The sequence below is a fragment of the Ammospiza nelsoni genome, chromosome Z, assembly GCF_027579445.1.
Source record: "Ammospiza nelsoni isolate bAmmNel1 chromosome Z, bAmmNel1.pri, whole genome shotgun sequence".
Classification (NCBI taxonomy): domain Eukaryota; kingdom Metazoa; phylum Chordata; class Aves; order Passeriformes; family Passerellidae; genus Ammospiza; species Ammospiza nelsoni.
In genome coordinates this window covers 21,727,317-22,014,110 of record NC_080669.1, presented here as the reverse complement: position 1 = coordinate 22,014,110, position 286,794 = coordinate 21,727,317, and the positions used below count along the sequence as shown (strand labels likewise).

The window sequence follows — 286,794 nt, the reverse complement described above, 5'->3', positions numbered from 1 at the left end:
GGCTGGTAAAGGATCCCATGACTCTTGCTGTAAGACCATATTTGCTCACAGAGCTTTCTCCAGAGCTTGCTTTCTGCTTTAGCAGAGCTTTCTCCACCTCATGCTCCACCTGCCTGCCAAGAGCCAGGATGAGGGATCAAAGGTTTCTTACATTTATCCCACATGTTGCCGTGCTACACTTTACTGTTCTCCAGCCCACAGGGGGAAAAAAGAGCCAAAAACCCACGACAAAAAAGAAGCTGTTGTTAAAAGGAAGGAAAGTTCTAAGCTGGAGTTTGCTAAACCTTTTCACCCTCTTGGAAGGAGTCTGAAGTAGGCGTGTTTGTCCTTTGTTCTTGCTTTGTCTTAGCACAGCCCTGCTGATTGCTGGATCTGTTCTTATTTGACTACAGCCAATGTGCAGTATGTCTACATACTCAGGGACAATGCACTCATATGACACTTATATTTTCTGCCAACCCAAGGCAGCAACCCCACTCCTGGAGCCTGTTTGCCTTATCCATCCACTGCTCTAAATATAACTACCAGCAAGGAAGATGACTGCACAAAAATCTCTGTAGAGATCAGTGGAGACTTGACTTCCCAAGTCTGCACTAGACCTTGCAATGATGAGCTGAGTAGGGAAAATAAGGGGTTTGAGTTAAATCCAAAGGTTGGACCAGTAGACTTTTTCCTGATTACTTTCTTGCCTCTCACATGCATGAAAATTATTTTGAGGAATTCTTGTTCCATGATTTTTCCAAGGATGGAAATATATATTGCTCATAATAATTTTGTAATTACATTTTGTAATTACTACACAAGAATGAAGGTTCTACTGCTGTTTCACGTATCTTTCTCCTTGCCCTCCCTAAAGGTGGGCATCATATTAGGTTTTTCATTCAGCCTTTTCCCACTTGCCATGATATTCCACCATGGCTGACAGCAGTTTTATTGACATGAAATGATAACTCATGTGGGTTAGTGTCATCTATTCTATTCTTTAAGCAGTCCTTAAGCCTCACATTTGGTCTTCCCACCTACTTCCAAACCCAAGCTGGTGAATGCAGAGATCTGGGACCTGGCTTTGCCTCTGAAGATTGTACAAAAGTTCATTGATCATTGTGGTTTTTTCCATATTGCCCAGTACCACAGTGTTTCCTCCATCTGCCAGTGGCTGTGCATTTCCCCCAGTTTCTAGAACACCTGCAGGATCCTGTTGTACTACCTTTAATGATCCTTTCTAGTCTGAGTTGTGGGTGGAACTTGGTCATGCTCAATACCACTTCTAAGTACACAAGCAAGCAATGTTTACTACATTCTTTTGCTATCATATTTCCCATTCTCACATGCTCCTTTGTTGTTGTTTTTGTTGGTGTTTGTTGTTTGTTTGTTTGTTTTCATTATTTTGCTAAAATAAATGCTCTTTTTAGTCAAGCAGGACTTCCAGTGAAATTCCCAATCTTCCTGCAGAAGGGAAGGCTTGGGCTATTAAGGATGAGCACTCTGAAAAAACCCTTCCCAAGGAGGTTGGTGCAGTCCTGGGACAGCATACCGAGGGGACACCTTGGGAGGTTTCAAGGGTTGATCAGTGGTCCCTGGGCTGTAATAAACCAGCAGCTGCAATAAACCAAACTGCAGTAAACCAGCTCTCAGGAGCTCCAAGCCAGAGCCAGCAGAGCAGCAGGAGTGCCGTCCCTGTGTGAAGGGACACTGCACTAAGGTCATGGACAACGCCAACAAGCCTGGAGAAGCCTGCAGAGCACTTCCAAGGAAAGAGCAGGGAGTTGCATGGCTGCCTGTGCTTTCCAAACCAACTTTACACCATATTTTACTAATCAGAACTTGGCAAGGTGTTTACTCTGTGACTATCTGCCGTGCTGCAGGAGAGAAAGGGAGGAGCTGTGAAACTTTCTAAGGTTGTGTCCAACTCATCCAGAGCTGGCAAACCTGTTAAGCCCATGTCTGGGAGCATGTGGAGGTGCTGCAGAGTGTTGGCACGCAAAAAGTCACATTAAGAGCTCACTGACCACGGGGTTTTTTTACATCCTCCAACTTTCCCTCAAGAGGGAGAGAAACAACTTAGTCAAAAAATGCAAAACACTGGTAGATTCTTGTGTGAAAAAGAGTTTGAAGAGCCATCCCTCCAGCAACACCCCACCTAGCAAATGCCTCAGTTTTCTTTCCGAAATACAACTGGAACAGAAACAATTCTTTTCTTTAATGGGAAAAAAAATCATAGCCACTTATCTCTCTCCCATGGGATTTAGTGACCCCTCTAAGGGAAATGTGTTGACAAGTCTTCACAGAGAAGATCTCCACTGATGAAGGGGTCTGGGGCCTGAGGTCATAGCACTCCAGAGCAGAATGTGTTCCAGCAATGTGGGAGAAGATGTCTCTGCAGCATAACTGTCCTCCCCATTTCCAGAAATACTCTCAGATACATTCACCCAAGGAAGAGTGAGATGTGCCAGAGAAGAGACCAGGACTGGAAAAAATCTGTATTGAAGGGAAAAGAGATCATTCTTCTGTTTGTGATCCAAATTTATTTGTCTTTCTGACAAAGCTGATGTGTTCTTACAGAGGAGGCAGTGGTATGGTCAGCCCTGGCACCAGAGTTTTCGTGAATTTAATGCATCCACTCATCAGTCATCAGTGCCTGGGGATGTGCTTGACACAAGGAAGTGCAAAGGCTGTGTAGGACATCAGTGGCACAGGTGATGTGGGGCGTGTTGGTGAAACAAGTCCACAGGGGCAGCCTCAGAATGTCACAGAAGCACAGAATGGCTGGGGTTGAAAGAGACCTTTAAAGACCATCTAGTTCTAACTTCCCTGGCATGGGCAGGCACACCTTCCCCTAGAGCAGATTGCTCAAAGCCCCATCCAGCCTGACTCTGAGCACTTCCAGGACTGGGGCATCCATGTCTCTCCAGTTTTGAGAGATGTCATGTGAGACCGTGTCAAACTCTTTGCACAAGTTCAGGTAGATAACATCTGATGTTTTGCAGAATGGCCAAGTCTTGCTCATCTCAGGTGGAAAATACTGACTTTCTGCCTGTGTCTCTAAAACTTACTTTCTCACCCAACTGCTAGAAATTTGCCTCACATTTGCCTGGGTGGTTTTCCAAACACAGGTTTAAGCAGGAGTCTTACAAAGAAGCACAAAGCTAAGGGGACAAGTTGGATGTCTCTGAAGCAATAGAAGGACAAAGACTACATCTTTCACTTTGACTGGACAAATCCCTGAGTGATGACAAAATATGAATTTAGATTTACACCAGCTTTGAGTGGAGGAATTGAGCAAGAGCCCTCAAGAGATCTTTCCCTGCTGTAATCATTCTAAACCACCATCATACCCTTAGAAAACACAATTACAGAGTCAGCAATTGACTGTGTTTTCATTACTTCTAACTTACACGAACATTGTGGTACTTCTCAGCAAGAATCCTGGAGAAACATGGTCTCAGCACACCTTGTTGACATTGATTTCCCAGACAATATAGAAACAGGAATGGAAACTGGGATTTCTCAGATCTACTCAGCAGCCCTCCAAGTTGTGATCCCACTGCAATGAGAATTTCTGGTGGACAAGATGACATCTGATTGCAGTGGTGGTGAGGGCCTTTGACACGTAAAGGGCTGCTGAATATCAGAGTCAGTGTTGGCTACTGCAAGCAGCGAGGCTGTGATTGGCTGATGTGGCTCTCTGCCTGAGAGTCTGCTCTCTGCAAAATAAGCTGCTTTGAAAATCAGCATGCCTTAACCACTGCCACTGGCCCACTTGTGAAGCATTTTGCTAGGGAGTGCTCTGTTCCACAGGTGCTAATTATAATACTGCCCAAAATAATGAGACACATTGACACATATGTATTAAACCCATTGAGAACTGTAGCATTAGATGGGCACAAAAAGCTAGGCTCAGACGCACTCATGACACCATGCACCCACTATTGCCAGCTGAAAAGGCTTCTGCAGCCAGGCAGACGATGAGACTATCCATCCTTGGAGATGTTCAAATGCCATCTGAACATGTCCTGGGTTATTGGCTCTGTGTGGCCTTACTTCAGCTCAGGGCTTGGACCAGATGATTTCCAAAGCTCCTTTCCAACCTCAGCTGCACATGGTCCCCAGGAGAGCAGGGATTTATGGAGCAAGGCTGTCCGCAGCCCCGCAGCTGTGGCACAGAAGCCCCCAGAATCACACCACATTCAGCATCCTGGCACTTCCTCAAGTGTCTGAGTAGTTCTAGGCAGTGTCCAGCTCTTGTCCTCCACCCCCTTTCCTGTGCTCACTGGCAGGTGTTGCTTTCCCAGACCGCAGCAGGTGCCTGACCCTGTTGCTCAGATGTGTTTCTCATTGCTCAGCTGCTGCTGCTGCTTTTCTTTGGAACACTTAACACAGGCTTTGCCCAGCTTTTGAGGCTGCACACCTAACACAGTGCCAGTGAGTTATTTATAGTCCTGCAGCCTCTGCTTCTGGCCTGTTCCAAAACTCTCAAGGCCCCTGCTGCTATCGTGCTTACTTCACACATTAATAACAAGAGACACCTGGCACCTCAGGCCAGTTGACACACCAGGCACTCATGAGGAGCTGGCAACATGTATAACAGCCCACAACAGGGTCTTGGTATGCTGAGCATCCACTGTTTTAGTGTAAAGGCTGGGACTGTTAGCAGCAGCAGCAATGTCCTTCTTGTGGAGACCCAGGTGACAGCAGCAGATGGCAAAAAACCAAATCAGAAATCTCAGACCAAAAGCTCATCTTGCAGCAACACAGCAAAGCTCACTGTTGGACCCTATGGGAAGGGGGAATACTTATTTTGAAACTAAGCCAGTTGCCTCTTATTCACAAGGATTTTCAAGCTGAGAGCATCTGTGTGGTCTGTCCAGGATGAAAGCCCCAAAGTGCAAGCAGTTTGTCCAAGGACACTGAATGCTGATGCAGAGTTAAAGGGACACTCGCTACTGAGGTCTTATGATGGTTCCTGTGTTGTTACCTCAGGAAATGTGTGCTGCTTTTGAGTCTTGAATTTTGGTACCTGTTAGGAGCTGAAGGTGACTGTGGTCTCTTGTCTCTCCATTTTCTTCATCTCTGCTTCTCTTCTGGGAACCACTAAGAGATACTCATTGCTCTTTGTCTCTTTATCAGGATGCTTTACATCTCATCTTCCAAACGCATTTTGTAATGGCTTTGGTATATCCTGCTCTAGGTTATCAAATATTTGAGACCATCCCAGGGGTTGGTGTGGTCTGGAAAGCAGTTGGAACCTGTAGTCAGCTAATGCAGATGCCATCCATGACTGCCTGCCCTGTGGCTGCTCCTGCACCCAGGTACTCTCCATCCAGTCAATGTTTTCCTTTCAGAATAACAACAACCAGCATAGGATTTCCATGAAAACAGAAGACATAAGGGTAAGGGAACAGTTGGCGCCTTATACAAATGTTGGTTTGACACTCAGGATCAACAAAGAGGCTGAAGATTGCTACCACAGTCACCCACGAGGCACAGTACTGTCAAATAAACTTGTTTTCTTCTATTTTTCTTCCTTAAAACAAAAAACAAACCAAAGAAAAAAAAAAAAAAAAACCCAAAAAAACCAACAACAACACAAAAGAATAAAAAGCAAGCTGTACAGGATTACTGCTTCAATCCAATAAGGGGAATGGTGTTTCTGTTATATAATAGGATTTCCTCAAAGCATTTTTTTACTTAATATCACATGATGCTTTGGTAAGACCCATGCCTTATACAAAAGAAACAAGAGTTTAAAAATGGTCTGGCAACCTTTCAAAAAGTAGCTGTTACAAAACCTTTAAGAAGTTTGCAGATGGCAGAAACACGGTGGCATACCAAATGATGTCTCTGTTCCCAGAAGCTCTGGATCTAACCAAGTCATTACAGTTTGGTGAAATAAGCTTTAGTAAATTACAGAAACATAACTGGAGGCAAATAATGTGAGATGTGAGACCTGCCCTGTAAAACAGTGTTGCAGAGATATTGAAGTGTATCTGTGGGTAGCACCATGAGCTCTTTTGCTGCAGTTAATAAGGATAATGCAACCCCCAGCTGTAAGAAAGTGGGTAACAGCATTAGAAACAGGCAGCTTTTGCTTCTGTGCACAGCCCTGGTAGGCAAAGTACTTGGCTGCTGTCTGTATTTCCAGAGGAAGAAGGACGCATGCATATTCAAAGAACTGCAGAAATGAGCAAAGAGTGCTACAAAAATTAACCTTGTGCTACACATCCAAGAGGGAAAGAATGTCTCTGAGCCCCATTCAGAGGTACAGAGCAGCAAAAGGGAGAAGGCTGTAATAGAACCCTCTAGCCTCAGGTCAATAAAGTCTCTGCTGTGCTCCTCCTTCACACTGGGTGTATCTCTGGGGAAGAGGCATTGACAACTCTAAAGGAAAGTTCTGTGTTTCTGTGCTGCAACAAGACTATAAGCCAGGGCTCAGGCTGCAGAGCTGGACACTGGCAGGAGTCAGGAAGAATGACTCCATGCCAACTGCATTTTATATTTTAGATCTTTACAAGTGTTTTGTAAGATAGAAAAGTGCTGAGCAAGTTTGGAAAAGCAGTGGGTTAAAACGATCAGTGTAAGAAGTACGCTCAAATGGCACAGGGTGGACAAACAAAACTGAGCATACCTCTGAGTCGAGATGGAACTGCTGATCTGAAGCCATTCCTTTGAGTGGATAATTTCACCTTAAAGGGCTGAAATTATTAATTCCTAGTATTGTCTCAATACTCAGGGCATTTCCTTAGTTCCTGTGTGCACATATGAGCCCCATCACTCGGGTGTGTTGGGGACAGCCCAGTGAATGCCTTGCATCCACCTACCCAAGCACTGTCTGTCCATCTTTACCTCTGCAAGTTGTCCAGCCACTGAGCCTATTTTTTCATATCACTTATTTTCCAAGCTACAGATGTGCACGGTCTCTTTGCCCATCTGCCCCCAAGAATGGTGGGATATTGACCTTGGCTCTGACAAATACCTTGCTGCCTGTCAGTGGGAGAACAGTCCCTCTGCAAGTGTCAGGTGCAAAAGCCCCAGTGTGGAGTCAGCAAATGTGGATGCAGACATCTGGCTTTAGCAAACATATTCTTCCCAAACTCCAAGCCAAGAGCAATGCAGCTTTTTCTTTATCCCTGGGAGGAGAGAACAAGACCATGGATCCCAGATGTTTTCCAGCAGAACACTTACACAAAGCCTTCAGCAGTCTGCCAGAGGAGTGCCACATGTCCAGATAGATGTTAAACAGAGCTGGACCCTGAGGGGATTGGTGGTGAGACAGGGAATCTTGGCAGCTGAGAGCAACACAGTCCAGGACAGGGAGAAAAGCAGACAAGCCCCAAAATCCCTGTGATAGTGCAGTACAGATACTTGGCTTTCCACAGAAATGCCTGAAACCTGCATGTGCTCTTACTGGAAGAGTCTGGTGACCAAAAAGCCAGAGGAAGCCCAGTGGATGGCTGCAAAGGAGAGGAGCTATGTTGGTGCATTTGCAGAGTGGAGTGAGAACAGATGCCCCTCTACTACCCTGACCCCTCTAGTTGTATTTCACCTTCCCTGCAACTACCTCAGAGCTGCCTCCCCAGCCCCACCAGCAGAGCTGATGCTAAGGCAGCACTGTGTCACCTGGGGCACAGGGAGGTGGACTGAAGTTTTATCCTAAACAAGCCGGGAGACAGAGGAGCTTGCACAGTTGTCAAATCAACCAACTTCTCCTTATCTCTGTTGTGATTATTTCCTCCCCCTGCTGCATTCCTTGAATAGCAATACTTGTTTTGGAAATTCCTCTCCCCAACAGTTTCAGGCTGGAAATCTTTAAGGATGCAGGAGCAGTCTGGTATCAGAAGTTGTACTTGCCCTGGATCTGTGTGACAGGCTGCCCTCCCAGCCTGACCCATGGGAGCTCCTGGGGGAAGGAATGCCCCAGTCTGGCAGCTGCTGAGTATGTCATTTTTGATTTTGTTGTCCCATCACTTACAGGCACTCTGATTCAGCACCTTGCTGCACAGCAAAGCAGCTCATTCCTTCCAAACCTGCTGCTCTGGCTACCAACCTCTGCCTTAGCTTCAGGACTGTGCAAACCAAAGGAAAACTACATCCTATGGCCAAAATTCTGCAGCTCAGCAGCAGGGATCTGGTAGTCATGCTGCCAAGCCCTTTGGCATGTTTTGCTCTCTCTGGTGGTCACCATATGGTATTTCATGTTTTGCCCACTAAAGCATTCATATGTGTACTGGGTGAGAGGAGACATGCAATCACAGGTGAGTCTGTGAGCACAGATGTTCCAGAGAATGGCCCGGTGGTTGGGTGGGGGGTCCTGGCCTGTGTTTGAGTATGCTGGTGGGAAGAGTTGTCTTTGGGCTGAAAGCTGCATTCTGGAAAGTCAAAATTCAAGGCAGGGAAAGGGACTGTGGCATAGGTGTATGCTTTTCAACCCTGGATGCTGGTTGGTCCCCTCAAGAGACAGCTGCAAACCAAGCATACAGAGAACATCCTGACCCAAAGAGGACTCAGTAGGGAAAAGGGCTGCTGGCACTGAACTGAGCAGATGTGCTCTTAACCTGAGCCTGATGTCAGCAATAGCTCACTTGACTAGAAAGCAGGTCAGTGCCACAGATCAGGGGCTTATCTGACATGTTTCTGGGGAGCAGAAGGCACAGAATGTGCTGATGCACAGGACAGTGCCATAATGCAGCACACACACAGAAGTCATCCCCACCTGTGAGACCCTGGACAGGCTGAAGGAGGGAAAGCTAGGACTGTCGCTATGCACACGCAGTGAGTGCACACCTGATGCCAGCAAAGACCATGCAGATGCCTGCAAGTTAGACCACCTGGAGACACTGCTGTGGGGACCCCCAAAATCTACCTGCTACAAAGCTGTTACTGCTGCCAGTTGGCAGTGGATTTCTGTTTCAACCAGAAAGAGGCACTTCATCCACATGAAAGATCCTTAAAGTAAGAGAGCAAGTCCTTTGTCCTGCAGATTGACCCAAATGGGTGAGTAAAAAGAGCTGGGAAACAGCCTGCAGAGCACCCAAAAAGCCAGGTAGTATGGAGCTGGATCAGAAGCTGAAAACCTTTGACCTTACCCACACTCCCTCTCTCCTGCCCAAACACTGCGCTGTGCTGTGGGTCCACATTGTGTATGGAGCAACATCTCTGTGTATCTTACCCTGGGCCTATTGTACCTGGCAAAACACCATCCTGAGGATTGTGTATGTCTCTGTTCATACATCCACTTCTGCAAGGTCCTTGTATATAAAAAGGCAGTAGAGACATCTTGCACTGGAGCACAGGACAAAGAATAAGACTGCTGGGGTACGGAGGTGCCACAGGTCCAGGCAAATCTGGGTAGTTTTGGAGGTCAAAACCCCATTATAGGAGTGTTAATCCTGTGAGTCAATGTGTAGAAGAGAACCAATACAATCCTGCACACCAAAATCCTATGGCAGAGAAAGCCTGAGTTGCAACATTTGTTTTGGCAACCTCCAAGAAATAAATTAGCCTCACTAATGCTAATTCACTTCACTGCACACACAGATTAACAAACACATTGTGAGGCAGTTGATGAGTCCTGGGAGCTGTGGCTGTATTGAGAAGTGGAGCTTGGGCTGTTCTGGACCCAAGGGCAGGTTCTGTTACTGCTTTGGACAGACATTCTCCGTGGCAGATGGGGCAAGGAGACTACTCACAGGTTACAGGAGTTCAAAATCCGGACACACCTTTGGACAGAGGAGGTGTGAAACCGGGCAAGAGTACATTAGGAGGAGGTGCCAACTTCTTTACAGTGGAGAGGGACAGGGAACACACAGCCAAAAAGGGCAGCAGCGGGTTGGGGATGGACATGAGCCCTGAGGGATCGACATGGGACAGGTTTTTCCACATTGTGAGTAGTTAGAGCTGGTTCCTGCTAGCAATCCTGTGATGCACCCAAAGGAAGAAAATGACCTTTCTCAGAGGAGTTTCATGTTTCAAGCACAGCTTGCTCCCAGCACACTAGTGTTTACTCAGCGCTTACTGGTCTCAAAATAGAGCACTTAAAGAAACACTGGGGGGTTTTCCCACATCCTTGGAGTGCCATTTGTCACTGGTCTGTTGTACAGGGGGACACAGTGAGCTGGTAATTTGAATCTGTTCACACATTCATTAGAAGAATGCCCCATCAGAAGAAAAAATATTTTGCAGCTCATGTAAGATTGAACCTTATCTTGAATGCCAGAAAAGGTTGACAGTACTCAAATGACTATTTATGTCTTTTCCCAGTCCAGGGAGGGGGAATTATCTCTCTATTTCTAATTGGCTTGCTTTTGTCCATCCTGAGCAGAGCCACCGAATCTTTTCTTACACCCAAACCCTGCACAGTGAGTGCTGAGGATACTCACCAGGGGGCATACCCTGGCCAGGGGCCCAACATGGATGGGTGCATGACGGATGAAGTCTTGCCTTTCCAGACAGACTTTCTCTTGACATTCTCATTAAAAGCAGATGATCAGAGGCCAGGGCTTATGGTGAACTGCCTGAGAGTTTTATGCCCTCTGGAGAGTTTTATGCCCTCTGACTCCCATGGATGCAGAAGGCAGAGTTTTGCACTGCTGGTGGTAATGATAATTTGCAGGTCCCTGCTCAGTGCATGTCCTGAGTTGCAATGGGCTACAAAGAGCTCTGAGCTCAGAGTGGTTCTTGCTATTCCTTCACACTGGAATCCTGCTCTCAAATTGCAGCTGCAAAGACAAACACAGTTATCTCTGTGTTTGAGATAAGAGGGATAAGAGAGAACCATGCTTCAGCTCTCCTGCCATCCAAGAAGTTTGAGCCAGTGCATATCTGGACACAGCATTTCGCACACTTGCACAGCCCCAGCCAGCACATGGCAAGAGCACAAGCAGATATGCTTGGAAGAAGCTGAAAGGAGCTTCATGCTAAAGAGAGCACTCACCCTTCAGGTGGGCACAAGCAACCCCCACTCTTCAAAAGGGATCCCCATATTTAGCTGTGAAAAAAACTGATTTGGTCCTCTCTTTGGTATATTTCCTGCCCTCAAGGTAGCTCAAACCTTATACACACTACCCTTGTGTGCTCCACTGTTGTGTTTTCATGTGCCACGCCTGGAACAAATCTTTCCAGTCACAGCAGCAGGGAGATGCTGACTCAGGCCTTCAGGCTGCTATGGAAACCATAGTCATCATGCCTGAAATGCCATCACACTCTCTTCTGCAAACCAACCCCTTAAAACCCAGTGTAAAAGTCAGCTGTGGGCCAAACCCCTGCCTGGAAGGCACATCTCCAACACACTGGCAGCAGCTGAAACTGCAGGGAGAGATTCACTGTGGCACTGCTGCCTGTGGGAGACAGTGAGAAAGCCCTGTCCTTGCACCATCTCTCCCACCAGCCCTGGGTGGAGAGGCACAGCAGGAGGGCAAACAAGGCTGGTCTCAACTTCAGGAAGTGCCTTTTCTGTTTCAGCTCCAGCCCCACTACAGACTACAGTGCTGGGATTCCTTGCTGCTTCCCCATGCATTCTGAGTCACAGATGCCTCCCTGCCCCAGGATTCCTTCCCAATGGGCAGACAGTGCTTGTGGCCTCACTTCTCACTGCTGTCCCTGTGTGCCCAAGGAAGAGGATGTGTGAGGCAAAGGCACGTGTTTACTTTACCATCCTTTGGGCAAAGACTTGGCACAGAGAAACTGCTGTTTGGGTGCAAGAAAAAGTTGCTTCCCTGCAGAAGAGATGCAGACAAGTACCAGAGGGCTGGTAGGGTCTCTGGTCTTGGACATACCACAAACATAAATTGAAAAGACTCAGAACAACTGGACCTGACATTGGGGTTAACCTGCTTTGAGTAGAGGATGTTTTAAGAGCATTTCAGTCCTCCCTTCTGGTTTATTCTTCTGACTGCCTGCTAGTATGAGCTGGCTAGTTGTCTAAGTTTCTGGAGGATATGTTCCATGGAAGATTCCCTAAATTCAGAACTGTAACTTGCACAAGACCCAGCACCCTTCCTCCCTCTGCCATGACTGAAGCCAAGGAAAAAGACTTAGGGGTTCTGGTTGGCAAGAGGCTGGACATGAGCCAGCCATGGGCACTCCCAGCCCAGAGAGCCAAACGTGCCCTGGGCTGCATCCAGAGCAGCGTGGGCAGCAGGGCAGGGAGGGGATTCTGCCCCTCTGCTCTGCTCTGGGGAGAGCCCACCTGGAACCTGCATCCAGCTCTGGGCTCCCAGCACAGGGAGGACATGGACCTTTGAACTGACTCCAGAGTAGACCACCAAGATGATCAGAGGGATGGAGAATTTCTGCTATGAGGACAGTCCAAGCAAGTTAGGGTGTTCTTCCTGAAGAGGAGAAGGCTCTGAGGTGACCTTGTAGCTGCCTTCCAGTACCTAAAGGGGCTACAAGAGAGCTGGAGAGAGCTGCTCTTTTTACAAGAGCACATAGCAATAAGACAAGGGGAAATGGCTTTAAACTGAAAGAAGGCAGATTCAGGCTAGATATCAGGAATCATTTATTTACTGTGAGGGTCGTGAGGCATTGGAACAGGTTGCTCAGAGAGGCTCTGGATGCCCCAGCTCTGGAAGTGTTCAGTGGCAGACTGCATGGAGCTCTGACCAGTGAGGTCGAGAGGAAGATGTTCCTGCCTTGGTGGGGCCGGGATGGGGAGAGCCACGGCAGGACTTATCTTTTAGTTTGCTTCCAACCCAAACCATTCTATGATACTGTGATGTCCCAGCATAAATTGCTCATGCTACTTTAACACTACGAAGATGCAGCGTTAACAGTCCTACACAGTGACTGTTCTCTGGTGGATGCTGAAGGTACCAGCCACAGCAAACTTACCAGGAGAGAGGATCTCATGATTTAGCCTGGTGCCTTCCCCAGAGAGACAAACGAGGGACAACAGCTGATGTCATATGACATAACGTTTCACCGTTTGGGGATGCGACCAAGAAAGAGAATTAGTTCACAGCTGCTGCGAAAGTCCAGCCTGCAGGTAGATCATTAACACCTAATTGATTTAGTCTTAACTGCCTCTGGCCAGGGGCCTGTGAATCATCTGCAAATGTGAGGGTGCAGGGAGACAGAAAAGGAAATATAAACATCACTCCAAGTGTTGAGGCTGTGAAAAAGTAACCTGGGTACTTCCCAAATACAATTAAGCTCAGGTGCAGCCTTTCGGGAAGACTGAACGCATCCCGCGCCTGCCGCCGCTTCCCGCTGGCTTCTGGAGGCGCTGCGTCCTGCCTGGAAGCACGGGCGATGCGCAGGGGCCACTCGGGGTGAAGCCCCCCCATACGCGGTTTTCTGCTTCGTTTCCAGAATGACGGTCGGAGGAGAGCAGTCTGTCCCTTCACTTTGGGGTTGTCTCCTGTTGGTGTGACCAAGCTGGGCCATCCCCGGGCAGCACTCTCCACCCCTGTATCCCACCACAGGTCCAGCTCAGGCACCAGACCCACGCGGGGACATAGACCCAGCACAGCCCCTCCTGACCTGCTTAGCTACCACGAGTATTTCTTCCTGCCACATCTCCTTAGTTCCAGCCATGCCCCTGGGCAAACCGCTCTACCCCAGCTCACCAGAGTTCCATTCCCCTCGGGAAGCTGACTCCTCCTCCGCTCTACTACTTCTTAGGTCTCTCAGCCCTAGGAATCCTGACCCGGGATGCCTAAGCCGTTGGATGTGTTGACTGTAGTTAATTACCGTGCTGATTATGCATTCCCGGTTGGCTAATATCCCTCAAACCAAACACCCACCTGTCCTCACATTTAAACATAGAAATGTTTTTCAGACCTGGTGTTAATAATCAGCGTTACCGATTTGCATTTGGGAGAACAAGAGGAAGACTGAAGAGGAGAAAAGGGAAGATGGTTCTTGTATAAGCAAATCTTCCCGTCATGCCTGGGTAGCTCTTGAGTCCCCTTCTATCTGTGAGCAGAGGGGAGACAGATGTTGCTGATGCTCTGCTGTATGAGCAGTTGGTCCAAAATTTGTGCCTGGACCTGATTAAACTGAAATATTATAGCTTCTCCAAAGTATTCCATCTATGGTAATGTGAACACACTAGACAAAAGAGTCCAAAGAAGAAAAACCTTCATCATTCTGGCATTTTTGAGCTAAGAATAATTACCAACAGAAAAAAAAAAACTTCAGACCAGGGCTCTTATTACAATACCAAGGAACCTTGTCTTCCATCCCCTCACTGGGCTCTCTTGTGAGAATAAACACAAAAACCGGAACAAAGGGATAAATTTAATTACTACGTTTGGAAATTTTTTGCTAGAAAAATAAAGCAGTAAGGAGTCCCTTTGTTAGCAAAGAGACTGCTACTTCTTTTGTGAGCAGCTTCCATGTGGTCGTTGGTTGCGCATGAGTAAGTGATTATCCTGTTTCAGTAACATCCAGGAAATTCTGAAAAAACCCAAGACATAATGCCATTGCAATGTCTTAACAAATCAAATTTCTAACCCCTGCCATCAGAGTTACAGTATTTCTGGGACTACAACAGAAAATCAGGGCAGAGCTATAACGATCCCCGTTCAGGGGAAATAAGTAACTTCTGCTAGTGTTTAACACCATAGCTGCTGCTGCACCAACAGCTTAGGACAGAGACTGTTCCAGCCATTTCGGTTTCATGCAATATGAGATGGTATGATAGCAAGAAACCCACCCAGCAGGAACCACAGTGGTATCAGAAAGAGCAACACTGGAAATATATTGTGGCCAAGGACCCCAGTCCTTCAGAGAAAATGCCACCTAGCAGCAGCCAGACATGAGAATAAGCTGAGGGATAGTAGACAGTGCCAAAAACTGCCATTTTGACTGAGAACAGGCTGTGTTGCAAGACACCCTAACCTTTACCTCACCAGCATACTGGAAGTGATGGCCCTGGGAGGAAGCAAAAAGGACAATGTAGCTGGTACCCCGCATGCTGGCACAGCTCACATGGCTGCCCCATGCAGGCAAGGAGTTATTAGGCCATGCCAGCAGAATGTGTACTTACTGTTCATTCCAGTGCCTAATGTACAGCAAGACATTTTGCCTGCTGTCTTCTGCCAGCATGCATACAAGCTTCAGTCTCCCTGTTTAAACACTGGTTTCCACTGGTCTGACTACCTGTAACCTCAGCTTTGCAGAAGGCTGCAGAAGAATCTTGAACTTGGCCAGCATTATTATCCATTTCTCCTCACTGTAATGAATCCTCTTGAAAAGCTTTCTGGAGTCGCAGCTACACAGGAGTCTCCAACACCCCTCTACTGAGCTGGCTGTGGTCCTCCTTGTACAGCTCAGTAAGCAGTTTGCATTATACAAAATGAGAATTACTTTTGGACTATGTTCAAGCTCTTTTCAGAGTTACCTCCAAGTTCTGTCCACCCGTCACTTCTCAGTCTGAACCAATCCTCAGGGTTATTCCTCCCTCACCCTGTGTATCAGATGCACTGACACTTCTGCTGCCTGAGCTGTGTAAAACTCTGGTGGTCCAGTCCTATTTAGAGATACCCCTCTGGACCAAGGCTCTGTCTTTCACCATGTCAGCCTCTCCCTCATAATGATTATTTCCAGCACTGTGAAAAAGAGAAAAAGAATATGTAAGTATATATCTGCATATATATATGTGGTAAGAGAGAGACATATAACATTTCTGTTTTCTGCAGACATGTGCTGTTGCTCTTCTGAGTTTTATGTTCTCTGGCACAGAAATACTTCCACTAAAAGTAATAAATGTAAAAATACTCAAGGAACAAAATGAGTACAAAACAGGAGCCAAAGTTTTATTGATGTTCATACCTGTAGATACCAGTAATCACTTGGGATGTTTACTGGACCCTCTGCCAAAACCATGGCCTGTCTGTGCTGGAGTGGTGCTGTGACTTGGCCAACAAGCATAAAAAGCCCCGGTGATCAATTGACTGGTACTGGGTGGCAACTTGCCATTTTGGTAAAGCTCTTCTGGGGTGGGAAGTTAAAAAAAGGCTCTGTACAACCTTCTCACCCCAACACTAGTCCAGCAATGACTCATTGGTTCTCAATAAGTTCCTGTTTAGAGAAAAATAAATAAAACCTAAGTACACCTGCCATTACAGCAGAATCCTGCGAAAATTTAGGTTGGAAGGGAATCTCTGGAGGTGCCCAGTTCCAAAGCTGCACTCAGAGCAAGGACAGCTTCAAGAGGCTTGCACAGCCAAGCTGGGAAGTCTCAAAGGTCTCCAGTAGGTCTCCTTTCCTTGTAGTGCAAACATCAGACTCACAGCCAGCACCCATTGCATGGTGTGCCTCCTCAGACACGCTCAGCATAGGCAGGCTTTGTGGGTATGCTTATTGCCATTGCTGCAAGCACAGGAATCCACCACCACAGCTGCCACAACTTGGATAGGCAAAGATGTAGTGCACCAGGGAGGGAGAAGGTCTCCATCCCTGGGGAATGGTTCCTGGACATGGCGGCACAAAGCCACAGCTATCCTGACATCATTCTGGGAAGAGACCTGTCATATGCCAGAGCAGGAGACCTCAGAAGGCCCAGCTGGTTTTTGTGCTGCTGGGTCTCATGCGACCTTACATGTCACCCTGGGCTCAGCTGCAGCCCCTGGCCATTCTGGGCAGGTGAGAGCAGGACGAGCTGTGTGCACACAGAGGTGCACCAGAGGCTGCCCCGGGTGTTCACCTCTACTGCCCCAGGGATATTCCCAGCCCCGCTCACCTCCGAGCCGAGCTGCTTCAGGTTAGTTATCCCTGGTTTGAACGGAAGGGTGTGAACTGGAGAACTCCACAGGCTCCACCACCATGAGCACTGCTGGGGGTCTGAAATCAGTCAGGTGAGACAAATTGGCCAGAAAAGCAGCGGTGAAGGTGCTACGAAGCTACTCAATGAAGCGTAAAACGCGGTCTGTGGCAGACAATTGAGATTAAATGACTAGGTACTGCCTTCGGCTTCCCAAGTTGCACAGATAAAAGAAAATCCTACCTAGGTGCAAATGCCTGCAAAGTTTGTCTTTGTTCTCAGATGAGTGCAAACTGACCCACCCTGGCAGCTGTGTGTTCCCACCTTGGCTTAGAAGGGATTCTGCAGGCAACTGGGTTTTGGGGTTTTTTTCTGCAGTCAAATAGCTGGCTTTCCACCCTTTTCCAGGACGAGCTCGGCATCCATCACTCGGCTTGGCGTTCTGACTATGAAAACAGTAAGAGGAGAGTGCCAGCAGATATTCCAAGACTCTCAAACTTTTGACTTTTTGACTTCAGCCCCTTGTGAGGTGTGTGTGTGTGCTTTCCAATGACAGGGACAGAATACTCAAGGATCTCCTCCAGCCACCCTGCCACATGATGATATTACAGGTATTGATTAAAAACCAAATAAAGCACTTGTAATTGAAGGGTTATGCTAGCCAAGCAATTGTGCCTTGTCCACTCTGGTTTGTTATGGCCAGGCTACACACAAAGCAACAAGAAGGACACCAGATTCCATGCTGCCTCCACAGCCAAGCAGCAGTACAGGCTGCTGGACTGTGTCTGTCCCGGCGCCAGTCCCTCCTGTCAGCCCACCCCTCTCTTGCCATCTGGGAAAAAAAAAAAAAAAAACTTGATAAATTTCTTCCCTTGCCAGGCTTCTACACAAATGGGTGAGAGGCACAGTGGTTGTTGTGGACTCTCCCAATCTGGGAGAAAGTATCCTTCTCCAGCTGGACACTGTCCATCCTAAGGGACAGCAGCTAGTTTCCTGCACTGAACCCCACAAGAAATACCAGAGGTGGAGACATGGCCAAATGAAGCTGCTTGGACATTTTGAGGCACCAAGACTGTTTTTGTTTGGAGTACCAGGGAGGATCAGCCTGAAGGGAGAGCTCTTCCAAGAATAAGAAATTCCAGCTACCTGGATGCTTTCCTGCCATGGTGCACAGGGCAGTGGTGGCCAGTGTGTGTGCTATCAAAGCCCAGCCCTCCAAGTCTGCAGACTGGGTGCAGATTTGGCCTCACCGTGCTGTCAGACAGTTTGGTTTTCTCCAAAGCCAAGTCCCATCACGGCAAAAAGCATTTCACACTGGTGACAGAGCAGTGAGGCCACTGCTCCTGGAGAGCAGACTGAGTGTCTTACTGGTGCTGATGATCTCAAGGCAAGGACTGGGGCTGGGGCTAGCCCTGAAGAACAGCTGTTGCCTGCCAAGCCACAAACATGATTTCCCGTCCTTTCCTTACTTTTACTGCTCTTTTTTTTTTTTGCCTCTTGCCTCATTTTTATAAGCATCCAAGGGCCTTGCCCAAGATTACAGCTTGGAAGTGTAACACAGCCTGCAAGTTAAATATACTCAATCCTATCAAACGTTACTAGGGAGTGTCATTACTCATAAAGTTACATAGAAATTAGTCTTCTCACAATTCTCCCTTGTCTACAGTCCATAAAAATGAAAGATAAATGTCTTGAATCAGTTTTTGCCTGTGAATAACACCTTTTCAGCCTAATTTTTAAATTCACTTCTAACCTTAAAGCAGTTTTTACATGACTCACCCAATAAAATCACTCAAATGAGTTGGAAAATCCAGCTTCTAACATAAATCTGTAGCATGGTCTCCCCCTCCAAGACAATACTGCGAAGTACACCATGCCACATTTTGTTTTCATGAGGCCTCCTGTGCTCTGCATACACCCAGATCAATGCCTGCCTGTCCTTGCATCACAAGCTGGTTTAGCACTTCAAAACTACACAGATTAGAAACATAGCAGCCACTGGTGTGAAAACTGTTCTGAGTGCCTGTGGCTCTATTGGTTTAATGCATCCAATGCCCCTGCACTGGTGCACAGCTGCATACATGGATTTTGAGGCATTTTCTGTAAGTTGCATGTGGAAACACTACCTGAAAGCCGTCCTCACTGAAACCCCAGTGACTGCCTACCATCTGTGAGCTGCGCTGGGCCTCCCTGTGCCCCTCACCACACAGAGCAGGAAACCAACCCGCAGAGAGCAGTGCCCACCCAGCCTCAGGTCAGCTAGCTCCCCCTCGCAGCCTGGGGAAGGTGGCAGTGCCTCCAAGATGCCCAAGGCAGGAATCAGCTGGGCAGATGCACTCAGATGAAGCCAGTAGGCACTCCGAGCATGGGCCCTTTACATGCTGCTGCAGACCCCCATGCAGGCAAATGTGAAGAGCACGAGGCAAGCTGGAGACTCCTTCTCTGTTCCCAGCTGTTTACCCATACCACAGCTCAGCCCCTGCCACTGTGGCCGGATTCAGTCTTCCTCCCTGCAGCTGTGCGGGAGGTTAGGTATGAAACAGGATATGAAAACTCCCAGCCTGAGGGCTGCAGGTGGGCACTAAATGTAGGTCTAGGAAATCTCTGACCACACTTGGGCCATCCTTTCACCTCTCAAAAGGAGAAGTAAGAATGATCCAGCTCTAAATACACTCTCTCCCAGTCACATTTTGCAGCAAGGCCACTTTCTAGGGAAACAGTAGTTCCTACTGCTCTCTCTGGATCCCTGGCCAAAGAGACAGAAACTCTGCGCAGTTATCAGGACCCGTGACAACCCACTGCACAGGCACCTCGTGGATTACAACCCATCACAAGGAGAGATAAGAAAAAGCCCATAACTAATATCAACTGGTTGCTGTGTTTCAGGAGGAAGGCCTGTCACCTGATGCGATCTCAGCAGCTCAGGAATGGGCCAGAAGCAGACTCATCAGTTTCTGCACAGGAGAGGTGATTCTCGCTCACCACTTTGTGCTGCTGAAGGCTTATCTCTCTATTGCATCCTTCAGTTTGGGCCTACAAGGAAAATACTGACAAACTGGAAAGAATCCAGCAGCGACCACTGGGGTGGTTATGAGGCTGCAGCACAGGGTGCATGAAAAGACATTGAGGGAACTGGGCTTCTCCAGAAGGGAGAAGGGACAGCTGGAGAGTTCTCAGAGGGGTCATCCGCTTCCTGAATGGAGTAATGGAAAAAGCAGAGACAGACTCTTCCAGAAGCAGACAAGGACAGGACATGGGAAAACATAACATGCTGCAGGATGGGACATTCCAGCTGGGCATGGAACAGTTCCTCCACCGAGGGTGGTACAAATCAGAGACCAGGTCTCTGTTTTTGGAGGTATGACGAATTCAACATGGTTAAACACAACTTGATCTAGCTTTGGACTGGGGAGTTGAACTGCAGACCTCCAGAGATGCCTTCCTACCAAAAACTCCTGAAAATTTCCTATTAGATAGAATACAACTGCCTTCCTTTGGAGCTTTGGGATCCCCCCTGCCCTGGAACACCCCTAGTGCCTAGGATGTATCTGAGATACTATGTGCCTCTCCCTCACCATCCCAGGGCTGCTTTCCTCCTGCTAACATGGAAGTGAGGATTTTCAGCGTAGTTTCTTCACAGCCTGGGAAAGGCTGGAAGCTGTGTCCCAGCAGGCTGTCCTGGAAGAAAGGTCTCAAAACCCAGAGCTGAGCTGGAGCAGGAGCCTCTGTACTGCATAGTGCTGTGCACTTCGAGCTGGCCCAGGAAATAACACAATGCTGCAACTCAGAGCCCTCTAACATGCCTTTGCAGATCTTCTCTGTTACCTCTTTGAGAAGCATTTGTGTCTGTGCATCTACAGTTTTACTGATGCAGAACAGTGACAAAGCAGCCAGGGAAATTGAGACAAGGGTGGAAAATGACTGCAGGCATGTATTAAAGCATTCAGCTTATCCAGCTGAAAGAGATTTTTGCCAAACGATTTTATAAGGAATGAGGCATTTTACAGGAAAAGCAGGGCCTCTCCTCTCATTTCCTTTCCCCTCTCCTCTATGAACTTCAAAGGAAGGAGGGGTCAAAACAGAGGCCAGGCAACTGGAACTGAATTCCTGAGCCCTAAGGCCTAATTAGTCCAAGATACATTTCACTGGGTATCTTTCAGAGACTGGCCTAAATTACCAATCTTCCCTGCTGTGCTGCTGAGGGTCAGATGAAGCCAGAGTGTGGTCCACAGTTTGCAGGGCTCCAGCATCACCAGAGCTCTTGGGGGGAGGGGGAAATGTTTCAGTTCAAGCCCCACAGACACGAGACCCTCCCAGCCCCCTCCAGGCTTTCTGTGGCCACGAGAAAAATCCTCTCTTCAGGACAGAGAATGTCTCCACGACTAAACCCCCCCTGTCTCCAAGGTCCCTGCTTCCCTGGTGCTTGCCCCAGAGCTGCTGGTGACTGCAGCTAACAGGCCCAGAGCTAGGCGGCTGCTGCCCCTCCTTGTGTCAGCTGAGGCTATCAAAGAGCCTTCAGCCATTTGGAATTACCCTTCCAGTAATTACAGGCTGATATTAAACCTCCCTCCTGCCTCACCTCATCCAGGCAAGCCAAGCCCAGCTCCTGCCAGCAGACCATGTGCTCCATGCCCTTCCCTGCCTTGCAGATGTTTTGCTGGTCCTCCTCCAGCTTCTCCACATCCTACCCAGAAGAAGGGATGACAATGTCCTTTTATCTGTGTCTCCTCACTTCTCACTTGGCCCAGCACGTGGTCTGCCTCACCAGCAACGACAAGTAAAACTTGGTTTTGCACACAGGTTTAACAACTCTCTGGAACCACAAATCAATCTCAGTTCACAGGTCTCTCCCTGTGAGACACACTGGTCCTGGGGTGGGGTTTTTCTTGAGGGATCCACAAAAAGTATTCTCAAGAACTGAGAAACAGAAACCACAGGCTGCTTCCCTGCACAGCTTCTCTCAAGAGGCTGGCCTCAGAGGTGTGCGTCTTATTTTGAGACTACAGTAAATGCACTTTGACAGAAGGAATAATTTCTGGCCTTGTGACCTGAAAGCTGAGAAAAGCCAAACATCACTGTAGATCACCAGAGTAATTCAGAGAGCAGGGAAAGGACATCATTGTCACTGTAAGCTTATGTGGCCTCCTGGTGCCATACCACAGCTCTGGGGCGTAGAAAACAAGCCTTGCAGCTTGTGGGGCAGCAGACAGCTGCACATGAAGTCAGACATCTGACTGGTGGGGAATGTGATGTCCTCATGGATGTGGGGTAGGCTGTGATTCTGCATCTCATCCGCTTCACGGATCCTGCTTCACACTGTGCAGACTGGTGGCCTGGCTGGAAAAGGCACACCTCACTCCTGGTGCTCAAGCTGCTCTCCCAGAGAAGCAAAACAGCAGGATGCACCAAGGAGCGGAAAGCTGGAAACTGACTACTTTTGAATCAGGAGGCATTAAAAAAAAATTTTATTAAATTTTCTGCCAGAAAGAAAGGTAAACATATTGCATTAAAATGTTGATTCCAAAATGCTTGCTCACCTTCCATTTAAAGAATGGGCCTGGGACCAACAAGGACTGGGGTCAGCTCCAGTGTACTAGAGATAACTGTGTTGCCTAACTACATCAAGACTGTGTATATCCCTTTGCATCCACTTCCAGTGGAGCCAAAACATATAATAGAAACCTCTTCTTGCCTTATGTAATGCTCTGCCAGAGCTGGCATCCTGTGAGTGTTGGCTGGAAGGATCTCTGGAGGGTTCCAGACACTGGACTGCTGCCAGTACCAGATGATGGCTGTAGCTGTGTCTAGCCTCAAAGTCCAAGTCTGATTCCTGTGTGCTTGCATAGCACTTGGACCACGGGGACCCTTTTCTCAGATGGAGAGCACAAGAAGGTTTACCTGGGGTGTCCACCTCCCTCTGCATCTATCAGGGAAGGAGGGCCAGAAGGGCTAGGTAAACCAGCATGCAGTCCAGTCTGTTAGCAGGCTCCTGAGCTGAATTCACCCCTCAGAAAAATGCCATCCTGAGGACTGGGACAGCTCAGGGCCAGGAAAAAAACAACCAAAACCTGTTGGTTTTTCTTGCTAGAAGCTGTTAACACTGGGGGGAGAGCAGCAAGAGAGCACCAGCTGAATTTACTGAGGAATTGAGCCAGATTCCTATGTGCTGCCAGCACAAAAATAGCTGCCATCTTTAGGTTTTATGGCTTTTCTTTGTTAGAGTCTGGATCAGACTTGTTTTCAAAACAACCTTCAAACAACATGAATATACCTGTCATTGAAAACCAATAAACCTGGAACGATTAAACAACACTTCCCTGAAGTAATCCCTGCACCTCCGTAAAAGCAGTAAAAAAAATTAGTCGGGATCACAGAGAGGAAACAACAGAATGAAGAATGTTAGCCATGTATTTCGCTCACTGTTTTTTCAACTTCATGCTATTGGATTACTTTCTTGAGTACTCTGGGGACAGAGACAGCAAAGAACAGCTTTCCTTGGCAGAAGGAGGAAGTTTCTCACACACCGCTGTATTTTCCATGGCTCATCTAGCAAAATGCACACGCCTGAAAAAACAGCAAGAAGAAGTCTATCCAAGAAGGGGCCAGTACTGTGGATTCCACACCGCCATGTACTGGCAGCCTAGCTCTGGTATCAGGCTGGGTGGTATCACTGGATCACGGGGTGCAGGTGGGAAGTGCTGCGCCCAGAAAGCCATGAGCCGCACGATCCTGGTGCTGCCCAGGGAACAAAGAGCCTCTCTTCCTGACAAAGAAGCTTGTGTGCAGCCAGGAGAGTCACAGGGAGCTTTGCTCATCTTGTAGTACTAACCAGGGCTACCTCAGTCAGAGTCCACGCAGGACAGATGAACTGCGAGGGCCACTTTCAGTGTGTTCCAAGGTGAGTTGTCTTCTCATCCAGGCACCACTGAAGGGCTCTACCCAGTAGACTATAATTTTTCCAATTCTTGGTCCATAATTAGAGCAGCCAAGACGTGTGCTATTAATTTCCCTACTCATATTGCTTTGTGCACTGTCATTCTTTTATACATGACCACACTCCTGAGATGCAGAGCTCACAATGGCTTTTTAAGGCTTGCAAACTGCAAGTAACACCCTGGACTTGCACCCACAAACTTGCACGTGCCAAGAAACATGCCAAGGAACTGCTGTGTGTCTTTGCCAGAATGCCTGACCTGCAGCCTGCCATGCCTGTGCCACCACAGGGAATCTTCTGAGATCCCTATGAATGACAGTGGGTGGAATCACAGAATCAATTTGGTTGGGAAACAACTCTGAGATCTTTGAGTCCAACCTATGACCAAACATCACCTTGTCAACAAGACCACAGCAATAAGAGCCGTGTCCAGTCTTTTCTTAACCACCTCCAAGGACAGTGACTCCATCACCTCTCTGGGAAGCCCATTCCAATGCCTAATCCTTCCTGTAAAGAATTTCTTCCTGATGTCTGACCTGAAGGTCCCCTAGTGTAGCTTGAGGTGCCATGTCCTCTTGTTCCGTCACTGGCTGCCTGGGAGAAGAGGCCAATCCCCACCAGGCTGTACCCTCCTTCCAGGGACACGCAGAGTGACAAGGTCACTCCTGAGCCTCCTTTTCTCCAGGCTCAACAGTCCCAGCTCTCTCAGCTGCTCCTCCTAGGGCCTGTGCTCCACACCCTTCAGCAGCTCCAGGCCTTTCTGGCATCTCCTCTCCGTGGGAGGCCCAGAACTGGCACAGCACTCACCATGAGTGCTGGCCTCACCAGGGGCACACTCAGCGCAGGTCCTGCCGGTCACACTACTGCGGATAAACGCCAGGATACCGCGGGCCGACTGGAGCTGTGCTGCGGCTCTGCGGGAAGCACGAACCCCTGTGTGAAGCAGGAACCCCTGCGGGAAGCAGGAATCCCTGTGGGAAGCACGGCACACCCGCGCTCGGCGCGCCGCCCGGCCGGCCCTGCGCTGCCCCCGCTCCGCCGCCGGGGGGCGCGCCAGCCTCGCCGTCGCTGCCGGGAGGGGCCGTCCCGGCCGGGTGACGTCACGAGGCCAGGGGCGGGGCGGAGGCGGGCACGCGCGTTATTTATTCAGGGACACGGGACGGGAAGAGGAAGTGGCGTGCGGAGCGGCGGGCGGAAGGCCTAGCGGCGACACCGGCACCACCACTGCTACTACCGCTACCGCTAGCGGCGGCTCCGGCACCAGCGGCGCTTCAAGATGTCCATCGAGATCGAGTCCTCCGAGTAAGTATGCCGGTGGTGCGGGCGGTGGCGAAGGACCGTGCGGCCCCTGCGGCCGGGGGAGCGGGGAGGGAGCGGTTTGGCGGCCCCGGGCCTGAGTCAGGCCCCAGCGGCGCAGGGGAAGGGAGGCGAGACGCGGCGGCCTCGGCGGCCCCGGGGTCGTGAGGGGGCCGAGGGTTGCGGCCCGGGAGCACGGCCCGTGTGTCCGGTGCCCCGCTGACCGTGCTCTGTGTCTCGGCCGCAGCGTGATCCGGCTCATCATGCAGTACCTGAAGGAAAACAGCCTCCACCGGGCGCTCGCCACCCTGCAGGAGGAAACCACCGTGTCCCTCAACACCGTAGACAGCATTGAGAGTTTCGTGGCGGACATCAACAGCGGGCACTGGGACACGGTGCTGCAGGCCATACAGTCTCTGAAGCTGCCCGACAAGACCCTCATTGATCTTTATGAGCAGGTGAGCAAACGCGGGGTTCCTGCGGGCTGTTGTGGTCCTTGTGGAAACCTCCATGGGGTGCTTTCCGCTAACCCTGTGCTGATGCAGACGCTTGTCTCTGGGTGCAGGTTGTGCTGGAGTTGATCGAGCTCCGAGAGCTGGGTGCTGCCCGGTCTCTGCTGAGGCAAACAGATCCCATGATCATGCTGAAACAAACTCAGCCAGAGCGCTACATCCACCTGGAAAACCTTCTGGCCAGATCTTACTTTGATCCTCGTGAGGTACGTTGGTTAATCCTTTCTCTACAGACCTCTCCTGCAGGAGCCTCAGCATCATTGCATGCTGCCGATGGCTCACGGCATTGGTTGTTTTTGCTTTTTTTGGGGAGTGACACTGTGCAGTTTCATCATTTGATGGTTTTACACCTTCTGTGAAGTTTTTGGGAAGTAGTGCATGATACTTTATCAGGAGGGAGTAAACCTGTGCTGCTGTTGGGAGTTTGGGGTTTTGGCCGTGTGTCCTGCCTGTCCAGGATGGTATCTGCAGCTTGCCTTTTCAGTGTTATGGAGGCAGCAGAAGAAAATGCAGGTTGTGTGTAATAACAGTAAAAACAAGGCATGTTTTCTGACTGCTAACATCAGTCTGAACGTCTTTGTGAGAGCATGTTGGGTTAATGGCTAACTTAGCTAAGGGCCTGATTTTGGAGATCTCTTCCAATCCTGATAATTCTTTGCATTTAAGGTGGGTATTGAAGAGAAGGGGGGGAGGAGCTCCTCTTTTGGACTCCTAACAGAAAATTTATACGGAAGGGGTTTTAATTTCAGAAGAACAGAGGGGGTTTTTTTAGAAAAAAAAAAAAAATTACTTGGCACAATAACCTCATGAAAATAACTTTTCTGCAGGCATACCCCGATGGGAGTAGCAAGGAGAAGAGGAGAGCTGCTATTGCACAAGCTCTGGCTGGAGAGGTCAGCGTGGTGCCTCCATCTCGTCTGATGGCACTCTTGGGGCAGGTGAGTCTTGAAAGATGTTTTAATGGCTATGTCTTTAGGTTGTTGCTGTATAAAACTAGTTATGATGTAGTTGAGTCTCCAGCTGTATAAAAGTAAAGTTTAAACGTGGTATAGTTTAAAAAAGTTTTCCCGTGTAGGAAGGATTTAGTAGTTGTGGAAGAAGTCATCACTCTAGTGGTAGATTTCTTCCAGTAGAGTAAATATGCAGCACAGCGTGCACTTTGAGAATAACATTCTGTGACACACGTTTTCTGGTGTGTTTTCAGCCCTTTCTGATTGTCAGAATGCTCGGTGCAGGCGGTGTTTCTGTGTGGTCGATCTGTGTTAACTGGTGGCTAATGGTGCGGCTTTCATCTCCTAAAGGCGCTGAAATGGCAGCAGCACCAGGGCCTGCTTCCTCCCGGTATGACAATTGACTTGTTCCGAGGCAAAGCAGCTGTGAAAGACGTAGAAGAGGAGAAGTTCCCCACGCAGCTGAGCCGGCACATTAAGGTAATGTTTGCTTTGTTTCTGCTGATCTTTCCTTTGCATGCTTAATGTGGAGAGATAAGAGGAGATCTTCTGAGTGCTTATTTTTCCCTGTTGTAAGTCGTTCCCCTCCACTCCCCACCTGTGTGTTTTCCTCCCTTTTCCCTGCGTTATCTTGTCAGTAGACTTTTCTTCCTGGGAGTCTGAGATTAGACAGATTAAAATCTGTCTTTTAACAAGATTGGGTGTTTATGGTGTTTGTGATTAAGATAATCGCATCTTTGACTTCACAGTTCAGAACCAATAATTTTGCAGGAATTGGCGTAGTTCCCTTCTTCATTTGTTCGAGGAAGTACCTGTGTCTTAAACTGTTTTTCAGAAGCCATGAGCTTCAACTTAGGAAATCAGTTCAGTAACAACTTGCTAAAAATGCTTTATTAGAATTTTTGTTTGTCATAACTGATATTGTGTTTTTGTTTGGGCTAGTGAAGCTTTTTTTCTTCTGTTGTCATGGCCACTTGAATTTAAAAATTTAGAAATAAAAAATTGGACATTGAAAAAAAGCAAACATTCTCTGTAAAAATTACACTGGAGAAACATTACTCCAAATGAACTTCAGAAATTTATTAAGTTCTGAAGTCTGACAGAGTTAAATTTTAGGGATTTAAAAGGTGTTTGTTAGCAGAGAATTCGCTGCAAAAACAACAGTACAAAGATACCAACTCAGCTCCTGATGTAACCATGCAGGTTCTGTTGTAACATTTTACGTTACCAGACCAAAAGGAGGTTTTTTTTGTTTTGTTTTACCATTTTTTGAAAATGCAACTCTCTGTGTATTGACAGATTTTTTTTTTTTTTTTGTACTTCAGCATTAAATTTATTATACATACCTCTAGAAAGTACTGTATTTTTACCATCAGAATGACACTGTGGATTTGTTTTAATGAGCTTAGTATTTTAAATTGCTTCTTAAAATTTGTTTATGTTCTTTTTTAAACAGTTTGGGCAGAAGTCACACGTAGAGTGTGCTCGGTTTTCTCCAGATGGACAGTACCTGGTTACTGGCTCAGTTGATGGCTTCATTGAAGTATGGAACTTCACTACTGGAAAGATTAGGAAGGTAAGTTACTCCTTATTTCACCCAGAGTGACTTTGGTTTGCCAGAGCACCTGGATCTATTCTTTGAAATTGTTTTAATTTCTTAGGGCCTGTGAACCTGAAAAGATTCTGTTTAGGTGATGCAAATATCAGTCTGGAGTAGTTATGTGGGTGTAGTTCTCTGGTTTGTCATAGATTTGTCTCTGTGATAACTTCTTTACCTTCCTGCACTGTTTCTGTTGCCATTAAAATGGTGACAGTGGTAGTAGCCTGTATTACAAGGCTATGAAGTCTGATTTAGAATATGTTATAAAATATAACTGAAGTTAAAACTGTAAATGCTTTTGCACTTTGCCTTAAAATAGACTTAATTGATTTCACTAGTGACCCATGAATCTTCTGCTTTTGTTTAGGATCTGAAGTACCAGGCACAAGATAACTTCATGATGATGGATGATGCAGTGCTGTGCATGTGCTTCAGTAGAGATACAGAAATGCTAGCAACTGGAGCCCAGGATGGAAAGATCAAGGTACAAATATTTTTGTACACTGTGTTGGGAGAGGTGGTGACCAAAAAGATCAGTTTGCAATACCAATAATGTTCTCGTTAACATGTATTTAACATATGTGTTTGCTCTGATGTTGAAGCTCATGTGTTCTCATAACAAAGTAATCACTTACTTGCTGTTTCCTTTTCAGGTGTGGAAAATCCAGAGTGGTCAGTGCCTGAGAAGATTTGAACGAGCTCACAGTAAAGGTGTTACATGCCTCAGTTTCTCTAAAGACAGCAGTCAAATTCTTAGTGCTTCTTTCGATCAGACAATCAGGTAAATAAACTGATAATGTGGGAGAACGGAAAACAGGTTTTTCTAATTAAGCAGTATAATTATGAGATAGTATAATCCAGGCCTGTAGGGGTCTCTAGTCCACTGTGCTTCTCAAAGCACAGCTGGCCTGTCAGTTAGGATAGCCTGTTCAGGGCCTTGTCCAGCTGTGTTTTCAAAATCTCCAGGGTTCAAGATCCCATTGCCTCTCTTGGGAAAATCCTGTTTGGGTGTCGGGAAGGATATTTTGGTTAGGTTTGGTTGGAGTTTTTTGGTGGGGTGGGATTTTTTCAATAGTTCCTGCATTTTGTACTTCAGCTTGTACACCTTTTGAGGGATCTGACTCGACTTATTTTGAAGACATGTTGGGTAGTGATGTTAACCCAATAGTTAGTTTTTTAGGTGTTAAGATACTAAAATTATTTAGGTGAATATACCTTCCTTTCTTCTTTCCCTCCTCTTTTTATTTTTTTTCCTTTTTTTTTTTTTTTTCTTTTTTTTTTCTAAGGATCATTGCAGGATAGGTTAGAAGTGAGCATAAATACACCCAGAAAAATACTCAAACACTGCTCTAATCTTAATAGGAAAGGATTCTCAAACCCCTTTTCCTACAGTTCTTAGCATCTGGAAAATGTTGATTACTGTTCATGTAGTGCAAAATTCTGATCCTATTTGGTTACTGAGTGGAATTTGCTTACTCATTTTCACCTCTTTTGTCTTACAGGATTCATGGTTTAAAATCTGGGAAAACCCTTAAGGAATTCCGTGGTCATTCTTCCTTTGTCAATGAAGCTACTTTTACCCAGGATGGCCACTATATTATCAGTGCGTCCTCTGATGGCACAGTGAAGGTAAGATGGCATTTACCCTCTGTAAAGAATACCTTCAGACTCCTGCTGTCTTATCCCTGCTTTGTTACAATTGTTGCAGTCACTGGGGAAGGACTCGGGGGTTATCTGCAGTAATGAGTGTGCTTGTGACTTTGCTGTAGATTTGTGTGAGAACAGATGAGATTTGTTATCACAGTCTCTTGCAGAGCATGTCTGTGCTGCATTTATGAAACAGAGACATAAGTGTAGTGCTCCCTGCCTGTTCTGCTTTGTTCTAGACTCTAAACTGACTGTCCTATGATGTAGTGATTCCCTTATGTGCAATAATTGCATATCAGCTCTTTCTTTTTCATTTCTTGAAACTAATTTTTTTTTTTTTTTTTTTTTTACACTAGGTTTGGAATGTGAAGACAACAGAGTGCTCCAACACCTTCAAGTCCCTTGGTAGCACTGCAGGGACAGACATTACTGTGAACAGTGTCATTCTGCTGCCTAAAAACCCAGAACACTTTGTTGTTTGCAACAGATCGAATACAGTCGTCATCATGAATATGCAGGGACAGGTATGTGGTCTTACTGGTAGCCCTCCAGGTCACTCTGTCATTTCAAGAATGCAGAAGACCTAGTTAATAACCTAGCAGGGTTAAAACTGATTTCTCTGGTTTGCTTGCATGGCAAACTATTCTGAACTCAAGTTTATAGAACACAGAAAGCTCTTGAAGCTATGGAGAGATCTGTGTTCTGAACAGGCCTAGTACTTCTTAAATGTTTTTGCCCTAAACATGGTATTGATATGCTGCTGATTAATCCTTCTGTTTTCTTTACAGATTGTAAGAAGTTTTAGCTCTGGTAAGAGAGAAGGTGGTGACTTCGTCTGCTGTGCACTTTCACCTCGTGGTGAATGGATCTACTGTGTTGGTGAAGATTTTGTGCTGTACTGCTTCAGCACAGTGACGGGCAAGCTGGAGAGAACTCTGACTGTAAGTTTTCAGCTCTTAGCTTTTCCAGAGTTTTAAACACGGGGATGATGTGAATGTTCATTATGAAGTCCATTCTCAAACCAAGCAGTCTTTCATCTCTAGCAAACATGATTACTAACAAATGAATTTCAGGAATTTGGCTGTAGAATGTGTCTGGGGTTTTTAGAACCATATAATTGTAGAAATTAGGGAAGTATTTACCCATCAAGCAAAGACTCAATTGGTTCAGACTTCCTTGAATGAGGGCATATTTTGACCTGGGCTCTAGTTGGTGGAGAATCTGAAAAAGCCATCAGATTTAAAGGTTTAAATTTGGGGTTTAAATTTGCTTTAGATTGAACTTAAAGAGGAATACCAGCATGAATGTCTAAATTTAACAGGGAACACTTTGATGTGGATTTCAGTGGATGTAAACCTTCACTGAACCTTCCCCTGCCCAACAAAAAGTAACTGCCACGTCAGAAATTGTTGCGACTGGAGTTGAATGTTGGTGTGTGCCCCTGCTTTTGCTCTGTGCACAAAGCACCTTAACCTTCAGTCCAGCTTTCCTTCACTTGTTTTTCCTTCACTTGTTTTTTGAAGAGAATATTTGTCTTGAATCTGCTGAAGGAAGACTCTCTTAATGTCTCTTTCTGTTTACTCTCTAGGTCCATGAAAAAGATGTCATTGGCATTGCTCATCACCCCCACCAGAACCTGATTGCCACTTACAGTGAAGACGGCCTCCTCAAGCTCTGGAAGCCATAGATTGATTTTGCAGCAAGCTCTGAAGCATGCCTGTTAGTTGCAGGTTACTAGTGTTCGTGCTTTAACAAGTTCTAAATATGCAGTGTGATACTTGCTCAATTTTCAGTTCAGGTTTCCAGAGAATTACATTTTTACCTCCCTAGAGTGGATTGATGCATAAATATAGCATCAGTTAATTTCATATACTTTTATTTTTACTAGAGTAGTTGAAGCAACTTCAGTGAGAATGCTTTCTCTGCCTCCTGAAGTCTGTACTCTTCCTACAATGTTTGTTCAAGTTCATTGAGTCAGCAGCTGTACACGCTTGTGAGTGATTGCTGACTTCTTAGAATGCAGCAAAATGATTTTTTTTTTTTTTTTTTTTTTTTGAGTAAAATGTGGAATGGAAAGCTGTCTCTTCCCCACTGCTGAAACAGGAATAGTTTCCTGGAATGCAGATGAGGGTACAGTATCATCAGCTTGATGATGGGGTTATTTCTATGCCATTGGGCTTTGCTGTGTTCAATTTACACTATCATTTTTCTAATTATATTGGAAAATAGTGTCACACAGCTGCCTCAGGATGAAACTACCCTTCCCCATCTGCCAGCACTTCCTACTATAAACTAAACCTGCCTAATGTGGCAGTGAGATACATTTGATTTTGTTTGGGGATTTTTGTTTTGTTATGTTTGTTATTTTGTTTTACTTCACTTCCAGACTAAAAGGAGTTATTACCGGGGCCCTCTTTCTGTAAGTGCAAGGTGTTTTCAGACCAGCTATATCTGAAACAGGCTCCAGGGGATCAATATTTTAAAACATGCAAAAGTTGCATGTTTACATAGGTTGCGTTCCTAGTGCTGTGATAATGTTTTAAATAAGTCTTTTAAAGATTTTTTTTTTTAATTTCATATGCCTGTGGACCTAGCTGAGGTTATGCTTAGGGGTCCCACAAGATTTTAAAAAGATAAAAAAATTGCAGGCTCTTCAATTTGAAGCACATGATTTTTTTGTTGAGAGATTCTGACTAATGTACACTGTTCTGAATGTACACCAGAGTCTTCTAAAATGTGACTGTCTTTTTTAGTATGCAGAAAAATGATGTTTTTCCTGTAATGATGAATCAAATGCATGTAGATTTGAATTTGCTATATTGTGTTCTGTCCTCATCTCTTGTAGAATGCTTTCCTATTGTAGTAATCTTTCAGACAATAATAACTTGTCTTCAACTTAATAAATGAGTTCCACTTTAAGTGTTTTGTCTGTGTCTTTAGTGGGGTGGGGAAATGTAGAGAAAGCTCAGCTGGAATTCTCACACAGCCCCTTTGCTACAAGTGTGATGTTCAGTTCTGTTGAGCTATAATGTCTGAATTCCCAGGTTGTTTTATACTTCCATAGATGTGCTAACAGAGGAGGGTTTTAGATACTAAAAAGTGATTATTTTTCCTGCCTGAAAAAACAGAAGTATCTGTCAGTGATATCTGACAAGCTCCATGGGCTTCTGTTAAGGGGGAAGATCTTGACAAAATGTTTTTAATATACTTTCCTTATAGAAGAGATGCTCCCGTTCCTTCAGCATCTTTGTGACCCTTGAGTGGTCTCTCTCCAGTACAACTCTGTCCCTTTTTTATGGGAAGACCCAAAACCAGATGTAGCATTCCAGGTCTGTCCTCACTTTTGCTGAGTAGCTGGGAAGGGTTGCTTCCCTCCACTGCTGTCAGCCAGGATACCATTTGCCTTCTCTCCAAGAAAGAGCTTGGTGTCCACTAGGACCCTCATCTTCCTTCTTGGCTGTTTTCCAGCCAAGTGTCCCCAATGTGTGCAGTTCCATTGGGGCGCTCTTCCCCAGGTGCAGCACTTTGCACTTCCCCTTGAATTTCATGATATTGCCAGCTCATCCCTCTGCATGGCAACTCTTATTTTATCAGCTACTTCTCCCTCTTCTTGCTGAGGCAGTACTGACCCTGGGACACTGCCCCTCCCTGTGGGCTTTGTTGCACTCATCACCACCCTCTGGGCCTGGTGTTCAGCCAGTTTTCAACCCACTTCACTTTTCACCCATCACATACCTCAGCACCTTCTCTGCATGGATTACTGTGGAAAACAGTGCCTTACGGAAGTTCAGGGACACCATGCCCACTTCACTCCTGTCATGTACCAGGTCAGTCACTCCACTGTAAAATGTATCAGGTTGGTTAAGTGTGAATTCCCTTTGGTGAATCCCTCCTGACAAAACCTCCCTTCAGATGATTTTCCTGCTCTTGATGTGCCTGCAAATGGTTTCTATCCAGCTGCACCATTACCTTCCAAGGGATTGAGGTGAGGTTGACAGACTGTTTTCTGAGGATCTCCCTGTCTTGTCCTCCTCAAAGACAGATGTGACATTTACTTTCCACCAGTTTTTTGAGCACTTTTCCCAGTCACTATGCTCAATCAAAGACTGTCAAGAGGGGCCTTGCAATGACATCTGCCAGCTCCCAGAGCATGTGTGGGTGTGTCCTGCTAGGGCCCATGATTCTGTGTATCTTCAGTTTCTCTGATGTCATCATCCCTACATCAAGGGAACATCCTCCTTGCTCCAGACTTTCTTCTTGATCTCTGGAATTCTGAGAGCTTATGTTGTCACTAAATAAGACAGGCAAAGAAGGTACTCAGCACCTCAACATTTTCCATGTCATGTGTGACCAGATGCTCCATCTAATTCTGTAATGGCCCCATTTTTCCCCTGCCCTTTCCCACTTTTGTACTTCAGAGGCCCTCGTTATCCATTTAAGCTTTAGCTTCCATAACTTAATCTCTGGATGCCACATCTGTGTAGCACATCACATCTGTGTTCCCCTCAATATACCCAGCCTTGGTTATACCCTCCAGATAATTCCTTCTTATGTTCTAGTTAAACCAGGTGTCTTGGTTTCGAAAGACAGTTGTCAGCTAAGGAAGGCAGGAGCCTCCCCTGAAATGGAAAATGTAAACCCTGCCCCTCTGAATTGCTATGAACTTTAAATTAAGGGGCTCTCAGGCAAAAACTATGGGAGCAGGAATAACAGTTCTTTATTAGGGAAGAAAATAATGCAGTAAACTAAAACAACACCGACAGAGTCAGAACACAACCTGACATCCTGTGGGTCAGGGTATTGGTAGCAGTCCAATGGAAATTGTGGCTGCAGTCCTCCTGGAGCATCAGGTGTGATTCTGTTGGAACAGGGATCCTGTAGAAAGGGTGTAGTCTTCCTCTGAAGATTCAGTGGAAGAAGCAGCTGTTCCTCTGGCTAATGCAGTGGAGAAGCCATGCATGTGTTCCAGAATCTTGCGATTATATCTGGGTAGGAATGCTTGGCTCCTCCCTCTGGGCAGAGCATCTCACAGTGGGATGTAGTTCTTATCATTCATGCAGTGACATTCAACAGCCTATTATCAGCAGATGACTCCCCAGAGGGAGGAGTGGTTGTGGAAGAGATAAGGAAAACTGCCCACTTTACAGAAGACAGCTGCCATGCAGATGGCAAATAAAATACAGTTAGCTTGGCAATCCAGGACACCAGGAGTTCTCATGCATTCCCACAGACCTGGCCATTTTTGCCTGGCTTGCTGTTCACTGGGATGGACTGCTCTCAAGCCTGGGGGAGGTGAGCCTTGAATATTAACTAACCTTCTTAGGCTCTTCATTCCAGAGCCTTATCGTTTGGAGTGCTTCTAAGCAGATGTTGAAGAGACTAGTCTACTTTTCTAAAGTCTAGAGTTGAGAACTGGCTTTTCGTCCTAGTTCTTCCTCTCGGTCTCCTGAACTTCACCATCTCATGGTCACTGCAGCTGAGGCTGCCTTTGACCTTGACAGTCCCAACAGTCCCAACGAGCTCTTTGGTTTTGAGTACAAGATCCAGCAGAGCACCTCTCCTAGTTGCTTCCACTATCAATTGGGTCAGGAAATTCTCATTGATGCACTCCATGATCCTCCTGGACTGATTATCACAGAATTGTTAGAGTTGGAAGGAGCTGCTGGAGATCTAATACGATCCCCTCCCAAGGCAGGGTCACTTAGAGCAGATGGCTTTTGAATATCTCCAGAGAGGGGGAGTCCATGTCCTGTTCCAGTGTTCTGCCACCCTCAAAAGAAGTTCTTTCTCATGTTGAGGTTACCTCAGCCACTCCTCATATGACTTCCCCTCAAGGCCTTTCACCATCTTAGTTTCCTTCCTTTGGATGCTCTGTATTGGCCTAATGCCCTTCTTACACTGTGGCACCCAAAACTGCACATAGGACTGGATATGGGGCCACCCCAGTGCAGAGCAGGGCAAGCCTCTCCCTTGTCCAGCTGGTGATGCTGTGCCTGATGCATGCCAGGATAGGACTGATCCTCCTGGCTGCCAGGGCACACTGGATAATTCTCACCCACAATCTCTCAGTTTGTTAATTTGTTCCTGGGTAGAGCTTGATACATTCCTGTTCCTCTCTCATGTAAATAGAAACTCCACTACCTTGCTTCTCTGACATGTCTCTGTTGTTTCTAAAAAGGACATACCCATCCATGACAATATTCCAGTCATGTGAGCTATCCCACTATGTCTCAGCACTGCAGCGAGATCATGGCCCTGTGAACACACACACACACACACACACACACATATATATATATATATATATATATATATATATATATATAGCTCTTGTTCATTCCTCATGCTGCATCATTTTGTATACTGACACTTCATGGATAATCAAGGAATGGGGTCTCCTAGAAGGGATGTGAGAGGATTCACCGCAGCCATAAGCACCTATGATGTGTTTTATGCTTTGATCCTCAACTCCAGGGGCAGCCAAGGTACATCTGACTCTGCAGTGGTTGCTATAACCTGCTTCCCAGGAGGAAGCAGTGGCACAATCGTTGCCATTTGCACCCTGCCTCCCAAGTCCTTCAGTTTAAAGCCCATCTCACCTGACTGGCCAGAGTGCTGCCAATGATTCTCTTGCCCATTTTAGCCAGGGGGAATCTCCTTCCCCCATAACAGGCTAAAAATCATAAAAACACAACCCACTGTTATAGAAGCCAAAACCACCTTCATGCTTTTGGCCACAAAACCAGACACTGATTTGCACAATGTGTCTGTCTCTGGCTGTCCTGCTTTCTCTAACAGGGAGGACAGAGAAGGAGATGACTTGGGCATGGGGATGACTTGTGGTATTTTCCATCTGCCTTGCCAGGGTCTTATAGTCTTCCTTGATCTCACCTATTTTTTGGCATGTGTTGTAGTGTGTTTTGTTAATTTGTTCAGTTTCTCCCCTATTGTTCTGTAATGGTTCTGCCCTCCCAGTTTTTCCCGCCTTAGCCCTGTCAGTTGTTCTGTTCCCATGGCAACTCCTGCCACTTGTTATGTCAATCCCCTCTGTTAGGTAATTTCCCCTCCCCTCATTCCCTTTTATGTAGACTTGTTTCTCCTCCCTGGGCCTAGTCAATCACTCCCTACCCCTCCTGCTCTTCCAGAATCTTCTGCTCTCAGGGAGACTTGATTGGCTATGGCTCTGGGGCCCCTCCCTTATATTGTATCTATTGGTCTTCCTTTAATGCCTATTATCTTAAGATCACTCCCTTGCACTCCCCTATTGGTTCTTATGTAGTCCCCGCCAATGTTTTCCTCCCCATATAAAACCTTATTGCACTCACCCTGCCCCCAGTTTGGGGTCACTCCCTGGCTGACGCGGGTTAGCTTCAATAGCGAATCTGTCCACCACGAGTGCAGCCCGAGGCCACAGACGCCGAGGGGTGCTCGTCCAGTTGCAGTGGGCTGTTGGCCGCCCCTCCTGCTAGCCGGACTCTCTACCGAAGGCCACCTCGCTGCAGGCATGTGGCATCACCTGTTCCCGTATGAAAAAGTGATGGGGGTAGTGGTGTATGACAGGTCAGGGTACCCTCTTAGCAACACCATGGATCCCAGCTCCTGGAGGGCAGGATAACCCTTGTGACTGTCTGTTAGGCTGGCAAATGGACAACTCAGTGCCCACTACAACCACTTGATTTTATTTTTACAGTAATCACAATGCACTGCTGGTGAGGTTTTCTTTGTTGGCCTTGCTCATGGACATCTAAAGCCTTTAAAGCATCAGATTTGTGTTTTTGGTCTGCAAGTTGAAGGCTGGAGATGGAATTGGAGGCCTGCTTTTGTGGGTCCCCAGGGTGCAGGGTGCCTCAGGCTCAGTGGTATCCACAGTGGCTCTGAATCCACCTACCTATCTCTGCTTCAGCCCCTCTATATACTGCACAGCCAACCGACTGTCTCTTGTCATTCAGCCACCTGCTGCAGCTGGTCATCCACCTGTGCACACTTTGTACAGGTACCAGCCTTTTCTTCAGAAGTACCTGGAGTATCCATGGAAACCACCCGTACTGACACTTGCCTCACCAGTTCTGTCTGCAGGGAAGCATCAGACTTCTCAGGGGCTGTCTCAGTAGACACACTGGCTTTGGCTCAGGAATGCCCACCATTATGGCAGAGACCTAAAGCACTTAGCACTTACCTGAGATGTGGATCTACTTTTAGTTTTATTATTAATTATAATTACTTTGTTTTCCTGACAGCAGTTAACAGGGTAGTTGAAGTCCCATTCTTTGGGCACTGTAATTGTTCTCATTTACTCCCTAAGAAAATAATTAAGCCTGGCATTTGTTTATGTGCTGTTTTCAAAAAGAGTGGCTTAAATCAAACCTCTTTTCTTAGTGTGCTTTCCTATGCTCTGAGCAGAAATCAGTCACAAACATTTCTTCCCAGGTGAAGCTGCTAATGAAAAAACATAGGGCAAGTTGCTTGACCTTGCATCACACTGCAAATTCAAAACAGATTTGGGATGATTGAGTTTACACCCCTGGGCTGAACCAACCTTTTCCACTCTTGCTGGCTAACAGATATTCAAAGCTATGGGAAGGAGAGGACCTGTAGCCTAAGGACTCTGAAAGCAAAGCAAAAGTGAGAGTAGGCTCTTTCCCAGCCAGCCTGTGCAATAGTGGAACTTTGTTTTATGGGCAAAATATGAAGTCCTAAATACTTTTCACTGGTGCACAGTGAAAAGAATAATTGTAATAAACTAAAATATAAGCTTGATCACATGAATTAGGTGGTGTTGAATCACTGGAAGTAATTGCAAACTCAGATTACAATAGGTCAGGTTACTATACTGGCAGTTACAGAAATAGCTATTTTGTGCTACTGTATCCTTAGTTTGGGGCACAGATTTTGTATCTGTAACCAATTCATTTCAAAACAATACTAATCTGGTGGTGTTCCTGCTGCCTCCCTCCTGGCAGAGCATCCTTCCCTGGACTGCTCTGCTAAAGCCTTTAGAGGCAGCTCCTGGTCAGCCACCCTCCTCCTGGAACCTGGCCCATCTGCCGTGTGGTCACCAACCACCAAGCACAATTGTCATGTCATGGTCTCCAGAGTAAGTCAAGAATGTCACCTCAACTGCATGCCAATGCGGCTACGGGTGAGTGTGGCGAAAGGAAACACAGTGCTCCTGAGAAAGTAAGTTTATGGAATGAGTTTTTTTGAAATATAATACACAGTCATCTGAAGCAAAATCATGTCCCCCTGTCAAGACTAAGGCTATGAATGGGTGTTGTTTGTCCTTACTGTTTTGATCTAGTGGTTAAGGAAAAAAAAAAAAACCCAAAACCAAGGGTGCTTACTGAGCTGAAAAAAAAGTAGCTTATTTTACTGCTGTTCAAGTCTCAAGCCAGCTGTGCAGGATTCAGCCCTAGCCAGAAGATTACTTTCTGTTTCTCTGCTTGACTCAAACCATCCTACTGATAGAGCACAGGCACCTGCAGGTCACATTTTTCATCTCACTGATGAGCTCACTCAAGTAGAATTTGGAAAAACACTTGGCCTACAGAATTTTATTTCTGTTGAGAAAGAAAACAGAAAAGTAGGTGAAACATGCAGGTGAAAGACCACAGTTCTGTAGGTACCTGAAAGGGACCACATTTGAGGTACAAAATCCACAGTATACTAGCTGTCTTTATACAATGAAACCTGGAACGCTTAGATAAGCTAGAGATGTTCTAAGAGGTTCCAGATATTCAGGTTACAATACATGTACTACCACGCAGCAGCTACTCAGATGAGTTCTCCTCGTGACACTTTTGCTTCAAAGCAGAGAAGCACAAGCTCTGTCCCAAGCCAGATGGTTGAATAAGACTAAACTACCACACTAGAGGTTAAATCTGGACATGTCATCTCAGCATATTTTCTGAAAGAAGGTTTTAAAGATTTTTCTGTGAATAGCTGTCTAAAAAGAAGGGGGTGGTGTTTTTGAACCAACATCTGGTCTAAGAAAAGAGGCAATGAACAATTTTGTAATTATATCGGAAACACTTCATCTACAATAATTAGAACATTCATACAGAAATTTAAGAGTCAGCTTGAAATAATGCACACAATACATTCATTGCAGAATATACTAGATGCAGTGGTTGGTTGCATTCACTAGCCTTCTTTCCTCTGCAGGATCACATATACCCACTAAGAGGACTGGTGCTGCTCTCCACAACACACCAAGGGTATCTGATTTCAGTAGTCAGGGTGGAAATCGAGCTTCACCTAGCAGCATTCTCACGTTCTGAGCCACCTGCATGCTGACAACACCTAGAGGATTTTACTAATGCACAGTAGCCAAGGCAGCTCCAAGCAAGCCCTGGCTCCACAGGCAGTGTGGCGCAGGACAGCAGCCAAATGGGAGTCACTGATGAAACAAAGGAAGCTCCATAGCTAGCTCTAGGGTCAGGACCAGTGCTGGCAAAGGAAAGGACTATCTGACCTCATGTGGAATGGCGTGGAAAGCTTGGGGATCTCATGACATTAATGGGCCTGCGAAGATTGATCACATCTGTGTTAGCCTCATCTACCACGTGGGTGCATTACAGCCAGGCCCTGTTTAACAAACACCACTACAAGCCCAAACATTATTATCCTAATAGTACAAAACTTCACTACATCTTACCATGGATTATAAGTACTTGTGCATACTTTATTCACAGAGTATAAGATCTAGAATTTCTAAAAAGCACACCACAGAATCTTAGTTTAAGCCTGGGCAATTGCACACATACAGGAATTACAAGGTTTGGAATAAAAGACAAGCAGGTAAGGGAGTTTTCTGGAGCAAGAGGCAGGGGTGAAGTGCAGTCAACTTCATTTCAGCTTGTATCCTGGAGCTTTATACAAATCGCAAAGTCAGTTTAATTACTCAGTTTATTTCTTTTTGCTTTTAGAAATGACTATGGCTGGATAGAACAACAAATAGCAGGTGAGGGTAAACTGCTTGTAGTCCTTCACTCATCCACTACTCCATACAAAACAAGCATCACAAGTTATTCACTGGCCCATTTATGATGTCTGGCACTGAACACCACCTCTAGGCTGATGCTCATCATCTTCATACACTTCTCCATTATAGTGGTGTTTTCGCTTTTGAGACGGATCGAAGTCCACTAATTCCACCTGTTCCATTTCCTCAGTTTCTTCTATCTCCTGCCTTGTAGGTAGCAGTTTTTCGAGTAAGGACAGCTTATCTGAGGAGAGGAAGCCACTCTCTGGGAAGATCACCTGAAATCAAGAGCTAAAGTTACTCAAGTCTATCTGAACTGTTTTTTCATTAGGTCAAAGAGACCTACAGGTTAAATATCTGTCAAAGTCAGGTCTGTCGTCCTAGGTTACTTAAATTCAGAGCTTAATATCAGCATCATTAAGCTGGTTTTTAATGCCTGCATGAAGTTAGCTTCTAACTCTGGCAACTCAATCAACACCTTTATTCTTCTGCCTCAGGCTGCCCTCTAGAACCAACCACAAAAGCAAAGCAGAAATGTAATACAGTAGCACATATTGCTACATATTTATAATAGCATATACAACTACATATTCAAATATATATATAAACAAAAACATCAACATTAGAGATATGGTTAAATATATTCTAAGCTGTAGCAGACAAGCCTTACGGCTACAGCTCCCAGTATTAGCTTCTCCCCAGAGAAGAAAATCAGCATTTTCCAACCTACTCTTCTGCTCCAGTGCAGAAGTTGAAGTTACTAATGCATCCTTCCTACAGGGCAATAGAAACTAAACAACATGTCAAGCAAATAGAAATTCACAAGGTTGCTGAAGAAACTCCTCTGGTACCTAATGTACTTTGAGGGCACAGTATTCCGGAAGTTTTTTCTGTTCTGAACTATAATTCTGATGGGTTCCATGTTCCCATCATTGTAAAGAACAAATACCAAAACAGAATATCTGATTATTGGTATCTCTTCTTGACTGAGGTAGTGCTTACTGGTTGAATTTTGGATGGATGTTCAGTCCTGAAATGCTGTGGAAGTGAGTTGATTCACTTACCCTGAATTCTATGATCAGACGTCCTTTTTCATACGGTCTGCGATAGATTGGCATACCTTCATTCAACACACACTTAATAGCCCCATGCTCAACAACCTGGCCTAAAAAAAAAACCCAAAAAATTACCAAAAAAGGAAGGGAGCCATGCAAGCAACAGAAGCAGCTTTAGTTATAATTCCCTTCAATATTTATGTAGCTTTCTATATTGTGGTTAGGCAGCAACACGTAGTAGTCTAACAGGAACTTACTGCCTGGTAACATATCAGCAGGAAAGCAGATTGATGTCTCCATTACATTCCTGTAAACCTTGTTATGCTTCCCAAAGGAAGCATACTTACAAATTTATTAAGTGCTCCATTGCTTCCAAGGCTGAAAAAGTGGTTTTCAGAGACCCACGGCCTTCAATTCTCATGAGATATCCTCAGGATGCAAGTATGTCCATGAGGTAGGGTCTGTTACTATGTCACGCAAAGAGAAAGTTACTGCTGACTGCTATGCAAAAATCCTTTTTTATTTTAAGATTTGTACTGCAAAGACTAGGGCAAAGAATTTGACACCAGCACACATCCCATTTACATCAAGATGGGGTGCTTCTGTTCCTTTAGATTTCCAGCTTACATTCACTGTATGCAAGAATTTCCAACAGAAAGCAAACCAACTCTTACCAGGATGGGAGGTAATAATAATAGTTCTGTTATCCAGAGTTGTGATGGGCTTTTGAAAGCCACATAGTGCTTCAACCAGTTGAATATCCATAGACAGAAGTAGATCTTCATCTCGTCTAAGGCAGAACCAATCAACAACAGCACAGTGAGAGAGAAATAGTACAAGGATCATGCCCAACTTCAGTATTTAAAATCTAGAAATTACAATAAGCTGTAGTTATAACAGAAACCCAGGCAACTAAACAAAGCATACCAAATATTAATGTAGCTCAATTACTAGAATGATGCTCACTCTGAGAGCCATTACGATTATGTCAAGCTATCTAAAGTGTTACAAGTGTTTATTGAGAAGAAATAATACAGTAAGGCCCACTGGCATCCAGTTTCACTTCACTGCTCATTCCCAATTAAAAAAAATTTTTCTCAGCCTCATAAATACTGAAACTGGGACAATTAATTCCTTTCTTTGTGTAGATAAATGCAGTCTTAATTGCACTAGTTTGCACTAAGGTGATCTGTGACACCTTCAAGATTTATTACCAGGGTAAGTCTGAACAGGTGATGGCCACTTTGGTAATGATACAAGTACCTTTGACACAAGTACCAAGAAGTATCTGGAATAGATAGTGTTAATTACTTTAACTGTGTTCTGACTTCAGTATGACACTACTAGTAATTGTCTACATGTTCAAAGGCTACAAAATCCTTCACTTTACTCAAAGAATATAGAGCACTCACCCTGTTTTTAAAACATCTCTGGATGTTTTAAAAGGAGACTTGAACGAAAAGCTAATTTTAGACTCTGGCAGGAGAGGAGGAACATCCCACTTGTGCGAGAGCATGACCTCAGCATAACCCACAAGACCAGTAATATCAAGGGTTATTGAAGGACACTAGAACTGAAAGCATTGGGCAGAAGGATAGACAAAAATAATGTAGCAGCATTTTGACTTCAGGTCCCAGGAAACCATGAGAACAGTTTGGCATATCTGAATCAGTGTCTGGTTTCACTGGAAGTTAAGAAAAATCAGCTGAGTAAGCTCATCCAAAGCAGAAGTGATTCTTAACCTGTGAGCTCAGTGTTCCTTGGCACAGAATTCTGGCACCAGCTTCAAGAGCTCAGCACCATACATGATAGTGAGGTACACCAGCTGCAGGTTTCCCAAGAACCTTTGGCTCACTGTTCCTATTTACAAGCACAAGGTCAGTGAAAAGTGCTTTCTCTAAACCCACCACTTCCTCTGTAACTGCTCTGAGAAGCAGCAGTGAGAAAACAAATGCAACACAGTTCTGCAAGCTCATCAACGGTGCTTTTAACCAAAATATACTGAACAGACTAATTCCACAAACAGTAAAACTACAGAGGGAGGTATGCAACACCCAGCAGTATTGCCTGGGAGCATGAAATAGTTGAGATGTGGTCAGTGCTGCTTGAGTCACTTTTGCTTTCACAACAAAAGCCAGACAGGACCAATTATGCTGCCCATAGCACTTGGGCAGGAAATGAAGTGTGGCAAACCATGTTTGATCACAAGGGTGCACGCTATACTGAATAAATCCGTCCTAAATAAGATCCACAAACACATATGCACACACTCCAAGTTTTCTGTGTCTTGAGGCCATGTGGACAACAGTGGACTACATTAAATGACAATTTTCTGAGCTAAATAATTGAAAGCAAGGAAACAGTCACAAATATTCAAAACTACTATAAATCTCAGTATTCCAATGAGTTCTTAAAATGAAAGATTTGTAAACTCTTAAATGTAACTGCTTTTGTTTGCCTTCTATTCCCTTCTGCTGCCAAAGCTCACAGCTGATTACCTCATGCTATCAGAACACAAGTGGCCAGACTAGCTGCACCAGAACTCACCTCAGCGCTCCTCTGACCACCCAGACAAACTCATGGCTGAGTGACAGTCATGTGATCCTGACACTCCAGTACCTACAAGATGAGTGGTAACCAAGGAAGCACGTGGAAAAACATCACAGGAGATAATACAAGAGAATTCAAGTATCTTTACCTTGTAAATACAGAGTGGTCTTTCTGATCCAACACAATAATAATATCCCCGGGCTCCAGACCTGGCTCTTGGTCCCCTTCACCATGGAATGTTATTTTCTGACCATCCTTCATTCCTATTGCACAAAACAAAACCATTTTTCTTATTTTTAAGATAAAAGCACCAACAACAAACACTTTTAGAGGCATGAGCTGGTATCAAGATATCTTAAAGCAAGAACATCAGGATTTTCCCTTGAAGGATTTGTTTTTATTTTTTCTTTTAATCCACTCACTTGTTCAACAGATCTTAGCACTGCTAACCTGAATTCAGTCTCAAGACCATCAGGTTTAACTGTACTGCCAAAAGAGCCACCAACATAAAGTCCTGAAGGAAAACATCATCAAGACAGTTTTCATTATACACACAAATACAAAGAAGAAATCAGAAACACTGTGTACTAACTCTATTCAAGAGCAATTGACTAGTCAGGTTCTTCAGTTTCATAAATATGTGGCACATCTCCTTATGAAGCATCATCTCAGTGCCTGCCAAGTAAAAGAAGCATTCCCCATGGACTGAAAATCTCCTGTAAGAAACTTGTTTCACCCACACAAGAAGTCTATTGAACAAATATACTAGCTCTCTAATGCTATATGAGTCTCTTTTCCCTTCCTTCTAGAAAAACATCCTCATATGTTCGAAGTATCAGTAATATATATCCCTTCTAGTCCTCATATTTACTACTACTGTAGGATTTGGCCTACAAATTCAGGCATTGCATAAGCTCTGCTTACACTTCACACATGTAACAGCTGCAGGTCACAATCACGAGTCTCTAAAAGTCATGTACTTGTCAGCTTGCTCTGTCCTACAAGCTGCACTACTCCACAGGCTTCTCCCACCAGCCTCTGGGCAGCCCCCTCAGCAGAAATGCATTTGTCACTCAATACCATTACCTTCACCCATCACACTGAGGGTCTGTGTATCGAGCTGCATTTTGACAGGAAAGGAAGCAGTACCTGCGCTGGGCAGCACTGTCAGGGGTGTGTAGCCAACAGAGTCCTAAGCACGAGAGGCTTAGCACTGTCTCTGCACCCTATCACTTACAGCAGACCTGGTTCCCCTCACACTGAAACACAGCGGAAGTGATCGGAGTCTGCAGGGTTTTGCTGCAGGCAGTGAAAATTGATCAGACTACCTGATCACAAACTGGCCTTAGAGGGACCTGAAAAATAATTCACTGCTTACAATAATGCAAGTTTCAGAATTCACTCTTAGTTATGTGCCCGGCTTAAGAAGTGAACAGAGATAGTTGACCTTCCCTAGAAAACAACTCTACTTTTGTAAGACAACAATAAGGAATTTTGCTATGTATTCAGCACTGTTACTTGCCAAATTGACACCAGGTATTTGCTAAGGCTTCTGTTTTAGTGCTGCAAAATCAGTCAGCACATTCAAGTTCAATACTTCACCTCAGTAACACACCTCACCTTTATCAATGTGAACTTCCAAGATCTTCTTCTCCCGAACAATTTTTCTGCCATTGCAGCTCTTACACCGGTCCTTGGGGCTGATACGCTCCCCATGCCCCTGGCACTCCATACACACAGACTGGATCTGCTGCACCATGCCTGGCCCAATCTGGTGAATTCTGATCTGCATGCCTGTTCCCCTGCAATTAGGGCAGCATTCTACTGCACCTTTCTTACCACCACGACCTGAGAACAAAAATTGGAGATAGGTAGTTATATGCTAGCAGAAAAAAAACCCAAAAGCTTTAGAAACATTCTCTTTAGTTTCAGTTTCAACATTACCTTCACACTTGTCACAGATGACATTTTTCTGCAGTGCAAGTTTTCTCATTGCACCATTGTACATATCTTCCAAACTTACTGACAACTGGTGGACCACATTTTTACCTGTAAAAGAACAAATATTTATTCAAGCTTAGAAGCTTGGTCTTCACGTCTCCCTGTCAAGCCATGATAAGCCAAGTCTCTGGGCTTTAGCATCTTGTTTCAATAGAGCTTTGTCTTGTTTTGCTCATATTAGTCAAAAGCCCCTTCTCAGCTGCTGTCATATTAGGGAACAGTTGTTATGACTGACTCTGGCAAAGTCAGAGGAGACCTTCTGGAAAAGTACAAACAGTGAAAGCAACAGAACATACAAAACCTCAAATGTGTAAGTTTTATAATGCAGGACCCTGGTTTCAACAAAGTCACCAAACAGATCTCCTGCAAACAAGTGAGAGACTCTGTTTGGAATCTCCACTTCGGCACCTTCCTTCTCTCACCATGTGACCTTCTGGAACCAGAAATGACCAACTATATTTTTACCCTCAGGAACTCCTTAGCACTTCAGCTGCTGTAGGCTTAGTTATCTAAAGGATGCTGAGCTCTGGGTTGTTACAGACTCTTAACACTTGGATACAAAACAATTTTTCTTCCCTTTCTCACCAGATCTGCACTAAGAGGTGATGGGGTCAGCATTGCTCTTAACAAGTTTAAAGTTCTTCCCAGCGTGATTAAACTGGAGCTTAACTTCTGGGTAGCATTTTACTGCACCTTCAACATAATACCAATGCACAGTGCAGAACACAGAAAAGTTTCACAGACTGAACTGGATCTTGATGTCAAGGTAGTTGCTTTTACATGCTACACTTACACTAGCTTAGTTAATAAATCATTTTAAGATACTTTACCTTTCCATTTCCTATTTTGTCTACCAGCAGCTGGGCTTACACTCAGCTAAAGGTACTCCGAACGCACCTGGTTAGCGATTAACCGAGGACAATGCACAGGAGACCAAACTACCACTGCACCAACCAAACGCCCTCCCTTGGGGTTTCAGGCGTTAAGGGAAAAACAGTTTTCTCCAATCTTCAGATTAATTCTGTAACTTCCATTAAACTCTGTTTAAATTCCCACATCTATGACATTCTCTTCAAAGAATCTGATATCCCCGCCGACATATTACCTCGCCTCTCCCTCTGCATCCTTCCCCCGCCGCCGAAGAACATATCGAATATGTCCATGGGTGACCCGAAGCCGCCGCCAGAGCCGCCCTCCTTGATAGCTTGCTCGCCTCCTTTGTCATACAGCTCCCTCTTCTTTGAGTCCGACAGCACTTCGTAAGCTTGCGAGATCTGCTTGAACTGCGGAAAGGACAGTCACCGGCACTCAGGCACCTGCGGCACCCCCGGCGGGACTCCCGCCCGCCCCCCCCCTCCCGGCCCGTCCCGCCGACCTTCTCGCCCTCATTGGGGTTCTTGTCCGGGTGGTACTTGAGCGCGAGCTTGCGGTAGGCCTTCTTCAGCTCCTCGGCGGACGCGTTGGGCTTAACGCCCAGCACATCGTAGTAGGTGGTCTCCTTCACCATAGCGGCGGTGGCGGCGGCAGGAGGCCCCCGGGGCGGCGGACGCAGATCCCACTCAGCGCTGCTCTGATCCCGACTCTTCTGGAAACTTCGGGCCGGTCCCGCAGCCCCGCCGCTTAACAGCCGGCCCCGCCCCGGAAGTCCTGCCCCACCGCGCGCCGGGCCCGGGCGAGTGGCCCACCAATGGCTGATGGGGAGGGGAAAAGGCTTGGCCAATCAGCGCGCGCCTCTGCCGCCCGCATTGAGCGCTGACCCCGCCCCGCGCGGGCTGTGGCGTCCCTGCCCAGCGTCTGCCTCGCCCTGCGCCTGCGCGCCGGGCCGCTCCCGCCCTCGGAGGCACCGAGCTGCACCGGATACGGGACGCCGCCGCCTTCCCGGCACTGCTTCGCTCCTTTCCCCCCCTCACCCGACGCGGGCCTGGCTCCGCGCCGCACAGGCCGGTAACCGGCGGCCCGGGCCGCTTCACTCTGCTGCGCCTTTGCCAGGACCCACTGCCCACCCCCGGCTCCGCGGGCCCAGTGCGCCTGCGCTGGGCCACGCGGCGTGGCGGGAGTCTTTACCTGGTCACGTGGGTGACACGCTGCAGTATCTGATTGGCTGCGGGGCGGTGGCGGCGCGAACGTCACCCGCGCGGTAAGGGGGAGGGGGTCCGTCCGGCGTTGCCATGGGAACGGGGCCCACGGGGATGGGTGTGGGGATGGTGGGTGTGAGGTGGGGATGGGTGTGCCGTGGGATGGGTGTGCCGTGGGATGGGTGTGCCTTGGGGATGGGTGTGCCGTGGGATGGGTGTGGGGATGGTGGGTGTGCCGTGGGGATGGGTGTGCCGTGGGATGGGTGTGCCGTGGGATGGGTGTGCCGTGGGATGGTGGGTGTGCCGTGGGATAGGTGTGGTGTGGGATGGGTGTGGGGATCGTGGGTGTGCCGTGGGGATGGGTGTGGTGTGGGGACGGGTGTGCCGTGGGATGGGTGTATGACAGTGCCGGTGTTACACCGGGACGGAGCCTGGCTTTCCGCGGGCATGAGCTCTTCACCGCAGAGCTGGGAGGAACAGGGCTGAGCACCGGGCAGGGTGAGGGATCTTTGCTGTTCAGGGTCAAATTGATGTAAACTTGAAGATTTCATAGCGTGGTCCGTGTGCTGAGTGTTGCTGGATGGAAGCTGTCCCGACTTCTCTCATCTCGTCTTTTGCTGCTCTCTCTTGTTTTGGTGGTTAATTTCTCGGGTGAACTCTGATCCAGTGGGAAACAAATTGAGCTTTTTTGTGGCTAGGCTCTTCTGTCAGATGGAGGAGTCCCATCAAATCCAATTGATTTTTCCTGTATATGGTTCACGGATGTGAGAATGTACAGTAATGTAGGAAGGAAAACAGGATTGCCCTTTCACCAGCAACCTGCTCATAGATTATGCGTGTGCTGGTGACATGCTTTGCTTTGAATTTCAGAAACTTGAACCAAGTTAGCAGAATTGGTTCAGCTAATGGATGGGCTGGCACCAGAATTCATGGACCCTGTTCCACAGGAAGGTGGCCCTCGGGAAGTAACACACTGTTTATTTTGCTCTGTAGCTCAGTGATGCGTGTGTGCTGGCTTGTGGGCAAAGAGAAATGCGCTCAGCGAGTGAAACTGCCACACTTGGAAGCTGTGGTGGTTGGGCGTGGCCCAGAGACTGGGATAACGGATAAGAAGTGTTCACGGCAGCAAGGTAAGGTGATTTTGCTCAAATCCTGCTTTCCATGTGCAGAGCAGCTGAGCTTGCCTCGTTCCTCTGTGTGGTCTGCAGTGTTGCCTGGTTCTTGAACTCATCAATCCTTTTTAATAAGCACTTACAGAGATCTCTGTGGCCTAAAAAATCCGAGACACCCAGTGACAGGACATCCACCTCTGTAAACTAAAGCTTTGAATCTTAATGTGAGTTCCCAGGCCAAAAGTTGTGTTTCACTGCCTGCATCCCCCTATTCGTGAGCAGCACTTCTTCTCCATAGTATTCCACCAACTGATTTTTAGCAGGACTTGTTATTATATACATAAAATAATGTGATGTTGGAGAATATATGAAAAGGCCTATCACCTATACAATGCTGCACATCTTCCTTGCTTTATCTTCTGTGCCTCTGGACACAGTCTTGCTCTATGCCTTTTTTTTTTGTCCCAGAGGGCAGGTAAGAATGTCAAAAATACGTATAAGACATCAACAGAATCCAGCTTTGTTCTGAAGTAATTCTACCCTTGGCTCAGTGTGTGGGTTGGCTCTGTTTTACCTGCGGTCCTGGAAAGAAGAGATGAGGCAGAAGTATTCTTGGCACACATTCACAAAGATCAGCTCCAGAAAGAAACAGCTCTTCAAAAATAGGAGTGTTTCCTGCACTGGGTGGTTCAGCAGAGTTCTTTTTATTTGCATGGTTTTGTGACACTTTGTTCTTTCTTTTCCAGTTCAGTTAAAAGCAGACTGTAACAAGGGGTATGTCACAGTTAAACAGGTATGTTTTTATGTATAGATCTGCAGTGTTTCTGGCACTTACTGGGACAGTTGTACTTAGCTCCACAAATGCTCCAGGTGATGATAATGATCACTGGGTCTGAGGGACCTGAAGCTTTCTTATCACCAAGGGAGGTTAGAGCAAGTGACCCTCAGAAGTGAACGTTCTGCTTTGTGCATCTCAATGAAAGGCTGCACTATTCCTTCCAGATACATTCCAGTCTAAGACAGCCAGACTTGCGGCATCAGGGAATGCTGTTGTGAATCCTCGGTCAGTTCTGTTGGGTGCTGCATTTGAGAGACTTTGGACTTCTTCTACTGAACTTGTTTATCTTTCTCCTGAGCCTTAAACTTCATGAGCTGAGGCAGCCCTTTGTTTAAGATTGAACTTCTTGTGTTAATGGGACTCCCCAGTTGTAGAGTATTTTATGAGTGAGCTCATAGAGCTGGAGATGTGGTTACTTATGGGAAGAGATGGGATGAGAGACAGCACTGCTGGAATGCCCCTGTTACCAGATGGATGGTGGCAGGCCTACTCCCTCATGTGCACCAGACCCAGTATCTCTGAGATACTATGAAGGGAAAGGTCTGTGGTGCTGGTGTTAGTTTGTGTGTGTGTGCCCACAGCATCAGCCTGTGCAGACAGTACCACAACATGTTGTACCTGCCGAGGGGTCACGCCTTCTCTCAAAATGTCTCCACAGCCCACTATGCACAGGCACCTGGGGGTATCTGGTGAATCTGGCGGAGATATCTAGGACAGTTTCTCTCAGAAATCAACCCTAGTCATGATTTGAATATTGTGTTACTGGAATCTCAAAACTGAGGATACTTTCTGGTGGTGGGTGCTAGCATGTTTTCGCTGCCTGTTGAGGAGTTGCTCCCCAGGTGTGTGGCACAAGGTTCTAGTGATCAGTTGTTTGATAATTTATTCACTCATGGGAAGCATCCTTGACCTGAGTGAAACTGTAGAGCTGTAGACTAAAGAGATCCTGGCTGGAATCAGGTGTGTGCTTCATTGCAGTGAATACCAAGTGAGAGGTGTAGTACCATCTTGTAAAGCATGTAGGTATGGCAGTGACAAAGCTAACAAAAAGTTTCTCTGACTGAGTTCATCAGTCACAGGAGAGGGCTGATTTCCTAAAGCCCGTTTTGTGCATAGATATTAACCAAAAGCATTTTGCTGAAGACTCCTAATTTTTGTAGGGTCACCCACATGATGATGCAAAATCCAGCTATCAAGCAATCACTGCGGGTTGCCTACATCACAACACCATTGCACTAAAATAATTTGCTAAAGCTGTCGTTACTCCTCAGAAATAATTGCTGCTGTTACTAGTTGTTTAATAGGTTGCTAATTTGTGTGGGAAGTGCAGCACAAGTGGTGCTTAAACTGTGTAACTGCTGCAGACCAGGCTCCCTCTGACACAGGCCCCAAGGCTGTGTGCTGACAGCCGTGACTGCAAGACTGGGACAGAAGCAGATGTCCCCAGATGTCCCCAGTGCTGCACTGCCTGGTCTGCTGAAGCACGTTGATGTGCGCAGGGTGGGTGGTGAATACAAAATGCATTTTCTTTCCAGGATAATGGTATTCCAGGAGAACTGAACAGAAGTTGGCAATTCCACTCACAACATAATTTTCTACTATTTTTTCCTTTTTCTGTCTACCAAAGATAGGGGTCAACCCAACTAGTGTTGATCTTGTGAATATTGGCAAGGGTGAAGTGGTGAAAATGAAGCCAGGCCAAGTTCTGCATATTGTAAATAACCTTTACCCCTACACGGTGCAATTTGCTGAAGAGTCTGGGAAAGCTGTTCCAGAAACAGACAAGATGCCACATGAAGGCTCCTGTGAGAATGATGATATAGAGCTTGTGCCCAGAAAAACAATGAAGTTGGAAGTGGTGGATACACAAGGCAGTTCTACAAATCCAAAGCTTAGCAATACCAGTGTAACTACACATGAAGGAACTTCGAGCAAAAAGGTGAGTGTGTTGGTATTAGTACTTGTGCTGTTTCTCCTGGGGTTGTCTCCTTCATGAGGAGACATGGTATTTTGCTTTTGTGGATTCTGCTGGTGAGAGGCATCTCGGGTGAGCACAGATCCTCAAAGTATACAGAGCATGAGAGGTGTTATGTGCTCCTGACATCACCCACACCCTGGGAAAGTTACTTGGGACCCATGCTAACCTGATCTGAGAGTTAGGTATGTGTGAGGATGAGCAAATGAGGATTTAATCTCTGGTTTCAGCTGCAGTTTCTGCTAGAAGAACAGTCCACGTGAGCTCTATTTAGCTGCAGTCACCCAAGGACACTGTCCTGGCTCTTGAGTGGTTATCTAAAAGCAAGTGCACAGAGAACAGAACAACCTGAGAATTTTCTTTTTAAAATTTGTATGTTTATAATTGCATGAAGCTTTTTTTCTCCTCCTGCTTTGTTCATTCCGTATGGCAGAACCATGTTTACATTAGTGAATGTTCTCAGCCAGAATCTTTGAAAGGGAGTTTTTAGCCCTGTGACATGGACAAAATAAAAGACCTTAATGCATTTGGAACTAGTGCAGTGCTGAAGGAGAAGGCACAGAAATACAACTGCTTAAGACAAAATGTTATTCTCAGGTTGCTGTGAGTTAACCACTTATTTAATTTGTGGACTTGGGCTGGTTATGTTAGGGCCAGATTTGTGGTAGAATGAGCAGGGAGATGACAACTCACACTATAGCCCTGCCAGCACTATAATAATGTTTGAATATCTTTCTTTGTAAGAATATGATGAATATTATTGCTGCTCCGAATAGTTAAAACATCTGTTTTGAAAAAGGTGCACTCAAGACACACCTTCTATTAGGTGTTCAGTAGCAAAGTTAAGAAATAGTTTGTGTTGATCAAAGGCTTGATCTCCCCATGCCTTTATTGTTTTCTCTGCAGGCCACTGAACAACATAAAAAAAATCAATACATCTAAGGATAAGGCCACACACTGCAACTACTTTTTTTCTGTGCAGAGCAGTATGGGATAGGACAGTTAATGGACATCTTTGTTCTTTCTTTGGTTCTTATGATCCCTGAAGCAGAGGGCCTTGTGCCATGACACATGCAGGCAAATTGTTAAATTTAAACACATTTATAGTTCCCTGCTGTTGAATTTCCAATGTTTGGAAGATTGAACTTTCTATCTTCACAGTATCTTGTTAAAAGTTTTCAAAAGTAGCTTTTTGGGGGCAGTTAAAGCAGGTATGTTGGCATTTTATAGAAGGGAAATAATTGAAGTCTCATTCAGCTGTTATTGTACTGCTGTGTACAAATGAATATTCTTTACTGAATTCTTTGAAGTATATAATTGAATGCTTAATTGTCTTACAATTTATTTTTCCCATTCTGTGCTATAGGAACATTTAGGACACTGGAGTCAGGGTCTAAAGAGCTCCATGCAAGATCCAAAAATGCAGGTGAGAGCTGTATACTTGTACTTTACAGTAGATCCTGTATCATAAAGCTAAATGAGCTTTCTTTCTTCCTTCTGCAATTTGCTTTAACAGTCTGGTTTATCAATGGAGTCCTGCATGAGGGCTGAATTGTACTTGCATCTCTCTCTGTAGTAACATTAACTTGGAAGTCCCTACTGTACTGATTTCGCAGATTCTCATTGTGTTAATTTCTTTGAGCTCTCTGCACTGTGAGATTTGGCCAACAGATTTCAAAAACATTGATGGGAGAGCAGGAGAGCTGTGCAGTTGCTTTGTTTCCTCAGGGAAACCAACTAAGTGTTATCATTTGAAGCTGAGCAAGCCACAGGGGTTCCCATTCTCCAGCAGTCAGCGCTGTGTTATTTCCTTGTTTCCAGCAAGTTCTTAACTTTCACGCCTTTATATCAGCTGACACGATCTGACCTCTGGCCTCACTGGGCCCCTTCAGGTGACATCTCTGTTAGGCTGAAGATAATTTAGAGTCATAGTGTATGTTGAGTTGGAAGGGACCCATCAGGATCATTGAATCCAACTCTTAGCCTTCACAGGACATTCCCAGAAATCATATCATGTACCTGAAAGCTCTTCTTGAGCTCTGATGGACCTGGTGTCATGACAGGTTCCCTGGGGAGCCTGTTCCAGAGCCCAGCCATCCTCTGGGTGAAGAACCTTTCCCTGATATCCAGCCTAAACCTGCCCTGACTCAGCTTCAGGCCATTTCGTCAAGTCCTGTCACTGTTCATGACAGTGAAGAGGTCAGTGCCTGCTGCTTCTTGTTCCCTCACAAGGAAGCTGTAACTGCAATGAGTTCTCCCCTCAGTTTCCTCCAGGCTGAACAGACAAAGTGACCTCAGCACCTCCTCATATGTCTTCCTTTCAAGGCCCTTCACCATCTTCTGAGCCCTGCTTTGGACATTTTCTAAGGGCTTTATGTCCTCTATTTTGTCACCCAGAACTGCCCCCAGCACTGGAGGTGAGGGTGCCCCAGAGCAGAGCAGAGCAGAGCAGAGCAGGACAATCCCCTCCCTTGCCTGGCTGTGATGCTGTGCCTGATGCACCCCAGCACACGGGTGGCTCTCCTGGCTGCCAGGCACTGCTGGCTCAAGTTCAGCTTGACATGAACCAGGACCCCCAGCTCCCATTCCATGGAGCTGCGCTCCAGTCTCTTGCTCCCCAGTCTCTCTCTATGTCCAGAGTTGCCCTGTCCAAGGTGCAGAATCCAGCACATTACCTTGTTAAACTTCTGCCCAGCCCTTAATTTGTCCAGGTCTCTCTGAAGGGCTTTCCTGCCTTCAAGGGAGTTGACAGTTCCTCCCAGCTTACTGTCATTGGCAAACTTGCTTTCTGTTCTTTCCAGTCCTGTGTCCAGGTCATTTGTGAAGCTGTTGAAGAGCACAGGGCTGAGATGGAGGCCTGTGGAACCCCACCAGTGACAGGTCACCAGTCTGATGTCACCCATTCACTGTAAACTTTTGTGCCAGACCTGTGAGCCAGTTCCTTGCTTAGCTGATAACTAAACAGAAGGCTCCTGTTTCTGGATTGATTTTTCTTCTAATACAAGTGTGCAGTGTTGAACTGCATAGATTTACAGGAGAACTGGATAGCCATTGTCCATTGTCCAAGAGTTGCCAGCACTTTCAAATGAGTCTGTATATAAGGGATGATAAAGCCCCTATAGAGTACATTCTTCTTCCATACTTTTTAAACATGAAACCTTGCTTTTACCCCTGAAGGAGAATTCTGTATACTTACCAAAACCAGGCTTTCTTGACCCAAAATGTAAGCAGGTTTTAAAACTCTTCTTTTAATGTTAGACACAAGTACCTGTTTATGAGTGAAGGTTAGCTTTATTAGTTGTAGTTTCAATCTGAATACACAAACAATAGAACTCCTATTTTTTATTTTTAATCAAATATTAAATAGCCATATTTCTTTTTTCTTGAACTTGAAAAGACTTGAATGTGATCCTGTTCCTGTTGGCAGCAGGAGCAGACAGTAGTATGTGTGTATAAAATATCTTGCTGCTGAAAGAATCAGTCCTATGATTTGTGTACCAATAGAACTCCAATCTTCTTTCCTGTAGAGTAAGACTGATCTCTATATAAACATCCAAAACTTAATTAACAAAGGTGACAAAGACATCATCCATCTCTCGTCAGCTGGTGCCCTGCTAAGAGACCAGAGACACAATACACAGTTTCTGCATCACAGCCTGACGGCTTTTTATTGCTGGGTTCTCCCCACTGTTGTCCACAAACTTCCCAACCATTTCTCTTCCTCAGCTGCACTGAATTGTTGCAGAACGTAAAACAAAATGAAAACAGGAAGAAGGACATGATAGACAGGATTCTGTTCTCCTTCTTGTGAGTGATCTTACAAAGCAGCACACTGGGTAGGATGAACTGAAATAGCCCAGACTTGAATATTTTTGTCTTTGTAATGCTGGTGGAGGTCTGTTGCACACCACTGTTAGCACATCTGAGATTTGTGCTTCACTCTGGAAATTTGCAACCTAGTACATTCCAACATATTCTGTATTGAGCACTGTGGTTTTGTTTGTGACTGCAGAGCTTGAGCATAGCCTGATGGAAGTAGAGTTCCCTAGGCCTCACTGATATCTCAGTCCAGGTGATTTTCTAAAGTTCATATACCGCTGTAGTTATGGTTAACTTACTGGAAAGTAAGATTAGAAAGCTTTTGCCCCTTTTATAATAAAGTATATGAAAAAGGATGCTGGAACACCTTTCCATAGCTGCCTGGTATATGTTATGGAAGAGGGTACTTATCCTGGAGCAGCTTAATTCCAGCAAAAGTTTTCACTGGATAGCGTCTCTCCACTAAACATAGTGCTTATAGGAATAATATGTTTAACTTTCAATTGTAAAGTAATCTTGTTATTTCATTTTTTTGCAAGGTTTACAAAGATGAAAAGATTGTAGTCATCAAGGATAAATATCCCAAAGCACGTTACCACTGGCTTATCTTACCATGGGACCCTATTTCAAGCCTGAAGTCAGTCACCAGGGACCACCTTGCACTTCTGGAACATATGCATGCCGTTGGGCAAAAAATGATTGAACAGTGCCCTGCCCGAGAGAGCCTGGAGTTCCGACTGGGTTACCATGCTATCCCCAGTATGAGGTAAGACCTAGAGGAGTCATGTGGCGGACATGCTGTTATTCCAGTTACACAGATCTGGGGCTAAATCCATGAGGAGATTTGGCATTGCTAAAGAACAGGCAGTCCTCCTCAACACTAGAGACAGCTTGGTGTGCAGTCCTTTGCCCCACGCTGCTGTGTAGATCCTGAGGCACGGGGAAAATGCCTGTTGGGCTTCTCTAGCAGAAGTTGGTGCCTGGGGCTGTGGGATGCCTGTGGTCCAGCCCCAGTGACAGAAGCACTACTGCCATTGCTAGGGCATCCCGCTCCCAGGGCACCAGCATGAGATTAGAGACTGACTCCTAGACCTGTTAAGGCTAGGAGCAAGGATTTGAGTCTTGTGTCTAAGTCCAGACCTTAGAGTGTCCAAGTGTCTGTTGATACTGCAGTCAGTTGTTCTCCAGTTCTTGAATGAAGCTTTTGAACACTGATCAAGTCCCATTCAATTACTCTACAAATAATAAAACTTTGGTTTATTATTAAATCTTTAATAAACCTGTGGTTTGCTAACACTACTGTCTCTGCCTTTTTGGAAACTAGCAGGAATATAGACTGCAGTGAGGACCAATGGAATATGCAGATTAGTGACCCTGACTCTTTATAAGTGACATGCTTGGCAAGAGACAGTGCTTCCAGAACAGACTGTGTTTCTTCTGTCACAGGGTCAGGACTGACCCACAAGGCTGGCACCCTGTTGAATCATGTTTGCAACTGATGCAACTGCAAAACAACTTTGAGCATTAACCATCTTCTCTCATATCTACGTTATATTTTTTTTTCAGTCAGCTACATTTGCATGTAATCAGCCAGGATTTTGATTCTCCAGCCCTGAAAACCAAAAAGCACTGGAATTCTTTTACTACAGACTACTTCTTAAACTCTCAAGGTAATGATTAGAGAAAGTATTTCATAACATACTTGCACATTCTGGCTTCGGGCTTTTCTTCCAAACAAATGTGCAAGTCATACATATTATTGCAGTAAGTGAAAGATTTTATTTAATTTAAGATATTGGGGAGTAGCACTGAGTAAAATTCAACAAATTTTGTGGCTGGTTTAAATTGGAATGCAGCAATGACATATTGTGCATGCAAAACAATGCACAGAGATTTGCATGTCATGACGCTATGTGGTCTCAATACCTATGGTCTTTTTTATTTTTTTCCCCAGATGTGATAGAGATGGTAAGAAGCAAGGGAAAAGTAATGGTGAAAGACCACACCTCTGAACTTCTCAAACTCCCCCTCAGATGCCATCGCTGTAAACAACAGCTGTCCACAATCCCACAGTTAAAGGAACATCTTCGGAAACATTGGCCAAAATGATTTTGCAAAAAATAATCTTTCAATCTGTCTTCAGATTTCAAGCCAACACAAAGACGACAAAATGTTAATGGAAATATATGTTTATTAACTAAAGTGACATGTTGTAATGTGGGGAAAAGTGGCCTGGAAACAGCAGCATACTAATTTAGTAATAGCTTCAACAAAACCTCAAGCCCTCTTCTTCCTTCCTACTGAAAATGTAAATAAAGTGACTTCTGAAATGGAAGCTTTTTGGTTGCAGCTTTATTGTCGTACAGTCGCACCAATCTGTAAGTGAACTGAAGTCTGGGAGAAGTGCTTTGTTTGGATGAAAGGATTTATTTAAATTCAGAAGCTGAACTGAGCCCAGATCTAGGTTTCTACTGAGAAAGGAAAGAAACAATGATCTAGAGGTCTTTCTCTTGACGTTTTCTGCTTACCACTGAAGTTCCTCCTATGTGTTGATTTTGCAGGCACTGGTGTGGCTGACAGAATGTACTGTCAGTGGAGAGGCAGGAGCAGCAGCTGATCACCCCCGCTTGGCTGAAAGGCCTGACTTCAGGTTCAGTGCTGCTGAACTGCCCCTCAGCTAGGGTACAGCCACTGCTCAGGCTCTAAGTGGAGCAAAAGTCTCATTGGGGTACAAGGATGTATTTAAACATTTTTTATGTAATACATTTGTAATATACAATGACCAGCTTTACTGCTTCCTAGAGTAATAAAACTATCAAGGTTTGCAGTTGCTTGTCTGCATACGTTGAGGTTGATACAGAAATTCTGTGGTTTAATCCTGTACTGTTTTTGCAATCAGGATTTTAGTGAGCCTCTAATAATTTGATTGTTGTCAAGATGTGAACTTCCAGAAGCAGCAGGACAGTACTAGTAAAAATCTCTTGAGTCCAGATCTGGTTTGTACAGTTCAGCTTCATCCTAAGCTCAACTTTGAGTTAAGTAAGATGCTCTCTGGGTGAAATGGCTTTTAGTAAAAGAGTGCACAGAGCTTTTGTTACACAAGCAAAATGCTGCTCCTAACAGTAACACATTCTCTAGGGAGAGGGTGTCCTCTTCTTCCATTCCCCCATGCAGCAGCATGTTGCTGTACCCACTCAGATAGGGCAAATAATAAGTAGATGTTGCTGGAAAATAATAAAGATGTTTCTGTCATAAAGTTATTCCCAAAAATGTGCTCTTTCAACCTGGTGTGCAAGAAGCCAAACTGCACAGAGGATCACATTTATTTCATGCTTGTGCAGAGATGGGTGCTGGCTGGTGAATCCACAGAGCTAGCACACCCAGTTCTAGCCAAGCAGTGTAGCTAAGATATTTTCAAAATATCTAAGTCTGCACTTACCTGATGTCTAAATACCTGCCAACTCAATAGCTATTGGACAATCTTTTGCCTGCTTCAATATAAGGGTATAATGTGTTTTGAATTTATTATGCATGTTCAGTAGGTAGGATTCTTCATTTGGAGGTGGGTAGTCTAAGCCTTAGAGATATGGCTTTCACATTATAATGAGCTAAGTTCATCTAAAGGATGCTTTTTAGCTGATTTAGTTAATTTCAGTAAAACATGGAACCTTGCCAAATGCACGATTTCTGTTTGTGTTCTATTGTTTCAAAACTATTCTGCAAGACCTGCCATTTCCCACTTTTCTGGGTCTCTAAAGTATTTATTGTTCTCCTATGACTCACTGTGCAAAATCTTTTCTTAAACCATTCATCTTTCACCAGAATGGGGTACAGTAAGCTTAACAGGTGGCCATGGCCTAATTTAAAACACCAGCCACAGTTCAGCTATTGCTGACATCAGTATTAATATGCCTTAAATTACAGAATAAAGCTAAAGACAGTAAGGAACAAGGACAAAAGCACAGCCAGTCTATGAATCCATTCTTGTCACAAACTAGGGCTTCAGCTGCTCCAGAGGTAAAGTGCTAATGCTTTGCAACGGGAACTAATTTGTACCAAGGCCAGTTGCGAATGCTAGAGAGCTGTGGTCTTCCTCATAGCAGACCCAGGCCAGAAAGGGAAGCCATGCTTCTCCACAGTGAAATGTGCTGCTTTTGGCCCATGGCCCATCACATCTGAGCGGGAGTCATGGTTTTAGAACTTCTTGGAGCAGGTCAGAGTGAAGCATAACCCCCTGCAATCCATCTGTCTGGGAACAGCAGGTAGCTTAGTCACAGTTGCCACACACTCAAATGGGGAGCACGATTCAGGGGGACAAGCCTATCTATGATGTCGTAAATCAGCAGCATCACCAGGAGAACCACTGCCACTGGGCTGACCTCAGGGTGAGGGATGGCAGCATGTCCAGCACTGTGTGAGGTCACCACTGTATGGAAAAGGTCCACAGGAATGGCAGCAGTGGGCACAAGCTCTCTGAAGCCAAGAAGGGGAAGCCACCTATAGGGGTAGCCTCAAGGCCACAAAGTGTCACAAGTGACTTTGTGTGTGGCTTTGCAGGTACTCACAGCCTTCCTCCAATCTTTCCTCTACAGCTGCTAAGTACATACAGGAGACTGCGAGCAACCAAGATAACATCTCTGTTGGAAGAGAGCTGCAGAATAGCAGCATAGCCTTAACACTCATCAGCCAGTGATGATAAAGCATCTCCCATCCACACCTGGCTGTAATTAGATCTCTTACGGAACTGTATTCTTTTCTGTAATATTGTTACAGAAATGAGGCCTAAAGCCAAGAAAGATATGGTAAAGGACTTTCCATGAGATGTGCCATGAGATATGTGAAGGGATTAACATGGGCTGATGGTAGGCTGATGGAGTGACGGGTTATCAGGTGGAGGGGCAGATGACCCCTGCCCCTGCAGCCATCCCAGTGGAAAAGTGAATGGTACAAGAGTTCTATTCCATCCTTATGAAAATGCCACTGGCTTTGTTCTCTCTTTGTAACTCTTAATACTGATTTACAAAGAAAGTTCTCTCCCCCTCTTCTCCGTTTACAATTGCAGTTAATAGAATATGAGACTATAGTCTTATCTCTGCTTCTCTCAAAAAGAATAAATTTATTCTTTGAAAGCCTCCAAGGCAGAGGATGAGAACATAACCACCTTGCAGAAAAGTCAAAGGTCTTACTCATCTCTCGCCCACAGCAGTTGCCTCTTTGGAAAGATCTGTGATTCTGACTTCATTAGAGTATACCTGGGAACACTTGTACAAAGCACTCTACACTTGTATTTAGCAGGTGTGTTTATCACTGGCAAGAACTATAATCTATTGCTCCAGTGAACCACACTGTGCATCTGTTCATGAAACTTCCTACTGAACTTGATGGATTTATGTTCCTTCTGTGTTTAATGAAGCTAATCAGCAGACAGGTGGAAAATATCTAACAAGAGAAACAGGCTTCCATACAGCCGTATTTGCTCAGAGGTTGAGATATTTTTAAAGTGAACTCCATATTTCTGCATTAATGGTTTACTTCAATTCCTGGTAACTGTGTTTGTAGGAGCCCCCACAGAATTCCTAAGAGTAAATTCAATGTGTCTGTAATGACAGTAACTAAAACTGAGTATATTTCAAGATTACAGGCATCACTAAGAAAGTAAAAGAACATGGCAGCAGAAATCAAGGGAAAGCTGACTCCTAGCTGCTGCTGAGAAGATATTAAGGTCCAGCAACTGCAGAAGTAGTAAGAAGGATATTCCCCCTTGAGGCTCACCCACACCAGGTGCTGCTCCCAGCTCTACTGCTCCTTATTCCAAGTTCACTCAGGAGGGAAAGGTGTGGGGGAAGACAGTAAGAATTTGAAGAATGATGTATAAGACTGGTCTTCACTTGGATGGCAGATTTTTGCCTTGGTGGGAGAACAAGAAAGCATGCCTAACACAAAAGGGTCCTTGGCTTTCACCATCACCATGATGAAAAAACCAAAGAAATCGTACCCATTCTTAGGCACAAGCATGAATCCTCAGTAAGCCAGTGGCAATTTTATCTTTTCTTGTGTTCTCTTTCTAAACAATAGGTTCAGTTGTGCAAGACTCAGCATTTCTTGGCATCAGATTCAGGAATGTCAGGAATTACTAGTGTCAGTGTCACATTTCAGCTGCAGGGCCAGAGTGCTTTGCACAGAAGCACAGACTCTCCAGATCTGGTAGATGGCTTCTGACTTCACCAGGGACTGTGCTCTGCTACCATTTTGAAGACCAGGTCCTGTGAAACAGTCTTGTCCTGTAAAGACTTTCATGTGTTTTGCCATCTCAAAAGGCATTACTCTTGGAGAATCTCTTTCCAGTGTAGTCACAGTATTTGACAACAGGCTTAAGTCACCCCCACACAACCCAGAACACGCCAGGCAACTCAGAAAAACTGGAGATGTGCTCCAATGCTTCACACTGAAAAAAGACTTCACACTTTTACCACTCTCCTCCATCCAGCAAGCCCAAGCCAGCACAAAACAGACAGTGCAAGACTAAATGGCCAGTCTAATCTGATGGAGTTCTTGCCACACAAGAAGTTACCTGCAGCACTGCACATGCTCACGGCTGTGCAGTCAGAACACAGCTGTGCCATTGAACGACTCCAACAGACAGCAAGCACCTTGTCTGTAAGGTGTTTTTCTGCAGAACCCAATGGAAATGGCCTGAACACTACAAATGCCAGGCCATAATTAACCAAGAAGGGGATGCTGCCACTGAGAGGGCTTCCAGTTTCATCTCCTTCCTCTGCTCCCAGAACTACTGCTGTTACTTCTTGCATCAGATGACAGTATTCTGAGGTAAAACCTAATTCTCAGTACAAGATCAGTTTCCAGATGACACAGTTCTGCAATAATGCTGTGCACTATTGCACTATTATCACGATACAGCGGCTGATCGGTCAGTGCCATAAAGCACCATTACTTTATCTTCTTTGATGTCAGATAATTAGGGTAGTATTACCCAGCAGAGTGAAACACCAACACCACTGTCCTGTTTTTATTCGTGTTTTCCTCTGTCCAAGACACCCTGGTGTGATCAGGCCCAGTTTCAATACAATGGCTGTTGGCACTGCAGCATTCACTCTGATAAAACAAAGCAATAATGAAAATCTGGTATCAGCAACACCCAGTTTCAGCAGAAAAGACACAAAATTTGTTTGGCAACTGCAGGAATTTGCTATTGGTACAGTCTTGCAGATGAGTTCTCTAAAGCAGGCTGAAGTGCTTAAAATGTGGCCTGTTATCATAGCAGATATCAACTCTGGGAGGTAGGGATGGCAGTGAAGATAACCCATCCAACACTGGTGGGATTGCTTCATCCAGAAGGGGGAACAGTGGTAGGAGCTGTCAGATCTGCATATCCTTTTGCTCCCCAGCCTCACAAGCCACCTCTGCAGTGCACATGAGAGCTGTGCCCACAAGTGTGACACCATATGGGTGACACTCACAGCTGCACCAGGTGGAGGGACCCTTCACTTCCAGAGCAGCCCTAGGAACAGTGTATCAGAAATACCAGAACAGCAACGCCTTCTGCAAAGATATAATGAAATTATATGAAAAGTTAAGAGTTCGGAGTCCACAGAGATTCCTTGGCTTCTGGTTACTGGAGAAGATGCAGCTTCCATTGCACATTTTTATTGAATTTTGGTGGAGTCAGTACTTCTGGATCTGAAAGACAAATGGAGCAAGTGTCAGAACAGGGAGTAACAGCATACAGTTTCTTCAAGAGCTGTCAACTACTTTTGTCCACTTTTCTTAAATCAAAGGATGCTGAGAAATCTCTTGACATCTATAATTTCCCTGTAGTGACTGATAACCAGCCTGCACAGGATAGTGTCCTCAGAAGACTTGCTTGCCCAGGAAACGTCTGGGCACACCAAGTCCCCTCTTAATAGTTAAGTGTCACTGTTCAGAACGAGGAGGCACAGGCACAAAGCCACAACCATTAGTGGCACAAAGCAGAACCCCATTCATTCACCTGTCATTGGCCCTTCAGGCACCACAGTGAGCTCCTTCTGGAGTGAGTAAGAGCTTTTTCTGAAGCCAACCCTGGCAAGTGGCAATAGACAGGTTGCATCTATAGATTCAACAGAGGATCTCCCCACGCAATTTCAGGACTAGCAGGGAAAGAAGATGTAGGACTAGGGGAGAGATGGAAGACTGAGGAATTGGGACCACTCTTTGCTAGGTCTCTCAGCCCTAATTTTGTATTCACTGCAAGGACTTAGAGAAGGCAAAGTGACATGACAGATTGTAGCCTGGTCTGGTCAAGGGCCTGGCCTGACTGCCAAAGGCAGAGAGAAAAATTCAGCAGGTAAGTTACAAGAAGAATTATCTAACATGCTCTTTAAGAAATCGGATTTTCAATTCCCTCACAACAGACTGACGTTACACACACAGTAACCCAAGAACAGTTGAGATATTTTAGCACAGGAAACAGTTTTAGAACATGAATTCAGAGCAAAATAAACTTTATTAAGAAAGCTGCTCACTTGCCACAAGGCAGGATGGTACACCCATAAAGAAAAGCAAGGAACCACCACAGCTGAGTAACTGGTACAATTGTTGGCAGGTAGCAGTGTTTGGAGAGCCACCAAGCCCACTAACCTCCCTGACATTTCACACCCAAACTTAATTCGGAGACTCAACTAACCTTGTACAACAGGAGGCATCATCCTCTTTTGCTGATAAGCAGCCATAATGCTGTTTGCAGTTGAATTGGGTCCCAGGACCTGTAAGAAGAAATAGCCATTTTCCAACCTGAACAATGCAAGGCACAAGTAGGGACACCCTCAAAGGAAACTCTGCTATGATTGTCCAAAACCAGGAGACCTCACAGTACAAAGTGAACAGGATCAAAGTGTGATCGGTGTGATCAAAGCGCAGCAATGTCTCAGAAAAGTTAATATAGAGGCAGAAAGAGAGAATTGCTTTCACACAGCTTTTCATGACACAGAACTCTTATCCAGCACCTACTTCTTCACGGCACCATAAATGTCATGATTCAGCAGGACCGACTTCATTACAGCACCACCAATATTTAAAGTTCATCTGGGAGTCTCTGTTCCCTGTCACACAGAACAATTTTAGTCTGTCTTTAAGAGTCCTGCTCATCAGCAGTTGGGGGGGAAGATATTGGGGAACATTTTGTGTTCACCATAAATGCTCAGAAACACTTACTAGAAATAAAAACTTTTACTCTGGAAGGGAACTAACTAAAGCCCTTGTGATTTCCTTATTCTGCATTAAGCTGAAGCTTAGAAGCCTGATATAACCCTTCTTTATGTAACTTACTTCTTATGATATATGGTTCAGACTTAATTGACCAATCCAGTAGTTTTTCACTTCACAAGACCTACTCTACTCCAGTACACTTCTACCATTAGGCCTAGAAAAGAGGGAGTGTTCCCATATTCTACAAATTGCTTAAGATGGAGCTTACAAAAACAAGTCACCACTAGGACAAGGGAACACAATCCTCAGAAGATCTCATCACATCCAATGTGGCACTCAGTGCAGGGGTGACAGTAGACTATACATGTTGTACCCATCTAGAGTGTACTGAATCAGCAGGTCCTGCCCAGAATATCTACTGAACCTCTAACAGAAAGAAACCCCAGATTTTGAAAGCCATGGAAGGATTCTAGGGTCTGTGCTGGAGAATGCAAAATACTGTTAAACACTTGATACTGTCTAGTGAGAATGAAAGGTGCTGTAGATGAGCACAGACCAGGCTGACAGAGCTCTGTTGCAGGTCTGGAGTCCAGATTTCTGGGACCGAGGTCTCCATCAACTGCAAAACCTCTTCCAGGGCTTGCTGCAGTGCCCCAGCTTGCTCATCATAACCAAAGAGCACAAGCTGCTTCAGAAGGATGTGTATCTCTCCTGCAGGAGGGAACAGAAGCAATAAAATAGCAATCAACACAGGTATACTAAATAAACAGCTGCATTTCTTTGCTATCAGCACACAGGAAGGAGAGCAGTAACTCAGAACTGGTTCTGTTCCTACTGAGCCCCTACAGCGTCTGAGAACAAAAACAAGACAAATCTGAAATGGTACAGAGAAGGCTTCTTTTCTCTGCTCCCAACTTCAAACGCAGAGAGTTCAGGTTATTCTGAGCACAGAGGCAGATTAAGTAAACCAATGTTCAATGCAGAGAGCTGTATGGACCAGGCAGCTTTTCTCTCCAGCATACACAGTAAGAACAAGCACAGTACCTTAGCTGTCCTCATCCTCACAAGCTGCAGCATGGATTAAGATCACCAATTATCCTACCTTTCACAGTCTCAACAGCACGAACACTCTCTCCCAGGACTTCCAGAAGGGCAGTATCTTCAAAAGGACTCCCCTCCTTCAGGCTGTATCTCTTACGCTCTGCCTTGCGTCGGTTCTTTGAGGATCGCCTGGAAAGAGCACGTTCAGTTACAGTGTGCACAACAGATTCGCTGTTAGCAGGGCTATGCATGAAGGAACATCAACAGTGTGCATGAAGCTTGTCACTCAAGTCCTTGCCTTCTCCAGTGACAGAGGACTGTGTGTAACCTTAGGTGCTCTGACAATGTTTTCAGCTCTATTTAACCAATATACTTAGTGGTCTGAAACACAAGACAGGAATCAAGCTGTTTCTCTACTTCAAAAAGGACTGCTCCATGTTCCAGCAAGGTTAAAGCATGTGAACAACACAAAGCAGGAGCTGGTCTAAGCACAAAACAGTAGTCACTATCAGGCAAAGTTGAGGTCCACTTAGAACACTGGTGGCCAGGGTCTGTGCTTGGCTGTGATCATTTTAATTTCTGCCATCTCCAGAGCCTGCTCAGCTCCTAACCATAATCACAGGAAAGCAAATTCTTTCACAGACTAGACCTGCTTGCATAATGTTCCTAAGTGATCCGCACACTGATGCTGAATACTAAGGCAGCATTCTCCTTCTTTTACATATGGTCCACAAGAAAAAAAAAAAGTGTCTAAAATGTGCACACTTTCCCCACAACTGTATTCTTCTGTATTCTTTCACAATTCAGCCAGGGGATTCAGAAGTGGTCCCAGAGACTACACCAGCCTGACCAGCCTGTAACACATCCCATCCCATACTGCAGCTCATACTACTAAGAGCATTCACAAACAATGCACACAACCACTGTGGGAAGACATTGGTATGAGATTTAGTAGCAAGTCCCACACACCAAGTGTGAAACCTGGGCCAAAGAACACAAGGCATGCACACAAGCGGCTAATGTTTGAGAGGCTCTGCCTGTATTCTCTGGCTAACTTTCTACAGCCAGCCATTCTGGCCATATGCCCAACATCCATGGGAGCCAGAACCCACCCAGAGTCCGTGCTCTCAGCTCCTCTGCTCTTCCTGTTGCACTAGTAGCTTTTGGCTTTTTCTGCTCTTTCCCTTCCAATGAGAGCTAAAATAACCATCAAATGCCTGTAATTAAAGCAGCTACAAGGCTGCAGGAGGAGCAAGCCAAGCTTGAGCAAGCTAACCTCCTGAATGCTGATGCCAGAACAGTCACTACCTGACTTGAAGGCAGATACCTACGCTGATATTCTTGAATTGCTGTGTGTATATTTGCTGTTCATGTCACTGGCTGTCACAATGCTGCTGGTTTCAGAAAAAAGCTCCAATTCCGGGCAATTTGGCACTTCATAATCTGCAAAATATGGTAACAACGGTCACAGTATGGAAAAAGGTCAGAATTATTTCAAGCTTTCTGACTGATCTGTGTAGCTTGCTGGGAAAAGTCATTCTACCCGCTGGTGTTCTGAAGCTTTATGGCTCCCAAACTCACTGCGCCAGCACACAAGAGGAAACAGTAATTGTGAGAACAACACTGCTCCTCCACCCTGGTGGGGATCGTGATATTGAACAGCACAATAAAAGGGATGATAATCTCAGTGCAGCAGAACTGGACTAGGACACAGCATTCTGCTTTCAGAGAATTCTCTGAGCCTGTGTCAGTGGGCAGGTGAATATGCCTATAGGTACTTGGCACGGAGGACATGCTCAGCACTGTCTCACCCAGTCAAGTTGGTACTGTGGAAACAATGCTGTGTCATTTTGAAGAGCTTTCAGGTGCACTTTCTTTGCGTGAAAGCTGTGACCCAAGGAAGAGCTGAAAATACAAGTGTAACCACACTCCAAATACGGAGTGAGGAGGGGTTGAGAAGGGTGCTGTTTTACTCCTGTAGGTCCCATTGGAGCTAAAGGAGAGCATAGCTCCATCACAGCAAACAGAAACCACACATAAAAACATGATCACAGTTACTTATGTAGGAAAAAGTCATACGCAATTCAATACCAACCTTGCAGGTTCTCACAGGCCTTCTCTTTCAGCTCTCGCACCACTTGCAGGCGACTCTTATGGCGAAGAAATGCTGTTTTCTGGGAATCTAGGAAGATCAGCTGACTTTTCTGAGCTGATCATTAAGAAAATCAAAACACAAACATTTGTGCAAGAGAAACAGAAAAGCATTTTTTACACAAGCACAGTCCTTCAACAACCTTAGAAAAAAAATCCCTCAACTCATAAAGCATGAAAAGGAAGAACAAGCAATAGTAATAAAACATTCTTCCTGAATGGAAGGGAGAATAAAGCTATCAAATAATTTTTTATTTCCAAAAACTACTCATCAAAGCTTACAGTACAGATAGCCATTTTCCTGGTCCATAGCTCTGCTGCCACATATGCTTTGGAACAAGGACTTTTCTGCTTGTTCATGGATATGCAGACACGGACCTCTTTGCAGCTTTTGACTGTGTAGTCTGGAAAAGCTCCAAAGGAGCCTGACTAAGCTAAAAAGGTCCCATGACACTGCAGGGCTTCAAGATGAACTGAGGACAGCCAAATGCAGATAACTGAGCAGCATCAATTAGGTGGAAACAAAGTATACACCTTCCAGTACTGAAATGCTGCGACTTCCCACAGACCCAGCAAAGGTCTTCTTTAGCCTCTACAGCACAGAGAAATATTCTAGCACAGACTCACCTTCCAAAATAGCAGGTTTCAAGTTGGTTTCCAATATATCCAGCCTACCATACTTGTGAATCTGGATCAGGGAAAGAGAAGGTATCATTCAAGGATCTAACCCACACCACATCCCTCTGTTTTTGCACTCTAAAGGTTTATTTCCACTTCTGTTATTATGGTTTGAAATGTCTTACCAGTCTCAAAGCCTCTTCCCAAAGAGCCCCTTCTAAGAGCAGGAGAACAGCCTCTTCATAGTCCTAGAAGGAAAGAGCAACCACGGGTTGCTGCTGCTGCTAGCAAGACATGTTCAGGTAGAAGCTATTCAGATGGCTATTTCTACACAGCAGTATCCCAGTCAAGAGAGGAAAACACTACTATGCCAGCTACTTCAAGGTGTTGACGACATAAAAACCCAAACAAGCAAACAAAACCCACAAACCAACTCAGCAAATCTATGTTACTTCTCCCACACTAAGGGGAAATCCCTCTGGAACTCTGTCTTCCTTATTCCAGTCCTCATGCTTCAGCTCCCTGAGACAAAACAGAGCTGAAACATTTTTCGTATCAAAGCATGGGAGGCTTTACAAGTGGAAAAACTCAGAGACACAGCATTTATCCCCAGCCTGCTCATGGCATCACCCAGGCCTGCTCTGCCCTCCCCAAGGGGGCCCTTGGCAGAATGTTTTGCTGTCAGCATGCATGGAGTCACATGTGGTGCAGAACAGAGGAAACACAGATGGTGTATCTGACTGACAATACTGGGCATTACTGGTCACAGGCAGGAGGGTGATGACATTACCTGAGTGTACTGCTCCAGGAGTATGGCTGCCTCTGCATACTTTTTCTGTTCAGCTAGTTTTCCTACAAGAAAAAGTGGAGCTTCAGCTTCTCAGAAAAACCTAGATTTTTGTGCCAGAAAACTACAAAGTAGAGGAAAAATACCACTCACTGAGAGACTTTCTATCCACTCACACATGTACTCAATTGCTAAATTACAGCTGTAATTTAAAAAGGGCACCATAAAAATCATTAAAGGCATGAAGGATTTAAATCACATTGACAATAAAAGCAAATACTGGGGATCTGACTCTGGAAGAGTAGACTTCCAGAAGCCATACTCCCTCTGTGTTAAGTGGCCCTTCATAAACTCTGCCTCTGAGAAATGATGCTCCATTCTCTTGCTGAAATATAGGTCCACCAGGTCCACAACACACCTCATGTCTGACCTGTGCTAGTGAGTACAAATTCTGCGACCAGCTATCTTCCTCTCCTTAGGACAGCACACAGCTTTATGTATCAGCTGGTCCTAGCTGCTAGCTGGCTTCAAGGAGAAAACAAGATGCAGCTCCAAATTATCCAACAGCCTTTAAGGTTGGTGAATAGGCACAGCACTTGCACCAGTTAATGTCTAGAGGCCTCAGTTACATCAGACACTTCAGTGCATGTCCATTCCTTGGGGTTAACTAATGAGGCAATTTGGAAGAGCAGTCTGGCAACCAGCTGCAAGGGAACAATGCAAGAAGCAGTCAGCACCGGGCAGCCAAGGGCACAGTTTGCTTGGCAGCTTCTGTGTTGCCTACCAATTCAGCTTCAGCATCTTTTGGTTCCTTTGAGAAACAAAGGTCATGTACAAATGCACAAACCTTGGGGAAACATGGGATCTTTGTTCTCATTTAAGAAAACCGCTGCTGAATAATGAAGCTTTCATTGAATTTTAGGAAAAATTGAAGTGAACCATAAATAACAGCAGCCACTCTGCTCTGCACATTTACATCTCTTCAAGGCTTACCTGCCATGCTCCGTGCCAGGCTGGACAGCTTATCCTTTGTGTAACCAAGCTGTGATGCCATGCACAGGGCTTGTTGCCAGCTGCCACTGCTCTGAAAAGCATCAAGTGCTTTTGCAAAGATGCCAGCACGAGCAAATATCAATGCAGCCTGTTCATACAGCTGCTTCTGAATCAAGTACTCCCCATATGCATCACTGATATCCTGAAAGACAGGGACCAAAAAAAAAGAAAAAAAAGAAAAAAAAGAAAAAAGAAAAAAAGAAAAAAAAAGGAAAAAAAAGAAGAAAAAAAAAAAAAAAAAAAAGGAAAAAAAAAGAAAAAAAAAAAAAGAAAGGTCAGTAGCAGTCCTCCATTGGTAAAAATGGAGGCTCATCAACAAAAGCCTCTTACCCAGCTTCTCCAAGGAATTTCTAGGCATGAAGTTTCTACCTCATTTCAAACACTATCAAACCAAGGGCTGATGATCAGCACATGGAGATACTTCACAGAGCTACAGTAATGTGACACAGGGGTGGTACCTGATTCTCCAAACCAAATGCTGGGTAAATTAGATACTACAGGAAACCAGACCCTTCCTCCTCACCCACATGAGCAGTTTTTGTTAGAATATCTCTCTGAATCAACCTACTTTAGAAAACAAACACTGGCACAAGGGAACACACAAGCTCTGTAACTCTACAGGCACAGGCTACTCAAAGCTCACTATCTCCACGAAGAAGGGGTAAGTGGATTTCACTGGAAGGATACAGGGGGAATAATAAATTACTTCCAAGGAGTCACTCAGAAACAGATCTCCCTCATGAATAAAGACTCCTTTTTGCTTTCACTGTGCTGCAAATAGACCAATTTTCTCTTTTTCCTCTCTCACTCAACTCCTCCTTGTACAAAGGCTTGTGTGTTTGAGTATTTACAGTATCTACATTAGCTTATATTAAATGTATTTAACATTTTATCTCAACCTTGGACAAGCTGAAGTTCTTCAGTAATACTGAAACCAGTAAGGGACACTATGTACTAAGAAACAGCACATCCAAAAGTGTTCAAGTTCTTCAGCACTTTTCAGAATAGTTTAAGGATAACAAATTGTCCCCACACAATCTGCAAGCCACACAGAGGTCAAAATAGGGAGAAGTCTTTCTGAGGTTATGAGTTATTCAGCAAACTACAAGACAGTGCAGCAGAAGAAACAGGACTTGCAGATGCTCTCTGAGTCACAGGATCAAAGGAATAACAACCATTGATGACCAAGTCACACAGGGTTAGTGCTGAGAGTCATTCCAGCTGTTATCTCAGAAGAGGGTCTCAGACAGCACTGGAAGAGCAACGACCTACAGAGCTTGAACACATGCAGCTGCAGTTTCTTTCCTGCCCTCATGCAAGGTGCTGAGGAGATCCAAACACATTCATAAGGGAATATAAACCTTTGACACTGCACTGTCATGAGCTTACACACCTTGTACTCCTGAGTGCTAGAGGGGTACAGCTTCAAGGCCTCAGAATACAGATTCTGATCCTTCACCAAGTTCAGAAATTCAGAGAAGTGTTCAGGACCTGCAGAAATAATTTACTTTTTGTAAAAATTAAGGAGAAAGTACATGGCTCCAAGACAGTCTGGGTTCACAACATGAAGAATCAACTAGAGGTGCCTGGGTGGAAGACCACCCATTCTACTACTGTAAAATCAAAGCATTCACTTCCTTGAGGTTTTGCCTCAAGAGATATTAACCAGGCACAATTCACTTGAACAGGAACAACACAAGACTTCACGTGCTTCATGACCACAGAAGAGTAAACACTTCTTTCTTCCCACACAAACCCATAGTACAAAAAGCAAGTAGCAGAAGTTCACCACCCATTACCAGATGGGAAGATGATCTTATGCAATCCTTCTCTTTCTTCAGCTATTTCCCCTGAAAGGCTCTCCCAAACAGACATGTTGCACTGCAGAAATCCTCCTTAGGACACCTACCACATTTGCTGAGGTGGCCAAGAGCTTTTGTGTATCTCTTCAAGTGTCTGTCTATTGTATATCGCTGATAATTGGTTTCCATCTTCCGGAGGGCATTTAAGAAGGGCAAGTATTCTTTTGGGTCCTGTAAAGAAAAATAAAAATGGCAATTGAGTTAATCTGCTAAAATCCTTATTTGCTCCCATCTTCACAAACAGACAGTCCCATATTTGAAAAAATATGGTAACACACTAAAAAAGGCTTTTTCCCCCCAAATGTAAGTCATCTTAATCGATTTGTGCACATACTCTTGTCAGAAATTACTAACTTGAATTACCAGGCTCCCACATGGATTTCAACACTATCTAAAGGCTGGCAACATTTAAAATTCAAGCCTATGTGTCATATCAAGTGTTGTTTTCTATTATCTATGATTATGTATACATTTGCAGACATAAGGTTGATCAACTTCCCCACACCAAAGGTTATAAAACCTGTTAACACGAATAGGGTGTCCTAACTGATGAGCAGCAGAATTTGCTATAACATTAGAAAACTCTGAAGATGCAGATGGGCATTTCAGTTCAGAGATTTCACATTAAACCCACATGCTATTATCATAGGAACCACTAAAGAAGCAAGAAAAAAAAGTGCAGAACTGAGAATGAAAGGCGGGCAGTTGCAAAACTTCAGATACCAATCCCTCCCTTCCCCAGAGCTACTTTGCTCTGCTGCTCTAGAACAGCACTGTTTCACCTTGAACACAAATAAATTCCCAGAGCTGTGCTCAAGAACCAAAGGATGCAGAGACATGACACTTGCCCAGCATCATCCCAAACACACATAGGGCTTCTGAGCAACTGCAATCCTGCCTGGGTAGAGAGCCATTACTACGAAAACATGCAAGCTGATCTGCAGACTACAGAGAACCTTTGAGAAAGTAGAAAAATAAGTTCCTTAGCTGGAACTATGAACCAAGACCTTTTGAGACTTTTCTGCCACCATGACGACTAAATCAAAATCATACGTCCCCAAGGAATAATCATACAATTCATTGACATCCACAAGGAAAAGCAGGTACTTTAGTGCTTCTTCTGCACTCACAGTTTGGACATCTGGCGTAATGCTTTCTGCAACAAGATAAAACAGCATATGACCTGTTACACCACCAGCAGTGGAGCCCTGCTGTGAGGAAAGGATGCATCATCAAGCAAACCTTGACATCAGAGAGACCCCATTGGACTAACAGCTTGCTCTGCCTTGCAGAGGGGTTACTTTGCCTTTACTGGGCAACTTCAAGGACCATCCCCAGCATAGCAGTGAGTGTGCAACTGTGACGAACTTGAAGGATCAGCACAGAATAAAAGCAAAGTTTGCTAGTTTGGGATACCAGAATCAAGAGTAGGAACCTCCTATTCCATTCTGGGAGAACTAGAGCTCCAACTGGAAAGTGAAAACAGGTCCAACTCTGGGGTAACTGCCAAAAGACCGAGTCAAAAGGGTGGGCTGAGGGTATGTAGAGCAGCCTATCTTAGCTGATATGCTGCTGTACCTAAACACATACTGGATTCAAGTCCATTTCTGGTTTTTGGCTTGCTCCATAAACAGCAACCCTAAAATAATTTTTTTGGTGAACCAGGCTAATGATCAAAGTGTTGAGGAACACATCCAGTGCAGTATTTCAGGATTCAGCTGTGCTGGGAAATCTGGCAGGTTGAGCACTGGGTGGTGAGAGCTCCAGTTTGAACTGCCAACCCCTTGCCTAGCAAAGGGGATAGAGACCTGTGAGACACAGTAGGAGCTGAGGACTGCCAGATTTTTGCAGCGATATACTGTGAGGGTATAAAAGTACTCACAGGCCCAGGGGTTCCTTTGCTCAGGTCCTCTCCTCAGGGGCAATAGCTGGAGCTGCTATTTTGTTACTTAGTTTCTGCACTGAGACTAATTATATTGAGGACCAGAATGCCTGAGACTCTGATACGGGAAACTGAAGTGGAGCCAGTAAGGAATCCTGGTCTGACTGTGAGGGTAGGGGATGTAGCTGTGGGGGGTGGTCCCAGCTCAGGTGGTGCAAATGTGACTGCCAGTCTGCCAGGATCCTGGATGGTCAGATGAGGAAGTTTCCCCCTTAACAGTTTTGGTTGGATAGAGAAGTTTCCTTAACATAAAGCTTCTGCAAATGACCCATTTTCAAAACTTTTGAGTTTCTGATACAAAACCTCGAAGATCGTGAACCTTCTGGAGAGCAATTTCCAGTTCTGGAGGACTTTTCTTCACATGTGCTGTCAGTATTGACAGGCAGTATCTGAAGAAAAGAGAAGAAGTGAATGAGAAAATGAGAAGGCAGAAACACAGCTTATTCCTTTTTAAAGCAGTTTGTACAAGTTCTAGTTTACGTCTTAGTAAAAAAAAAATAAAATAAACTGCTCAGGCACTGTGATCCTCCTAGAGGAAGGCAGCAAACACAGGAAAAGAAGAGAATAGACCAGAAAGGTTCTTCTATCAGCATGTCTTCCCAAACACGTCACAAAGCTGGAGGTGTGTTTTGAGTAGAATGAGCTTCCTTTACCATGCCAGCTAGCATGATGAAGAAACTCTCTCTGAAAGTTCAGCTAGCTGGAATGGTTTTCCAAATCTGGCACAAAAATAGCATTTTTTAAAAAAATGACAGCTTTCTAGGGTGTTATTTGTACTTCCATACATCTCACATTTACTATTTCAAAATAGCTTTCCCAGCCAAGCAAATGCTTTGTTTTCTGAAAGTTTGCAGGAAAGTGTTTAAATTCTCAGGGCTCAGTAGCTACTCACCACCGGTTGCTCCCCTCTCCACTGTTTAATATTAGACTGTCAATACCTTAACACCATTTCACCAGGCATTGTTACTATCCTATTTTCCCAGCTTTTATCTTTATCTGGTGTTGATTCATCCAAGAAGGACAGTTACCAAAAAGGTAATCAATCAGAAAAATGGAGCTGATCATTTACAAAGTAATTCTGTGTCAAATGGAACAGCTGATATCTTTCCAAAGGGCCAGCTGCTTCAAACAGTCAGCAACTCACCAAGATGAAACTCTTGCTCATATCTCCATTCCCACACAGACTGATCCTAAATTGAGTGTATCTCCAAAATCTTTATAAGCATCCTGCATTTATTATTTTAATTCTATTATTTTATTTAATAGTAAAATGTTGGTATGCTGTCTGTGGAATTATTAGATGTTTCCAGGACAGCATGCTCAGCAGAAGCAAGGCATGGTAGAGTTAATTTTGTGGAGCACAAGCTCACCTCAGAGAACCTAGGGCCAAAGAACTGATGTCAAGGACAGCTTTGCTTCCTGTCAATGACTTACTGGAAATCTCTCTAATGGTTCCTTTACAGTAAGAAAGTGCTCACTTTTGAGGGTCAATGTGCTCCATGGCAACTCTCATCACGTCACAGATGAGGTTTACTTTTTCCTGATCAGGATGCTGGCGTGGCTGGCTGTTACTGCTGCCGTTCAGAGATGGGTACATACTCTTAGTGAAATCTTCATCTCTGCATAAAAACAGGTAATGTGAATAAGAGCACCACCCACCACATAGCCCAGAACAAAGACAGTAAGGTTAAGGAACTCAAATGCATGCAGAACATAACTACTCATTAACTGCCATGCTAACAGGAAGTTCTCCAAAAATCTCTGTCAGTCCAAACTGATTGTCAGCCAAGAAAGGCATAAAAAATCCCCTAAAACTGGTCAAACATTTACTTCAGAAGCACCAAAAAATCAGAAGACAAGATTTACAAGATACAGCTGTAAATTCGCTATGGATATTTCCACTGAACAATTCAGAAGAGTAAGGCATTTGCTATTATTTCTGGTCAGGTCAAGACTGAAAATCAAACCGAAGTGATAGCACCAGTTCCTACACAATTATTGACTTTAGCAAGCTTGAGAAGTTGTGAAACTACCATCACTGTAAAGCCTCATCACTGAGCCTTTAAAAAAGAAGTCAGGGGACTTGGTTTGAGGATTCAAGCAAGTATCTTGGCCTCAGATACTCAGGCAAGTATCAGGCCCCTTGCACTGTTACCTTACTCCTCTTTATGAGGGAAAAAACTTTCTCTGTTCTCATTTACTACTCTACAGCAAAACAGTAGAGAAGTCAAAGCACTAGGACAATGTACTAATTACTTGCTACAAAAATCTAATGGCTGCCTGCAAACGAGAATTTCCAACAAGACATGCTATCCCTGAAACTACTGAGCCTACTCAAGACTTTATGACTCAACATGCCAGATTTCTGATTCCTTGCACCCACACTGAAGAGTTGTCAACATTTTGACAAAATAAAGTACCACCACTGATTGCATGCATGCTTCCATTTGCAGACTTATACTTACTTCAGTTCTGTGAAAAACAAGTTGATATAGTTCACAGAATCTATTTGCCTGATAAAGGTTTCTGTGTTTTCCAGAAATGCCTGAAATGAACAAGAGTATTACCACTGATATTCTGAACAGTAAGAACATGTACATCAAGTATAAGAATAAATTCAGAGACCTTGTCTGGAAGTACAGGATGAAGGAAATGCTAAATTTGATCTGTGTGTGCAATGATGCTGCAGTGCAGAACAGCCAGCCATCACTGCTGAAAGCAGTACCACCTACACTTTTGAGCACACTGCTCAGTGGATTCCAGGATAGATTAGTGTAGCAAACAACACAAGAGAGCTGGGCAGACTTGCCTTGGGATTGTGGTCGTAGAGAAGATTGAGGTTGATTCGGAGCTTCCTCATACACTGAAAAGCTTCCCTGAACATAAGCCTGGAGGAATGAGTCAAGTACGAGAGTTTACTTAGTGATAAGATGCAAACAAAGGCAACTTTGCAAAATTAGAGCTAAGAACAGAAGCAGTGGGATGAGAACAGCCTACACCATAAGCTGTGTAGACAGCATTCCAGAAAAATGTGCAAGGTCAATAGAGCTCACTGCTGACCCTGGCAGTGGGACACACCAGCTTGCAAGGTTGATGAAGCAATACAGAACTTCGATTATTTTTATTTCCATTAAAACAATGTTACATTTTGTATCAAGTTCCCTTTCAGAAAATTTCAGTGTAAATGAACTCAGTAAAAAATGGAAAACAGCCAGCTTGAAGTGATTGAGACGTCTGGAGAATGGAGCAATGAAGATTTCTCCCACCCACACAATTTCAGCACACATAGATGAAGATTTCTCCCACCCACACAATTTTTAGCCCTTCAGTGGTGAAGTGAGAAGTACCTGGCACAGCTGAAAGCTAGACTCCTGGGTGGTCACCCTAGAAACAGTTTTGCTCCCTCTCACAAGGTCAATTCCTCTGACTTTAGCCTCCCTCTCTTTTCCAGGTCAGTCAGCATCTAACAGCTCAGACTGGAGGAGGGAAGACAAGAATACACCAGCACCATTTACCTGTCTAGCCACTTCCGAATCTGGGCAAGAACCAGAGCACGGTGGTGAATAGTCTCCAAATTTCCTCTTGGCATCTATAACACAAGATCCACACGAATACTTACTTTAGTTACTCTGCCTACATTGTGGGGAAAGTAAGGACTGGCCAGTTTCTTTGGCCTGTCTGCTACTTGCAAGTGCATGGGCCTGGTTGCTCACTTCAGAGGACAAGCAATTTCAACAACTGTGGAAAAATACCTGAGCACTCTCTCAGTCCAGAAACATTCCTTCCTCAGAAGGTTGGACTCTATCCAGCCAGGCATGACCCAGAGCAACCTGATCAAATTTTCATGTTAGTCCTGCTCTGTGGAAGATGTTGAGCTCCACACCTTCAAAAGTGCCTCTCAAATTACATCCTTCTCCATTCTGTGAATCTCTAGCAGTTCTGAAGAGCAAGATCAGCAAAAAACTAAGTGCCAAGGCTAATGGAGGGCTGTTAGTAAATACTAGGAAGTGAGTCTTGGGATTCATGATGAGAGGGCACAATATGTACCACTACACTACCTCAGCCATTAGGAACTTGAATAGTCCTTCCCAGTTCTGCACATACCTACCTGCCTCTACTGAATCTAACTTCCAAAGGCATGCTCAAAATCCCTCTGCAGCTGGAGATTTGTGAGGTGCTCTGCTGCAGCACTGCAGGGCACCAGCTTTGTAGCACTGCACATACTGTTTGCAGGCTGGCAAGGTGCTCACAGTGACAGACCCCTGCACATCCTGATAGCACATGTCGGCAGACATGGGCAGAGCACTGACCTGCAGCACCACCTTTGTGTCCTGGGGAACGACGGTGACGATACGTGAGCCTCGCTCCACCTTGCGCACAGTCTCACTGCTGGGTGCAGCAGCGCTGCTCAGGCTGGCCTGGAGGGCTGGAGACAACATTCATCAGCATACATGGCACATGCAGCACAGTGCCCCATTTAGAACCTCCTGTTGTAGGAGCCAGGCAAGGCTGTACTGGACCAACCAAGCCATCAGTACAACAGCAATCTTCAACAACTCCTGACAGGATGAGACCTTGTGGAGTGCTCATCACAGCTGAACAAGACAAGCAAAGCTGCATCTTCTGCACAACAGGATGACAAAGCTCAACAGACCAGATAAGAGTAGCACTGAAGGGTGTAAAAGGACCAATAAGTTGTTGTCCTGCCTTTACCAAAGTCATCATGCTTCTCAAAGCCAGACACCACCAGAAACTATTTCTACAGTGATTCCCCTCCCTACCACACACCCTCAAATAGCACACAGACTTCTCCTTTTGAACATGGAGGGAAGGAAGACAATGCAGGGCTAGGCTGTTAGAAACAGTGTAAGAGTCAACTACAGCATAAATTTTCTTCCCTGTGAAAAACATCTGATATATAGTCAGTTCCTGAGCTCCTTGCTCTCTGGTAGATTTCTGAAAGCAGTTCTCTTACTCTCATCTCTTTAACATTTCCTTTGAGGAACCCAAATACAACAGGTTTGGATGTGAAAAATGGGGACATCTTGTGTTTCCAAGACAAATGCTAAATGATATTTACCCTTCACTGACAAGTTCTTCAAGCAGAAGCACTGACAGGTGTGCGAGTTGGTTGTCACCAACAAAAACTCATTGTATGTTGCAAATGATGTGATGTTAGAAGCAACCTGTAAAAAAAATGAAGTTTATCACAGTTTAGACCAGGATATGGAAGCTGCCTTTGGCAGAGAAAAAGGGCAGGAAATGAGGGGCAAAAGCTTTGTACCTCAATATCATTAACAAAAAACCGGCATCGATCCGTGAGGCCCAAGATCACCTCCTGTAATTAAAATAATGACAACTATGAGCCATCACAACCTCCAGTCTTTCACAACACTGACAAGCACTAAAGTACCTTACACTGAAGTACCTTACAATTAGGTAACGAGTACTTCATGTGAATTACTTAGAGAAGCCAAACAGCAAGTCATCCAACCTCTTTTCCAGGAGGACTTTAACTTGAACATCTTTAAACACTGCTGGCTGAAAATCCAGCCTGGCCTACCCTGTAACTGCACAGTTGCAAAATGGAAACAGAAGCCATGCTAGAAATCTAGACTCTTCTATTCAGCAGCACTTGGTCTAGGGTACCAGAGGAACAGCTCCACAACAGAGCTGAGCAAAGCAGCTTCCTACAGCTGGATGCACACTCAAGGAAAGAAACCCCAGAAATATCAGCAAAACAGCTAGTCATTCTTTAAGCTGTTGTAACTATCAAGAAAGCATCTCCAAGAGGAAAAAAAGTAGCAGGACATCTGCAGTAACTCACTGCAGCCATATTTGCTAATATGTTAAGTTCAAATAAAACTGAACATTCCTTTCAAAAAGAGTGTGGCAGTAACTGCTAGAAATTTCCAATCTGAATTTTCTCACTTTCTGATGAAATTATTTGTTGTATTCATAGAACAGGGTGATCAGGTGTTAACTGCAATCCACCAGAAATGCTCAAGAAGGCAAGGGAAGATAAGCTTTCAGCTCTGCAAAGGGCCTTATGAAGAACATGAACAAGTATCACTGGGCCCTGGGCAGAAGACCATGGTGTACTTTTGGCACAGAGAATAACTGAGTAGGGAATTTAATCTGTTTGCAGCCTTACTTACTTCACCACTGATCCTTGTGATGGAAGTCTGCACACAACGGTAGGGGAACTGAACAGCAGAGCTACTGCTACTCCGCCAAGGCTCAAGGACTGGAGTAGAAGCCTCTAAGGAGCAAAGAAGATATAATTGTTTTCCAGCCAAACAAAATCTCAGACATTAAAACCACATGATATGTATCTTAAGAAAACCAGAACTGGGAATAAGCTACACTATCTGAAAGAGGCAGGGAATGCTGGCACAGAAATCCATGACACAGTGGACAAGAAGTTGGTAACTTCCAGGGGCTCAGTGGTGCCTTTATTCCACTGTCGAATGAGAGAGAAGATCTATGAATGTGGCAGTCAGTAAGCACTGAACTTTGTACGTGCATATTCGTGTTAACATATGTGTGTGTATAAAGTTACCTTTAATTGAATTGTGATACAAATCACTAATTTCAGCCCATTTCTGGAAGGAGAGGAAATATAAAAGCAGCACCAACTATACAGGAAGAGTCACTCAAGTCCCCAAAAGTCAAATCATCTCATTAAACCTTTTAAGAAATATGTAACAACTACCCCTAAGACCAGGTACTTTAACAGGGCCCAGCTTACCCCACAGGTATTTTAGGATCCGCCTATCAGTCAGCTGCAGAGCTACAGTTCTGGTCACTGGGCTGCAGTACAGGCTGATCACTTCTCCATCTACAGGCACTGACAACCTGATGCAAGACAGAGGATGTACAGAATGTCAGTCACAGCAGACACACTTAAGAGCAGATACTTCGTTCCTGCCTTTCTTGTAGCCAGCTGAAAAGATGCACATCTCCAGCATGGACATACTTTCATCATGTAAGGATCTTTTGCAGTCTTCTCACACCTATGTCAGCTGACAGTGGCACCACAGAGCACCAGCAACTCCTGCCAACAGGCATCTGCCTAACTGTGCTGGTCACTGTCTGCAGTGCAGCACTCTGCAAACACACCCCTCTTTTTCTGTTCTACAGTTCATGTGCAAATCATTCTGTCTTTGCTGGGTGAGTGCTGCAAAAAGCAGCCCTCCCATATTTCTGCACCCCAGGTGGCTTTCTTTTGTGTCTGGTTTTAGCTCAACTGGCCCCACAAAGACCAGCAGGTGAGGAGGAGAAAAGAAGGAGGACAGCAATTTTGAGGCTACTGGTCCCCTCCTGGACCTTGATAATGGTGGGAAAAGAAATGGAGGAATTTAGTGCCATGTGCCGTCCCCTCTCCCCCAAGGGCCTTGAATTCCAAGGAACAGAGCTATCCTGTACTGACACAGGCAGGTCTGGCATGCACCCTTGCCAGGCTGGGTGTAGGCATCAGGACTACAGGCAAGTGCTGACCAGCAGGGATCCTCATGAGCCGTTTGGCTCTTCTGTCAGAAGAGCACCAAATCCCTTAACCCAGGGCCTCCAGGCTAATACGAGACTTAATTCCTTCTAGGCACTGTCCAGAAGGCATTCTCAGACTTCAGCCACAACTGACAGATCTCTAGTACCGTAAATTCAGGCACTCTTCTTCAGCTCCAGCCACAGGAGGCACTGCAGTCAGATGGTGAAGGACAGACTGAGCAGCATGCTGACCTTCACCAACAACCAGGAAGCTGTCATCTGGCAGCCAGGTGAGAAATCGGAGCCCCAGAGGATTCATCACTTCATTGCTGCTGCTGCTGCTCACATCAATTCTGTCACGAAATAGGAGAGGTTGAGACACAAATAGAACCTGATTTCGATAGGCCACCTCACTAAAGAGGCAGAGGACTTCCTAAGCACAGCCTGACTGTTTAAATATACAGCATGGCTGGGAGGGCTCCAGTGCAGAAACACTAATACCCAAAGCATGAATCCTCTAGGAACAAAGAGGGAACATGGTGGGAATTTTAACCTCATCACTGTCTCTGCCATGCAAGCAGGTCTGTTGCTCTGTGTGATTTGATCATGGGCCTGGGCACTGCACCATCATTCCTTTGTGCACCAGGCACAGGAAGGCACAGGAAGAGATATCTTTCTGCGGTCATTAACAGTCACTGGTTCTGCTAGATTGAGACCTCAGTAAAGGACGTTCAAAGTCCTTTAGTTAGTCCTAGCTGCAGGCACAGTGTCCACAAAATGATACCATGTTATCTGATAGCCTCTTAAAAATCTTGAGAAAAGTGGTAAGAGCTGTGACCTCTAAAGCATCCAGTCAGGTACAACCCTCTTATCCCCTCTACAGCTGTAGTAGTTCTTTATCACCTGTAGGTTTTATCCAGGTATGGTGTTTCTACAGTTGCTTTAAAGCCATTTCCTCCCACAGCTCCAAACTTGACAGAAGGGTCATTCCCTGTACTCTGTCCTAGCAAACACAAAGCAGAACAAAGCAGAGTTTAGACATCCACCCAACAGAGCCCCTTCCATCTTCAATCTTTGCAAAAAGTAGATGCTTTGTGCAAGTATTAAAAATGTCAGAAAATGCCCTATTTTTACAGCCAAAATGTTAATTCTCATTAACACTCACTTTGAGAAAGATAGTCACATTCCAACATTGCAGTACAAAACAGCTGTTTCCTCACAGCACACTGTGTATAGAACTGCTTTGGGAAGTGCTGGGTGCCCCAGACAGGTTCCCAGACACTTACCAGTGACAGTCATCATCATGCCATCAGAGCAGCGTATGCAAGATACCACGTGCTGCACTCAAGCTGAAGCTAGGCAGGGGAATATTACCAGCACAATGACATAGTCAAGTGCCAAACGCTGTCTTCCCACAAAGTCAATGCACCACCAAAATGCTTCTATGTCACTCAAACTACTGGAAATGAGAAGAGAGCTTGAACTCACACTTAAACCAAGTATGTCTTAAGTGACCATCACCTAACCAGTCTCCTAAGGTACTGTTCTCAGGAACACAGGGTTTCTTTTAACAAGGCTGTAACATGCACTCACCATATCTGTACAAAGAGATCCTGTTATCAGCATCCAGGATAGCCATGTCCCCACTATGTTTGGGATCTGTGTGAAAGGCAACCTGATTAACTGCCTGTTGGAGCTGGAGCTCATAGGTACACATGGGTGGAGGCACCACAGCATGCTGGAATGCTGTGACAAGCACTTTATCTGTGGAAGAAACGAGAAGAAAATCCAAGATGAACCCCAAATGTTCAAATGTTAGTGAAGTTCTTCCTGGATTCTTTATAGGAAGCAGAAATGATGTTACAGGAAAATGGTTGGTATGCTCTTAGTGGTTATCTTCATTGAGCTAACCCTGAAGCAGGTATCAATTACATGGATCCCTCCCTAAAAGTGCTGTAGCAACAACTAAAAGAAGAACTGAATACAAAAGGCTACCTCATCTTTTCTCACCCTAGAGCTGGAAAGCTGTCCCACTGCTTACCTCCATCTATGACAGCCACATTTGCCATGTGTTGACTATTCTCCCCCAGCCCATGGTCTGTGGTCCAGTGCCAGTCGTAGAAGAGGTAATGCCAGCCCTGGCAGAGTATATGTAGTCTATACAGGTTCTCTCGGTCCCATAGCAGTGACACCAACTGATTTTCCTCCAAGCTACCAAAGTGTAGACTTTGCTTTAGGTACCAGTGATAGTTCCCTGTGGTCCACAGCTGAACTGCAGAAAAACAAATAGTTACCACAGACTAGTATTTGAGACCCAGCTCAAACCATCCCTCCCAACCACCACTGCCCCTCTATGGGTGGGTTAAGTGCAATTAAAATAGCAGTTCTAGTCTTCAGTCCATGACCTATGTGATACAACACACAGCACAAGAAAACAACACGCTGTGCAAAAGTCAATCCTAAAATTTACTGAGCTACCCTTTGAGACAGTACCCCTGGTTTAATGGAGGACTCAGACCTTTACCATTCCATTTGTACCATTTCCAGTTACAGCAGCCTGGAAGATGCTTCAAACTCAGGCTGAACTACCAGTTCTTCCTCACCAGCTGAGCTGGTTTTGGCTGGGGTGGTTAATTTTCTTCACAGTGTCAAGTATGGGACTCTGTTTTGGATTTGTGCTGAACACAGCATAAATAATAAGTGATGTTTTAGTTATTGCTGAGTAGGGCTTACAGAGAGCCAAGGTTTTTTCTGCTTTTTGTACTGCCAAACTGCCAAGCTGGCAAGGAACCTGGGGATGCATAGGAGGTCAGGAGGGCACACAGCCAGGACAAGTGACCCCAGCTGATTAAAGGGATATTTCCAACCACATGACATTATGTTCATACATAAATTGAGAGGAAGAATGAGGAAGAGTGGGATATTTGAACTGATGGCATTTTTCTTCTGTAATAGAAGTAACCATTACACGTGATGGGGCCCTGCTGTCCAGGACATGGCGGAACACCTGCCTGCTCAGGGGAAGTGGTGAACTAATTCCTTGCTTTGCTTTTTATGGCACACATGGCTTTTTCTTTTTCATAGTAAACTGTTACTATCTCAACCCATGGGTTTTCCAGCTTTTACCCACCTGATTTTCTCCATGATATTGCTGGTGGGCAAGTGGGCAAGTGACTCTGTGGGGTCACTTGGCTGCTGTCTGTGGTTAAACCATGACACCAGCACAGTGGTCTCAAAGCCACTTGCAAGCCTCCACAGTGTCTCCTACCCTGCAGGTAAGTACCCACTGCTAAGAACATTTGCAGGCAAGTGTTAAGAGCCAGAGCCCCATGGAGTGCTCTCACCATAAGTGTTTGGATTGGAGTTTTCCACCTTCAGGTCTTCCAGCCATAGAGCCAGGATTGTAGAATCTGCATTCCAAAGCATTTCGTTAACCTGCAGAAATAAACATGGCTGCTGCTGATATTCTTGCTCACAGAAAGTTTACAAGACCAGGAGGAGCTCCAACAACAAAAGGCACATGGGCTAATACACAAACAGAGCCCATGCGCATCACAAAGCTCCTGACAAGGCATCCTGAGAAGACCACAGATGAGGAGGCCACAAAAATGACAGCAGCCTTCTCTTTGCTTTCCTTGACATTGAGTTAAGCACCTGCCAAAAGACCTCTCAGCATCCAAGCACAGAATCTGAAGTAACACTCTAGCAATAGCTTCTCACTTATTTGGGATAATGTGAGTACTCTTGCAATGACTGACATGCTGAAAAGTACTTTTGATTCACTTGCCTAGTGCAAAGTATATAGAGCACAGGAGTACCCCAGGGCTACAATCATCCTTTATTACATGTCTTTCTACTATGGGCTTGCATCTTCTCCACAGGCTTCTTCATTGTTCTCTTTTCAGGTCACTTCTCCCATTAGGATTAGCACAAAGTATTAAGTTAAAAAACTTTTCCTATAATCTGTAAGAGATCTAGTCCTCTTCTCCATTACACTCTCATCAAAGAAGCCCAGACAAGGAACTTACCTTGACCTGCCCTTTCTGGAAAGGGAGGGTGAACTCTCCATGAAGAAGTCCATTCTTTTCCAAAAAAACCACATCATGTCTGTTGGGTTTTTCTTGTGTAGATGCTATCAGGTTTCCTGAGGGCCTTAAAAAAGAGCCAAATGAAAACTCATTGCTTACACAATCCCTAACTATCATTCTAAACACCCACGATCTCACATTTTTTCCAGTGACATGAAGAAAAGGCAGCAGAGGACGTGTTTTCCTCAGCACTGTTCCAACAGTCATAGATCCAGTACAGACCACAGCTTATGATAGCCACCAAATTATATGTGACCAAATAAATGTCAGCACTAGGAAAGGAACCTGTAATATTTCTTTTTATACAGCTGAGCCCAAACCCACTTGACTCTGACTTTATGCAGAGACTCTATCCTTTCTTCCCACTTGTGATGAAAGTATTAGGATTTTCAGGGTTTAAAGGGCTACTCTTCTTTATGCTGAATCAGAAGGCAACTTTCTTCAAGTTTTGGGAAAAATCAACCAAATGCTGAAGAAATTAAAATAATGCTGATGAAAGACTGTGACCAAGGAATAACAAGCACCACTGCTGTCAGCATTCAGACTGCAGTACTACTCACTTCCAGGACAGTGCTTGTTCTAATCCTGAGATAGGCTCACTTGTTGAATGCAGCACAAGCTCTCTGCTCCATACCCGGACCTTCCGAGCACCTACAGGTTGAGAAAGCAATGAGACAAAAGTCTAAGAAAACTGGGAAGAGACTTTCCTGAGGGTACAAGAGCAAATTTTGATGCACATGCATAAAAGGAGGTTTCTCTTGTACACCTTAAGGGCTAAGAATTTATTCTGTGTTCTGGCAGTTCTCCCATAGTAAGCAAGTGACTAAAGGAACTGTGTTAGGAATTTCAGTCTGATGTAGTTCAGTCATAATCATTTTTCGCTCCAGCTCTCACCATAGAAATGTTAAAATCAAGCTATAAATTTACAATCCTCCCTAATCTGAAGTAAACTGAGGTAAAAATCCAAACAAGTGGAAGAGCAGTGCAGTTTGATGCAGTTCAGTATGTTAACCAATACATTTAAACTGCTCAGAAAGTAGTATTTATAATGGAAAATACATTGTTTTCCATGATACAGTCTTAGAAGTAATGCACAGTTTTCCATGAACACACAGTCTTAGAGGTAATGCATATGCTCATCACCTCTTTGACTTCAGGGCAGAACCAAGGGAAAAGTATCACCAGTATCTTTAAGAAAGTGTGCAAGGCTAAACTCTAATATGAGGGACAGGGGGTATATGAACCCAAACATATTCATCCATTTGGCATTGAGAGCCCATCAGGTATTGCTTAAAGCTTGAGCAGGTAAAAAAGATAGTTCAGATAGTGTCTGCAAAGTAGTACTCCTTCCTGGCATCTCACAGAACTGAAAACCAAACCACACAGAAAATATTCAAAATATCATATCTATAAAATGGCTCTGAGAACATCAGAGCAGAGAAAAGGGTGATTAAATAGCTCAACTCACCCTCACTTTAAATCGTCAACAGACACAAACAGACCTTGCCTTACCTAGATTCTGCTTAAGAAGCCCTTTACACAAGCTGGTATTTCAAAGAAGTGGGGTGTCATACCTGTCTCTGGACAGACAGCACTCACTGCAACAAACTGCCCATCTCCTCTCCACGTCACCCGAGGCCTGCCATCATCCCAGGCTGATGCTGGTAGCACTTCCTGAAGTCACACAAAAGAAAGTGGCATCAAAGCTTGGGAAGGCACCTGCTGTCTTTGTCTAAACAGACTGCTCTTTCAAGAGCCTTATGATGAAATCCATCCATTAAAAAGTGTCAAGACTAGTAAGTTAAAAACTCACTATTCAAAATGTTGTTTTAGGAAACACTAGAATTAAAACTATTTAATTCAATCTGTTCCTCCTCCAAGTGCATATGACTGTCTCTTCACATAACCACACATTATCCTTCCCATTCACTGGGGTCTCTAATTATAGACAACAGTGCATAAGCTGGACACAGGGTGAATTGAGATTTGCTTAAGATTGATGCTTGAATGGCTGCAAATCTTACTTTGAGCTCTGTTTGAAAAGTAAATACTCTCTGATGCTTGCTTGAATTCAAAGAAAGATAAAAATGCATGATTTCAGACAACACAGGAACAAACAGAAGCAGCATATGAAGAGAACTACTAGAAAGGTGGTGGCAAATCAGCATCACAGGAATAACAGAAACTCTCTTTATGCATGTTTTCCCTGAGAGAGCATTGGCTTCACACAAAAAAAGCAGTATAATACCGTCTGCTTGCGATGTGCTGCCTGTTTCCCTTCTGATCCATGGAACTGTGTCTCCTTTTTACCCCATCCAAGAGCAACAAACTTTCCTGGAGAAGAAATAATCGTTGTAGTGGAAGATTTACAGATAACACCTTAACTACTGTGCATTATGAACACAACTAGAGCCTCAAGCAACCCACACCATTGTGGATGCCACAGTCAGGTCAGAGAGAGAAAGCCAGATAAACTTTCCCAGGAATTGTTCTGGAGAGTTCTGAGAAGGCTGAGAGAAACAATTAAAACAATCTTGCAGCTGGTGTTTTGAACAGTTGTTTTCCCATTATATGTTTATCAAAGGGCATCTTCTTAATTAGCCAGTGGTGACAGGGTGTTGATTACATGACCAATGAGGTCCACCTGGACAGGAATGGCGCATAAAAAGAATTGGTTTCTAATAAAACTCATATTAGCCTGCTGAAGAGAGTTAGAGTTTATGTGTTGCCTCACTCCCGTTACAGACTCAATGATGACACACTTTCTTCCCAAATTTTATTCTAAAAACCTGCTGGGAAGTTATGTAGAAAGCCTAGAAAGTACATTGGTACATGGACCTTACTTGAATTTATGCTGACAAGTAACAATATTGACTTTACCCTTCTGCTGTCAAGCAGCATTACAAAATAAATAAAATGTCTCTTGGGGCCTCAAAGTGCTCAGCTCCATTTCCTTACTTTCCATGTGCTTACAACATATCAACTACATCAGCTAGGGCAACTTAATTTCAGTGCTCTTCTCACCTTCTCCAAACTCATCTTGGTGGATTTGCTTCTCAGAAATTGGTTCAAAATCCCTTGTCATCATGATGAGAGTCTGCTGACCTGCAAGGCAGATATAAAATACAGTATTAGTAATGATATCTGCAGCAAATAAAAACTCAAGTGCTCTCCTGTGTGCTCCTATTGTTCTGCCATGGACCTGAATACAGAAAACATGGTACTAGAGAGAATATATCCTCCAAAGCATGAAACCGTAAACTGGAACAGAACACTTCCAAGTTTTTCTCCTCAAAAATATGCTTCCTGGCCTAACCTTAATAAGTTTTTCCACCTTCCAAACAAATACCTGGTTCCTTTTCTCTGGAGATATGAAGGACAAAAAGGCTACTGGGAATAGGCACGAAAGATTTATGAAGAGGAAATCATACCATCCTGATAAGCTCCTACAATGAGATGACCAGCTTGTGGATATGGGGAGAGCAGTGGATTTCATTTATCTTGACTCTAATAAGGCTTTTGATGCTGTGTGCCAACTCATCACAGACAAACCCATGAAGTATGGGATAGATAAAAGGACAGAGAGGACCTGCCAAGCTCAAAAGCTTGCTAGCACTGTCATTAAGTGCAGCTCAAGGTCAGCCACCAGCGTGCCCCTGGACACTAGGCACAATGATTAACATCGTCCTTAATGATCCAAAGAATGGGACCCTTTCCAAGTTTGTAGATGACACAGAACTGGGAAAAGCAGCAGGTAAAGCAGGTTATGCTGCTGTCCACAGGGACCCTGTCAGGTAGGCAAGATGGACTGCCCAGAACTTCATAAAGCTCAACAAGAAAAAAATGTCCTGCATATGGAAAAGAATAATCTTAGGAACTAAAGAGAGAGTGGGAATCATGTGGCTGGAGAGCAGCTTGGCAAAAACCAGTACACTGTGTTTCCTGAGGCACCAAGCTGAACTAGCTAGCATTACACCCTGCTGCACAGGTGGACAACAGCATCTGGCTGCATTAGGAGTGCTCCCAGCAGGCTGTGGGAGGTGATTTTGCTCCTCCATTCAGTGCTGGTGAGAAATATGGAATGCTGACTCCATTTTTGGGCTTCCTAAATGGAAGGACATACTGGAGTGAGTCTTGCAAAAGATCAAAATTATGATTAAGGGCTTGAAAGATGTCACATGAGTGGAGGTTGAGACAAGCCAGACTGCCCTGGAGAGAAGGCTTCAGGTACAATCTTTCCAGGTAAGAATCTCAACAGGATGTGTAAATATATTATGTGGGAGGTGGGGTACAGTAAAGAAGACACAGCCATGTTGTTTGTGGTGCTGAGCGACAGCACAAGAAGCAATGGGCACAAACTAAAATACAGAAAATTCCCTTAAAACCTAAGAAAAGGGGGTTTTTCTTACTCTGAAGGTGGTAACAGATAGAAACAGCATGCCCAGAGGGTTATGGGGTCTTAAACCTAACTGGGCAAATCCCCAAACAACTTGCTCTAGGTAACACACATTGAGCAAGGTGGTTGGAATAGGCAATCACCAAAGTTTCCTTTCAGCCTCAAGCACTCTATGATTCTCTTTTGTCTGAAGCTAATTTGATTTTCTAGATGAGTCACACCTGTAGTTAATTAGGGCCTGTGACACATATACTTCATACCAAAGGCCAAGAAACAGTTTTTGTTATGAAGAAACCAAATGGTGATATAAAGAAGTCATTATGCTTTTGAGGCAATATCAAATGTACTTCCTGGGAAGATTTTAAGGACTAAAATCTCTTCCACAAAGCAGCTTTTTGGGCCTAACCAATTTCTCCTTGGATCTCCGAAACACCTTATGAACCATGAAATGAAATCTAATATATAGGATCTGGTAGAGTTTTTTCCACTTTAAGTCCTAGTCCCAGTCTTGTAACTTTTTCGTCTCTCTCTCAATCTTGGTTATGTTTTGTGCTTTTGCCATAGAGAGTTTCACTCCTACAGGCAGAAAGCTTACAGGCTGTTGTTGATACCTGTTGCAAGCAAAACGAGCTCTTGGTCAGGACTCCAGCTCATCACACTCAGACCGCTGTCCACACTTCCGACACATTCCACCTACAAGACCAAAATAAGATCACAGGAACATGAGGGCACCACTATCCCAGCACAAAAGCAAACAGTCACCAAGGGAAAAGAAAATTGCCTTCTACTTAAAAAAATAATCTAAAGTCTAACTTCACACTTTGTGTTGAACAAAACAAAAGACACATTTCTGACTAAAAAGAGTTCCAGAATGTTTATGAATGAGAACCCAGGTAATGTAGAGTCTACACATTCTACCATGCACCATTTTGGAAAAAACTTTATTCTGCAATTCTCAGTCTTGTGTCAGCACATATAGCGTCAATGCTAATATGACCTGATAGGGCCTGTGATTACATTGGCAAATATTCTTCAGTAACAAAACACAGACATAATGATTCTTGCCTAGAAAATTCCAACACAGGGGTAAACTCTGACCAGCCTGTGAATGCTGAACTTGACAACTGTATATACCTGCACCAATGTCAAAGTTAATGGAAAGCTGGAATCGTTTTACTGGGCCATCATGAGCAAGTAATAGCAGTAGGCAGAGAACGTTTGTTATGCATGGTTACTCTGATTTGCAAAAGGCATGGAACAGAAAAACAAATATATTACTTGTGATAAAAAGCAACACGATGCCATTGAAGAAATTAGGTTTTGGGGGTCACAATCTTTCCACGTAAGAAAAGTGAGACTGGGCACCTGTCAGCAGAGTAACTATCGTTTACATAGAGAGGGTTTCAGAATAAGCAGAAGAGTCTTCCAGACCTCCTTCTTGGTGCCGAGACTGCACCAAAAGAAGACTGGAAAGTAAAGCAAAAAACCAGAAAAGTAAGCCAAAACCCCACAAAATAAAGAATCTGATGTTAAACCTGATGCAACTATCAATGCAAAAAACAAAACAAAACAAAACCCAAATAAACAAACAAAAAAACCCAAAAACCCCCAAACAAACAAACCAACCAATCAACCAAAAAACAAAAACAAACAAACAAAAATGAAAACAAACAAAAACTAAAACAAACAAAAAACCAAACCAAAAAACCCCCCCAAAAGCTCTGGTAATTTCTATTCCCTAATGATATACTGTAAATTGCAATACAGGACACATTTTTCAGATACAGCTGACTGAACACGTAAGTGGTATCTGCAAATCAAGTGCAAACATGAACCAAAACAGACAAGCTACAAATAACCACAATTTTACAGCTAACTCAGACCACTATCATCTCATGTCCACTTAAACCTGCACTGTTGGACTGGTATTGTGGGAGCTGATTCAGATTTCAGAGGGTGCTGCTGTGGTGTCTTGCTGGAGATAATACAAGACACTGAGGAAGGAGGAGAAAGCAAGTATCTCAGTTTCTGCCATTTCCTAAATCATGCCAACATGTATCTACTGATAACAAAATGGTAGCTACACAGTGGATTATGAATGGATTACTTTACTCTTCACCTAGTCTCAGCGATATCCTGCTTCTGTAAGACTCTCCAGCAGATCCTTTGCTGCTAGGAGCCCACTGAGCAAACTCAGAGGATGCAGGCTGTGGACAGGCAAACCATCATTTCAATTCAAGTTCTTTTACAGAGTATATATTCTGTCTTTAGTCATTCCCAAGGCTACCACAAAAATCAGTTTGTCTGCCCAGAGAATGGAAACTAGCCACAGCTCAGTATGCAATGAGTGTACAACTGGCCACTGAAGAAATTTTAAATGTTACTCTTTCCTCCAAATTTCCTCACTACAGTTGAGTCTTTCCTGCCATGTTACCTGCTCTGTGCTTAGATTGCACAGTAGGATGTCTCCAGCTGCTGTAGCAACACACACACTCTCCTGCTCTGGAAGATCTTCAACACCCACGATGCAGCCACTTCCATCCTCAGGCAAGAACCCATCCACAGTCAGGGAAATTTCTCTTGACACCTTGATACAGAAAGGTCAATGGCTTACTAATTATACATCACCTCCCTGGGATTTTTGCAGAAATGACAGTGTAAAAGTTATAGGTATATTCCATCCTACTGCAGTGACACAAAGCACTACACAGTAGAAGTGTGAATGGCACCAGAAAAAAGCCAACTCGCAAGAACTTATCTCCACTTAAGGCAAAAGTGATAGAAGAAAATGAGAAAACCCAGATATGGGAACAAACAATATACAACTTCCAATTTGCCCTGCTAAACATCTTTCAATACCCTTTTCACGTTTCACCACAGTATCAACATTAAGAAGTGCATGGGTAGCTGCTTAAAGTGTCCCACTGCTCATAAGGGGCCATGCAGACTACTAGACACAGCACAAAAAATAATTTCTAAGAAAAATCATTTGGATGGTTAAGGTACAGCAATCTTTGAAAATTAAATCCCTGGAAAGCTCCAAAGTTTTTTTGTCACTTAATTTCAGAATTGAATGTACTGAAGGAATTAGATGCCTCAGAGCTGCACACTGAGAAGAAAGCAACACAGCTCTAACAGGAATTCATGACTCAATAGCATTCTATTATTTTAGCGGTATGCCGGCGTGTTTTCCTCTTTAGTGCAAAGTTTACAAAGTTTCCTCTTGTACTCTTCACCACCTCTTTGCCGGCGCTTGGTTCTGTCTGGATGCAACTATTCGTCACGTCGTGTTTAAGACTAAACCACGGGAATGACACGCGTCTAACACAGCCACGCTCTTAAAAAAGCAGATAGAGTATTTTAAAGGCACAGAAAGCCTCTTCAGCCACGGAGATCACAGTGCAGCGGCTTCCACGGCACCGTGAGACAGCAGCAAGCGGCGGCGGGGAGCAGCGGGAGGGTCCAGGACCGCGCAGACACCGCCAGGAAGGGGGAGCCGCATTAGGAGACAGGCGAGCTCCCGGCGAGCTGCCGCTGGCGGAGGCTTTGCAACCACAGCCGACCCCAACACGCCGGCAAGCACCAGAACCCTGCCCCGCAGCCGCGGCCCTCACCGAGTCCCCGCCGGCGCGCAGTTCCACCAGCCCGTACTGGGAGCCCACGAGAACCGCGCCGGGCTCGGCGCCGAGGCAGAAGCAACGCGGGGTGCCCGTGGCGGCGGCGGAGCGGCACCCGCCGGCCCGCAGCAGTCGCAGGTTCCTCATGGCGGAGGGAGGGAGCGAGCGATGAGGCCGGGCAGCGAGGGACGGCAGGCACCGGGACCGCCTCACGGAGCCGCCATGTCGCGCAGCGCGGGCGGGCGGGCGCAGGCGCCGTGCCGGTGTCGCGCTCGCAGGGCGGAGCGCGGCCTCTCCTTCCCTCGCGGGCCGTGCCGGAGTGCCGGGCCTGGAGCCACGAGCCGCCCCGCTTGAGGCGGCAAATGCAGCGCTGCGAGTCCTCCGGAGCACAGCTCCCTGTGAGCCTGCCCAAATAACAGAATCACCGAGTCTGGGGGAGAGCTTTATGGTCACCCAGTCCAACCATCCACCCGACACTGCCACTGTAACTCTTAAACCACATCTCCAGATCCAGATGCTTAAACAAAAGGGATGGGGGACTCCACTGCCTCCCAGGGAAACCTATTCCAATGTCTGACCACTCTGACAGTGATAATCTTTTTTACTAATATCTAATCTGAATCTCCCGTGTCTCAGATTGAGGCCATTTCCTCCTGTCCTCTCACTGCAGGCCCAGCAGGAGAGACTGACTCCCAGCTCACTGCACCCTCCCTTCAGGGAGTTTTAGAGAGCAATGGCGTCAGCCCTGAGCCTCCTCTTCAGGACACTAAACAATCCCAGCTCCCTCAGCTAGTTCTCATAAGACATGTTTTCTGGTCCTTTCATGAGCCTTGTTCCCTTTTCCAAACATGTCCAGCACATCAATGTCCTTTTTAAAGCGAGCAGCCAAAAACTGGATGCAGCACTTGATGTGCCACCTTGCCAGTGACAGTGTATAAGATGACAGTGTGTAAGTATGAGGAGGATGATTCTTTTGGAGCCATTTGGGCACTAGCCAGCTGAAGCACCCCAGCTGAGGCTTCCCAGGCACTTACAGGCCAGCCTTCACATAGGTTAGTGCTGTCCTAATGCCGCTGCTTCTGTCACATTCTGCCACCTCCCTCCAGGTGTGGCTGAGGGGGAGAAGGTAGTTCAGCCTTCAGGGGAAAGAAGGACTTTGTGCAATCAGTTATACCCTTCACACTTCCCTCTTTTCCTAGTGGAGCTAGACTCAGACAGTCAGTACTGATGATGTTTTAAAAAGACAGGGAGCTATTGGAGAAGGTCCAGTGGAGACAAACATAATTTGGGGCCTGGAGCTTCTCTCTTATGACAGACTGTGGGACCTGGGCCTATTCAGTCCAGAAAAAACTGAGAGGGGATCTCATCAATACATCCAAATATTTCAAAGGCAGGTGACAAGAAGATGATGCCAGATTCTTTTCAGTGGTGCCCAATGACAGGATGAGAAGCAATGGCTGTAAACTAAAACACAAGGACTTTCACCTCAGCATGAGGAAGAATTTATGTTGAAGTTTGCAGAGCACAGGAATAGGCTGCCCAGGGAGGTTGTGGAGTTTCCCTCTCCAGAGATATTAAAATCCTATCTCAATGCATTCTACTCTAGGTGATCCTGTCTTGGCAGGGAGGGTTGGACTAGATGGTCTCCAGAGATCCTTTCCAACCCTAACAATTCTATGATTCTGTGTGATCCTATAATCCAGTCTACTGGCCAAATACCAAGAAAAGACAAATTTGAGACAAATTGTTTTTTTCTATGGCAATCTGTAAATTTTGCATGCTGTAATCAACTTTATGTGCTCCACCATTTGGCAGTTTAGGCCAGTGGAAAGATGGGCCACACCTGGACAGGTCTGCTTTTTGCTCTTCTGGGTACTAAACTTAGCTAAAGTCAGTGATAAAACTCAGCAACACTTTCTAAACTCAGAGAAGGCTTTTCTGAGACCAGTGGAAAAGGCACAGCTATCACTGCACACCAGGAAAATTAAAGCCTTCCAGACTCCTTATTTTTGGGATAAAGGCATAAGAAGTTCTTTCCCAGGCCAGTACAGCACCTGCCAATGCCAGCAGTGCCAGGCTGCACTGGTAGGAGGAAAGGCAGTTGTCAAAGAGCATGTGAACCTGTCTGTGCTGCATGTCTTGTCCCCTGTGCCCCCAGGACATACACTGCTTCATTAGGGTGGTCTGACACCCCTGTTCCTTGCAGTATCTTTTCCAGAGGCTTTTTCCTTTGGTGCAGCTTGATCCTATCAGCCTCCAGTGTCCCAACTCACCAATTCACCACTGTTTTTACCCAGTGAAATGTGCTTCACTGAGCTGAGTTGCCCTAGCTGACTGCACAGCCGTGCCTCTCGCAGGCTCTGCATCCACCACTCCTGGTGGATCTGCAGCTCTGGAGAGAAGTGCCCCATGGCAGATGGCACTTGCTGGTTCCGTCTAGCCCACGAGCTGTCCCTCTCTGCTTGCTTGCCTTCCGTGGGTCTCATCACCCTGGTGAATCACTTTCTTCCCGAAACCCGTCTGAAATGCCCTATATTGTTGTTGTTGTTGATATTTTTCCCGCGGCTGCAGCTGACGTCCCCCGCCCCGCTGCTCTCCCGCTCCGCCGCCGCGTCCCCGCCGCTGTCCCGGGGCCCCGCCCCGCCGGCACCGCCGCAGACCGGCCCGGCAGGAAGCGCGGGGCGGCGGCCACCGCAGGTATTCCCGGCGGGGCTGTTCCCGCGGGGCTGTTCCCGCGGGGCTGCCGCGCCGCCATTCCCCCCCCGCAAAATCCCCTCTCGGCGAGCGGCTCGGATGCCCCCCCGCCGCAGCCGGGCGCTGGTACGAGCGGCGCCAGGCTCAGGCCAGCCCCGTGCCAGGCTCCGGCCGCCGGCGCTGCTGCCCCGCGCGGCGCAGCTGGGCTGGGAGCGCCTCTGCGGCGCTGCGGGAGGGAGGCGCGGGGAGTGGCCGTGGGGGCTGCCTTGCGCTGATCGCAGCTCCGGAAAGGTTTTTGTAGGGTCCACCCTGATCCGTTTTCATTGGTGAGTCAGTGTCGGGGCAGCTTTCGGCTAAATATATCTTAACTGGACCGAAGAAAATCTGAGACAAACGCTGCTTTTCTGTTGCTGTTGGATTTGTTGGAGGCTGTGGGTACCTGCTTGGTTGTGCTTGCAGCAATAGCTCTGTGCCAGGAGACGGTGACTTCCAGGAGCTCCTCATTACTTCCCTTAAGGAGGTGAGGTCTTATCTAGAGATCTTTGAATGCAGCTGTGACATGATTCCTTTTAACTTGTTTCTTGAACCTAATGCTTACTAAATAACCTAAATTAAATTACATAAAGTGCTTGCTTGGTCCTGTTCATGGTGTGGACCCGTGGACCATCATGCTGGCAAGAAGTAGAAGCATGATGGAATCTGCAGGGCATAGAGAAGATACTTACACTGGTGCTGACATAAAAGCCTCAGCGTCTATTTGGGAAAGTTGAAAGTGTTCATTCCTCCTGATGATATTTCCTTTATGACAAGCAAAACTAGCTTGGAAATGAAGTTTTTTTGTGTGTTTCAGAGGTGTAGTTGAGGCAACACCTTCTGAAGGAGTGGTTGTTGTTGGTGTTTGTGAATGTGTTCACAACCCTGATCCACAGCGTATGGGAGTGAACTAAAAGAATTTAAGTAGCTTTTCACAAAGAGTGAACATTATTGATAGGTATCTGTAAAGCTAATGTGGGAACAGGAGGGGGCAGCAATAAACATGTTGGGGCTTAGCCAGTGCTAGGATGCATAAACCTTCTTTCAGTCATGAGGACAAGTTGTTCCTAAGAGCAGAGGAAAAAGATCAGCTTGGGAAACATCTCAGTGTGCTCCATTGTATTATCTCACTGACATGTTGCCATACAGCTGGATGTTGGGTTGAATAGTTTTGTGTCTGCAGTTGGATTCACACTAACTTAACACTGCAGCAATTTATTTGCTGGCATATTTGCTTCAGCTATGTTAGTGTCTGGAACTGAAGTTTCAAAAAATGCAAGAAGTTATTTATAGATACTTTGCCGGAGTGTTGTTAGCTTTGTTTATACAGGAGCTGTGGGTATCTGCCACTCTGAGCAAAAAATCACATCTGTCATGTGGTTAAGCACTTGAAAAAGTGCTTGGAGTCATGGCAAAATTGCCATCCTTGCATAAGGAAAAATTTACCTGAATGGGGGCCTGTGTATCTAGCTACAGCTTTTATGTCTGAGAGATAAGTTGAACTTGAGATTTACAAAGATCTCCTCCAGCCTGAATTTTATCTTTTTCTTTTACACTTCTGGGACCCAGGTGGTTACTTTGGTCACTAAGGCAACCAAGTCTCTTTTGCAATGCCACAGAATTACTTTCTCTGGTGCATAGTTCATCACATGAATCCATTCTACTGGATGAAGGACTAACACGTAACATGCAGGCATTTTAACAACTATAGTCAGCTGACACAAATTATTAATAAAGATGCTGCATAATGCTGTATTTTTCTCCAGATGCCATGGTTTAAATATTAGTTGAACATTCAGTGAAAATACCAGGACACACTTACCTGCAATTCCTTGACCTGACTATGTGCCTACCTGCAGATCTTGTTATCTTGCCATGTTTTCTTCAGCTGTTCCTTAATATTAAGTGCTGAATGCCCTGGTTATTGCTATGGATTTGGTATGCCCTTAGGCTGTACTTATTTTTCTCACAAGAGATTAAAGTACTGTTTCTTGACTGCTAGTCCAGCTTAATTTAGGAACGAAAAAGGGAGAAAACAGTTATTAGAGGTCATTGGAGCAGAGGAGGGCAGGGAGCAATGACCAAAACTAGAGTTGGAGACCTTGGCTGGGTAGTTGGAAAGCTAGGAAGTGTTTTTTTGTCGTGTGGCAGACCTGAACTTATTCCTTCCTTTTTTTGTTGTCTGCAGGTTCTGTAACAGTGATGATATAATTGGGATTGGCTTATTTACCTAGAGAGTATCCTGTTTCAATCTATTTCCTTAAAGGGATGAAGAAAGGACCAGAAAGCGGAACATGTATGCTTGCTGCTCCAGGCAGTTTAGTGGAGTCAGATCCAGACACTAACAGCAGCAATGGAACCTCAGCAAGAGAGAAAGACATGCTTCCTTCTCCCAGAGAACTGGAAAATGTACCGGTGAAAACCAGCACAGAAACATCCAGAAAAAAACTCTGTGGTTATTTAAACAAGTTGGGTATCAAGGGCCCAATCAAGACCTGGAAGTCTCGCTGGTTCTTTTACGATGAAAACAAATGTCGCTTACTGTACTACAGAACTGCCCAGGACATTAATCCTTTGGGGTCTATTGATCTCTCCAGCGCCAGCTTTGACTGCAAAATGGAGAATGGGGAAGGAGTTTTTGAGATCAGAACACCAAGCAGAGCTTTTACTTTGAAGGTAATGAAAAATTCTCAGTCAGGATAGACATATTTGTAGCTCAGGTATCTTTTAGCTTGAGTTTAATTTGAGTCCTTGTAGCTTAGATTGCTACCACTTGGACCTCAATTACTTGTGTTGTTTTGGCAAGTCTGGGACTCCTTACCTGTGAGATGGCTGTTGTTTAGTAGTAGGAATAAAAGCGGAACTGTGTGCCAAATTAAAGTAATTGAGGAGTCCTGCAGTCCATATGTCATTTATAGAACAGAAATTAACTCTTCTGTCTAAAATGGTTGTTCCAGGAGGATTCTTTGCTAGACTTTTATTTCTGTGTAAGTAATTGTTAAAAAGATCTGGGGAAGCTTCCTGTCTAAAACAGTTGAGAAATTTCTGCTTAGTCTTTAACCATAATAAACCAAACCCCATTTAAAATTAGGTCAGTGGTCCACTGAGATTCTACCCCTTAAGGCCATACTAAAAATTTCCTCTGTCCTCCCAAATCAGTGTTAGGACCAGAGGATACAGATACAGCAGATACAGCTACGGATAGGCTTGATACAGCTGACCTTTTTTCCTGCTGACTTGTGCAGGAAAGTGGTGGTCATCTCCTCAGGCTGTGTCTTGTGTTGATGAGATGATTACCCTCCCTTTCCTGTTTTGTTAGGCAATCAGCAAACAAGCAATGATGTACTGGCTGCAGCAGCTGCAAATGAGACGTTGGGAATTTTGCAACACTCAGAGCAGATTTCCTGTGGGCAGCTCCCAGCTTGTGAATGAACCTCTGGCTGGAAGAACAAGTAGGTGTTGCACATGTTAGCCTTTCTTTTGCTTTCAGCCCCCTGGTGATGAATGGTGTTCCTCATCTGGAAATGGTAGAAGTTTTGGCCAGGCTTTTAAATGCAGGTGCCAGCTATCAGTACTTGGCCAATGTTTGACACTTCTGCCTTATTATGTATAAAAGGGAGAAAGCTGCCTCCTAATCCACAGCATATGTTTGGGGATTTTCAGGTGTCTTGTGATCATCTTGATTTTCCTCACACTTGTGAAATGTACATATTTAATGTATCACTCCTGTAAGGCCTCTGAAATTTCAAGCAAGGAAGGTTTTTTCCAGCATTGGGCTGAAGATGCCCATTCCTAGAAATGGTAGTAGACAGGTCAGTGGATCAGGGGAGGGCACAATCAGGGTATCCACCTGTTCAGTAATGACTAGATGCACATTTTGTTTGAAACAAATAATCCCCTCTCTAGTTAGTGTCTGCTCTGAAAGGTTCTGGCATCTTGCTACAGCAGGCAAAAATTTGGTAACAAACTGTTCTTGCAGAGTGTTATCTGCACATTAAAACTATCAAATGTGGTTTGGCATGTGGGAAGAGAACAGCAAAATTCTCCTTCCTTATGCCTTTGGGCCATTGAAGTTTGATTGTTTAATGTTAGTCATGCTCATATATATGGTTGAAATCACTTGATTGTCCTTGAGTAGATCATTCTGTTTGTACATGGAAACTTATGTAATTTAACCTAAAATTAAGGAAGCCTACCCCACTGTCCTTGACCACTTGAACATGTAATGTGTATCTGTTGTATAAGCTGTTGTGGCTGTCAGGTTACATGAAGGACCCAAAGTCCAATGGAATTCTGTCTTGCTTATTTGCTTTTGTGTCCTGTTTTGTTTTTATATTTGTAGATGTAGTTGACAATGAAGACTTTCTGCCTCTTGTGAAAACACCAACAGAAGCAGTGGGTTTAAAGGCAGCATCTTTGCCTGCACCCCAAACATCTACTGCTTTGCAGAACATCTCCCTTAAGCACCCTTGGACAGAGATACAGTAAGTGCATGAAGAGAACTGCAGTGCAGTTGACATGCTGGCCGGCCACTGTGTGCCTTCTTTGCCTGTCATGTATTGTGTGAAATGGGACTCTTGCCTAGGTGGGAGAACTGTGAAGCACCTTTTCAGAGGCTAGTCCAGGCCAAAGTAAACTTCCTGCAGGTGGGTCTTTCACATCCCCCTGTTCTGATGCATTTCACATAATCTAGTTCTCTTAGCAAAGATCCTGGTAGCAGACCTAGGACTTGACTAAGTTTTCTTCAGTGTAGTCAGTGCTTTTCATGCCTAGTATGACACACCTGCACAGCGATCTTGGAAGAGCGCATGATCAGCTTCAGCTGTACTCAGTAGGTACATAGAAGCTCATTAGCTCTTTCCAGTAGTTTCAAAGGACCTTGAATGTAGTGTATTCTCCAAAGCAGGAACTCCAGGGAAAAGGCGCTTGAGTCTGTAATGTGGCCTGACTGCACAACTTGCTCTTGCTTGCTGAGTTTCAAGGGTCTTAGTATTCCTACTGCCTGCTTCTGTTGCAATGGATAGCCCCATCAGGTTAAAAGTTACTAGTCTGGGGCAGTTACAGTTTCACAAACGCAACTTCATCAGTATCTCTTTAAGTGTTTCCTAGTCACTAATTTTCACATAATTAAAAATGAGTAAGTGGCCGTAGGTGTAGTAGGCAGCTGGGCACCTGCCAAATATTGTTGGTGTGGAAGTTGCTTGTAGTTTTTTTACCACCACTGCTGCAGTTACAATCTGATGCTTATATGAAGAAAGATCCTCCATGAGACCAGTGTTTCATGTTAGCAGCTTCATCTACAGTCAGGAAAACAGCAGACACTGAGTCTTTTATAGATCTCAAGAGACTTGTTTTGTTTTAGCTGAAGGACAGCACAGGACGAGAAGGAAAAAACCTGTATGCATACTTTCTGGTATAGGTTTTACACAAACTACTTGTACATTTGTAGTTCCTCAAGGTCAGCTGTTCTATTTTTCAGGCTATGCTTTCTTTCCTATTCACGTTGATTAAAAATAACACAAACATATCCTTGGCCCCTGCTCCTGTGCGGTGCTTTTACTCAAGCATGAGCTTAGGTAACAATTGTCTCTTTCCAGCTTCAAGTTGTATTGCTCCCCTTGTTCAGTAAACATTTCTCCAGGCTCTATCACTATCAGGCTGGGTCTTCATGAGCATAGCACACCTGGATCCCTGAGCTGCTATAGACTCATGGAGAAAACAGTGCAGCATTAGATAGGGAAAAGTAGGAAAATTGCATTGGATGAGTAGTAACTGCAGACTACAGGGACTGAAGGCTGAAGGTCTGCTAGTCTTACACACCAATATGTTCTCCAAGGTCAGCAATGTCTGTTCTTCTGCTCTGGAGCCTTACAGTAGCAAGGCAAAAGGATAATGGTATCTAAATGGCAGCTTCATTTACAGTTAGGAAAGCAGCAAAGACTGAGTCTTTTATAGATCTCAAAACAAGGGACTTGTTTTCTGTTTTAACTGAAGGACAGCGCATGAGGAGAAGAAAAAGACTTGTATACATGTTTTCTGGTACAGGTTTTACACAAACTACTTGTACCTTTGTAGTTCCCCATGATTCTATCAAGTCATCTCTTAGTGCTTCTGGCAATATCTGATAGCAGCAGTTGTAACAAACTGTTCCTGGGTGTGACTGCAGTTTTTTGTTCCTGAAACTCTTTCCTACATTTTAGTTTATGACTTTGTAAATAACCTTTGGCAAGGTTATTTATTAAATGTTCAGAGCACAGGACCTGTGGCTGCTCCAAATGTGATAATTTGTCCCAGTTCTGGCTGTGTTGTAGGTAACTGATCTTCTCTTGGCAGCCTTTCTTGGTACTTGGGGATTTCTGCAGTGAACTAAGGATAGGGATGGATGAAGGAAGTGAAGGGGAGAGGGAAGGATGTGGTTGGTTTACTGTTGCCTTTGATCCTCTCTTTGATCTGATGTATAGGGCTCAAGTGCATGGGGAAAGATTATCTGATTTGACGTTGCTGTGCTGTACTGATTCTGTGGCATTTTCCTGGTTTGCACTGGTTACAACCTTGCTCTCCTCAAATCCACCAATTCTATAAAGAGTTAATTTTCTCAGCACATGAAGGAGATAAGTTTTGGGAGGAGAGGCGAGAAGTAAGAGGAGATAAGGAATTGAATACTTTGAATGTGCACTGGCTGGCTTCAGTGATCATGACTTCTGTTCACTAGGCTGTCTTGATCTCTTCTTGTTTCAGAAACACTGTCTACAATATTTGTGGCTCCAAGCAGCTCTGGGGGAGCAACGGGAATGTCTTTAGCTTTGATGAATTCCAAGAGCATCCTGAGAATGTGGATGAGGAGCAAGAGGCAGAAGGCGCAGGTGATTGTTCCTGAGCTGCGTCAGCTGACTGGGATGCCTTCTAGCAGGGATTAGCAGGAATGGAAGTGAGATGGTAACAAGTTTTCAAGGGATATGAAAACTCGGTTACATTGTCTCAAGTCTCTTCCTGTGTTGTTGCCACAAGACTGACTCTTTTGGCTCTGCTTCAGGTTCCATCTATCTCCTACCTCTGGAATTTTCTGCAGAAGCCAAAAAAAACCCCCAAAAAACCCTACCAAATCAACCCAAACAAATAAAATCCACCAGATTTATTTCTTTGAGGTAGAAGTATAATTGCTGCACAGCCACAAGCTAAGCATGGCAGCTCTACTGGATGCATACCTTTCCATGGTGGTAACTTCCATTTCCTGTGGGCCAGATTCATTTGCAGGGTGCAAGGTGGGTTAACAGGTGCCATAAACCATCACAACTTTGTTTATTGTGGGCATATCAGTGTCTGATCCCTACAGGTTTGGATCCAATCCTGTGGGTCAATTTTCCGTGTCCTGTATGTCAGCCTTCTCTGTGGAACTGTTGAGTCCCCACAGCAAGACTTGGGAGTCCATAGTAGAAGAGCAATTCTGTCTAAATTAAATGTATCTCCCCTCAGTTAAAGAAGGGACCCTGGAAGATGGGAGGATGGGGCCCAGGCTGAACTGGATTAGGAAGGCCAGGTGGATGAACAGTGGCTTCCCAGGCTCTGAAGAATTGTTGAGGGAGAAGAACTCAGTGGATAAAGTGAGTGTCCTTCAGCAACAGATTCTGACGCTTACAGAGGAAGTCAAGTCACAGAAGGTGAGTGTGGTAAAGAGACTATTTCTAAGGGTCGGGGCCCTGAGGCTGGGCTCAGGGACTCCCTTACACATTGGTGTGATAGAAGCACTGAGAAGTGCTCATCAGGCAGTAACTGGAGACCAGTTGAAGCTCCTGGTGTTACCACCTTGTGTGTGCCTAAATGTGCCCAGTGCAAAAGAAGACCTTCAGTTCTTTCTAGGAAGTGCAGTAGGTGTAAGAGCGAGGTAAAACAAATTCAAGTGTACTCTGCTGTTATCTTTCTTCTGCATCTCTGTTGCTTGATAAGTTCAGTCCTGAATGGGTGCTGTGACACTGGTGAGAACTGCCAGGTGGAGTCATGATGTTAACACCAGATCATTCTTTTGAACAGTGACCCACCTTTAAGGTGTGATTTAACTATAAGAAATCAGGGCATGGGTCACTGTAAGGGCTGTCTCTCATGAATGAAACTGTTCTTCAAAGCATGGAGCAATGCCAGGTTCTCTGCTAATGATCCTGGTAGCTCTTCCAGCCAAAGAGGCAGGAGAGCCAAGTCCCATGTTGGGCAGTCAGTTGCATCCTTGATTTGCTTTCTTAAGTGTCTGAGATGGCAGAGCCTGAATCAGCAACGTGTTGTGGGGCAAGGTTTCATGCCTTCATGCAGGATAGAGTGAAGGAGGACTCTGTCAGAAGGAAGGTTAAAATGGATACTGCAGTTTCATTCTGGTAGCACGGGTAGTTGCAGACTGCATTATTTACCTCCCATTTTAACACACTGCTGACTAGATCTCCATGTTCGCTGCTGGGGCTCCCAAGAATGACTGTAGGAAAGCCAGAATTCAGACAGTGTGGGCAACAGCTTTTTTGCTGCCAATCCACGTCAAGTCATCTGTGAACTGCCGCAGAGACCTTTCAGGCTGTCCTGGTTCAGGGCAAATTTGGGAGAGAATCTCCAAAGGGGTTCCTCTAGGAAAGCAGATTCAATCGGCCCCTCCCACCCCAACTGGTCCAGGAGAAAATACCTCCTTGGAGAAAAGTGGAAAAAACCTGTTTATTGAATAATAAAACCGAAACAATATTAAACAATAAAACCCCTTACTGCTCCAAAAGAGATGACAAACTGAGAAAGTCCCTCCCTGGGTTGCAGCTCAGCTCACTCAGTCTCTGGTCAGTCCCTCGGGCGCTGGAAATGTCACAGGCCAGGCCTGGCCCGGTGGGCCTCAGGTGCAGCTGCTGATGCTCTGCTGGGTGTCCAGTCCAGAGCAGGTTTAAACAGCTCCAAAGAAAAGGGAAGAAACCCCACAGTCCAGGGAACTTCTTTGCCTCAGCTAGCTAAAACTAACTAAAACACAAAGGAGAGTTCTGTCCTGCTGTCTGTCCATCCGCAGACAGCCACAGTCCAGTGGAGGGGCGAGTGCAGTGTCTGAAAACAAACTCTGCGCTTCTTCTCTCCCCATTTCACTCTCTGGAACAAGTCTTAAAGGTAATAAAAAATTATTATTCAGCATAAACAGAGCAGATGATTGGGGATAAAAGCATCATATAGTCAACCTAGTACACAGGCCCAGCTCTGGGAGCAGAACATCTCAGAGTGGTGTCACTGTAGATTCAAGATTTCTGCTTTTTTTTTTTTCCTTCTAAAAGGAGGCAATTTCAAGATATTTCACTGTTGGGTCTGTGCTGTCCAGAATGCCATTGCCCTGGACAGCACAGTGATGTAATGGTTTTGCATTCCCTTTCCAGGAACTAGTCAAACTTCTCCACAAAGCTCTGGAGGCAGCCCAGCAGGAGAAGCGAGTATCTAACATGTATCTCACTGCAACAGAGGACAAGGACAGGCTGGAGCTGGTGCGCCACAAAGTGAGACAAATTGCAGATCTGACAAGTCGACTGGAAGCTCTTGAACAAGAAAAGAAGGAACTGGAGCAGATACTGACTTTGAGAGACAGCCACATCCAGGAGCTCAAGGAACATGTGCAGCTTCTGATGGAGAAGAACCATGCCAAACAAGAAGTCATCATGACCTTGACAGAACAGATGGCCCGAGAGCTCTCTGACCCCCTGCAAGAAGCCAACACTATCACTGTAGAGACCTTGTATAAGCAGCAGGAGGAGATTGAGCATCTGAAGGTGTGTGAGATGGCACAGGTCTTTTGGGTCTGTTTTTATGCTGTCAGGTTCAGTGGGGGATGTTCATTGCAGTAAGCACAGAATATACTTCTGCTGGTTGCTCCATCCCTCTCCAAATGAGAGGAAGGCTGGAAGAGGCTCACCTGGTGCCAATAGGGTCCTAAAAAGCATCTGGGTCAGTTTCAGATTCAGCCTAGAGCCTGTTTTGTTTGACTTTCTGTTATCATTCAGTGCCTGTCACTTTATTTTCTTTCTTTTGTTTCACAGCTGCAGCCTGACTTGCTGCCTTCACTTAATTTGTTGTTCTATGTTTCTGTCTTGCAGTTTTCCAGTACATCTTGGTTCTTTCAGATGCAGGCTGTTGTATGTGCACAGCTGTAATTATAGGTTATTGTGAGGTGGAGAATTGCCAAAAGAGCCACTTTCTGTGGAGAGTGTTCATTTTTCCTGCCAGGCATGGGGCTGAGATTTGTTTCATATTAAAAAAAAAAAAAAGATACCAACCAAAATTAAACCAATCAATCAAACAAAACACATATATTCTTAATCTGAAGTGAATCCCTGGCTTTATATGGTCTGCAGCTCTCCAGTGTTTTCAAGTATGTATATACATTTAGCATTTTCAGGTGTCTTGTTGATGCAAGACAGTATTGTGCCTTGATTTCCTTTGTAGGTAATATTTGTACTAGGGACTCCTGTCTACGCCTCAGAACACAGAATTTTTGAGATATTTTATTGTCATTAACTTAATCTGATGTCCCTGAAATATGAAGGATTTTAAGTCCCTCAAGATCTCTCCTTGTGTCACTGTTTTGCTTCATGACAGGATGATATTGATGCATACAAAACCCAGAACCAATTTCTCAATTCTGAGATCCACCAGGTTACTCGACTCTGGACAAGTGTTGCTGAAAATGAAAAAGCTCTCCTGATGAAGGTAAGGCCAAGTGACCTTTTTCCTTGATGTGAGCTGTTACTAATTTATTTTCAAAGTTTCTCTTCACCATCACACCAGAATAGATTTTGATCCACAAGGAATAAGCTTTCTTGTGGTTTTTTTTTTAGTGTGACCTCTTTACTGCTTTGTATTGTTCCCAAATTAGACATGATAATTTTAATTCTTCAACAGAAGTAAAATACCTGTGAAGATTAGTCTTAACGGTGCTGAAGCTTAACCCAAATTTCTGCATTTCAGCTATACAAATAAAAAAGCAACCCTGTGTAGGCAATCAGAAAAATTTCCTGAGAGCTGACAGATCGAGTCCTGACTCCATCTAGTCTTGGTTTCTTTGCTGGACTTGACATTACTAGGTGGCAGCATGGTGAAGTCCTGCAGTTAGACCAGAGTTCTTACGTTTTCCTAAGTTGTATTTTTATTTCTAGCTTTATAAGTGTGAAAAACCTGGTTACTCTCAGACTTGTCTAATCCTATTTTCTGGTTCTGAATGACTCTCAAGGCTGGGGCTGTGTGCCAGCATTTGTTTTGTGGGTTTGCCTAGGATTTACTTCCCTGGATTTTAAAGTATTGTTGTGAATGAGTGTCTTAGATTGCTTAAAGAATCACTGGTAAAGGTTAGGCATAGCAGGTTCAATATTGAAGTGAAAGCATGGCAAAGCTCATTGCCAAGATTCACTCTACTACTTACTAGATGGTTAAAGCACACAAAGATAAAATAGTACTAACCTAAAAATCAGTTAAAAATATATGTGGAAGCTGGGGATGGAAACGGGTATGGATGGGAAAGCTTTAGCATAAAAGGAATAAGGGTGGCCCTCCCATTGAGCCACAAGGTTCAGTGTGGGCTCCTGTGCAAAACTTAGCTCTGGACTTGAACAATAGTTTGGGCCTAAAGATTTTAACACACTTAAAGTTAACCACACTTAAACAATGGCTGAATTTAAACAATTTACAAAAGATTCTATGGAATTTCCTGCAATCACAACAGTAGCTCATTTATAGGCCTAACTTACTAACCTAAAATACTTGAGAATCTAAGATTCTAGGTACATTTTCTGTAACGTATTCACACAGACCTAGAGTACGTACAAGGCACCTGTGAAAATTCTCCCTCGAGCTCAGTGAAGGGCTCATGTCAAATGCCTGCATCTTCTCAGCAGGCCAAAGGGACAAGTGGGGGCATGGGCCCAGGCTTTGTCATCATTGTTTGGCACTGGTGCTCCACAGCAAACCTGAGAATTCTCTGGCTCTGAGATGCCCCACTCAGAGACTCAGAGGGAGGTTGGTGATCACAGCACACTGTGGTCCAGAAGAGCTCAGAGGGTCTCACTTGAGACCACTGTTTATATGTTCATAAGAGAATTGCCTTTGGTCATAGTAATTTATTATCCTGGCTGCAATTGGTGACTTTTGAAAATCTGATGACAAAAATGTTCCTCCACTTGAGTTTGCAAGAAAGATAAGTTTCCAGTGGTGTTTGTTAAAAACCAAAGCTCATTAGCACCAATTCCTGGGAGCAGACAATATTTCTGAGAAGCACAAGAGCTTAGCCCAGGTGCTGTTCATCAAGACTGAGGCCTAACAAGTATTTCTGAGATCATAATATGGCCTTAGGGCCACGTGATGGGAGAGTGTGCCATTACAGGTATGTTCTCACAGTCATGACTTCTGGGACAGGGCAAAAACCTGCTTCTGGAGTGTTATTGCCATTCTTAGGTCTGTTTGCTTTCTAGTTCTTTGAAACCCTGCCTTCCTCCTAACTTGCTGCTCTTTCATCCTGACACTGCCATAACCTTCAAAAAGGAAGTTATCACATGAGCCTAGGATGCTCTGTGAGGTAAAATACTGACTAAAGTGGTAGTATGAAAGAAACCATGCTGCTTTCTGTCCCCTCTATATGCAACGTAATTCTCTCTGTTTTGTTCTTGTTTTCAACTTTTGCATCCCACTGAACAGGAGTCTTCACTGAGCTTCCTGTGAGACACTGGGTGAGTCTTGTCACCTATGTGGCCTCCGTTCCCCACTTGCAGAGTGCATTAATAATCTTTAGTCATTTTTTTGCTTTCTGTGAGCAGGTCTAAGGTGGTGACAAGTACTGTCCTGCTGTTTGATCTCAGTTGGGTTTCCTATGCATGAGAAATGATGTGTACCAGTGCCATGGGACTGGGGATGCTGAGGGGCATGTAGTCACCTAGTCTGTGGTGCTACCATGTATCTTGAAAATGCTGTACTTACAGCTCAGTCTCTGGAGTGGTATGTTTTATCTGGACACAGCTCAATGTGGTGTAGAGAACTTGTCTGAGGATGAGGGGAAAAGACAGCAGAGAACTCAGATGCAGAGCTGGCTCTTTGACTGTGTCCTCAGTTGAGCTGGTGGGGTGTGGCCATCTACTGATGCAATGCAGTAGTTAAAGTAGGTGATGTAGTAGGTCTCCCACTCAAGCAATTTCTGTTGCATGCTAGCTACTGCAGCTTGTGCTTGTTCATAGACCATGGTGATTCATTCACGGCTGCAATTCCACTGATTGTGGAAAACTACTAAATGTGTTTCCTGGGGCTTTGCTCTGCAGAAGTCTTTACTTTATGTGCAGACCAGCCCAGCAGAGAGCAGTGGCAACACAGGAAGGACTACCACTGAACGAGCTCTTTCCTTCTTGTTTCTCCAACAGTGTGCCTGCCTGCAAGCAAGAAACTGCCAGATGGAGAGCAAATACTTGACAGTCTTGAGAAAGCTGCAGGAGGCTGTGCCTGGCCTGCCCAGCTCGCATGCTGAATTGGTGAAGAACCTCATCCAGGAAGCTCTCCAGTGGGATGTGAAGGAAGAAGCAGAAGAAGGTTTTAACTTGAACCCTGTAAGGTAAGAGTTGAGAGCATGGGGATATTCACAGCTTTGTAGAACCTGTCTGCAAAGGGAAGTGTGCAGGCAAGATACATCTAACAACATCCTGTAGCAGGGCCTACATTTGTGTCTATGCCTTCCTGCACAGTGGGGGCCCCTGTTCTGTAGCAGTTCCTGTTTTATCTGTTTGGTCAGTCTCACAGGTTCTCCATGTAGCTTTGGAGAGGATGTCACCCTTGAGCTGAGAATGACACAAGAACAGATGAGAGACGCAATTGCAAAAGGAGAAAAAGAAGCTTTATTACAAAGGATTTTTCGGTTTATATAGACCGATACAATATATTCTACTTGATTGGCTAGTTACACATCATTCTTGAGAAGAATAGGAAAGCAAAGTGGAAAAAACATCACCTGCAGATTGTTTATACTAACAAGTTATCATATTCCTACAATTCCTTAAAATTCTCACAAACCACTGTGAGAAACAATTGCTGTTTCTCTCTCCCTGACCGGGCTGGCATCCACAAGAGGAGACCCCCCTAGGTCTTTTTATCAAGAATATGATGATACCTTATAAGTTTCCCACCTTGTGGACAGATGGTGCACAAACCTTGACAAGCTGTACTATCTGTACTCTTGGTGTGCTCTGATCAGTAAGAGATTTTCATTTTGTACAAGGAGACACCAGAAGGAACTGTGGATCTCTGTACTTTGATCTCATGCCCCAAAGCCTTTCCAGTCTTCTCCTACAGAACTGTCTCTGCACTGGGACAGGGTAGGGAGAAGGTATACAGGGTGAGCTCAGTATTTCTTTAGGGGCTGATGAGGGGTCTGATGAGGTTGGTCTGCAGCTCAGAGCAAAGTTACACTTGAGCTGGTGTGTGTATGCCAGTGCTGCAGGTTCTCATTTATCTTTAAGGCTCTGAGGTAGGCAGTCACATGCAGAGAGTGAAGAAGTACTGTTACAAATGAGTGTTGGAGATCACTTTAAAAAAAATCCCTAGCAAGGGTATCAGAAAAACCCAATATTAAGTGACAGCACAACCAAGTGAAGTTGAGGCCTAAGGAGCATTTCTCAGATCTCAGTGCAGCCTGGAAAGGCAGGGGGGTAGGGTGTGCCCACCCACAAGTACTTGTGCTCCAGTATGGGTGACGTGAGCCTGGCAGCAGGCTGTATCTGGAATGTAAGTGTAAGTGTCCTTGACACAGGTACCAGCACTGTCATTTGAACTAAACACTGCCTTGTGTCCCTCCAGTGAGTATGATGAATATGGGTTTATGACTGTACCTGACTATGAAATTGAGGACTGGAAACTCCTGGCCAAAATTCAAGCCCTTGAGATAAAGTCCAACAAACTGCGGAGCCAGGAAATAGTGGAGAAGCCCCTCCGTGACAGATGGAACAGCATTGGCGAGCTGAACCCCTGTGCAGAGCTGAAGAGTCTGATCCGAAGCGGCATCCCAGTGGAGCACCGGCAGCGGGTGTGGCGGTGGATGGTCAGCCGGCACTGCAGCCCAGCGCCTGGCCACTACCAGCGGCTGCTGGAGCAGAGCAGGAGCACCGAGCACCCGGCCTGCCGCCAGATTGAGCTTGACCTGCCCCGCACACTGACCAACAACAAGCATTTCTCCTCTCCCACCTCCCAGCTCATCCCCAGGCTCCGGAGGGTGTTATTGGCATTCTCCTGGCACAATCCTGCCATTGGATACTGCCAGGGACTGAACAGGTATGCTGCTTCTTCATGAGATGGCACTGAAAAGGTGTGGACACATACTCTAGGCTGTGATTCCAGCAGCCTCAGGCTCTTGCCTCTCTACAGTTCTGTCCTAGCCGTAGGTATTTAATTGCAGAATTCTGCATTTGGTGACTTATTTTTCATCCAGTGTTGTAACTCGGATGCAGAAAGCAGCAGGGTGCACTTGCATGGCATCTCTATAGTTACAGAATGGGAAAGAACAGCTATAGGAGGAGGAGTGAAGTAGTCCCAGAATAACACCACAAGGCTGGGGCTGAATTTTTAAGTAATAATGTAAAGTAGTAAAGCAGAACACCACCCTGGTGATTCCCTTTTTTGCTGAGAACAGTTGGAGGAAATGTTGGGAAGTGTTAACATGCAAGGGAGTTGCAGCAAATGACGCAAAGAGAGACTGAGGAAACCATGGTTGTTCTGTCTGGAAAAGAGAAGATTCAGAGAATATAAAAGTTTCTTTCACTTCCCAAAGAAGGCTACAGGAAAGGTGAACCTAAATTTCCTAGAATTGTGCTGCCAGTAGAAAAGCAGTAGGTGTTAGCTGTAAGAAGGGAATTTCTAGTTGGACCTTTTTACATGAGGGAGATGTGCATAAGCTATTTATTCCTAATGATGTTTGGATGATCCTCAGAAAGACGATAGCAACTTTCCTCCAGAGAGCCCTTAATAAAAGACATCATCTTTCTAGTCTGTCTAAAAGGCAGTAAGTCACAGCTGAAGGAAGTCAGGGCTGTAAAGAATGTGTGGAGAGATTAAGCATGTCACATAATATGAAGTACCTCTGTGTGACCTCTTTCATGTATTGAAATAGCCTAAATCAGCACACTACTAATTTCAGCAGATCTACAGAACATTCCATTAGCTGGGAAACCTCTCTTTGTCACATCAGTTCCATATGTTCTGACAGAGCCACATGGGAAAGAACATCACATCCCTGTGGTTCCTTCAGAAACAAATCACTTGCCTCTGTCTGGCTTTCTTGCCACATTTGATATTTTGGATACTGATGGAGCTGGAGACATGCAAAAAGACCTTTTGTATTCTTCAGTTCCTGTGTTGATGACTCCTCCTGCAGTACTGAATACTCTCACCATGTCTTGTCCATCACAGATTGGCAGCTGTTGCTCTTTTGGTCCTAGAAGATGAGGAAAGTGCTTTCTGGTGTCTAGTTTATATTGTGGAGAACCTAATGCCGGCAGATTACTACAGTGAAACACTAATAACATCACAGGTGAGCTGAGCACCCTCACATCTGCTTGGACTCTCATACAGTGTTGTGAAGTAAAGATTTAAAAGTGAGTTGTCAACCTGCTGTGTGTTTGATTTCTCACAGGATAGTGATAGCACCTTACAATCCCTTCCATTGCAGAGGCATTGGAGACTTGAGAGTACAAAATTGTTACATTCACACAGAGCAAAATTGTTACATTCACACAGAGCAAAATTACTCACCAGCTCTAGGAAATGAGGTAATAAAATGAAATCACATAAATCAGAAGGAAAGTGCCCCATTAATTGCACAGTTACTTATTTTAAAGAAGTTTTAATAGAGTAGAAGCAGCAAATTCTGGTATGTATAGACTGAGTATGAGGAAGGGACCACTTTGCAGTCCTCCAGTTTTTGAAGCTGCACTCTTTGGTGTTCCATGTACATGTGGATGAAAATGCTGAGATTTTTATATTCACATTATTTGCCTCAGTTCATGATCAAGCATAGGGTTAGTTCTCACTGTGGGGCTCTCTGCACATCAGAAAAGATTCTGGCCTTTTGATATCAGCTGTTGTGCTACAAATAGCTTATCCACCTGATTCAAAGTCACTGGATTTCAAAGTTTTCAGTGTGTCTTGTGTCAGATATACTCTGTCCTCCCAGGCAGACTGAGATAAGCTAACTCTCATATAATTCAATGGAATTGTAATTGTGTGCCCATACCACCCACACCCATCAGTGCCTGGTCTGGTAAACCTTACTTGGTGTCTCTATTACGTGTGATCCTTTCAGAGAAAAAAAGGTTCGTTTTTATCTGTGGGCCCACAATAGAGGAGGCTTCAAGAGTCAGTAGTTGAGAGTGACTGATACCAGTGAATTTGTTGACTAACATTTACTGGGAGAGTGGTGTGGTGATGGAGAGGCCAACTCACAGATTGGGGAAAAAGTTATATCACTTTGAAGACACCAAAATGTCTCTCCAGAGGAGGCTGTGTTAGCTGTGGGATTTAATAGACAGCACTCAATACTGAACAAGTAGAGACTGACAGGGAAAATATGACAGACTGAAGAGGCTTGCCTACATTTGGTGAGAAAACAGTGTCAGCTGAAAGTCTTCTTTAGAAAGAATTTTTGACCTCATGGTTGGTATCTGAAAGTCTAGCCAAGACCCATGTAAAGAGGAACATCTGAGGTGATGCTTTGTGGGTTGGCTTGATAAAGTGAGTTGGCTGGAAAACTTAAAATTGCAAATTTTAAAGACAAAGCTTATTACCTGTATAGTTTGTACCCCTGTGCCACAGCTAAGTGGGCTGATACAGCTGGGGCATTTGATATGATATGGCAGAGGGAAGCCCTGAACATGAGGGCTCTTTAGCACTTACCCTCCAGAAAGCATGGCTCTGCTGACATGAAATCTTTACAAACCCCATCAAGGATCTCACTGACTGCATTTCTGTGTTCTGGCTCATGCAACCAGAAGCAAAGCACAGACAGTACTCAGACCACAAAGAGAAGCTTAAGTGAGAAAATCAGGTTCCTCTTGCAAAGTCAGAGGTATTCAAGGTGTTCAGTCTGTTGGGCCATGTAGAGTCATTCAGACCTGAGCTGGTTTTAATGCCTGTCATTCAATTGGATGCTCATGGTATCACAGAAAATCCCAGTAAGACCAATGCAGGAAGATTGTGTCAGATTTTCCTTGTTGACTTTGAGATTGGCAAGGAATATGACTTTGCTTGAGAAGAATGTGTATTTCTCTGCCTATATCTTGGCCTTGTTTCAGCTCCATGCCTTGCTCTGGATGCCACATACAAGTACACTGCTCAGTGAGTTTGAAACAAAGGATGCTTTGCTCCTCCTAGGGTGTGGTTCACTATAAGGCAGCACCAGTGATGACCCTGACATGCAAGGGCCATTGTCCTGTTGCACCACTCCTCTGCTCTAACAGCAAGACTGCTCTTGAATAAGACTTCATTGTTTTCTTTTTTGTCAATTTTAGGTAGATCAGAGAGTCTTCAAAGACTTCCTGTCCGAGAAGCTGCCTCGCCTCATGGCTCATTTTGAACAGTATCGCATTGATGTCTCACTCATCACCTTCAACTGGTTTCTGGTGGCCTTTGTGGACAGCCTGGTCAGCGACATCCTCCTGAGAGTGTGGGATGCCTTCTTGTATGAAGGAACTAAGGTGCAGCTCTCAGTTAGGCCTTCATTCCTCTGTACCACCTCTGTGGCATAGTGACAGGGTGATGGGCATACACATATGTCACAGATATGTGAGGCTGAACTGCTTTGGCCTATGCTGCCTGTTTGGTGGCATGCCTTGATGTCTCCAAGCCCCTGTTTTCTATGTACTTGCTGCTAGTAGGGAGACCTAGTCTCTGATTCTGTGCACTTGGTACTTTTTAGTGGATAGTTGTACTGCAAAACATCTCTCTGATAGGCCATGGTGTCTCCTACTCTGTGACACAACTAAAGTATTACAGATAAAGGGAGCATAAGATAGATGGTGTCTGAAAATGTGAGTCCTGCACTGTCCCTGTGCATAGGGAGAACTACAGAACCCTTGTGAAACCCCTGTGGGATACTTCTGTAGAGCTTGGTATTCTCTGGGGTTGCAATTTAGCTAACAGATGGTCGTTCTCTTGAGATTAGCTCTGTACTCCTTTAGGCCTGCCCTAGAACATACTATTGAGAGCAGGAGTAACCCTGGATCTAGTCTGTACTGCAGTGCTATGTGCCAAACACCATCTTTCTACAGGATGGCCTGGACCTTAAGTTACTTAAAACTTTATCTACTCAAATACCTTTTAACCCTCCAGGTCATTTTCCGCTATGCTCTTGCGATTTTTAAATACAATGAGGAGGAAATCCTAAGAATTCATGACAGTGTGGAGATCTACCAGTACCTACGCTTCTTCACGAGGATGATCACGGACGGCAGGTAGGACTCAGTTGTAGACAAGCTTCCATTCTGTGTTTGTACTTGCTTGCCTGTTGGGTCAGTTTAACAGGAGTTGTAACTAGTTTATTAAGAGAGACACAAATGCATTGATAGGTCTGTGGCATATGGATCTTTTTGACTTTCCCTTCATTGTATTATTTAAAATATTTTTGGCTCAAGCAAAGGCATGCTACAGCAGAGCAAGCCACAAAGTCTGGGTCAGTCTTCTTGTAGCAGCTGGTACTTGTGCTAGTGATTGCTGGATTTCTCTCAGCTGTAGTTGGGGTATTTGGGAACACAGCACAACCCATGACCTTGAATGGCAACATGTCTCTGAGATGAAGATTTCTGTGATCAGAAAAGCTCTACATCAGGAATATCCCTCCCTGACAGGCCATCAGAATTGGCATCTGATCCATTGTCTCCTAAATGATGGCGGCACACTGATGTCTTAAAAGGTGGGATGGTATACGTGGATGTGAAGTACTGCTTGAGTTGGTGTTTGTGTGGGAAAGAATTCCTTTAAGACTCGGCTATTTGGTGACTTAGCTCAGAGAGCTGAAGTCTGTGGCCCTACTCTTTAATATCCCGGAATGCTCCTGGTGTATCTGCTACCATGTGTTACCAGCCAGTAAATAAGTTGACCACAGCTGTCCTTTCTATCGTAGGAAACTGATGAACATTGCCTTCAATGACTTAAACCCCTTCCCCATGAAACTGCTGAGGAACCGTCGGTCAATGCACAGAGAAGAGCTGGAGGCAGAGCTGTGTGAACTTCAACAGATCAAGGCAGCCTATGTGAAAGAGAGAGCAGAGCAGGGACCTCAGGACCTGGAGGAGGTTGTTAGTGAAGAGGAGGAAGAGAGCTAACGAAAAGAGTTTGTCATCACTTCCCTCCCATACTGCAGAAGGTCATCAGTAGCAACTGTCAGTAAGAAATGGACCAGAGGGGGAAGTGTGGTCACAGGAGATCATCTGCCCCAATAAGCAAGGCTGTAGTTATGGGACCATATGAAGTCAGATTTATAATGGATTGGATGGTGTCTGAGGAGTTTAATCCTCTTCTTTATTCCTCCCCATTTAGCCCATCCTGTCCTGTGCAGTTCAGGATTACAGCTGAGGGTGCAGAAGAAATATCAGTTGTGGTATCATGACAGGAACTGACATGATGCAAAAGATCTAGCAGGGCTTTTATACATTTTCTGATGGAGGCTTGAATGAGATCTTTACCTACGAGTAAAATCTCCAGAGATAATGAACCAAGAACACTCCGTTGTTACCTAAACACAATGCCAGATCCTGCTGCCCCACGTTCCTGCTGAGTGGTGTATCACTCCAGGTGTGCCTGCAGTGCTGGCACTGACAGCATGCAGCAGACCCTGCTACAAGGAGGCTCTGCTCTATGTTTTAGACTGACCTTGAATCCAAGTGGCTTATGCCTTCTTTAAATATCTGGTGGTTGATAACCCAACCCTTCAAGTTGTCAGTGCTTGTAGAGGAAGGAATGGGAGAAATTCATAGCCTACAGTATTCTCAGCCCCACAGGCTGTAGCCAAGATGACAGACTCTAGGGGAAACGTTACCTATTCACCTGAGACACATGGTCTGCCTCACTGGACAAGTCAGCCAGTTTCAATGCATTATAGAAGACTGAGATGGGAGAGAGCTGTGGAGGCACCAACCACACAGCAGAGAAGTAATCAAAGTGGAAGTGAAGTTTTGAGACGAGTGGATAGATCCCCCTGAAGGTCACCGAGAGCTGCACACATTAAAAGCGTGGGATGAGAAGAAAATGTTACTGGAAGCCTACTACAGTATCTCAAAAAAAATGAGTTCATTCTAAAAGTATGCCTTGTATATAGGGAAGTCTAAAAGGCAGAAGGTTTTTCTCCACATAAGATATTGCTAATCTAATTTATTTATACTCTTATGTTCACGAGTGCACACAGAATTTTGCTGTTGTTACAGATATTATCTTCTAAATCGAGACCATGAAAATTAAAAGCTTACTCACAATTTTGTTTCTTAGAGCTTTCTGCAACAGCTTAAAAATCTTTCCTCCTGACTTGGCCTTATGTTTAATAATAAAGACATTTGAAACATGTATTATTAGACTAAACCACAGCCTGACATATGTCTACAGCATATAATAAACATTGGTCCATGTGATACATAAACTCTTCTGATGTAGACATAAGGATCAAAGTATTGATCCTGATGGGGAATTCTGAAAATAATTTTTAAATTAAATCAGAAGGGAAGGACATGTGAGGGTTGTTATAAGTTTCTTTTATTTTGTGTCTTCCTCAGCACTTGTTTTGATCCACATGTATTGGCTGAGGACCATCTTCTCTGGTCATATTGATAACCAATCACTTGTAGTCATTCTTTATTAAACTGTGGTGAATGCAGGAATACCTGCAAGGCCTATAAAGACCTCCACCTTGGAGCCAAGCTCACATGTCCTCATGGGCTCTCATCTACTTTCCTTCTGCTTCATAAACTTCAGTGGTACTGAAAAGCGCTGAACTTAGGTCACAAAATTGCAATTGGGCCAGACAAAAATTCCTCAGGCCCCTGCAAGATCTGTGGTGACTATCAGTCAGTGCCATGGGTGTTTTGAACCTCTTGGTTACCTCTGCATGAAGTGCTCAAGAATTATTTGTGCTGCCACTGACAGCTGTTGTGGCTGGGAAACAGTTTGACCTGGTTATGCAGCCCAGCAGCTCCTTCTGCCTCTGCTGGTGCCTGTGGTAAAAGAGGAGTCTTTCTACTCAGAACAGTCTTTGCTGAGCTTTACTGTATGCATAACATTACTTGTGAAATTAAGCTTTCTATCTCTGCATTAACCTCAATCTTAAGATAACAGCTCCAACCCTAAAAAGGACAGTTTTGATTTCCACACCCACCCTCCTCCCTATGATGTGCCATTAACTTGTAAATTTACTTTGTTGCAGGATCTTGTGGCCACCAAAAGTTCATAGGGTTTGAGAAGATAAATTGGTGGAGTGGTGCCAAACACATAAAGCCAGTGCTGGCTCAATAAGTCTCTGAGCTGCCAACAAGAAGATGCTGTGAAGCTTCCCTTTTTTACCTCTTCTTTTTGGCCTGGCTGGCAGGATCTGCACCTTCATATGCTGTGGCTAAGCTCTATTCTGGCATGCTGCCAGAGTGGTAAGAGGCACTAGTGGGGAGGTTGTTTTTTGTTAATGTTTAGTCTAAGCTTGAGCTTCTTGTCCAGGGTGAAGGTGAGAGCTAAGGGGCAAGGCATTTTCCGTGGGTGGATGTCTACACCACGCTGTAGCAGGAGCTATACCACAGTGCTGAGTTTCTGTTCCAGTTTGCAGGCTGGGCAACCTCCTGCCAGATGCAAGGCCTTGGGCTTGCTCTCTTCCCATTTAAGAGCTCACCTGCGGTCTGAGAAAATGCTGAGGATTCCCCAGCCATCCCCCAGTGCTAAGAGCTCCTTTACAAAACATTAGCTCTAGTTTGTCTGGGGACATGCCAAGTGCAAGAAGACAAACACTTTCCAATGACCGAGCCACAGTGCTGGAGCTGATATAATATAATGCCAGGTGAGATAATTTAACCCCTTTCCTAAGTTCAGTGAGAAGCTGGGGCCTGCCCAGAGATGCTAAATCATGAGATTATCTGTGTGCTTTCTGTTCAGGAGCTCTCCAGAGGGGAAAACAGTGCACTGGGTTAGTCAGTGGAAGAGAAGGTATTGTAACCATGACACGTTTGGGGTGAAAGGTACCGTACTCTACTGCAGCTAGATGTTTGCTTTGGTCACATGGTCCGCTATACCTTTGAGATGAAGTCCTTATTTCTCCTTGTTATTAAATGACAGCTTCCTGCAAAGTGCAAAGTCTGCCTTTGAGACTCCAGCTATTGGATCAGTATCTGCTCTGGTTTTGAGCTTATTTTTTATGACAAAGAACCTCTGGCACATTCTGGTGTCAAGCTGTTCGAAGCTTGAAGACTTGGAGCAATATCCAGGGTAAGCAGAATTAAATTTCGAGCCCCCTTGTAATACCAAAATTGTCCAGATAAAAACTTTCTAACACAGGTTTGAGTATTAGAAAGCAGCATTCTTTATTGCAGTGTGCTGGTCACTCACAGAATCCTTCCTCAAACTGAGTGCCCTGAACATTGGTAAATGCTCAAAACTGAGAGTTTTTAATCATACACACTGATGGCATACTCATTGGCTATCCCTGATTACATGATGTATGTGTATTACTTTTTTTTACATAGTTGCACACTTCATTGGAAGTCCCAATATGGCTCTTTGGGGTTTGTCTTTAATGTTCAGTGTCCTTTTTAGATGCCTGTTCCTCAACTCTCATTTTGAGTAAGTGCAATATCATTGCTTTGCATAACTTCTGCTTTGTCAGCCTTGCAAAGCTAAGCTGGCATACTGTTTGTGTTTTGCATGAGTTTTTTTGTCTACTCCTCCAAGACTATATTGTTCCTTTATTTGATAAGAGTAAAATGTTTTTCTGTTCTACTGTCCTTATCATTTGGGAAAAAAAATAGTAGTCAGCCCAACATCACAATTCCATGCTGAAAATAATACCTACATATTTTTCTTTTACAGAGTAATTTTGTTGGTAGAAAAGTATTGTCTATGGGCAGCATTTTGCAGGGATGAAAAGTTCCAAAACAAAATTAAAACCAATTGACAGTTTTTTCTGCATCTTCCAATAACATTTTTCAACATCATAAAAGCTATTGCATTTGATGGGAAATGCCAATGCCACAAACTCTGAAAAGGCTTCCAGTTTTGGCACTACCATTGCAATGGTGCTTTAAATCAGTCCCAAGGCTGGTAGGTGTTGTGCCCTCCATGCCACCTGCCCACATACCTGTGGCACAGTTAGTTTTAGTGAGCTGCATGGGGCTGGAAATAATTGCAGTAGGAAAAATAGGAACCAGTGAAGTTTTTGTTAAAGATGAACCTAATTGGTCATAACTAATTAGCAGCTTCTTCCATGTGTCTCCATCCAGAGCCATGTCAGGCCCCTTGTCCTCTGCAGGCAGGGGTAAAGCAGAGTTCAGTGTTTGCTGCAGTGTCTCCCCTTCAGTGCAGATGTACTGGGCTGTGTGCTGGTATGATTTAGCCTTGAATTAAATATACCTGAGGATATCATATCTGCAAACTGGTCATGTCTTTCCTAGAGTTGCAAGGCATATCACTGTGCAGAAAGCTAGTTCCCTTCTGTCTCTTTCTCATCCACCTGTGTAAATGCTCCATGCCAGTCAGGACTTTGCTCCCAGGGAGCTGTGCCCAGCTGGATAAACTGCTTCATCATTGCTGCACAGACACCATGAATGTGGCCATGCTGTGTAGCTCCTGCAATGCAAACCAGCCGCAACAGGTGCCAGCTCTGCTCTTCCAGTGGCTTGCCACAGGTTGAGATAGTGCACATGGCTAACAGGAGTGTTGTTCTGTTGCACTGCTGTCAGGCTCCCCTTCATAACCAACTCTGCTGGAGTGGTAGCTTTCCACTTCTCACTATTTTGCATGGGTCAGAAAGAGATGGGTGGGATACCAGCCTGCCTCTTGGCCTGATTTCTGGTACGTAATGGTATGGGATGGCAGAGAGTTACAGAACATGCTGCTCCAACTTCTGCTGCTGGATCTCAACAGAAAGCACAAACATGTTGGCTGCTGGAGGCCCTTTGCACAGCAGAAGTGTTGTGTGGGAGAGCTCTTTCCCAAAAGCCACTTCTGTGGACACAGGCTGTCAGCAGCAGTTGCTCAGCCAGGCTCTTGCTGCTGGATGACCTGTTGAGACACCTCAGGGAACACATCAGAGATTCACCCCAATCACCAAGGACACCCCAGGCCCAGCCACCAAGTTTAAGACTGCAAAGGGGACTGGGGAGCAAAACTATTCACTTCGTCAGCACCTAAAACAGCTCTCAGGAATGGCACTTGCACATGAATAGCACAGCCAGATGCCTGCAGTGGACAGAGCTGTAGGTGAAAGAAATCTTTCTCCCCAAGGACCCTAAACAAAGATGTCTTTGTCTCTCTGTCAGTCCTGCATGCAATCTTCTACAGCTTACTCAGGGTTGGAGCACAACATGTGTTAAAGGAAGCACTGGAAATCATCTGTGCATCAGTACATGACCTGTCTTGTACTTCTCCATGGGGAACATGTGTGCACACACTGCGAGGATCCTGAGAGCTACCAGAAGTCATCTCAATTCCTGTAGGCATGGCAGGCCCAGGACAGCTGTTGCACTAGCAGCCACAATTTGTGTCCACAGGAATTCCTTCCTGTGCTCTATCCATGGATATTGCTTCTCCACAGTTGTCTGGCGGTGGATCTGCTGAAGCACCTCAATCTCCTGGGATGTCCTGGGCTGGCACCTGGTAGCAAAGGATGAAGATCACTCTTGGTGATTGCTGGTTGGTTCTGAAATTCTGCTCAACACCCTTGAAACATTCAGTGGATCTGGTCCTTTCACAGGCATTATTTTTCTTCTCCAGAAGGACTTGAGGTGTGCTGACAGATGTGCTAATGATGATATCATACATGCAGTCTCCTCTTTTACTAGAGTTGGGGTCTGGAGTGAGGAACTGGTTGCTGGGTTGGTGGTTGTGATCTCCCCTTGATGGAATTATCTTTCAACTAAGGACAGCAGTTCTTACTGTTCCAGTGATTTCAATCCTGCTATGTTGCCTGTTGTTGCTTCGGTTGAGAGTGTTTGAGACATTTTTTTGGAAGGGTTCACGAGGCCTCTGCCACTTCTGTCTTTGTCTACATTTGCTAAGGTTGATATACAGCTTCTTGATAAATAGTACTTTGCCTTGAGGAGTCAATAATTGGTAACTATCATTTGGGCATGTATGCTTTTCTGTTAGCTCACTTACACTGATCTGCAACATCTCACTTGTGAAGGACACTGAGTCTCACAGTCTTGTCACAGCTGCTAGCTCAGCCCAGAGCTGCCTCTGCTAACCCAGTGAGTGATGGGACTAAGGAATGTAGATGAGCTATCTGTCTCAGACTCTGATTAATCAGACAGGACCAGAGCAGTGTTAGTTGAGGTGGTGACCTGGCCAAAGAAACCTCTGCTATTTGATCTTGGGTGCTGCTGTCTACTTACCAAGTTCCTCATTCAGGGCACTGAGGAGTTTTGCAGTGCTACCAAGGTACCAGCTGACCCCAAAGTATGAGTGTGAGCTCTATGAGAAGCTTTCTAAAGCCATATGCTATCAGTAAAGGGCCTGCAGCTTTGGGCCAGTCTCTCTCCATCTGCCAGGGACTGCTGAGACAGCCAGACGCTACCAGCTAAGGCTGGCACATTAAAACTGTTGCAGGGGTGCGTGCAGTGTTCAGGATGTGCGATACCTGGTGGGCACAGAGAACTCAAGCTCTCTGAGCTAATGCAAGGCCTGCGGCACTCACTGCAAGTGACGGCAACGTCCTGATGCTGTCAGGTCGATCTCATAAGGAGAATCACGCAGCCACCTTTCACCATGTGCCTCTGGACATAGAGTCGGGGACCCACCTGTAGCGGCGATAGTGACGGCGAATGGCACACATCGGATCGGGTGGGATGGCTCCCAAGCCCAGGGTAGCGGAGATGCACCGGAGCACCTTCCTGTGGTTGCGGAGGGGCTCTCCCCGCTCCGGCACCAGGACAAACCCTCGCTGGCCGCTGGAGGCTGCGCCCAGGGGCCGGGGACGGCCGCGGACCTGATCGCCCCGGGCAGGCTCTTGGGAGCTCCACGGGGCCAGCGGCAGCCCCCGGAGCCCGCCGGCACCTCCCGGCTGCTGGGCGCGGCGCGGGGGCGGGCCGGGGCGGGGACCGGGCGGGCCGGGCCGGGCTGGCGCGGCGCGGCTCCCGTGCGCACGTCCAGACCCCCGCGGCCAGCGCCAAGGTACGAGAGCGCGGGTGGTGGTGCGGGGCGTGGGGCCGGGGCAGGCGCGGGCAAGGCCGGCTCGGGCACCTGCCGCAGCCCGGGGCCTGCGGAGCCCGGCCGTGTCGGGGAGCGGGAGGGGACGCCCGCTCTGCCCGCCTTGCGCCGGGGGTGCCGCAGCTCCCTCCGGCCCCACCCCGCTTTGTGAGGAGCTGGGGCAGCCGCCTGCAGCCGCGGGAGCACCCACGGCCGGGGGATGCCCTGTCCGCCCGGCGCCGCGGGCCTCGGGCATCCCCCGTGCTGCGGCGGAGCGGGGCGTTCCCGCCGGCCGGGGCAGCCGGTGCTGGTCGCGCCCTCGGCGGGTAAGGTTCTCTCGCTCGGCGGTAGCGCCAGGGCTATTCTGCAGGGATATGTCGGCTCTGCGCGGGGTGTGGCGGACTGGCAGCCGGCCCGCGGCGGGAGCCCTCCGACCGGGGGTCTGCAGGCAGCGGTGCGCGGAGCAACAGGGCTTCTTGCCGACCCGGGCCATCCTGGTGCCTGGTCGGAAGGCTGCGCCTGCTGCCAGCCCTGCCGCCGGTGCCACGGTTTGGCATCTGTATAACTTCGCTTATTATTTATACAGAAGCCTCACCTATGGCTGTGTGTGCGATGAGTTAAATTTGGCCTCTTTCCTGCGAGTTGTGGGGAATTCGGGTACTTGATGTCAGGGTAGGTCGCATCTTGCACTGAGCGTGACGACAGCCACATCAATGACTCTCTGGCACCGGGATCCCCTGGTCCCACTTCCCCCTGAAGGGGGAACCGGCACCTTGAAGGAGTCTTATTTTCAGGCAGCACAGCTTTGAAGACTGCTTCTCCGTGGGTCTGGCTTTGATGCTGCAGCTTTGTCAAAGGCCAAGACAGGCTGTTGCAAAGGGATGTGTAACAGACAGCACTTTGCAGACCTATGGCCCGATGAGGCAGCTATGTGCAGTGTCGGAACACATTGTTCACTTTGCAGGGAGTGGTGCCCTCCTTGTCATGCTCTGGAGCATCCTGTCTGTTCCATTCCACCCTGCCCCAGCCCCAGACCTTTTTATTTATACTTTCTAAGAAGACGCTGTGCTCCATCCCTCGTGAAGGGTATTTACCTGGACAGGCTTAACCTCTTTTGGCCCCTTGGGTGCTCAAGGGAAGTGATTTCTGCTGAGGATTCAGGGAACATTTGGGAGAAGGTTGACTGATGGTTGCCTTTAAGCTTCTCCAGTGCAGGCTCCCCAGTGGGTTAACAAAGGAGCAGCCTGTGTAGCCCTGCTGTTCCCTTTGTTCTTCCTCTGGCTGTGCCCTCTTTGGAGAGCTCTGATCTCTCCTGATTTGATCAGAGATAGGGAGTGACTGATGGAGACACGAGGGAGTTCATGTTTTGGTTGTGAGCATTTCAGGAAACTCTAGGGCATTGGGAGGCAGAATAGGGGAGAGATGGTTGCTTCTTAGAGACAGAAAAAAAAGATGTGTTTTCATCTGTGCTGCTGTTATTTGGTGAATTAGCATTATGACATCTATTGTTATAGCTTCAATGAGCTGTGTTTCAAATTCATACAATCTGTCTGTAGCAAAAAATCACTGCCCCTTATCTCAGTAGAGCTGCCTTAGACAGGAAATGTGAGACCCAGGTACTGGACAAAGAGCCACACAATTCTGCTGCCTGCACCCCAACTCTGCCCTAAGTTCCTCCTGGCCCCTCTTCCTCTGAGGCAAAGCACCTGAGCTTGAGTGTGCCTGTTTTTGCAAGTCCATGGGTGAGGGAGACCACAGTCCCCTGCCTGACCAGCAGCACTGGTCACCTCCACCCCGTTCATCCATCTGCTGCTGGCTGTGTCTGTGCAGCAGGTGGATTTCCTGGTGGCAGGTCAGGGTATCTCCAGATGTATATTTCTCATTCTCCTTTTCTGCATGGGTAATTACTGCCTGTCTTTCAAGTATGCTGGTTTGTCCCCTCTGAGGAAATTTCCCGCTCTGCAAATGCAAGTAATGGATAATAGTTTCACGTTTCTGTATCCGCTACATTTGTTAGTAGCTGGATAATGAGTGGATTTTCAGTTGCCTAAGTCTGTGAGTCTCTTTCTAGGTGTGTTGGTACTGGGCAGGTTGCTGTCTCTGGAACAGGTTTATGGTGCTTCTGCAAGGGGAAGTTCTCTCTTGCCTGTGGGCTGCCTGGACTGGCAGATGCCTAAATGTGGTGTGAGCTGGGTTTTGGGGATAAATAGCTGAATACAGAGCAGATCCCTGTGCTGTGTCAGGTGCCCAAGCACTCACTGTTACAGAGGCTTAGGGAGAGAACTGAAAGCTTTGGCATATCCCAGAAAAAAAAAGGTGATTCTTTGAGTGACAGACGATTGCCTTGGGGCAGGCTAAGCTGTATTTTATGCATGACCTTGCAGACTCCTCATAATTTGTGGTCAGTTTGCTGCCTCTGACTTTTTTGTATTCGTTGATCCACAGTGGCTGCATAGCATGAAGTCTTCATGCTACCTTGTTAGGTCCTGATTTCCCCAGGCAGGGATTTTGATGGGAAAACTACTGGGGAATGGGTTGTGACAGGGTATGACAGAGACTCAGTGAGGAAACAGTGTGGAGGGAAACTGTGCCTGATCATTTCCCCACCATCCACTCTTGACTGGTTCAAGGGGACTCAGCTGGTCCTTAACAGCCACACCCTGTTCTCCACTCTCATAGGAAAAGTTTGTTTGAAGTGTTTGCTTCAACAAAAGAGCCCCACAAAATGCCAGCACCTTATCTGAATGTTCCTGACTCCCAGTTATAAACGCCAGTGATCTTACAGCTGGCCAGTGGGCTGTCTGGGTCGTTGCTGGTGGTTGCTACTAAATTGTTGCTTGGAGCCAAGGGCATCCCTGGTGAGGCTGGACAGCAGCTGTGCTTTCAAAGAGCTGTCTGGCCACCTCTTGATGCACAGCAGGAGTACAGACGGTCTGGTCTCTTGCTCCCGTGGCAAGAAGGCCCTGGAGTGGTGGTGTGGTGAGGTGTTTCCCATGTAGTCATTCCATGGCTTCCCGTACATGCATGCTGTAAAGCTGCTCTGGCTGCGGAGCTGACTGAGGCAAGCAGCCTGCAGCGCACTGCAATTATGCTGACGTGCCTCCTGCCTCTCCTCAGGAGAAACAGGAAAGACCTTTACATCATCCAGGAGACTGTATTGGCTGAGAGATTTTGATACTCACAGGGTTATATTGGCTTGTAAGTAGAAGCTAGACTGGCCTAGTATTTCCAGGGATTTCCCCTCTGTGGTATTACAGGCTAGCCAGCAATTCCCCATTTTGAAAATACACCCTGCAGGGCTCTATTAGTGTAATGCTGATGCTTACTATTTCTAAAGCACTTTGAAATTCACAAATAGGACTTTCTGACCCTCAGCCAAGCAAATCCTTTCTAAAGCTTGGAGACATGCTGCTGTCAAGAGTAGGACCAACAATAGTGTGCAGCTCCAAGCCCTGTTCTCTCTTCCCTTGTTGACCTGTTCCCTGCTCTGCTTCACATAGTTTCAGATTTTCCAGTGCCCAAAGTTTGGTGCCTCTCTCCCTCTTTCTTCTGAGTATCCTTCAGCGCTCTGGTTTGTTGAAGAGTTTCCTTCCAGTCTGGTGAATAGCCTGCTCTTTATCTCTGTGCCAAGCAACATGGACCTACCTGCAAAGAGGAGGTTGCAACTGATGACTCTGCACTGCCTCTCTCCCTCTGTGGGACAAAGTCACCTAGGAGAATGACAAGGAAGACAGAGCAGAAGAAAATCCTAGCAGCTGTGGTATTTTTATAGCTGAGATTAAGACAAAGTTCATGAAAGCTGATAAGATAGCAACCAGGAAAGCAACAGAGGCCAAACTCCATCTTGTTCTTCCTCCTGTGGTTCTGGGAGTTGTGCTTAAACAGGAGAGGAGGCAATGCTTGGGGGAGAGCTCCTCCCAGAAAAAGGTGACTGGGCAAGGCTGTCCATGTCAGGGTTGCATTAATACAGGAAATATGATCCTCATGACTTGAAGATCTTTCACATAAAGTTGACTAGGGACAGTCAGAAAAAAAAGTGCGGGGAGGGGCCAAGGCAAATACTGGGTTTACTCCCAAGAGCCAAAATTAATCAGTCATTGCTCTACAAATACCATGATTTAAACTTGCTTTCCAGAGCATATGTTAAAAGGGCTGAATTCCTCCTTGGGAGACTTTGAAATCTCTGGATGCCCTCCCTGGTTTTCTGAGAATCAGTGGTAGGGTGCATGAGAAGTTCTTGGTGGGCAAGTGCTTTTTTCTCAGACGCGGCTCACTCTGTGGGCTGGGACATGAACTGATACAGCAGGTGAACAAGAACACGTGCAAGCACAGGTCGGGGAGCAGCAGATCTCTCCCTGTACTGTCTGTCCTATTCCAGCCTCACCTGGATCTTGTTTGGCCATGGAGTGTTAGCATGTAGGTCCTGCCAAAGGACCCCTGAAGGGCTGCCCCTGAATGGCCCCCAGTGTCACACCACTGATCTGTGCTGAGTCCTGTAGCACCACAGCTACCCTGTCGGGTATCTATCTGTGCAGTTTTGCTTTCTGGGCTGCAGCAAATTTGACTCTGCCAGTGCTGTTCAGCTCTCAGCCACCTTTCACATGGTTACATTTAGGTTATTTCAAACCAGTTATTTAAACCAGTGTTTCACAGTGTTTTCCCTAAGCAAGAATACACAAATCTTGAAAAATGTAAACCATATTGCCTTAGAAAAGCATAGCTACCATTTTGCCTAAATTGCTGGCAGAGTTGCAGTGCTCGTTTCTAGGAAGCCTAACACTGATGTTTTTAGGAACACCACCTGTAACGTGAATGATGCCAGGAAGGACCAATCTTCCTTGTCACCCTTGGTTTCTTCTAGTCTATCTGCTCTGTAAAAGGAGCCTGTGCTGGCAACAAAATTGCAGGGTAATAGGCACAGAGAATCCAGACAGCTCTTTAATTGCAAGAGACAAGGAGAAGTAGTCAAAGATTGTCTTGCTAACATCTACTTAAATGTAATTAGTTCACATTATTTTTCTCTGCCATTTTCTCTAATTTAATTTGAATACCAAAATGCACACGTAGAGGAACAAAAACAAAATCAGAATAGGATTGCTCCAAGTTCCTGCTCTTGTAATGTTCAGTTTCTTTACATGAGAGGCTCTTTTCCTTGCAGTCAGGGAGGATCAGAGTCTGTCTTCTGACCCCTCCTGCCTGTGGTCATGGCTGTTTCCCTTTGAATTTGCAAAAGGTCTTTATGTCAGCAACTGATGCTCGAGTCTTAATTGAAAAGATTGATTTTGCTAATGATAGCCTGGCATCTGACATGTTCCATGGAAATCAATTGGAATTCAGTGTCTCACAGTTTTAAAAATCATGGTATTTAACGGGTTAATAGGGATTGAAGGGTTTGACTTTACAGCCTCTTGCATCTATTTGAAGCTCATGCTTCTGTCATACATTAATCTTCTTGTGCAGTAGTTCTGGGTGTGATGCATCCTCATAGGCAACACAAGTCTTGGAGCAGAAAAACCCAACCCTTCTATGAGATTTTATAGGTAAAAGCTCAAGTGGAAAGTTGATGCTTTTGTCACTTTTGGTCTCTAGGTTGTATTTTGGTGAACTCTTGGTTTCTGTGGAATTGAAAAGATCAAAAATGGCTTCTGTCTTTATAGATAATGGATTCTTCAATTGGGCTGACAAACCACAATGAAAGCCAGTAGCTGAAAGCAGAAGTTATTACTTGGCAAAATAATAAGGCAGTTGTGTTTTTAGCAGCAAAGAGGAGGAATCGTGGGAAGAGCTTCCCAGGATGATGCATAGCTAGAAACTTGAACAGGATGATCACCTAAATAATGTCACTCAGTGCAGATAGCAGTGTTCTCTGGAAGTAGGTGACATCTCTCAGTCTGCCATTAACCAAACAGCAGCTACCTGCCCTCCTGCAGGAATTTCTGCTCTCCAGCTAGTCACCACTAGAGCATCTCATCTCACAGAGGAGACCATACATGTCTCCTCTCCAAGTTCTCAGCATGTTCTGATGGCTTTGCCCTTAGGGTCCCAAGCTGGTATTCTTGTTCCCTAACACAACAGCTGACTTTCTCTCCTGAGTAATGTTTTATGCTTGTTGGAGGGAGGACAGTTTGAAGGCAGGAGTCCTCTGAGCCAGTTTGAACATTGACTGTAAGTGGAGAAGGACACATCACTGGCTGTGTTGACTTGTGGTCTGGACAGGGTGGGGTAGGTGACTCATCCTCATGGAGGCAGAGCACTGTGTAGGACCAGTATCTGCTTTTGTGACTGGCGTGTAATGACTGACTGAGTTCACAATTTTCCAGACAGGGGCTTAGCAGGATGGTTTTCTTAACTTTAGTACCCCCACCTCTGGAGATTTTCAGAATTCACATGAATGGGGCTGTGAAAAGCCTGGCTTGACTTAAAGGCTAACCCTATTTTGACTGGAAGTCTGTGCTGTGGACCATCCAAGGTCCCTCCCAGCCCAAATTTGCCTGTGATTTGGTCATGGTACTAGAAGCAAAAACCTGATGATGATATTAGAAGTTTCCCTAAGTAAAAGCAAGGAAACCCACAGCTAAAATCCACCTAAAAAGTCTGTCTTGGTCCTTGTGTTCCATGTTTCTTTCCTAATGTTCATGATGCATGTTGAACTCAGATGAGTGGTTAACTAACTTTCTCTGCAGCACACATATCTGCTTTATAGGTTGATGCGCTGAATTAAGAAAAAATATCAAAGGATATCCCTAAGTATATTTTGGTCATCCTTGAGGTTTAAAAGATCCTATTTCACTAAAGATATCCTACTCTTAACCCGGGGAATCTCTTTGTTTTGAGACCTTTGATTTGGTGTTCATTTGCCTGTGGGCTGTTACTAGAGTAGGGCTTCTTAAGCCTGATAGAGAAAATGCATTTAATGTGTAAAGAGGGAACTGAAGTGACAATTTCTCTACCTCCTCTTTCTCTCAATTTTGAGAAACTAGTCATTATTTTATGTATGGTTTTGTATATTTCTGAAGAGTTTTACAATGTCTTACCTGTACTTCCTTCCCTGACATGACTTGCAACATGAACTTCTCTATGACTTCATGGCAGCTTACCTTACATATATAAAAAAATTAGCAGCATTTGTATTCTTATTTCTGCCTGTCTTGCAGTCAAGCTCAGTTGTGTGAGTTTGGAAGATTAATGGCAGTAGAAATGTTTCACACACCTTGCGTTGTTGTGGGGCTCTGCTTCCACTGGTGCCACTGGCCACTACCAGTACAGGCAGATGACCACACAGTGGTTTTAGTCCATCAGTCTGGAAATCTGCAAGTGTCTTCAGCTCCTGCAGAAAAGCAAGACTTCCTCAGGAAATCCAGTTTTTTGTTTTGAGCTTTTTCCAAACTAACCCTCTTAAAACTTTCATATCTACCTGTGGGATTACCTGCTGTCCTTCCTGCCCCTGGAGTTCCCTGGCATGACAGTGCCATGCAGGGCAGGTAGCACTCACCTGCAGTCCCTGAGCCTGCTCAGGGAGCCCTCTGTGGGACTCATCCCACTTGCTGTCATCCCAGGCTAAACTAGGAGCACAGTGCTGACTCTCCACTGGCTCTGACCAGTCTTCAGAAGTTTCCTGGAGCCTGAAGACTGTCTGGTACTGGAAAGCCCTAGATACTGATGTAATTTCATGAACACATATAAAATATCCACAGAAAACTGCATATGCAGATAGCTGTGGTGAAGCTCTGTGTGTCCTACCCAGTGCTTTATTTCTCACTCTTCTTACACAGACAGCCTTTGTTTTTGCTGCCTAAGGCATGGAAAGAGCATCCCAAGCTGACTGGCCTGCATTATGTCAGGAATTCAGAATTCTCCTTTAATTCACAGCCAGATTTTAAGGATTGTGCTACCTTTTGGGATTTTCATTAATTTTTTTTTCTCTTCCGTACTGCACTGATTTAAAGAAAACCCCAAAACGGTCTTGATACATCTATAATGCAACTTGGTCTTCGATGCCTTGTGCCAAACTAGCTTCCTGCAGCTCACTGAGGACCTGGTAATGCAAAAGGGAATGCAGAGGAGGATAACTGTTTAGCTTGGAAAAGGTATGTCTGAAAAGGGATATCACATACAGCTTTTCACATATGGTAGTATGATGGGATGGAGAGTTCAGATAGGGAGTGATTGTTCCTCTCTTTATCATTGCCCAGGAACTACAGGATACAGATAAACAGTGGAACGCATTGACACAGGATGTTGGGGATGTGGCTCAAGAAAAGCCATTAGATGAATCTGCAGGCGGAAAATCCATTAGGGCTGGCTAAACAGACAGATAAGCCTTTGGCTCAAAAAGTCAGTGAGGCACAGATGCCCAGAGCTGACTCAAAGGCACAGAAAAGATCAGTTTGTCAGCATGGATTTCAGCTATGTTGGGGAAATAGGCTGGCATAGAAAGCAGCAGTGGTAGAAGGAGAGAGAGCCTGTAGCAGGGAGGTCTGCTGGGACGTGGAGGCACTTCCAGAGGTGCTCCTGGCTGGAAGGGTTGCAGTGAAGGCTGGTGCATTGGGACAAAGCTGGAAGATGATCAAAACTCATCCTGGTGGAGATACATGAAGGGGCTGGCAGGAATGAAATATACAGTGATTAAACTACTATAGTGTGGGAGGAGAGGCTGATCTCCATTGCTGGGAGGTGTGAAGATGGAGAGGTGTGAAGAATGAGACTGGAGGAGAGCAGTGGTGCTGAATCAAATCATCAGAGATTGAGGAGCACCTAAAAGAAATATAAGAGTGCAGTACTTGGAGGAGAGCAGGTAAAGAAAATAGTCTATATGAAGACAGGTAAGGCTGAATGTCAAACAGAGAGGGATGTCTGTGTGCAGTGACTCACCTATATGCTAACTGTAACATCTATAGTTCAAGAAAAGCAGATCTGGAGAGTGAAAGAGGTGATACCAGGACTTTTTATATCCACAGGTATTCTGGATGTTTTAGTTTGACTCAGTTTGCTGGCTCCACAGCAGATGGAGAATACTGTGTCCTGATCCTGGAATGGTTTTAATTTCAGCTGGAGGGAATCCTGTCTGCATGTTCCAAGATGGCTTTGCAATGCAAACTGGAGTGCAATGAATGGCAGCAATAAAGAGATTGGCTCCAAACCCATGCTCTAAGTCTGAACCAAACAATACTTTTGAACTTGCATTGATGGAATAGTTTCAGAGTGATGGCAGTGATTTCCAGAAACTGTATATTTGCCAAGCCCAGCAGGTGAATGAATTGGCACAGAATCTCTTTTCCCTGGCAGGGAAAGCATGGGTAGTCTTCCCACTTAGTAAACATCAATCAAAGCCAGACTAAAAACCAAAAAGCAAAACTCAACCTGCTACTGATGCTCTAAATGATGAATTTTAAAATTTATGATGTATAGGGTACCATACTCACAGTGGGTGACATCAAACTGGAGAACTGTCCCTAGTGAGCTTCCACAGGGCTCCATCCTTGGCCCTTTAACATCTTCATTAACAACTTGGGTGCAGGACTGAAAGGGATACTAAGCAAGTTTGCCAATGACACTAAATTGCAGGAACTGTTGACTCCCTTGAGGACCGAGAGGCCCTGTGGAGAAACTCTGATAAAATAGAGTGCTGGGCAACCACCAACAGTATGAAGTTCAACAAGGGGAAGTGCTGGATTGTGCACTTGGGGCAGCACTGGATGTGTGTATAGACTGGGGAGCAAGAGACTGGAGCGCAGCTCCATGGAATGGGAGCTGGGGGTCCTGGTTCATGTCAAGCTGAACATGAGCCAGCAGTGCCTGGCAGCCAGGAGAGCCACCCGTGTGCTGGGGTGCATCAGGCACAGCATCACAGCCAGGCAAGGGAGGGGATTGTCCTGCTCTGCTCTGCTCTGGGACACCCTCACCTCCAGTGCTGGGGGCAGTTCTGGGTGATAAAAGACATTGAGCTGTTAGAGAGTGTCCAGAGGAGGCCAGCGAAGATGGTGAAGGGCCTGAGGGTGAGGCCATATGAGGAGCAGCTGAGGTCACTTGGTCTGTTCAGCCTAGAGGAGACTGAGGGGAGACCTCACTGCACTTACACCTTCTTTGTGAGGGGAAGAGGAGGGACAGACACTGATATCTACACTCTTGTGGCCAGTGACAGGACTTGAGGAAAAGACCTGAAACTGATTTAGGGAATGTTTAGGCTGGATATCAGGAAAAGGTTCTTCACCCTGAGGGTGGTGGGAACTGGAAGGCTCCCCAGGGAAGTGATTACAGCACTGTGTAAGACCCCTTGGGGCCCCCTGTGTGGGAGACTCCTAATAAAAAGTTCTATGCCAGGAGTAAGAGATGAACGAGACTTTTTTGGTCTTCAGGTTGCTGTTTATCTTTATCTTATCAGAAGTTCTGCACGCCATCTACACCAGACTCAGCACACATGGAGAAGACAGCAAAAAAGGTCACAAGATGTACAGTTTCAAGGTCTTTTAAAGCTGTTTTATCCAATTAACCCTTAAAACATACTTTATTTCTACTTATCTACCAATAACTAATTATATGTCTGCCACGCAACATCTGTATTGTGGCTCTCCCCAACACAGCAGAAAATGGAGTAGATGAAGAAGAAGGAATCAGTCAAAATCCAAAATCCTCCATTTGTTCTTCTGTTTACCTCCTTCTGTCTACTAAAAACTCAAAAACCTAAATTTTTCACCCTGTGATAAACTATACTATTATCTATTTCACATACTTGCAGATTCCAATTAATCCCAAAGTCTTGGAAGCCCTCTCCATTGAAGAAGGTTAAAAGCAGTATTTTCCTGGGAATCAGGACTTGTCAGGACAGGCAGGAAAATAATCCCCATGCCCTGGGTTCTAACACAGCACCAAGCCTGACAGAGTTCAAGAACTCTGTCAAGAAGTGTTTGGACAATGCTCTCACATGGAGTAACTCCTGGGAATATCCTGTGCAGGGACAGGAGTTGTATTTCAATAATCTGGATGGGTCCCTTCCAACTCAGCATATTCTATGATTCTATGATGTGGTGGAAGAAAGCATTGGCTGTTGTACCTGTCACACCTGCCTTTGCCATTCTCTTCCTGGCTTCATGTAAAAGTGGCACCTGCTGTTAAAGAGAGTGTGTTAGAAGTTTTCTGGAGAACAGACAGATGTCAATTCTGATTTAATTAACCACTCAAAGAGAAACGCCTCAACTTGAATTATAATTCCACAGGCAGTGCATGGGTGTGGGAGAGTTTCCCACACTTCTCTTCTGTGTGGGCCCCTCACTATTTTTTTGTATGAGATGATGCTGTAAGGCAGGTGAATGAATTCTGCAGCTATGGGTTTCAGAGAGTACCTCTGATACTGCCTGCTGCCTTTCAAGGAACAAAGTCCTGCTGTCATTGCCCTCAGAAGGACAGGGACCATTTCCCTCTAATTCTGGCTCACGTCTGAGAAACTCTCAGCTGGTTTTTCTCTGGTCTATGGTAGTAGGTATGTGTGTCCTTTGCTGCCAAACCCATTTGCTAACAGAAAGATACAACTTCTGGGAGGGCAGTTAGAGAGCCAGACCCTCCTTGGCACTGACAGTGTAATAAGCAGACCAAGAAAGCAAGCTGCAGCTGGAGGGAAGTAGCTCAGACCTTAGAGAAAACTTCATCCCCAGCAGGGCAGTGGGACCAGGCAGGTGGAGGCCATCATCCTTAGGGATTTCGAAGGCTCCAAATCTGTCCTGACTTAGAGCGATGGATAGGTTGACTGTGAGGCTTAACTGGAGACCAGAGAGGTGGGGTCTCCCACACTGTGCCCTTGCAAGGCTGTGCTTTCCTTCCCAGACAAATAGGAGCCTAGTCAGTGCCCCCCCAGCTCTTCAGCAGTTTTCATTTGCCAGGCAGCTTCAGAGATGAGATACAGACTTGGTGTCAGTGGCCAGGACCTCATCACATTCAAGCCTGTGTACACAGCTCCAGCCATGGGGGAGTGCAGTGACATATCACATTAGATGTAAGGGCTGTATATTGAGGCATTCAAGTGAAGTGTGTAACCTCCAAACCTCAACAGAACTCAGGAGAAACATCTGCACTGGGCGCATTTCCATTGTCTCACCATCCTGCTGGGCATTCAGGTTTTCTCATGTATCTGTGTTCTGGTGGCTGCCACAACTGCTCAGGTAGGCAGAAGAGGTATGAGAGGAAATCTGGCTATCCCTGTGGATTCCACTTGGAATCCTGTGGGGAAGTAACCAAGATATTGGGACTCTCTGGAGGTGAACAATCTTGAACCTGTGAACCTTTGCTGAAAGGAAAGCCTTCTGTACAGTAGCCTTTAGAAAAGACACTCTCTCTGCCAGATGTCTGCAGGCCTCACAATAAAGACAGGTGGACCAGGTGTCCTTGTCTTCCCAAAGAACATAGCAGGTTACTGAGACCCAGCTGCATCATTTTGATGGAGAGCTGAACTTTGGTTTCTGAAACGCAGAAGCCAGCTTGGCCTTGGATAGCAGGGAACTTCTTTTTGAGAAACAGGAGAGTGAAAGCCTGGTGTTCTGGTTTCAGGAGAAACTGCTGAGCTTTGGAGAATGCCTGATGACGAGTTTTTCAAGGTTCCCTTTCTGACAAGAAATGTGGCAACGTCCCTGAAAGTTCATAACTTACTTGTTAAGCTGAGTTTCTGCAGGTGGGGGGGCAAAGAGGCTTCCAGTTTTTATTGTTCTTTGAACCAAGATTGTTTTATTTGCTTTCCTTTTCTAATGAAGCAGGATCTTGCCAGCGTATAAAAGGTCTCTAAGGTGGAATTTGCCCTCTTGTTGGATTCAGAAGCACATTAGTGCTCACAAGGAAGTTGATAAGCAATAATATTTTCTTTGCTGCCCAGGTAACCAGCAAAGTGAAAGAGGGTATTGTCTCTGGAGAATGCAGGCAAGTTAGCTTTATCTTTCTGTACACAGGCTATCTTGAAAGGCTAGAGGTGAATCAGAGGAAGGCGGGTCTTACCCTCCAAAGAGGCTGGCATTGCCCCATCCTTTGCTTCAGTAATACTGCCTCCTGCCCTTCCTGAGAGCTCTGATAAGCCTAATGAAACTGAGCTGAGGTTGGGGTTGTTTTGGGTATGGTATCTTGTAAAGGCCATGTTGACTGAAGGCACTTATGTCCTCAAGTCACCATGTTTCTTTCTGTCAGAACTTGCAGAGTATGGCACCACATGAGGCAGAAAAGGGAGTGGTGAAAGGACAGGTTGAACTGCCAAAAAAGGTGTTACCACTGAGAGTGGAATAATTCCTGGAGTATTCTCCTGTGCCTCCTGGGATGTACAAATTGACTTTGCACTGACTGAGCACAGGTGTGTTCACACGCAGCGAAGGGTGGTCTGTGCACTTCAGTTTGATTTATAGCTGACATTGGCTGAGAAATATTAATAAAGAAACTTCTCCTGTGACTGGGGGTGATTCATGAGCGAGCGGTGTGAACCTTCAAGAAGCAGAGCTCCAGGTGCTCTTGGCAGTGGAGTGAGAATGATGGTGCCTCAGGCTCCCTTGCTCCAGGGTGAACCACTTTGGTTGCTTGTGGGCAGAATGATGCTGGTCAGGCCACTGCAGGGAAGTCCAGTGTGTGGCAGCGGACCCTCCACGGGCACTTCCCAGCTCCTGGGCTTTCTAAGCAGGCTGGAGGCTCCAGACTGCCTTATGCCTATAATGAAGGTAAAACCAGCCCCCTATGAAATTTAATAAAGATAAAAGTCAGTTTCTGCCCCTGATGTGCAGCCTCTCCCTGCAGTGAAAGAAGCAGCTCTTGTGAAGGCTGTGGGGGTCCTGGTGGGCAGCAAGTTTGACCAGAGACATCTGGGTAACTCTGCAGGGCACCTGCAGCCTGAGCTTCTCCACAAGACTCCAAATAGGCACATTTTCCAAGGAGGCCAATGGGATCTCCATTCTCATCAGTCTTTCAAACTCGGCTGGACAGTCTAAGGAACCTGACCTCCCTTTGTAGTAAACTTTGCTGTGGGCTGAGGACAGGACTGACTCAGGATCTCCAGGAGTGCCTTCTGGCCTGATGTTTTCATGTGGTTCTGTGATTTAGCATTGTAATTTCTCTTTGCTTCTCTCATGTGTCCCAGGGAAGCTCAAGTACACATTTGGCATCAAGACTGGAAGTGATCACAGCAATAAAATAAAGAACAGGTGACAAGTCAGCCAGTACTTCATGATGTGCACTTCAAAGTGTTCTAGGGGGTTCTACCCAAAATATAGTCTTGTATTCCTCATCAGATCAGGTGACAGGAGACCTTGAGCCTCTTCAGAGCTGCCTGAGACTGTGGTCTCTGCTGGTTTTTCTCTTTGCTCTCTTCGCTGCTCCTCACCATCATATGAGCTGACTGTGCTGAGTTAAAAATAACCTGGCTGAGCTATTTTTATAAGGAGCATGTACTCCCTTGTCCATCTCCCTGGTTTGCCAGCATTGCAGAAGAGCACAGAAGGGAAGTACCGGGCAGTGGGAACGTGGCAGTAGCATGGACAGGTGTCACCAGGAGGGCGTCATTATGCTGGATGCCATGTGGTGTTGCTGCCTGCCTTGGGGAGTGCACTGTGCTTTAAACCTGTGTCTGAACACAAGTGTAGCTGGAAAACTCATCAAAGAAGGCCATGGGAGTTTTGCTGTCTCAGCCTTGTCTTGTGAAGAGTGGTCTTGTTTCACTCACTCCTGGCAGCCCTTGCCTGCCTGTGGACATATGTGCTTAAAGCTATTTTGAGGGTCACAACACCTGGTGTATCTTCTAAAGTAAAAAAAATTGCATGATGTGCATTTTGCCAAGCTTGGGACCTTGGCATGAATTTGGCCCTAGCTGGGCAGCCTTGTGTTCCATCATTAGAAGGATGCTCTGAGACAAAAAATGTGGTACCAGCTGGTGATGATGTTTGTGGGGTGCATGGCTGCAGTGGGTTTCTGGAGTCTTTCTATTCAGTACAGGGTGAGTCTCTATGCAATGTTTGCCTTCCCTGGCCTAAGCCAATAACTGGGGGATGCAAAAGTACTGAAATACCCTTTTGCTTAAGGTCTGAGCAGAAGATGCCTGTGTCAGTGGCAGAGCCACTGTCTCACATCTCCTTGAGGCTATGTCCACGTGGCACTACTGCCAGCATGGGGGAAGGGCTGACATGACTCCTGCAAGGATTCCCATGAGACCTCAAGTCCTGCCCTGGCCACTGTGCACCAAAAATAAAGGGGCAAGAGGAGCTGCTGTGCACTCTCAGAGAAATTCCCGTTTTGTGGATGAGGAAATCAACCCATTATTTCAGTTTTGAGTGACTCCTTCACCTTCCTACTTCATGTCCTCTCTACTTGTGCAATGCTTATTCTAGAGATGTTTGTTTTCCACGGCCAGCTTACCAGGGCACCATATTTAAGTACCTGTGCCATGCTGGAGAGCTGCAAATACATTGGAGTGTTTTTTAGAGCTGGGTTTTCTGATAACAGACAACATCGCTAGAATATGTTGTTCTTTGAGATCTTGCTTGCTGCTGTGATTTTGTTCCCCACCACTTCTGTGGGTCCTGGTCCATGTGCACTGGTGGCATGCCCTTCCTCAGGTAGCCAGTGGCCTGCATGATGTGCTCTGCCTGCAGTGACAGAAGCAGTTCCCACAACTCCTGGTGGGCTTCCCAGGAGAAGGGACCTTTGTGGCTCTGCAGAGCAGCAATACTCAAACCAGCACTGGTGGTGGACATGGACAAAGTGGCTCTTTTCATCACCTGTTCTGCTTCTGAAAATACAGATTGGAACATCTGACTGATGCTTGGGTTGGTGAATGCTCTTTGCCCATGCTTCATTATGAGGCTGTTTTATAGTGCAGGAGAGGGATGTGGTGTGTATGCTGTGTGTCTGGGGAGGCCAGCCTGTGTCTCTTGGGAAGGGCCGGCTGCAGCCTCTGAGCTGCTTTTGGGAAGAGACACGTGTCTATTTCTGAAAGCCGACTGAAACCTTAGTCTGAGCTCCCTTAATCTGAGCCCGGGAACGGTGGGTGTGGATCCTTATGGAACAAAAGACAGAGAAAGGCAATTGATAAAATCGAGGCCCATCGCTGGATGGCTGATTTAAAAAGCTGGTTCCCAGCTGGCCAATTTAAAAAAGCTTCCAGCTTTGGTCGAAGATAGGGTTGTTTTTCCAAGGATATGCCTCTGAGCAGCTGTAAAAAGGTCCCGCTGCCTGATAGAAAGGCGTGCTGAAAGGTTTTTATTTGCTACTGTGGATTGATTGGAGTACAGATGCTCTGGAAGACGTGCTGCATTATTCATGTGATAGATACCGTTGCTAAAAGCTAATGTACAGCCTGGAGGCTGTGAGGAGTGGTACGGTCCTTTGTGTGGTTTTGTTGATTCACTAGAGCGCCTGGACTGCTCTTAAGCTTTTTTCTTTGAGTACTGAGATTGATAAAGCAAATCGAGGAATGTGAGATCACTTAGTTGATGGTTCTCTACCTCCTTTCTTGTTTACAAAAACTATTCGAAGCTTTCTTTTTTTTTTTTCTTTTTTTTTTTTTTTTCTTTTGAATGCATTATTCATACAAAACTGTTTGCTAGGCTGGCCCTGTTTGCAAGACTTCATCAGTAACTCAGTTTTCTTGTGGCACCAGCTTAAACTGCTTCCCTATCCGGCTCAAGTGTCTGCAGTAAACGTCCCACTTCGGATTCTCAGTTAATGCATATTCAGCAGCCTTACCCATTAGATTGCACTGCTGTACACAGATGCTGGGCGCCCAGCAGCAGCAGCAGGGCTGTGGGACACACACAGGTCCTGTGTTTCTGCACTCTGGCTGCAGTGGAAGGCCTCGCACAGCACTTGTGCAGTGCTGTGACACACAGGCCCTGTTTTCATGTGAAGAGGAGAAACTGCAGCACGTGGGGGCAGAACTGCAGCGTGTGTGCTTGTGACTGGATGGCCTGCGGTCCTGTTCTGGAGACCGGCCTGGGAACACGTGTTTTTCTGTAGCTCTCTCTGCTTACTGGTAGCAGCTGGCTGTCAATTGACATGGTCAAGACCATGCTCTGATGGTTAAGTTCTCCCTCTGGGGACTCTGAACTGATAAACCTCACCTCCAAGGCAACATTTTCTTCGCAAGGATTTGGCTTCTCAGACCAGAGTTGTGGAAGAGACATAGCCTCAATGCAGACTCCACCTGCCCTGCAGGTACAACCAAGTCCTGACCCAAGAGATGAAAGCCGCCATATCAGTGCTTGTTTTTTTCTCTTGTAACAATAAACTTGTAGCCCCTGAGCTTCTGGTGTTGTTTGAGACGACATGTGCAGATGGTATTTAAAGCTCTGGGTTGTTTTTGAATCATATGGTCTGGTTGACTTTGGTTCCAAAGGAATTTATTACTGACAATTTCCCCTTGATAGTGTTATAGCATGGAAGTGGAATTTGGATGGCAAGGTCTGTCTAGGGTGTGTCACCTGCTGCATTGCAGATATGCCTAGGAGGGGGTCCATGGCTTTGAGGGGAACCCAGCTTAAGCTGAGAGGTTCACAAACCATTTGGTGTGATAGGTTTGTGGAAAGCAAGTCCAGAAATGGAATGGTCTGTTCTTATTTGTCATCTGAACCAGAAGGCTGGTGTCTGGTGATGAAATTCTGGGGGCTCTGATTTTGTCTTGAAGCAGCAACTCAACACATACTGTGATAAACCAGGAAGCTATTTCTCATGTGTGTTTCTTACAAATTGTAGATAACCATTTTTCTGTTTGAAATTCTTCTGATTGGCTTCAGGGTTGCCTTTTTAAGGGTGTATTTGTATTCCATCTTTGAAGATGGAAACAGGTGTGGGTGGATTTTGGGAAAGAAAAAAAAAAAGCAAACTCAAAAATGTAAACCTGAGAGCATTAAATTAAACTTAAAATGTTGCCTGGATGAGGGTAGGAACCAGCAAACTAGTCTGAATCATGGGTGTGGCAAATGGACACACCTGGGCAAGTGGATTGCCAGTGTTTAGCCTGGCCTCTGTGTGCTTATGGCCGTGCTCTGATTGTGCTGCTGGGTGCAGGGAAGTGACTGTCCAAGGACAACAGTCAGACATGCTGGACTTAGGAGGTGTATGACTGATTACTTGCAAAGATAATGCATAAATGTTCTGAGGGAGTGTTCTCAGGGAGCAATTCCCCACCTCTTTCCTGGGCAGGAAAGGACAATTCCTATTTTGAAATTAAAGAGCTAGAGGAAGAAGAAACAAAAATGGCAATGGTAGTGTTATCTGCTGAGCTGTAAAGTGTGAGCTATAGCTGTTCTCTGGATTTCTAGAGTTGTTGCTTTTCATGTACTGCAAATGACAGACCTTTGCTTATCCTGTTAGTACCACTGGGCTTTCCAGGCCTGTTTATGTGGGAATACATTTTCAGCAGAAGCTAAAGCCTGTAATTATATTAATGCAATCACACCAGTATTGCTGGTCCTCCTTGGCATGCAGAAAGTAATCCAGAAGAGGTACTTCCTACGGGGGTAAAGGAGAAGATGCTTTCATCCCTATCTTGACTTTAGAGAGCCATGTCTGCACAGGCACATTTGTTGGTGTGCAAAGTAAAACCCAGTGTAGGCAGGAGTGTGAGGCTGCCTGTCCTGCAGAGAGCTGCCGGGTTGCACAGAGCTGCAGGCCTGCCTTTCCCTAGCAGCAGCAGCAAGACTCTGTGCCGCCCAAGAAGGCAGGCTGTGACAGGAGGTGTTCTCTGGCTCACTGACTCTGAATCTGGGCTCCTGGGTGTTGCTCCAGATGTCCAGTCACAGGTGAGACAGGAGGTCTTCTCCTGCTGCAGATAAGGCTTTCTGTGAGTGATCTGCTAATGACACAGATGTTTGCTGCGCTGGACATGGAGCTTAGGATTGCTTGTTGGAAAAACCTGCTCCCAGAGCCCCAGGAGAAGACAAGCTTGGAGATCCTGAGGAATTGCCCCCCTGGTAGGCTGTGAACAACAAGCACTTTATTGTCCTGCATGCAGCCCAGTCTGGGAATCCCAGTGGGTTCTTGGGATACTGGCTGCTTTAGCCAGGGAGTTGTTTCCTAAGGGATGCCCTTTGATCAGCTCAGCAGCACAGCCCTGTCTGGTAGGGATCACAGCTTCCAACCACAGTGGACTCTTCTAGGGACAAATGCAGAGCCCTCCCCAAGCCTGGATAAATTCCCCTGTAGCAGCAAGAAGGGATGAGCGGGGCTTCGGAGTACAGCAGGGCAGGTGATGTTGGACAGTGCTCACAGAAGGTGTGTGGGGACCCCAGTCAGTGGGGCTGCCGCACACATGAGGAGCTGTCTGAAATTAACTCAGAGCAATTAACACGTTCTCTTTGAGTACTTTGCAGAGGATGGAGGAGGTTCCTGAACTCTAGATGCAGGGGAGCTTGAAAGCTTGAGCCTCTCTATAAGGAGGACGTCAGAACAACAAGAAAAAGTGGAGCACATGAGAGAAATAATGAGATGAAAAAGGCAGCATGAGCATGGCGAAACCAATCATGTCAACACTCTGATTTCATCTTCCAGAGGGTGGTAAGCCCAGTGGATGTGGGATCTTTTATCTTGACTTCAGAAAAATGTTAGCCCACGCTATTAAGATAAGGGAATATGTGCTATATACATCTATCTGTGGTCAGGTATATGTAAATTTGGTGAGAGAATTATGGAGGAGAGCTTACATGACAATTTGGTATCAGAATGGGAGGATTTATTGAGAAGAATTTTGCAGGGTTCTTCCTGACATCTGGTGCTTTTTGTATTTTTATTAGCAATTAGAACAAAGGAATCAACAATAAACAGGAAATCAGGAGTAGCAGGAAGCTTGCAGGATAATAGGACTCTGTTTTGAAACTGCCTTGATGAGCTGAAGTAATGGCATGGGAAAATTAGGAAATGGTTCAGCAGAGAGAGGTTCGGGTCTCCAGATAATGCAGTACCATCAGACCCAGTGCAGTTGTGCAGAAAAGCATCCAAAAGCTGCATTTAATTCCAACATGACCCAGTGACATGCTGTAGAAAGAAAACAATAAATATGAACTGGAGAATATCTGGTAAATTTAAAAGGGAGCCTTGGATGGTTCTGGTCCAGGCATGTAAGTGGAATAGATGCATTCTGCCAGTTTGAGGTGCAGCTGCTCTGGTAAAATGCAGATGAGCCAAAGGACAAATTTGTCAGCTGTTGAGAAAACATGTCTGACAGAAGGAGAATGAGGTAAAAACTGGGTAAAACTGGGAAATTGTGTGTCAGCTGTGGAGGAAAGCTTGCTGCAGTAAGAAGGGTTAGAATCTTTTGCCTGGGATCTGGCTAAATAGAATAAGAAGCAAGGGACAGTGATTGCACAAACGCAGATCTTATTTTGACAGTGGAGAAAAGCTGCATAATTGTAAAGGCAGCTGTCTGCTGGGTTAAGTTTAGTGGGATGCTGTCTCTCCATTATTTGAGAATTTTGGGGGAAAAGTCCTTAGGGGAGGATGTAGAAAAATGAATGAGAAGGACAGGAAAAAAGATGTACTCACAAGACCTGTGATGATCTGCTTTTGTTCCATGAATTTATGCTTCCCATTTGAGGACCTTCTTGCTAACCTCATACTGTGGTGAGGAACTATCATAGTATTGGAATCTGAATATACCATGTCATGATGAGTTTGGGTTTTCTTAATGTAGTTTGGCTTGTGAAACCTGGTAAGGGTTTACAAAAGCTGGGCTGACTCTCCATCTTTCTCACTTTTATCTGTGAATCTACTAAGTTCCGCTTTTACTACTTTGATGTCATTCTCCTTTTCCCAGCCTCTCCAGAAAACCTTCTCACCTGCCTGTTCCTCATCTAGTTTGTTTTGATTGAGAGAGTTTGCACTGTGGTCCAGATATTTTTGTTGCTTTACGTCATCTGAGTTGCTGCTTGCTTTCTTTCCCCTTAGCATGGCCCATATGACAAGTCCCTCGCAGGCAGTGTGGTGTAACAGGGATATCTTCCATCTTTTTCACACTGAATGCACACAGAAAGTTCTGGTCTACTTTGACTGTACCTGTTCAGGATCTTCACCCAAGAGATCAGTGCAGATTTCAGAGGGTCACAGCATGGCTGAGGGTGGAGGTACCTCTGGACTTCACCTAGTCCAGCTGCCATCTCAGAGCAGGTTCAGGGCACTGTCTAGTTGGGTTTTGAGTGTCTCTAAGACTCCACAGCCTCTCTCAGCAGCCCATGTCTCAGACAGGCAGAGAGTGACCACCCTCAGAGTCTGAGAGTTCCTTTTCACATTTAACTCTCTGATGAAGCTCAGGCTGAATAGCCTGTGGTTCCCCGGATCTTCTGTTTTCTCCTTTTGAAGGGTGACACTTATGTTCTTCCAGTCCTCAGGGACGATACTCCATTGCTATCAGGTTTCAAAGAAAACCAGGAATAACCTTTCAGGAGCAAGGGCCAGCTTACTCAGCTCCTGTGGGTCCATTCCATCAGGCCCTTGGCCATATCCAGTCTGTTTAAATGTTCCCTGACCTGATCTCCCTCCAACAAGAGTCAGTCTTTCTTGTTTTGGATTTTCTGGATCTCTCAGGGTTCCAGGGTGCCTGAAGGCTGATCTTAGACTAAGACTGAGGTGAAGAAGGCATTCAGTGCCTCAGTCTTTTCAGCATCCCTGCTGCTTTTTCTACTGCTCCTTTGCAGCAAACTTCGGCATTTGTGCTTGGAACTACTTCGGGAGAGTTAGTATTTATACTTTCTGCCTTCTCAGATCAAAATAAAAGTTTCACGTTTCCTTTAAGAAAGGAGATGAAAAGCTGGAGATCTGTTGTGACACCTGCATCTTCCTAGTGCACCAGTGTGCAGCCTTCTCAGTACCAGAAGACTTGAAGGTGGTCCATGGAGTACCATTGCCAGTTGTTGGAACAGATAATTTGTTAAGGCCTTGTCTCCAAGATCAGTTCTTAGCAATATTTTCTCCATGGGGACAGCAGTGTATTTCACACAGCCTTACCCAAAAGCTTTCACAGCCCAAGAAAAGGAATGCTTAAAATGAGAAGGGACATCATGACCCATTCAACACAAAGTTTGGATGGCTGGATTGAGGGCTTGGCCTTGATGTGTTGATGTACATTCTCATGGGAAGATGTTATAAACAAGTTGTCACCGAGCAGGAGAGGACAGGAGAGAGGAGCACCTGCCTTTACGATAAAGACCTTCCTCATGGGGAAGCAAGAGCTGCTAGTAGGTTGAGATGGGGGTTATCTCAGACCAATTAAGCAAAAGGATGTCTTGTCAAAGCCTCCACCCACTCTTGTCAAAGCCTTCACCCACTCTTCTACCAGCCTGGCAGTGCAGTAATTCCCGTGGTATTTTCAGGACTCTCCTCTAGTTTCTTTGCAGGCTGAACCAGGGACTGCCTCCCCACCTGCCTGGTGGTGCATAGGACTTGGTATTTTGGAGTACACCCATGTAATTAGTAACTCCGTGGTTAAGAGAGTCACAAGCCCAACCCCACTGGCTTCCCTCTGGCTGCTGGTGAGTCCTCTCTGGAAGGAGGAGGCAGGTGCTCCTGAAAGTATTCTCTGCTCTGCTGGTTCTCCAGGTCATGCATGGAGAGCGTGGGCAGAAGTCTGTGAGGGCAGGTCAGCCTAAGGAAGGTGGTGCTGGGCACCAGGAGAGTGAGGGAGTCTCACTTCTGGGAGTTTGCAAGGTGCAGCTGGAGACAGCTGCAGCCATGCTGGTATGTCACTGAGGATGGCCTTTCTTTTAGCCAGAGAGTTAACTTGCATGTGGGATAAAACTGTCCCTTACTGCAGCTTCAGATGGAAGGGAAAAGAGGAGAATGGAATCAGGATGAGGTGTGCTCAAATCGCCTAGGACTAATACTGGTGTGGGGATGAACAAATGATGACTGCACTGTTCTCCAGTGGGATGTCTGCTCATGCCTGAGCCTGGTCCATGTTAGCACAGGTCTGTCCTGTCTTCCAAAATTTTTTTGGGATGAGTGCATGCTACTGGAAGAAAACTACACCTTACTACAGTACTTGATTTAGCAAGAGCTATGTGTTTCCCACTCTCCTGTTTCTAATGAAGCCCTTTTCATATCCATGATAGCTGGTGGCAAATGAGGACACATGGGATGGGAAATTGCACTGATTGCTTTTACTAAAAAGTGACACCTGCAGACTAGCGTAACAGACACCTTTCTCATTGCTTGCTTGCTTTGTGATCACTGTACTCCTATCAGGGTTGCAGCCAGCAGCCCTTTCTCTGCATAAGGCAAAAAGAAAGGGTGAGGAATGCATTTGGAGCTGTCTGAGGTTGAAGTTTTTAAAGCTGTCTGGAAGCGAGAAGTACCTCTGCACGCTGTTTTTTCAATGCCTCTCTCTTTGAATTCCTTTGTTTAACCACAGGGACAGGGTTGCAGTACCAGGTCCTGGGAGAGAGATATTTTCCCTGTGAAGGAAGCATTAATAGGGTAATTCAGAGTAAATACAATTATGTGATGTATTTGTGTTTGCCAAAACTGTCCCAGTCCAGCTGTGTGGACCTGGGACTTAGTTGTCCTTGTTGATTAGTTAGCTGCTAAAAGCAGCTGTATCCCAGTGAAGGTGCTTGTGTATGTGAGTCTTGTGTGTTCCATGCAGGTGACAGATGGCTTCTGCAGGTCATGTAAGACTCATTAACCTTGCTGGCAGGAGGGATGTGCTGCACTGCACTGCTTCCCTGATCAGAGTTGTGCCCTGATGCTGGCTAGTAAAAGCAGAAAGACTTAGAGCAGCCTGCTTAGCGGATGTTCCTCTGCTGAGATTCATCAGGAAACAAGATGCAGCAAGAGTCACACCTCTCTGATCAGGAGAGGGGGCAATAGTCTGCTTGAAGCAGAGAGACACTGAAACCAGGACCCTGTGCCTGTGTGCAGAATGCAGAAGCCTGGTTTGGGAGCAGGGAGCACATGTCTTCCTGCTTCAACATAAACCTGGGGACTGCAGAGTGAGGAGAGGGGAAGTAATTTTTATGGAGCTCTCTTGTACAGTTTGCTCTGTGTGGAGCCATGTCATGAAATTTACAGTGCATGTAGCTGGCTTTCAAGCTGAAAACCAGCAGTATTTAATGATATATTAATTGCCTTATTTAAAACTATGTGTTTAACTGTTTCCTTTCTACAAGTCCTGGGGCACTGGGAATGGGAATGTATCCCCTATTTCCAGTACATAGCGTGGTGTTCAGTGTGAGGAACTACTGAAGCTGACTTCATGTACATCTTTTTCTTGTCATCTGGATGCAAGCATTATCTCATTGTCGTTGACAGAGACAAGGTAGCTGAAAGGGCTTTTTGAGTCTCTCAGAGTGACTCTTCTTACCTTTAGGCATCAAGTTACCTTATTCGTTTTTGGATGGGGAGGAATGAATTTTGAGAGAATAAGCAGTGTGGAGGAAAAGTGGAGGGGAGGAGAGAGATTTTAGCAGAATAGGAGAAGGATAAGATGTATAAAAATGATGGATGATTTCAAGAAAGAAGGAGAGAAGGCACCAGAGAAAATAATGGATCTAGGCAGATTCTGGGAATGACAATGATTCTTACTTCTGTTTGATTTTATTACTTGGAGCTGCGTGCAGATGAAGATTTTATTTCATGGTGGTTCAGAACTGAGAAGAGGATGTGTGTCTTCTCAGGAGTTTTCTAGCTGTATATCCTTGTGCCACTTTCCATCTGCTTTTATTGCATGAGGTTGGAAGTTTGAATCTCTTGTGGCTTCTCCTGGGGTGATTGCAAACAGTTCTCTCAAGACTTGCAAGGCTGCCCCTCTCTGGGTTTTTTGGCCATAGAAACATCACTTAAAAATTATTAGGCTGAAAGGAAAGAGGCATTACCAATGCAATGCAAGGTTAGCATTCCAAACAAGAAGGTAAAAAGGAAATTAAGTTTAGATGGCATTTGAGATTGAAGTGTTCATTGTAACTTTAAAAATCCCCCTTATAGCACTTGCATTCCTTCTTTTCTCCCCTTTCTATCTCTTTTGACCCTGCATACAAGAGAAGGAATGAGGACAGTGTATTTTTTCTCTCTTGGTCTCTCTGCTTTTCAAATTACCTCTAACTTTCAAGGGATTGAGACTTCTGAAAAGGTCTTTTATTTGATCAAATTCTCTTGATTCCCTGGGAGTAAGGACAGAGGAGAAAGGGAGTCCAACTTGTCAGGATAGATCACTTGAACATCCTAAGTGCTTTTCAGAGTGGCAAGTAAGAGGTATAGGCAGAGTTTGGAAGGCTGCCTATGAACAGTAGAAAACAGTACTTAAGTGGTTTTCTGGTAGTCATGTTATATGCTTTCCTTGGGAGTTCACTGGGACTAGATCTCCAGAGGTTTGACTGGATTTCACCTGATGTCAGGGCAGCTTTCATGCAGGAATACCGCACAGGCTGTGTGGAGAACAGGTCTTGAGGAGAAGGGAGAATTCTTGCACGAAGCTGGGGGAGCGTGAAGCAAATATAACCATTATTAATTCATTGGCATGTGTTTCTACTCTGCTCAGAGGTGTGCAGCACAAGAGAACAGAAAACAATTGTTCGGCATGGGGCATGTACCATGCACATAATGGATTTGTGCAATGGAACCATTGTGCACTGTGAACTGGAAGGCTCTGAGCCCAGGTGTTCTGAGGAGTGTCAGCGTGTCATTGTGGGTTTGGATGGGGAAGGGTACAAAATATTCACAGAATATTTTGAGTTGCAAGGCACCCACAGGGGTCACCAAATCCAGCTCTTCAGTGAATGGCCCATATGATCCAGAGATCAAGAGCAGAGGCAGCTAGTCTGTCCCTCTGTTGCTTACACCTGAAGGCAGACAGAGCTTGAGAGCTTTCTGTTAGAACTTACAAACTGTTATTTGGAATAAAAATACTGCCTGTCTAAATTAGCTTAGTTAAGTGCTGCTTCTGCAATCCGCCCAGCCTTTTTGTGCCCTGCTTCCATGCTAAGACTGTAATACAGTCTTGTGAGAGACTCGCAAGATTCATCTAATGTGATGCTCTACAGGCAGTGATCTTGTGTTTGCACAGGCTTAGTTTGTACGAAACTCGTAAAAAAGGCTTTGAATATCTTACAGGTGATGGAGTAGAATGCCTGTTTGTGTCACTGGAGTCAGCTGTGAGCCTCCTCCCTTCACTGCCTTGAATCAGTGAAACAGTGACAGGTGTTGGCATGGGGAACAGAAGCGGTCAAGGACTTGTGCCTGGGGGGAGGAATGCTGGCTGCGGCCAGGACCCTGCTGTGCAGGAGGTGCAGGGGCTGTAGCTCATGTCTGCAGCCGGGTCCCTTGGGAGATGAGTGTTGGGATGGGCCATGGGCAGCTCTGGGAACCGAGAACAACTCTCTGCAAACAGGGAGGTGATTTCCAGCCTGGTTACCTTGAAAAATTTTCTGGTGCCAGAGACCTCAGACACCTTGCTGAAGGAGCTTCACGTGGCCTTGCCAAGAGCAGAAATTTCTTGTGCCTACTGGACTTGTTCAGCTCCTGTGAGTTCTCCAGGTGGCATTTTGTACCACTTTGAATGCTTTTACATATCAATTTCCTTCTTTTATGGTCATGTCATGTGATCTCTGCTTTTGAAAGTGCCACTCCTTTTGCTCATCCATATCTTCAGGTCTGTATCTGGACAGGGTGGTCTTGTCCTCTACAAGTCTTTTTTGCGGTCTCACAGAGTTGCTGAGATTAACCTCAAGGAAATAGGGCCCACTTGTGTTTACAATGCAGTGGAAAAGGTTTCAGCTCAAACTCTGCATAAAACAAACAAACTGAAATCAAACTTTTGCCATTCATCTACCATTATATGGCTCTTAACAGTAACCCTGGAGAGTGATATATTTGGAAGGAGCTACTCTGGCCAGTTAATGGTAGGAATCATGGCCGTTGCTAAACAGCTTTGATTGCAACTCTGCTCTTGGTACCATAATGAAGCAGGTAGTTCTGAAGTAGCTATATCTGATTCAGCTGCTTTGTCCCTAGATGTTAAAATTTGAAATTTTGGCATTAAGTACTGCAACTGAATATTGCTTAAAATGGAGATAGTCGGTGCACTTCTGAGTGGGTTAATGCAGCCAGCATGAGTGGATGTATAGCCCTGCCACACTCCGGACATAGCAGACTTATTGCACATGAAATTAAAATTATTATCTGATTTCTTGCCAATCTCTGTGAGTCTGTTTTGTGTCCAAATCAGGACCAGCTGTAGCTCTGTAATCATTGCTAGGCTTTTATTGAATCTGCCTGGGAAATGCCAGGAGAGATTAATGCTATTCTCTCTCCCACTCCTATGACTGATAAGTTTTGCTGCTCCCTAATTGGAAACTTCTTTGATGCAGTTAAAACACATGTCTTTTGATGCTCTTGTCTCCACTAGACTTTGAAAGGAGGTGATTTATATCCTCCTTGTACCAACTTGTTCTGTGTTTGAAGCCTACTGTCATGGCTTCCCTCCTTCATCTCTACCCCAAAGTTTTTAGGCTTTCTTAGCAGATCTCACTGCTCTGATCGATCACTGGTCCATACAGGTCTGCCCTGAATGCTCCTCCAACTCTCTGGCATGTCCTTAAGAGCAGTGCCCAGAGCCAAGGTCTTTTGTCTAGTGTTCATGTCACTGATGAAGCACAAGCCAAACAGAAATCCCAGTGCAGGCCAGTGGAGTGGAGTGTGAGCACACAGTAAACAGCATCCTCTTGTGTGCACACTTGTTTCATGTTGTTTCTCTCCTGGAAACACAGACAACTCATGCCATGACTTGGTACTTCAGCACAAAGCCAGTCTACTTCATTTCTTGCTTGTATTTTCAGAATAGGGAACATACCTGTAAGGAAAGAAAATACATGGAGAACATCCAGATTGGTGAATGGTGGGGTTGCTCAGCCTTTCCCCTTGTATAAAGTCACCAACAAAAATTTCACCAGCACTAGGCTCATTGTTGAATTGGGGTGGGTGGCAGCAGACACTCTTGGCTCCAAGAGAGCCATGCTGCTGAGCCCTTGGGGTTTGTTTGGCAGGTGGGGGCCTGGTACCTGATAGTCCTGCTCTGGGCTTCTGGAAGTAGAAAATGAGTCACCTTGGTGGCAGTCAGCAGCGGGATGCTTGGAGGTCCTGGCTCCCAACACTTCTGGTGCCATCACAGCTGGAGATGTGCATGTCTGTTCACAGGGGAATGAGGAGAGCTCTTCTTTTTGGCTGCTTCTTTCCTGGGCTGGCACGGTCACGCTGCCCAGCTGTGGTTCCCTGGGGAAGCAGAGTGAGAGATCTCATTGCTGCCAAAACACTCCAGCTCCCCTCCTTGCAGATGTGATGTGACCCATATCATTTGTTCTCTTTTTAACCCACATCAGATACTTCCTTCTGCTCAAGTGCCTTGTTCTGGTTTTTAGGTTGGTTTTGCGATTTGTTGGTGTTGTGCTCTTTTGCTTGTTTGTTTGCTCGTGTTTTCATAAATCCCATCCTCCCACACATTAATTTTCTGCTCAGAGTAAGATAAATCAGCTTGTGGATGGGGCTGAAGGTGCCAGACCACAAGCAGTCCAGGACTGTGTGCTGGACAGGTCACCTCCTAGCAGTGTGTGGGGCCACACCCAAGAACTGGTATTTGTAGGAGATAAGGTGCCCATCAATCTTCTTTCAGGCCTTTCCCAGGATGTAAAGAAAATAATTTCCTGGTCTGGTCCCGGCACTGCCAGGGATATCAAAAACACTAAGGATATCAAAGATGAGAAATGGTAGAATAAAGCATTGACAAAGTTTTTACACTATTGCTTTTACACTATTGGGGCTGACTCTGGCGCTGTGAGTCTTTCACAGAGCACTGTGGTGCCAGAGTAGAGGGAGATCTCAGTTTGATCTGGATTAAGCTACCATATGTCTGGGTTTCCTCAAACATATTTCACTTTTTTCCATGTGGTTATTTTCTCCAGGACCAAGATAAATTCATCCAGAATTCACAAATATCATTCATGGTTGTAATAGGTTGACCCAGGGTAGATGCCAGGCACTCACCAAAGCTGCTTACTCATTCCTCTCTGCAGCTGGACAGAGGAAAGAAAATTTAATGAAGTGTTCCTGGGTTGAGATTAAGAAACAGGAAGTGGCCATTCATCAAATAGCATCACGGGCAAACAGGCTTAACTTAGAGATATTAATTGAATTTATTACTAAGAAACTCAGAGCAGGATAATGAGAAGTAAAATAAACTCTTAAAAACACCCTCTCCACACCCCTGCCTCCTTCCAGCTCTACCTCCCACTCCAGCAGTGCAAGAAAACAGGGAATGGGAGTTATGGTCAGCTCATCACCTGAGGCTGCTCCCACTGCTCAGGAGTCATTCTCCTGCTGCACCTGGGGTCCCTCCCATGGGAGACAGCTCTCCATGAGCTTCTTTGACGTGGCTCCATCCCATGGGCACCAGCCCCTCTCAAACTGCTGCAGAGTGGGTCACTCTTCTGTGGGGTGTAGTCCTCCAAGGGCCCCTCTCTCCACAGGTCTCCCAAAGGATCACAGCCCCCTCCAGGCATCCACCTGCTCCATCATGGGCACCTCCATGGGCTGTGTGTGATCTCTGCATCCCTGTGAATCCCCGTGGGCTGCAGGGGCACAGCTGCTTCACCATGGGCTGCACCACGGCCTGCAGGGGAATCTCAGCTCCAGTGCCTGGAGCAGCTCCTGCCCCTCCTTCTCCACTGACCCTGGTGTCTGCAGAGTTGTTCTTCTCACATGTTCTCTCTCTGCTCTGAGGCATCACTAGGGTTGCACATCTCAATAGGCAGAAGCTGTCTGGAAACACTGTCCAGCCTGAAAAAGCTGGTATCTGACCTGGTAAACAGGGATCTGAGAAGTGCTTGTAGGGATCTTTGTATCCTTCTCCAGGAATTCTTGGCAGCTTCAGGAAAAGATCTACTTAATGTTTTTTGCTGGGAGAGGTGGTAATAAAAAGTCCAAAAAGTCCCAGGATATGTTCCCTGAGAGCTGAGTGAGAGGACATTGCTAAGCACAGTCTTTACATCAGCTGTATGGTTAGAAATACATGAACAGCAGTATAATCTGCAGTGTCTCACTCCATCCTGGTTCTCCCCTCCCCTACAGGGAGGATAGCAATATTGGGAATTAGGTCAGGATGATGAGGATGATTTCTCATGCATGAGGTTGATTCCTGGATTGCAAAGGCTGTGCTGCCTTCCTTCTTTCTCCAGGATGCAAAGGGCTCTGTGCTACCCTGGCAGACGGTCAGTGATCCCTTCCTCAGTGACTTTTATCCTTTTGTCAGCTCAGGATCAGTGTGTGTGCTGGCGTCAGAGGCCTGAGCAGCAAGTGAGGGAGGTCTTCCACCTCTTTGACCAGAAAGAGGACCCAGACCTCAGTTCCACGGGTGGTCTGCATGCCCCTGCTGTGGGCACCCTGGCATCTTGCTGTGCCACGAGCAGTGAGGTGAGGTGAGCTGGGAATCCCTCAGCTCTGGCTTCAGGCCTTTCCCAGTGCTGCCCACACGGGATTTTCAGGTCCTTGGGCTCTGCCCATATGGGCTTACACAGCTCAAACATGGCTGTGCAAGGAGAGACCCTCTGCACTGGGGCTGACCCTCCAGTGCAGGGAGAAAGCTAATGCTTTAGCTTTTTAGTCCAAAAAAACATTCAGAGAAAGCATATTGTTAAGGGACTGGGCAAAACATTAAATTTTCAGACATTTTTAAATGCACAAATAATGCCTTTTAATTATTCGAAGGTGCTCTTGCAATATAAAAGCAATCCTGTCTTACTGTTCTTGCAATATAAAAGCAATCCTGTCTTACTGACAAAATATTGGTATAGTTTTTGTCACTTTCTCCCCCCTCCCCCCCCTTCCTTATACCAAAAGTTGCTCTTTGCACTTTAAAAAAAGTAGTTACCTGTCCAAACAGCAGTTTTTATGAACGAGGAAGAAATGTGTTGTCATCACTTCCTGCCAGAGGAACAGGTGAGAAAGCTGAGCCTGCAAAGCATACTTCTGGTTTATTGGGTTGAAAGTCTGCCTTGTATGGGTGTGCATCTTGGTATGTTGGCAGTGGCATTTTTTAGGGCAGTACAAGATACACATGGCTGAGATCCAGAGGCCCTAAAATCACAGGATCACAGAACAGTTGAGATTGGAAGTGAACCCTTGAGATCATCTAGTCCAATCCTTCTTCTCAAAGCAGGATCAACTAGAAAAGTTGCCTAGGACTATGCCTCCAAGGATGGAAACTCCATAATGTTTTGGGCAACTGGTGCCAGTGTTGAACAACCCTCAGAGTTGGAGAAAAAGTGTTTCATTGCATATAAATAGAGTTTTCTGAGTTTCAGTTTGTACCCATTGCTTCTTGTCCAGCTGCTGGGCACTGCTGAGGAGAGTCTGCTTGTGTCTTCTCCACTACTACTCTAATACTGAGGTATTGGTGTGCATTGATGAGATCCTGCTGAGCTTCTGAAGAGTCCTGGCGTTCTCAATAGTTGCTCCTCTGCTTGGTGCTCCTTTCTCCAGAAGGGGCTTGAAACTTCAGACCACACACTCTCTCCCAGCTCAAAAGCAGTGTAGCTAGAATTACTTTGCAGCCAGGCAATTTAGTTCATTTTGAAAAGATAATAGTCCTGCTGTAAGAAGCAACTGCTGCATACTGCTGCATCTGGGCAATACAGTGATTCCTCCCCCTCCTCCTGGTGTGAGTAAACCTAACCACTAAAACTGTAATGAACATGAAATTGTTTGCGGACACTGCACCTCTGGGGCTGTTTGGGAAGGTAGCCACTTGCATATAACCTCAACTTGCTTTCTGCCTGTGAATATCCCTTCTTCCAAGATCAGCTTTCAGATTTGCTGCTTTCTTCTTCAAATAACTTGCATTTCTTTGTTTTTGTTTGGCACAGGTATCTCTCACTGTATAAAACCCTTCTCACCTAGTGTTTTCTGTGGAAGAGATTTATTCAGCTAAAAGTATGGACAAATTAGGGTTAGCATAGGTAAAACATGCTAAGGTAACAGAGAACAGCAAAGATGACTATGAAAGCAACTGGTGATCTGCCGGGACTCAAATACTACAGGCATATGTATTTGTCCAAGGCGGAGTTGTCTCTGAGCTGTGTCAGTAGAACTGGGAGGAGGCAGGAAATAGGATAAAACTTGTGTCCTAGTACTGTTCACAGCCCAAATCTTCCAGTGTGACACAGCTTTGTGGAACTTTGTATTGATGAGAGCTTGTAAAGCTCCAGTTTGACTGCCCGGTATCGAGCCATTTGGTTCCTTAGCCTTTGATAGACATCCCAGGAGGATGCAGTACCATGCCAGCAACATGGACATTTTGGTTTAAAATTGCTTAGACCTCTGCTTGTCAGATGCACTTGGCTTCCTGCCATTGAGTGCATGCACGCTTCCCTTGACCCTTCAACCATGTGAGCGAGCTCTCTAAGCCTTGCAGTAGCTCAAAAGCGAATTGGTTGTGTTCCCTTGTCAAATTGGAGTGTTGTTGACCCAGCATCACTGATAATACTATTCGCCAAATGCACATTAAAGAGGTCAATATGGGGCAAACCCATGCCTTCTGACAGTATTCGCCTACATTCCCAGCTGTTGTGTGAGGTGCTCTTTCACCCATAATCTTCCTGTCTTTCTTTTCATTTCTGCATTTCTTTTCCTTTGGGAAGTAGAATCTTCTCCCTACACTCATTGTATGCCTTTTACTCTCTAAATCTTGTGGGATCTGGGTTTAATAGTCTTAATTACCTTCTCTGACCAGCACTAATAGCTTCCTATTTGAAAATAGCTAGTTGAAGGACATGATTCTACCCCTCTGCTCTCATGAGACCTTACCTGCAACAGTGCATACAGTTTTGGTGCCTCCAACATAATAATGACATGGAACTGCTGGAGCAAGTTCAGAGGAGGGCTGTGAAATTGCTAAAAGGACTGGAGCACCTCCCCAGTGAGGACAGGCTGAGAAAACTGCGGCTGTTCTGCCTGGAGAAAAGACGACTGCGTGGAAACATCAATAGCAGTCTTCCAGTATCTGAAGGGTTCTACAGGGAAGGTGGAGAATGCGTCTTCACCAGGAAGTGTAGTGGTAGGACAAGGATTAATGCATACAAACTGAAAGAGGGGAAACTTAGATTAAATATTAGTAAGAAATTCTTTACTTTGAGGGTGGTGAGATACTGGAACAGGTTGCTCAGAAAAGCTATGGTTCCCCATTCCTGACAGTGTTTGAGGCTGGTTTGGATAAGGCCTTGAGCAACCTGGTCTAGTGGGAAGTGTCCCTGCCCATGTCAGGGGGGTTGGAACTAGATGGTCTTCAAGGTCCATTCCAACCCAAACCATTCTACGACTCTGTGACTGTATGATTTTATGAACTCTGTTAAATCAGTTCCATTAAGCCTCACTGCCTTCTGTGAGAAGAGGTTCTTGTGTTTAGCATTCTTTATGTGTCATTTAAACACCATTTAGAATGCATTCTGTCAGAGGGCTATAGTGCAGTTATAAACCAGACACGCACAACATAATTGTCTGTAGAAAAAAGATCAACAGGTGACTGTAGCTATTCCTGTGATCTGCCAAACTTATTTTTTCTGTTCATGTGAGCAAAATTTAGAACCAGTTTTGGTTCTTAACCACCTGAGGGCTAAACAAAGCATACATCCAGATTGGCTTGTTCTGTCACCATCTTTCATGCTTTCCATGCTCAAGATGTTGTATTTTTCATGCTTTCTGAGCTCTATCGTACCAGAATTCATCTCCTCTTGAACTTGCTGCCATGTGGCCCTACCCCAGCGATAGAGACTGCTGACACGTGCACAGTCCAGCTGGCTGGTGATGCTGAGAGCTGTCACTTCTTCCCTGCACTCTCCTCTCTCCATCAGAGATGTGCAACAGGGTTATGGCAAAGGGGTGAACGCCACAAAAAAACTGCGTCTACAGCTTGCTGGCTGAGGGTTGGTGAGAGCAGCCCGGGTGGGGAGGGTGAGCCTGTGGTGGGGAGAGGGGCGTGGGGCTCTGCAAGCCTTGCCAGGATGGCCTGTCCTTATGCCTTGGATGTTGTGTTTCTTTCCTTGCAGATGTCGTGGCACCCACAGTACCGCAGCTCCAAGTTCCGCCATGTGTATGGCAAAGCTGCCAGCAAGGACAAGTGCTACGACTGCGTGCCCATCACCCACAACATCAACGACAACCACTTCTGCGCCGTGAACCCCAGCTTCATCGCCGTGGTGACCGAGTGCGTGGGCGGCGGCGCCTTCCTCGTCATTCCCATCAAGCAGGTGAGCTCCCCAGGCAGAGCTGGCTTTCGGGAGCCCCTCAGGAGGCTGGAGGAGGGACATCGTCTAGGGAGCTGGGTCACAGAGGATAGTCAGTTAATGCTGTTACCCAAATTGCAAAGTGATGGAAGAGGCCCCAGTTGCCCTAGCAGGTGACTCCTGGCATGTGTGTATTTGTATGTCTTGCATTGCTGCTTGCAGATTTTTAACACCTTGCTTCATTTTACAACTCATTTGCCTTTCTTGTATAGTCAGCCGAATGTACTGTTCAGATGTTTGTCTCCTGGGAGAAACTGCAAATTAAAAAGTATTTAGTGGGTAAAGGGGGCAAAACCAGAAAGCTGCTTTAGCGACATGGATTCAGCCGTGACCAAAGGAGAATATGGTATGTTTTGTTCTACCGCCTCCTTCGTGAAAGAATGGAGACACAGTTATCAGGCAATGAAGCTGTTAAACTTCAAGCAGTGATGCTGTGAAGACTTCCCTTTCAGAAACAAATCCCATGTATATGAGTTTTCATGACTTAGGATCTGGTGAGAGGGAGAAGCTGGCTGTCTGATGTTTATTGCTTCAGTAAAATTAGGCATGCACTGGATTAACTTCAATATGGGATTACGATCTCTCTGGAATCAGGACAGAACAGATGAAAGGCAAAAGTTCAGCCTTTAATTAAAAGTTAATTGATGGTGTTATTGTAATGCCACTTTTTCAATATATATTTGCTAAGGATGAAAGTGAACTGGTTGTGCTGGAAGAACCTAGCACAGTTTCTGGCCCTTCTGGACTTTGTTAATTCATTCCTTCAATGCTGGTGCAGTTCAGAGACTGTCCTTCTAAAATTAACCACTACCCTGTTTTTCTTGACTGATTCACTTCTGCCTCCGCAATGATGGTCTGTTGAGGCTCAACAACTTGTCCTTATCACAGAACTGCATCTGTTGGCCGACAGCTCTTGACTGTGGGGGATGTGGTGTGGGACCAAGCTCTGAAAGTGCTGGCAAAAGTAGCTGAAGTTGCTTGTACTGCTTACTATTAATTTTTCTGTCTTCTCACCTCTTCTCAGCTTGGCTAGTCTTTGTAGTAATTTTTCCTTCTTACACCTGCTCAGATACTCCACCCAGTTTTGAAATATTGCCTGCAGAAATCAAAGGCATGGTGGACCAAAAAAAGATACAGAAAAGGATAATTAAAGTATGTCAATGAAAATGTAAAAGTACTTTCATATGAGGAAAGACTTTGCAGGTCAGGCCTCAGTCAGTCTGGGAAAAAAGGCAAGATGTATGAAGGTGTGAGGAGAAGAAGTTTAAGGAGCAACTCCTTTTGATTTGTTTGGTGAAGGGGATTCTGGAGCAGACCGTTAGCCGCAGATGTAAATGCTGCTGCAGTTCAGATGTGGGGCTCTCTGTTCTGGATGCTGATGAGTCTGGAAGAATTAATGGCTTCAAAATGGAGCTATGGACAGGAGCTGTCCCTTAAGGGTTAATCTTTGGTTGTGGATCAGAGAAATTAGGTGCTTCACATGGCTGTTCTCTGAATAGCTGTTCCTGACCTATGCTGGGGGGTAAAACAGCCTCAGCCTCCCAAAGAAAGGGAGCCTGAGTCAGGACCTGCCATACCAGCTACTTTGTTTTGGCTACTCCACTTCCAAAGTGGTACCATCTGGTGCAAAGCAGAAACTTTTGACTTGTGCTTCTGATGGTGGCTTTTTGTGACTGCCATCTCTTGGTGTGAAGGTGAGCCATGGCAGACAGTGTGCTGGACACTTGGCTTGTGGCCTCGGCTGCCAGGGCACAAAGGCAGCTTGTTCTGTAAGAGGACAGTATTGCCCTCTTACAATGGACAACTGACTGTGGTTATTTTTCACCGGATTCACGGGAAGCAGACATGTCCCAAGTGCAACAAAGTGTGAAGGAAGAGCCCAAGAGACCAAGAGCCAGGATGACATTTGGTCAAAGCAAGAGGTAATAGCCGGGACAGGGAGGGCTACAGTTGCTGAAGAGGATAAACAACCTGTTCAGGGAGCTGTTCTTGTCCCTCCCTCCAATGTTTTTTAGTTCATTCTACATGTGTTGCTGCTAGGGTGGCCGCCTGTCTAAGGATGTCCTTGAATGAAGCCTCAGCTTTGTCCTGTTTAACTGCACCTCCTTGCTTGTTTGTTGTACTCCTCTCCTGCTGAGTCACAGGCACCAAGGTCTCTCATCTCTTGAATAAATACCACTTCTTTCCTTCTGCACCAGTCTTCTACTCTGAGAGCCTGGGGGTGGGGTAGGGCTAGGGACAGTGGAGGTTATGTAAAGAATGAGTTCTTTGCCCTAGATACCATCCTTATAGCAGGCCTTTGCAGTCAGCCTTATAAGAAATTAGCTGAATATTTGCCATCACTCTGGAAATGGTCTGTAGCAGGGTGTGTCAGTGACATCCCGGTGAATATGTGCCACTGAAACCAGCTGGGTGGAAGGGCAGCACATCTTAACAGAGAGGCAAGGGGCTGCAGCCACAGTGGTTGCCTGGTGCCCAGAACAGGCTGACTGACTGTAAATCTCACAGGTTCAAGGAGACATGAGCTCGGTGACTGTAAATGAGAGATCAACTGCTTTCCCACAGTGTGGCCTGGGTGTAGATGTGCAGGGGAAGTGCATGCACAGCATGCCAAGGAAAGATCTTGACTGTGAGGGAAATGTTGTGCCCTTCCTTTGAGAGGTGAAGTCCTGCCTTTTTCCTTTCTTGATGACCAGACTGTTGAGACCGCGTCTGTCTCTTCCTCTGCAGCAAAAAAAAAAAAAAAAAAAAAAGTGAGAACAAGGTCCCAGGAGATTATTTATGCCCAGATCTGCAATCTCCAGTCTTTCAATGTGTCAGCACCAGGTGTGAAAGGGAGGATATCTGTGGCTGTGCAGACTTCATAGACACAAACTCCCGTCCCTTCTCTCTGGGAACATGGACTGTAAAATGAGAGTGCTGGTGACCCTTCTGGCCTTGCAGAACTGACACGTGTGTGAGTGCTGTGCTGGTGCCCTTCAGGGGCAGAGGTGAGGCTGACTGACCTCACAGTAATCTACCCCGCAGAAATCTGCTGGGAGAGTTTTGACGGATGTTCCACTAGAAGTGATTTTTGTCAGCAAGCTCCAAGCTTTTCAGAAGTGCTAGAACTTTAGAAAGGGAGTGGTTGAAAAACTGCTCATTTTCAAGCTCTGCAGGCAACTGTGGAAGTCAGGCACCACTTCATGGAATGACAACACATCTAGTTACTGAAATAGTTTTTGATCTGTAGAATGAAATTTCCTCCAGCAGTGAAGATCTTCACTTCCACATGCAGATGTGCATCTGAGACCAGCAGCTCTAGCTTTATGTCATGTGCGTTTTCTTGGCTCTTGGGAGGTTCATGTGTGGCGAGTCCTGCTCTTGTCCCAGGGCTTGCAATGGGGCAGGTGAGACTGGTGGCTTGGAGAACAAGGGCTCCTTTTCCAAAGCCCGGGAGTGGGGTAAGTGGGAGTGGGGTAAGAGAGCTTTGAAGGACGGGTCAGGCAAACTGGGCTTAGGACAGCCTGGGAGTCTCCCAAAACGGAGTGGGGAGCAGACAGGCAACTAGCTCTGGGAGGGGACAGAGTTCCCTTAAGGATCAAGGGATCCCTGTCGATCCAGCTGTCCACCCCTTTTAGTTGTCATCTTGAAACCAAGCTCTGAAGCCTACAAAAGGACACTGTGGGTGGAGGAGTGCTTCTTATTAAAGGCCTTTTATCTCTCTTCTGCCTTCCCAAATCTCTTTGCATTGTCGCTGTTATAAAAGGAAATTGGTTTAGGCTGTAGTTTGAAAAACCACAGTCTTTTACATTTCAAAGCCCTTTGGATGTTCAGTTTAAAGCAGGTTAGTCCCAGTTTATACAACAAACTTTCCAGTGAAGCCAGAATAATTACACACTGATGTCCTGTTCTGTATGCAGAATTGCAAAAACCCCCCAAAATTTAAAAGCTGGGAAAATTATATCCTATCCACAGCCTGTTTAGGGGTAGCAGACTCCCCTCAGCTCTGCTCTCCTTAGGCCCACCTCTGGAGAGTTGCAGGGAGTAGTACATCTACAGAAGTGTCTGCTTTCTGGGAGAGCACACATTTGCAATCATTTTGGTCTGCAGTTCTTCCAGGCAGGAAGCAGTAAGCTGGTAAGCACCACCACTCTTGCCATTCTGTCTCCTTTCTTCAGTGACCGACTTCTGCTCTTTAGCTAATGCCTGGGGCGTGTCAGGGGGCTCCCCACACTTCCTGCTTCTTATAGAGGGAAGCAGGCATTACTTCAGTGTTAATAAAACCACCACCACCCTTTCTGCTATTTAAATATTCAGACTTGACTCTCCAGCAGAGACCGTGACGGCAGTGTGGGTTTGTTCGATGCAATACAGCCCCCATCTGGCACAAGGCTCCCAATACACCTTAGGGCACTGAGTCTGGGATTTGTACCAGCACTGCTGGTTTTGGGCTTTTTTTGAGAGTTCAGAATGCTGATTGAATTTGATGAATGGCTGGATTTAAACACCATCAGAGAGAAATAGCTTGCTGAAAGAAAAACGGTAATTTGTAATTTGTGTCACAAATACCTCTTTGGTAAACCCAAAACCAAAATAATTTTTTTTTGCTGCTTGTAGGAAATATCTTCTGAAGGAGAGTTTGCTGTTGTTTATCCCCCCATCAGAAGATCTCTAAAAAATGTCAAATATTCATCTCATTCATAGATGTTTCTTCTCTAAATTACTCTTTGGTGTCTGAACCCAATACTGTCTTCCAAATGTGTAGGCATGTATGGAAATTTTTTCACAGCAACATGTTCTTGGGAAGGTCTGGCAGACTTTCTTTCCTTTAAGGTGGTATCATCAAGACTTGACTAGCAGGGACAGCAAAAACCCCATCTTTAACAGACAGAGAGCATCCAGGGCATTTGGAGAACAACAAGCAGAAAGTTTCTTTGTGGAGCTGCCTTGAAAATGCCCTGTAATTCCACGGCTCACCCTGATTATATTTATTTTTTTCCAGACAGGCAAGCTTGACCCACATTATCCCAAAGTATGTGGGCACAAAGGAAATGTTCTGGACATCAAGTGGAACCCATTCAATGACTTTGTAATAGCTTCATGTTCAGAAGATGCCACAGTAAGTTTACTACTTTGTACTGTGTGTTAGTACCTGGCTAATGTGCTTTTTGGAGAATGAAGTTGAAAGAAACCAAAAGTTCATGAATATGAAATGATGTGAGGTGTGAAAGCATGCATATACTTATTTAAGAAGTCAGGAAAAAGTAAGATTCCTTTCTTTCTCCTGAATTCAGACCTTTGTGATGCCTTCCAGATGAAATACCAAATCAGTGTAATGAGGAAAATTTATTTTGTGGGGGCTTGTGCCTTTTTGTGGTGTGTTTGTATGAGGAAAACAAAATATGAGTTTAAAATGGAAGGGCTATTAAAGTTTAATCTCTTTGAAACTCTGTCTTTACTTTAAAAAAAGCTTCAACACAACATTATCTGGATCAGCTCTTTCAGATTAATTCCCCACAGAGCTTGTTCCTGCACTCTGTAGAGTCATGCTGGATCAGCTGTGGTGAGGAATATGCATCTTACACTTCTGCAGTGGGTGCTTTGGCTGAAGTTAGTGTGGGTAAGATGTAGACACTGTGGTAATTGGAAGATTCTAGTCATGTTTGTAAGGGACAATTTAGCTCATATCTCCCTACTGGAAGGTCACTTTCAAAAGGTCTTGTAAAAAGTGTGATGCTGATGTCTTTGATAGTGAGAATATCTGACTAACTGCCATGCTTTTTTCCAGAGATCCCATGTGAGATCCCACTGGGTTTATTCTCACTCTGCCATAGAGCATCAGGGAGTTTTCTCCTGTTATTTTCTCCAGACCTGGCTTGGTTCACATGCTCTGCCATTTTAGTTCTGCCAAAAAGTCAGTCTTGATTATAAGCTTTTTTGATTGTCCTTCATGCTTGTTTTGCTTGTTTGGATACTTCTCTGTGGGTTTGTGGTTTTTTGGTTTTTTTTTTTTTTTCTTTTTTTTTTTTTCTTTTAAGTTTTCTTTCAGTTTCTGAACTGATGGTGAAGATTTTATTGTATCTTCCAACCTGTATCCAGGCTTTCATGCTATCTCAGGAGGTATGGCATGGTATGGCTTACTTGTGGCAGAGGGCACCACCTTGGCCACTCTTTTGAGCCTCATATGAGAAGTGAGCACAATCCTCAAAACATCCCACTGTAGTTACAGAATCACAGAAGCGTTTGTGTTGAAGGGGAGGTTTCTTTCACCACCTCTCTAGGCAGAGCACTTGTTCCCATTCTTCCTTCCTCCCAAGGAGAATTTTTTTCCTTCCAGTGCAGTTAATGACGGCTGTATCCTGTCCTCCTACTGTGCATTTCAAGACAGAGCCTGCCTCTCTTTTCTCAGTTAGTCTTGTAAGTACTGAAGCTTTTATCAATTTGCCTGGAAGCTCTCTCTTCTCCAGGCTGAGCATGCCCATCTCCCCCAGCTTTTACTTGCAGGATAAAGTGCTGTAGTCTCTTGGGCATCCTGGTAGGCCTCTAGCATCTTTCTTGCACTGAGGGGTACAAAACTGGATGCACTATCCCCAGATTTCCTTTCCAGTTTTCTCCAGAATGTTGACACTGGATCATTCCTCAGACTAAAGAATGGAAACGGAGCATGTCACAGGTCTCAGTACCAAAAGTTGTTCCAAGAAGTCTGCCTGTCTGTGACTGTACTCGCTTTTTACTATTCTCCCATCCTCATCCTAGCACCAGAAAATGGTATCTTAGGGCTCTTCTGCACTGTGACGTGGTGCAGAGATATCTCTTCCCTGCCTGCTAAGTTGTAAGGACAGCAGACTGTGTTTCTTGGTGTGACTGTCTTTCCTGGTACCTCATAGCTGGACCTTGGATGTCACTTCCTCTATGCCCTACTCAAATAATTGGGTTTCTCCAAGCCTTGTTCAGATGAGCTGAGAAGATCTCTAAGGCTGCAGATCCTGTGGCCTCAGTAGGTCCTTCTCCCAGGGGTTGAGTATCCTTCTAGGGAAAATGGGATGCATCTGATCTCCAGGCATTGCCATATTGCCATATACATCCATTGCCTTTGATGCTCTCCTTTTGTACCTTCAAAGAGTTTGGCTCCATCCTCTCTGTGCCTTCATGCTATGTAGTTGAAGGGCAGCCAGAGACTGAACAAATTATTTTCTTTCGAGCTCTCCTCAGATTTGCTGTGTTGCTGCTTCCTTCTCATCTCTTGTCTGCTGTTTGACTCATTCTGTGAGGTCAGCATCTTACTTGACCTGCCTGTTCTGGAGAGCTCAGATTGGACATACTGTTGAGACATCTTCATGGCAATATTTCCTCTGTTTTAAGAGAAGTTTGAGGAAGGTTTTTTGGGGGTCACAGAGGTGTCCACCACTTCCACTGGGCTGGATATAAGAGGAAAAGCCTTCCTTCCAGCCTGTTGTTAAAAGCCTGGTGCTCTCTTCTATTTCTGAGCATTAGTAAGCCACTGTGCATCTAAAGGATGCATCTACAAGGATGCATCTAAATGCTTACTGGGCTGGGCCTCCCTTTGAGCAAGGCTACAAGCCTTCCGAGTAGATAAGGGAAATTTCACTTCTCCCACATTGCTCAGAGGTTTCTTGACTGTTAACCAGCCTTTCCGGAGCTTGCTTTAGTGGTACCACTGTTACCAAAAATTGGTAAAAATAAAAGCTTCTTAACACTAACATAGCATTAAATAGCAGACATTCTTTATTTAGCTGGGTGCATGAGGGGATATCTCCTCTGAAATATCATGCATGCTGACTACAAAAGGAATTCCTGTTTGGATACTATATTTTATGTACATAGTCACTGATTTCTCCCTGAATAAGCATAATAATTTCCCTAAAATCAGTAACATATTTTCTCTCTCTTTAACTCATGTGTTCTTCTGTCCTGGGTATCTCTTTGGTCATCCCTGGTCATCAGTGACTCTCAAAGTCATATTTGACCACCCAGTCAAGTGGTAAAAGTTGGCACAACTGGGCTGGTTGCTTTCCAGTTCTTCTTCTTACAGAATGGGCATTGTGCAGTTCCACAGGCCAGTGGTTTTTGAAGAATAGGCATTGTGTTAGTCTGCCAGGTGCAGACCATTTTTCATCTGACAGCGCTACAGCTATCTTTTGTGGTGCACAGCTGGAGCTATGTAGAATGGTACTTTTGGGCATGGAAAGGATTGCATATTCTCTGTGAATAGTGAGTTCCAGTTCTCCCTGCTGTTTCAGGTGGGCTTGGGGCTGAGGCCTATGCAAAGGCCTAGGGGCTAAGAGTTTGAGCTTATCTTCTTAGCCCTTCTGTTCTTCTTGGCAAATCATCAGGCATGAAGAGTTCAACTTGTTGAAGTTCTGCTGCCCTCTGGTTAGAGGGGCAACTCTGTGCCTTTTGCTTCATTTTATCAGACTTTCTTCAAGAGGTAGCAGGGTAGACAGCTTGCTCATGCTTGGACTGTCCCTGCTTGCCCTGCAGGCCTGAGTCCAAGACCTGCTTATTCTGCACACTAAAGAACTGGAAATTTCTGCCTTTTAATGCAGTCTGAGATTCCAGCCAGGTGCTTTTCTCTGCTTTTAAAACCAACCATTTCACAGCACAAGGAGTGGGTGGCTCATTCTAGGCAGTTCTTGTCAGCATGAACACAACCTGTTTTCCCTTTTCTAGTCTCTTAGCCCCATTTCTTTAGTGATAGCTGTTGAAACTGTAAGGAATCAGTCAGTCTGATTGTAAAGTGTGATATTTTCTCTAACTGCTGTAGAATTTCATGCAGATACTGCTGGACTCTACAGCCATTGTGTTTCTGGTGGGCTTGATTCCTTATTGGGGTAAAGAATACACTGTGGAGAAGGGTGCTGATGCCAGGAGGTCCCAGAATTTGGGTCTCCTTCTTATTTGTCTTAGAAAGGTGTGATCCTCATCAACCAAACAGTAGGAGACTTGGGCATCTGTGGCTGATTTCCACAAACTATGTTCCAAAGAGCATTTTGCTTTTGCTTCAGGCTAAGAAATAAAAAAATTATGACACAAGCATAGTAATTTTCATTGAGCCAAAGGATTAATCATCTGTTAGCATCCTAAATACTTGTGTTTCGAGGGTTAGCGTGGGAAAGAAGAAAACAATAGCAGAAACCAGCAAGAGGTTCAGCCCCTCTTGCTGGTTTCTGCTATTGTTTTCTTCCGCCACAGGAGGACAGAGCATTTTTGTCTTCATCCCTCTAGAAGGGATGCAGCATCCCTCCAGAAGGACCCAGAGCTGTAGGTGGGCCTGTTACAAGACAGCACGCTCCCAGTGCTGAGTGGCTTCAGTACACTTAAGAGGCAAGGTCTGCAAGATTAGTGGTTTATTTCTTCCCCTTGGGAATAACTTTTCATAATTGTGCTGACAGGTCTAAGGGTTGGATTGCCAAATTTAAAGAAACCCTGGTAGGACTGTTGTCTGAAGATAGAACATAAAGAGGAGTCTTCAGGTCCACAGAATAGTAAAGATACAAATAACAAAGATAGATGTTCAAAAAAGCCAGTTACATTCCTATTCACTACAAATGGAAGAGTAATTCCAAGGCACTTAATAGCTATTGGTAAATTCTGAATTAGCTCCTTCTCAGGAATCTCACAAAGACCCATGCTGTGCCATTCAGGTTAAAATCTGGGACATCCCCAATCAGTTGCTAAAAAGAAACATTACCACTCCGAAGAAAGAACTTCTTGGGCATGCTCGAAGAGTTGGTCTGATTGAATGGCATCCCACGGCTGATAACATCCTCTTCAGCTCTGGCTATGACTACAAGGTGGGTCTGTGCTCCTAGGACACGCTGTTTGGCTTGGTGCTTTGAAATTTGTTTTAATTTCAAGCTGTAAGATGGTACTAAAGAGTTTGGAAGCTTTCTTCAGGGGGAATTTCCATGATGACCCAAAGGCAAAAGGATGTTGCTATAAGTTCAAAAGGACTGTCTAATTTTCCAGCCTTCTGATGAACTTCAGTCTACTCTGCACTTCTCATTTACTGAATTGCATACAGCATGCAATGCCGTCCACTTTTCTTTGTGCTACTGCATGTATATGCACTGATGTTGTCTATTTTTATGTACAAAATGTGGTTTCAAAGGAAATTAAAATATTGGACATTCTTAGCTGACATTGATATGTTGCTGTTAGTATCAGGAATTATTTTAAGTGCTGAAGAACAATCACTTATGATGGTAAGACCTATACATGTAGAGAAAAGATGAAGAAGTGAATAGAGTACACAAAGTCCCGGGTGTGAGGCAGCAAAGGACTGATTTTGTAAAATTATTTTTGCTCCAGATAATGATCTGGAACCTTGATGTCATGGACGCTGTTATTTCAAACCCAGTGAAGATTCTTGATGCTCACAAAGATGTGGTCCTCTCCATGTCATTCAACACAGATGGCAGTCTCCTTGCCACTGCTTGCAGGGACAGAAAGATACGTGTGATAGACCCTCGTGCTGGAACAGTCCTACAGGTAGGTTGGGTTCAGAGGTCTATGGTCCATCTGATCTCGCCTCTTGGAGTGTTTCCTCTCCTCAGTACCTTCATTGCCATAAAAGACGATGCATCTGCATTGCTCAAGGCACTATATGGTGCTGTTCCCTTCTGCTTTCCGCAGAATGCTTGCTGTCATTGTTGAAAACAGGGATTTTGTGTCTTGATACAATATTCCTTGCTCCTTGAAACCTTACTTGGATTGTATTGTTTTCATAGGTACCTCCTGCAGCCCATGGAGGGAATGTAGAGATCAGGTGGAGAGGTGGATGCAAGTGTACATTTGTCCCAATGACAAATATCTCAATGGTTGTTCTTGTTGCCTGGATTTTATTGGCTAGGTGCTGCTGGCTGCATTTTGTAGCTATTTGCAGAAGTTTATGTACACAGAAAGTCATGCCTGGAACTACTAAAGACTGCTGTCTTGCAAATATGTGAATCAACAGCTAGAGAGGTGAGACTGGCTCAGCCAGTCAGAGCAGGGTGTTGATAGCACCAGGATTGTGGGTTTAATCCCTGTATGTGCCATTTGCTTTAGAGTTGGACTTGATGATCTTTGTGTGTCCCTTTAAACTCAGAATATTCTATGATGTGTTGTTGAGATTTTGGGAATGATCCTGAGGAGTTTAGGCCACTATTTTCAGATGCCTGTGAAATCCTGCTCACCATTGTTCAGCTGGGCTGAGCAGATCTTTCAGATGTGAGTGAATGAGAGTTGTCAGGGAACATGAAATGTCACTATGCAACAGATATTGTCTTACTCAAGCAGTGTCCTTTCTCTTCTACAGGAAGGAAGCTACAAGTCTCACAGAGTCAATAAAGTCTCATTCCTTGGAAACATGAAAATGCTGTTTTCTACTGGAACATCTCGGTGGAATAATAGGCAAATTGCATTATGGGATCAAGTGAGTTGGATCAAAAATCTTAACCCTACCAGCTTCTGTTTTCTCTCTTTTGCTGTCACTTTAACTTTCCACCTGCCACATACACAAGAATTAATTTATAACAGGAATTCAGAAGTGATCTGTCAGATTCTTGAGTGGTGATAGGTCTTACTGGTGTGAGACATAACTGAGTTTCTGGAGAGGTTTTCAACATAGAAGCCTAAGAGAGCAAAGTGAATGCTGTGCCCATGTCCTGGTTTTGGCTGGGATAGAATTAATTTTCTTAGTAGCTGGCACACGGTTGTGGTTTGGATTTAGTGTTGAAAGCACACTGACATTTTGGGGTGTTGCTAAGTAGTGCTTACCCTAAGTCAAAGACTTTTCAGTGTCTCATGCTCTGCCAGTGTGCAGGTGCACGAGAAACCGGGAGGGAGGATATCCAGGACAGCTGATCTGAACTGGCCAAAGGGATATTCTATACCATAGAACGTCATGCTCAACTGGGGGGACTTGGTCAGGAGCCATGGATTGCTACTCAGGGACTGGTTGGGCATTGGTCAGCGAGTGGTGAGTGGTTGTGTTGTCCATCACTTATTTTTCTTGAGTTTTATCCCTCTCTCTCCCTTTTCTTTTCATTACAATTGTTATTGTTCTTTTTTTTTTTCTTTTTTTTTCAATTACTTAACTGTTTGAATCTCAACCATGGGTTTACTTTTCTCTGATTCTCTTCTCCATCCTACCAAGGGGAAGCGGGCAAATGGCTGCATGGTACGTAGTTGCTGACTGAGTTAAACCACAGCAGCCTGCTACAAGAAGAAATTGTTCAAAGGACCTCATGGTTACTGTAGCTCTGACTAAACCTGGCTCTTACTGGTCTTACTGGCAAACTGGTCCTGGAAAGAGAAATGAGCTCTAGACACAGCATACGCAGATGAAGCCCTGAAAGAAGAAAATTATGTTGGGTGTTTTTGATTTCTGATGATTCCTGACAGTAGACTACTGAGGTAGTGCTTAATTGGTCATTTCCAAGACATCTGATCTCCTCTCAGGATGGCTGCTCTCATCTGCCGTTTTATATGCAGTGAGATATTTTTACTTTGTCAGCATCTAAACATGTCTCTGTGCATCAAGCACCATGCAGCACAATCTTTTGTCTCTTCGTAGTGCTGTCATGCTTTGTTACCAGACAAAGCTGATAGGCCAGGCCTACCATTTGCTATGTTTTGGCTATGTTTGGACATGGCTTCTTAGCACATGTGAGAGACAAAGCACTATGCTGCTGTCTGAAGGCTTTCCACAATGCTAAGCAGTGCTGTGACTCTTCGTGGGTGTCATGTCAGGGTTTTAAGTGCTTGGTTTAAAAACATAGTGGAAAGATCTGTGAAGCAAGGTGTGTAAAACCTCCTTAGGAACAGGGATTGGCACAGAGCCTCCCCAGCAAGCCTCTTTCTTATGTCCACACCATCTAAACAGAGGCCTTGGCTTACTGCAGCCTGCAGCTGGTCAGTTCTGCAAGAGAAAATGTGTGTTAACCCTATGCTAAGTACATGCTAAGTACATGTGGTGAGAATCGCCACATGGACAGCCATAAGACACCAGAGTCTGCTTTGTCAGGCCTCCCAAAATCACTCCTTTCAGCAGTGCAGAGATAGCTTTGTACAAGACACGAGAGCTTTGCATATGGAGTGGTGTGCTGTGTCCTCCTACATGGCTTACCTGCAAAAGGCCAGTGGGAGGTTCTGTCCTTGTATCAGGCACCTTCCCACTGTGCAATGCTGAGATTGCTTGGCTGATGCAGACTGCTCTTGTGGGTGGTGCACTGTTGTGAAAGTATTGCCTAGAGTAGAGGTTTTGCGAGAACATGAGTAAAATTCAGTGTGAATTTTACACCATTGGTGCAGGTGTACCCTGAAGGCCCCTTCATCTGCCGTCTGGCCCATGTAGAGGCAGGCAGTGTTTCTTACCATATCTACCCTGAAATGCCATCAGATACCTGAGGTGTTATAGTGGTAGGAACTTCAGACAAGGACTGGGACAGAGCACCCATTTCTCACCCACAGAGCTTTGCAGGAGTCCGTGCATGGCTGTGGGTCATTACAGAGCTGTGCTCACATGCCACTGCCAGGTGCGGCTCAGGTGAGGTGTCTTGGACTTGAGGTGATTCACAGGTGATTGCAGCTGACTCTTTTTCCTGTGTCCTGCCCAGAATGACCTTTCTGTGCCTTTACTGGAGGAGGATCTGGATGGCTCCTCGGGACTGCTGTTTCCTGTCTATGACTCTGACACACACATGCTTTATGTGGTGGGGAAGGTAAGTGCTTTCCACATCAGCAAGTGCAGGCCTGTTTGATTCTGCTGTCAGCCTGTGTTGTGACAGACTGAGGTCAAAGATGCTTCTGAAGCATGTTAACCTAAGGATATGAGCAGAGGGGGTGGGGCCAGAGGGTTCTTCCTCATCAGGCCACATTTACCACCTTTACAGATGTACCATGTTTATTGTGGAGAGGTACGCAGCTGGGTCCTAACCTTCCCGTGTAGGAATTTGTTTCGTGGTTGATCCTGCATGGTTTCTTGGGGCCAGGAATTCTTCTCAGATTGTTATGCTGAACAGCAGGGTCTGGCTGATGTTGATTTTCTTTGCCTTTAGGGTGATGGAAACATACGGTACTATGAGATAAGCCCTGAGAAACCATACCTGAACTACCTGATGGAATATCATTCTCACTTACCACAGAAGGGAATTGGTGAGTGGCAGAATGTCTAATGTTACAAGAGGATTGTGGTTTCTTAATTTTAGAGGCTGCCAGAGTCTAGGAATATCCAAAATACTGTTTAGAAAAGAGAATGGAGAACCTCCACACAGGTTTACAGGTGCTTACAGTCAGCTTGGCATAGCTCATCCAAATATGACAGGTGGTATTACAGGGTCAGAGCTTGGAAAGGGCCCTTCTGACCAGCATGGGCTGGGCAGTTTTACCAGTCAGTGCTATGTCTCCTCTCACATACCTAGTCAAGGTGGAAAGGAGGATATTCTGGATTTAAAAGTAGAGAATGCTCCTTGCCGTTTGTCAATCTGTTTCAAGATTTTTGTCTTTGAGCTCTATTTCCATCATTCCCACTCTGTGATTTCTGTTGTAACAGATGCTTCACAGCTTAATGCCTTCAGTCTTTATTGCTGTCTACCTTCTTTTTTACTGACATTTCCTATTTAGAAATAGATCTTTTATGATTAGGTCACCTCTCCTCCCTTGGAGACCCTTGCTTATTAACCTCTCTGTGTACTACCCACTGTTTAACTAATGTCACAGAATTTAGCTTTCAGCCCTCAGACCTTATTGTTAACCCTTTCTTGAACCTTGTCTGGTCTACTCTGAGTCATATTCCTCTACATGTTTTTAGGATCATTAACACTCCTCCACACTACCTGTGGACACTCCTGCTTGTAGAGAACATTGGTATGGATATTTGGCAGCACTGAATTTTGTGCCTGCAGGTTGCCTTAAAAAAAAATAAAGGAATATATTATTTAAAACGTAACTGTAAGGATCTCCTCGTTATTCAGTGTTTATAATCCTTTTTTTATAATACTTTATAATCCTCAGTTTTATAATCCAGTACAACATCCTTATTTCTCATTGTCATAGTCTCTTTAAAAATAATTTCATGCAAAGTAAATGTACAGGTGTTTTTAAAAGGTGAATCAAGTCTACTTTCCTAACCTGCTTTGTTGAGCTGATCAAGCATACTGCTAAGATTATTGTACAAAAGTTCCTTTAACATGTTATCAAAACAAAATACTGTATGGAGGAGTGGAGTTTAGATTCACTTTTAGATGAATTTATAATGTAAAGTGCAACAGGCCTTCACGTAGAATCTGCTGCTTAAAGAAGTCACTGGGTATTAGTAGAAAACTAAGCTTGGGTGCCATGAAGCAAGGTCTAAAGCATAGGGAATCTCTTTTTTAAAGGGAATTGATGTGGATATAGCTTTGAACTGTACAAGCTAATGAGAGAGAAACCCACTGAGGTTTTCAGGTAACTTAGAGACCTTGGGTGCCAGTCCCTAAAACACAAATGAACAGAATTGATGTTCACACCCTTCTCATTCTCATTTCTGTTTTGGGACAGAACTGGGGAGGATAATTCTCTGGAAGGTATTTCAGCCATATAGAGCTATTCTGGTGTTGTTTAGGTGTCCTGAAATCCCTTCCTAGTGATCCTGATACTCAAATGTTGTGGCATTACCTGCCAGCTCTGCTCTCTTCTGCTCACTCTATTTGGAGCTCATTAGAATGAATAAGGAGCAGGAGGCTTAGCATAAAACCCACGCATGTATGTAACAACACGATCTGACAGAAAAAAAAAATTATTTAGTCTTGTCATTTGTGCCACTGAGCCAGTTCTGGATGCAGACCTCAAACCATGCTGATGTGGTGCTGATGCTATGACGTCTTTCATTTCTTGGTGACCCTTTTCATGTGCCTGATGACATTAGCTTTCCTAAGGAGATTTATACTCCATTTATTTCATGCTCTTCCCCCAGGAATGATGCCAAAGAGAGGTCTTGATGTGGCAGCTTGTGAAATTTTCCGTTTCTACAAACTGATTCCAACTAAAAGCCTGATTGAGCCCATCTCCATGATTGTGCCTCGACGGGTAAGTTGACCTCAGATCACGTTCTTATCTGAGGCAAATATCAGTGAAAAAATAGGTGCACTGCCTCATCTCTGTGACTCTTGGGGGCACAAGAGTAGGTAGAACAAGACATTTTCTCTCTCCTGGCATGGGGGACGTAGATGGCCTGTTTCTGGGGCAGCCCTGCCAACAAACCCTATCTGGTGACTCGAGAGTTACTCAGGAGTTTACTCAATTTAATATCTGACTTTCCAAGACATGCTGCCAGGTCTGCTAGCTGTCTGTAAACCTCTCCAAGAGAATCTTTTTGACATAATGACAAAAGAGGGAGAGGGGTTGGAGCTGGTGTTGAGTGGCATAACAATCTCCTTGTGGAAGGAGGAAGAATCACCCTGGTAAAATAGGAACTATGGGTCCCTACCCATTGGGTGGAGTTGTGTTACAGATAGTTGTTCTGCAGCATGTAAGGCATGACCTGTTGCACTGAGGGTGATGTAGGAGTAAGTCTCAGAGCTGGTGTCATTACAGAAAGGAACAGGCCTTGAATCTGTAGCTAGCCAAGGTAGCTCCTGTGTGACTGCATGGGCATAGGTACATGGGAAATGTCAGTACTGTGCTCTTTACTTCCAGAAAGTAGAATATAAAAAGAAGGCATGAGTTCCTTGCATTCAGAGACACAGAACTAATGCTCACTGCAACTCCCAACCAGGCGTGTTCCTCCAGCTTTATCTCCTTGGCCAGTTTCTGTCAATTGATAATCAGCTGATGATTTGAGACTTGTCCATCCTTTGTATCCATGTATTCATCTTCAGGAACATGATTTCATGGGAGTTGAGTTAGCCTATGTTAACCTCCCCCAGTCTGAAGACCTTACCAGCACAAATTAAATTAGGCCTCCAGATACAATTCTTCTGAGTTCAGGTGAGGAGCAGTGGGGTCCAGAGCAGGTGAAAAGACTTTATGTCCCTGCCAATGAGTGCTCATGGTACTCCCTTGTGCTGAAGGGGAATAAATTCATTTCTCCACCACGATCCAGTATGACCTCTTTAAGCCAAAATCTCACTGTCATAGTTACTCTGGACTTCTGTTTGTTTCCAGTCGGAATCATACCAGGCAGATATCTACCCCCCGACTGCAGCAGCCCAACCGGCCCTGACAGCAGAAGAATGGCTCGCTGGGATTAACAAAGGTCAGCACGTGGAGAGCTCCCCAGCCCTTCAGCTCCCCTGTGGATGTGATAGCCTGGTCAGAGAGTGAGAAAGCTAGATAAGTTTTCCGAGAATTGGCCTGAGAGACTTTAGGTAGCTGGAGATAAACAATTATAGCCAATTATTTAAAAACAGCCTGTAGGTGGTGTTTTTCTAGTATCTGTTTTCCTGTTATTCTCGTGAGATTGTTTACAAATGGGTGTCTTGTTAATTAGCCAATCGGGGGAAATGTATTAAATGACCACCTGTATTGACCAGGGTATAAAAAGAAGCAGTTCAGTAAAGATGGGAGGTCCTTATGCCAGTTAGCCTTCTGACTGTCTATGTGTCATTTGTGACGCTCTCCTGGGCTTGGGTAAGCTGCTGCCAGCTCTCTGGCCTATTACCTGCCCGAGAAAGAGGAAAGAAGGGAAAGGAGAGGCATAGTAAATATGGCTGGAAGTTAAGATAATTTGTTGGCTGTAAATTCCGGAAGCTGCTCTGGTCAGGTGCCTCCATGTTTATCTCTGACTGAAATGGTTAGAGCTGGTTGTTAGAATGAATTGCTTAGTGCTGATTTTTAAGTGTGGTTTGGGAGTGCTCACTTGTCTCCTCCCTCCCTAGGGCCTCTCTTGGTGTCCTTGAGACCGGGCTCTGAAACGGTGAAGTCCCAGCCGCAGTTTCCTGATCAAGAACCCCTCACAGAAGCTACTGACCTGAGCCAGCAACAGGAACCACAAGGGAGGATATCAGTGGAGGACAAGCAGAAGCCAAGAGAGATTGAACATGGCAGAAAAAGGCTGAAAGTGGAAGACAGTCTGCCAGAAAATCAACAAACATGCCTCTCCAATGGCTTTGACATATTTCAGTGTCCACCACCAAAAACTGAAAGTGAGGTATGAATGTCTAGGGTAAAGTGTTGGGGCTACAGGCTAGGCTCAAAGCCAGATGAGGAAAGAATGCAATTCAGACGGTGGCAGTTCAGGGAGGGTTTATTTTTCTGGCCTGAGTCAGTGCAAGCTCTTTGTTCTTTTTGGTGGCAAAAACTCTGCCTGCCCTGACTGCCACAAGGAAGCAGAAGTACAGCCCAGCTGAGGGTGTCTGGAAAGGAGGGGGCAGTCAGCATTCTCACTTCCATGGCATTCTTGTGGCACAGACCTGCCTGATGACTAGCTGGGCACAAGGAGGTTCTTGGGACCTCAGGGTTCTGGGGTTTATGCAGGATAAGCCTTTGATGAGAACTGCAGTCAGCAAGCCTGGTGAGGCAGCAGAGATTTCTGTGAAAGGAGTGGGTGTACTCCTGGTGCATCCATGTAGTCTTAACTGCCTGATGTACTGTGGACCCTGACATGGGAAAGAGTCTGCATCTGCAGCTCACTGCTGAGGGTCAACTTGTTAGTGCAGTGCTGTTGAGATTGGCTGCTGGCTGCAGCACGCACCTGGGAAATCCTCTAGAAAAGATCCTGGCAGGTCCACAATCTGTCTTTAATAATGGAAAGCCTCCTCTCAGTATAGTAATCAAAGCTGGCACAGTGGTACATCTCTGTGGTGATTTGTCAGCCTCCCACTGCTGGCAGCTCAGGGATATTTTCAAGTACATGCAGTTTGTTTGCTTTTAGGAACCCTGGAATAATTTTCTTCCCCTACCTTTGATCTCTGCAAGAATTTAGCGTCCGCACCTTGACAGGGCAGGAATTTTCACATCTGAATTTCCTTGTGGTGTGAAAAAGGATATTTTTCTGGGTGTTTCTGAGCTGGCACCCTAAGGTTACAGAAGCAGCCCTTGCAGAGCTGAGTGCTCTGCTGCATGCATAGTGAAAGACAATGCTAGTCCCAGCTGGAAGAAGGAAAAAGGACTTGTCCAACGTCAGAGAAGGAGATGTGACAGACCCAGGAATTTAGACTCTAAATACTTCCTGTGAAACACATGCAGTCACTACCCAATCTAGTGGACAACAGGAGCTCTGCTGGTGTTGTCTGCTGGTTGAAGGCCTCCTCCTTAGGTGTTTCTCTCAGAAGTGATGTAACAACTCTGATGGCATTGTCAGGTTAAACCTATGTTTTTTTAGTGTAAAGGAAATAAAATGTGTGCCTTCTTACAGCTTTTACAGATGTATTACCGGCAACAGGAAGAAATCCGTCGACTACGTGAGTTGGTAATCCAGAGAGATATCCAAATTAAACAGCTGTCGCTGGAGCTCAGAAACCTCTGCCCGGACACAGATGATTAATGGGATTGCTGGCCTACAGCTCTTTGTACCCCTGGACACAGGGGGAGACTCTAGTTCCTGCAGATAACTCCTCCTAGGTTTTTTACTGGGGGTAGAATTGATATTTCAGGCAGCATGGACTTGCCTGGCTTGTGGTGGTCACATTTCCCTAATCATCACCAGACAGTTTTTGATGGACTTGCTCCGCTTCTTCAGGCTCCCCTTGCTTGCCTGCTCACCTATGTCAGAAGCTTGTGTATTAATGCTAGTGAGAGATTTTGGAAAATCTTGTTCTTCTGCTCCTGGAGAAGTTACATGTTAAGCTCTAGGAATGACCTGTTTTGCTGCTCCTCCACATGACAGGAGACTGGGAGACTGAAGGCAGCTACCAGCTTCTTTTCTTGCCCTGGGCCCAGCGATGTGGCTCCTGTGGCTGCCGTCCCCTTGCTCAGGGAGTCCACTCTGCTGAGCTTCAGAGGCACCTCTAGCTCCAAAGTGATCCTTATGCACCCCTCTCACCTCACAGCCTGGCCCAGCCCCCAGTGCTTTGGGAAAGCCGTGGCTGCCCTGACCTGGTGCTGGGGATAGTCCCACTCTGGGGATGCCAAGGGCCAGCACTCTTGTGATAGGAAAAGGAGAGTTGGTGTTGGATGTCTTGCTTTAAAAAGGTCATGATGTGAGCTAGTTCTTGCCAGAGAAGCTGAAGAGTCTCTGTGTCATGTGAGTTAGTGGCCTTCTTTCCCTTCTTCTGCCAAAGAGCAGCTGCAGCCAACTGGGGGTCATCAGAGATGAGAACAGCATTTAAAGCTCCACAGTGCTGACAGTGGGGGAATTTGCTGGGAAGGTTTAAAAGAATGAGTAGGGAGTTGGACCCTCAGCCCACTGCAGGCGTTTCAGCAATGGTGCTAGAAGATTTGTGTCAACAACAGTAAGATCACAGGGCCAGTCATGAACAGCCCTGCAGGGTTGCTGGGATATCACTTGTCCTTAATGCCTGCACCTGCTGCTTCCTTCACACCCAGGCGCCAGCACCTTGTCCCATTCCTGCAGCCGCCTACAGCTGCAGGTTCCCTCTTGCCAGCTGCATTGTCCAGCCCCCTGCATCCTCCCAGGCTGCTCAGCCTTCCTCAGCCTGTGGCCACACTCACCCTCCAGCACCAGCTCTCTGGCTCCATGCTGGACCTTATGGACATGTCTTAAACCCAGGCAGAGCAAGCAAACACTGTTTAACCTGTAACTGTGCACCTCTATTGTGGCACATAGAAATCATGGAATCAACTAGGGGATATGTCTAGGACAAATCCTTGTCACCAGATGTGTTTTATTGGCTGCATTTTTTTTTTTTTTTGCTTATTTTTTTAAATACGAAATAATTTAAATTATTTCCAAAGTAAAGTAATTTTTCCAGGGGATTTTTACATCCTCCTGAGAACTGTTTCTTTGTTAATCTATGACTGGCTAGCATAGAAAATGGTTGGCCACTATGGTTTTTATCCTTGGGTTTTGTTGATTTATGGAAAAGAAGGTGCTTTTATTTAGGCTGTGGTGAGCCTATTTAATCAAAACTTCTTTTTTGGACGATATGCCTGTAAAAGCGTGGACTGTGAAATGTATTTAAATTTGGAGCTTAACTGCAACCACTAATCTTTCACTGGAAAAAACCTTGAGGAAATGGAGTTTTGCGTTCATGATCTGTGCCTAAATAGTATTGAGTGATCATTCTAAGTTTCAGAACTCCTAAAAGCTTTGTAAAAAACTCTTGAACATGGGGATAAAAAACAAATCTGTGCAATGAAAAGCAAATATAACTGAATAATAAATATATTTAGAGTTTTGCATTTTTATACATGCAAGATTGTTGTTTTATTATTGTATTTTTGAAGTGACTGAAACTTAAGCTCAATCAAGGGCAGAAAGGAGTGTCACCTACTGTCTCTTTGCTTGTGTCAAGCTGTGGCCTTACATTAAGGGGTGGGCTGTACACAGAGTTATGCAGATGGACCTTTCTTTTTACATCATTCCCAGTTGCCCTTGATGCCACAAACGGGTGGCCATTGCACACTGAATTACTGTGTGTGTTGCCTTGAGTAAACTCAGAGCTGCTGGAGATGCATTCTGTGTGGTGAGGTGCCGGCTGCTGTCTTGCAGTCCTAGCTCTTCTCTTGTGCAGTACAACTCTGACCAGGCTCTTTTAGATATTCCACATGAGGAGGGTTTAATGTGTTATTACAAAATTTATTTATTTGAAGACAAGATTTTTATTTAGCAGACTGAAGCAGCACAGAAAAAGCACAGGATAGCAGCTGCAACCTCCAGCTACGTCACATACAAGCAAAATTCCCATTGTGCTTACTGTCACGATGCTGAGCATCTACAGCCACCAGGGGAAAAAAAAGTGTGGTCCGAAGCCATCTCAAGTCTGAAGCTCTCTTTAAAGCTCCTTTTGTTGTTTTTGTTCACTGCTCTGATTCCCATGGGCATGATAGCTGTGGTGAAAATTTGAAGAACCATTCCCTGTGCTCATGTCCTTGGAGCTGTCTTTCACTGTAGTGGTTTGTTTATCAGTTACAGCTTTGGGCATAGAAATGCTCATGGCTGCATTTGAGATGTAATTTTGAATGTTTTTTGTAGCATATTTTAGGCCAGTGTAAGGAGAAATAATGTTCTTGTAAGGAACCTTGTGCTGGTGAGAGTGCCTGGGCAGGCACTGTGTGCCTCCTCAGGGGCTGATGCAGTCTCACTGCTCACACCAAAGCCTAGAAAAAGGCAGCAGCAGGCAGATTAGTGTGGGAGGCAGAGGAAGAGCCTGCAGCGCCTTTGCAACTCTGGTGTTACAGCTGCTTAACCTGAAAGACAGAGTTAAACACAGCCCTGCAGTGTTATCTTGCCTGCTGGATTTAGAAACACAACACTTCACATCTTCACCCGCTACTCCAGGCCAGCTGTCAACTACAGAATAAAACCTAGACAGCTGTAGCAGGTATCTTTTATGAAAAATCTTTTTCTTTAAGATTTTTCCTTCTGAGAAGCTTAGAGGTCTCAGAGACAAAATGTAAACAATGGTTATCTGCTGCTGTGGAATGCAACAGGTGGGACCGTGATTGGTCTTGTGTAGATGTTTTGATTTAGTGGCCACTCACGGCAGAGCTGGCTCTCTCTCTGTCCGAGACACAGATCTTTGTTATTCATTCTTTTCTATTCTATTCTTAGCTTAGCTAGCTTCTGAAGAAACCTTTTCCTTCTGTTGCTTTTTAGCATAGTTACAATGCAATATATATATAATAAAATAATAAATCAAGCCTTCTGAACATAGAATCAACATTCTCGTCTCTTCCTTCACCTGAAAACCCCTGTGACCACTGTCACAGACAGTAGTTGTCATTCTCATTTTATTTCTCTTTTTGGAAGGCTGTACCCTTGGTGTGCTCAAGGAGCTGCAGGCAGAGGAGAGCATGGAGATGATGCCCCCTTGTTTGCCCTGCAGTGGCAAGCAGCAGATCCCCCTTGTTGTCTTGGGCTGGGTAGCATCCTTCTCTAGGACAGGGTGGCTGCAAGCTGCAGGGGGGCAGTGAAGTGAAGTTGCAGTATCAGGAATTGCCTCTTGGACATGCTGTAGCACTATTTCAGAGCAGGATCTCTGGGCTTGTGCTGGGGCCACTGCAGTCTGTCGCCAACTTGTCTCTGCTGGGAGCCCAGGACTGGACTTGGCACTCCTCACATGGCCTCACCAGCACTGAGGGTACAGGAAGGACAGGTTCCCCTGAGCTGCTCTTAATGCACTCCTAAATACAGTTGAGGATAGTGTTGGTCATTTTTGCAGAAGGCCAGTGCTGCTGGCTCAAACTCAGCTTACTGTCCAGCAGGACCTCACAGAACTTCTCTGTAAAGCTGCCTGTCAGCTTCACAAGTCCCCAGCAGGTGCCAGTGCATGGAGCTACTCCTCCTTACCTGCAGGATGGTGCAATTGCTCTTGCTGTTTTTTGTCACATTCCTCCCTGTCCAGCTCTGCATTTCACCTGTTGAGGTTCCCCTGAAGTGCAGCACAGCTGTCTACTGCACCTTCCACTCCTTCCTCTTTTATATGCTCTCTGAACTTGCTTGAGTCTGTGCTGTCCCACCCTGCAGGTCACTAAGGGAGAGGTTCAACAGTTTTGGATTTGTTCTGCAAACAGTTTTTGGTTTTCTGCTTAGACATCCAGGCTGACTACTCCTGGGCACCTTCTGATTCTTCATGCTATTGGAAATGCTCTCCAAGAGGATTTTCTCCAACATTTTCCAAAGGATTGCATGAGGCTGTAGTTCATCTTCTCCTTACATGGTTAGAAGGCAGGGCTGAGAGTAATTTGCAACTTTTCCCACTCACCTCCACCTCCACCTTTCAAAGGACACCGAGAGTGGCCTTACAATGCCACTGGCCTTCACCTGCCTCAGCACACTTGGGTCAAACCCATCTGGCTCCACAAACCTGTGTACATACAGGATGTTGAAGCATACCTTAACCTGATCCTCCCTAATATGGTATACAGCAGGTATCTACTTATCTACCTCAACAACATCTCTTTTTCTCTGCCAGCTTTTGCTTTCCTTGGAGCCTGGTTATGTCCTTCAGATTCTCACCGTCGCTGCTGTGGCTGTGGGACTCAGAAGTCTGCTATGAGCAGCAGCTCTGCAACCAGTGGTTCATGCACGGTTTCTGCTGAGTCCTCTTTGGGCACAGTGGAGAAAACCACTTGGGTGTCCACACTCTTCAGCAGCTCCCCTCTAGCCTGCTAGTTACATTTGATAATTCTCAGGTTGCCCATGGTGGTGTCTTTGGTACACACATGGAAAGGCACCACTGCACAGTAGACAGGCTGATAAGCCTTAGTAGCCTCTGCCCAGCATTATCAGTGAAAGGCCCACACAAGCAGCAAACCTCCCTAAATGATAAATTATGATCCCACCACAAACAACCCTTGAGGATTCTCAGAGGAAGGGGCATAATAGCAGAAGTTATCTGTGTTTTTCATCTTTCTCAGTGCTTAGTCATGAGATATGGATAGCATATGTGAGGGGCATTAGAAGTGGATAGAGGCAGTATAATTTTATTTCCTTTAACAGTAGAGAGCTTGGGCCTTCATCTGCTTTGGATGTTGCCTCATATTCTTCTCTCTTTTTATTAGAATGAGTGACTGGGCTTCTTCTTTGTGTTGGATTTGATGCTTTATATTTTCACTGTCTTGACTGACGTGGGTATATTTGATCAGGTCTTGCAAGGTTTATGGGAAAATACCATCACTACCTTAACTCAGCTTCAGGTCTTTAAATGCCAAAGTTGAATCTTTGCACTGATTCCATATCTCTGCAGGACTTGATGTGAACAAATGTGAGCAAGGAACAAAAAATTCTGGTGAGTAAACCTGAGGGGTAGTCTGTAGGGTAGAATCACCTAAAAATGAAGGTAATGTATTTTGAATCAAACCTTACTTCCTACTGATAGCCCTTACAGAACACCTCAGCTTCTTTGACTTAATGTAATCTGGAAAGCTTAATTTCTAGGTCAAGTACAGTGTATCTGATTGTGATGCAAAATGTTTCGGTACGTTTTTTTGACAGGGCACAGGACTATGGATTCTTCAATTTTCACACAGATGTTCCTACAGAATTTTTTCATGTAAGTTTACCTGAGCCTTTTGCAAAAATTATGTCCACTGTGATTTGTGAGGCAAATGAAATCTTTGGGAAGATTTAAATGAAATTCTGCTCAAGCATTATTTTCATGAAGAAAGGTGCAAGATGCTTTGTCCCAGCTGGAAAAGTGGTAGAAGTAGCAGCATTTACAACAAGCTGCAAAATAAGGAACTGATTTTACTTTCTATTGCTGCTGAAAATAGTTGAAAATAAATTAAAGGGAGAGACTGTGTTTTCCTAAGGCTCAGTTACTCTGATTTGAAGCGTGTCACACATTTTTCTACACACATAAATTTTGTCTGCTCATAAACCCACAATTACTTTTGCTGGTGGTAAAGTTAAAAGTGCACTCCTTCTCAAGCCAAATACATTTTTAGGGAAGGGAAGCGCACTGAAAAAGTGAGGCACAGGTGAGAATGCTTGCCTTTTGTCTGAGAGGAGTGGTGAAAAGGGATATAATTGCCATACCAAAGAATATTTTGAGTTCAAAGGGACACACAATGATCTCTGAGCCCAGCTCTTGAGTGTATTGCCCATCTGGGGACCTTGTTTTTAGGGCCACAGAAGTGGATTATAGCAGTTCACACTCAGGTTCTTAGAGTGCTTCTGTCTCTGACCCTTATGTGTAGAGGGTTAAAACAATCTTTAGGAAGCTTTGGAAGCCTCTGGAAGTGAAAAAAAGGCTTGAGAAGTTTTTTTTTCATCATCATCAAGAGACAATGAAAATCAGGTGCAGTCAGTGGAATTGTCAATCATACAGAAAGAAGAAACCTTAGTTTTTTCAAATGATCATTGGAAGGGAGCAAATCACTGTGTTCATGGTTCATGGAAACTGATTCATCTTACAGTGATGGAACAGGCATCAGATCCTTTCATGAAAAGAATATACAAATAAACACCTGGCTCAAAACATGCTTCTCTCCCCATTGGAAGGTAAATGTAGCAGAATTGTTCGGCTATTCAGTTGAATTCAATATCAGAAAGGAGCAGGTCAGTATACCAAATATGAAACCTTTCAGCTACCTAAAGGTGACCATGTTGCTATAGAATATGTTCCTCTCACAGGACTGTTTTAGCTGCAGGCTCCTCTGTATGTGTGGAGAGGAGTTTTTATTGATTATTGCAACAGCAAGCATTGTAACACTAATTTTGGGAGTATGTGGCTCTTGGAATAGTATCTTTTAGACATCAGAGAAGAAAGACCACCACCCTGGTAAAGTTTACTGTGTTTTTCTGCAGTCAGTTATTAACCCAATTGTGCACTGAAGAAATGGGAGTTAAACCTATTGGTCTGTTCTGCCTGTTTTACTGGAGTATGCCCAGGCTCTGGGTGATCCAGTGGGACCACTCAGAGTTCACAGAGCACTCAATAAAATTTCCTGATGGTTAAGATGGGCTGATCTGTATTACACCTATACAGCTGGACTTGGGACTGATAGTTTTCACTCTCCCACCTCCATGTGAACCACTGCAGATTCTCACCCCTTTCAGGGGGGCTCTTGTTTCAAAAAGAGGGTATTTTGAGCAACTTCTGTTCAGGGATATTTTCATCAAGAGTAACATTGCTGTGGTTCAAATACAGGCCCTGTCCTGTAGAGACCATCAGTTTTTTTCCCAGACTCTCCTTGCCAGACAAGGCAAGAGTCATGGAGGTCTGTGGAGCAAGGCTTGAACTTCCTAGTGTGAACTTCCTTGAAAGTGTTGTTCCAGAGGCGAGTTTGGCACCCTTTGTTCACAAGATTGAGTCTGTACCTGCCATTTGTCTCCAGCTGCAGGTAACCCAGAGTTTCAACTCTTCCATACTGGTACTTTGCTGTACTGGCCTGCTTTTCACAGAAAAACACTTGTGAGAGAGCATTAGTTAGTTTAAGGCACTTGTGCACCTTCAGAAATTTGCCTTCTGATGCTTTATTCAAGGCGGGGATAACAACTGGTGTCTTTGAGGGCATGTTTTGTTCTGTGAATCTGGAACCTTGAGGTTTTCTTTTTTTGCCTAACTTCCTCTATCCATTGTCCCAATTCTTTCAATTGAGAGGGTGGTTACTTTTTAAAATTTAGTATGCAGTAGCTGATCTTTGGTTATGTAATTGATGCTCTGGTCCAAAAGCACAAGACTTTGAATTAAACACTCGTTTAAAATAAATTCCTCCTTCCAGATAAGTGATTTGTACCACTTTTTAAAAAACCCTGGGAGTTTGGGAATCAATGCATTCCGGAGAGTTTATGTTTCACTATCAAAATGGTGACAGATCCTTACTTACATCTGTTGCAGCTATCAGTGCCTTTAGGTGAAATCGAATGCAAAGCCCCACAATCCAATACTTCATTGATTTCTACACCTCTCTTTCTTTACATGCTTGACTTCTTTGTGTATACACTTCAGGGCTTTTCTTTTTATTGTAAGATTGTTCAATTAGGGAAGAAAACCCACACCTTTAGTGAACATTAACCAGAATTCTGTTATTCTAAATGTAGCATTACCTCAGTCCAGAAGAGGGAACTATTGTTTCACGTATTGTAAGTCCAAGCAAATAGTTTAGAGCATGTTCCAATGGGAAGATGAAAAGATGAAAATGGTCTTCTCCAGTGACAATAAACAATGAGGTGTGAAAATTGAGATATTTAGTGACTTTAACAAAACAACAAAACATCAGAGCATACAAATGCCATCTATCTTTGTTTTTAGAATATTCTTACGGTGATTTATATAAAAATGTGTAAGTATAATTGAACTGTTTACCATAGAATAGGAACACCTGAGATCACACTCATTTTCTGACATGTGAAATAAATTATATTAATTGAGTTATTCTGGTAATGTACTTGGATTTAATTTGATTTTATGTTAAGTGCATTAGCCTTTCTGGGGAACAATAAATGGCCTATTAAAAATACATTTCTTCATGTGCAGCTTTCTGCTATAAGCCATTGCCAGAAATTAGAGAGGAGGAGTGTTTTCCGTCCCACAAGAATTTACTTAAGGGAACACTCTGGCACTTCAAACTTAGATGTTGTAAAGGCCTCAGTTTCTTCAAGAATCACTTATTGAGGGTAATTCTATAGTTATGGTTGTATAATTCAGTTCTTGTAAGTACATGCCGAGATAATTTAACAGCCAGTGCCCTTGTAGCTAATGTTTGTCTTTGGAGAAGGGGCTACTTGCTTACATCTGCTCAGGGATCATGGTATGTTTCAGTTGTTAACTATATTGTTTTTAGCCTATATGCTCAACATTAAATAAAGTATTTATAGTATCCCAACATATTCCTGTTGGAATATTCAAATGTTCCAGTACATGTTCCTGTTATCGTGCATAAAATCATGCAAATGAGTGTCAAGTAACAAGTGAAGGCACAACAAGAAGTTATTGAACTACTATCAACTTATTTGGATCCGAGACTGGGTGTATAATTCAGGACTGAGGATGGGAGAGAATCGTACTTTGACTGCTCTCAGCACAATGCGTGGACAGCATGTGTTTGTGGTCTCCTGGTGCTGGTACTTAGCCCATGGGAGCAGGTCTGCAGAACTGTCAGCCCTGATGCTAGCTAGCATCTGTGCTCAGGTTTGAGTAGAAAGTGCAGGGCTACCATGAGCTGCCAATTAATGGTTTGTCAGCCAAACCACAGCAGTGTTCTCACTGCTACTACTAAACAACACAGGAATGTATGCAGACAGATAAAATCAGCCCTGTGGCTTTGTCTTAGTCCTGCTGATGTGTTGCCTAATGACTTTCTCTTACATAGCCATCACTGGTTCATCTTGCTGACAAAGGGCAAAACTGATGAAACTATTTAAGTATAGCTATCAGGGAGATGACACTGTAGAATGACTTGTGGTTGCCACCAATAGGCTAAATGCATTTCTTAAGTGAATCCACATGAAATCAGCAGAGTTTCACATATTGTGTGTCAATACTGCGCTTTGCAGTATTGCTAAAGCACTTTTTAGTCTGAATCTGAGAGGAAATGTTTTGCCAGTTACAATGAGTTTGTTCTCACTTTCTGCATTTCCTAAGTTGGAATTTCCTACTATTTTGCATGGTTCTGTGTTGAGTTTATCTCCTTCTTCACCATTCCTTGTATCTTCCCAATGATTTTTAAATTTTCCTAAGGAATAGTGAGACAGTGGCAAGACAACTGTGGTGGTTTGCCCTATGAGCCATCAAAGAAAAACACAATAAATTTCAGCTCTTGAACCTTAATGATTGAAAATTATATTCCAAGTTGTAAGAACACAGCTTAATTTGCAGTTAAGGTCACAAGACATTTCAATGACAATTTAGAGTAGCTCAACTTTTGTCAATAAACTAAGTAGATAGGACTCTAGATGATACCTTGGGGCTATATTATAATATTTATCCACATATTACTTGTATTTGCATTTACAGCTGTATTTTGCCACCATGTGAAATGCTTTGTAAGTTTTCTGTACAAAAAGGTTTCGCCATAGAAGCATACAAATGTATTCAAGCAGATATGATCTGTAACTCACTGGGGAGAGTAAGTGTGGTTGACTCCAGTGTTTCTTCCTTCTTAGCTGATTTTTGGTTCAGATGAGAGTCAAAAGAGCAGAGCTGAAAGGACTAAGGGGGTCATCAGTCCATGTCTGTGCCTGATGCAGGATTAAGTGCACCCACATCATTCTGGCAGGTGTTTGTCTGGCCTATTAAAACCTCCAGTGATGGAGATGTGTGTCATCTTCAAGTAATCTGTGCCAATTCTTTTCCATCTTTACCCTCAGCAGGATTTACACTAATGTCTTGTCTGTCTAATCCTTTCTACAGAAGGATTTTCCTTTCTGGACATTAAGGTTGTTACTTTTTGTCCTATTTTGTGGAACTGTAGAGCACACTATTCCTTTTTTTTCTGCAATAGCACTTTGCCTTGCTGGAGACAAAGTCCCTCAGTGAAATTACTCTCAGCTCATTCTCTTCTGATTCATCTCATTGATCCCCTGGGTTAAGTGGTTCTATTTAAATCTTATGATGCAACACTGTACATAGGCTCCCAGATGACAAGGGTGCATTCAAAGATTATCCTGTCTGTAGCCATGTTTCTGAATGCCTGTATGTTTCTTTTTTACCTATAGAAATGAAATGAACAGAATCATGCTCAATATATTCACTGTAAGCCTGGCCTCCATTTATGTAGAGCTGCTACGTTCTTTTTGCCTCATATTTTTCAGATGATGTTTTCTGTTTATGTGTAACATTTAATGCATCTTTGTAGAAGTATTTTATGAACACCTTGAAATAAAAATGTGCCTGAGGAGGAATGCGAGGTCAAACTTCAAAATTGTGCCATTAAGAGCTAGCAGGTGATTTTTTTTTTCCCCTGGAGGTTACAGTGCTATGTTAAATTACAACAACTGGAAATTCAGCTGTCTTAATTACTGGAAATCAATGAACAGTTGTCCAGCTATTTTTGCTCAAACATTCATGAAGCTGGGTGAGTGCCTACCTGGCTCAAACGTTACTTTAATTTACTTCTCTTATGCTGTTTATAAAATTACTAGATGCCTTGATATCCTTTTCCCTGGGAAAGAGTATGAGAATGATCTAAGCACAGAGTGCCAAAGGATGGGTTCTCTTTCTCATAATGAGGCCTCTTTCTTGAATTTTCAGTATTGACAGTCTTCTTTTTCCCTGCTATACATAGGTTTCCTGAAATACACATAGTTGCATATAACAGAAAAATATTAAACACATGCTACAAATATTAAAAAATGTAGGAGAAAAATTAATAAGTGCTTACAGAAAGTGAAGATAGGAAGGAGCAGGATGGAATTAAGTCTTTCCTTTCAATCCTAAAATACTGACAGCTGAAGGACATTATCACAGAAAGGCTATGGTGAATTCTTTGACCTGTGACATTCTTGGATTATTCTTGGAAAGAGTGCTTATTGGATAAAATTTTAGCCAAGTGTGAGTCACAGTGTCTCTTGTAAAAATACCTGGGTGAGGTTTTTCTGGGTTGGGTAGTGTGGAAGATTAGAAAAAAATTTAGAAGTCCCTTCAGCCTTAATATCATTGAGTGAGGAAAAGGTCAGTGAGAATACTGTTAACAATACCAAGGGCGAATAATGTGGAAGGGAAGCTAAAAAGGAGCATAGAAGATGAGGGAAATTTAGTACTAATAGGTAATATGGCTTCTAAAGAGGGGAGAATTAATAACAAAACAGAGGTTCAACTCCATCTGCTGGAGTCTGCTGGAAGATTGGACTCTTAAAGTGTCTGTAACTCATATGTAAACATAAGTATATACCCAATGCATGTATGCACACACAGGCATACCTTAGTGTTTGGAGTATTTGTTTTGTTATGAATAATTTTGAAGGTTTATTTGGGAGAACTTGAAAATGAAATTGTGTTCACCCATGAGGTAAAGACACTACTATGACTAAAACAGTGTGAAGCATCAATAATGGTTGGCTATTTTCTGTGCAGTTGTGGCTTTCTTAAGGATTAAATTAAGAAGCATCTCCTAAAAAAACTCCACTATATAATAATTTTTCAGAGAATAGATAGATCTTAGATTTGGGACAGAGAAATCAGGAGATGTGTACTCCATCACAAAGAGAGCTTATATACTTTCTGGGAAGAGGATGTGATTCATTCACTTGTGTACTTCCTGTTAATAGGCAGAACCATCCTTTCTATTGGCATAGAACAAAATGTTTCAACTGAGCTGTCAGATGAAAGCACAAATATATCTTCCTAAAATGAGGAAAACAGTTTTCATAGAGCTTGATTTTACTTCTGACCTTTAAATTCAGGATGTGGGGAAAAAGAAGGGAAGGGAATGATTTTGGTGGCAATACTCCTTTATTAAACATGTTCAGTGTTCTGGGTCAAAAGGGGCATCCATCAATATCCAAAATACTCAGTGGAGCAGCTGTGGTGGTCCAGTGTAGGCAGGTTACAAACCATTGCTATGTATTAGCCATCTGGGAACATTTGGAAACGTCTGCCATGATCTGCCAGGGGCAGCAATTTGTAGGAGCTATGGCACATTGTGATGGATTAGCTCTGCAGCTGAAGGTGTCATGACCCATTTCTCTGCATCTTCTTTGGGATAACATTGCAAAGAAAAGGCTTTTATTGTTGCAGTTTCAGGGTATAGAATCTAATTTGTAATAATGCTGTAGGGCAGAAAGGAAGAAAGGCTTAAATAGCCACCATGCCTGTGAACAAGGCATGCACTTCTGTTCAGCACTTGGCTGCCTTCATGGTTACCTACTTCAGGGAATTCCTTATTCATTAATTATTTTCATGGACATTGGAGCTGAGCCATTAGCACTGTTCTGGGGCTTGTTTGCCAGGATGCTTCTTCAAGGATTGATCTGCGCTCTCACTCCTATCCCTCCATCTCCGGCGAACCATGTGCTGGCTGACCTTTGCCACTCCCATCAGCCCTAGGCCACTCTGATAGTCCTTGGTAGCCCAGCTCCTTGCAGTTCCTGCCTCAGGGAAGGCACTGAGTCTGTGCTACTCCTCTATGTGACACTGGCTTGGACATTTGTAGGGAGTATGAGGCCTCCATTGTCTTCACCCTTGTCATGAGAACCTTTCTGAGCAACCTCTCTGTCCCTCTTAGGTGCAGCTGATGAGGTAGCTCACTTCATCTCATCTCATCTCATCTCATCTCATCTCATCTCATCTCATCTCATCTCATCTCATCTCATCTCATCTCATCTCATCTCATCTCAATCATCTCATCTCAGTTTCCCTTTATCCTTGTTCTACTTCAGTACAGCAGGTTGTGCAGTGTGTAACTAATCTATACAAATACAGGCATACAGACATATTTTACTGTCATGATACTCACATGCACATGCACTAACACACACCACTGCTGATGTGTATGTAGGTACTTTGGTAGTAGACTTCTTTCAGCGTGCAGCTGATCATATTGTTATAAATGATCAAATCGGAAACCAAATTTATAAGAAAATTTAGCAATGATTTATTGGATGGTTAACAAAATAGAATTTTGAGAAAAAAACCACCACAGCCACATAAGACTCTGCTCCCAGCTAGGGTGGTCAAAGACATAGCTTGGATTTTACAATATTTTACACATAAATAGCATGAATTATCTCTATCATATATTACAATATTTACATTGTTCCTGAAGCAGGCACCAACAGGAAATTTTGTATTTTCATTTGTTTATTTGCTTGTTTTTATGTTTTGCTTTGTTTTGTTTTGTTCTTTCAAAAAAGCCTGGAAGATATGTATTTTAATTTACTTTTCTTTAAAGCAGAATGGTATCTGGTTGTGTGAATCCCAAATACCCTTTACTTCTGACCACTGCTCTGACCACTGTCCAGGCCTGTTTCCCTAGACCTTAAAGGGAAAATAAAATACCATATTTGTTGGGCTAACTACTTAAACTGTTGCTGGCTGTTGGCTGATTCCCATCTCAAGAAAATAACTACAGCTGACCCTTTGATTAAAGATCTTTCAGGAAGGCTTAATTCTGTTTAAGGAGGAACAAAATGGTCTAAAACATCAAGCAGGAGTTTCCTGTACTTCTGTCCTTCTTTTGGCCAGGTGAGTGAGGGCTTTGTGCAGAAATGCAGGACATTTGTGAGGGAAAGGTGAATACTTTCTTAATCTCAGAAATTCCTACATCTTCTGATAGGTTTTGTCTTTGTCCCAACAAGCAGAGAAAATGTGATTTCTACTTTCTGGGATCAGATAACTCTATAACTCCTTTAACTGGAATTTGAATCCTGAACCTGAGCAGCAGTTAGTGTGCATGACCTCACACTAGAGCAAAACAAATTCTTGGCTGAATTAAGTCATAGCATCTATACTCTCTCATGTTGATATTAGCATCAGTAACTGCATGTTACTTCAGCCCTGATTTCCTCTGTATTGATGGATGACTAGTACTGTGCAGGAATGATAGCAGTAGCAACAAGAGAAGGGTCATTTTGATGGGGACAGGGCTGACATGAGGACCTTCTGTCCAGATGATTCTGTAATATTCCATATGACATTCTTTCCCCTGCAAGACACAATAAACAGTCTCAAACTGCAGGCTCCTTGTGATAAGATGATAGATGTTATGTAGACATATTCTTTGAAATGTGAAGGATAATCTACTTTTGCAACTATTTATCCATTCCACTTCACTATCCATTCCTATTCACTAACCTTACAGTACTCTTTCATAAGCCCATTGAGAGACCGACCATCAGAAGAAAAATAGGAAATGCAGTGTAAATACCAACCAATACATTTATTGGTTACTCATTACTGCTTCACACATAAGTGAAGTTATAAGGTTGGGATGGGTGGTAAAGTGGGATATATAAGTTATATATTTTATAAATAATATTATTCGGGGGCTGGGAGAAGAATATTGTGCTGGTGACATGAAGGGCTGTTACAGAGCAAGTGCAAGTACACAGAACAGAGGAGAAGACATGCAGTGAAAAGAGGTAGGTCTGGCTATAATCTGCCTTGCTGCACCGTGTGGAAACATGCTGTTTGTGTAAGCCAGTGGCAAGTAGCCACAGACAGATGGAGTTAGTGCAGTGCTGGGGAAAGGCAACTCTTCTGTGGCTTTTTCTTCATGCTAAAAGGGTTTGTGCCTGTAGCCAGATTGTTTTACAAACTTCTGGTGTTCCCTCTACCACAGGTTTGGTTATGTATAGTGAGGAAAAGTGTGATTTAAAGAAGCACAGCAACTAGATTTAAATTTCAGTGAAAGTGCATGTACAGAACACTGAAAGGAATGTCAGCTCTCCTTGATTTAAGCCCAGAAACTTTTTGTTGCTAACCTTTTGGTGAGAAATGAGAGAAGTAAACACATCATTGTGTGTTATATATAGGTTGTAATTACTTTTCTGTCCTGTATACACAATAGCCACTGTTCTCAGAGAAAACAATTGGACACATTTATGGAGAACTCCTAATGGACCAGCACAGCAAAATTTTTTCTGAAGTTCCATAAGAAAAATGCAGAAGAGGTTACCTGTTGGGGTATTATTAACTTAAGCCTTGCCGCACAAGATAATGGTGGATTGCATATTAACTCTTGAAGAGGTGCCTCATATGTCACAGCTATCAGTACAAGTGATAGCATTGATATGCAATCAACTTGGAAACTGCAAGCGTAAGGCAGATAAAATAATGAAAAAAAGGGAAGGAGTAATCTTAAGTGCGAAAAGCAAAAAATATGCTAAGAATATTCCTTTGGAAAGCCCAGAATTCCTAACAAGTCTACAGACAAAGTGTCAAGCGGTGAGGCAGAAGAGGGTACAGTTGGCTTCTGTTTCTGCTGTGAAGGAGCACTGGGCCAGGGACTGAATACCAACATTCACACTGCAACCAGGGCAGAAGTGAGTTGCCTCAGGGAGGGGCTGTAATCATTCTTTCCTTGGCATCTGTAGAATAGACAGCACCTAAACAATCTTGGGCTTATTTAGGAGTGGTGCTCATACTTTTCAAACTGCCATGGAGATGGTAGACTTGAAAAGGAAAACCCAAGCTCTGTGCCAGAGCAGAAAATAGTGCTTGTGACTACCAGCAGGTGCATGAGGTATGCATGGTAACTGTCAGGCTCAGAACATTTAAAAAGGCACTGGGGCATTTAATATATCAGTGCCTGGAAAATTAGCTAAACATTTCTTAGAAAAATGTTAATCTTCCACCTGTGGGGAGAGACCTTACAAGCCTCTCCTGCAGCTTTTATTCTGGAGAATTGGCGGAGTGTTTGCTGAAGAGAAATGACAATGAATAAACAGGTTGGATCATGCCATATCAGTGCTCTTTACTCTGCTGTCCCAATGGATGTGTGCTTTTGGGCCAGCATCTGGTATGGGGCTTCATCTTGTTTAGCTGGAGGCGCATGGTGTGCATACATTTGGCTTCAGACCAGACACACCAAGCATGCAGTCAGTGGAGGAGCAGCCTGCTTCTGAGGACGGAGGATTTTGTCTTGGGTAGGAAATGTTGGTTTTTCAAAATGGTGAAATCTGTGCATGGTGTGAGGACCCTGAACATGGTATCACAGTGATCCTAAGGGGTTCATCAAAGGCATCACTTAGAGAGATAATTCTCAGCCTTAATCTGTCTGGAGTCTTAAAACTGGGGAAGTTTTCTTTCTGTATCTCAAAGGAAGTTATTGAGGACAAAGACACTGTTGATGTTCAGCTGGCAGAATAAGGCACTGTATGTACTTCAGGTTTGCAAAACCCTGTGAAAGACATGTGCAGCATTAATTGGCTTTTGTTATTTTCTTAAGGCACCTTCTGGGGCATTCATTCCTGTGGCCTCATTTCGGCTGCATGGCAGGTATTCATCATTAGTGCTTCTTTACCTGCTACAGAAGCATTTTTTCTCAGCATTGTGAAAAGGCCTAATTTATTGTTGTGGGGATGCCTTTGAAGAAGCCCTGGCAATTCTTGCAAGAGCTGTGTAAGGCAGAGTGACCCTTGGCTACCAGCAGCAGTTGCAGAGGTAGGAGAATAGCGGGTGTGTTTTCCACCTGCTTGCCCAGGGTCAGGGACCGGGAGACTAGAGCAAACTGAAACAAAGTGACAATGATCCCAGCCTGAACACAGCAGATCTCATACACAGGTAGATCAGGTTTTTGGGTTTCTGGGTTGTATTTGCTATTGAGTCCTTTTCATATCTTTCTGAAGATCAAAGAAAAAGTAGCTACTTTTTTTTTCTTTTCCTTTCTCCAGGAAGGATGGGCCCATACATCTTCCTGCTTCCAGCTACAAAGTTTGATTCTGCTTGGATGAGGACATAAATGTAGTCTGAAGCAGGGCAGGAAGGAGTGACTCAGGGATATGCTTGAGCAGGGGTAACTGTCACCCTCATGTCTCATCTTGACAAACAGAGACATTTTCCAACAAGGTATTCAGTACTGTGATACAGGGGAGCAGAAGTTCAACATATCTCTCTTAAAAACCCCCAAATTGATGAGTAATGAAGGCTAGCTGCTACTATTGTTATAATCAGATTATTTTCAGTATCAGGAAATCAAACCTCTGTTGATCAGTTTCTTCTTTTTCTGTCTTACATATTTCTTGAACTCCACTGCCTCTCTGGGCAGCATTTTCCAATGCTTGACAACTCTTCTGTGAAAAAATTCAGGCATAACCTGAACCTTTTCTAGTATGGCTTCATGTGGTGTCCTTTTGTCCTGTCACTGGCTGTCAGGGAGAAGAGACCAACTTTTACCAGGCAACAGCTTCCTCTCGGGTAGCTGCAGAGAGAAAAAGGTCTTCCATGAGCCTCCTTTATTACGGGCTGAGCAAATCCCACTGTCTCAGTTTTTTTTCTGTTAGCTTTTGCTCTCTGGACCCTTCTCCAGCTCCACTGCCCATCTCTGAACATGCTCCAGCATCTCCAGGTCCTTCCTATATTGAGGGACCCAGAATTGGACGTAGAACTTGAGGTGCATCCTTGCCAGTGCTGAGTGCAGGTGGACAAGAAGTGCCCTGCTCCTGCTGGCCACACTATTGCTGATACAGGCCAGGATGCCACTGGCCTTCTTGGCCACCAGGACACAATCCTGGCTGCTGTACAGGCATTGTTGACCAGCACTTCCAAGTCCTCTTTTCTGCTGGGCAGCTTTCCAGGCACTCTGCCCAGCCTGTAGCACTGCACAGGGTTGTTGTGACCCAAGGGCAGGACCTGACACTTGGCCTTATTGAACCTCACACCTTTGCCCTTGGCCCATCAATCCAGCCTGTCCAGATCCCTCTGCAGAGCCTTCCTGCCCTCCGGCAGGTCGACACTTCTACCCAGTGTAGTGTCACCTGTGAACCTAGTGAGACGCACTCAACCCCCTCACCGAAACCATAAATAAAGGTATTAAGCAGGACTGGCCCCAGCACAGACCCCTGAGGAGCACCACTGGTGACCAGCCCCCAGCTGGATGTGACACCATTCACCTCCACTTTCTGGGCCTGGCTGTGCAGCCAGTTTCTAACCCAGCAAAGAGTGCTCCTGTCCAAGCTGTGGGCTGCCAGCTTTTCCAGGAAAATGCTGTGGGAGATGGTTTCAAAGGCTTTGCTGAAGGTCAGGTAGACACATCCATAGGCTTTCCCTCATCCACCAGGTGGGTCACCTGGTCATGAAAGAGATCAGTTGGTCAGGCAGGACCTGCCTTTCCTAAACCCATGCTGTCTGGGCTTGATCCTCTGGTTTCCTGTATTTGTCTTGCAACAAACTTTCAGGGAGAAGCATATGCAAAAAGTAATTTTATAAGACTTTTACTGTAAAAAAAAAATTCTCTTCACATAAACTTGAAAGACTTCAATATTTCAGCCATGCCAATGAGTTTTTCAGTGCATCATTGTGTCACTTGATAATTCCATAAAACTGTAAAAGGATACACATATGCCGCAGTATGTCAGTAGACAGAGACACAGATAATTTTCCTTATTGCAAAGGCTATAAAAATGGTCATGGTGAATAAGATTAAAGATCTAAGGCAGGATTCCCTTTTCAGTCATAATCAAAAACAGGTGTGTAGAGGAAATTAGGACCAGGGAAAGCATAAGTGTAATTTTCCCCAGGGTCCAATTATTTTCATCTTGGAAACTCCCTTGTTTAGAACTGGGATCAGTGTATTATTCCAGCTTGCTAATATTCCACAACTGGATACAGGAGAGTAGTGGATGATAAGCTAGTGGAAAAGCTTTAAGCCTGTCCGACTGTGAAAACAATACTTTAAGAAATCATTGAAATAGATACCACAATGATGAGGAGTTTATAAAACCTAGTCTTGTATATAATTCTGTAGTTAACATGTTTTGCAATGGAAGGTGTGATTACTGGGTAAAATAGAATATAGTTTGCAATGGCTAAAATGGCCAAGAATGTGGTCTCTGAGCATCTTTCTCTGTAGCTCAATGACTGTCAAAAAGGCTTATGTCTACTTTCTTATCTATGAGCCACTCCCTGTACTTCTAATCATAAGCTGTTTACTCCAAGAACCCCTCCAGCAAGTTCAAATAAACAAAGCAACTGGTAAAGTGGTAGCTGCATGTGAGTGCCTGGGGAGAGGGATGTTATAAATGCTGACAATAGATGAGCTCAATATATTGTTTGAGAAAGTTGTAGCTGGTTGCCTCATTCATCATAGTGGCAGCAATACTGACAGCTCTCTGCAGTGCTTCATCTGTGAAATGATGGATCAGCAATGAGGGCTGGCTGGCAGGAGGCACTTGAAACATCCAGGGCTTTCAAAGTCTACTTTCCCTGTAATGCTTTATTCGTGCTGCATAATGGACAAGCACAGGCAGCGTGCTGAATTATAGGCTTGAGCCTTGAGATCCAGTCCAGGGATAATTTTCCTAAATCTGCACAATTCTCTCCCTTTCAGATGCACACAATAGCAAAGCCTGTGGCAGAAGAGGGGAAGGTGAGACCTCTTCAGGGCCTGGCCACTCAGACCTGTTTGAAGTCCGTGCAGAGATGCAGAGCAGTTACTCAGTACAGCTGGAGAGGCCAGACTTAGCTGTGATTTACAAGTGGAATAGAATGGCCTGGATGTAGGTGCTGATGACCAGAGATTATTTAAAACTATAAATCAGTCTGTGAGCTGTATACAGAGAGGCAAATTAATGATGACATAAATCTAATGGCTGGTGTATCTCAAGGAGTAAGTGAAGTTACAGTGCCATGACAACAGCAGCAGTATTCAGAGAGGATGTGAAACAGAGTTTAAAATCTGGCAAAGATAGGTTGAATAAAAGTAGTATATGCAAGACCATGAGGGAAATGCTCCCTGACAGCACCATGATACTTGGCTTTTTCTTCTTTACTGCTGTGAAGTTGATAGGAGACTTGTTAAGGCAGAGCAGTAGCAGCATCTAAAGCTGTATTTTAGTTAAGGGTCACAGTCAGTGCTTTCATTATAAAGCTTGTTCCTCCAGATAATATAGCACTGCAATAAAAACATTCACTCTGGCCTGAAAGGTGCTGTATGACAGTCTGGTCCAGGAGCACAAACAGAGCAGTGAAACAGCCCAACTGGAAGTCTGCTGAAGTGAAGGGCAAGGCTTTTGTTTGCTTTCTGATCAGGCTCCATGTAAGCTGAGTGGCTGTGAGATGAATTTGCAATGCTGAATATTCAGTGTCAGCAGAGCATGAACAGTGAAAGCACACGTTTCCTTACAGGGACTATTGTCTGAGCACACTAGTTTTATAAGAGGAACACTAAGTGAGGACATTATCAAAACATGACAAATTATTAACTGACAAATTTTGGTCAGTTAATAATTTCCTCTTCCCTTAAAACACATACCTATGTCGTGAGCAGGGGCCAGTCAGCGCAGCTTGCAGAGATGGCACAGATCAGACCATTGTTAGCCACATCCAGCCACATCCTGGGCTGCAACAAAAAAAGGATGGTCAAGGTGGGATTCTCCTCATCTACTCTGCCCTCGTGAGACCCTCAGTCCTGAAGTGTTGTGTCCAGCTCTGGGGCCCTCAGCACGAGAAGGATGTAGATCCTTTCTAGTGTGTCCCAAGGAGGGAGACAAAAATTACGAGAGGAATGGAATACCTCTTCTGTGCGGACAGGCTGAGGGAGTGGAGCTTGTTCATCCTGGAAAAGAGGTTCTTCTCTCTCTGGAGAGAGTTTATTATGGTCTTTCAGTAAACTTAAAGGAGGCTTATAGCAAAGATAGAAACAAACTTTTTAGCAGGGCCTGTAGTGGTAGGATAAGGGGTAATGGTTCTGAACTAAAAGAGGATGGATCCAGACTAGATTTAAGGAAGAAATTTTTTATGATGAGGGTGGTGAAACATTGGCACAGGTTGCCTGGAAAGGTGGTTGATGGTCAATGCTGTATCCTTGGAAGTGTTCAAGGCCAAGTGGGATGGGGCTCTGAATATCCTGATCTAGTTGAAAATGCCCCTCCTTATTGCAGGGATTTTGTATTAGATGACCTTTAAAGGTCCCTTCCAGCTCAAACTATTCTGTGATTCTGTGATCAGCTCTCTTCCAAATAACTGAAGCATGCAAAAACTTACCGGGCTGTGAAGATCCGCATCATCTTTGGGCTGGAATAGTTTTGCTATTTTTTGAGAGCAAGAATTTAGATGTGAGTGGTCCTGAGCAGTGTGGTGTGTATGCTATCCTGGAACTTGTACAGAAGAGCTGTTCCATGTTCCAGCTAGAAACCTCAGCCAGAATTTTGCTGCTGAAGAAGGGCTCTTCTCTTTGTGGTCTTATTTTAGGGAAGAACTTCATCTGAAGTAAGTCAAACTAATAAGGCCTTGAAAAAAACCTACAGTGTCTGGCTTTACTCATTGAAACGCCATAAATTGACCTGTCATGGAGCTTAAATTGTGATCTGCCTGTCAGAAGAGATCAGTAGTGCCCAAGGGCCGAGCATGTTTGTAATGTGGGACATGTGAAGCTTTTTCATGCTTTAACATGTATGAAGACTAGTTCTGTTTGTGGTTTTATAATTTCTTTCTACGACAGTGAGTTTGGCAGCAGGGGCATATTTTAATTAATCAGTATTTTTTTTTGTGATTTTTAAAAAAAATTGATTTATGAGATATAAAGAAAAAAAAAACTTAACCATGAGACATAATTTGGGATAGTCAGGTTTCCAACTTGAAAAGTTCTGGGAAGCTAGTTATTTGATCTATGATCGCATTTTCAACTTTGAGTCCTGGTATTTTCAGAGCTTCTGATAATTTGTGTATTCTAAAACAACTGATGCATTTTGTGGCACTGGATTTGTATATTTCTGCTACCTCTTTATTTTTATAAAAGAATAATTAATGCTATTTTGATCTTGCATTTTAATTTCTAGAGGACATGTATTTACCCAGACATCATTTAAGTACGGGGTTTGCTTGCTGATTCGTCATTCTAACAGGAATTGGAAAGAACAATTGCAAAACTAATCCATCTTATCATTTGTCCAATCTCATCATCCACCAACCTGGTGAAGCCCGATGACATTCTCTGAAATGTGTTGTGTGTTTTAAGTATGTTCAGGATTGCTCCGATGCATAGAATTGCTGGGAGGGGGACAGATTTTCCCACTGGGAAATCTTAATACCATGCTTTACATTCCAGATACACTGCTACCATTATTCTTTGTTGGCATTATGCAGATCTACTCACTGGGATCACAGTCCTATTGTCAACTCAACAGAAATACGATAAGAAACTGATTGAGGAGAGGGACCTGACACAGGGCTGTGGACCTGCACACCTTCCACTAATCACTCTGGAGCTGAAACATGTCTTTTTCATCTCTATATGAAACTTGTGAACCAAGGAGAGACAAAGCATACTATTCTTAGAGTGTATAAGGTGTGCAGTGCAATTAATAGAGACTTGGGCAATATTATCTATTGCACAGTTATAACCATTCAGTTTTTTTTTCCTACTATGTCCTTATGACACAGTAAACAGCTAAACATACATCAAAAATGTGCTTATCATTGATATAGCTACTTACATCTTACCTTCTATTCATTGTGTACGAAGCTGTATAAATTGTAAATGTGACAGCAGTATATGATAATGCCAAAAGTATTGTGCTGAAAATGTCAGAGTTTCAGGAATAAAGAATTCAGAGAGATGAAAGTAGTCAGAAGCATTGGGACTTGTGAAACTTAAATCCATTATTCTAAGTGTGCTTTTATCCTTAAACAGAGACCCCCTAAACACTCCTAACTTCTTGGAGTCATTGAAGTATGGGAATGGTGAGCATCTCTGGGAACAGTGCCTGTCGTTGACCATGAACTCTTCCTCATAACAAAACCTTAAGGCACTGGTTTTAACACTATAATACAGGGATGCAGGCATTTTGACAGAATCCTTGAAAAGGAAATCCCTTGTAGAGGTGCACATGTAGAGATGTCAGAAACCTGCTGTGTGGGGCATGGGTGGGCCCAGCTCTCTGGGAGCAGGATGGTGGAGATGCGCTGTGTGGGATGCACAACCACACTGCAGGATAGCAGAAGGTGAAAGCAGATGTGGGCCAGCCCTGCACGGCTTGCAGATTCTTTCCCATGCACTGTTTTACTATTGTATTCGGCTGTGGGGTCAGCAAGACTCAGAGTTCAGTACTGGGTAGTCACAAACTCCCAGTTCCTTGGGAAACAGTGAGCACTGGGTTTAACTGCAGGGACTGAAGCCCTGGAAGACCTTTTGGTGAAACCATACCACCTTTAGGGAGTACCAGTGCCAGGACGCTTCTCCCATGATGTCGGGTGGAGATTCCTTTACTGGAGGGATGAGAGGTGGTGTCAACACTCTTGTTCACACCTTTGAGGACACCTTAGATAACCCCAGCACTGCAGTAACTGGCACACACCCCCATATGGCTTTTGGAAACCCACGAGGAATGTTTTAGATTATATGCCTGTGCCTTTGCCATTACATCATTTGCAAAACCCACATAAAGTTACTTGGTTCCTACACACATATATTTTACATGTTACATTTTACAATACGCGGGGAGTAGTAGAATCAGGTAGTAAGTTTATGACCAAATGATGTTTCTCTGATGCATATTATTTCATGTTAATGTAGGGAAGGAGAACAGACCAGGAGATACTGCCTCTCAAGAGCAGTGCAGTAAGACTGAAAATATGAAATATCGACAATGTATTTACATCCCTCATCTATCTCATTCAGAGCTATCTGACATGAAAAATTCAGACAGTCCTTCATTTGGGACTTTTCCAAGCTTGGCCCATGTCCCAGTCAAAGACATGCATACTTGAATTGGAAAACCTGAAAATCCAATTTAAAATAATGCATTTCAGCGCATTTCTGTGTTTATAAGAAGATTCTGAGTAGTTGTTATTCAGCAGGGGACCAAAATCCCTTTTCAAAACTGTGTATGCCACAGAATGGAATTGTCATCCAGAGGTCAGTTGTCCTCTATGTTTTTAATTACTTTTGGGATGATTATCAGTTAGTGTAGGCTCAAGCCCTTGGGATGTGAAAATTGTAATTAAAAGAGTGAATTTTTATGAGGAATTATGGACAGTAAGTTGTACCTCACAAAATGTCTGTACAAGGCAATGGCATCTAAGCATGGCTACTCTAAGTATGATTTAAATTTTCTTTCCATTAAATAGGTCAAGCCATAAACTGAGAATTTAGAGGGCTTGCTAAGTTTTCAAGAGGTTTGGGGCTCAGTTTACTAGATGTCTATGGCAGTTCCATCTCCATGTGTTTGGATTACAAACATCATTGATAGCATCATATGGCTTCAGCCCCCTGATGCCTGAAGAGGGGGAATGGCAGCAATAAGGAAATGAGTGCTGCAGTGTCACAGTATGTTTTTTATTCATATGTCTCCATTCTGCCTTTTAGAGTGGGTCCTTTTGATACAAACTCTTACCATGTGGACTTAGCTAGGCTTGTGAGTGCAAGGAGCAGAGTTTCATTTATAACTTTTCCTAAAACAGCTGCTGTACTTTCAACTCCTTTAAATCAGAGGCTTCTGCAGCTGCATATTTCAGGGATGCAGAAGGCTGGTGGTGTTCTCAATATTTCTTTTGATGTTAGGCAGCTCAGGATAAGATAAAATTGTGAACACTCCTTGGGTTATAACTTGAATTTACAATCTTGACAGCTCTGTTCCGGCACAGTGCCAAAAAGCTCTTGGTACATTTAAACAACGATAGGACGAAGTGATATTGTCTCCTAAGGGACAACAGGAAACAACTTGGCCTTTCAGAAATGTTACATTGATGTGTTTTCCTAGGAACATCAAGTCTAAGTATGGTAATCTCCTGGTAGAACATCTCAAGGGATCTCAATTGAAAGAACGGCATGATATGATAAAACTGCTGTATGGAATGAAAATAAGGAAAAAGAATGAAAATGGGAAAGAAGTTTCCTTTTAGTTAAACTGTAAGTCTGCAGGAATAATTTCTCTATAGGAGAAGGGATTCTTTGTTCATTAAAGAGCAGCTTGAAGGGACACTTCCATAGTAATTGTTGTGTAATGTAAGTGCATGATGGACTCTCAGCATTATCTAGAACTTGTCATTGAGAGATAATACCAATGAATTTGTCATTCTTTGTTTTTACAGCAGTCATTTCTGTTTCATCTTGGGCAAAATAAATATCAAAATCCAATCTTGTCAGTCATGCTTCTGCATCAATAGTGAAAGGCTAAACAAGAAAAATGTGGGCTAAATCAGGCAGTCAGTTTTTATGAAAAGAGGTATAGATAAAGACAGATGTGCTCACTACTGTCTTTTCCTCACTCTTTGCTGGTGGACTCCCCTGAGACAGAACTTAAGGAGGGTAAGAACAGCCAGCTAGTGTATGAAGGTTGAGTCAGAGATTACTTGCACAGACTCGACACCTACAAGGCTGTGGAACTCCAAAGGCTGCACCTAAGGCTGCTGAGAGAGCTGGCCTATGGCTGGGTAAGGTCACCTTCAAGCATTTTTGTAAGGCTATGGAGAGTTTGGGGAGAATCCCAGCAACTGAACTAAGGCAAATATCAGATTTGTCTTTAAAAAAGGAGAGGAAAGATGATCTGGGGAACCCCAGGGCAGTCAAGTCTCAATTTGTCTCCTGAGAAAATCATGGCATGCATTCATTTGGAGCACATCCCTTGCACCATGAAATAAAAGGTGATTGGGATTGGGGGTGAACCAGGTCTGAGAGCTGGTTACCTTGTGTGATAAAGTGTTTGTGGATAAGGGAAGAACATCAGCATGTTATATACAAGGAGTATAATATATACCAGGAGTATAACATCAGCAAGGTTTCCAACAGTATCCCACAAGGTCCTTGAATCCATGCTAGAGATTAGAGTCTGGGTGGATAAACCCTACTTGACTGGCCAAGAGGAGAGGTGTTGGTCACCAGGCCAAATCTGCCTAAGGGCTCAGGGCCCATGGGGTCTTTCAGGATCTTCTCTGTGGCCTTTTCTGGTTACTGTTTCCAGCAGTGAGCAGGGGAAGTCACAAGAGCACTCTGTCAGGTTTGTAGGTGACACCAAGGCTGTGGGCCTGGGCTCAGCTCATCTGGAGCCTCAGGGGACCCAGCATCACCCCAGTGCCAATGGAGACGGCATCAATGAGACAGGGACAAGCTCCTCATTGCAGTTCCTGGCTAAATGCAAGAAACTACTTTTGCTTTCCAAAGATAGCAGCCAAGTCCTGGAGAAGCTGCCCTGCATGCCCTGTGGTCTCCACTGTTGGAGGTGTAGCAAACCAAGTGCTGAGCTACTGCTCTGTGCAGGGGATGAATAAGGGGCCCTCTGGGGCCCCCATGTCCCACCAGTGCTCTGGGAAGTGCTCTATGACTTTATGAAGCAGAGAACAATAGAGCATTTTTTAAAAAGTGCAACTGAAGGTATCATATCAGCACAGCTCTGATTATGCAGCAGATGGAATTTTCAGTCTTTTCTTTACTAAAACATGTTATCATTTTAAGGAATGAATGGAATGAATCAAATCCACGATCAAAATGCTGTGACTTTGCAGTGGGAAGGACAAGGACAGCCAGCTCCCTATGGTCTGCATGTCAGGTGACATGGTCTTTGCTTAAAGTCATTTATGCCTTTGTAAAGCCATTGTAAAACTGTTACCGTCCTCATTGCTCAGTCCTTTCAATCTACTTTGAGGGAGGGGAAATCAATATGTAAAACTGGAGTCCAACATTTTTTATCTGGCAACTGCGAAATTTTATCAATTTCTAGAAAAAAATACCCTGTTGGTATTTTTTGCTCGCCCAAAACTGAAAGAAGTATGGGTCAATAAACTTTTGAATATCTTTTTGAAACTAGCCACTCCCCTTCTTTGAGACTTAGCCAAAGATGCAAGAGCTGTTATCCTGATTTCTGAGTAATTTCCATGGCAATATTTTTTCATTCATATTTTGGATTTGAACTATCAGTCTTGCTACATATCTTATTATTCAGCCTTATCTAGAGAGAGACTTTTTCATAGTGCAAAGTCTATCCATTTTGGTATACCCAGGAGATTTTAAAGTGGTAGCTATCATAGTAGGAAACAAACAGAGGCCAGGAGATTGATTTGCTGTGGCAATAGAGATGAGTCTGATATTGATAGGCCTAACTGAGGGCTCATGCTTCACCCAGCAGGCTTCAGAAGGCTGCTTGTTATTTCATTTTTTGGCTTAGAAGTATGTGATAAATGACCTCTTGTCTTACTTTGTGGCTCTCTTTGCTCCATTTATTTGTTGTCATCGTACTCCCATGAATATTTCATCATTATTTTTACAAAACATTGCCCAGCAGGTTACATGAACATTAGTGTTTGAGAAAACAGAATTTTTCAGTACCAATCTTTTGAAGAGGTTTGCCATTTATTCATAGCAGAAGGGTGGAGAGGGTCATAAGAAGCTCACTGACTTAATGAAGAGATGAAGTAGGAGGTAGTGAAAGAAAATTGAGAGAACTGATAATTCTGCAAGCTGTTGTAGGCAATATAATATGTGCATTCACACCATTTTCCCCCTTTGCTTACTGTAATTGTGACACTGTGTTGTATCTTTATAAAACACTTAGAAAGACACTGCAGGTTCATTGCTTCATTACCCATGACACAAAGAAAAAGATTATGGAAAGTAATAAGCAGCAAGCATTGTGCATACAGCTTATTCAAGGCAGCTGGAAGAACTGTGCATTGTGTGGCAGAGGAGTTATAGAGAGAACGAAATATTGCAACAATAAAAATCTTAATGGGATTGTGGCTGTGTTAGTCTAGGAGAGGTCATGTGCACATACCTTTTACAGTGTAGTGGCTGACAGCTGAGTTTGGCCCCTAGCAATTCCCAGATATGCCATTTCCCAGGATTCATATACCTAAGGTGGTTTAGAGGCAGAATATTAAAGTACATGACTAAGAGAAAATGTCTTGTGAGCTCAGTTCTATGCTTTGCAAAATATTAATTTTCTCTGTATGTCATGAACTGTGGAAATTCATATATTCTGTGGTTATAAACTGGTCAGGTCATGGAGAGAAATTCTCATATAAAGTGGGACAAAAAGAGGTGAGATTTTTGTTAGAGGAAGGAAAAGGAAGAATTTGAGCTTTTTTAGGCAAAAGAGTTGAGATAGAGCTGCAGGTCAGTGTAGTGCTTTCAAATAGTTGCTGGTTTTGAAATAGGTATATTACTTTTGGCATTGCAAGGATCAAAAATTCGTTCCTCAACAGCAGAAGTTCCAGTCCTGCTTAAGTGCAGGAGTTTTTTTATGCGCTAAGCTGGAATGAGCCAAAACTCTTTGCAAGCCTGCTATCAACATCCCATTGCTTTTCCCTAATTCACCAGCTGGATTCTCCACACATGTCTACTGGATTAGCAACACCCCTGGTGCCTAGACCTCAGCCTCCCACTGTCTCTGTTAAATATGTGGAGTATGCATCTGCTCGTGTTGCAAAGTATCTGGGGGACACCTCTATAAGCATTGCTGTACTGGGGTACACGCAGGCCTTCAACGCTGTGGGCCAGTGAAGAAGCCAAACCATGCACACAGTTGTGTCCAGATAAAGAGAACACAAAATTCAAACCATGCACACAGTTCTGTCCAGATAAAGAGAACACAAAATTATTAGGCCAACACAAGAAGAAGATGAGTTCATAGGATTGTTACGGCCACTCAGAAAAGCTTGGCACTCCTAATGCCCTGTCAGTTCTGTTCCTTCAAATATCAGTCAGAGCCCAATATGTGGCAACTGGTATTTTAGATGGGCTAGTTGGGCTTTAAGGCAAAGATCCCGAATACAATTTTTGCAACTTGCCTGTGGCTGAGAGATGAAGGCTTTTCCTGCCAGATTTGCTCTACATATTGACAGGAAATACTTGTCCCTTCTTCACACTGTGGTGCAGTTGACTCCAACTCAAGGCTGATAACACTGAACTTCTAAACAGATCTTTATCTTTCTGTGCTAATTTGCAAGTCAGGACCAAATATATAAGGAAGAATAAACCTCAACAAAACACAGTGAAATATGCAGATGTACTAAAATAATCATAGGGAGGATAGAATACCTGTGAATGGAGTTGATAGAATACTCGTGCAGGTGGAAGATGCCGAATAACATATTAAAAAAGAAAAGAAAAAAAAGAAAAAAGTGTAAAAAAGGTGGGATAAATTCTCCACTGGTACAAAATGTTGTTACACCATTTGAATGCAACACAGTTTCATCAAAAGCAAGCTTTTACAAAACAGACGACTCTGTTTCACAAAATGCCTCTGTTTTGTATTCTTTATGATTAATGAGTAATTCCTCACAGTGAGTCCACCAGAACAGAAGAAACCATTTTTGATTCCTGTTTTCACAGAGCATTGTCTTCCACCAACGATATAGTAACAAAATACAATCCTGATGCACTTTTTACATTCTCCAATTTTCCCAGCTTAGAAACATTGCCAGTGTTTGTCCCTTCAGCTGTGATAAACAGAGTGTTTTACTAATGCTGTAGAATGCAGCTATATTTATTTCTGTCTTCTGTCCAGCACCTTATTTGTTCTCTTTGGAGACACAAATGGAATATTAATGAAAAATTTTAGCTAATTTACTTCTTTATTTCTTTTCCACTGAAGAAGCATTAATTCACTAGCAGCATATCAGTAGAAAGCAGAGTCTGAAGCTTCTGAGAAACGCAGCAAAGCACCAGGGATCTATAACTTTTGCTGGGGAAAGAGCTGAAATTTGTTGCCACATCCCTAACAGATCCATTTATGGATTAGGTAGAGATAATAAGAAAAGAGCAGATGCAGATATCCATTCTTTAAGATCAAACCTATGACCAGGAAGTATTTTTGACTTATTGCAGAACAGTGGAAACCAGTTTCTGCAACCAGTACTCCAGACCCTCAAAGGGGTTAGGTCAATACATCCCACTAAAATGTGCAAGTGTATGTTTTAGGTAGACTTTTACACAGTATCAATAACTGGTAGTGTTAAATGGGCATTAGAGTGCATGTAATATCACTGCTTTATTACTTTTGTTAGAACCCACATTGCAAAAACAAATAAAATTGCTGAGTCACATGTTGCCCCATTAGCCTCTTGAATGATTATCATTTTTATATTTCACATTTCTTGGAAATTTATCTATGCTAATCTATCTCTGACCAGTTGCAGATCTAGGGTTAAAATGGGGCTGGTTTTTAATTGACTTATAAAATACTCAAGTTTAAATAGGTATATCAGTGTAAATACATTTTATTTTTATAATTTTATATGAGTTATTCTGAAATTCACTGGGGGTGAAGCTGTAGTATTTTGTTTCTCTAGTAACTTCAGGATTTTTCAAGAAGACGTAAAAGACCACCTGGGTTTACTCCTTACCTGTACCTTTTGGAGCAGCATAGCTTAAATTATTGTGGAAAGCCTCTTTATCATAGGTTTTTTGCAGACCACCTAATCTAGGGATGCTGCAAGCTGTTGAAAAGGATGGTGATGGTGTTCCTCTTGCTCTCCAAGCTTCCATCGGGAGATGGCAGCTGTGTAGCTGAAAGAGAAGACAAATAAGACTTCACAGAATTCACTGAATTCACGAATGGCTAGTTTGGAAGAGACCTTAAAGATCATTGAGTCCAACCTATGCCCAAACACCTCAATGAAACATGGCACCGAGTGCCACATCCAATCTTCTTTTAAACACATCCAGCGATGGTGACTCCAGCACCTCCCCAGGAAGGCCATTCCAATATTTTATCACTCTTTCTGTGAAAAACTACTTCCTAATATCCAGCCTAAACTTCCCTTGACACAGCTTGAGACTGTGTCCTGTCATTCTGTCAGTTGCTGCCTGGAGAAAGAGACCAACCCCCCCCCGGCTACAGCCACCCTTCAGGGAGTTGTAGAGAGTGACAAGGTCACCTCTGAGTCTCCTTTTCTCCAGGCTAAACACCCCCAGCTCCCTCAGCCATTCCTCACAGGGCTTGTGTTCCCAGCCCCTCACCAGCCTCGTTGCCTCCTCTGGACACGCTCAAGTGTCTCAAGGTCCTTCCCAAACTGAGGGCCCAGACCTGGACACAGCACTCAGGGTGTGCCCTCACCAGTGCTGAGTACAGGGGCAGAATGACCTCCCTGCTCCTGCTGGCCACACTGTTCCTGACACAGGCCAGGATGCCCTTGGCCTTCTTGGCCCCCAGGGCACACTGCTGGCTCATGTCCAGCCGGCTGTGGACCAGCACCCCCAGGTCCCTTTCTGCCTGGGCCCTGTCCAACCACACCATCCCCAGCCTATAATGCTGCAGGGGGTTATTGTGGCCAAAATGCAGAACTCGGCACTTGGACTTATTAAACTCCATCTTATTGGACTCTGCCCATCTATCCAACCGTTCCAGGTCCCTTTACAGAGCCCTCCCACCTTCCAGTGGATACACACACACTCCCAGCTTAGTGTCATGTGCAAATTTACTAATGAAAGACTCAATACCCTCATCCATGCTGTCAATAAAAGTATTGAACAGGTCTGGCCCCAGCACAGACCCCTGAGGGACACCCCTGGTGAGCAGCCACCAGCTGGATGCAGCACCATTCACCAGCACCCTCTGGGCCCAGCCATGCAGCCAGTTCTGAACCCAGCAAGGAGTGCTCCTGTCCAAGCCATGGGCTTCCAGCTTTTCCAGGAGTTGGCTGTGGGAGATGTTCTTGCTGCTCATGTTCCCCTTCTTACCTCAAAGGGAATCTGGACATATGGGATGTTCTGTGGTATTGAACACTATATATTCAAAATTGAACAGAAAAATAATTTCTATTTGAAATCTAACTAAGAACTGAAAGCTTGTGAGTTCATAATCATGTAAGTTCTTAGAAAAATTAGACTTTTTTTCGTTGTTATATTGATAATGTTTGGCAGCTTCTCTCAAGAAATTTCTGAAGAGTAGGAAGTGAGTTAAATTTAACTTGATGGGGTTAAAAGGCCTTTCCTTAGTGGAAAATTATTTTATCACAGTGTATGTTAGAAGTTTGTTTCTTAGCGTTCATCTGTATTGAGCAAGATATTGGTCTAAATATGCCTGAGGCCAAAGACAGGATAACAACTTCTATTAAATTGTACTTTTGCTAAGTTGTCCTGAGACTGCAAGATGAGCATTTTCTCTTTTCAACTGTTTGTTTTTCATTTCTGGATGAAAGAATCAGTTTAGAAATTCACTTGCACAGCAAAATTAAATGCATTTTTCTTGTGGCTGTTCCTTCCACTGCTGTTATGAAGGAAGAGGACCATGTGATCTTGGTGGGGAGCACTAACACTGAACATTTTGTTCTCAGATACATCACATCAATACATCACAATAGCATGGTGTCAAAAATGCTTGCATGTTTGATATTTATGTAAGGCTAATGATGATACTGCTTCGATAGTATCATTATCTGTCTTTCTCAGGAAAAAAAAGAGCCAGAGATTACAGATGTTATAGCACTAAGATTCAAAAGACAAACATGATAGAGGCATGTTGAGGCTAACATGGCTTTTGTTGTTTCTCGGGCTCCCAGCAGAGTTAAATATCCCAGATGGCAAATGTTGGTTTGAGCTTTGGTAGCCAAAGCTAATAGTGATTCAAGCATCATCTGAAGAGCATCCCATGGTTCTTTAATAAAATGCGTTTTAGAGATGTAAGCTCATATATTTGCTCTACTTTCCACCAACCCTTTAGTTTTGGGACCTATCTTTCATAAATGTGTGTTCTTAAGCTCTGAATTGACAGGAGTGAGATAATTTTACAAATTAGAGGACTTGATTGTGGTTAGATTCCTTTTATGGCCACTTTGTTGGTCTTTGAGGTGGCCTTGTTTTCCCTAAACTTAGTATTTGAGTCCTGTCTGTCTCCTAGGCAGTTTGTATGAACCTAAACACACATTCCAGAAACTCCTTTTTCAGCTTTGCTAATGGACTAATTTATAGAAAAGCCAACACATAAACCCAAGCCCCAAAGGCTTACAACACACCAGTCAAGAGTGTCCTGCCTGAAAAAGCACATCAGCGCAGCAGGAAGGAAAGGAGAGATTTATGCAGCTTGATTGATCGCTTCTTCTCTGAATTCCACTATTACTGCATGTCTTTCATTACAGAGGTATTTGGCAGAATACTAACAGGTTCAGACAAGACTTCAAAATGGTTTCTCTGCATGCCTCTCTGTACTATTTGTCTATTTTTTTTTTGGGAGATAATTACACTGGCACTAAAGTGAGCAGTTGGAGAGGGATTGGAAGGATAAGGTCAGTGAAAGAGGTGATTTTGTTTATATGACTGTAAATCCTGAGGGAAGGCTACTAAAATGGAGGAATAAAAATGGAAAAAAAAAAAAGAAAAATAGATAATAATAATCTACTGGCAAATTTTGCATGCATTTTTAGCAAAGTGCTGGATCCTCATGGATTTCATCTGATTCTTTTGACCTATGAAACTTGTCCCTGAACCACCTCCTCAGCAGGAGTCTGCAGGATGTTTTGGGTAGTGCCTGGGGCATGAAGTGTTCTTGTTTCTCCCAATATACATGTTCACTAATCATTTGCAAAGCCCACTCAAGATGATGGAAAAATATCTGTCCACTGATGTGAGCGACTGTTGACCCAGTTTTCACTGCATAAATTACTGATTTCATCCTAGAGCTTGGCAAAGACACTCCATATTTTCCATGAAGAGCATACACACTGCTTGTTTCTTCTGAATTGTTTTTGTGCTTTAAGTGGGGAAGTGGTAGGGATAAAGAGAAAGGAAATGAAAAGGAGCAAACTCAGAATTCCTGCCAGCCAATACAGGATGGGCAGCATTCCAGAGCAGTATGTTACCTGAAAAAGCCATTGTCCCCACTGGTTCTGAAGAGACAGAGGGATTCAGGATCCAGAAAATTAAATTGTTATAGCTCCATGATTGCATCTTTCACAACTTTGGTATCATACTGAGTCTTGTGGACTTGGCATCAAGCCCAGCAGCAGATGTCTTGAGCTGCATTGACATATAGTGTGATGAGACCCAGGACAGAAGAATAATTTTGCAGCAGGCATATGAAATAATTTTTTTGGTAGTCATTTTATGCAATCCTGAGGACTACATTTTGGAAGTAAGAACAGGGCTGCTTTGATACCTGTGAGTCTAAATTTCTTAAGATGAAGATCAGGGCTGGGTTGTAGCACCCTTTTGTTGTGCCCAAGACTCACAGAGAGGACCTTGGATGGAGTGATGGCTGATAGCAGGCAACACAATTGTTTCAAATAACTCCTCTCTGTTTTTTCCCTTGCCTTGCCTTGCCTTCCCCCCCTTTTTTTTCTTTTTTTCCTATTTGGATTGTAAATTTTTTTCTGATGATTATTAAGGACCAAATCTTCACAAGTAGGCCTACTGATATTTTTTGTTGGTAGTGCTGTGTTAATACCTTGGAGTTATGTGTAACAGAATGCTCCTGTGTACAGCCAGTGTGTTCATTGTGTTGGTGAGCACTCCATTTACCAGCTTATGCAAACCAATCAGAACTAATCAGTTTTCCCCAGTCATGAGCAGCTCTCCCCTGGGCTACAGTATTTTGCTCCTACAGGTACTTTGTTTGCACAGGAAGGAGGAAAGATTTGCCTTGCCATGTTGCAGGCACACCAGGAAGGCAAGTCAGAATTCATGTTCCTTTGCATTACAAAAATTGTCTCTTGGCTAAGGAACAGGACATGTTGGCTGTGGTCACAAACCTGCATTAACTGGTGCTGTCTCAGAAAACACAGTTTTGCCCTTGGCTCCTTTTCCTTCTCTCGTACCAGTGAATGCAATTCAAGTATGGTTGCTTGGCGGATCTCCCCAGAGAGGTGAAGCAGACTAAATACTTCTTTGCTTTGGCTGCTTAGCTTCATATGGGACTTGCTTCACCCTGAGGTGCAAAACTCAGGGATTCACAGAACCACACCACGGGTAATGTTGGATAGGGCCAGTAGAGGCTGTTGAGTCCAACATCTCTGCTCAAGGAGGGTTCCATAGAGCATGTTACTCAGGATTGTGTCCAGGAAGCTTTTGACTATCTCCAGAGAAGGAGATTCCATGAGATCTCTAGGCAGCCTATTTCAGTGTTCAGTCACCCTCACTGTGAAGTTGTTCCTCATGTTCAGGTAGAACATCCTGTGTTTCTGTTGTTTGTTCTGTCTTGAGGAGGTGGAGGGCTGAAAGGCTATCGAGCCTAGCAGTCAGGTTAAAGGCAGATGCAAAGCTGTTTATGCTGTTGAGAAATGGCAATGCCCATTTAACATGATGGTGAAATTCTGCCTGAGGTTCAGTCTTCAGTGCTCTCACAAATTGCTTTACCTGTGACTGATAGCTTCTTTGATAAAGGGATGGTGGTATTCCCTCCCTTTTCTGTAATTTTTCAGTATAAATTTGAGAGGTTGAAGGTTGAGACTTCTCCTCTTAGTTATTTGTACATCATCCTGCAAAACACAGCCCTGATCTAGGCTGGGCTTTTTCAGGCTCCTATGATGCAAAGACTAGAAGCCAATAAAAAGTGGGGAAACGGAAGTAGAGGAAAAGAGCTGTAATAATACACAGCACAGCTCTCCGCACTTGAAACAGCATTGGGGAAGATCTCTGAAAAGATTTTGAGGTACATTTCTGTTTTGGGGACCTGTGCTGTTCTTACTATGCAGTCAGGAAGAAGAGGTAAGTTGTATGTCCTTTGTGTCCAAAGAAAATGTCAGGAAGCCTTTCTAGGAGGTACCCAAAGGGAAGTGACATGACAGAGCACTTCACACATTCAGTGCATTCGGGAGCACAGCCACTGGTTTGCTAAGAGCTCGCACATGTACTGCAGAAATGGGCCATCATTAATTGCCTGTCTATTTCCAATATAAGGCAGCAGTTCCTAAAGTCTTCTGTGTGCCATGGGCAAGATGCAGAGTTCCTGCTTCTCTAGGGACAGGGCTATTACATTCTTCAATATAGTCTATAAGCAAGCTTCTTCCCATCCTGCATTGTTTTCTTTTCCAATGTGAAAAATACATCTAATATCATATCAGGTCTCATAAATGTTTCATAAGTAAAAACAGCAAGAAAGGAGAGGAAAAGAGGAGACCTTGGTAAGCATTTATTTATTTAATGTAATTATTCAGATCTCTGATAGGAGAAAGCAAGACTTAACTTATCTGTACTATTATTGGAACATAAGTAATAATGTTAATGACATACTACTTGAGAATAATTGAGACCTCAAGGGAAAGAATGATGGAGAGATACGTGATAGGTAAATACAGAGTGAAAAAAATCTTAAATAAGATTGACAAGCAATAACATTTAATAATTTTTATGGGAAAAGTGAGAAATTACTTTAATACCATTTTAAAAGGAAAAAAATCCAATCTGGTTTACACAGCTCCATCTCTTCAGGCACGAATTTTACCTGCTAAAAGGGGGATTTGAAGTGGTGATTGTTGTGGCTTCCAGCAAAAGTGTTATTTTGAAAAACCTAAATTAATGTTCCTTCTCTGTTGTTAATTTGATTTTACTGCTACTGAGCTCGCAAAATGTACATGTTGCTCTGCTGTGTTCCCTGCAAAGCAGCTGCGTATATGCCAGTGAGAGAATTGTAAAAGCTGCTGATGTTTAATGGCTGCTGAACTGGAGGCAGGTGAGAGTCAAGTCCTGCACAAGCTCAAGAAGGAGCCCACAGGAATCCCATCAGGATCAACAAGGCCAAGTTCACGGTGCTGCACCTGGGCCAGGACAACCCCCAGTATCAGGGGACAGGCTGGGCATGAGCAGATGGAGAGCAGCCCTGTGAGAAGGACTTGGGGGTGCTGGTGGGTGAGAGGCTGGACATGAGCCAGCCATGGGCACGCCCAGCCCAGAGAGCCAAACGTGTCCTGGGCCGCATCCAGAGCAGCGTGGGCAGCAGGGCAGGGAGGGGATTCTGCCCCTCTGCTCTGCTCTGGGGAGAGCCCACCTGGAACCTGCATCCAGCTCTGGGCTCCCAGCACAGGGAGGACATGGAACTGCTGGAGGGAGTCCTGAGGAGTCCAGGAGTCCAGGAGAGTCCAGGACCAAGATGATCAGAGGGATGGAGCACTTCTCCTGTGAGGGAAAGCTGAAAGAATTGCTAGCTGGTTCCTGAAGCAGCTGGTTTCCACCAGGATGAATGAGATGAAACTGCTGATGGTAAATATGGAGTTGGGCAGACAATTGTGTGGTGTTGCTGGAGGAGACACGTCCATTCACCTCCAGACTCAGACAGTAGAGAGCAGTCTTTTGACTAGAGGCTTATTTGTTTTGGACTCTCACAAATTATTTTTGATCTTTAACATAAAGGCAATATGTCTTCAGTGGAACAATGACACCAAAATACTTTTGTTTATAAGGAGTAGGTGCAGTGTTTTGGTCATTATCTTGTTAATCTCCAAATATTCACTTAATTCACATCCTCCCCCTGGCTATGCTGGCAGGTAAGCCTGAGGCTGTGCATGATATCCTTCAGCCAGGTGCACTGAGGAGAAGGGAGTCAACTTCATTTCAGTCTCCTTTTTCATGTGCTGTCCTGGGAGCTGGTGATATGAGCACAAAGAAAGAAGCATTCTCAGGGCCAGAAAATGAATGTGAAATAAAAAAGATACATCCAGACATGTACATGACTCAATAGGAGTGAGTCCTTTCCTTCTCTGTTGCTTGATTCATTTTGTAGAGATGCATGTCCAGAGGGGAGAGGCTGGCAAGATGGAAGAAAACACTTGAGGGACCTGTAAGTCATGCAACAACTTCCTCATAGTGATAGCTGGTGAAGACATCACTGGGGAGTCGAATGAACCTGAAACCAGAGTCCCTTCTGTCTGAGCTAAGGAAGCCAACCCTGCCTGGATTGGATTTGAGTGTTTTGTGGGCTGGAAGAAAGGAACTTTGTGACAAGCAAATGAGAGATTGTTGGGGTGTTCTTGTGGTGCTGAACTGTAACACAAAACTGTCCAAGGAAAGCTGCCTTCAACAGATTGTCTTCTCATAGAGGCACACACAGCACAGAGATTACAAGCCTGTGAAAGCATTTTACCTTCTGCTGCGTAGGGCTAAGACACCTAATAACAGGTTACGCATCACCATAAATTCTCTTAACAATGGAATTGCATTTTAGGAAGAAAAATCCCACCTCCTTAATCTCAGGAATTTATATTTCTTTCTGAGCAAGTAGTGGCAATGAACATCCCTCTGCTCTGAGGGGCCGTTGAGTTACTGTGTGCAGCCAGGGGTCCCTCCGTCCCTCCCCGGTGCCTCTGTCTGCCAGGGATTGGAATCATAGGGCCAGTTATTTCCTAGTGAGATGTGGGTGGCAGCCCCAGGAAGTACATGCAGGGATAGATGGAGGAGTGGTTGGAGGATGTGTAGTCTGAGTCACAGCCTGTGCCCAAGAGGGAAAAGCCTGGCCAGAGCTAGGGCCAGCCACCGCTGATCTGTCAGCAAGCAAATATTCTGCAAAGCACCACTGAGACCAAGACAGAGGGGAAGCCCAGCACCCTCTGAGGGGCTGGTAAGAAGGGGTCTCAGGCCACACAAGAACTTAAGAATGCACAGCTCTATGTTTTCATGCCTGCTTTTTTTGTAAAACCAGTGAGTCCTCAAGGAGATTTGAGACCCTCTTAAGGTTAAGGTCTTTCTATAGGAGTGAGAATAGATACAGATGGAGGTGGTGGGCTTCTATTCTGTAAAATATCTGGAAAGCATCAAGGATTGATTGTCACACAAACTCATTTTTATTAGCTCTTTTTTTTTTTTCTTCTTTTTTTCTCCTTTTGATCTAGACTTCCTCTGAAGCTCTACTAAAGAAGTAGCATCTCCAAGCCTGGCATCTGGCATTTTTTGCTCCTTGCATTACTGCTACATATCCTGAGGTGACTTTTGGGGGTTGTTTGTCTATTTCAAGTTATAGCTGCAGCGCAGAGAGGCCAAAATTGATAAGTCATGGTCTCACAGTGTCAGTCTCCAAACATGACCATGGTAATCCAGTGCGGACAGAAACAAGCTAGAACTAAACTAAACAAAGAATACTGTCTTTGGAAGCTCCAGTGGGTACACAGATGTCAGTTGCAGAAACCAAAGACTCATCTATCACTCTATATTTCTGGAACTGATGGTTTTATGCAAAAACAAGCTAAATATAGCCTCTTCTAGCCTTTCTTCCCCAACATAAATGATAAGGGCAACAGCAGAGGGCAACAGCAACTTTTATGAAGTTACTGGCATTGAGTAAGATTATTACCTCAGGTTGCATGGATATTTCTGAGGCATTTTAGTTACAACTTGAGTGAAAAAAACAAAAATGAGGAGTATTTTATCCAAAATGGTTCTACCCTATCTAGAGTAATCCACCATGGTCAGTATAAAAATACTCCTGGGAGATACCTTGAAGGAAAAAGAATCTTTTTGATTGCTGAACATCATTGTTTAAGTATGCACAATGATACATACAGAATAATTGTAGCCTACACACTAAATGTGCACATTCTAAATTCATTTCGGTGCACAACTTAATGGAACTGTCCTTGGCAGTATGCATCCCCAGAATCAGTTTAGCTGGACCTGTGTGTCAATTAATCTCAGATTCATTACTCCCATTGACAAAAGTCCCTCCAGGCTAGCAGTGCCAAAGCTGGATAATGCAGGGGATTTTCTGTTGTGATTGTTGCCAGGTGATAACTCAAGCAAGTACAGGTCTCAACACTGCGTGTTCCCTTCTGTAAGCAAGAAAAGATTACCAAAGAGAATTTAGATCACAAATTTTGTGTTCCAATATTTTTCCTTAAGCAACAGAGCAGATTAAAGGAGCCAGGATGCCTTCCTGAAATTTAAGAGTTGGATGCAGAGAAAACTTGTGATTGACCATCCTCAGGACCTGTTCTTTAGCTCAGCTCCTTTGGCACTGAACCCCACAGGGGTGGAGAAATGTCAACACTACTCTTCTCTGTGTATAAGGAGCTCCTCTCTGTTGATAAGGCTCTGTGTGGCTGCAGAGCCATTTGCTCCAGCCCTCCTGCTTTGCATTTTCAAACCCTGTTGTAGAAGGATCACAGGCTTACTCTCACATGCAAGGAAATGAGCTAAGTTCAATGCAATATCTTTTCCAATGGGAATATGATATTTTTTTATACAGTCTTTAAGCAAGTCTATTTTATAATTTCACTCTCCAACATACACAAACTCATGAAGTTCCAAATATGTTAGTCCATGTGGTCTGGACACCGAGGCAAAGGACCACTTGCTGTCCAGTCCTCATCAGATTTTTGCAGTTGCTTTTGATAGGACACATCAAGCTTACTTTTGCATATTGCTTTTATATCCTTTACAAATCATCAGTTTCTTCAGTATTAAGAAACAGTCCTTTGGTTTGGGTTCATTCTTACATTATCCTTCATGAATCTTAAATCAAATTGCTGCTCACTGTCTATTTTTCCTTAAGTGGAATGTGTTTGATATGCCTGTTCCTGCTAGACTAACAAAAAAGTTACATATCTGTGATGCTCCACAGGTTTCTAGCAGGTGTGCTGATTGCAGGGTCTGTGGCTCATCAGGAGCACTGGGTTGGTGTAGAGACAAAAATGGCACTTCCCTTGATTTTGCTGCTGGAAGTGGTGTCCTGGGAGAGATCTGTGCTTCTTCTAATAGTCACATTTGGAATGTCATGTACTCTTCATGCCTTCTTTAACTTTTTTGCCATCAGTCTTGACAAGCATATATAGAGCTGATGCTTATGTAAGATTTAGTACTGGGTACATCTTTCAAACGTAATTGCTAGTTGTTGGGGAAGATGAAACAGGAAAGCTTTAGAAATATGATTGTCTGGCAAAAGATTTTGATAATTTAGAAACTATAAGTGAGATTGAAATGAAAGCAAGGTTTGAGATCCCTTAGTTACTGAACAACTGGAAAACAATGGTGTGGCTGGCTAGAAGTAATCCCCTTTTGATGGAACAAGGCCCTCTGCTTGCAGACAGGTCCAAGGGTCCGAGCAGACCCTGCCAGCTTGGCAGAAGGGGTCCAAAGAGTAATTTTTAGGGTTTAAAATGTAGCACAGTATGGTAATGTAGTGATTCTTATAGGTGGTATGGAAATGCTATAGGATTTGTATATTGTACTAGATTGGTTAGTGAGAATCTGAATATTCAACACAGAAGAAGATTTATTGTATTGTAACGAGAACTTAACTTTCTTACCCTTTTACTCTCTTACCCTTTTGGTCTCTTACCCCTTTTACTCTCTTCTGCTTTTACTCTCTTACCCTCTCATCCTCTCTACCCCTCTCTTCTCTCGGGCCTGCTCTGAGCTGCATCTGGCAGCTCCCAGTAGGGCCCTGCACCCACACCCTCTGCAATAAACCCCAAGTTCTACGACCTGGCTGCAGAGATCTCTCGTCTCCCTCTGTCCCGACCGTGCTACCCTGCAATGCTCCAACACTAGTGATCACTGAGGTCAAGAACCTAGGCAAATCATCATTTGAGACCCTTAGGAAGATGGCTGCCAAAACTTTTATTGACTTTTTTGTATGCTAGTTCATTTTCAGAATCTGAAAGCTGTACTCTCTGATGAAGTAAAGAAAGGCTGAGGAGTGTGGCAAATCACAGGACAGGATGGGTAACTGAGTATATTCAAATATAAAGTAAAGGAATAAAGAAGCAAAAGGTGCCCTGTGCTACTAGGTATGGAAAGTAAAGTTAAACTTTTCTCCCCAGCTGACCTGAGTAGCAGTTAAATGACTTTTATCTGTACAGTTGTTTGAACAGAAAGGAACAGGGTGGAAAAATCAATGATGAGGTTGTTTTGGATCATGTTCTGGAAGGTAATACCTCATACAATTATTAAGTACCTTTTAAGACAGACCTAGAAAATCTCTAAAAATGGACTTTTCAAGATTATGAACCAGGCAGCTATTGCTGGCAAGTACAATTATACGCTCAGAGGCTGCAACTGTGAATCTTTACAAGGTCAGTATTGACTTTCTTACTCTTTGTTCCATGCTGCTAAAACCCATTCTTCCACTCTGCTGGGTGTCAGCAAGACAGCTGGGAAGTATGACTCAAAAAGAGAAAGGATGAGAATGAAGCATAAGCCTTGCAAAAATTTGCTCACATTTATCTGGCCTTCCAACTATTACAGCTTTACCTGATGCAGCTACTGTGCCTCTGGTCAGTTGTTTTAAAAATGAACTTTCTAATGTGAGCCAGAGTGTTTCTACTTGGCTACAGAAGGAATAGATCAAGCTCTCTCAGATGTCTAACACTCACAACACTTCTTTTCACAGAAGTGTACTGAGAAAAACTCTGCAAAGGTTCTTGAGTGATAAGGGGTTATTCTCATCTTTCACCACTGAACAACAGATATCCCTGAGGTTAAGACTGCAGACTGTGGGCTGGATTCTTGACAGTACGACTGAAAGCTTCTGTGGCCTTCAGCAAATCTGGTTTCAGTCCCAGTGTCTGGGTGCTGTGCCAAGGATCATCAAGGTGTTGGTATTTTTTCTAGCCCTATCTTCAGTGCTGCTATCTGCACATTCTGGAGACAAACGAAGCCTTTCTCAGTGCTTAGGGACATATGAAAAACTTGGAGCTAAAAATCAGGAAAAGTAATTTCCTGTTCAACACTGGTTGCTGGAGTGGCAGGAAGTTACAAAAAAGGGAATTAGTAGTTGTGGAAGTGAAAAATTATCAGCTCCTAGAGAAGGCAAAGGAAGAGAATGTAAATATCTATAGAATGGAAGAATACCCTAAATTCAGTTATCTCATTTACTGGATAATTCTGGGATGACATTTTTTTCTTTACATTTTCCATTCATGAAATGAAGATAGTAAGGACTTGGTAATGTACTACAAATAAAAGAAATTGTAGAAGAAAAAAAATGTTTTCTTCAATTATTCATTTGGGTATTGAAGCTAGTAATTTTGATCTGTAAATCTGGGGATAGTGTGTAATGGCTGGCTGAAACACTGAGAACTTGGATTGTTTTTATTGGACTAAACACACACCTTAATAGGGGGTTGCCAAGAAACCCCTGTTTCTAGTCTTTTGATCTGTTTTTAAATGTCAGGTATTTAATGCTTATGTTGCTAGATGAACTTGTGAGAATCTGTGTGAGTTCAACCTCTTGAGATTTTTTGTTGAATTTGAAGCGATAATTATTTTTAAAATGTGAATTTTTAATTATAATTTAACCAGGCTAAAACTCATGTTCACATGGTTAAACTCTCTTTTCTTTGTCCCTTTACTGTGTTTTGAAATTGCTTCTTCCCAAATGATGCACAAACTTTGCCGGGTAGGGGGTGGTTGCCACCAGAAAAAAATGAGCCAGATAATGTTGTAATAGTTGAACAGTACAGTAAGGGATGGCAATGTACATGTGCCATCCCTTAAGCCAACTCTGTTCCTCATTAGGTTACAGGTATAGATGTAGCCAAAACCACCAGATTCCTATAATTATAATAGTAGTTAGCTAGTTTAGTAAATGAGAACACATCATTGATAACCTTGTGAAAAGAAAAAAATGGTATTTTGAAGGCAGGCACTACTATAGGCCAAGACAAATACATTGGATATAGGCGTGGGGCAATTGCCCAAGCTGCTTGGGCGTAATTCCTCAGTTCTGGCTTCTCCATGCTAGAGGTGCCTAATGAAGCATGGCAGAGTGGATTCATTCAGAGCATATTCTCCGTATATTTCAGCTAAAACTCAACCAACTACAACAATCAAATCTGCTGGAAATCTGTTCCTGGGTTGCACAAAGGGCAATTTATTGTGCTATTGCCTATGTTTAGAAGATTTGCAGAATAGACTTGCTGGTGCGCAGTGGGTGGTACTGTCTGTCCTCAGGGGCTTGGTGAGGATGGTGGAGGTGCTGGAAACCAAAGGTTAGGCTGGTGTGGGTGTCTCATCCCTCACCTTTCTGCTGTTTATGCTGTGCCTTTTGAGGCAACCTGGCTGGATGTGCTAGGTGGTGCAGTAACCAGCCAGCTCTGCTTAGCTGCAAGAAGCCCTGTGAGTTTCCAGGCATCAGCACAAGGCCTTGTCCATGCCAAATTATCCAGCTCTTCTGTCTCACTAGTAATTCCTGATCGCTGTGCTGGATAGGAGTTCTAAAGGCCCCATCCCAAACCTTGTTCCTGCTAGTTCAAATGGCATCATCAAGGCTCAGAGGCAGAGTATTTAATTCCACAATCAGTGTTGCAAATTACTTCTGACTCTTTATGATACAAACAAGATTATTCCAGAGCAAATAGATTTGGAGAAAACCCAGTTTTCTACAGCAACGTGGCATTTTCTCAGTATCCTCTCACAGATCTTGGATTGTACACTGTCATGATGTTATTTACTCGGTCAAGAACAAGGAGGCCAGCACAGTCAATTACATTGACTGAAAACAACAATATAGGGTATGGGATCAGCTTCAATGTGACAAATCACCTCCAGAGTCAGATACTGCAGTCTGTCACCGTCATATTTTTTAAAAACTCCCGTGCCCAGGATTCTTCTCCTGGGAAGCTGAGAAGCCGCAGAGAAAAAGGAAACCAATATTTTATTTGCTTCTCCTGTGTTTTGCTGCTTTGGAATGTGGTCGGAGATTGTTTATCCAACATGTGGTTGTTTGATTGGTTTCATGTGAATTGTTTTTTGCTTAATGACCAATCACTGTCCAGCTGTGTCGGGACTCTGGAAGAGTCACAAGCTTTCCATTATTATCTTTTAGCCTTCTGTCTGTACCCTTTCTCTATTCTTTAGTAAAATTTTAGTATAGCATTCTTTTATATACTATAATAATATAATATAATACAATACAATATAATATAATATAATATAATGCAATGCAATATAACAGAACATAACATAACATAGTAATGAATTAGCCTTCTAAGAATATGGAGTCAGATTCATCATTCCTCCCAGTGATGGGGGACCCCAGAAAATACCACAGCAGCCTGTAACAATTGCAACTTAAAAAAATCACCATATTTCATTCTAACATAATTTCTAGCTTCTGCTCAGGATGACCTCCATACATAGCTAATATTCTAATAAAAGCTGAGGAGATATCATGAAGACATTCTCAGATGTCTTACATAAAACACCTCTTAACAAATGTAAGCATATAAAACATGCTTTCATGAAGGAAAAGTTGCTTTGTCTGTCAGAGTTAAGACCAGAGCTGTATTGCCTTTACACTACATGGAAAAGAGTTTATGTTATTTGCTTGGTAGAAAAATCTGTTAATTCTGGTCCTCAGGACAACTCACTGAATTGCAGTAGACAGTCTGCATGTCACAAAGATAAATTTGTGTTATATCAAACACTTATGTCACAACCCCTTACTTCTTCAAATCATAGATTTATGGAATCATTATGGTTGGAAAAGGCTGTCAAGGTCATTGAGCCCAACCTTTGGCCAAAACCCACCATGTAATCTAGACCATAGCACATAGTGTCATGTCCAGTCATTCCTCAAACTCCTCCAGAGGTGATTCCACCACCTCAGTGGGCGGCCCATTCCAATGCCTGATCACACTTTCAGTGAAGAAATTCTTCCTGAATGATGGAGAATACAAGCTCTTTACCTTGCAAATTAGCCATGCACAAATTGCACAAAAAAGACCTATGAAAACCATGCAAACCTTTAAAGAGTTGGAGGCTATTATTCCTAGTTACAGGAAGAGCAATAGTGTCTGTAAGTTTGCCAGAATGGTGCTACCTCAGAGAAGATAACACTTGACATATATTTACATGTAATGGGAACACTAAAATAAAATATCATGTACTTTAGGAGACAAGGAAGTAATAGTAGATTCCATGGCTGTCTGACAGCAAAACTTTAAAGGTTTTGGCAGAAGTTCAAAATAATGATTATTTGAATTTAGGGTGTTGAAATGTGAACTGTGGGGTTTCTGGGTAATTCAGAAACATCAACTGCTTTAGGACCCTAATGCTAGTGTAAATATCTAACAAATATAGCAGGTACAATGTGAACCATGTTCAGCTGTGACAAGAAGCAAGAAAAGGATGAAACAAAAATAACATACTCCCATCTTTGGTTTTTGGCTTTAGGCTCCTTCCTGCTAGATAATTCAATCCTTCAAGGGGATGTCAAGAGACTACATCTGGCTAATTACATTTCATACCTTTTTTCCCTGGCTAACAAGGTCTGCAATGCTGTGTCTTGCTTGGATTCTTCTCTATTATCATATGACAGTTTAGACCATATACTGTGAAATATAGGCTAGAATTTCTTATATGTTGAAAGTTGCAATGACATGTTTTGAACCTGTGTTGTAATTAAGTTTTAACTTGGTTTGATGTTTAGATTGATATTGAGGCCACTAGATAAGCCAAGTTAGAACATTGTAACTATCTGAGCTCAATAATGGAGTCATGGGGTCAACTGTATGAAATGTTTCAGAAAACACAGTTTGTTAAACCAGCAAGATCAAGCAGAAGTGGATGTATTTCCAGAATACCTGAGAGGTAAAAAAATCTGTATGGAGAAGACTGGTGATGTACCAAATAATGAGCTTATGAAATATTGAAAGCAGACAAGAATTTGACTGTTTTTTAAAGGTGACCAGGCCTAAGGGTGTTTGTGTACTATAGTGCCTGCTGCAAAAAGATTCAGTCTGACTGACATTTGGGCTATGGTCCATGTCCATTGTGCTAAATCTCTTACTATTGTTGTATCAGAAATCAGATTTAGATACATGTGGGTAGCATATCTAATGAGTGCAGAAAGACACCCAGGAGAAAACAGACAGAGATATGAGTTATTATTGTATCTACTTTTTTCATTTTGTTTTTCTTTGATTTCAACCAGAATTTGGCTGTTAAAAAAAATAATTTTAATATTATGTCTTTTCCCCCCTATGGATTGTTGGTAGATTTATAGAGCTTGAACCATTGTTTTGCTATTGGAGATTGCTATAAGGGGCCATACGGAAGGTGATTCACTTATAATTCTTAAGGCACCTTTTACTAAAAGGAACATTCTTAAGTACTCTAACACTTGCTCCCATTTTGTCACGTTTCTGGTGATCAAGTCTTTTGTCTGACTTTGTACCTTTTAGAAAGATTAATTTAGTTCTGATAATCACCTTTTCATTTTTAAGCTGCACTGCATTTTTCCTATCTGGACATGGCAAAGCTGCAATTAATTTATTCATACAGGTGCCTTTGCATATAGCCTGCCAGAGATCATGTCAAAAGTCTCCAGAAACTTTTACAATTAACAGTTGTAGCTATTTAGCATCCGACTCTCATTAGTAGCCTCTCTGTTCAGGTTACTTAATTAGTTATAACCAATTACCAGTAGGTCGTTCTTCTCTTCTGTGCAATGTGTAGTTTAGTGAAGCAGCTCTTCCCTCACCCATTTAAAAGTCTGTTGTAGGTTGTTGTGCTTGAATGATTAATACCTGCCTGGTAGGAGATCTGTAACAGGCACTTGATCCTGCTGTGGCAGGACTTGCTAGCAAGGCTTCCTCTAATGGCAGCACCAGCGCAATTCCCTTCGCAGGCAGATCAGAGGGTGAGGCTCAGTGTGATGTACAGAAGCACTGGTGGGAGAGTCACCTTTTTCCCCTTGAACTGTGTGGATTTATGATAAAGCCGAGAGCTTTATCCTCCCATGCGTTTATAATAAAAACGACTTTAAACCAGCTCATTAAAATGTCATTGTGCTGCAACAGGAGCTCCATTTTTTCCTGGGCACATTCAAAAGATCAGACTTATCAGACCTGTGTAGACAGTATAGAAAGAGGAAACTGATGCCTCTGGGGTGTGCTCCTCCCTGCCTCAGTGAGCATGTTAGAGGAGGGAAGAGAAGGCTCTGGGGAGATCTTATTTTTGCCTTTCAAAGGCAGATTACAAGAAAGATGGAGACAGACTTTTTGGCCTGTAGTGATAGAACAAGAGGTAGTAAGTTTATATTAATTTAAACTAATTTTTTTTAATGATGAGTATGGTAAAGCACTGAAGCTGGTTTCCCGGAGAGGTACTAGACCCATTCCTGAACACATTCAAAGACAGGTTGGACAGGGCTCTGAGCAACATGATCAAGCTGAAGATATCCCTGCTTACTGCAAGAGTGTTGCACAAAATGACGTTTAAAAGTTCCTTCCAACTCAAACTCTTTTGTGATTCAACAATTCTATGATCTTCCCCTCTTCATCAGATATGTTTCTGCTTCCTGGAGAAGTCTGCTGTGACCACAGAAGTCTTTTCCTAACAGTGGCTATAGGACCTGCCAGCTTTATTTCTTGTAGGAGCCTGAAACTGAAATTCCTGTAAGAGGATGTTATACTTGCCTGAAGATGCCTGGTTCTCACCAACTAATTTGAATCACTGAACAAGCCTTCCTCTGTCCTGTGAAACACTAATTTCTTCAGAAAGCTGAAATTTTAGTGCTTTGATTTTAACTAGACATTCCATGTGTAAACTTAGAAAAGTGTTTTCTAGTGCCAGAAATGTGTTGGGGTAGATGTTTGGTGAGATTCTGCGGACTCCAGGCCTTTTTCAGGGAATGCTGCACAATAATGAATACCAAACAGAAATTATTGAATACAGGTAAATTTTAATGAGCAGCACTTGTGTGCTGAACATATGTAGAAAAAAGGTTTATTTATGAAGGCTCACCTGAGACTTGTTTGTGAAGGTTCACTTGAGATTTGAACATTCCAATCTAAATGAACATTACTGTTCTTGATATGTGCCACTTTGTTAAGATTTCTGAGCAGAGATGGAGAAGAGGAAAAGAAAATTTAATTTAGCATAAAATACCAGTTTTATTATTATCCAATGAAACTTGTTGATCTTTAAAGTAAAGGGAAGCTTAGAAGAGAAGAGTGAAATTAAAAAATTGCAAATAATCACAGTAGTCTTTTTATATACCATGCCTATAGAGTGGCTGGATCCACTAATGTTTGTACATTTCTTATTGCATGGTGGTCAGAACTTGCCTAGAACTGAAGAAACATTGGTGCTTTGCACGAGGTAGCTTTTGTAGCCTGATAACTTGCTTCTTTGTGTTTCTCAGCATATTATTTGCATGGTATCTGCTTTACTTCAACTCATCAGAGCAAATGTTCTTTGTACTCTGGATGTGACCAAATAACATGTGTAAATTACACACAAACCAAATTATGATGTTAGGACTAATTATTGAGACAAGAAGTCAAATAGTACATATGTATAATTATTTCAGAGACTAAAGTCATGGTACAGATTATGGTTAAATTACCTTCCTTTTACCCATTTATTTCAACATAAAACAGAAAAGGTTTTCTGAAAGTATACATTAAGTCTATTTTAGGCTCTCTTTGGGTACTGAATATAAACTGGTATCAGCACTTTCCGTGATGCTGTATATGACTCAAGCTTGCAGATTTTTAAAAATTATTCTCTAGCACAATAGATGCCCCTGTGTAATGACACTTGTCTGTATTTTCTCAAGTGACACTTAGCAGACACGTTTAGTTATAACACTAAATCTTTTATGAATTAATTAAGATGGTATTTGTGTTTCTAACTCCCTCAGGGAAGAATGTAAATGAAGTATATTATACTTAAAGTATTATTGTTGAGTTGGCTTGAATATTTTGGTTTGAGATTCTGAATGTTGCTAGTGCTGTCTGTGTCAAGAAATAGAAGGTCTCTGTAATCCCTTTCCTATTAAATACACACTCTACAATTAAAAGAACTGACTGTAAATTTCTGTTTTACAGAAAAGGGTAAAATATTAGATAGAATGCGTATCATATTCTCCATAAAAATATATGTATTTGAATAAGTTTTTTAGTTAAGCACTCAAAAAATCAGGAAATCTGAAAACTGTTGACTGTATAGCTGAAATTTTCACTTTGTATTATATGTGGAGGAAAATTATTCCGTTGTGTCTTGGTTACCTATAAAAATGATAGTGCTGAAGAGACACACACAGCACTTTAAACAGAGCACATGAGGCAGCACAGAAGCTGAGATGCCAAACAATTTCAACTATGTGTAGTTACATGGCCCTTCATACAATTCCTTTTTCTTTTTTAGCCCAGAATACAGACTTTTAAGTTCCTAATTTCTGTCCATATACCACCCATATAGTACTCAGTTAAAATAAAGTCGGTAAAGTTTATTCAAGAAGATGAGTCCATGCCATTTTTGGTCATACAAGATGTTTGTCTGTTACTAGATTAAGTGCTGTAATGAACAAAAGCCCATTAGCATTGATACTGTGACTGAATCAATTGTTAATAGATTTGTTAATGTGCTATCAATGTGTATCAAGGGATCAGTAGTACAGACCTCTGCACTTGCACTCTCCTCTTCAATGGAAGTGCTCAAACACTTCATGTGTGGATGAGTGTACCGTGGGTTTTAAAGAGAGAGAAATTAAGATGGGAGTCACTGACAAATTTTCCAAGTAACTGGTAATTATTCAGGATGCTATTCATTAGTCTTGAGCACATGAGCCTCAGAAGATCCTACAGCTTTACAATACATCAGCCTTCTCGAAAATTCAAGTACTGACAATGGTTGCATATCGAAAGGTACTCTTAAGAATCTGGTTAAGGAATGGCCACCTGGACATGGCAACAACTTATTAGCAAGACCCAATTGTTTCTGTGTCTCAGGCTCTGACTGAGACATGTCCAAAAAAAAAAAAAAGGATGTGCAATTATCTGTTTGACTGGAAGTCCTAGAGCGTCTCTTTTTTTTTTTAAGATGTAGAACTGCAATCACGTTTCTCTTTTAACTGTGATTTAAGAAGGCTGAATTTTTCTATGACAGGCAATATCTTAGTCTGACCTAAATTCACTATTTTTGGAGCTGCTTTGCTGGAACAAGATGAACAAATGTCAATCCTTGTTTTCTGTTTTCATGGGAATAGATGAGAGTGGATATATTTCCACCAATAAGATTTGGAGGGTGATGTGTAATGTTAACATGCAAATCAGGCTGAGATGATATTTCTGTCAGGGGAAATAAAAACTCTTCCATGAATTTCCCTCATCATTCCTTTCATTTTCTGCATATAAGCTCCATGTAAAACTGTCAGGCTGGTAATTAGGCAAATTATAGGGACCTTCTCATATGAAAACTAATGCAATTTCCAGAGAGAATTTCAAATGAAGATGCCCACAAGGAAGGCAGAAGTCTGAGCTTGTTTTCCTGTATTGAGACTGATTTATAAGTATGCAGATTTTTCACTGTCTAAACTTAACAGCAGCAAGAGGATCTAAAGGTGGACTTTCTTGCAATGAATAGGTCTCTGAAAAATACTTGTCTTCCAGAAAGTAATGTATTTAAATGTAAGGTAAATTTTTGGAAAGTATTCCTGCTTAGCTCTGGCAAAATTGTGCAAGCTGTCTGAACATTGCATGATTTTTATGAGAAGTCATGAACTGGTGCAGGTTTATCCAAAATCAGCACAGACTTGTAAAGCTGGCAGCAATCTTTCCCAAGAGAGAGTTTGTGGGAAAAGCCAATTATAAACTAGGTTTCAGAATTTGCTGCAAACTCTCTGTGCAGAGCTCTACAGAGAAACAGAATTTCTCACTTTTAAGGACATGGGGCAATAATAAAAAAATGTGATCATCAGCCTTTGTCTGTTTAAAAGCAACAAATAACATTCAGTAAACAGACAAGAGGCTGGGGAAAATGTAGCAAGCTATGTAAGAAGGATCCACCTCTCAAAAGAATTGAGGGAAGGTTTTGGGCTGGTAGAGTCAAAAAGGAATACAATATACAAAATAGACTAATTTTTACAGTCAGAAATTCATTGAAATTAATATTCTTATACTTCTGTTAGACATTTTTCTGAGTCCTGCATTACACGCATATAAAAAGATTAGCGTTTCTCAAAGTCAGTGTGTGTTGAATGAATCTAATTTAGAAGAAACTCATTGTAAAACTGAGAAAGTGAAGCCTGTTGGCATGTCATCCAGTTGACCATTCTTGGTTGAGGTGTCCAGGGATTGGTTTATAATCTATATTTAATACTTCTTCATCAGTGATGCAGAAGGGGGAATGTCAGCCGCCTGCTTTGGTGGGTCTGTGAGGAAACCACCCTGGCCCTGAGAACTGACCTGCTCCCTCTCCACTGTGCTGGGATGGACACACTCCCCAGATCCTGCAGCCCACTCTTTCTCGTCCCTCTTTACAATTATTAAATCCTGTCTACCAAAATTTACAGCTCACACTGAGGTCACATTTTAAGCCAGCAAGAGGCTTTACTGAAGGGTGTGAAGGATGTTTGAGAACAGGCCTTGCTGTCTATGTAATACAGTTTAAGTCTACTTTTTGAGCAGACATGGGATTGATCCAGTGTCTGGGACCTACCAGTAATATTGGGCAAGTGCACAGAGACACTAGTGCTCCCTGTTGGAAAAATTACTACCCAAGGCTGATGTCCTGAGGAGGAGACATCCCTCAATAACATCGTCTTGGTGAAAAGACAACTAATTTAGACACTTAATCAATTTTCCTCGATCACATGCTCTTCTTAACCACTTTGGAAATTGTGAAGTGGAGCCTGAAAATACAATCATCTACTTCCAAATACTGGTCCCTGTGATCAGTCTGGGATCATCTTTGGTATTGGAAGATGGATTGCCATTTATGCTTATTATATTTCAGTGAAAGGTATTGAGGGCTGTTATGGAAACTAGATAGCCATTTCCTCATAAAACTGCTTGGACCAGTTGCTGGAGATGAAGTGCATTCACCTCAAATTATTAATGAACTCAAACCATATACAAATAACATAGGAAGGAAAAGCACAGCCAATATACAGGACAAATATTTAATTTTCTTATTAACCTTTAATTAAGCTTCAAGCAAAATATCTAGGGACATCATAGAGTCCTAATTTCCTCATTGCTTGGAGGGTTAATCTCAGATGTGTCTGTAGAGTGTAGTGCTGTTCAAGTGAAAGCTCTGAGGTGCAGGCAGGGATCAATACATGAAGTGATGTTATCTAGAGGGTAACATTAGACAGAGAAATGTTTCTCTCATTTTTAACACGGTGTAAACCTATGCCTTTCACTAAACTGGAGTGATTTTATTTTGATTATTTCCATTTTGAACATTGGTCCAATTACCTCCACCATTAATGAATATGTTTACATTTTGACAGCTGAGTCAATAAAGTTAGGGTTTATAAGATATTGTAACTATGGCATTACATGGCATTTTCATTCTTAAATCCTTGAGTTTGGTAGTACTTGGATATAATGAAGTAGAATTTAATAACCACCTACAGCAGGAAGAAAGTTCACATTTTTATATCTATACAGCTGCAAGGATATGATGCCCTACTCACCTTTAAGTTTGTTACCTTAACAGCCAAATAGGAATGCCCTCTAGGAATAGTAATTCCATAAGCCTAGGGTAGTAAAGTGCTAGTTTTCATACTACAGCTATACTGTCTTCTCTCAGTATTTTCATCCACTTAGTTGCTGAAGAATCTTGCTGCTTTATCATAGTTTTTCTGAGCATTAGCATGATTTCCAGGAGATCTGGATCAACATTAATATGTTTTTATTGCCAAAAGGTCTTACTCAGCACAGGACACTTAATATGTAAGTAGAAGAGCCAGATGTGCTGACAACAGATCACAGGTCTCCTTCCACAAGGACTAAGGGCACAAAGAAGCTTCTGCTGACAACACTGAGAGAAGGTGCTAAGAGCATGCTTATTATAATCTTGTCTGAGATCATCACTGAAAATGACAGGCCATAGTTTTGGAACCTTATGATAAACTGCACAAGGTATTTTTGAGATCATAGTGATGCAAAAATGGGGTCCTTTTTTTAAGAGAAGAGGAACAGGAAAGGTCAGGTGAATCACTTTCTTCTGATGTCCATTGTGTTTCCCTGTTCCCTTGGGCTCAGAGGGATGTCTGTGTAGGAGAATTTTCCTAACTAATTTTATCATTAAAACCAGAAATTATTTCCTGCCGATATGGGAGGTATTTACCACGGCATGCTTGCCTGGGAGAAGAAAGACCCTTATGAAAATACCCAAGCCAGCCCTTGTTCTGTCTCACTGCTCTGCTGGGTCAATTTTCAGTTCAGAGGTGAAGCTCCCAGTCCATATTTCTGCAACATGGACAGTATATCAACATCCACAGCAGGGTGGCACTGTGTGGCCACTGTGAAGGACGGTGAGGAGAGGGTGAGGGTGCCAGGCAACAACGAGGTTGAGACACACAAAATAGTTCTTGTTGCTCCTGGATAATGTGCCTGTTAATTGGAGACCCATGCCTGCATCTCAGCCAGCTGATGGACTGACTTCCCTTCTCTCCCTGTTTATCTTCCAAATCTCTGACCAACAGGGAACTTCCTCTGAATGTGGATACTGCCATCCTCTGAGCTCCTTCAGCCCCCTCAGGCTGCCTCTATTCTATCAGTCACAGTCTGCATTCTCCAGGGTGAACAACTTTGAAAAATAATTATCAGTCAGGCCTTATCAGTGAAAGTGAAGATGAGGACTCCCAGGATAACTAATCTATCCACACAGTGCTTACTGGTGAATTTCTGGACTCTAGACTGTGCTCAGGTTTTCACCCAACAGCTAAATCAAGCAAATTCAGCATCCACAGATGCATCTAAGTAGTTTGTTTCACATGTAGAAACACTGTGCGTCAGGTGAGGAAGGAGAGAAAAAATTATCTTTTTTCCCTGCTGGTGAGTTTGGGAGGAACAAGAGAAGGGGTTGTATCTGAGAAATCTCCTGCTGTTTTAGATAATGGAGCCATTTTTTTCCCATAAAGGTTTACCTCTTCACCTTTCATGTGTGCCTGGGATGGGGAACCCTCCCACGCTCTGCAGTGACTAATTATTGAACTGAGTTCAGAGCAACCTCTGTCACATGGCAATCAAATGGGAACAAGAAATTATTACAAATGACACTGTAGGCTAGAGGCAGTGGCAACAAGAAATCTTTAGAAATCCAAAGCAAGAAAAAGAATCACTTGGTAAATACATGTGACATAATTAATTATAGAATCATTATGTCTATTTTTCTTGCCTATGCTGGTTTTCTAGACCTAAATATTTTGCTTCATTTTAAATATTTTATTTGCTTGTATGTCTTGACACAATTTTCTTCTTCTGATGTGCTTTCTTATCAAATCATTGAAGAGAGCTGCCTTCATTCTCCCTTGTCCTCCTTTCCCTCCTGCTTGCTTTTGCATAATTTTAAAGGCATATTTGCTATTTTTATTTAGAGCAGGACTTCAATATATTCAGACTATGTTTGACTCCATGAAGAATTTCTTTTGCCTCTGTGATTTTAGAGAGCCTGAATTTATAGCAGAATATCACACAAACTCACATAGACACACACACACACACACACACACACACACACACACACATATATATATATATATAAATTAAGATGGGAAACTGTGTGGAGAAATGTCTTTGAACTGTCATGCCAACATAATTTTATTTTTAAAGCATATTTGGAGACCTGTTGTTCACTGTTTTAGTGTTTTAGTGCAAAAGCTTTGCATTTTCTGATCTGGCCTTGGAAGCAGAGGCATGGGTAAAGTCAAAATTAAGCCTACTTTTGGTGTCACAGCAGTTCTGCTCTGGAGTCTGCAGACCTACAGGTCAGGCCTAGAGATTACTCCAGACTCCAGGCTCAAATGGGAAGGGTGATACTGCTTCTAGCTCATGTTGTCTGCTGTCTGAGCTGAGAAAGCAATCCTGTAATGGGTGTAACCCAGAGGAGCCTTTACTCCACAGCACCTGCTGTGTGGTCAGTAAGAGTGATGGGGGCACAGGTCAAAGGGTATTACCTTAATGTCCTTTGAGCATATTCTCAGCTACAAACAGGGCAAGCAGATGCACGTCTGTGCCTCTGTGCATGTCACAGTTAGATCATGCTTTAATTCCTCTTCTTGGATCAAGGGAGGGTGAAAAATCTCTGAACCTCTAAAGTAAGGAGAGCCTTACTTGGAAAAGGATATGCAGCCCTTCCCTGGATGGAGACAGCCTTGGAAAAGCAAAAGGTTTAAAAACAAGGGAGTTCTGCCCTCTTTTGGGTTCCCGGTGTCTTTATACTTCTACCAAGGCTAGACTGTTAAATCTTTGGAACAATACAAGGATGTGTACCACACAGCTTTTTTTTGTGCCTGTGAAAATAATGATCAGTCACCCTGTGGATTGATCAAGAGACCTGTGAAATGTTCTTTGAAACAGAAATAAGACTGTAAAGGTTTTTCTTTCATTATTATTATGCTGTCTGTTTATCTCAATTTTAAGTACTGATTCAAGGACCTTTTAACATTTGCTCAGCAACACTTGTTTACCTAATTTTCTATTACAAAATTTTTAGTGTTCCAGATACAAATTTGAAAACGAGTAAGGTGGCTAAAGATGTGGACAGACTTTGAAATTTCTAAACTTTGAGAGAAGTTACCTGCCTGTGAACTGTGTGTCTCATTGACTTCAAAATGCTGCGGCTCTGTAGAACTAAACTTCAAGGGCAAGATTTATGTGTCCTTGAAAAGTTTATTTGGAGTTTTCCATTTGGGGAAAAAATTTTAATACTGGGGATGATAAGAAAGCTGCAACAGTATAGCCCACAGAAGAGAAGTCTCAAGGAGGGATCTTTTTAATGGGTATAAGTACTTGAGGGGAGAGTGCCAAAAAGATGGAACCAGGCTCTGTCCAGCAGACAGGAGAGAGGCAGTGGGCAGAAAACAAAGCACAGGAGGCTCCCTCTGAACATTTTTCCACTGTGGGTTGACCAAGCACTGTCAGAGGTTGTCCCAAGAGATTGTGCAGCCTCCACCCTTGAAGACTTTTGCAATACTCACTTTTGAAGCTTTCTGGACACTGTCCTTGGCACCATGCTGTAGGTGATTCTTCTTAAGCAGGAGCCTGGGCCAAATGGCATCCAGTGGTCCCTTTCAAATTCAATCCCTCTGTCATCATGTGACTCTCTGGTGCTGTTATCACACTTAGATGTCATTTACATTGGAACTTTATTAACACTGTTATTTGTTTTCTTGTTGTTTTGGAGAGCTACAATACTATTTTTGCCAGTTATTCATTAATCTGTATCTCATTCTATTGCCTGTTTCAGTTTGAAACCATTCATATTTCAGTGGTTTTACATTAGTTTAAAAAGAATTTTGGCTCTTTGTCTCTAGTAATTCCCTATTCTTCATATAGCCTGAAGTTTCTGCAGCAATGCAATAATAGAAAACTAAAATCCTGTACTACTCACATTTTTCCCAGCAAATTTAGTTTGTAAACCATTAAAACATCCTCCTTTGCTCACAGATGAACGACAAATTTACCTTGAAGTTAAAAAAGTAAATCTCCCTTCTATCAGATTTGTTACACAGAAAGTAATTTCATTTCGCTATATAAATTTGAGATTGTTACAGTAGCAAACATAATTTGCCCTTTCCTTTTCTTGGATGTTACATTTTGGTGGCAATGTGTTAGTAGGAAGACTTTAATGAAGACATGATTGTCTCACTCTGCTCTGCACTGAGGCAGCCTCACCTCGATCCTGGGGGCAGTTCCGGGTAACACAACATAAAAAAGGCATTAAGCTATTAGAGTCCAAAACAGGGCTAAGACAGTGGTCAAGGGCCTTGAGGAGAAGCCTTGTGGGGAGCAGCTGAGGTCACTTGGTCTGTTCAGCCTGGAGGAGACTGAGGGAGACCTCACTGCAGTTACACCTTCCATGTGAGGGGAAGAGGAGCAGCAGGCACTGACTTCTCTGTGGTGACAGTGACAGGACTTGAGGGAGTAGCCTGAAGTTGTGTCAGGGGAGGTTTAGGTTGCATTGTCAGAAAAGGTTCTTCACCCAGAGGGTGGTTGGGCACTGGAACAGGCTCCTCAGGGAAGTGGTCACAGCACCAAGCCTGACAGAGTTCAAGGAGTGTTTGGACAATGCTCTCAGGCACATGGTGTGATTCCTGGTGATGGTGCTGGCATGGCCAGGAGCTGGACTTGATGATCTTTGTGAGTCCCTTCCATTTCAACATTTTCTGTGGTTCCTAGCTCCAGGGTACTCTGTATTCTCCCATATTGAGTTAATATAGATTGGTTCACAGCTGGAATCATTGGCACTTAGGATGGTGAGGGATTCAGCAAAGCAAAAAGCTGACACTAGCTGGTGGGGTTAAACTCCCTACCAACCTACCCTAGAAAAAGAGACAAAAATGGGGCAGATCAGCAGAACCAAAATTACAACAGATTAAAAAATTCCCTGACCACTAGGCATGTAGGTAGCAAGACAGAAAAGAAATGTTATTAGACCTGTAGTTTGTGCTATTTGATACCAGGTGCAATGATTTCACATGATGCTTTTACACACAAAGGACTGTATTTACTGTTTGAATCCCACACAAAAACATGACATATCTGTTCATTCCTTGCAATAGCGGAATCACCATGCTACTGACTTCCTAATGCTCTGCCTAGACTGCTATCAAAGGGAAATGTCTGAGTCACATAGAGCATAATAATGAGAGGATAAACTCAGATGACCTACTTCTTACCCCCTACCTTCAGGCAGCAGTGTTTCTGTGCCTAGAAACCTTGAGGGCAAGAATCCCACAGCAACCCTGGGTTAAGAAATGGTGAGGTATTTTGGGGGTTAAACATCCTGATCAGGAAGAGGGCTGCACCTTCTGAAAAGAGGTGTGGGAGGTGGGGTTTCTGGACTTTGCCTGATGTTCCTGGGGAATGCTGCTGAGGAGTAGCACTTTCAGGAATTTAGAGAAGGGAAGGAAAATAGTGTTTTGTCACAGGCATTTGTCACGAAAATAAGTGAATTAAGCCAACACACATGTGCACACTCTGAGGAGCAGATCCAGAGACCTATTTACTATGGTGGCTTACTTTTGTATCACTCTGTAATTCACCCTGGGGCTCTGAGGGTAATGTAAATGAGCAGCAGTCATGACCATAGCTGTTCTCTGAGCCAGATGTGGGGGGCAGAGTGCAAACTGTCCTGTGTTTCCATGGCTGTTTCAACTGAGAGGGTTTAAGTATGCTTTTAGCTGCTGCACCAAAGGAGGATGGCAGGAGAAAAGGAGCCTCTCATGCCTCTGCTCTCTCCCTCTGCATCTACCTCTGTCCGTCATGAGGAATAGATAGCAAGAGAGATTGCAGGAGAAGATGGAGGAGAAGAACTGAGCAGACTGTCTGCTCTTGATCCCATAAATAATACACAGATATGTATAGTTTCAGCTGGTAACCCCAAAGTGTGATTATGGTGAGGAACAGGGCAGGAAGGAGGGTGTTTGGTGTCTCGCAGTGCTGCAAAACAGACCACGTTCCTCGTGATGCTGCTAGAAACTTCTGGCTTTGTCTTCAGCAGAAACAGGATCTCACTTTAGAAGGAGAATATCTTCCTTCAATAAGGTTTCATGCCCCAGCACTTGGTAGCAGGTCCTTGACCTGCTGTTCCCATTTTTCACAGGAGTATGAATAGGAAAAAAAGGTACTTAAAGTTATCATAATCGCTTTTGCTCAAATGCAGGAGATGGAAAAAAGCCTCATAGATTCTAAAGCATTTTTCTGCTTGCTTTAAAAGTAGATCTTGTCATATTAACCCCACTTTAATTATAAATTGCACCTATTCTGAGGGAAACAGAGGGAAAGATACCAGTAGAGTATCCCTGGATCAATGTATTTTTAAAGGCTCTTTTTAAAGGCTGAAGAACAGCAGCGAAAAGATGATCATATTTCCTTGACGGCTCCATAACCTACATTTTTTTAGCTTCTTCAAGTTACTAGCACTATAACTGGTACTATCAAATTGAAATTCATGTGAAGGACCTGGTTTCTTTCCCCCTCTCTGCCCCCATCTCTTCCATTTCCCTCCCTTTTTCCCTTCCCCTTTCTCCCCTGCTTCTTTTTTTCTCCCCCTTCCCTCCTCCTCTCCCTGCTCTTCTCCTCCTCCACCCACCTCTATTTCCTTCCCTTTTACTCTTTATCTTCTGCCCCCTCACCTCTTGCACTTTCTCTGCCCTACCTTTGCTCATAAGAAAACATGTTGGCTGGCAAGAATCTTCCTGAAGAGCTAATTCAGCAATAAAGGATAGTACTTATCTGGCCACAAGAGATTTTCTTTCATTCAATTTGAAATAATAAAACATAATTTATACAACATAAATAATGTTAGCTTTCAAAATTCTATGAGAGAATGGCAGTGTGTCTTTGCTGAGCACAATATAAAACCTCTTGTGTGAGCTGATCAAATTAAATAAAGCTCCTGTGCTGTCAAAGTTCGAATCTACTGGTGTGCCAACATTCATTCTTCAGCTCCATATTTAGCTTTGCAGGCAGACAAGGTCAGCTGTATCTGATTGATTCAGCTTCTGTCTTATAGCAATACCAGACGGTTGTTTCTCTAAGAAAAAGGGTATTTTCCCCTATTTTCCTCCCACAGCAGAGCAGCCAATTTGGTCTGATTCCACCAGATGGCAAGCTTTAACCAAGGGAAAAAAAAAAGGTTTTTTGCAACTATCCATTTACCTTAGGGGATAAGGGGAAGCGAGCTGTGCTTAGTGGTTGTTTTTGCTGTTTTTTCTTTCTGTTTTAAAAAATGTTTTTACTATAAGAGGCTCACATCCATCTTCTGGCATGATTTGTAGTGTTAGAAAAATAAATCAATAGAACAACATTTGCTGTCAGCTATTGAGTAACTGACAGGTGTCATCAAGAGAAGCAAAAAATAGTTTAGAATATGTGCTCCATCCCCAGATTTCACCTAACAGAGACAGAAACGGTGCTCGTAAACAAACAAATGGGTATAGTGATTCCAGTTAAAAATGAGATGATATAACTAAGCTCTCAGTGCTGCATAACCAACTGAGTTTTGGTTATCCCCAAACCCCACATTAATCCCTGCCTTTGACTCTCAGGAAGGAGCTGCTCTGCCCTGTATTTCTGCTATTATAACCTGTCCTTAATGCATGAACAATACACAGAGCAGAGAACTCTGCTTGCTCTGCTCCAGCTACATTATCTCTTTGGTCCAGGGCAGCCTATGTCTCAGATCTCCTGGGAATGGAGTTAAAGTCAGCTTGTATTAGTGCAGCAGATTTTATCTGCTGTGCTAAGGTGCTAATTTTCACTCCTTATATTTTATAGACTGGCTGTTCCACCTTCACAGAGGAAGCAGTTGTGTCATCAGGTTTGGCTTGGCATTGGTGACCCAGCCATGGAGCATTACAGAGATGTGTGAGGACCAACTCTCCCAAGTCCAAGCTCAGAAATCTGGCCCTGTGGATATGGAGATATCTGCTCTGCCTCCAGGAACAACAACTCCAGGGGACTCTGCAGCCTTTGGATTAGAAAATCTGGCACAGGAAAAATCACACTTGCAAGTTCCTTCATTAATTACTCTTCTATGGTGGTTTTTTTTTTTCTTTTCCTGTTAGCAGTTCTCTCCTCCCTGAGGTCGTGGTTCCATCCCCTCTTGGTAAATGGGCTCCAGGTAAATAGCATGGTGGGAGCCTTGGCAACTCTGGGGGTTGCTGTCCCCATCCCTGAAAGCAAAAAAGTGGTACCCAGTTGTTCAAGAGGACAGATATGATTGGCTAGCATCATGAAAACCTTAAAGAGTAGAGGGGAAATCAAACATACATTTCAGCTACTGACCTAATGATTGGAGAAAAAGAGTTCCCACTTTTTCCTGTAGGTTCTTTTCAAGTAAATTACTCTTCCACTATAAACAGCTTTACAAGTTTGAAAATAGCTTCGCCTGTGTCTTTACACCTATTTCTTAGCTCTTTCTAAAGAACAGACTTCTAAAAAGTAAACCAATGCCATAGACACTTGTAAGATTATGCCAGATGAGCCTGAGGAAAATTTATGCAACAAACACAATTATGTGGCACTTTGTGGAGTAGTAAAAACTTGTGAGCTTCAGTTCTGAGACTGAAAAAGAAATACATACATTTTAGCTATTTTTGCAATTCCTGGTTCATGGTTTTAATCTTTTTCTCAACATCATGTGAGGTTGGAAGCCTTTGTTTTTCCAAAAGTGGGAACTCATTCTTCTGTTCTGACTCCTAGAACTGAGGCTTTAGAAAAGGCTCAGGATTGATTATACTATGATAATTGGAGAGCTGCAGCAGTGCAGACTGCAGTGAAATGGAACAGTGAAGGAGTACAGGCTGTGGTGTCTGGCTCTCTATGTATGCTATGAGGTCTTAGCTTGTGCTTCATTTCTCTCAGGGAGAGGATTATGGGCTTTGGAGTTTTGTACTGTGCCTGCAGTTTGTGTAGGTTTTAGATTTTTTTTTCCTTTTGGATAAAGCTCTGCAATTTCATGCAGTGCCTCTGCCAGAACTCCAGGCATGCCTGGGGAAGTTGTGAATACCCTCTGTGACTCGGGCGCCCCTCACACACACATCTCTTCTCTCTGGAAACAAGCAATATCTCTCCAAAGCAGTATCTCTCCAAAGCCATGTAGGTTTGACCAAGAGCACAACCCATGTCACCTTGCTTTGCTGTCACTCGCCTTACTGTCCACTTACTTTTCTAAATTAAGGGAGCTTTTGAAAGCATCACACCAAGGTGACAGAAGTGCAGCCAGGTAAGAACTGTTTGGTGCTTCCATAGGCAGTTTGTCCTCTGAGAGATGTGGGAGCCTCCTGCCCTTCCCAAGGTGCTCTCAGCAGAGCGGCAGCATGCCAGCCTGGCATATTTCTAGGTGTAAGGACAGCAAGGTCAATTTTGAGCTGGGCCTCCCTTCTCTGCTGCTACTAAAAATGCCACTGCAGTGGTACACAGAGTCACAAGAAGATTTTTTTTTATTTCTGCTCTTGCTGTGAGCTTTGGCTCTGTGAACTTTGCTTTGGTTTTCCCAGTGTGAATTAATTTAGAGATCACTTGTTTTTGAGACAGAATGCAAAGGATGAGACCGGTGTGATGATTTTGGAACAAGACCACAAAACCCAGGCCAAAATTGCCCAGAAAGAGAAGTATTTTTCCTTAATTGCATTCAGGCTGTCTGAATACTATACTGAAGTGAAAGTCCCCCAAAACCTTGAATGTATTAATGTCTTTTACTTGGTTTTAATTTTACTGTTGGTCTCATATGTGAAACTCTGCTGAGTCTGAATTTCACCTTTTGTTTTATAATTCAATTGTTGATATACAAACTGAAATAAAATCAGATTCCTTTTCCATATTCATAATAGCTCTGCAGTTCTGAAAGAACTTAACTGTAATAAACCAATGCAAATCAAAATTCTTTTCTCTTCTGCTAAGAAAATTCTGTAATAAAAGTTCAAGTAAATGTAAAGGATTGAACATCCACACAATACCTTTTCAAGGGTAGGAATAGATTTTGAAGTCATGCATCTTAGTTAAAAAAATGCTTTCTGTTCTTCTCTGAATGACATTTTGCAACCTGTAGGGTTTGTTTAAGTACTAATCTGTCAGACATGGAGAGAGCTGAGATCACTGGTCGAAGTAATTTGTGGAGAGGAGACAACCCATCTACCTTAAATAAATCTGAACTTTCTTTGAAAGAATTTCTTGAATCAGAAGTGCTGGGCTAGCAGGTGGCTGAATCCACCTGTGATGTTTGATCTCAGATGTGTGGAAACCAGGCTAACAAAGGTATATAAAAGAGGTATCTGCAGTAGGCTCAGAAAGATTCCAGGGCTGCAAATGAAGGTGTGGTCGAGTTTTTGAGGAAAGTGCTGGGTGTACTTGCCTTGTGCTCGGTCTTTTCTGGGATTCAGCTTGCAGTCAGGCTGGAGTCAGGGTCCTGAAGTAGATGAACCTTTCGTATGAAATGTATGGCTTCTCTCATGTTATGTGATTGCAAGCTTTTTCTATGTTGTTATCTGTTGACAATATTCTGAAATCTCTTATTTTACTTACCGAGATAAAAAACTTTTGCTACTGATGGCAGGCTCCTACTCAGTCTTTCTTCTTCAAATAAATGTTGTTTTGTTGTTACTGCCTCTCTCTGCCACTGCTAAAATAAATCAGAATCCCCATCTCAATGCCTGTAGAGACAGGAATATTTAATTTATAGCAATTTCCTTTTCTCTTCATGGTTTCTACTAAACAGAACATGCTGGGTCTCAACCTGCATTTGCATTTATGCTAAATTACAAGCAGAACAATCAATACAAGTCCCAGCTCATGCTGTCCACAGTGGAACAGCAGCAGAAAAAAAGAAAACTGCCAAGGAAATCTTTTCCACCCAGCCAGCTTGTTACTTGTTTCTTGTTAATTTACTTTAACAGATGGCAATTAGCCATCTATTTATTTATCACGGTGGTCTTGGAGCACCTCCCAAAAGCTGTGAAGATGAAAAGAGTAGCTAATCCCGAGACACCTTGTGAAGGCAGTAAGGCAATCCCAGATACCCACCTCTCAGGGCAGGTCAGGACAGGCAGAGAGGGTGTCTGGGCAGTATCTCCCCTCTGAGTGCCCAAACAGATGGAGACAGGACCTCCCTTCACACAGGACTGGTACTGGTGGGACCTCCAGCGGGTTGGTTATTGCAAGCATTCATCCCTGACAACTGCAGTTCTCCTTGGTGTGTGTGTGCCTGCTCTCCCCCTCAGGGACCAAGCGGGCAGGCCCAGGGCGGGCAGGCCCAGGGCGGGCAGGCCCAGGGCGGGCAGGCCCAGGGCGGGCAGGCCCAGGGCGGGCAGGCCCAGGGCGGGCAGGCCCAGGGCGGGCAGGCCCAGGGCGGGCAGGCCCAGGGCGGGCAGGCCCAGGGCGGGCAGGCCCAGGGGCGGGCGAGTGGCTGCAGGAGCGATCCTGGCGCTGGGAGGCTGCTGACCATGTCCTGCTGTGCCCACTCCAGCTCCTGAGTGACATCCCCTGTGTCCTGCCACCACCTGCTGTGCTGCCACTCGTGTGCCTGAAGGAAGGGCCTGCTAGATCTCTGCCAGCCCTCCTTGCAGAGCACAAGTGGGAAGGTGTTTGCAGCTTTTGCCTTGGGACCCATGCTGAACTTCAAACGAGCAGAAGAGCATCTCTGTAATCCTGCAGATAGCAGCCATATCCTGCAGAGCCACAGAGACTAACTGAATTGACAGGATTAATGTGACTCCAGGGGGTGTGTCTGCAGCTAATCAGAAGATGTTGGTCCTAATGAATGAAGCACAGTGGAGACAACTGGTATGCTAAAGGCAGTGAATGTCCCCTTTGTTGTAGTTACAGTGCTAGTGATTAACGCATTACTCTGTGGGATGCAGCTAACTCTCATGCTAATTCTTGAGTTGAAGCAGGAGCAGCTCATAAAATGTCAGCTGTAATGGCAATCACTGCTCAGGACACTTGTATTTTTTGATCAAGGGTCCTGCTGTAATTGATGCAGGTTTTGGCGACTATGCCTCCAGCTTCTGCCTATCTCCCATGCAGCTTCTACTCAGAGTCTACTCCACGTCTCAGAAACAAGTAGGTTCAACAGAAATGAGATGAATTAATCATTTCCCCTCCATAAACTGATGCTTATAATCCTGGCTGTGATTTCCTGTTATGTCTTCCCTTCTGCAGAGAACTTTATTCCCTACTGAGATGAAATAAAATGAACCAAACCATTGTCAAAACAATTCAAAGCGCTCTGCTCCTTTGAGCAGAGGGATCGGCTCTGTAGCCTACTTTGCCTGTTAACTCCTCAAACTGCTGAAGAAACAGATGCAGGAAAAATGATAGTATGTCTAATACTATATATTAAATTTAATTGATGTGTTGATTTTACTGGTAACACAACATGATGTGCAATTCTCCTCTCTGTCCTGGCAAATGCCCCACCTTAGAATAAATCAAAATCTCTGTGTATCTGCAGATTATTGGCCAGCATCTAAATGAGCTATTGAATAAACATACATGAAATATCATATAAAAGGCACACAAAAAATAGCAGCTGTGAAGAATGGGCCCTCAGTCTCTGTTCAGTCACACAGTTGGACCAATTTCTTAAACCAGTGCCAATCGCACTAAAGGTGCAGCACAGCTTCCCAGAAGGCATCAGCTTGGGGTTCTCTGGTCTGATGACACAAAGTGTTTGTGGGTAGGTTTGGGACAGAGTCCATCATACCACACCTTGATGTAGTGGGTAGCCAACCAGCCAGGGTCCTTGGTCAAACAACAATCTCATGGTTGCTGAATTATGTACGTATGTAAGACCAGTAAGATTTGTTTATTTTGCACGTAAAGGCTTTTCTTTTTAAAAAAAAAATATTAAATTGTTTCTTCCTACAGAGATCTCTTAGCAGCTCCCATTCATTTTTCCCCCAAAATCCTCTAAGTCCGTGAAGGAATAGAAAAATCTATATTTTTGAAAACGGGTAAATATGATAATGGTTATGAATGTGTTTTTAGCAGGGAATAAAATGTTATTATCCATCCTGTCTTTAGCAAAACCTACTTTTCTTCTGTCTTGTATTTCTAGGGGTTCTTTCACCCATTATCTATGTTATGCTAATTAGTTCCTAAATTATACTTTCTCTTTTTCCCTCTCTCCTATTTAATTAACATGGTGGATGTTGTCTTTTGTCTTATGGCTACAATGAACAAGGCTCCTGTGAAAACGATGGGTTTTTTTAAACCTTTTAAATTGAAATGGCATGAATTCAAAGATTGTCAGGCAGTTCTAGTAATTTTGTCACATGAATGTTGCTTTGGAGACTCTTCCCCTAAAGCACATTTAAAAAGCCCCAAACTAGCTTTTTGCTTAGGCAGCAACTGTTGTGTGAAGGAACACATAAAAAGGCGAGGAGTTAAAGAATAATTAAATATTTTCTAAATTTTGGCAGTTGCACATAGAATGTTGCATTCAAGTGCAGATGCACTCTATTCATACAAATATCCTTCCTCTAAGGTCGAAAATAAGCCTAAGATATAGCCTGTTTTTAAAGGTTGGTGCTAGGTTCCTGTCCAGTGTGTATTTCCATATGTAGTTTCCATAACTTCTTTCCCCATGCAACGAAATCCTTCTCCTGACTGAGTGGGCTCTAGATATTTTGCTCCTGCAGGTCCTAGTTACCAGGATGAGGAGGTGCTGGGGTGAGCAACCTCTCCAGCCCCACTGAAGCTGGATTACTCATCCAGGTGGGAAGCAAACCACCGGCTGTGGAGGACAGCAGGGAAATGACAGCCAGATCTCAGCCAAGAGGGGGTGGATGCTGATGGGCTGCTCTGCTGCTTTGCTGTTGTGGCTCCTGTGATTGCTCACCCACCTCATTTCAGCTGAAATTTCCATGGCTTTGCCTATTTGTCTGTATCAGACATTTTGTTTTCAAAGGCTGCTCCTGCTTCTGTGGTGTTTTCAGTTTGTTCACAGAGCCTCGCACCTGTGCATGTGTAGTGCACGACATTGCTGAGGACCTGTGGGACATGACATTCATGCAGAGTGTGGCTGTCCCTTCATAAAATACATTAGCAATTGTTATTTAAGTTTTCACTGAAAGACAAATCTGAGCAGGCTGCAATAAGAAGTTTAACAACAGCTTGTAGTAGATGCTTTGATTTTATTTTTTCTCTCTAGCACCCCATAAACAGCTGAAAAACTCATTTAGGCATCTTCTGCTTTAAATGTTACCTAGCACAGGGTGCTGGCTGCAGAGTGGAGCACCAAACACAGGAGATGAAATGCTGCAGCATGTTTTTCTCCACTTATACTGCTATAGCAGTTGGGATTTGTTGTGAAAGAGGTCCCGGGTGAATTTCCTCAGAGTGAGCTATAGACCATAACTGCAGAGTTTCATTGATGCTAAAATGTCTGATTTCAAATAATGAGTACCAAAAGCACCAACAGCTGCCCCAGTCTGCTTCATTTCCCCTTTCCAGAATCCAGACTGGCAATCTGCAAATCTCCTGCAGTCTGGTGCTGATACCTTTGTAATAGAATAATAACAGAGGGCAATACTAAATCAAGGCCTTAGTCCAGTCATTATCACAGTTAGTCACATTCTGAAAAAGTATAACATCATGAATATTTATAGTGATTTTTATCACAGAAAAAGCCACGGAATTTTTCTGCTGCAGAGATGCTTTGTGGTAAGTTCCAGACTTGTTTTACTGCAGACACGCTCTGCAGACTTCACTTCATTTGATTCACTAATAGTCATGCCAGTTATAAAGTGGAGGCATTTAATTACAGTGCCTGTAGCTTGTGAGTTCTTGATTCAAAGCCCACCAAAGTCAAAGGATGCTTTAAAGCTGAATGAAAGAAATTCAAAGGACAGAAAGGATCCCAAAGTAAGCTGTGACTACAAAATCAAGGTTGGAAGAGACCTCTAAGATTATCCACTCCAATTGTCCACCCTTCACTGCCACTGTAAGCCCTGAACCACTACACCACATCACTCAGCACCAGATCCAGATGCCTCCTGAACACCTTCAGGCATGGAGATTCCATCACCTCCCAGGGCAACCTATTCCAATGTCTATACATTTTCCAAAAAAAGAAAAAAAATTCTGTTAAACAGTGCTTAAGTTTGGAACTGTACTTCTAATAATTTCTATTTAATGGGCTTCTGGCTTCTCCTTCCTTGACATAATTTTTTGTATTACAGTATTTGTTCCTTAATCTGTTAGTACCTTTAATTTATTGAATAGTGAGAGTGCTCACAAATATTCTACACTGGGTATTGGTGGATTTCTTGCAATTCTGAATTTAAACAAATTGCTCTTAGGAACTGAAAATTTTATTTCATTTATGTTCTAATTGAGTTACACTTACTCAGCAATGGAACACAATGGTTATTTGCCTTCTATTCTATGTTTTTATATTTTATATTTTATGGTTTCTTTTCTCCAGGTTATTGTGTTTCAATGATACAATATGATGATTGAGCAGATTAAAATGCATTGTGAAACTCTTGTACTTTGCTCTTTTGAACAGATGGCTGGGATGTGGGTTAGTGTTTATCAGTGCAAACACAGTGAAACCAGTGGGAAAAGAGCATTTTATAAAACACTTTCTAAATATCTCACAACTGTGAGGTGTGATAAGGCTGGACACTGTTCTTGGTTACCCTCACCTTCTGTAAGCATTTATACTTGAGGAAGGGGCATGCAGGATTTCTACAGGATGCTGCAATTCTGACTGGGTAGAATGTTTACTCTCTGCTTCTTTTAAAGACAGTGACCCGACCACAAAGTGGCATGAAGTAGACAAGCTTTGACAGCAAAATGTTGTGATTCTGGTTAATTTTCCAAATCTTTCCTTATCAGTAAATGGGATAACAATGCGTAAAATGCCACATTATGGGAGTGGCAAATCTTAATTTTGACCTTTGCACATGGAGCAATGATCCATAAGTAGAAGTAGGTGCAGAATTGGGTGGTGTACCTCTGAAGAGATTGATTTTACCCTCGAGATTGGTGTGCTACAGCTGCTCCTTAATAGGCAATTTTTGTAAAAATGGGACTGATCAGCATTCCTTTGGCCCACTGAAGGTGCTGTGGGAGAAGAGGCTTCATAGTTTTCCACATTAGAGGCATTGCTCCTGATATTTTTTGAATTATGTATTGAGTTACTGCTAATCAGATGGAGGCACAGAATTCATCAAATAACCCAAGCTTCTTTAAAAAGTTATGCTAATTGTTAATGCTACAGCAGTAAGGAACCGCTGTACTGACTCACCCTTGAAGGTATGGAGAACCTCCTTTAATGTTGGAGCCAGAACATCAACTTAACTGAAGTTATTTTGTCTTTTTTTTATCTATGGGTTAGTTATAGCAAGTAAGTTAAGTTCCTGCTGATTATTTAAGAAGTTGGAACTCTTATGATGTCTCTTTAAACAAGCTTTTGCTTGGACTTACACAATTAAAGCTTATACTTTGATTTGTGCAATGCAATTCTGCACAGTCCCAAAAAGCTGGAAAGACTTTTGTATCTAGTGCCTCTTTACTCTGTGAGCCAATCTGCCTGTGCTCTCTGGATGGGGAAGGGGAACTTGGAAAATCAGGAGACAAGTCTGTAGACCATCACCACATATTTAGCTAGTGTACTCTTCTGGGAGTGAAAGGAAGTGCTTGATGAAGCTAAATTTGTTAAATTTAATTTGAAAGATCTCATGTTTGTAGAAGTTATTTGCATTTTCCATGTTTTGGAAGTAGTTCTGCTATCTTTCATACCTAAAGCCTTAGCAATTGTACTGTGTTTAAATCCTGTAGCTTAAATCATGGCAGAGATACTGTGAGTTATCACCTATTTTGCAAGGATTGCAGTTAGCTATTTTTTTATAGCAAAATAAAACAAAAGTTACTCTATATTTGTCTGTAACACTATCTTTTAGACAGTCTGTTTCATAGGCAGATACTGTGGCCCAGTTCCTTGCAGTGTCAAGACATGTACTTAGCATGAGTGAGGTAATGGAGCCATCAACTTTCACATCATGAAACTTACTTTTTTTTAATACTGCCAAGGGTGAGAGAAAGTTCAGTGATTCACATTGAGTCTAGTATCAATAGAGCTGTTTTTTTCAGAGATGTGCCTGTTCCTGTAGCTCTTTTCGGAAGTGGGAGCATGAAGAAGTTGTGCTCTGCTTGATTTCATCAAAACAGCATTTGATTGAGGATTGGACCTCACACGGTTTTGATAGGTGTCACTGCAGCTGAGACAATCTGGCTGTGGAGGGATAAGAGCCGTGAAATTAGTTTCTGCCTATTGATTGACATTGTTCTGAATGCCACTAACACCATTAAGATAAATAAATTCTCTAACACTGTGAAAAAAGGGAACTAGCTTGGATCTCAAATTTTTAATAATTATTGATGTTTCCAATATTCACATCATTGACTTACAGGATGGATTGTAAAAAGGGAAGAAACTCAATGTAATGAAGAGCAACTAGGAACTGCAGAAGTCTTAGAGTAGAACTTCCTACCTATTCTCTGCTAGAAGAAGGATCTGAAATTAGGAAAAGATAGGGTAATATTGCAGTACAGCTTGACTGAGACATTGAAATGTTCCTTTTAATTTAGAAATTGAATGGAATTATAAGGATTAATGTAGCTTCAGTTGTAATTAACCTGATGCTGTTTCATAAACATTAACTCCATTAATCTCTGGACTGGAATTAACTAATGTTTGGGCTTGTAATAAAAACAAAAAAAAATTATCTCAGTTTTATGTCAAGATAATTTTAAGTAGACAAAGATTACACTGTGTCCTGGTACATGAGCTGTAAGAACACAGGTTGGAATGTTCTAAGAAAGAAATGGAGTGTTATACTCAAAAAATTGGGATATTTGCAATCCAGGGAAGAAGCTCCCTGTACAATCAGAACTGCATTCAGTCAGGCAAAGTAAGCAATGACATCTCCATAAAAAACACTCATATCCAAACTGATGTTAGAAAGCTGAGTATCTATATCCCATTTTGTGAACCAGACTGTTGAAGTGAAGCAGCAATGCAGAAGCATTCCCTTGGTACAGCATTCAAGTTCTTACATCAGTCCTCGAGCAAGATGAGCCCCATTACATTTCTTTTCCTGCTAGGCCATTTCACTTCCTTGGAATGTTGGATGAATATCTACGAACAGAGCATTAGGAAAAGAGGCGCTGTTCATACTTGCATCTCCACAGATCTAGGTCTGCAATAACCAAAGGGAACTTTTAAAACATACTTTCTCATGTAGCTTGGTCATGCAAGAAATGACAGACGGGCTTTGTACCTGAGATGAAAACAAGAGAATTGTGAGGAAACGTGCATGCAGACAGGTCAGGCTTACTGAGATGTGTGGGAGGTGTACTGGGACCAGTACCTCTGGAGAGGAGATTTGGAGAGGAGACCCCTAGTGAAAGGAGAAAGAAGCCATCATGAATGGACATTTATGGACCCCAAAGTCAGAAGCAGGAGTTATGAAGGTGATGATCTAAGCTGGGACTTCCCCTGCTTGCAACAGAGCATGCTTGTATCAGCTCTGCTTGTCATCACAACTGGTGGCAAAGCGAGGGCTCTGGAGACAGCAAGGATGCTAAAGAGAAAGGTACTGCTGCTTGAGAGCCTAATTTGGGGACTCATGAAATGCATTTTTCACAACACTATTAAAGAAAAACTTTTGCTAAAATTAGCTAAGCAAAAATGAAAGATCCGTAGTAGTTAGTATGTGCAGTAAGAAAGCATATATGTTTAGTATCAGTTTGGTATCACTGTGCCATGTCTGGCTGGCACAAACCTATTAGAGTCAGGGAGTTTAGGGGTTCTTTGTCTGCCTCTTCTCTGCTCCCAAATGCAAAACAGCACCTCCACACCATGATAAGTCATACTGCTTGACTGGCCACCAGGTCCTGAGGGAGGTGGTGCCTGGTTCATTAACATAGTGGCATTTTCCTTGAAAATATCCAAACTTAAGGCATGTTGCAATTTTTTGACAAAGTACTATTTGCTAATACATTGAACTCTGGAAGAAAAAACCAGGCTTTTCCTACAAGCAGCTCACTGTCTGTGGAGTACTTTTGGAAAACTGCCTTGATGAAGGGTGTGAAAATCTGGCTCAGTCCCCTCTGTCATTGATGTAAAAAGCAAATTTCTTCCATGTACCTGGTTGTTACAGAGACCAATGACAAATGTTGTGCTTACTCAGACATCCTGGGTTAGGTCTTTTCAACTGTGCACAGCTCTCTTCTGTCTCCCCTGAATCTGATGAGCTGCAGTGATAACACATCTCATTTCTTCCTGTTGGTGCAAGGCTGAAAGGTTAAACTGGGCTAAATGCATAATCAGCCCCATGACCTAATGGCAGCTTCTTGCATTTTAGGGTGAATGTAAATGGATGTGATTTGTTTGCTCAGGGAAAGCACTCACAGGTTTCAGCCTATGGACTTCCCTTCAGATAGACTGGAATGGGAATTTCCATGAGTAGAAACAGCTGGATCAAACTCTCCGTAAGTAATTAACACACAGGAGAGACAGTTGCGCTTGCACTTTATCAAGCCTCTTGGTAAGATTATGTACTCCAGATAATTAATCATTACATTTCCCTATACACATAATTACCTCTACTTTCTTGCTCTCCCACCTCCACACATATAAACAATTCATATGCATGTATTTACAGAGTAATTACAGAGTGCATATGCTGTGATTAAAGGCAATATAAACTGTGTATCCCTAATTACAAGAAAAAAACAACAACAAAAAAATACCCAAACAAACGAAAGCTCAAGCAGGAAACCACATCACTTCTTTAACTGGATCAAATCCTTTTCTCTTCAGACTAATACAAAGAAAAAAAAGCAACTCAAATATTCTAGGCTATGATCCTGGCAAAAAGATGAGTGTCAGCCAGCCCAGCAGGTCCCTTGGTTGTAAATTATTTAATATATGGGACATAAATCAGAAAGCAATGTGACTTGGGACAAGATGAAAGAAATTCTGCATCTCAAAGTTAGAACACAATTTGGGTTTAGTTCCCTTCCACCAAATAAGAGAAGATCCTGCAGGTATAGCTTTGGTGGAAAACATCTGCATCCCACATGAAGTGAATACAGGTATGTTGGCCTTCTGAAAACCTTTGCTGGCTGTGTTTACATGAGGTGATCTGATGTGGCTCTTATAAAATGAGCAGCATTGCTCTCTCCTGCTGAAGTCTCACATTCCTCCGTGACATTTTGATGTATGACCTGTGTGTTTTCCTTGGCAGACTGCTCAGATTTCCCTCCAGAGATTTTGGGCCCAAAGCACTCCAGACTACTGGCAAATGAAGTAATTCTGTGGCATGGGGAGAGCAGGATCAAATGGATTAATTCTGCATTTTCTTGAAAAATACCCTTTGTTACCTGGTGTGACTCTTGAGGATCATCCTGCTGAGGGTCAGGACTTGGACTTGATGATCCTTGTGGGTCCCTTTCAACTCAGTGTATTCTGTGATTCTGTAATGCTTTTTGTCTGGGCTTCATGAGGCAGGATAGTAGGAGTATTCAACAACAAAGAAAGAAGGCGATATTGAAAAGACAAATTGCTTAGATTTGTTTCATCTGGCACAAAATACTAGCTATTGCAAGGTCTGCCTGAAGAGGTCCTGGATAACAACTCCAGGAGTAGGTCAACTTGCTTTCTGGCACAAGAGGACGACTAGGATCCATTGTATCTATGGATGTCAATGAAATTGTTCTCTGCTATTCATACTGGGACACCACACTTATTGCTGTGGGCATTCTCTGGACCTGTCTTTGTAGAAGTGGATGCATTGCCTTGTGTTTTGAAGTGCTTCCTATGCTGACATCCAGGAGAATTTTAGTGTGGTTAATGGAAGTCTTAATGTTGACAGACAAAATGAAGTAGATGTGGGACATAGCAGAGGAGGATCAGAAGCACAAAATCCTAGGGCTGTTGAAGAAAAAGTATGCCATAGCAGAAGATTGGCAAGGAAGACAAAGATACCAGACAAAGAAAGAACAGAAATTAAGATGAACAGAGACAGTCTGCTGGCACAGGAGTAGGGATGGCTTTGAGCAATTGCAATGTGCTTATTGCTAGAGACCATAAAAAACCTCGGAGTCCCAGCATCCCTGTTGTGTCAAGCAACAGGGATTTAAACACCCTGGTGTCTTACAGCAGCCAGCTGATGTTGACGGCCTGCTACAGACACCATCTTGTGTTTTATCAAAGTGAGTTTGGGCAATAACTCTCCAGACCCTCACACCTGCCTGTAACACTGCTACTGGGGGCCCCTGTAGCAACCCAGTGAATGACTGTGAGATTAAATCATACCATTCCTTCTTACCAGAATACTTTGCAGCTAGTGGCAGGAAGTTAGGGCTAATCATCTGACCTTATTCTGACATGTACTTTGTCTCTGAAGCCTTCTAAGTTAGTTTAAAGTAGACATTACAGCACCATTTCCTGTCTGTTTAAGAAGAAAAAAATTATCTCCCTGGTTGCCCAAAATTCAGAGCCTGATTCAACTTTCCTGCAGACCATGCAGCTTTGGATCACCACAGTGCCAGCCCCAACTCTTCAGTGTCTGGCCTGAGTAACAGTGTCTCATTAATTAATACACAAGCTGTGAAACGGGATTGGAGCCAAGTGGCTTGAAATTCTGCAGCCTTTGAGGGGAAATTCTGCACTTTGTAAGGCTGAATATGCTGATGATCCCAGCAGAAGAGAAAGTGAAGGTGTCTGTCTCCAGTTGAAACTATGCCTGGGATGAAACTCTTCTGTTTGAGCCAGGGAGGTAATTTAAGGTGATTTAAGAGTGCCATTACCTGAAGTGCAATTTAGCCAGGAAACAAACCTCCACTTAGAAAAAGCACTTGATGATCTTTAATTATCACAGCGGGTCTGGACCTCAGCTTTCAATCTCATCAGGTAAGTGTTTGCCCTCTGATATCAGGCTGAGTCACTGGCTGAATGAAGAGGTCAGAAGAAGGAGAAGGTTTGTGCAATGTCAAAAGACAGAACCTCTTCTTACAGACATCCTCTGTCTGAAGGGAGATTGGGACCATTCACAATTGGTAGTCTGCATCCCTTGAAAGAAAATTCATTGGTCCTGTAGGGTCACTTGTAGCATTTGTGATGCTTTCAAAATATTCAATAATTGCTTATTTGTTCACAAAGTAAATACATATGAACATTTGAAATACATATGAACATATGAACATTTGTTCACCAAGTAAATACATACAGAACAACATACATTGTATATGTTGTTCTGTATATTTCTTTGCTAAGTCCTGTGTTACAACACAGATTTTTATTTGAAAAATGTTAATAAAGCTCTTGTGTTCCTCAGTGCATAGGAAAAGTCTCCTGCATACCAATACCTTGTATAATAAATTCGTAGTGAGTAAATGAAAAAGGAAGCAAGGTCACCTTCTGGCTTGCTATGGTATCTGGAGTGAACACTGTGCAGAATTTGTGTTTCAGGGCCTTTGCTGAGGCAGTGTGATCTTTTGCCAAATGGGTCATGGTGTGACAAAGGCCCAGGTTCTTTAGATCACATGTAGCCTGTGTCTTGCTGGGGCACTGGAGCAGGTTCAAGGTTAACAGACTTGGTTTGCAGAAGGAGCAAGAGCCTCAGATGTCAGCCTGCCCAAATAGATATCTTGTGCTCACAGCTATCCTCATAGTCTAAATTAAACATGCATTCCACAAACCCACATATACTAACTGGGAATTATGTCAGCTGCAGACAAAGCAATTAGGCTAATTTTCTCAGTGCATATGGCATGTCAGCAGCTGGCAAACTGTTTACAGGAGGGCTCCTAAAAGTGCTACCATTAGCCAAATTATTGTCATGGATAATCAGAGATCAGTTTCCTTACATTGCCAATGTAATGCACAGTTTGGTTTGGCTTTGAGATAGGAAATTTAATTGCAGCAAGAAACCTTTTTCATTTTACAGGGATACAGTGATAAAATAGTTTACCTATGATTGATCAAGGACTCCCTTACCTTGTTAAATCTGATATCTGGACATAATAGCTAGAATTTATTTTACGGTAGCAGTTCTCTAATCCCTTCATTTCTACTGCAAAATGTAATTTGCTCACTGTTTTTCACCTGAACTGTGTGACTAATGTTCTAGATTAAAACACTGGCCTGTTATTCTAATGCCAAAAATTTCATTACAGTTGTAAGTGTGATGCCAGAGGACTAAAGTTAAAAACATCCCTTTCTTTCTCTTTCCTCTGAGACCTTCAATCCACAGGGATCACAATCCATAAGACAAAAGACGCTGGGCTCAGCCTCATTGAATCAAAAGGGAGAGAAAGGGAAACGGGGATGGGAGGCATAGCTGCATGTGTTATGTGTATTGTACTATTAAATTTGAAATGCATTGCTGTGGAAAAGAGGACATTTGTTACTCGGAGCACGATTCTTGGTCAGTTAGTGAATGCGACTGGGGCTGAGGGAGCAGGGAGGAATACTCCTGGAAGGATGCTGAGCAGCACTGAGTCACAGGAGCAAGGAGCGAAGAGAGGACTCTGCCTTGCTTCAAGGATCCATCCAGAAATGCTTTTTGGGTACTATCTTCAGGTCAGGCCTTCCTCATTTGGCTTTCAAATGTGGTGTCCAGTGCTGCAGCTGTGACTCAGTCCAAGCAGCAAAGAGTTCTCACCTGGTGCTGTGTCTTTACTGGCATTGAAAATTGCAGACCTGCGCATTCACAATGCAGAACAGGCAGGCTGAGCTCCTCACCGTCTGTTTGATGGCATAACACTCCCTACATTTTGGATGATGACTTGCTAGTCAGCTTGCCACCTCTTGTGTAGTATTGTGTAACATTCTCACATGTGGGCTCTTGTTAGATGATGGGGCAACGTACAACCAGGCATCCTGGCTAAGCCCCAGCTGAAGAAGGCTGCATAAATTACTGCTTTGAGTCCAGGCAGAGAAAGATCTTAAAACACAGGCTCAGAAAAGCTCAGGTTGTGCCTGTAAGCGCAAGACAACATTGATAGAATAGGATTTGTGCATAGTTTTAAAAGACTTCTCCTTTTTTACACACTGGGCGAAATTCAGCTCTGTCATGCCAGTGATCTCAGTGCCACTCTTATATGACAATAATTGCTTGGGCTCCTTGAAATGGATTTGGGGCAGAAAAAAAAATGCCACTAGGTTCAGCAGGTATACATTCAGCTACAACACTGTATTTGAAAAGGTTTGTTTGTCATCCTGGCCGCTGGTTTTCTCGTGGCGATTTTGATCTTCAAAGGACTTTACAATTATTGATTAATCTCAGAGTGGACCTGTAAAATAGTTGCAGTGAGTAACTATCGCTTCTGCTGCAGAGGCTGCGAAACTGAAGCAAAGGAGTTTCAAGTGTACAAGAAACTGAATTGGCCACTCTAAGATCTTGGCTATCCACCCTGGCCTCACACCTCTTGATCATATCTCTGTCAAATAAATATTCTACTCTTTCCTTCCCTGGCAAATATTTCTTTTGGATTAATTCTTGATCCCATGGGGCACTGAATCCAATATCAATCTATTTTTAGTAGAAGAATTACCATTTGGAGTTAGCTCAGAGTAACTGGCTAAAGTTACCTTAACCAGATTGCATTGTTCCTTCTCTATTTACAAGGAGAAGAGGTGTAGCAGGGCACATGCATAACCAAACAGAAACTGATGAGGTTTATTTGGACATTTAAATTACTCTGCCAGCACTTTCTTTACGGGATATAAAATAAAATTCTCTGTACAAAGTTGTGAATTTTACACAGAATATTGTATTGCACTGAACTGTGCAAGCAGTGTGTTGGGACAGATAATGAGAAAGATTATGAAGCTGATGTGTGATTTGGTAAAGAACCACAAAATATTTGCAGGCAGCTGTCTTTTGTTGAGAAGCAGTTTTGCACTGACCTCAACTGATTCAAAATCTTTTATGGGATGAAGATATGGGGAAGTAAAAAACTAGGAAAAGGAGCAGAAAAGTCAGTGTTTGGAATTGACATTTTGGAAGAGGTGCTGGTTTCAAAACATAGCTAGATTTTACTTAAAAGAGGAAAACCCTGTCAAATTGACTAATCTGTGTCTTTTTTATTTTTACCTGCAGAATTCTGCTACCTATGTGTTAGCCTTTCTATTGTGGGGAAGCCATGAGGACATCTCACTTTGGAAGTTTTGATGTTACAGAATGAAAAACTTGAAGATGCCAGGAGGTATCTTCCAAGAAGAACTTTTATCTGGTAACAAACTTAGCTTCTTTGACAAATAACAAAAGTTACCAATCCAGCTACAAAGAGTTCTGGTAGTTGGCAGTTCTGGTGTAGGTGGTGTTTAAAAGTGATATTTCTTAAACTGATAGACCCTACAGATGTTAATAATTTCATCTTTCACCTAAGCTAATGCCCCGAGAAAGCTAGTGCAAACCTTTCCTCTGAGTTCCCTTTTCAAGGTTCAGATGAGTAGTTTGCATTAGGTGATGATGAGTGATCTTTTGCAGCCAGCATACTACATTGAGTATTTCATCTGTGTTTGAGGATCCATGCTAATTATGGCACTACAGAATTACTTAAAACTAACTTTAAGGAAACACTTATATTTTAAAATAATTGGGGTAAATCCTGAGTGGGCTGATAATGGTGGAGAAATCCCTCAAGAAGTGAAATTTGGTGGTTTGATTAAAACCAGTTTTCTATAATCCATGAAAGCCTTGGAAGTCAGAATTAGAAAAATCTAGATTTAAGCTACAAGTAATCCTATAAGTTTCTTCAGGTTTTATAAATCACAGTAGTCTGTGAGGTTTTTGACCATATTTACAGAAAATGAATTTGTTTGCAGGATATTGTAAAACTAAAAATATTTAAGGTTGGCAGCCTAACACATTCATTCAGATATGGTGATGAGATCTCTGGATTTAATAATTACATTTGCAGCAATCACAATTTTAAAATTATGAATATTATGCTTGGAGATAATAATGTGAGGCAGATATAATTCTCTGTTGCTACCTGAATTTCAACTGGCTCTGTATCATTAAAGTCAAAAAATATTAATTAAATGCCTTTCCCTAACATTAATTTCTCCGAATACATTTTTGTCTCCATTTTTCTTCTCTCTTTTAGGAATTATCAAATGAAATATATTAATAAATTCAGAAATAAGTGTTTTATTAAGGGTATTAGGGATGTATCTGAAGAGTGGATATTAAGAGTGTAGCTGAATATATTACCACAGAGAAAAAAAAAAAAGAAAACCGGGTTTTTAATTTAGAAAAAAAAAAGAACATTTTTTCTTTATTTTTTTTCCTAGAAAAAGAAAAGTTTTTCCCTAAAGGGAAATAATGTCAAAGGATCTATGCATTAAAATAGGCTTTTTAGATTATGAAAGGGAAGAAACTACTCAGAGAGCTGCTTAAAAAAGATGATGATATATTGGTAAAATGGAATTAAATGTATCTTTTCTTTTAGTGCCTTGTTTCTCAAAAGAGTAAGAAATATGTAGATTTTCAAAAATGGTGGCATGCATTTGAATCAGAGCACATGCATCAACTTCCTTCAAGGATCTAGTGAAGTAAAAGAGTCACTCTGCAGCAAATAGCATCTCATTTTTTTTTTTAGAACTGATGGATGTTTGATTCATCCAGGGCATCACAAAAAGCTAGTGCAAGAGTCCACTGGCTGTAACCATTTGTAGGCAATTAAGGAAGTGTAAATAAGCAGCATATTAAAATGACCTTTCAGTGTGATTGAGTAACCTCTGGTATTGCATCCCTCTCAGCAGTGCCGCTTCACTTGATATTAAGTGAATTGCTAATGCTGAAATTTCAGTGGGTAGAGATGTTAATTAACTACAAAACCAGGAGGGCAGTGAGGCAGGCATGGGTAAAGAAGACCTGTAGCTCTTGGAGCTCACAGGAGCTCCTTTGAGTGACATCTTTCTTGCACAGTGTTTCTCACTTATTCTCTACTATCCATCTTAATAACCATATTTGTTTTCTCTGGTTTTTTTTCCCCTTTTTTTCCCTCCAATCAGAGGCTGCACTTGGGGGCCCAAAATGACAAGATAAAGAGCAAATACTGTGACTCTCAGAAAAAAAGACCTTAATCCAAGCTCCCCAGCTGTTGCAACCAGCAGAAATTTCCTGTTGGTATGGAAAGCTCTTTATCTGATAACATTTTGTTCTTTCTGCTGGGACTCATTTCAGTATCTAATTCAAGTTTAAAGTAAAGAAGAAGCTTCCCTCATTCATCTTAGGAAAAGACTGCAACATTTTTAAACCAAAACTACCACAAATTTGAAAGGATATTTCTCTCTACGTTCGTTGTTCAACACCTGGTGTTTGGCCCCAGATGGAAACTGATTCTGTGCTCACTACTTGGTTGCTAAGTGACCCATGCAAAATCTCTGAGTTGATTTTCCTTCTCCTGTGTTTTGACCATGAATGAGAGAAGCAGGTAGTCAATAGATGGATTTCATTCATATTCAAGATTTCTCAAAAAACATGAGAATCTTTTGCTATACTGCTTTCAGGGCTGCAAGGGAGAGTAACAGCGTGGCTGCAAAATAGGGCTGATATGTGACAAAGATAACCAGTCCTCACTTTCAGTGGTCTAACTCAATTTCAAAGGAGAGAAAAGATAATAAAACTTGGAGGACAATCAAAGCCCTACATTCTCTTTCTGGAGGGATAGCTGATTGATAAATGGCTGCTGATTTTGCCCATGTGTGTCTGATTTTTAAATAAAACCTTGCTCTAGGGACACCTGCTGAGTCATTTGCTAATTAGGTTCAGCAAATGACTTTAAGAATTGGTTTGAGGCAGAAAAAATGGGTAAGGAAATCAACTGCTATTATACCACTTAGTATTTTTCTTCAGAGTGGCTTTGACCTGTCTCTTTCCTCTTTAAGAATTTCATTTGAGCAGGAAGGCAATGACACAGAGAAGGGGTGGCAGAGGGGCAGCAACCTGTGGACGGACACACTTGCAGCCAGGAGATGATGTGTATTCACAGCCTCAAATCATGCTGAACGGCCTGCAGCTCTCAAGCCAGCTGTTTGCAATGTTATGCTCCAGTAGGACCTGAGGATTAAAGAATCATCTGCAATGCAGATCAGATTGTCTTTCAGGGAACAGAAGTAGTCACAAAGTACAAGCAGATGCAAGGTCCAGTCAAGAGGGCTCTTCTGTGGTCTGGATATGAGAAACAAGACTGCTACCTGAGTTAACACACTAAGCAGATCTATCACTGCTATTTTACCCTCTATTTTATTAAAAAGGGCAATGAAGCAAAACACTGCCAAAATGCATTGTATTAACAGAACATTGCCACAGCATTACCTTATAATGGGAATCAAAATTGGAGCCAAAGCACTATGTTCTTCTTCAATAATACATTGCCATCAGTACTTTTCCCTGCAGAGAAGTTGCATCTTCATGTGTCCCATGACAAAGAAGATTGTTTGGCACAGAGACAGTGTCAGTCTTACCCTGAATCACACAGACCCTTTTAACCAACAGAAAAAAAAAAAGCTGGATTACTTTGTTTTTGTTCTTTTTAGATGTGGGGCACAGCTGTGTACATTTTAGGCGACAACTGCCTGCTCTGATGCAGCATCCTGCACAGCAAGAAAACGAAACACTGCCGCTTCTCTCCTTCATTTTGAGCATTGGCCTGTGCATTGAGAGCATCAGTGTGCATCTGCCTGCTTGTGAAACACTCACTGGATCACGATGCAAGTCTAGCAGTAGCCCTGTGAAAGGGTTTGGACTTGTGATTTATGCTTGATCTCTTTCACTACCAAATCCCTGGGCACTGCATGTCTTTAAATTAAGACACATGCCTCAAGGTCTCCCAAAAATAATCACTAGCTCTGGAGGGGAAACAACTTTTCTGCTTAAAAGGTTTATTGTCACTATGGCTTTGATGCTGCCGTCTGGCAGACCCTGAATGACTGTAGATTACTATGAGCCAGTTAGTATCTAACAGCCTTCACTGAGCAGGTGTCTTGGTGTAAATGCCTGTCTGAAGGTGGCAGAATGAGGCAGTGCTGCAGGGTGACAGATCCAGACTTCATTCAATTCCCAAAGGAGGTCTACAGGTGAATTTGGCAGTCAACAGTACACTACAAAATACAGTTTCATGTCAAAGAGCGGTTCCAAGGAAGCAAAGAAAATTCTGTTGGTTTTCTTTTTTCTTTTTTCCATGCTGCAAATTCTCTAGATGTGTTTCTGATTATATGAAGTCCTGTGAAGTGGAACCTTGATCCTTACTAGAAAAAGAAAGGATCTCACTGTGACAAAGGATTTGACAAAATTTCTAGACCGATACTTAGATAGAATTTCTAACACCATCTCAGTTGTGCTTTCTTGCATATGGATTATGGTTTTCATTTAAATTGACATAACATTTTTTCATTTGGAGTCAAATCAGTACAGTAAGGGCCAATCTCCCTAAGTATGAATGAACTTCAAAGAAATCAGTGAAAGCAAAGAACCGACATACTACTAAGGTTCTGGGTGTTAGATTTTGCCCTGCAGTGTCTTGAGGAGTTTATACAGGTGTGGAACATCAGAGAAAAAGACTGGTGGTGTACTAATTATCATGAACAACAACGAAAGAAATATTTATTATTGAAGATGTATTTACAGGCCTCTGAAGTCAAGAACTGAAAAATAATGGCAAAAATATGTATATAGAATACAAAAAAAACAAAACAGGTTCAGCTGAAGGCAAAGTGCATGAGAAATTTCAATGACAGTTGCAACTTCAAATAAATAAATAAATAGAACCTCAACAACGTTTGTGGATTCCTTCCTCTCTCTCTCTAATTTGGATCCAAGCTATATAACACAGTGCTTGTTACAATTAAATGAATATTAGTATTTAATAGTTATATATATATATATATATATATATATATATATATATATAAATAAAATAAATGCATATAGAAATCATTGCTGTGCTATCTCTCAGGCTTGTTTGCATAATTTTATCTGCAGGCAGAAAGTGTGGCAGTCACAGGAGGCAGCTGAAAAGCTGAAAGGCAGCTGGGTTTAATGTCCAGCCTGAACACACATTTGTTTGGTCCAGCTGAGGATGGTGCAGTGTCCTGCCCTGTGATGTTGTAGGAGCTGAGAGCATGCAACAACATGCCAGGGAGCCAGGGATGGGGAAGAGAACTGGGACAGCTGTCAAAACCCCTCTCTCCTGTTCTAGCAGCAGGATAAGAGTCTTGAAATGGGAATTTTTTTTGCATCCCCTCAACAGCTCCTCTCCATTCCCAAAGTGGGTTTCAGAGGTACTTTTTACAAGAAGAGTAAAAATGACCCCACCGGTGGGGCTACTGGATGAAAAGCTGCCTAAACCAGTGCTCCAGCCTGGAAAGATCCAACAAAAGCCCTCTAGTGCTCTTGGGTGTTTACTTGGCAGGAAGCAGTGGAGGATGTTAAGCAATCACCACTGCGCATACATGCATTATAAATGCAGAGTATTCAGAGCACTGCCTGGGATGCCAGATGTTCACAGCTCTTCTCTTTATTTTTCAGTAAGGGTTTTCCATGCTGTACAACTGTTTATGGGCTTTGCTCCCTTGGTGTTTGGAGGTTCCTGCTGTGCCTCAATTCTGCTAAGGCATCAGGACATCAGTTTGTTGATGCCAGCAGACACCTTCCCAGTGCTCATAATAAGAGAAAGTAAGTTAATTAAAAAAAAAAAGGGAATTAACACTTTCTAAATTCAAAAATCTTTTGATCACAGAAGAATCTGAGATACTGTGGAATTAGAATGACTTATTTTCAAAAGAGTAAAGAAAAGCTGAAGAAAATTTGTGGCACTAACTGTAAGCAATACGGAGCTTGGGGCTTAACTCACCTCAGCCTTTCACTTCCTATATTTTCCTCTGTGTAGAGCAGTGTGGATGCTGATTTGGCATAATTTCTGTACTCACTGGGTATGAGTGGGGGCAGCCTTCCATGCATCACATTGATTCGGCAGGGTCAGGCATCTCTTTCTTCTCTTCAGAGATTGAGAAATCCTTAGAGGGAGGTGGGCAGAGAAGGTTGAAGTTCTTTTTGTAGCAAAGACACTACAAAAATCAAGCAGCTTCACTATTGTGTTTTGCTGACTATCAGATTTGTGTCAGCTTCAAAAGCAGCTTCTACTGAAAGGGACTATTCAGCAGGTGGGAAAGACACTGAGAGGGCGTAGGTGTGAGTGATTTGTGCTAAATTTATATTTAGCCCTTTAGCTTAACAAGCTTTCTAGTGTTAATTAAGCCTGTGAATTTTTTTGTGTGACAGGATTCGACAGCCATTCTCACTTCATGTGGGGGCAAGCATCACAGAAGGTAAAGACGCCCAGTCATTAAACTACTGAAGCAAATAATTTCGTTTTCAAGGGTGCCATTGCCTGTTGTGTGAAAGCCAAGCTGTTCTTTCTTTTCATGTTATTTATCTCTCCTCCCCCCAATATATAAATAAAATCATGATCTTATGTATACTTCCTGACAGCTTTGACAACTCAGCCTGGGATATGAAGGTCAAGCCTGGTACAACGTGGCTTGCATTATGTGTTTTGTCTTCTCACAGGACACCATATAGGGATAGGCAGATTACACATACAAGGCCAGAACAAAGCTAAGGTTAAGCTGCTGAATTTTATTTACCAATTTTCTAGCTTTCACAAATTACGCTTACTCACTAATTAGATTATTTTATCAGTATTTTAATTTAATTTTAAATATTTTTGTAAAGTCTTACATAAATATATTATATGAGAATATTTTTTATGTCTATGTCTTGGGTATTTAAGAGGATAGAAATTCTGTTGATAGTAAATAAATGCATGTCTGGGCAATTCAGAGCTGGTTTGGGTTTTTAGAGGGAATTTAAGTAGAATAAAAAGCTATTGTTATATAATGCAGTCCCAGATATGTACCACAAAAACCAGAATTCAAATCACCAGTGTGAATGGAAACTCTGGGCATCATTACCACATGCACGCCTGTAAGGCAGAGTTAACTCTGTTGCAGCCAATCAAATCTCATTGGATGTAAAATGGATGTGTTGGGCTGGTAACTTCTGTGCAGGCAAATAACTGAGCTCAGCCTGCTATGACACTGCTGCTTGGGTCAGCTCAGGGTGCTCATTTTGATAAAGGCAAGAACCAATATTTTTCATGATTCATAAACAAATAACTTTACTGGGTGCAGACACAGATGGAAGAGAGATGTAATTGTAGCTATATACAGTACTTCTACAATACTGCTATTCCTGGTCAGGACTGGTACTTTTTTATAGGTGTACCTGCAAGAGGTTTCAACTCTGTCATCTACTAGAAGAAATGAAGCAGATCCATTCATTCAGATTTGGGCCCAGAATTTTTCTCTGTGAGAACTGTGAAAACTATATCCAGTCTATTTTGTATCACCCTATCTTTGGCTTGCCACAGACATTAATGGCACAGGGAACGAGGTGGCAGAGCAGCAGACTCAGAGAAGCAGCTGGAACAATTAAGCACACCTAGAAAAATTATCAGCTTCCTTCCTTCCTTCCTTCCTTCCTTCCTTCCTTCCTTCCTTCCTTCCTTCCTTCCTTCCTTCCTTCCTTCCTTCCTTCCTTCCTTCCTTCCTTCCTTCCTTCCTTCCTTCCTTCCTTCCTTCCTTCCTTCCTTCCTTCCTTCCTTCCTTCCTTCCTTCCTTCCTTCCTTCCTTCCTTCCTTCCTTCCTTCCTTCCTTCCTTCCTTCCTTCCTTCCTTCCTTCCTTCCTTCCTTCCTTCCTTCCTTCCTTCCTTCCTTCCTTCCTTCCTTCCTTCCTTCCTTCCTTCCTTCCTTCCTTCCTTCCTTCCTTCCTTCCTTCCTTCCTTCCTTCCTTCCTTCCTTCCTTCCTTCCTTCCTTCCTTCCTTCCTTCCTTCCTTCCTTCCTTCCTTCCTTCCTTCCTTCCTTCCTTCCTTCCTTCCTTCCTTCCTTCCTTCCTTCCTTCCTTCCTTCCTTCCTTCCTTCCTTCCTTCCTTCCTTCCTTCCTTCCTTCCTTCCTTCCTTCCTTCCTTCCTTCCTTCCTTCCTTCCTTCCTTCCTTCCTTCCTTCCTTCCTTCCTTCCTTCCTTCCTTCCTTCCTTCCTTCCTTCCTTCCTTCCTTCCTTCCTTCCTTCCTTCCTTCCTTCCTTCCTTCCTTCCTTCCTTCCTTCCTTCCTTCCTTCCTTCCTTCCTTCCTTCCTTCCTTCCTTCCTTCCTTCCTTCCTTCCTTCCTTCCTTCCTTCCTTCCTTCCTTCCTTCCTTCCTTCCTTCCTTCCTTCCTTCCTTCCTTCCTTCCTTCCTTCCTTCCTTCCTTCCTTCCTTCCTTCCTTCCTTCCTTCCTTCCTTCCTTCCTTCCTTCCTTCCTTCCTTCCTTTCTTTTCTTTTTCTTCTACCCCTCTGTTCATCCCAGTTTGTTTTCTGCCTGCAGTGAGTGCTTCTCATCCAGGGAACTGTGGGTAAATCGGTGATTGCCTGGTTAAACTGCCTGGAATCAGGTTAAACTGTTTCTGAAGCCAGGTAAAGTGCTATCCCAGACATTGTGTGGAGGCATTAAATAGAGGGGAAATAAAAGAATAATATGCTTTCTTCTGCTTACAAGATTTAAAATAGCTCGAGATCTTAGCTTGCAGAAGCAGAAGTCAAAAAAGCCAGGCTTAGTGAAGAAAGCTTGTTATTTAGGGTAAAGGGATTTAGTTATAACATTACAGATGTTGTGATGGTTTTGCTCTCTGATCCCTTCATCTTTTACCAAAGGATGTTGGAATGAAGTAGATTCTAGAAAGATTTCTTGCAGAATGCAGATATTCCAACAAAGAGAGATTTCCTTTCAAAGATGCAGTGTCCCAGTTTAGCAGAACAACAAATATATTTTCAGTAATGGGTGCTGTCTTGAACATTAATGTCAGATTTAGAGTTTAGTTTTGATGCTTCTGTTATTCAGCTCTATCCATAACGGATGCTCTGTAGGTGGTGTTTTTTTTTTTCTCCTTCTTTCTTTACTCTTTTCTTTTTGTTTTAAAATAAATTGTCAGTCTTGTCAGAAGTTTTTTCATCTGTTTTTCAGATAGGAATGCTCTTTGTCAACAACAAATCCAGGGGTCCTTTCTGACCCCAGGCTTCTGAGCAAAAGAATCCCTTTCCATCTCCAGGGCAAGTTAAGGCTGGTGACCCAGCTGCAGTCAAACAATCCTAGACAGCACTAAATGAAATGCTGAATTACCTCACCACATTCCTTTCATCTTCTTGGATGTCATCCATTCACAAGTTCATTCCCAAGCCTGGATGTGTACATGCGGCACAAGGATGTCAAGGTGTCTCACTCAGGGTCGCTCTCTTCACACCTCCAAGAAGAAGTGCAGAAGGTCTCCCAAGTGTTCCTGCAAACCTGCCAAACCATGTGTCTATGGGCTCAGCCCATCCTGTTCCCAGGGGAGCACTAATGGCCCTAATGGACTTGAAGTGGTCTTTGAGGGTTTTAACTGTGAAGGAAAACACCCAGGATTTTATACTGGCTGCCTGAGATTTCTCTCAGGGATCAGGTGGTATGCATGACTGGGCCCAGTTTCTAAGGATAAAGGCTTATTGATACACTCATTGTAGGAGTCAGGACTCCATTTTGGGGCAGCCAGCCCTGATGTCTGGCAACCAGATATTAAGCTGAGAGAAACTGCTGATTGCCAAATAAAACTACTTTGAGAGAAAGCCCATGAACATAAGGACATAATTAATTACATCCCCTTTTATCTATTCTGAGATTCCCTCATTGCTCCTAGGAGTCTTGGAGACATTTAGCTCATGGACAGCCAAGGCCATAGCTGTCAACACCTGGTGGAACACTTAATCATTGGAAACAAGGTAAAATTCATTCATACACAACCTTCTAGAGTAAGGAAATTGAAACAGGTTACCCTTTAACCAGCTAATTGTGGTTTTCACTGATGTTTGGAAGCAGAGGAAGTATTCTTATTTTTCTCCAGTATAATTGCATCTCATTCATGACTGTTGAATCGTTTATACAAAAAGAGTGAAAAAACCTCCTTAAAATTGATGCTTCAGTAAAAAACAACAACAACAACAAAACAACCAAACAACAAAGCCCAAGAAATTAGGAAGAGCCACAAATCTGCAATTCAAATATCTCAGCACGCCAGAAATGTGATCAGCTGCATACAAGGGTTGCATCTGCTCTGCTTCATTCCCACAGACAGCAAGCTGCCCACAGAGACCACACATCCTCCCACTACTTCTCCTGTTTAAGTTGCTGAAATGCTGCCCAAAACCAGCAATACAAAATTTGACTGAAGCACTTTTTCAGTGTGGCCCCATTACTCACTTCAAAAAGGGCGTTTGTTGCCACCTGGTTGTGGATTGCAGGACATCAGCAGCAGTATCTCTGGTTGTTTAACTGGTTTGTTGGCCGGGCAGAACACTCCCAAGGCAGCTGGCAGCACCATCATCACAGAACTCTGTTGTAGTTTGATCCCTCTCAGCCCTGCGATGAATGCAGATTAGAAAGAAATTAAAGAACTCCTGCATGGCCAGGAAAACCACTCGTTTATAGGAGGTTTGCTTTCATTAGTCCTGAAAAATCTATTACTTCTCTCTTTTAAGTAACCTTTCTGCAGAGATGCAATTTTAACAAAGCTCTGCAAAATGGCTGCACCTAGAGGGAAAAGTATGTATGTGAAGGTGGCTTCAAAGGGATATGCTTTTATTATAAGCCTTCCCTGGTCTCCCTCTGATTTAATTTTCTTTTCTGCTCTGGGTCACTCTTGGTTTATTTCTAAATTTATTGTCTTCCCCTCCTCCTCAGCTGAAAATAGATGTAATGCAGAATCCAATTTGTTTTGAAACCGATTGTTTCAAGTGAAATCTGAACACAAATACTTCATACTGGAGCCTGTTTTGTGGATGAAGGTGAATGCACATGCGTTGAGTCTCTTCCAATGTGAGCCAATACCACACAGACTGAGAGGTTCATTCTGCTCTTCTACCTGCCTTTTTAACACTGTTAATACCTATCAGTGGTGAGGACAGTGTGTCTTTCAAGGGAGGTCCTCTTGTGCACCCATGAGTTAGAAAATGAGTGACTGTGAGAGACATCTTCCTCGGCAGTTGCAGGAAGCAGGGAGTGGGCCCTGAACCTGGTATGTGTTTGGTCCTCCATGTGTTGAGCTAGGGGGGCTGGACAATCTTGGGTTCCTATGATATCAGATTTAAATCTCTGCACCATGGTGCAAGAGCCAGCCATGCTGAAGCAGACAGGGTGATAGCAGAGGAAGAAACAAAAATCAAGTAATCTTTCAAGGAGTCTTCCTCCAAAGTTCTCTTCTAAGGAGTTTGTGTCTCCTCACAGGGTTGTGCTGATGTTCTTTACTGAATATGGAGAGCCCGAAATAAGAGTGGATGTGTTGATGGAGTTACTTGTCTTTTGCCACCCTGAAAAGATCATCTCTGGCTCCATGATGCCCCTATCTTAATTCTCCTGCTAGTCAGGATGCTGTGATCAATCTCTCCTTTGGCCAGAAATCTGTAATCATCAGGAAGCATGTCAGCAGCCTTTATTCAATGGTGGAGAGTGGAGGGAGGGATTAGCTGCAGGGAAGCTCTGTGTTTTGCTGCGCATTTTGAGCTTCCCATCCAGGAGAAATCAAAATGACAGGTTTTGCTCTCCCCACGTGGAAGGCTCTTAGCATTTTTATGCTGCCTGCAGGGAAAAAGAAGCTGTAACCAGAGCCAAAAAATCTGGTCTGGCTCTCCTGCTACTGTACATTTCTGCCTTCATGGAAAGAGGATTTCACAGACATTAGGAAAAAAACAAAACCACAAAATTTTCTCCTAAATTTGACAGAAGTGGGAATAACAACATTTTTGTTTGTGAAATGATTGCCAGACTTACCTGCTGTCTGCAGTGCATGTGCTGCACCTCCTGGACTGCTCATTTCAAGGAGATCTCAGGACAGGCTGAAGGGCAGGCAGTGGCCATAGGGGAGCACATGCACCTCCTACACACTTGAAGCAGATTGGTGAGCTGGTCGTTGCAGCCTGTCAGAGTGTTTCAGAGGCCTGATGTGCCATGGCAAACATATATTTAGGCTATGAAATTTGGAATTGATGTATAAATTAATTTGCATCTTGGTCAAACCCACGTTTTATTCCATTTACTTCCCAGATTTTTGCACATACTTAATTCAAAAAAGTTGACTCTTCCTTGCAAATAAAAATCTAGACCAGAGACAATGGGCTGTGTTGTCTGAATCTGTAATTCAAATTGCTGTTAAGGCATGGAAACGTCACAAGTTCTTTTGGACAAACCATGTCTGCTCTGAGTTAGTCCCACCAAGATGCAGCTATCCATAAAGCTGTTCTCTTCTCACTCTGTGGCAATACAAGAAAGACTGACAAAAATAAGGCAAGTGTCATCTCCAGGGAACTGCAAAGCATTTAGAAATGGAGTTTGCTTTCTGATCAGCTAACATGAAACATTTCAGAGCACTAGTACAAGGCAGAACTTTGCAATGGAAGTTGTTGAGGCCAAACACTTAATGACCATGCATCCAGCTGCCTACAAGTGGGATTGGGATAAGCATGCCCCATGGTGCCTCCCACAAGCTGCAAAAGTTCAGGAAGGGTTAGGCTTAACTTCTGAGATTTAAATGGCTTCTTTCTTTTCATAAACATGAGGATTAGCAACTGCAATGTTTATACAGGGTTTTAATAAGTAAAAAATAACTGGTTCTGTTTGTGAAGCAAAATACCATGAGCTGGGAGAGCAGTGGCAGCAAAACCAAGAAGAAGCCACAAATGTGCCTTTCTGATTCTGATTCTCCAGCTATTAAAATGCAGCTGGACAAAGACAGAAACCAGACACAATTAATATTTTTTCTGTTTCATTCAGGAATATCAGCCTATTCACAGATGCAGTAGGTGGGAAACACCTCAGGACACAACAGTGGTGGCATCCGAGCAGATCTATGCAGTACAAGGCCTGGGTAGAGGGGACACTGGTGGATACCATGTTGGAGAAGCCTGAAGATGAGAACAGGAATAAAGACAGGACCTTGAAATACAGATCAGAAATCTAGTGGTGAAACTGAGGAGGAGATGAGTTTTGGAGCTGCTATGAGAAAAACAAATAGCCTACATGCACATGGAAGGTCTGTGGATTAGTGCTGTATGATGTGGGAATCATTCATTTCTTTTTTAGCCCAGATAAATAGTGCCCTTTTTTGATTCCATTAACTGGCTTCCCTGCCTATAAGTCTGGACCAGGACTCTTTGCCTCACAACACTTTCAAATGCAATTTTCTTGAGACAGCAGAAGTTTGTTTGTTTCTATTTACTTGTGAGTGTGAGAGTAATCTGTAAAGAATTAACAACAAGTGATGTAAAAGTAGCTGAAATTTTTGTCCATTGGTAGTTGACATCATTCAGTGGATTCTCTGGATATCCCAGAAGCTGCCACAGCAACTAAGGTGTTGGTCGAGGTGGGGACCTTGGCGAAATGTAGAGAACCATAGATCAAGCACTACAGGGACATGAATTTTAGTTGTGATCATCGTGTTCACCAATGAGTGACTATTTATTTTTGCAGAATGAACAAAGCAAGCTGCTCAGTTCCCTGTGCCTTCACACCTATATTTAGTATTTAGAGTATTATGGCAAAAAGAAACCAATTATTTGTTTCAAATAGTGAAGAAATTCAGAAAAAGAACTTATTCTAGTTTCCAACACATTATTTGTAACATTTGTCCATCAAAACCAGTAAAATGGGTCTAGACTTTAATTTTATGCCTTTCAAAATATTAATGGCAAAACATACTGATCAAACATATGATCTTACATCTTTCTCCCATTTGCCTTCTCTCATTTGTGACTTCTGTGCACAAATACATAATTACCATTGTCTCATTCTCCTCTTAGCTCAATCATCTTATTTTTATCATGCATACATACCTACATGTGTATATATGCTTTTAAATAAAAACCACTTTTCCTCAGCATCCACCCTTTCTCCTTTCCTAAGCATCTTTCCATGACTTCCTCTCAGATAATGAACAGGTTTTCTCTAGGTTTTCACCACTTTTTCATTGGAAGGTCTCTCTGTCTCAGAGAAGTTTTCTTCCAGCAAAAATGAGCAAAATCCTTTGCAGGAAGTCCAGTCTCTGTGGCTTGCCTAGAAAGCCCAGGCAGTTGTCCCTGTTGGCTCCTGGGGAGGCACCTGAAGGCAGCTGCAGCTTTGGTTTACCCTATCTGCAGGGGATTTCTAACCTGTGCCTTCACACCTTTGTCTTTTTGGCTGTTTTTCCACAAGGCTGTGATGTTATGAGGACTCTTCTGTATGCTCAGCATTATTCTCATGCCAAGCCCATCAAGGTGTTTTACTCTGATGAGAAGAAAATAGCACAGGCATGAACAAGTCCTATAGCAGGGGCTCAGTGCCAATTTGAAGGTAATTATCTACATACAAATGCATACCAATAAATTTCCAAAGCACTTTGTAAAATTTTCTAGTAGAAGTCCCGCTTCTCAGTTTTACCTCAATGCATTTCAGCCAGTGTGATAAATTTCCTACACTCATTGCCTGTAAGTTATTTAAGTCCAGGATGCTATCTTCTCATTATTTTGCATTTATAACTGCTATTCACCACACAATTCATTCAGGCTGTTCTCAGCTTCCTTTAGGAAATCAGTTCTATGGTTTTTTAAAATTTATTTATTTTTGTGAAAGCACAGTGAGGATCAGCACTCTTCCTGCCTAACTGCCTGAGAATGCAGACATTTTCTTTAGCTACGGACATGCTGTCTCAAAAATATAAATAGACCTAACTTAATTATATTTCCCTCAGGCTATTCAGAAAATGCAAAACGAATACTAATCCCCCTTCTCTCTCTTCACCCATCTCCACAGTCTAATCAAACAATTTTGTTCTAACACTGAGTTTGTATTCTCTCAACAAGATACATGCTATGTTCTGATGCCCTGGGTGTCATTAAGGCTTCTTGCAAAATGCCAAAATGTGAAGCTGTCCTTCTAATGCTTTTTAATTATCTCATGTGTCATCTGAACTTGCCCAGCACTGAGGTCTATGAAAGCTCCAGACCCAGACCCAGATTAACCTGGCTGATCCTGCAACCCCTCACAGTCTAGTCATGGGGTGATTCTTGTCTCCCATTGACTTTGTATTTTAATTGGTATGATGTTATTAACAACTGACAGTGCAATGTGCTGACATCAAGGAATATACTAGAGGGCTAATATTTATTCATGTAAGAGGGGAAAGGAAAATAACTTAATCCCCAGCCTTTGTCTGGCATCCCTATTATCGCACAGTTTCTTGCATTTCTTTATATAAGTATAAAGAAATTAACCTTTAAAAAAAGAATAGCTTTGGATATCCAAATCTTTAAACTTTACTCTCTTCCTTCCCTTCCCTTCCCTTCCCTTCCCTTCCCTTCCCTTCCCTTCCCTTCCCTTCCCTTCCCTTCCCTTCCCTTCCCTTCCCTTCCCTTCCCTTCCCTTCCCTTCCCTTCCCTTCCCTTCCCTTCCCTTCCCTTCCCTTCCCTTCCCTTCCCTTCCCTTCCCTTCCCTTCCCTTCCCTTCCCTTCCCTTCCCTTCCCTTCCCTTCCCTTCCCTTCCCTTCCCTTCCCTTCCCTTCCCTTCCCTTCCCTTCCCTTCCCTTCCCTTCCCTTCCCTTCCCTTCCCTTCCCTTCCCTTCCCTTCCCTTCCCTTCCCTTCCCTTCCCTTCCCTTCCCTTCCCTTCCCTTCCCTTCCCTTCCCTTCCCTTCCCTTCCCTTCCCTTCCCTTCCCTTCCCTTCCCTTCCCTTCCCTTCCCTTCCCTTCCCTTCCCTTCCCTTCCCTTCCCTTTTTCTTTTTTCTTTTAGAAGTTAGTAATAGAAGTTAGAAACTAGTAAAAATAATATGAAGAGGTAATGATATTACAAAGACTTGTGGTCTGGTGTTTTATGGTTTTTTGTTTGCTTTTGTTTTGCTTTGTTTTGCTTTTGGTTTTTAATTTTGGTTGGGTTTTTTGTTGGTTTTCGCTTTTGTTTTTGTTTATGTTTTTGCTCCAGCTTGTATTTTTATTAACTTAAATGCTTCTTAGAAACCTTAACAAAAGATGAATGAATTTTCTTGTGGTTCTGCGTGCAAAATATGATCACCTCACATTTACAAACCTTTTAAAAACTTTTCACATTGACAGAAATGTCCAGATGAACTTAGATCATATGAAGAACAACAGAGTAAGGAAGAGAACTGTTTTCCATAGCATGTCCAAATAGAGTAAATTCTTACCACATTTATAATACATTTCTAAAGATGTTGTTGTCCACAGAATTATCATTTTTAACTTTATTGATGAATGAATGAAGGGTTTTATCAAAAGATGGTAATGTAAGTTACTGATCCTATCTAGGCCTGAGGATTTTGTGGCCTATTGGAAAGTGTTGTCTTAATGAATTTATGGCTGACTAGGTGTGAGCCACGCTGTGCATGAAGGCACCTTCCTCAGAATTACTCCAATAAAAGACTGACATAGATAATGGATTGATGAGAAACTCTTCAGTCTGCATAGTCATTGTGTTGCAGCAATTTAATCTCAGGCAGTTTTTTTATTTATACTTACACTACAAAATAAATTCAGTTGAGGTGGTTTGTTTTTTATTCTGCAAATAGGTAAAATGAGCTTTTTGTCCATCCTTTCCCCAGAAACCTTAGATTCATTGAATTGAATTGACAGGTACATGATGGTACCAAAGAAAATGTCTTTCTTAAGAAACAGAAAATAAGAAAACAAACTTTTAGATGGCGATTGCACCTAAAAGTGCAAATGCAGTATAGCAACCCATATTAACACAAGATTTAACGTAATTCTGAATTCATTAGGCTATTAGTATGTTCATAAAAGATCATAAAATACTAACATACTCACAAGAGGCCATGCATTGGCCCTCTGTATGGATGGCAGTCATCCCTGCAAGGCTGAGCTATCTGTATGTGTTTAATGATGCTGTTTTGTTTTTTACCTTTTTTATTTAGTATATCTTCTCCTTATTCTTTACATATATATTTGTGACCTTTTGTGTTAACGTCTACTTTTCCCAGTTGTTTTCCATGCCCTTTCCCTAGGCAGAAAGACAAAACATATTCCAAAGCTCCTATTCTATCCTGGTTCTTCCTGGCCAGCAAGGTCAAAAAACACCTCTTTGAGACACATATTTTTCATCAACAAAATACAGTGCCATCTAAGGGGGCAGAATTTAGAAGGGGCTTAGAGTGGGGGAGGAGGGGGGAATTTCATCACCATTTTTGCTCCTAAATTTTTGCTTTTCTTTCAATTATGTTAATTTACCCAACTTATGAAATTGTATGCACACCTCATGGAGGAGTGGGTTTTGCGGACATTTTTTCATAACTGCCCCTGGAGGCCTTCAGTGAAGATCTACTTTTATATTTCCTGCCATACCAATATTATCTCAGAAGTGTGTATCGTTTCATTCCTAGGTTGAAAAAGGCATCACTACTTTAAGTGGTTTTCTCACCTTAGATTTCCCATTCTGCTGCGTGAATAAGAGCATATGGTGCTCTCTTCTGCTTTGTGTGATGAGTTCAGCATGCAAACAGAAATCTTGAGCTTCACAGCTGCCTTTGTAAGTGAACGTGTTAAGGAGTACACAAGAGCCAGCCATGAAGGTACACCTTGCCAGAGGGAAAAAACTAAAATGGAATGCCAGGGAAAGTCAGTGGCGCTTTCTACAAGCTGTCCATGTATAAGCAGAGGTGGTACTGAGAATCTTAACTGTGTGTTAGAGAAGGAGAGCATCTGCTGAAAGGGTTCCGCCTGACTGGTTGTCAGGCCAGAGGTTCTATGTAACTGTCAGAAAATTTGAGATAACAAAATGTCTAGTGATATTTAAATTTTTCTTGTTCTTCTGCTTAAACCTTTCGTTTCTTAGAGGAATAGGAATGGAAGTGAGCTTTTTCTCTGTATTCATTGAACCTGTCTCTCCTTACCCTTTTTTTCCTCATTGCTTTTCTCCTTCCTCCATCTCCTTTCCCACTATTCAGGATCTTTCTCCAAAGCTGATGTTGCTTTGAGTGAGCTAGACAAGATGCCCTCCAGAGATCCCTTCCTATCCAGCTATCCAGCCAGTGTGATGGCTTTGTTATGCAGTGTCTGTGTGGTTCTGAGATCAGAGTGGCTGGGCACACTGGGAAGAAACCTGGGGAAGATGGGGGAAGATGGAGATGGCTACTGAGCACCAGAAATTACTTTCTAAATACTTTCATGTGTTTGTAGCAGTGGGAGTAGTGAAAGCTTTTCATTTAGGCATTGTTGAAGCCAGTTTCCAGGGAGTGATGGAAAAGGAATTTCCTGTGTGAAATTATAGTGCCTTTTTTTTTTTTTTTTTTTTGGTAGAGATATTCAGGGAATTGTGAGAGACTTAAAACATGAGCCTTATGGTGGTTAAACTCATGTGTGTGCTGGGAGCACTCAACAGATTGAGGGGGCTGGCTGGAATGGCCACCATGCCGTGAATCAGATACTGGTAAATTCTCTCCTAGAGAGAGAGACTGGTGCATTCTCCCATGCCCTGGGCTGGAAATATCACTGACCTCCACGTGGAAGTAGCAGAGCAGACTTCTCACTTTGCAAAGAGCAGGATGGCTTCATTTTTCATATAAAAGCGACTAGGGGTTAATGTGACTGAGAACAAGAGAGCAGTGTTGAGAGATATCACCTCTGATGTGTCATATGAAATGATGGGAATGCGGGCACAGTCATACAGAAATGGACATCTTCTTTCATGTTACTGGAAACTTGTCATAGCGACCTTGAGGATCCTATAATACCAACTTTAGTTATTTTAACCTTACTAACACTGAAACATGGGCTGAAATCCATATTGCATGGAGACCCTAGCAATGTCCTTAGCAATGAATTGCAAAACTATCACAAGAAAGTCCCTGACATGGAAAAGGACTGCTAGTTACATATTCATAGTGAATGCTACCTTTCACTACAGCAACTTTATGTGTGGGAAAAATACAGAAACCACTTTCCTTCTATTTCATGTTCATCTTGTCATTAGTAACATATTAATCTTTAATTGTGGACTACATTCATTTCAGAGAATATCTATGGAATATTTCAGTTGGAACAATGCTGGCATTTGTTTAAAATTCCCTGCTTCCTAGCACAATGATTTTCCCACCCAGTGACTTATTCAATGGAAATTGCTACTGCACAGAATGCTAATACTTTCTTACTGATGTAATTTATAGATATAGAAAGATTTGCACCAACAAGACTTTTATTTCAAAAGCAATAATAGAAAATTCCATTGATAGATCTTAAGAAATGGTTATGCTTTATGAAATTTCATGGTTATGGTTCAGAGCATCACAGACAAAATTTCCACATTTGTAAAGTGCTGAGAAACAGGATTTAATTTCTCTGATCTGTTAGTAACCTCATCAAAGCCTTTGCAGGGTGTGTAACCATGTCTAGAGGGCAAATAGATACATCACTTCTGTATTCTGTTGTATGAACAGGCCCTGAGTAAATGGGCAGAAGGTCATACAAAAGAGGGATACATTGCGTAACATACACTGGATTAGTCACCAGATTAATCACCACTAGCTGGCATTTTCCTGAAGCCAATGGTCTCACCAGCTCTTCTGCATCTCCTTGACTCTGTCCCGAGGACACTGGTTTGTCCTGAGACTGGGCTGTGAAGGCTGGGAACCCAAAATTCATGTGCAAACCCGAGGTTTTCCTGTACTAAACCAGAGAGGTGCTACTTGATAGGTGTCAATGTCTTCCTTTCATGTTTTTCCATGAAGCAGCCTTCAATTTATGCTTATATGTTAGTGGGAAAATGGAAAAGAGGAAAAAAATCCTACAACTTAGTTGAAAAAACCTCAAACACCTAGTCACTCTGCATGTTTATTCTGCAGCAAACTCTTGGCACTGTAGTTGTGAGCAGTTTTGTTTGCTCACCTTTGAGACCGCAGAGCACTCTCTACAAGTCGATGAACTTACACTTGCTCAGACCTGTGATCCTCAGCTGGAAGGGAGGAAGAAAAGAGTAGCAATGGGGAGGTATAAACTCTAAAGTCCTTAACCTATTGTCTTTGAGGGAAAAAAATCCACAGATTCCATAGTGTTTATTTTCCCCTCCCTCTGCTTTGAGTATAGTATAGTATAGCAAAGATGCTTTCAATTGCGTCTCTGAATCTTTGCTTGTACTTTCACTCAAGGACCCCTCTGTGACATGGCAGGATTCCTGTGTTGGACACAGGCCTAATGTTCCCTCAAGCACTGGAAATAATTTTCACAAAAATTCAGACTCCAGGAGGTGGCTGCAAACAACACTGATGCATGCTGTGTGATATCAGAGTGAGCAAGCCTGGCTGCTTTGCTGTGGCAATGATTTGTTATTCCAATATAATTTATGATCAGGCCGGTGAAACCAGTTTGGAAGGGAGCTGCTTCTAAGTACTTCTTCTAATGCTCAAACCTGTTTGTGAACTGAGATGAGGAAAGATCATGTGTGACATTATGCTGGAGCTCTGAGATGGCAGTAGCCTGTGATGTGTAGGAAGGACAAGCAGATGAGGAAAAACTGCTTTACCTAGACCAGCTGTGCCATATTCAGTGCACCAGGCTGTGACAATTAATTCTTTCAGGGGTGACTGGGAACTTCTTGGGAAAATCATGTTACTCTGACATCTGCTTGCACTACATGAAAAGTTTTCAACCTCACCTGTTTTAAAAAACCACCTCACCTTTCATATGTGTGTTTTCACCTGCCCCCTTCCCTCCCCAGCAGTGCATTTCTTTAACTGTGTGGTTATGAGGAGGGATCTTTGTTGTTAGCAAGAATAGCAACTGCTGATGTGGAGTCTTTCTAAAGGGATAGAATCTTAATTGCTCATTCTAAGTTTGTCTTTTCCAGGTACAAAATAAATCAATCTCAAGCTGTGTAGCTATTGAGAGGAGACATTTCAGTGTAATGCAGAATGCAACTTTATGTGTGAAAATGGCACACCTTGAAAATCAATTTCAAGTCAAAATGGGGTGTTGATTATTTTCACTTATTATATTTATGAGGCACTAAAGGGCAAGCCACAGTATGTAATTTGGTCAACACTGGTCTATTGCATGTGCATATAGCCAATTAATTATACATTGTACTTTGCAACGCTAAATGCACTGCTCAGGTCACATAACTGCTGATAGATTGTATTGTAGGCTGAAGAATGGATCTTGTATTACAAGATCAAGATTAATCCACAGAATTAAGACAGATTCAGAACTGTGGCAATTGGTTTTGAAATGATTAATGGAGAATGTTATATGTCATTTTCCTCAATAATGACATTATACTTACTTCCTTTGATGCATAAAACATTTCAGAATGTGGATGTGTGAGGGGATTTATTTCATTACTGTGCAGAATATCTTAAATAAGAGTGGGAAAGCATACTGACACCAATATGCTTTTGGTTGTCAGGCTGTGAAACCATTTGGTACACAAAAAAAAGGAACCACATTCTTGGTACTCTTGAGGAAGAGGATAGAACTGTGCATTGAGCTCAGTTTGATCTCCCTGTCTCCTGGAAGAGGAACATGGCTCACTACCAGGTACCTGGAGTATTTCATGTCAGCCACTTGATAGCCAAGTGGCCCTGCTTAGTCTTTTCTGGAGCACAAAGACAGCCAAAGAATTATGGCAGATTTGGGCCATAATATGAACTCCCTTGCAGACTCCTTGCTTGACCCTGGGTCAAGCAAGCCTGGTCACACAGGCTCCGTCTAGTATTGCACAGGGCATTCATGGGGTGTTTTTCTCCTGTGGCTGCATTCCAAACAGTTTGATAAGACCATGGCTGTGATCAATGAATTCCTACCTCCATGAAACCCTTCTGCTCCATAAAGTAACCATAGTTTTTTAATCTAATTTTTAGTGCACTTTGGGTTCCATCAGGGAGCAAAACCTATTCATAGTGCAACTTTCTGCAGTCGTGGCAGATTGATAGCTGTTGACTGGCTCTCTAGTCTTAACTCCCTGCTAAAAGGAGGTGAAAATATGTACTTTAGAGGTATATGCTGTTTGTCACTGCAGTGCTTTCTCTGTCTTGCCTGCAGATATTCATCATTTCACAAGGCTAGAAGCCTCAAAGTTATGTCTTTAGAATATTAATGTGAAAAAAACTCAAAGAACTCCTTGAGATTCACTATGTTTCAGTCTGCAGGTTTCTATTTCAGTCTGTTCTTATTTTCTCTGTTGAATTTTATTTGGCCCTGGTGATTTATCTTTTTGTGATTATTGTTTGGGCTTCTTGAAGTGTGAGGTTGTTCAGAAAATCTGTTTGTGATGTTTTTTCCTGAAGGTGTGGCAGTGTGCAACAGCAGCATACCTGGTTGTGTCTCTCGCTCTGTTCCTCACCACTCTGACCTCCTTCCAACAGTGACTCTGTTCCTCTTAAGATTGGGGAAATTGCTTTTTTTTTTTTTGATCCCTATTGCTACATAACTTGCTGATGCTCTGAGAGAGTTGATGTGTACTTTTTCTGGGTAAATAAAGCCCACACTGACTATAAAAGCCAGAGATCCCACAGAGCATGAAATCCCCTTCTCCATTTTTTCTCGAATGTTTTTTGCACACCTGGTGCTGAGTTTCACAGAAGAGCACTGCACCTGGGGAAGGTGGTGCTGTTTTTTCTTTGGGGGGGATGTTTTTTTTTTTTTTTTGGTGCATATTAGGACAGTTGATACTTTGAATGTAGACCAAGTCTGATAAATATTATGATGAGCTTTACCATAAATTCACATATGCCTGCTCCCTTTCATGCATGGACAAGATTTTAGTAGGACTTCTTTCAGCCCCTGTAAATTTAAACATATTTTGCACCCAGTCACCCTTGTGTTTCTTCTGGTCTCTTTGAGTCGGATAAATTCTCATTGTCGGAATCTCTTCTCTTGGAATCATTACATGGGAGTAGAAAAGATGCAGAGATGGTTCTTCAGAAAATAATGAGTGACTGTCCTTCTCTACCCAGAAAAAATTCTTGGGAGGTGCTAGACATCTCTGCTGTCAGCTGACATCATCACTTTAAATCAAGTGAAGCAGACATTGCAGATAATGTCTTACTGCCACAGAGCAGGTAACCTTGACAAACCTAAAGGTAACAATTTTAAGTCAGGACTGAGACAGACACTGGCAAGTCCTGTAGTAAAGGGAGTCTGGTCTTGCAGCTGTCACCTGTGGCTACAGGCATTTGGACATGTGTCTCCAGCCTGTGAATTGAATGACAGCCTCCGTGAATACAAAATTCTCCTTTCAAGCTTTGGGACACTATTGATGTAGAGTGGTTTCAAAGCACTTCTCCTGTTTTCTTTGTTCTTCTCCCTCCCACAGCAGTAAGTAAGTCTCCCCACAATAGCATCCAGCCTGTCCCTTGCCCTTATTGACTCGTTTTGGGGGTCTCCCAGCATCTATGGGAAGAAGCTTGCTAGTGTCAATTAAAAATGACATTCTCTGCCTGATTTACTCTATTTCCTTGTGAAAGGACTTGGGCCACAGTGTGTTAAAAGCTGAAAGAAATCTGGACAAACACAGGAAAGTTGGAGCTAAGAGGATTATGAAATTCACTTACTTTCTGAAATGAAATTGGCAGATTGGTATGTTTTTTGACATAATTGCAATACCAAATTTACAAATAACACTCATAACAGACTTCTGAGGCTTTCAGTTGTTCCACATTCTAACAGTCCAAGATATCATGCTCTGTATGCCTTTGGACAGTGCAGCCATTGCAATGGAGAGTGGCACTAGCACAGTCTTGAGCAATGCCCCATTGTAGGATTTATCTATTACAGACCTGATTTGGAAAGATGGGGTTAACCTTCTTACAGAAGGTTACACAATGTACACACTTACAGAGTGTCCACACAATACATAGATTACAAAAGGAGTACTTCATACCACTCACTTCATCCACTAGTGGCCCTTGTCACTCCCTTTTTGAGCTGAAGAATACTCGAAGAGCTGTTGTAGGTCTGAATCATGCTATGAGCTCCATTGTTCATTTCTTTCTTGACCCTGGGCTTGTCAGAGATCACAGTCAAATTGTGGGATGTATGCCTGTCCACAATAACTTCCTGGCCATGAACATGAATCAGTTGGAATGAAGCTGATCCTTTTCGACTAATTTGAGCCTGGAAGGCTTCCTGGCTTCCACATGCTCTCAGCAAGCACTTGACTAGTTAGTACCACAGAATAGCAGTAGCATGTTTGGGCCTTGAAGGCCTGAACTGTTTGCTCTCCCCACAGCTCAGAAAAGGACAATAACAGTATCACACCTTAGAAATGTGTTGCTGTGTTGATGAGGAAAAAACAGTCAATTTCACTTTCACAGATGTTTAAGAATGCCATATACAACCCACATAATAATTTATCTCCTATGCCCCATTTCATGTATTGACTGCTACCAGGAGCTCTGTGTTAATTTACCTAGCGGAGAACACCCTTCCTAAACATGCTGTGGTTTAAGCTATCACCAAATGAAGGGATTTGAATAGCAAAGAGGCCAAAGTTGTTGATGAAAAGACTACTGCAAGTAGCTTGAGACAGTTGGGCAACATGATGGTAAATTACATTCATTGTTGCTGGCTGCAAGGGAATACAAATCAGATGGAACAAATTAATCTCCTTATATACATCGATGGCTTCTGAATTAGTTGTCACCTCCCAGGGAAAAAAAATAAGCTATGGTTTGCATTGTGGGAAGTTCAATGAAGATATCTGCTCAATTTTCAGCATCAGTCAGAAATTAATAAGCTGTTGAACACCTTTAAACAGAGGCTAGGGAACAGCACAGCAGCAATGTTCTGCACTACATATTTTCTGCTTTGTGTACATGTATATTTTAGACTCCTCTCACTGCCTTCTTAAAAAACAGAAAAAGTAAAACTCCTGAGAGGAAATCAAGGAGACATGCCTGGACAAGCACAATACTGGGCAAAATTGTTAATTGCTATTCAAAGGATAGTTGTGCAGGGGCCATTTTTTCCCAAAAAGTCGAGGAAGGAGCTGCATATCTTCAGATTGTAGTCAGCTTTGGATTGTTGTGATTTGCCTTGTGACAATCAGACTCATGGCTGGGGTAAACACCCCTGCACAACTCTACATTTTCAGTTATGAGAAACATACTTGGTTTGAGCCATAATATCAGAAACAAAAAACTGACTAAAATTTCTTTTCTTTTCTTTTTTATTATTTAATGAAAGCCTTTATTATTACCTTTTTCTAAAACGATTCTTAAATTGTTTCCTTTTATATGTTTGAATCTCTTAGTTTTATTGTTATTGTATGGTAAAGAGTGCTGACCATCGGTTAGATGAGGTGCATTCGCTGTCATAATATAAGTGCATATTTTGTTGTAGCATAATGTTTCTCTTCCCCTGAAGCAGTGTTCTTTGGTTCTCTCTAGTGGGAGACATTTTGACAATTCTTATGTTTCTATGTACTGCAACTTAATTACAGTCTCTCTGGGAAACTGATGAGCTCTCATACGGGATGTTTTTTTCCTGCTCTCAATGTTCTTTCAAAAAACCTTGTTTTTTGGCTGTCAACCAAAATCCATAGATGAATTGGGGTTTTTTCAGCTTTATTTTATTTAAACACAGAGAACATAAGGTATCAGAGAAGAAATTATGAGATCCTAAAGATTAAAGGTTGAAGTATTCCCACAATGTATTAAAGATTACAAGATGATGACAGTCCAGTGGCAGTCTAAGAAGAGGGAAAGTTAATGGACTGTGAGATTAAATTATGCATCTAGAGAGTGCTCAGCTTATTACTGACAGGTATTGCTTTCAGAAATAATTGTTCATTTTTAAGGGTGCTTCTCTGTTTTGTGCTGAACTGATCAGCCTCCTGGAAGTGGTCATTTAAGGGCACCAGCATATGAGTTACATTTTTGCATATAGAAGATTAGTGATGTAATAGGATAGTTCGTTTTTATGGATTTTTAGTGAACAGTAATTGGGTAGAATGGCAGCTTTGCTATCAGACATATTTTGAGGTTATGTTAAATAAGAATTGAATTTCGTGACTGATATCAAGAAGGCTGAATGCTCTCAAATCCATGGGGCTTCAGGATGCTCATTCAACCCTCTTTAGGGAGAAGCTTTCAATGCTTTTCATAAAAACATAGAGTTGTGGAAAGTAATCTCTGAAGGTCCACAGTGTAGCTTTCTGCTCCAATTGGGATTTCTGTCAGCGTGTCTGTGTCTCTGCCTAGTCGAGCTGCTTTCTACTATCATTTTTCTTTGGAAGGATTGGACAAAATCAATAGGACTCATTCAAAAAGAGGGGACTATGTCTGCAATTTAACTCCTTTTTTGCTTGTTTTGGATATATAGATTAATTTTCTAGGCAGGCATATTGATTTGTTCAGTTAATTCCTTTTAGGTACAAATCATGTTGCTTGAGCTTCTTTTATTTCTCACACAAGGCTCTATTACCTTTAAGCAGGGGTTTTTGTTCATGAATAATGCAGAAATTGAGCACCTAGTACAGGCAGCATCTGGATCATTACCCTTACATATCCATATTTTGTATAAAATGGAGAAATAAGAAATATAAAAGCCCTGCCCCTTATAAAGATCTATAGTGATGCTGACTCATACTTAGCATGCAGAAAGACCTGCAATAAATGTGCCTTTTCCATTCAATAAATTTTGGGCTTCTCTTGAACAGGTGACAAAGATTTACCTCTGTGCTTTGAATTGCACTGAGAATGGGATGAGGCCATGCAAATTACTGTGGTACTTGGTGATTACTGGTAAATCTCAAGTAGTGCTCTTCCTGAGGTGTTCTTGTTGGACATGGTTTGTCTGTTTCAAAGGAAGCTGCATTCCGGCACCTTGTGGGTCCCCTAATGTTTAAGGATGTGCTGGAAGTCAGGGCCACTGGTATGTATGCCCTTGCTGCAGAGATGCTGGTGGCACAAACCTGCAGCAGATGCTGTGGTACAGGGACCATGCAGGTGCATGCTCTGTTGGTGCATCCACCTTCACTGCTTGCCACTTGCTTGGGACAGATGGGGACGGTGCTTCCTCCTCTCTGATTTAGCGTCTCGCTCTGTCCCTGCATAAAAGCACCATCCCTCTTATTTTCTCCTCTTTGGGCCCTTCCTTGACTTTTGGTATAGAGACATCCAGGTGATAATCTTTCCAGCATTGCTGCTGTGTTAGCAGCATGAGACAGAGGGAAGAGGCAGATACAGAGCTGAAATCCTGCCTCTTCTTCCCTGCTCCTGGGAAGATGCATCTGGGCAGTGATACAGTGGCCTGATCATCTTCCCCTTTTAGATTTTCCTTCCCTAGATTTCACAATAGACCTCTAATGAAAGTGCTTATACAGCCCATCTAGCCAATCTGCTGGATTTTTTACTCCCACCTCCTCAATTGCAATGTTTCTTAATGATCCTCCAAAGGCCTCTGCAGTGACAGCATTTTTTAACTGGGACACCACCATGGCCTTTTTAATGTACAAAACCAGGTGATTGACATGAGGGGGAAACCAGCAAAGCAGGTAATACACCAGCTCTTCTGAACCCTGCACAGCCCTGCCTGAGGAAAATAATCCCTCAGCTGTGTCAGGCACTGTGGAGACAGATGAAGTGTGCATGGGTGAACCTCTAAAGGGCCTCCCTCCAGAAAGACAGACGAGGAATGTCTAGGGGTGGGAGTAAAGTGTGGCAGCTGTATTTACTCTAGTTTGCTCTCAGTATTAGTTTTATGACTTGAAATTACAGGGCAATACTGCTGTGAGGAGGAGACGTCTGAAAAGCTAAGCAGGGTTCTTTTCAAAAACAGCTAACAGCAGGGGATGTTCATTGCTCTGTGCCTCTGTGTTTTCACTGAAGATAAATTAGATATTCTGAAACTCTAAGACTAGGGGACACAGTTGCATTTTTAATAATTTTACACAACTATACACACATATATATGTGTATATATATATATATATATATAAACATGCATTTAAAGCTTTGCTTCTGCTCTCAAGATCATTCCCACTTCAGAGTGACAGTGATGTGCAAAGGCATGTGAAGGCTCGAGGGCAAAATTCTCTGCAATTAAGATGTGCTAACATTTCTGTCACCTCTCCTTTTCTCCAGCTTCCCCATTATATTTTTATAACTTTTTTGCCTCAGAAGTCAGCTGTGGTTGTACCTCCTGGCGAAGAAAGGCACTGGGTAGATCTGACAAGTTCTGCTCTCAGGGAGGAGGAGACTGCAGGGCATCTCACTGCAATGAGATCTGTCCCCTGCCCAGGAAGCCCCTGCTGGTATATCATTGCTGTACTTTGTTGTGTTGGTCTATCCTTCCCATACTGTCTGGAGTGGCTGTGCCCCAGTTCCCTATGGAAGAGACCGTGCCAGCCTTGTCTGTGTGTGCCTCCTCTGCAATCTGCAGTCTGGCCCAGGGCACTTTGCTGTGTTTTACTGCCTGGCAAAATTTGCCCTGATAAGGTACTGAGATTGCAGTTTCATGGATTCAGCTAATTGGAAGAGGACAGCATTGCATCCACTGCAACTGATAACAGCTTGATATTGACTTCTTTTTGGGAGGACTGAGAATGAAATGTGTAAAATGCAGAAAAGATGACCAGAGACAAACTTCTTAGTAGGTTTCAAAATTACCTTGTTTGAAACCATGTCTTTCAGAACTTAATATGAGGGAGGTCCTTGAAACATTTAAGAGGACATTTGTCATTTTGCTCAACATGGTAGAATACCTTCTTTCCTAGCATTTTTGAATTCATATTTGTGGAAAAGATAATTTCCGAAATAAATCTTCTATCTGAATTTTCTCAGATGTGGTATAGGAAGGTTAGCCCAAATATAAACTGGTATAAATAATTTAAATATTTATTTAGCAGCCTTTCAAAGATCCTATTGAGAACTCTGCAGATTCAACTACTACAGTCACAAGCTCAGGAAATGCTAGCATTAAAACTATGATAGAGCTGGTATTGACATCAGGGGAAAAGGTCTGAACGAATACAGTTTTAACCAGCTCTTTTTTGAGGTTTACTATATGACATTATTTTCCACCAAGTAAAGCCTCTAGAGGTCTCTGAAAACCTCTCTTCACTGGTTTCCATTTTATCATCATTCTTATTTTACAGGCAGAGAGTTGAGACAGACCAGACAGGTGAACTAGAACTATCTGGTAGACAGAGACAGGTTTGGGACTCATCTCTCCCATGTTGCCCCTCATATTTTGATCCAGAATTCCATTAGGATAGCTGATGAAATCATGGCCCGTTTACCAAATCTTGGCCTCTTCTTGGTTGGACAGAGTTGTTCTTTGGAAAATAGTATGGATGACAAAATCTCAGTAAGTGAATAGATGAGAAGCAGTTCCAAGAAACATAAGCAAAAGAAAATCAAGAATGTAAGTAATTGTGAACTGGTTATTGGTGAAGGATGATCTTGAGGCATTTCTTGAGGAATTCTTTGTCCTGCTCATTAATTTATGAAAGTTGAATGGTTGTTGCACAAAGAAGAGTTCAGTGAATTTGGGTCAGTTTTTTTGGTGTGTGTTGAAGTGTTTGCTTTTAATTTCTTGCACAACCAGGCACAGTCTCCGCATGAGCCACTTCATCATAGTAAATTGTAAGCTTGCC

General features: G+C 43.6%; 6 protein-coding genes across 10 annotated transcripts; 4 read left to right on the top strand and 2 right to left on the bottom strand.

The window, feature by feature from the left end:
* Positions 1-24,797: 24,797 nt before the first annotated feature.
* Positions 24,798-32,563, top strand: SMU1 (SMU1 DNA replication regulator and spliceosomal factor). Its single transcript, XM_059492834.1, has 12 exons — positions 24,798-24,941; positions 25,183-25,393; positions 25,501-25,653; positions 26,275-26,385; positions 26,749-26,877; positions 27,854-27,973; positions 28,365-28,481; positions 28,651-28,778; positions 29,500-29,626; positions 30,001-30,168; positions 30,433-30,585; positions 31,233-32,563. The coding sequence occupies exons 1-12, from the start codon at positions 24,916-24,918 to the stop codon at positions 31,329-31,331; spliced, it is 1,542 nt and encodes a 513-aa protein (XP_059348817.1). The 5' UTR covers positions 24,798-24,915; the 3' UTR covers positions 31,332-32,563.
* A 7,741-nt stretch (positions 32,564-40,304) lies between these two features.
* DNAJA1 (DnaJ heat shock protein family (Hsp40) member A1) lies at positions 40,305-47,858 on the bottom strand. The gene is made up of 8 exons (XM_059491960.1): positions 47,607-47,858; positions 47,337-47,514; positions 46,175-46,279; positions 45,851-46,078; positions 44,379-44,493; positions 42,355-42,470; positions 41,690-41,790; positions 40,305-40,903 (listed from the first exon to the last, which is right to left on the bottom strand). Exons 1-8 carry the CDS (start codon positions 47,736-47,738, stop codon positions 40,685-40,687), a joined length of 1,194 nt encoding a protein of 397 aa, XP_059347943.1. The 5' UTR covers positions 47,739-47,858; the 3' UTR covers positions 40,305-40,684.
* A 216-nt stretch (positions 47,859-48,074) lies between these two features.
* On the top strand, positions 48,075-58,385 carry APTX (aprataxin). 3 transcript variants are annotated; one of them, XM_059491897.1, is made up of 8 exons: positions 48,075-48,368; positions 49,300-49,436; positions 50,165-50,211; positions 51,884-52,195; positions 53,598-53,657; positions 56,590-56,816; positions 57,617-57,720; positions 58,005-58,385. In XM_059491897.1, exons 2-8 carry the CDS (start codon positions 49,307-49,309, stop codon positions 58,157-58,159), a joined length of 1,035 nt encoding a protein of 344 aa, XP_059347880.1. In that variant the 5' UTR covers positions 48,075-48,368; positions 49,300-49,306; the 3' UTR covers positions 58,160-58,385. The 3 variants fall into 3 exon arrangements, with proteins under 3 accessions (XP_059347880.1, XP_059347878.1, XP_059347879.1); XM_059491896.1 differs by lacking the exon at positions 48,075-48,368 and adding an exon at positions 48,706-48,804; XM_059491895.1 differs by lacking the exon at positions 48,075-48,368 and having other exon boundaries at positions 48,700-49,436.
* Positions 58,386-63,050: 4,665 nt separating this feature from the next.
* On the bottom strand, positions 63,051-94,511 carry ELP1 (elongator acetyltransferase complex subunit 1). The gene is made up of 36 exons (XM_059491894.1): positions 94,295-94,511; positions 93,115-93,267; positions 91,292-91,373; positions 89,309-89,389; positions 88,533-88,618; positions 87,859-87,958; positions 86,845-86,935; positions 86,225-86,348; positions 85,541-85,631; positions 84,238-84,468; positions 83,790-83,960; positions 83,100-83,199; positions 82,364-82,549; positions 81,460-81,566; positions 80,867-80,970; positions 79,993-80,046; positions 79,789-79,894; positions 79,019-79,134; positions 78,224-78,297; positions 77,518-77,596; positions 77,174-77,253; positions 76,187-76,327; positions 75,012-75,097; positions 73,774-73,922; positions 72,814-72,937; positions 72,298-72,395; positions 70,845-71,046; positions 69,855-69,916; positions 69,250-69,312; positions 69,074-69,134; positions 68,391-68,504; positions 67,627-67,738; positions 66,357-66,484; positions 65,811-65,965; positions 64,734-64,812; positions 63,051-63,748 (listed from the first exon to the last, which is right to left on the bottom strand). The coding sequence occupies exons 1-36, from the start codon at positions 94,442-94,444 to the stop codon at positions 63,681-63,683; spliced, it is 4,008 nt and encodes a 1,335-aa protein (XP_059347877.1). The 5' UTR covers positions 94,445-94,511; the 3' UTR covers positions 63,051-63,680.
* A 2,624-nt stretch (positions 94,512-97,135) lies between these two features.
* On the top strand, positions 97,136-118,593 carry TBC1D2 (TBC1 domain family member 2). Of its 3 annotated transcripts, none has more exons than XM_059492119.1 (14): positions 97,136-97,511; positions 99,291-99,700; positions 100,344-100,476; positions 101,367-101,508; positions 103,763-103,887; positions 104,498-104,682; positions 106,405-106,791; positions 107,618-107,728; positions 110,419-110,606; positions 111,845-112,315; positions 113,450-113,570; positions 115,546-115,731; positions 116,366-116,487; positions 117,156-118,593. In XM_059492119.1, exons 2-14 carry the CDS (start codon positions 99,293-99,295, stop codon positions 117,355-117,357), a joined length of 2,781 nt encoding a protein of 926 aa, XP_059348102.1. In that variant the 5' UTR covers positions 97,136-97,511; positions 99,291-99,292; the 3' UTR covers positions 117,358-118,593. The 3 variants fall into 3 exon arrangements, with proteins under 3 accessions (XP_059348102.1, XP_059348101.1, XP_059348103.1); XM_059492118.1 differs by having other exon boundaries at positions 99,213-99,700; XM_059492120.1 differs by lacking the exons at positions 97,136-97,511; positions 99,291-99,700; positions 100,344-100,476; positions 101,367-101,508 and having other exon boundaries at positions 103,877-103,960.
* A 5,739-nt stretch (positions 118,594-124,332) lies between these two features.
* On the top strand, positions 124,333-179,893 carry CORO2A (coronin 2A). Its single transcript, XM_059492121.1, has 12 exons — positions 124,333-124,387; positions 158,425-158,625; positions 163,646-163,762; positions 168,309-168,458; positions 168,976-169,155; positions 169,964-170,080; positions 172,266-172,370; positions 172,707-172,803; positions 174,602-174,714; positions 175,792-175,882; positions 176,505-176,776; positions 177,983-179,893. The coding sequence occupies exons 2-12, from the start codon at positions 158,425-158,427 to the stop codon at positions 178,109-178,111; spliced, it is 1,572 nt and encodes a 523-aa protein (XP_059348104.1). The 5' UTR covers positions 124,333-124,387; the 3' UTR covers positions 178,112-179,893.
* The last annotated feature ends 106,901 nt before the right edge of the window (positions 179,894-286,794 follow it).

What these genes read in the sequence shown, in the direction of transcription:
- TBC1D2 (XM_059492119.1), top strand. Translation starts at nt 99,293, where the DNA reads ATGAAGAAAGGACCAGAAAGCGGAACATGTATGCTTGCTGCTCCAGGC. An exon ending in CACCCTTGGACAGAGATACA is followed by an intron (nt 101,509 to 103,762) that starts GTAAGTGCATGA and finishes TTCTTGTTTCAG; the next exon opens with AAACACTGTCTACAATATTT. An exon ending in TACTGCCAGGGACTGAACAG is followed by an intron (nt 112,316 to 113,449) that starts GTATGCTGCTTC and finishes TGTCCATCACAG; the next exon opens with ATTGGCAGCTGTTGCTCTTT.
- CORO2A (XM_059492121.1), top strand. Translation starts at nt 158,425, where the DNA reads ATGTCGTGGCACCCACAGTACCGCAGCTCCAAGTTCCGCCATGTGTAT. An exon ending in GCTCGCTGGGATTAACAAAG is followed by an intron (nt 175,883 to 176,504) that starts GTCAGCACGTGG and finishes CTCCCTCCCTAG; the next exon opens with GGCCTCTCTTGGTGTCCTTG. An exon ending in CACCAAAAACTGAAAGTGAG is followed by an intron (nt 176,777 to 177,982) that starts GTATGAATGTCT and finishes GCCTTCTTACAG; the next exon opens with CTTTTACAGATGTATTACCG.
- DNAJA1 (XM_059491960.1), bottom strand. Translation starts at nt 47,738, where the DNA reads ATGGTGAAGGAGACCACCTACTACGATGTGCTGGGCGTTAAGCCCAAC. An exon ending in ACCCCAATGAGGGCGAGAAG is followed by an intron (nt 47,515 to 47,606) that starts GTCGGCGGGACG and finishes TCCTTTCCGCAG; the next exon opens with TTCAAGCAGATCTCGCAAGC. An exon ending in GACCACTCTGTATTTACAAG is followed by an intron (nt 42,471 to 44,378) that starts GTAAAGATACTT and finishes GTTCTGCCTTAG; the next exon opens with ACGAGATGAAGATCTACTTC.
- APTX (XM_059491895.1), top strand. Translation starts at nt 49,139, where the DNA reads ATGCGTGTGCTGGTGACATGCTTTGCTTTGAATTTCAGAAACTTGAAC. An exon ending in AAGGAACTTCGAGCAAAAAG is followed by an intron (nt 52,196 to 53,597) that starts GTGAGTGTGTTG and finishes TCTGTGCTATAG; the next exon opens with GAACATTTAGGACACTGGAG. An exon ending in TGCAAGATCCAAAAATGCAG is followed by an intron (nt 53,658 to 56,589) that starts GTGAGAGCTGTA and finishes TTTTTTTGCAAG; the next exon opens with GTTTACAAAGATGAAAAGAT.
- ELP1 (XM_059491894.1), bottom strand. Translation starts at nt 94,444, where the DNA reads ATGAGGAACCTGCGACTGCTGCGGGCCGGCGGGTGCCGCTCCGCCGCC. An exon ending in TGCGCGCCGGCGGGGACTCG is followed by an intron (nt 93,268 to 94,294) that starts GTGAGGGCCGCG and finishes TTCTGTATCAAG; the next exon opens with GTGTCAAGAGAAATTTCCCT. An exon ending in GATGCCTCCTGTTGTACAAG is followed by an intron (nt 63,749 to 64,733) that starts GTTAGTTGAGTC and finishes TTTGTCTTTCAG; the next exon opens with ATCCAGAAGTACTGACTCCA.
- SMU1 (XM_059492834.1), top strand. Translation starts at nt 24,916, where the DNA reads ATGTCCATCGAGATCGAGTCCTCCGA. An exon ending in CTACTGGAAAGATTAGGAAG is followed by an intron (nt 27,974 to 28,364) that starts GTAAGTTACTCC and finishes GCTTTTGTTTAG; the next exon opens with GATCTGAAGTACCAGGCACA. An exon ending in TCTTTCGATCAGACAATCAG is followed by an intron (nt 28,779 to 29,499) that starts GTAAATAAACTG and finishes TTTGTCTTACAG; the next exon opens with GATTCATGGTTTAAAATCTG.